Below are 288,358 nucleotides of genomic sequence, written 5' to 3'. Positions count from 1 at the left end.
GGATCAAATCATTCCATCACCATTATTTTGTACAGACCATCTAAAAATTGGTTGGGATATAGAACCCATGAGAATTTCAAGAGCCATAGAGAAGAATATCAAAATAAATTAAGTTCACTTTTATATCACTTGATTCACTAGCTCAGTAATATCATGACTTCTGTCCATTAAAATTATTTTTTTCAGTTTACCCCATAACTTTATAATGCTAGCAAAACTGTAAAGTGTCCTCACAATGATATGTGATCTCTCTAAGAGCAGGTAACAACCATCACATTTATACACTTATTTATATGATTAAAATCTAATCCTAACAGAATGATTAAGCTTTTCTCTCTTGAAGTTCAGCAAATATTAACAGAAGGACTAGGAATGGAAACAGGTATGGAATATAACAAATGAAATATAAATCCCATATGGAAAAGTCAAGTATATTCAGCTCTATATTTGGGGGCATCTTTATAATGAATACAGCAGGACTAGTCCCTACAACTCTGAAGTGTATTGTTCATCTATAACATAGTCTGCAGCACACAGATAGAACCTAAAATTTTTAGCCTCATAAAATTTAACCAAGGTCAACGAAAAGCGGTTGTGAGCTATTATTACCTCCAAGTCAGAAATAGAGGTAAAAATCAAACCAAGATTTATCCAACCATGGTCTAGGTAAAATACATGTTAACAACAGACCAAAAAAAAACCTGTAATTCTATATGTAAGAATCTATCCAAGGAAAGATCTCCCCATTCTAGAAAGCTTGAGTGTAACTGATTGAAAAAAAAAAGCATAATTTCATTATTTCCCTTGTTTAGCTTTTGTTTGTTTTTCTTCTGTCATGGAGGCAGCAAAAACAAATTATTTGGGGGAGCCAGTTTGGCTTCCATAGCAGCTGCACCAGTCAGACACATCACAGCACAAGATGAGATTGCCAAATGTTCATTGTTTAAATATGGCCCAATTTACTAGGGTCCAAGTTATAATTAGGTTTCTTCTTTGAATTTTAAAAGGAAAAAAGTGAAGACACAAACTCCTAATACATATAATTAAGACTAGCAGCCTTAACCTAACAGGTTTTTAGAGACACTCTTACTGTCACTCTAAATACAGGTTTCCTGCTGAGAGCATAATTACAGTTTTTGTTGCACTTCATACTGTCTACCTCCTAGAGAGCTAACACTGTTTGTTATTAAAAGAAGACCTTGTCATATCGTGTTCACCTCTGCATATAATGTCTCTCATTGTTGCTGCTTACCTTTTATCTACTCTTCTGGTGTGAAGAGGGGTGGGGGGAATGGCTAATGAACTACAGAGACTTGGTAAATTTTAACAAGTTGGAGTTAATGGGGTATTTCCCCCCTCTTCTTCCACCAAAAGGCAGCCTGTCTCCTCAATTTGACACACTTGCATTCTGAATCCATAGCTGCCTTTTCTTTATTATGCCTATAAACCAGGCTAGAATGAAAAGCAAACCCACAGAATCCTAACTACCTAAATTAGGAGGGTGGGAAATTCCATTTCAAATTAAATAGCACAGTTTTAATCCATTAAACTTTTCGACTACATTTATATTTAACACCAAGGTGGTAGCCAAATCTTTTCTACTGATTGAAAGCAAGGGCAATGAGCAAGTTTTAGGTAGCCAAGTACATTGAGTTTCCAAAGAGAATCTATAAAAACATGGTGCTTTTTTTTTTTAAGAACATGACCTACAGGGGACATTTGTTGGTGCTTTGATAACTACATATTTCCAGACATTCAAATAGAATGGCAGCAAATGGATTTCTTCTTCCACATATTTACCATTCTTTGTATTAAAGTCACTGTGCAGTTTTGGCAGTTTTTTAAATCTGCTTTGCATGTCTCACCAGGCTGTGACATCTCATTATGTGTTGTAACCTGCTCTGACAAGTCGGCATCAAAAAAGACTGCTTTGTAAGGTGGGATATTTTTTCACTATCATTTTCTAATCTGCTAAAGCTATAACCTATCAGAGAATGGAACACACAGTTGTTCACAAAACTGTAAGACTTAAAAAGGAAAAATATCACAAGTATTTTGGATCAGAAAGAATTTGTTAATATCATTTTCTCTAAGGCGCATTCAGCTACAATTATTTACTTGAAAAAAATAACAACTTCTAATGATGATCATCTATAGTTATATTTGAGGGTTTTTTAATATGCTGAAGCTGGAACTTGACCACGCTTTACAGCTAGCTATGCTTTCTACTTGTCAGAAAACTATGTTTCAATATTTTAATGTATAAAATAATTTTGTGGAATGGTAGTATAAAACAGGAAAGATCCATAGAATGGAAAGTTCAAAGAGTAGCTAAAAGTATACACTTACGTATACTAATAAAAAGAAAGAATTCCAAGATACAGTGATAAGCCCCCAAAAAGCAAATTGCAGAATATGTATATGCAGTACAATTTTTAAAATACTCAAGCCATACTATTTAAACATGCACAGGTATGTATATTGATGCCTATGTAAAGGCAAGTCTGGAAGGATATAAAGCATGTTGATAACACTAGTTACCTCTGCTAGAGGGAGTGAGACTCAGGTTCTCTTAGTGTCCTATTGCCACTGTAATAAATTACGACAAAATAATGGCTACTTAAAAAAAAGATGAATTTATTACCTTACAATTCTAGAGGTCAGAAGTCCCAAACCAATCCCATTGAACTCAAAGTCAAGGTGTTAGGAGGGTTGGTTCCTTCCGGAGCCTCTGAAGGAAGAATCTATTTCCTTGCCTTGTCTAGCTTCTAGAGGCTACCTGCATTCCTTGGCTTGTAGGCTCTTCCTTGAATCAGTTCATCCTCTTACTTCCTCCATCACATCTACTACTGACTTTGATCCTCTTGCCTCCCTCTTATAAGGAAGGACCCTTGTCATTACCTTGGGCCTACCTAAATAATCCAAGATTCTTGCTCCATCTCAAGATCTTCAACCAAGTCACTTTTACTGTGAAAGGTGACTATCCACAAGACCCAGGAATCAGGACATGGACATCTCTGGGGAGGCCATTAATAAGCCCATTGCAGGAGGATCAAAGTTTCCTGGGTGATAGAGGAAACTGTCAGGGAAGTGAATCCTAGATTCCTAATCAAGAAGGAGGCAAAGACCTATTCTGTCCTTAGATTTCCTCCTAGTTATCAGATGGCTCTAATCGTGGAGAAAAAAAATAAGAATTCTGACAATGTCTTTTTCTGTTATCTCCATCTCACTCTTTCTCCTTCCCCATCTTCTTTATTGAGCAACGAATATTTTGGCCAAACTTTAATTGGGTTTAATCTTCTCCAGACTTTGAGAGAAACTGTACCATGTGTATTCCTGTCTTGGTTCTTAGTATGCTAAAATTTTACAGAACTCCTAAGGCTGGCTTTAAGCCTCTTACTTTCTGAAACACCAAAGGACCAGCTCCCTTCCTGCCCTGTCTGTAATATTAAATTTCCTGTATCCTTCTGAGACAGAAGGCTATGAGGCAACATGATTTGCTGAAAGAGGGATTGATTCATGCAACCCTCATTCCAACTGCCTTCTAACAACATTAGGTGTTGAAAGACTAAAGTCTATACTCTCAGTCTTTCTTTGTAGCTGGGGTTCTGGGTGAGATCTAGGCTCTGCCCATCTAATGCACTGATACACAAGGTCAAGGAACACTAGGTCAAGGAACCATTGTGAGAGAGGTCAAGGAACAACGACAAAGAAAGCATGTTCTGGAGATGGTAGTCACGGAAGTAGTGCTCTTATTTGGTAACTTCTTGGTGGCAAATTATCAGAAGTGGTAACATTCTGTGGTATGCAGCTGGGCTGGTGACAGCTTCTGAATCAAGCAGGAACAACTCAACTCAGCTCCCTGAGAAGCCAGAAGCTTTCCTGGCTCCTGATTCCTGGGAGCTGATTCACCCTTCCCAAGAATTCGTTAAGCTATATACACACTTCAATCACTTGTGCTTAAACTAGGCAGACTAGACTCCATTTTCTGCAACTAAGAATCCTGACCAGTACCTATGTATGAATGAAGAAGGTGGGGTCAAATGCTTCAATTTCATGTTGGAGAATATGTCCTCCCATCATGTCTCTTTGAGAGACTAAAGTGAACCCAATGGGTACTGGGTAAAGCTGCTCCACTTCTGGGTAAGGTTAAGAGTAAGAGACCATTCTTGAAGCACAGCATGAAGTCTTTTCTCTCACTTTTTCTTGTTCCTGCCTCTATTCAAGTTTTATAGACTTTGTACTTACAGTCTCCATGCATAGCCTCCTCCTCTTATCACCCTTAGCCTGTGGTTTTTGGTTTGTTTGTTTGTTTTTGCTTTTATTTTCATTTGTTTCTGGTCAGGGCGGGAAGAGAAGGGAAAAAGTTAAGTCTAAGGGAATGGTTCTTGAGATCTTTATTAGGAAAGAGAGGTAGAAAGCCCTTCAGTGTGCTCCAATCTACCCATTATCACAGAGTTCTGAATAAAACTGGTATTTTATTTCCATTTGGCTCCTTGTGACTCTACTCAATGACTTAGAACTTTATGGGCTGGAGGGCTGAAGTGATTGGTATCCACAAACTTCTACCATGCAAATCTGGAACTCATTTTAGAGATCATTTATTTCAACTCTCTATTTTGTTAACGTCCAAGGTTATAGAACCAATAAGTGGAGAAGCTCACACGGAAGCTCAAATTTGCAGACTCTGAGCCCACTGTTATTCACCACATCAACTAAAGTTTGGGTAACTGAATTTAAGAGACTAGGTCTAGTCAGTGGATTGAACTCTAGTTTTCTATCCAACCCGCTTTACTCTCTTATATATCCTGCCTAACCCCTAGAAGCACTCAGGTTTCTGAGTCTTAATTTCAAAGATTCCTATGTAAAATATTTCAGTGGAAAAAAAAAACCTACTTTGTTTTTTTTTTAATAAATTAATTTTTTATTGGTGTTCAATTTACCAACATACAGAATAACACCCAGTGCTCATCCCGTCAAGTGTCCCCCTCAGTGCCCATCACCCATTCACCCCCACCCCCCGCCCTCCTCCCCTTCCACCACCCCTAGTTCGTTTCCCAGAGTTAGGAGTCTTTATGTTCTGTCTCCCTTTCTGATATTTCCCACACATTTCTTCTCCCTTCCCTTATATTCCCTTTCACTATTATTTATATTCCCCAAATGAATGAGAACATACACTGTTTGTCCTTCTCTGATTGACTTACTTCACTCAGCATAATACCCTCCAGTTCCATCCACGTTGAAGCAAATGGTGGGTATTTGTCGTTTCTAATGGCTGAGTAATATTCCATTGTATACATAAACCACATCTTCTTTATCCATTCATCTTTCGATGGACACCGAGGCTCCTTCCACAGTTTGGCTATTGTGGACATTGCTGCTAGAAACATCGGGGTGCAGGTGTCCCGGCGTTTCATTGCATCTGAATCTTTGGGGTAAATCTACAACAGTGCAATTGCTGGGTCATAGGGGCAGGTCTATTTTTAACTCTTTGAGGAACCTCCACAAAAACTTACTTTGGTAAAGAAAATCAATCATTCTCTATATCTAAACTCTGTAGTTTGATATTCCTAAAAGCAGAACCCACCTAGGAAAAGGGCTTGGAACAATAGGAAGGGTCTAGAAATATTTTTTGATATATTTTGTATCTTTAGCTATCCCTCCTTATAGTTAAAAATGTACTCTTTGTTCTTAAGGATAGAACATACCAAGAACTCTCCAGAGCTGGGAAGTATTTCCTATGGAACTAGGCGGGTAACATCTCCACCTGGCAAAACTTGCCTTGTCTTCCATCTGGAATAGCAACACCAGTTCAGTCATCCCCAAAGGCACCATTCTGATACAACCCATTAATTTTTACAGGGTCTTGACCCATAAGAATAAATGGTCCATGCTTTAATGTCTAAGTATTCACATAAAGAGAACAGAGTTTAACTTAAGTGCTATATGTATAATCTTGGACCCAAGAAAAAATATTTATGTTGAAAAGATACAAATTGCTTCAGGTAGTTATTTATTAAGCTTCTAAACAAATATGTTGTAGCATAAGACAATCCAAATCTATTTGGAAGAAAAGTATAAAAGACTACCAAGCATTATCACTAGTTTCTTATGAACAGTGTCATTATTCCAGCCCCTTTCATGCTAATGTATTCCCAGTTTAGTTTAACTATACTCATCTACGGATGGGACGCTCAAAAAAGAAAGTGGTTAAGTAATTCAAAATCCTCTCCCCACTGAGAACATTAAATCCTAAAAAATTCCAAAAGTCAGAATACAATAAAATTGGTTCTTTGGCCATAATTAAATAACTGTTCATGAGGGGAAAGTATAGCCAAACCACAATGTGACTCATATTAGAAACAGACACCAAAATCAAGTAAGAAAATGCAGATATATTCATAAATCAGACCTTAGCTCCAAAGTATTAACAATGTTTTCCAAATAATCTCTTTTATTTTTTTTTAAGATTTTATTTATTTATTCAAGAAAGACACAAGAGACAGAGAGAGGCAGAGACACAGGCAGATACATACAGGGAGCCTGACATGGGACTTGATCCCAGGTCTCTAGGATCAGGTCCTGGGCTGAAGATGGCGCTAAACCGCTGAGCCACCTAGGCTGCCCCCAAATAATCTCTTTTAAAGAACTGTAATAATTAAGCAAATCAATTACCAACCCAGTACCTTACACCCTTCCAGGATTTCACTTTTGGAAATGAGTCAAGAAAAAAATGAAGTAATAAAAGCTAACATTTATTGAGTTTTTGCTAAATGCTAAGTGTTCTACCTGAGTTATCTAATTTTTTACTCATAAGAGCTATTATCATACACATTTTGCTGATGAGAACAAAAAGGTTTGAGATATTTAAGTGAGTTATCCATGTCCCTTTGAACATTAAGCTGTGGATCCCATCTATCTTCTCTGGAGCCCACACTCAGAATCACTATCCTTTACTATCATCCTTGCAATCAACTTCTTTCTATAGTATACTTCCAGAACAACAGCTATGTTAGGAAACATTCTGGTTTGGGGATTATAAGATTTATCAAAAGAGACCAAATGAAGCCTGAGTGTTTTATTCTGATAAACTCCCATTGGGCATGCAAAATTTTTACTGTTTGTCTTCACTGAAAAAAGGCATCTAATAGAAGACATACAGGAGTGGAAAGTGTTGGAAAAAGAGCTTACAGGAAGCCTGGTCCACTCCTCATACACCCAACATATGATTTACAACCATTCAGAAAAAGAGAAGCAGAAAAACCCTTTTTCTTTCTCCTCAAATTTTACTTAAGTTATCAATTTTTTACATTTTGCTTGAAAATAATGAGCTAATACACATCAGGAAACATTAGCTAGATACTTCCTCATATGAAAAGGCTGCCCAGTGCAGGGAACTGATCTGACTGGAAAATAACTGAAAGATTGACTATAATTAGATCAGAATCCTTTAATACAGAGATTCCCACCATAAAACATATTAAACAATGTCAAAATAAAGTCTCCATTCAATTCTGTGTCAAACAATAACTGGCTCACGTGATTAGCCTGTCAGAGTATTCAGTGTCCATGGTAATGAGGAGCATAGTGATATGTCAGGAAGAAGAGAAGGTGGACTGTGGAGTTAAATCTGAGTTCAAATCCCAATACCTCTCCTGGGTAAATTTATGTCAGTAAATACATTTACTGGGTCTTGATTTGTGTATCTGCAAAATGGTAAGAACACAGGTTTGGGAAAGGTTAAGTGAGAAAATGTATATAAAAGACTAGATTCTAGTCCTAAAGATTCATCTGTAAATAGAAGTTCCTATTATTCACTGCTATTGGGTGTGCAGCACTATGCTAGCAGTATTGGGGGTTAATAAATAACACATGGTTCCTGCCCTAGAGCTTACGGTCTAGATCAGGAAACAAAGCTAGCAGATATGAAAACAGAATTATTGATACACACAGTAGTATTTGGAAGAAGAAATTGTTGTGGACTAGAACAGTTGAAGAAGTTCATAGTGGACACATATGTTGACTGGGCCTCGAAGGCTAAGGAATATCAAGGATGCGATGACTCAATTATCCACTCCCATTTCTTTTAGAGATTTTATTTATTTATTTGAGCCAGAGAGAGCATGAGCAGGGGGGAGGGGGAGAGGGAGAGGGAGAAGCAGACTCCCCACTGAGCAGGGAGCCTGATGCGGGGCTTGATCCCAGCACCCTGTTATATTGACCTGAGCCGAAGGTAGATGTTTAACCAACTAAGCCACCCAGGGGCCTCCAACCACTCCCATTTTTTAAAGAGAGAATGGTGAGTTTATGACGCAATGGTGATTCTGTTTTCAAAACAAAAGACTCAATAAATAAAGGACCAATGCTTGACACAATGGAATTCTACACATAATGTGCTTTGAACTTCTGCTACTGACCAACTGCAGTTTGTTGGATATGCAGATTCTTGGATCTCACCTACTAACCTGTGGGGGATTAGACCTACTAATCTGTACAGATTAGACCTAATAATCTTTCAAGATTCTGGGGTATTTCAAGATTCTGGGGTGGTTTGTGTGTACATTAACGTTTAAGCAACACAGTTGTAAACCACAAGAAAAGCTTCAATACAATGAGGCTTATATGTTTTATATTTAAAAAAACACACACAGGGTTTTAAGACACTTTAGAGATGATAAGTCCTATCCTGGAATATTGTCATTTATAAAATGGGAATGATGATACCTGCCCCTCAAGACTTTAATGAGGGAGAGGCACCTGGGTGGCTCAGCAGGTTAAGCATCTGACTCTTGGTTTCAGCTCAGATCATGATCCTAGGGTCTGAGATTGAGCCCTGTATCTGGCTCCACACTGGATGTGGAAACTACTTATAATTCTCTCTCTCCCACCTCATACACACACAGTTCTCTCTTTCTTAAAAAAAAAAAAAAAAAAAAAAGACTGTTAATGAGGGTTAAATATGATAAACATACATAAAATCTACATTTTCTTTTTTTTTTTAAGATTTTATTTATTTATTCATGAGAGACACAGAGAGAGAGAGAGAGAGAGAGAGAGACACAGGCAGAGGGAGAAGCAGGCTCCATGCAGGGAACCTGACAGGCGACTCGATCCCAGGACTCTGGGATCACGCCCTGGCTGGAAGGCAGACACTCAACCACTGAGCCACCCAGACACCCCCAAAATCTGTATTTTCTAATCCCACAAGGGAAAATCATGTTTTTAAAATCTTTATATCTTCACCCTTAGCATACTGCTCCATACATAGCCCATATTCAAAAAAATATGTATTAAATAAATGAATTAATAAATGAGTCAAAGGTTTTAGGAAATGATCAAGGTCACTTCAAATTGGATGAACATAAGATCATGAGTTAGGCCTTTAGACAAAGGATGCTGAAATGGGGGAGCACTTTTCAGATTAAAATGTGCACACTCATTTACTTACAAGATCTTTTTATTGTTAAAGAAATAAAAATGTCACATAATAGCGAAACTTAAGCTATAAAATGTATTTGTCATAGAAAATTAGATTTATCACTTATAATGTACTCACTAACCTTGTGTTAATTTAATTCAGTACTAAATGTACTGTGGAGGTTCTGTTATTAATTACAACACTAGTTTTCTCCTGACAGACTCAAAGTATATAATGAGTTCATCTACAGAATGAAATCCAAACATGGTTCAAAGCCTCATTCTTTGATACCCTCAAGAAGCAGATAGTCTAGTGGGGTTAGTGACAAATGTCATTAGCAATTAGAATGAAGAAAATGTCTTAATGGAAGGATGTTCTAAAGAACGGTGCTGTCAGTAATAAAAAAGCTGCCCCAGGCTGCCTCCAAAAGGTAGGGCAGGCTTCAGAGAGAAGCTGAGCTGAGACATGAAAAATGAGTGATGCAGCAGGTGGACTAGTAGGGGGAGGTACCACATGAGCAAAACATGGAAGAGAAGAGAAACAGCTTGCACAGGAAGCTACCAGCTAGCTCAGTGTTTCTGAGGTGTAAAGCTCAGTATTTCTCAGTAGCAGGAATAAAACAGGAGATATAGACAGAGATGACATAAAGATGGCTTTGCATACTATTTTACTTTTTGAAAAATTTTACTTTTGAGGCTGGGGGGGAGGTCACCAAAATAATTTGAATAGAGAATTAATATGATCACATTTTCATATGGGATAGGTCAAATTTGGCAGCACTGAATCGGATTGATTGGGGGGGAGGGGAGAGTGGAAGGAATAAATGGAATGAGACCAGAGACTGGCGAAGAATTAATGATTAGTTGACATGGTGCCTGTGTCAGTGATGGTCAGAATGGACAACAGAGAGTAAGATAGATATTAACTAATTCATTCATGCTTTTTAAATTTCTAACCTTGATGCCCTAGCACAATGATCTTCAGAGCTATCTACCACCTGGAGAGCTTTCTCAAAATAAAGATCCTGTCCCCATACCTAAAACTTCTAATTTAGAGTGGGGAAATGCCAGCCTAGTATGACATCACCTGGGCAGACTCTCAAGCCTGGCTGCACATTAGAAACTTCTTTTAAAAAATATCATGCAGGGGCAGCCTGGGTGCCTCAGCAGTTTAGCACCACCTTCGGCCCAGGGCTGATCCTGGAGCTGGGGATGGAGGCCCACATTGGAGCTCCCTGCATGGGGCCTGCTTCGCCCTCTGCCTGTGTCTCTGCCTCTCCCATGAATAAATAAACAAAATCTTTAAAAAAAAAAAAAACATGCATAGCTCCAACTTCTCAGAGATTCTGATTAATTCATCTGAGGTAAGGTTTTGGAATCAGGTGTTTTTAAAAACTCTCAACTGATTCTAACATGAAGGTATGGTTCAAAACTATTACCAATCCTCCAAAGCAGAGAGGTTCTATACTTTCTCCACTTTTTTCAAAACTACTTCCCCTAAACTCACTCTTAACAATAATCATATCTTTTAGCTGACTGAGACCATAGGAGTCGGATATAAGCAACACGATCTTTTCTCTTTTTTCTCTCCTATCACTTTGATTTTTGATCAAGAATGTCTCTATCATCTTGATCTCACCACCATCCTCATCTGGATTACTGAAGATAAAGATAATAAACCAAACTCCTTTCTTGAGTGAATCTTTTCTTCTGATTACAATCATGTAATTACAATCATGTAATCAAGTCTCTCCCACATTAAAAATAAAAACAAAACACAAATAAAACAACCTTCCAAAAACTTTGCTAACTCCTGAGGCACCTTTCCATTGCTTTCCTTCACTTCAAAGCAAAATTTCTTTGATTATAAGTTCTCCTTATGACTGCAATTGGTGTAGTGATTCCTGATAATTTCTAATAACTTTGAAAAGTGGGAAAATCTGAAGAGGAATATTCTGTCCCAGAAACTCTAGTCAGGCCCTAGACAATAGGTCCTCTACTTTACCATGCAAAGTCAGAGAGGGAAATCCAACATTCTTATACAAAAGGAGGGACTTTCATGTATTACATAAGGACAAAGAATTGATCTGAAAAGAAGATAAGTTCTTATATGAAAGGTGAGAGAGCAAATTTCATGTATTTTTATATCATTAATATTGCATTATGTTGTCAAACTTGTTGCAATAATTCTGGTGCAAAATATATAGTCTAAGCTTGTAAATTTGGTTCAATCTAGGTACCAGTGAGACAGAAAATAAGATAAGGGCTGAATTATTGGCCATTGTTTAATATGACTTTAGAATAAATGTACTAAAAAAAAGAATAAATGTACTGGTCATTAAAATAATTATGTGACACATTTCAGCAGTTTTGGGGGGCAAAAAAAACCCAACACACTTAAAAATAGCCACATGGGAAAAATGCCCATCCTACTGGCTCAAAGTAAATAGAAACTATGCCAAGGACTGGAGAAAGGATCTCACAAAAAAGTCCACTCATCTCTCTTGAAAGAGGCAGCAATATCTCTGGTTCACTAGACTTCAAAGTTAAATCAACTGACTTAAGAGAAGAAAGATACAAGATAAAGAACATTTTAGTGATATACTGTGACCTATCTCATTCTGGCATCCAGGAAGAATTTAAAGTATTACCCCCCTTCCACCATCACTGTCAACATCAAACTGAACACACACATTGACAATTTTATGTCTAACAAGTAGATCTCTGACACGGGTACAAGAATGTTGAAGACCAAGTAAATCTTTGGCTGGAAAATTAAAAAAAGTAAAAGTAATTCTTCCTCAATTATCTTTTCTCTCATCCTTAGAAAGCTGAATTAGAAAACTGAAAGGAACCCATAAGAAGGATAAGGAATAAGTAAAGAAGAATAAAACTCTACTTCTATCTGAGAGAAGGATTCCTTACGGGTCCCTGCAAGGGCAAATTCTGTTTACATGATTAAGAAATGGACAGACTTGGCTTAGCAGAAAGATTGAAACATTTGCCGGGAGCAGATCTGAATATATTAACCCTGAAATCAAATTATTCCAATGGTTATTTTCAAGATTTAGATATGTGAGACCTTATATAACTAAGTTCTCAAGTAACTATTAACCATTATCTCTTGAAGGCCAACATAATTCCTAATTTATTAATTTCTCAATAATCATTTGTTGAAATAAAATTTTTTGGTCTTAGTTTGGTTGGTATGCCATAATCAGTAAAATCTGTTTTAAAAATTTGTGGAAGAATAAATGAAAATGCCCTTTAAAAAAAACTGAATACTTGCATGAATACAATATATTCCTACCATTAGGTGAAACAGGATACTTTAACAGTACATCCCACCAGGCAATCTGCCTGTCGAATCACCAAGCTTTATTAAGAAACCAACAGATGGGCAATATAAAAAAATTGACATTTAGAAGATTTTGGTCTTTACCCTTTGGCTCCCTGCCCTCAGGCCCAGAGTGTGGCCCTTAAATCTGTCTCCCCAAGAGACTGTAGGAAATGTCTGTGTGGTCAAACTGGTTCCACCATTGGTCCCATTCCAACCAAAGCTCATTAGTTTTACTTTTCCCTTTAGATTTGTGGGTTAGAGTTTTATTTGTTGCATAATAGAAGGCACTAGCAGCTTGTATTTTTCTTTACCCCTTGGCATTGAATCAGCAATGTATCCATTGCATTTTCTTTATTAAGTGGTTGTTCACTCTTTGTCCTTAGACCTGGTTGTCATTCTAAATACTTATTAATTACTCTAATTATAATAACATACCAGTCATTTTATGTCTCTCAACTAGATAAAATAAAAATGAACTAGTGCTTTAGCTTCAACTTTAAAAATCTAGACCTGTATTGTCTAATATGGTAGCCTCTAGATACATTCGAATATCGAGCACTTGAAATATGACTAGTCCAAATTTAAAATGTGCTGTAAGCAAAAACACACACCAGATTTCAAAGATTTACTACAAAAGAAAAAAAAAGAATTTGGAATATCTAAAATTTTAAATTATTTCTTTGAAATGATAATACTTTGATGATACTGGGTAAAATAAAATATATTCTTAAAATTAATGCCAACTGCTTTTTAATTTTTTAATGTGGTGACTACAAATTTTAAATTATACATGTGGTTTACATTCTATTTCTAGTGGATAGCATTGATCTAGATGCTCAGAGTCATTCTAAAGATTTTAATTCTTAATGACTGAATAGTTTTACTAATTAATTTGAATTCACTCTTGCAGACTGGTTTAAAATTTGTTTATTATCTTCTAAAGTTGACAAGAATATAAAAGATAAATTAAATAAAACTAATTAATGACCATTAATAATGTTTAAATGGCACTGACCTTGATCTTCCAAGAGCCTGGGAAGTCCTTTAAATACCTACATTAATGGCTTTGTGTCATGCCAAGTGATACTGAGTGCTGAACCAGAAATATTCTAATGCTGTTCTTGCCTTAGGTGACTGCCTCCACCTGGTGCTCCACTAAGCATAATAAACAGTGAGTGACACATAATAGCCCAAGCCCCAATACATGTGTTGGAAAAATGTCATAGCACTTTTACCCAAAACAATGTCGTGAAATAGAATATAAGAAATTAGAAAAGTAAATCTGTTTCTAGTACTTGTGGTGTATTCTCAAACTCAGCTTTCAATATATATGTAGAATAATGTATGCATGAATGTATGATCATCTATTCATCAGAGGCATTTTTTTAAAAAATGAGTGACCACTGTATTTCTGACCTATAAAAGGAAAATAAATTTTTTCTTACGGAAACTAAAAGAAATAATGAGATGAAAAACCCTAATATTAAAAAAAAAAAAAAGCCACCAACCATCCCTCCATGTCACTGCTTTTATCCATTGAATTGAAAAGCAAGAGTCATAAGAAAACAGCTCAACCATGAGAAAATAGTAATATCCTTCTAATCTGGAATATACAGGCCTATCACTGAATCCAAAGGAAATACAGGCCTACGATGAGCCATTTGTGCAAAGGAAATAGAAGCCTGCAAAATCACATAGAGCATGCAAACTGATAAAGACTCAAAAAAAGAATAGCTGCATTAGGAAAATTGTTCTGTATAATTTTCCTATCCTTCACTAAGGAAGTGAACTCCATAGCTGTAACAGGATATTCAAACAGGGAGAAAATTATTTTTCTCCAACACAAGCTTCTATTAACAAGAAACTTAATAACAAGAAATCATTCAAAGGATTTAATAATGCAAAGATAGTATACTTCGAATAACATAATCTAAAAGATACTCCTATTTATAAAAACTCACAAAGGCAATGAAGAGATAACTAAAGACTGCCCAACATTTGTGTACAGAAGCTCTCAGTACGATCCTATTTTTGTTCATCTTCAAGCTTCCAATTTTTCAGATAGATAGACCAAAGCATTGAATTTAGTAAACTTGCTAAAAATAGAAGCAGCCTGTAGAGGAACCAGAACCAGAAGTAAATTAATTTACAATTTTTTAAATTAAGTTTTCAAGCAGTTCTTTCTCTCCACATTCTCACTGTAAAACCACTATTCTTGGGGCAATATGAATGATTAGCTTTTACCAGACCTAATATGAAGGAAATAAACTTTTTTCCCTTTCCTTTTAATTGAATAATGAACATATAGTGTTATATTAGTTTCAGGTGCAGATATAGTAATTTAACAATTCTATACATTACTCAGTGCTCACCGAGATGAGCAACACACCTCCCTCTGGCAATGACCAGTTTCTTCTCTGTATTTAAGTAGGTTTTTTGTTTGCCTCTTTTTATAATTTGTTCATTTGTTTTGCCTCTTAGATTCTACATATAAGTAAAATCATATGATATTTGTCTTTGTGTGACTTAGCCACATTTAGCATTCAATCTTCTCGGTACACCAATGTTGTTGCAAATGGCAAGATTTTATAACATGAAAGAAATAATCTTAACAGAGAATTCACTATAGAAATGGTCCTTGAATCAAGTGCACCTTTTAAGTTGTTCCACAAATCACGTGAAACTCTTTCCTAAACTATGGCTTCTATGAGTTAATGATACACTCCTTAAAACATTGTATAAAATGTATATGATCATATACTTTTTAAAAAATCAAAATAGGAGGAGGCAATACATAAAGTTTTCTTTTTTTTAGTATATCATTTCCTTTTTAGTACTTTATTTTTTTTTAATCTACATAATTTGCCACTCTATAAATGTCCCCAAGTTTCTCAACTCCCACTGTATAATGTCTATTTAGTATTTAGGTTATATATAATTTTTTACTCTTACAAACAATATTACAGTACTATTCTTTGGTTTTTACACTGCAACCAATTTAAGAATCTCAGAAGAATAAATTCCTGGAGGTGGAACTTCTGAGTCAAAGATTATCATGTTTTTAGGCTTTTGGCAGATAAAAAGCAAAAATTACTCGCCAAATTACTCAGGCCAATCAATCAATGTTCCCACCAGAAATAAAGAGTAGGGCCTGTCTTCCCATACCCTCTCCAATACTGAATGTTAAGAACTATTTTAATCATACCTCATAGGAAAAGAAGAATGTATCTCAATTTTTACTCAGATTTTTTTTGACAAATCAAAATTGAGAAATTTTTCTTTCTTTTAAAATTTACCTTTTATTCTCTACTCTCTCCTTCAGTTGGTCTTTCCTGATTCTATGAAAAAGAACAATAACAATAAGAGTTCTCTGTCTTGAGACGGAGTATACAGGGTATATGTGAAAATATTTACCTGCTTCCAGGGACTGGTAAATATAATTCAGTGCTGGATATACTATGCATTCCAGAATTTCTCTAACATCTTTGGTTTAGCTTTTCAACAAACAAAGCAGAAACCAGTCTTATTCTATATAATGCTCCCTTGGAATAGAGAACATTTCAAGTTTGGCCTATATCCAGCAAAAACTCAAAACTTTTAATATTATCTAATTTTTCATTTCAACTCACTATTTATAGGGTTTTCTCTTCAAACAATTTCTGTCTTTCATGAACACAGATTCAAACCCTAAGAGAGATCCTTTCTGTAAATTTATACTTCAAAAGGAAACAAACAAAAAAACAAGAGAAGTGCTTCAAGATTGCCATGGAAATTGACATTCCTACTGTGCATCTTAGGACAACATGTGAGAGCTTTAGTGAAGCCTTTGAAGATTTAAAATGCATCAAATTAAAAACCATGTCCACTTAAATAAAGAGCTCTTCTGGCATCAATTCTGTCCACATATCTGGTAGGGAAGCAAATGGCTTTTTTTAAGATATGAACACAGTTGGGGATAAAGATATTTTCTTTATAGGGACTATCTAGATATCTCACTGTTGGATATTAATGTTAAGATAAAAGTAAAGCAGATTTATGAAATGGACATGACAGGGAAATAAGCTACAAAGAGAAAACAATCTTCAGATTGCAAGAAATTGGAGTGCTACAGAATATCACCCAGTCTTAAGGATTTGAAGACAACTTTAAAAGAAATCTAGTTCAACCACTTATCTATCTAATGCTTAAATCTTCTCCATGGGAGATTGGTCAAATGTTAATTCACTTAATGTTTAAATACATGCAATGATAGAGAGCATCTATTGTTATCTATTGGGGCAGCCCATTTAAACTCTAAACTTTAAACTGGAGCAGTCCATTTAGCCGTGGCAATTAGTAAGTCCTTCTTGGTATGTCCTGCTGAAATGCACTTTCTTATACTTCATATTTATGGATTCTGACCTCTACAGCAGAGTTGCAAGAGAACTCTTGGTTGGCTAATTTTACATCCATTCCCAACTGCTTCCTCCTTTCACCTTCCATCAGAAGGTAAAAAGTAAATGCTTTTTCTCCAGTCTCCACTGAAGCTAAGGGATGCCAGTGGAACCCAGTTATTATTAATAAGATAGAAGAAAAGTTTTAAATGGGGGTTCTGGAAAAGCTTTTTATCCATCCACTCCCCTTTCTTTCTGCCTTGGCATAAACTTGATAAGGGTATAATTGCTTTTGCAACTAAGAATCTCAGACACTGGCCCTTACGTTCCTGAACCACTGAACACTGGCAACCACCTACCTTTAGACTTCCTGTTACTTAAGAAAAGTAAACTCCATCAATACTGAGGGATTTTAACTGAGTGTTTCTAATGCTTGCGCCTGAAGACATGCCTATTTAACACATATCCCATAACGATCGTGCTGGAAGGTCAAATATTTGTTCTATTTGATAACACCTCATATCTTAACAGAGAAAAACATATTTCAATAAACTGCTACAGGTAGCCAGATTAAATATAGCCTCATCTTCAAATGTCAACAATCTAGAATATATTATATTGCAACAATTTCAAACCACTAGGTAGACTACACCCAAAAGTAAGGGAACTTAGTAAATGGAAGTTAGAGACCTCTGAATTCTGAGGGAAGGCCACTGAAGCAATTTATTCATTGTCCCTGGTCAATTCTTTCTCTTTTCTGTCCTCTCTTTCCATTCCTATCTTACCTCACCTCCAAATTCACATTAAATTAAGATTTCTAAACCTTGGGAAGCCTGATAGAATGATCCAATTCGTTTTCTCTTCCTTTTTTTTTTTTTTTCAAGTCTATCAGGATGTCAGTTTTCTGCAAATTACTTGGCACCACAGCTTAATCTCAAAAAGGAGTACTGAATTTCAGCTTTCCCAGGATCAACAAATGTGAGCCTCAAGTTGCAATGTGATTTACAGATACTGATCTGCTATAATCTTTTTAAACTAATAGCAAAATGCTCCCCAGAAATATGTCCAAAAGTTGAACCTATTTTTCTAGCTTTGTTTAATGCATATTACCAATAATGCTATAAAAGAATTAATATAAGTAGTCTCTAACAGGAATTAAAAAAATAAAAATACATTAAGGTAAATCTAAATTTCTCCCCATAATTCATTCCCAACTCAATTCTTTTCAAGAAAAACTATAATTGTATTGTTACAGAATTTGTGTTTATCAATTGCATTTCTTTTGTTTCTTTCTTATTTTTTTTTTTTTATTAGAGAGAGAGCAGGTGGAGAGGGGCAGACAGAGAGGGAAAGAGAGACTCTTAATCTGGCTCCTCACTCAGCACAGAGCCCCACGCGGGGCTCAATCTCACAACCCTAAGGTCACTTTAGTCAAAATCATGAGTTGGACATTTAACTAACTGAGCCACCAGTGTGCCCCCACAAACTGCATTTCTGAATCAGTCAGCAGGGCTGATCATATATCTTCCATCTACTTTAAAGAAACCTTCTAAGGAAGATAGTAAAATAGTTAACAGAACAGAATGAACTTCAGCAAGAGTAAGTTCTGGAAAAAAAAAAAAAGAGTAAGATTCTGAGTTTGAATCTGGATTGCCCCATATGAACTGATATCGGACAAATTACTTAAGTCCATGTGTCCTCATCATCAGTAAAGAAAGAATAATTATATCTACCTCATAGGTTTATTTTTTAAAATTATGTATTTATTTATTCATCAGAGACACAGAGAGAGGCAGAGACACAGGCAGAGGGAGAAGCAGGCTCCCTGCGGGGAGCCCAATGTGGAACTCCATCCTAGGACCCCGGGGTCACGACCTGAGCTGAAGGCAGACGCTCAACCACTGAGCCATCCAGGTGTCCCTTCTTCATAGGTTGATTATGAGGATGATTTAAGATGTGTGTGTGTGTGTGTGTGTGTGTGTGTATAAGCCACACACACACATACACGTATATGGCTTAGCATCATCACTAGCACATAAGTTTTCAGTAAATGGTTAGCTATGGTCATTCCTGGAAAAGTGCTGGTCCCTTTGGTACATCTGAGACCTCAACCATACTACTCTCTTTTATACTACCCTGGTTTTCTCAAATTATTTCTTTTGATTTGGCTAAATGATTCAAAATCATGGACTATCTAGCATAAGTATAAATTATTTTCATATTTATATAACTTCATACGTTTTAACCTGAACCATTGTCCATCCTTTTATAGGAATAGAATCTATGTGGTTTAGCAAGAATTTTTGAAAAGACAGAAATAGTAAGGAGGTAGAGATTGAGCCCCCTGATATGAGAGGTATGCCTAAACTTGTATTATCCCAGGAGGATACCGTGAGACAAGGACTCAAGAGCAAATTGCTTTTTTTGGGAAATGCTGGGAACATTAGGGAAGTAAGAAAGAGCTACAAAGAAGGGTTCCTTATCAATCCTACTACCTACTCTAGGTAACTTGATTTAATCTCACTAAAGAAACTCTAGGAACCAGTGCAAAACATATACCATCAAATTGGAGCACCTAAAGGGCAAGAGAGCCCAATTCCTGAGATCATCAGTTGACAGGTACTCCGAGGGATTGTTAAATTCCCGGCTAGTTCTCACCTACTGATCATGTATCATAGGCATATATGTTTTCTGTGGTGCTGGTGAAAAAGAAATCAGCCACTGAGATGCAAATACTGGGGCATGGAAGCCAGGAGGAACCCACTGAATGATCAGGGTAGGAGGAAGGAGGACCTGATGGGTGTGTGCATCAGGACACCAAGCACCAAATCAAACTAGAAGAACAAGAGCTAAATCCAAGTAACGTCCTGTGACAGAATAAAACCCTGGAGTAAAAATATCACAGGAAAGGAATCTGAGGGGAGGAAGTAAAAGGCTGAGATTTTTGTGGAATGGAAATGCTGGCAACTCAAAAGAAAGCTGGAATTTGGGTTTGGGGAGCGTGGTACACATCTCATACGCCATTTCAGTTGTGTGTATCCTAGCATGAAATTCATGATGCTACAAGGCCTTCCCGCAGCAATATGGGCGCACCTAGGACTTCGGGCACACATTTTTCATCTGGCTGACTCTTCTTTAGAGTATATGGTACTTCCTAAAACATGTCAAGTCATACATTTCAGAGCCCCTGAAAGAGGAGTCCATTTTGGAACCATCCGCTCTGAAGAAAATTCAAACATCTTTTGACTCCAGATGTGCTTTGGTGACTGACACTTATTCGCTGGATGACATTTTCTGCATTTTCCTGGCCTGCTGCACCGAACTTGTTAGATGCTGTCTTCCACAGTGGATGTCCAGAGAGAAGCCCAGAACTGTGGGCTGAGGCCCAGAATCTAGATCGGAGCAGAACCTAAAATTGTGAGCAAACCCAAGACATCTGCAATTGATGACCTCTGGTTCCCTCACTTCTTCAGCTAATATTTATTAAGCATCTACTTCTCTCTCACTTATATATGTGGCAGAGTTATAGTGGGAAGCAAGCCTGGGGCTGAAATCCCCTCTTACAGGATCTGCCAGTTAGTCCCTTTGTGCTGAGGAGGTCAAAGTTATAGATTAGATTGCTATGATCAGATGCTCACTTATTTCCAGTGTCTGAATGCCACACTCCATCTCCGCCTCATCCCTGCCCCATCCCTGACAAGCTTATCACAGAGGGGACCTCAGTCAAATCCATCTCTAGGACAAGAGACAATATGCCCTACAGTGAGGTCCTTCTCACACGCAAGGGATGTCAACTATCATTAAAAAGGCTTGTGAAACATTTACAGCAAGCTATTCAATGATTTTTATTGGGCTTCTCTGAAGTATGATTACATTTAGGAAGTTTTAAGAACTTAGTAGGACATCTTCATGTAAGAACTACAGGATTTCCTTTATATAGAGAAACTTTCCGTGGGAGTCATGATTGTTTACTATATTGATTTTTCATTTTTTATAAACTCCTGTGGACTTGATACATTGGGGTAAAGATATCTCTGAAATGGGTAATTCTCACTTCAAAAAAAAAAAAAAAGGCTGCTTATGTGGAGTTGTCCTTTCAGATTAATGTAAAAAGTTAGGCATGTTTACAAGGCACCCGGGTGGCTAGGTCAGTTAAGCATCTGCCTTCAGCTCAGGTCATGATCCCAGGGTCCTGGGATGAGCCCTGCATGGGGCTCCTGCTCAGCGGAGAGTCTGCTTCTCCCTCTCCCTCGTGCACTCACTCTCTCTGTGTCTCTCTCTCATCTCTCATGCATCCACACTCTCAAGCAAATGAGAGTGCCCTCCCTCATGGGGCTCCCGGCAAGGACCCTGGTTCTCCCTCTCTCTCTGCGTTTCTCTCTGTGTCTCTCATGAATAAATAAATAAAATCTTTAAAAAAGAGAGAGAGATGTTTAAATGGCTATTTAAAATTAATTTGGGGGACGCCTGGGTGGCTCAGGGGTTGAGCGTCTGCCTTTAGCTGAGGGCGTGATCCTGGTCCAAGGATCGAATCCTGCAAAGGGCTCCCTATGAGGAGCCTGCTTCTCCCTCTGCCTCTCTCTCTGTGTCTCATTAGTAAATAAACAAAATCTTTTTAAAAAATTAAAAAATAAAATTAATTTGGGGCAATTCTAAAAGTTAAATAAATTAATTAATAAATTATGTGTTTCTAGATCCTTCTCTAAAACATATTAATCTTCCATTTTGTATACTGGGATTTTTTTTTTTTTTTCAGAAAACTAGATATATAAATGAACACCTTTGGAAATATAATTGAATCTTTATCTCTTTGGGGGCAACATTACCCTTAAAGTATGATGATAAGGCTGAGAATGGTTTCATTTCAAAAACTCAACTGTTCAAATGAACAAAGAAAAATACTGACTGAATAATTTTTAAGCATACAAACAAAAAATAATTTACAGCTATCTCCAGGTGAGAACATGGAAACAAGGTAAGAAGGAAAAGGGAAACAAATTAGGATGCCCAGCGTTGCCTTCATTAGTCAAGTCAACCGTGCTGTTTTAAAAAGGCAAATGACAGTCCCTTCTCAGGGTCCTATTTGATTGTAACTGCTTTCTAAGTTAACTCCTGTCAGTCCCTTATGGAAAATTCAAAGTGGGTACAATATAGCAAGCTTTTATTTTTTTTTTAAATACTACTTTTAGGCAGACCTTTACTTTCCACCTTACCACAGACTCCATCATCTCCTATTACTCAAAACCTCATCCTGATTTAGACTTTTATTTATTAAGCCTCGTCTCTGCAGACATGTGATCTGGGACTCCTGTGCAAAATTTCCCCCACCCAACCAAAATGCTCTATTAACTATCCTAGAACACTGTTCAGTCCATAATTCCACTCTCAAGTAGCCCCCTCATTCCCCCATTCCCTCTTTGCCATTCCATTTCTCCATAAAATCCACTCACGTAATAATTATTATTTATGAGCAGTAGTGTACCACTATGTGTTTAGTAACTGGCTCTCTGTGGAAAAGAGGGGAATCACTGATCTGCAGTGTTTGCCAATTTCTGTGGTATAACGTGTCCTACCATGGCATTGCCAATTTCAAAACCTACAGTGAGAAAGGTGCATACAATCTGCTCTTGAGAGGTGATGAGAGCCAGCTCCAGCATACAACTGTTTTATCGGAATAAGTGGCTCAAGACTTTGTAATGCCATATCAAAGTATTGTATTTTTAAGAGAAGTGAGATATTATAGTAGAAGCAAGCATTGTGGAGCAGAAGTAAAAAGGATTGGGTTCTAGCTCTGCCATTACCTAACTAGCTGACTCTAAAGCCACTTAAACACTCTGGGTTTCAGTTCTCTCACCTATAAAATAACAAAAGCACACTAACTAACCTTCTAACACTAACAGGTCTATGAATGTATGTAACTCCGGCTATGACCGTGTCTCTTATCACCCATCTTAACTGAAATCTTTAGAGTAGGCTGTGCCATAACATGTTATGTCCTCAACACACCGAGCACAGTGCCTTGCACTGAGCAGGTGCTCCACAAATAGTTTTTGAGTAAATTATTTACCTGGGCGACCCTGGAGGTAGACTGAGTACACAAGGGATTAATGGAAGACAAAGGGGTGTGGGATTGTATCAGCACAAGGAGATGAGATCAACGGATTAATTTGAAGAAACATTTTTCTCTGTAAATATAGATATTTTATGGGTTGGTTACAGATGGATAGGAAGTACCATTTTTAGTTGCACACCATATCTGTTCTTTCCCTCCTTTTTAGGAGCATCTCTGAACAGGAACCAAATTGTCCTCATTTGACAATGTCTCTTAGTAGAAATTTCCCTTCTCCACCATCATTTTTCTGTTCTTAAGATCACACTAAATTGTGTCATTAGCATTTTTTATCATTTATATTTCTCTCATCATATATCTCTGCCAGATTTATCTCAAAAAATATCTTTTCTACCGATCTCTTTCTTTCCATTTTTCTCACAATGCTACTTGTGATTATAAAGAACTTGAATTGGGACACTATTGTTTATACTCATAGTCCAAAGTACAAGAAGACCATATGCAATGAAGTAAAATTGGACATTCGACAGAAAGATAAATGCGATTCTTTCTATCTCAGTTTTAGCCAAGGCCCCAAAGGTCTATGTATTATATAACAGTGAGGTAGGAAGGGCCCCACGCAGAATTGCTAAGACTGCAAAACCACCTCTGCCAAGTGGTTTATTCCAAGCAGTAATGACTCTTGAGTTGGAAGAACTGGAGAAGAATCCTTTGGAGAAAGTTATTGCAGATATTGTTGCCCCAAGGGAGAAAGACTACTTCCTTACTTTAAGTCAGGTGAGAGCAAACTCAAAGGGAGACTTGGGAGAGTTTGACAAGTAAATGCTGGGGGTAAGACGCTATGGCCAGACTGGAGCAATGCACAAAGACAAGACGTGGGCCACACAGGAGGAAACAAACCTAGAGCCATCTTGAAAGAACTGTCTAAAAGACAAAGTGACTCAAGAGGCGGACAGCTACCAGAAGTCTAGGAACTGAGGACAATGTCAAAAGTAACCAACTGCTTGAAGTATCACCTATTTCACAGGCATGGGAATTATAGATGAGGGTCTCATAAGGGGAATCACCCCAAAAACAATGGATAAAAAGAATCTGCTTTGAACATCTGTGAAGTCAAAGCCAAATCACATCAGTAAGATCTCTACTGCCCCCTTTATGTATCTTCCTTCATCTCACTCCAGTGCTGGAGGGGCCAGAAACCACCGTGAGAGAATGGAAGAGGAGATGCCACTTCCCATATGCACGCACACCACGTGTGCATGCACACACATACCCCCACACACACTCCAGGCTTCCAATCCTTGCTCAGCCCTGGCTGAGGATGTAAGAAATTTTAAAGCGGACAATACGTTTGGATTATTAGACTGAACTATATTCTTTGAAGCTGCAGAACTATTAATTAGAGAGTAACTTAAAAAGTTATGTTCTTTAATTCTGTTATCCCTCTATTTTGCCTAATTACCAACATTAAGATTGTGTTTTTTTCTATTGCCTTCCATTGGAAATAAATAATGTATTTCTACTCCCTTTAGATTTTTCAGTGAACTAGTCCTAGGACCTCAGACACCTATTCTTTAAAAAGGAAAATGTGTGCATCATTCCAAAAATCAACGGTTGGGACTCAATCCATTTAGAGACTGAGTCTTCCTGCAATGTGCTTACTCTTGTGGGGATTGTCCAGGTAAGGCTAAAACAAAACTCTTTATTCAAAATGATAACCTCTGTATATATAAGACTTGTATGTGATCTCAAATCTCTCAAAGGATTCTTGTAAATGTTTTCCCCAGCAGGTCTGGCATGGGAATAAGAGAAACCCATTATTCCATTCGTATTAATTTGTCATGGTGTGTACGGTCATGTACCCAGGACAGAAATGACACAAGCAAAGACTTCCAGGCTGACTGTCTCCGGGGGGCTCAAGTCACCATATTGACAGAGTAAATAAAGATATATTCTAAGACTTATGAACCTGCCCATTATTCCTCTGGAACAGCAGCCAAAACCAATAGGAAAAAAATGACCCAATGCTGCCAGGATGGCAGGCATTCTTTACTACATTTCATGCCAATTATTTCCTTTCACATGACAAGCAGGCATTAATTTTCAACTCCTGACCTATATTTCACATATCTGGGTTTCAGACCAAAAGAAACACTAGCCATCATAAAAATGCTGTAACAGCCTGCCACACGATGAGGAATCCCTTTAGGCTCCCAGCCAATAAGTTTGGTTTGAGTCTGCAAAACTTTTATAAGGTGGAAAGGTGGGGCAGGAGAAAATGAGGGTAATTGTCCTACCTTCCTTCAGAGGTCTTATTTATCGCAATATCTACCACATTCAGAGTGGTAGAAAGAAGTGATGGAAATAATAATCCAGTGTTTACTTGTCTCCATGGTGTCTCAGGGCCAGCTGACCATGTCCTTGGCTGTTTCCCCTCTTTCAAGCACATTCTAATCATTCAAATAAAACTTCCCCTCCTCCCCCAAAAAAGTATCTTGCCTGAAATATTCCAAAGACATGGGACTGGAATAGAGAATTCTCCAGACAAAAACCTTACGATAGAGGGTGGCTTTTGCAGGATGTCATTGCCAAAGGCATTTATAGTGGCTGAGAGGGAATTTAAGTGTGATGGTGCACATCCACTAAATGGTTCCCTAGGGGCCCTGAAAAAGAAAAAGTAATATCCAAAAGTGCCCACCATCTTCCCAGGGGTAACTTTTTCAGAGTAACAATCTAACTCTGTGAAGACTCACAATGTGTTCAGCTGAAAAAAATGTAGTGAAGATACATACATTCCTAGCTCCATAAAGCAGACCCCAAATGCAAACAAGAACCAGATCACAAAACATTCTCAGAGTATAGCCAAGTTCTAGATGGATATCAAGACCCAGAGAGACTTAATTTAATTTTCTAGTGTAACAGAGTAAGTCAAGAAATAGGGGTTTTAAATGAAATTCTTTTTGCCTTACAACCATACAAGTGCTTAAATAAGTCACTGTCAAACTCTATTGTTTCAAATTATATTATTGTTTCCAAGCATAATAAGAGAAACATGGGGAAAAGGGGCGGGAGGCATATTGCATTATTACACAAAGTAGCCTCCGGCATCTTTCTGGACTTCATTCATTCACTTCAATTATTCATTCATTCATAAGTATGTATTAACTACTACATTCCAGGTACTGGGCAAGTTGCTAGGGTTGAGATTGTGAACAAGATAGATAAGACTCCTATCTTCATGGAGAGGCAGAAGAGAGGCCAACTGTACTCTGGGCAACAGACAAACTGTAGCTGAGCTGAAGCCCTGGAACTACCCTCTGACATACTTTAGTCAAGGCAGCCAGCCTTTGCTTTACCACTGTGTGATCTCAAACAATTCATGAATACCTTCTGGCCCCCAATTTGCCATCACTGCCATGAGATGGTGACACCTGTTTTACACCCACTGTATTTCGAGCTAAATTCTAAAACAATAAAGCTTTATAAAACACTGTATAAATATCTAAATCACAAATATTAGAAAACACCTGCAGTAAAAATACTTGTTGAGAGATGGTATTCTACTTGTTACCTAACTCAAGTCTAACAAAAAATACACCATCAGAGATGAGAGCCAAAAGAGGGAACCAAGTGGTGGTTATAAATAAACATTTACACAATGCCTCCTGAAGAATACAATACTGAGTTTTGTATAAGGTCACAAGCTAGGACATGGCAATGTTTTTCAGAGTTTTATTTAAATTACTCGCAAACTATGTAAGAAAAAGAATATGCATATTTCCCATGTAATACCTTCCAGAATTAAATAAAATAAAGGAAATAAGACATGACTTTATAGATGAATATGGTTTTCTTTAAAATACAAATAGATTAATATTTCAATTAATATTTAATGATTCTAGAGAAAAAAAGGTAGAGGAATAGTCCATGAACTTTGTTTTTTGGCTTTGGCGCTCTCTCCCCTTCTCTTCCCACCTCTCTACGAAAGGAAAAAAGCCAAGAATTATGAGTTGGGGGTACTTTTTCATTCTTCCATAATTCAAACATATGTTTTCCAACTGAAAAGGGGGCAAGTGCTTCTTTAGCTATGACCCAGAATGATCACTTTCAGTTTCAAAGAAGATGATTAAAAGCAAGTAAACCAACAGAGGATGTACAGTGGTAGTCACAAAGAGGGTTTTTTCCTACATCTAAAACATAACTGAATAAAAATATTTTGCATGGCTTTACCTCTAGGTAAAAAAAAAAAAAATGTATTTTTTAAAAAGTAGTGTGCAAAAAAAAAAAAAATCCTCATAGATGGGTGTACTGGATTCCTTATAGCAACGAGTGCCAAGGTGTTCTCATTTTTAGACAATGAGGACAATGAGTTCAAATCCAAAGCCACTGACGAATCCAAACCTGCCACTGTAGGAGCAAAGAGATTGTCATTGGATGTTTTAATTCAAGAGGCATGGGGAATACACCGCAGTTCATCAAGACTGGTTTCCTTGTCTCCTAGTCCTGGCACACATATATGGGAAAACTCTGACCCTTTTGTAAACAGACAGCTTGACTCCCCCACATTTAGTGTGGTGGGGCCCACCTAGCCCAGTAGCATACTTCTCAACAAGCAGAATATTAACTTGGCATGAGATGATTTATCACCTAGTTATTGCAGGCATGGCGGGGTAGCTGCAAGGAGTAAATATTCTAATGCACTCTCACTCCAGGAAGGCATAGAAAAGGTAGAAAGGGTAAGTCCATTATAAGCTTAAATACTTAATAAGATTTAATACCACCCCTTTGCTGACAGAAGTAAGAGAAGGGCAGAAAGAACTCCAAAGAAGCAATGGGAAAACCACACGTCAAAAAAAGAAGAAAAAAATCAGAGTTCTACACAGTTTACAGAAAGGATGCAATGGAGTAAGTTTCTAGTAAAGGTCATCAAAAGTCCCACTACAAAGGTACTATAAAAACACAAGAAAGAGGAAGACACTAAGCAGCTGGGTAATTGCCAACTCACAGAAAATGTCTTCTAGAAACATCAGCATGAAGAGAAATTATGTCTTAACCAAAACCATCTGATGGCTGAACTCTAGATGCCTTGTAAACAGGATCTTTGCCTTTATTTTCCTCCCAGCAGCTGACTGTAATTTTGGTGGTTTATATAAAAGCTGGATTTTCTTTTCTACAGATGAAATATATATATTTGCTGTTTGCATTTCTGAAATCTTTCTTTAGCCCTATAAGGCTCTGGTAACCACGGATACAAGTACTACTACTGCTACTACTACTACTGCACACACACACCAACAAAACACTGATATACACTCATATATCCAGATCTCCGGAGGAGGAAAATACTCTCTGATAAAAGAAAATATAATCTTTTTTATGGAGAATTTTTTTGGGGGGGTTATAAATATGACACAGTATTGTCAGATGTCTTATATTTTTCAAATGATATCTCAGTCAACAACAAGGGATTTTAGCATGATTTACCTGCACTAGATTTTAAATCTGCTGAACTCATGGAAGTTTACCATAGCCCAGCAGGGTGCATGAGACATAGGCATTGAGTACACTTTTGTTAAGTATATTAATTAATATAGTGAGACCAACCAGCAAACCTATTGTTTAATTGAAGTTTTACTTTAATCATTTCTATAAATTAATATTTCCATTTTAATATTGCTAGTTGTGAGCAAATAAAAAAATCTCTGCTCCGATTTCATAAATATGCTAGGATTTCACACTACTCTCTTCCCCAGTGGCAGCCAAGCCTGAATCAATAATTGTATAGTGACATTTCAAATCCCCATGTCTCAAGCTAACAAAACCAGTAGGGTAAGAAGCAAGTGTATTAAATATTATTTGAAGAATGCTTAAAAGAGTGACTGAAAGGATTTTTCCTTCACCAATTTACCACTGATTTGATCTGAAAATGCCACTACAAATCTACTTAGTAGACTCAAAACATACAAAGGCTCTGTTAATATGCAAATGTTATAGGTATAACCTGAATTTTCTTACACCTTAACACGGGTGTGCTAAAATATTATTAATTAAAATAATGATTTAAAAAAATAAAAATAAAATAGGATAAAATAAAATAATGATTTAAATGTTCCTGGCTTATACATCCACTTATGCTAGATCCTCAGGCCTTCAGCATCCCCAATCACTGCTCCATTCCTCACCCCCTGCAAACTCCTTTCCAGTGTTTCTTGGGTTTTCAGAGGGCATCTCAGACCTGCCCCTAAATGACCATATTCCAGCTAGCTCCTGAAGTGATCTTAGAGGGGTAATAGAGTCCTCAAGAAATCAAATCTATGTAAGGAACAATGTCATAGCAAAGAATACCTCACTTCCGTTTTGGTCCCAGAACTTACAGAGTGTTCTCTTTCTCTCTCTCTCTCCCTTCTCCCTAACTCGCCTTTAAATTTAACAAGAGTCCCTCTGCTCTCCACAGAGCTCAGCTGTTTCCAGTAGGGCTGAGAGATAGCTCCAGGTGACTGCAACCATGGTGCGCACTGACCCAGCCCAACCCCCAGCAGGCAAAGCTCTCTTTTGAGAATTCATCCAGCCTGGCTCCTTCTTCTCCCAAGACATTCTTCAGTGTTTGTGCAAATGTGCTTCTGGCAAATACAGGAGAAAAATTTGCCAAATATGCCTGGATTTCGGTCTCACTTGAGACCATATTCACATACGAAAAGATGAAGAGATAAATATTAACACAATATCATCCACAAACGCCTTCATGAGAATTAGATTTTTCCAGCTTTACTGAAATACAATTAACAAATAAAAATTGGGGATCCCTGGGTGGCGCAGCGGTTTGGTGCCTGCCTTTGGCCCAGGGTGCGATCCTGGAGACCCGGGATCAAGTCCCACGTCGGGCTCCCGGTGCATGGAGCCTGCTTCTCCCTCTGCCTATGTCTCTGCCTCTCTCTCTCTCTCTGTGACTATCATAAATAAAAAATTAAAAAAAAAAAGAATCTGCATTTAAAAAAAAAACAAATAAAAATTGTCCGTGTTTAAGGTGTACAAGGTGATCTAAGATATGTGGACATTGTGAAATGAGTACCACAGGCAAGCTAATTAACACATTCATCACCTCACATACTTATTTGTGTGTCTGTGTGTGTGGTGAGAACAACTTAAGAGCTACTTTTAACAACTTTCAATTATACAATATGGGATTATTTACTGTAGTCCCCAGGCTGTACATTAGATCCCCAGAACTTACCCATCTTAGAACTGAAAGTTTGTACCCTTGCCCTTGGACCAACATCTCTCCATTTCCTTAATCTCCTAGCCCCTGGCAGCCACCAATTTATCCTCTGCTTTTATTCTAATAATTCTCCAATTTTCTTATCCTATTCTGTGTTCTGAATTTGACTTTTTTAGATTACAAATATAAGTGCGACTATACAGTATTTGTCTTTCTGTGTCAGGCTCACTTCATTTAGCAGAATGTTCTGCAGATTCTTAGACCAGTTGACCTTTCAGCAGACTCAGATCTCTGAATGATACAAGAGATGAGATTTGATGAGCCAAGTTAAAGGGGAGAGGGATATAAAGGCTAGAAAAATAAAGAAGCTGGAGGTCCTTCCCTGGAAGAAAAGTCCCAGGAGCCAGTGCCTTAGCTGGTGCCACTGCCACCTGAATGGCTTCAGGCAGCCTGAAGATAATTGGGCGCACGGCAGGGGACACCTGGATGCAAGGAGCTAAAATGGGAATGGAGGGACACCAGAGGTAAACTAGATCAGGTCTCGATGTTTATGAGAGTCAGTCTTAGAAGCAAATATCAGGGCACCTGGCTATCTCAGTCGGTGGAGCATGTGACTCTTGATATCGGGGTCACAAGTTCAAGCCCCATGTTCAGGGTAGACATCACATAAAAAATAAATACATAAAACTTTAAAAAGAAAGAAATAATTATCTTTTCCAATGAAATTCCACACGAAGTTTTATATTTGTTTTTGGTCTTCACTGTAACTGGCTCTGTTCCATCTTTCGCCAGTCATAACAACAGTCTACGTGACACCAAACATCCAGCCAATTCAGCCATAATCAAAACTCTTGTTAACCAGCCAGCTGTTTTCTGTATGTAACACCAAGCAATCCACTCGCTGGACTAAGGATACGCCTGGAATGATGGAAAAGACCAGATGTTTTGGCATCATATAAATGTTAAGTGCTAGCTGAAAACAGGAGTGTTAGCTGTCACTTTACATATGATCTTAAAAATGATCCACTCTTGCACTCTTCTCATGCCTAGGACATAAGCTCAACAAAGACCTAAGATACACATGCACAAACACATGCACAAACATGCGCTAAAAATCCTGGCTAGTGAGCATGTGTGTTATGGAACATGTCAGAGGGATAGGGGAAATAGGATACCTCAGCGTGCCCCTGTCCTGCCCTGCCCTGCTCTTTTAGCCGCTCTTCCAGGCTCTTCTGCCCTCTAGCTTTGGCATATGGGAGACAACACCAGAAGATGGAGGAGGGCAGGAGGAAGGGAGTAAGTAGGTAATTTTTTTTCTTCTGTCTCCACTGATGTCTCTACGAGCTACAGGTCTTGCCAGTAGACCTTCCTTCTAGTTCTAGTTCGCACCTGAAGGCCCCAACCTCGGTCCCTCAAGCTCCCATGTCATCTGTGTAATCTGTTTCCTGGATGAAATTTCATCTACTCAGAGACCTAGAGTGACTTTCATTTCTTTGGCTAGACTCTGATACATAATCTGAAAAAGTATCTTCTGACCCTGGGATTTCAAGAACAATCTGAGGCCTATGATGTAGCAACCCAGGTACTAAGCTCTCCTCCTTTTCCTCTCCTCTCCTTGTCAAGCATTCCAATTAGGAGGAAAAAGTCAATAAAAGAGACTTATCAAAGCACAGTCCCACTCAAAAGTTCCCTTGGTGGTTCTTATGAGACAGAGCCCTGAAATCAAATGTTTGCAATGCTTAACCAAAATCAGCAAACAATCCTTTGTGTGTGCCTCCACTCTCTTTGTATCTGCAAATGGACTTTTTAATTATTATTAATAATGGCAAGAACACTTTTAACATTTTAGGATTCATCTTCTTAAAGTTTTAACTGTACAAAATGTTAACTATAGGCACAATTTTGTATGGCAGCTTTCCAGAACTTACGCATCTTACATAACTGAAAATTTATACCTGCTGATTAATAATTTCCCCCTCCATGCAGGCCCTGGCAACCAATATTTCATTCTCTGACCCTATGATTTTGACTATCAGATGCCTCTCAGAAGCAAAATCATGTAGTATGTGTCCTTCCGTGACTAGCTTATTTCACTTAGCATGGTGTTCAAAGTTTATCCTTATTGTCACATATTATAGAATTTCCTTTCTCTCTCTCTCCCTACATTTTTAACCTAATATTCTACTGTATGTATGTACCACATTTTCTTGATCCATTCATCCATCAGTGGATATTTAGGTAGCTCATCTCAGCTACTGTGAATAGTGCTTCAATGAACACGAGTGTGCTAACATCTCCTCAAGATCATAATTTCAATTCTTTTGGATACGCAGAAATAGAATTGCTGGATCATATAATATTTCTAATTTCAATTTTTTTAAGGAACTTCTATATTGTTTTCCTTAGCAAATGCACCATTCTGCATTCCCATCAATAATGCAAAGTGTTCTAATTTCTCTATAGCCTCACTAATTCTTGAGTTTTAACAGCCATCCTAACGTGTGTGAGGTGATGCCTCGTGATTTTGATCTGCATTTTCCTGATGATTAGTAGTATTGAGCATCTTTTCATTTGTATTTCTTCTTTGGAGAAATGTCTATTCAAGTCTTTAGGACATTTTTAAATCAGGTTACTCGGGGATTTTTTGCTATTCAGTTGTAGGTGTGCCTTACATATTTTAGAAATTAACTCCTTATCTGATATATGGTTTGCAAATATTTTCTCCTATTCTTTAAGTCGCCTTTTCACTCTGTTGTTTCCTTTGCTGTGTCTTTTAGCTTTTTGTGTTCAACTTGTCTATTCTGCCTTTGATGCCTGTGTTTTTGGTATCATATCCAAAAAATCATTGCCAAGACCAATGTCCTGAACCTTTACCCTATATATTCTTCTAGGAGTTTTACAGTTTCAGGTCCTACTTTTAAGTCTCTAATTCATTTTGAGTTTACATTGTGTATGGTGTAAGAATTCAATTTCATTCTTTCACACTTGAATATTCTGTTTTTCTCAACATCATTTGTTGAAGAGACCATCCTTTTATCACTGTGTATTCTTGACATTCTTGTTGAAAATTAGTTGATGATACATACATGGATTTACTTCTAGACTCTCTATTCTGCTTCATTGGTCTACATGTCTTTATGTTAGTACTATACTGTTGTTTTATTTTTAAGGTTTATTTATTTGTTAGAGAAAAAAAAGGGCAAGTAGGAGGAGGGGCAGAGGGAGAGGGAAACAGAGAATCTCAAGCAGACTCCACACCGAGCAAGGAGCCTGACTCAAGGCTCCATCTCATGACCCTGAGATCACAACCTGAGCTGAAACCAGGAGTCCAAGAGGCAGATGCTTAACCAGCTGAGCCACCCAGGTGCCCTTATACTGTCTTAATTAGTATAACTTTTGTAATATTACAGGGGCAAGAAGTATAATGTCTGCAGCTTTGTCATTCTTTCTCAAGTTTGATTTGGTTATTCAGAGTGCTACATGATTCCATAAGAAGTTTTAATATTTTTTATATATCTGTAAAAAAAATACTATATAATTTTATAGGGATTGCAATAAATCTGCAGATCACTTTGTATAGTATGGATATTTTAATAATATTAAATCGTCTAATCCATGAATATAGAGTGCTTTCCATGTTTTTTACTATTTCAATTTCATTTATCATTTTTTTTTAGTTCTCAGTGTATAAGTCTTCACACTCCCTGATTAAATTTATTCTTATGTATTTTCTATTTTTTTTCTTATTGTAAAGGCATTGTTTTCCTAATTTCCTTTTCAAATATTTTGTTGTTAGTGAATGAAAATATAACTGATTCTTGTATGTTGATCTTGTATCCCAAAATTTTATTGAATTCCTTTATAAGTTAACAATTTTTTCTAATGGAGTCTTTGGAGTTTTCTCTGTATAACTGTGCCACTTGCAAACAAGGTGTTTTGTTTTGTTTTGTTTTGTTTTGTTTTGTTTTTAAACAAGGTTAACCTAACTTGGATGACTTTTATTTTTGTCTAATTTCTCTGGCTAGGACTTCCAGTACTACGTTGATTTCAAGTGGTAAGAGTGGGCAACCTTGCCTTGTTCCTGGACTTAAAGGGAAAACTTGGTTTTTCACTATTATGATGTTAGCTGAGAACTTTTTATATATGGCCTTTATTAGGTTTAGGTAATTTCCTTTTATTCCTAGTTTGTTGAGAGTTTTTATCATGAACGTGTGTTGAATTTGGTCAAACACATTTTCTGCATCTATTGAGATGATTATGTAATTTTTATTCTTTATTCTGTTAACATGGTATATCACATTAATCAATTTTTGTATGTTGAAACATCCTTGCTACCTAGGAATAAATTCCACTTGATCATAGTGTGTAACCATTGTAATTTGTTGTTGATTCATTTTGGTAGTATTTTGATGATTTTTGCATAATAATATACTTCTCTGTGATCTTTATTAATGCAGTCCATTACTTCAAACTAATAGCAAATATTATTGCAGAATATGGCAAAAAAAATAATATCTTTATAGTATTTGTCAGCTTTCAAAATTTTATTTTCTTAGCCTAAATAATTATTCATTGCCATACCCATAGAAAAACTTAATAAAGGTTGGAAGAAAAACTGAGGACATATTTCAAAAACAGGACAAAAAGTTAAATAATGGAAATATAAAAGAAAAATAATGAAATGAGAAGAACACAAGAAATCAAACATCTGAATGTTAGGTATTCATTGAGAACAAAGGGAGGTGGAGGGAAGAAAGTTATCAAAGAAAGAATTCAAGAAAATTTTTCAAAGTTAACGGACATGAGTTTCCAGATTGAAAGAGCCCAGTGAATACAAAGGAAATTAAGCCACACAACAAATGTCATCACAGTGAAATTTTAGAGCACAGTTGGGGGAAGAAAAAAACAACAATCCAATAAGGGTCCAGAAAGGAAGGAGAAAAGAATTTCACATAAAGTTTCAAGAATCACGGGGCGGGAATCCCTGGGTGGCTCAGAAGTGAAACACCTGCCTTTGGCCCAGGGCGAGATCTGAGAGTCCCGGGATTGAGTCCCACATCAGGCTCCCTGTATGGAGCCTGCTTCTCCCTCTGCCTGTGTCTCTGCCTCTCTCTCTCTCTCTCTCTGATGAATAAATACAATCTTAAAAAAAAAAAAGAAAGAAAGAATCACAGGGTGCCTACGTGACTCAGTTGGTTAAGTGTCTGCCTTTACCTTTTGTCACTTTTACTGCATATAGAATTCTAGATTGCAGATAATTTCCTCTCAAAATTTTGAAGACATTTACTTCCATTGTTCTCTTATTTCAGTGTTGGGATTGAAAATATCTCAATCATTGTGATTATTTTGCTTTTTAAGATTTTATTTATTTATTTGATAGAGAGAGACTGAGCAAGAGAGCACAAGCAGGGGAAGCAGCAGAGGGAGAGGGAGAAGCAGGCTCTCCACTGAGCAGGGAACTTGATACGGGCTCCATCCCAGGACCCTAGGATACTGGTGGTAGGTGGGACCAGAAGTGGACTGAGCATAGTCAAGGCAGGTGGTTGGAAAAGCATTATCAACATCCTCCAGAGTAGGCCTACACATAGTGCTAAAAATATTTTCCATTTGAATGTCTCTTTTCATTGATCTTGTAAATGGGATCTAGCCCATTTATAGGGAGACATACATGCTAACAGTCTGTATTCCTATACTTACACCACAATGTTGAACATAAAAGAGATGCTAAAGAAAACAGTTTATAGTAAATCAGTTATTTAAGTGCTTATTTACAGAGGGATTATATATTGTCAGGCAACCTGAAAATGTTTGACCTTAATTTTATGTAAAACTTTCCTCATAGTTCTAGAGTGAAGGATCTTAAAAGTATATGTTAAGACTTTGAACTACTTTTTGCAATTCAGCTTATGACATTGTCCTCACAGGAAAATTATTCTCAATATAACATACAAGAAAACATAATCTTTAACACAATTAAAACTTTATATCATCTATCCATGTTTTCTGGTGGATGGTCAAGTAAAATAAAGACAAACAGGTCGGTATGAAAGCTACTGAAAATCTCACTATTTCTGTTCATAAGTATTTGCTTTTGTTAAACACACTAGCATCTTCATTCTTACCTATATCAAATCTAGAATCTAACACCTAATCATCAGGACCAGCTCATGGTACGACTGTAGGAGCATAGCCCACACACTGAAATTCTTAGTGCAATGGCTATCTGAGTCATTCCTGTTTCTTTATCACCAAATCCTTCAGAAATCTTTAGCTGTTATCTCTCACTGCCCCCAGAGCTTTCTATTTTTCCCCTAGCAAGTGAAAAGACTCCAGACATGTGAAGGAAAAAGGCGGCATAAGCCTAATCAAAGGAAGGCTTGCTTTCTTGACATTCTGTAAAAAGAGCAATAGCTTCTTAAGGGGCTAAAAAGCTTTCCTTATTCATTCATTTTTAAAATAAGCCTGTAATTGGACTATTTGTTTTTAATGGTTCCTTAGAAAAGCAGGTTCATTATAAATAGAATTTATAAATTCATATCAAAGAGAAATTTATTAAGAATTATGGTTAAAATTTGCAATGGGCCAATATAAGAAAATTTTTCTGATAATTCTAAGGTGATTTTGCAGAACATTTAAAAAGTTATTTAACACTAAGATATTATAACTGGGGATTTAAACTATTTTTTAAAGATAGTTAAAACTGCCACAAAACAGAAAAATCCTCCCAATGTATTATTCCACATAACATTAGAAAGCCATAGCAAAACTCTGAAGAAGCATTTACATATTATTACCTAGAAAAATATCTCTAAGTGCACAATAATAGAGAGTAATTTTATCTGAAAATTCAAGGCACTTTAAAAGACTAATAAAAAAATGTTAAAATTATAATCCTTTAAAGAGTCTGCAGCTATATACATATATTCATGTGTGTACATTTATATCATTTCTGAATGGTATTACTATGTTCATAAAAATGCTGTGCTCTTTTTAAGGGAGATTTAGATACTAAATTTTGCACTGAATCTTTAGGGATTTATGCCAAAGTTAAAGCAATATACCAAAGCAAAATTCAAAGAAAAGCGGTTTTTAAACAAAGTGAATTGAAAGGTAATAAGGTGTTTATCCAGTGGGAAGTTACACATATAATCTTCTAATTTGAAGTCAGAAGATTAAAGCTGATTTTCACTTACCTATACCAATACACAAACTATTAAGGTAGTTGGCATGTTAGTTCTACTTTGGCTTTTCCTGCCAATTGTCTGCCAGAGAGAAAGGTAATGACCTCTTTGGACTTCAATTACTCCAGACAAAATAAGGAAAGCAATATTCTCAAATTCTAAGACCTTGTGGAGATTGTGGGGGAAAAGGACTCTACATTTCATGATATTTTTCCACTACAGTCGATGTACAGTTCAAAGAACTTTATAAGTCAGAGAGCTCTGTGATTCTTTTATTTATCATTGCTTAGATGAACTACTAGACTACATATACCTAAGTGGGTCTTATCATTAATATACTGGCTATTCTCCTCTATCATATACTCTGCGGTGTTCATCTGGTCTCCAGCAGCAATACATCAAGAACTAAAAATGACCTTCAAACTACATCAGTATATCCAGACATTTCTGCCAAAATGGAGTAAAAAGGGCAGATTTAGTACCACCACTACCACCCTCTGTGTTATAAACCACTGGGATATTATTTTTAAAATACAGGGAACAATGACTTAACAACATTAGAGTAGAAGCATTATAAGATTATGTTCTTTGTGAGAAGAAAAAAATGACAATGCGATCTCAACATTCACCAGCTTACTTCCTGGAGACAGTTTCAAGGCAAGAGACAAGCAGTCACCGAGCTGAAGGAGCAGATATCAGAATTCAGATAAACTCAGCACCATACCCTCCAGTTCTACCCACGTTGAAGCAAATGGTGGGTATTCATCATGTCTAATGGCTGAGTAATATTCCATAGTATATATAGACCACATCTTCTCTATCCATCATCTGTCAATGGACACCGAGGCTCCTTCCACAGTTTGGCTATTGTGGACATTGCTTCTGTGAACATTGAGGTGCAGGTGTCTCAGTCTTTCACTGCATCTGTGCCTTTGGGGTAAATATCCAGTAGTGCAATCGCTGGGTCATAGGGTAGCTCTATTTTTAACTCTTTGAGGGCCCTCCACAGTTTTCCAGAGTGGCTGCACCAGTCCACATTCCCACCAACAGTGCAGGAGGGTATTATGCTGAGTGAAGTAAGTCAATCAGAGAAGGACAAACATTATATGGTCTCATTCATTTGGGGAATATAAAAAATAGTGAAAGGGATTAAAGGGGAAAGGAGAGAAAATGAGTAGGAAATATCAGAGAGGGAGACAGAACATGAGAGACTCCTAACTCTGGGAAACGAACAAGGGGTAGTGGAAGGGGAGGAGGGTGGGGGGATGGGGTGACTGGGTGACAGGCACTGAGAGGGGGCACTTGACAGGATGAGCACCGGGTGTTATACTATATGTTGGCAAATTGAACTGCAATAAAAAAATATACAAAAAAAATTCAGATAAGCTAAGAAAGGTAGAACTCATGGAATATAGTACCACAGAGGGAAAAGCTGCATAAAGAAAGAACTCCAGAGATCTATGGTAGGTCCGCTTGACACTTTGGATACTTATCTGTGCATGCGTACAAGTAATGTCCCAAGGCCGGGGGGAGGGACCACAAAAAGTAGTCAGAAAAACCCTGTGGCTCTCATGAGGCTAGGAATAATTTGTTTTCCCATAATCCAGGATGGGGAAAAAAATATAGGAAACATCAAGTAGAATTCTCAGAAGGATACTGCATGTCAAGGTACAACATAATCAAATTGCTGAAAACTAAGAATGAAAAGAAAAATCCGAAAATCATTCAGAAAAATAAAGTACATTGTGACATATTATATAGAGAGCAATAAAGAGAAGAATGACCACAGACTCTTCATCAGAACCTATGCAAGCAAATGTACTGAAAGAAAAAAAATGAGAATGTCTACCTACTGTTCTTTACAAAGGGAAAATATCTTTCAAGAATGGTGAATAAATATGCATTTCCAGACGAATAAAATTAAGAGAATTCATTATCAATAGAACTACACTCCAACAATGTTAAAGAAAGTTTCTTATGCAGAACAAAAATAACACCACAGTGAAAGCTAAACTTTCACAGAGGATGGAAGAAAGACAGAAACAATACCTATGTGGAGGAATACAAAAGACAATTTTCTCATTTTTTAAACTATCTTCAAAATATAATTGATTGTTTAAAGCAAAAATGGTAATAATGTGGTTTGCAGTTTATAGTGCATGCAGAAGTGAAATATATGACAATAACACCACAAAGGGTAAAGAGATGGAAGTACACTGTTGTAAAGTTCTAATACCGTATATGATAAGGTACAGTATTGGGGCACCTTGGTGGCTCAGGTTTTGGCTCAGATCATAATCTCAGGGTCCTGAGACCAAGCCTCATGTCCGGTTCTATGCCCAACAGAGAGACTGCTTGAGATTATCTCCCTCTCCCTTTGTCCCTCCCTTCCACTTGTACACACACCTGGCTCTCCCAAATAAATAGACAAATATTTTTTTAAAAAGTGACAATATTATTTGAATAGACTATGATAAATTAAAGTTACATATTATCAACCCAAGAGAAAATAATAAAAAGCAAAACAAGAAGGTGAAATGCAACAACAGAAATAAAATGGAATTATAAAAAAAATATTCAATCAATCTCCATAAAAGAAAGAAGAACAGAAAAAAAAACACAAACACATGAGGCAAATAGAAAACAAAATGAGGGATCCCTGGGTGGCGCAGCAGTTTGGTGCCTGCCTTTGGCCCAGGGCGCGATCCTGGAGACCCAGGATCGAATCCCACGTCGGGCTCCCGGTGCATGGAGCCTGCTTTTCCCTCTGCCTGTGTCTCTGCCTCTCTCTCTCTCTTTGTGTGTGACTATCATAAATAAATAAAAAATTTAAAAATATATTTAAAAAAAAGAAAACAAAATGAGATGGGTAGATTTAAATCCAATCATCTGTATAATGACATTAAATATACATAGTCTAAACATTTCAATTAAAGGTCAAAGGTTGTTGTATTGAACCCCCCCAAAAAAAGACAAAAAATACTCTTTAAATATAAAGGCACAGGTATTTTAAAAGGACAGAAAAATACATGCCCTACTGACACTAATCAAAAGAAAATTTGAGTGACAATATTAATTTTTTAAAAAGTATACTTCAGGACAAGAAATATCATGAAATCATATTGTATGACTAAAGAAGAATGTTTCATACTAAGAAAAGTGTTAATTCATCAACAAGACAAAATAATCCTACATGTGTATGTAGCTACTAACAGAACTTTCAAATGTAAAACTGACAGAACTGAAAAAGACACAGACAAATCTTAGTTATATTTGAAGATTGACACCTCTCTTTCAGTAATTAATAGAATATGTAGTCAGAAAGTCTAAAGGACATAGAAAATTTGAACAAGGTTATCAATTGCCCTCACCTAAAAAAACATTTAAAAATACTATACACAACAGCAGAATACACAAATTCTCCAAGCACGTATTGAATATTTACCAAATGAGACCATATTCAAGTCCATAAAATTTCTCAATAAATTTAGGAGAAATGAAATCTTATAAAGTATATTTCATGTCTGCAAAAGGGTTAAAATAAAAATCAACAAGGGATATTTGGGAAACTCCCAAATATTTGAAAATTAAACAACACATTTCTAAATAATTCATCAATAAAAAAGAAATAACAAGGAAAATATAAAATATTTTGAACTGAATAAAAATAAAAACACAAATTGTCAAAATTTATGGAACATAAGCTAAAGCAGAGATTAGAGGGAAAATCACAGCAAATGCTTCTATTAGAAAAAAAGAAAGGTCTCAACTCAATTACTAAGCTTCTACCTTAAGAAATTAGAAAAAGAATGGAAAATTAAACCAAAAGCAAGCAGGAAGAAAATAATAAAGAGCAAAAATCAATGGCATGAAAAACACAAAACCTATTACTAAGAGAAAAATCAACGAAATCGATAAATCTCTAGTCAGATTGATCAGAAAAAAAAAGAAGACACAAATGACCAACACTTGGAATGAAGAAGAAACATTATAAATCCTAAAATATCAAAAGACGATTCCTGCCCCTGAAGAGTTTATAATCTAGTTGATAGGGCAGGCTCTACGCACAGAGAAAAATGAACAATCTTATACTCGAATCAACAACTTTAATGAGAATCCATCATCTATTATATGCCAGAAAAGGTTCTAAGTACTTTTTATATATTAAATATTTTAATAATCACAACCATAATAGGTAGATACCATTATTTACTCCAGTCTACAGAAATGTACCTTAGGCATTCGCCCAATGTAGATACGGGAATGGTAGATATAATTTAGTAACTCAGACTCAGGAGGAGAAATCAGGACAAGGAGGAGAAAAGAGGATTGCACTGGCCTTGGGAATTTGTCATGGAAGACATAAGGCCTAAGCTATCTCTTGGAAGATCTATCCTGATGTCTACCAAGTTTTACACTAGGCGTCGCAATCTGATATTAGATCTACTAGAGACCTAGTACTTCAACAGAGTAGCTTACACCCATGTTTCAGCTGCTTCAACAAGCATTTATCGAATACTTACTGTGTTTTCGGCTCTGGGATCATAGACCCAGGCAGATCTACTGAATACGTATATAATATGTATATACAACATGCACCCTACTGGTAGATGTCACGGAGCTATATACAGTCCTCGCTCTCAAAAAGCTCAGAGGCTAGTTAGTTGTGTGTGTGTGTGTGTGTGTGTGTGCAAACAAATTAGAAAGCAATGAGACTAGGTGGTAATTATGAGCGAACCTGAATAATATTATATACGAGTCCAGGAAAACGGAAGATTAGTGTGTTATCCAGAGCTTCATGAAGGAGAGGCATTGGATTTGAACACTGAAAAACTAATCATACATATAAAAAGAGAGAGAGAGAGAAGAGGGGCAATACCAGCTGTTGATGAGGAAAATTCAGGTGGGATAAACAGTCTGTTAGCTAAATGTAGGTAATGCCAGAAGATGGCTAAAGATAAAGCGGAACATGCAAAGCAGGCAGGAGCGATAAAAGTTGGGGCATAAAAATTAGGTTGAATCCCAGATTTTTGTTGAAAATGTAGGCTTGATAAATTTCTCCCCTAAATTCTAACTAAATTATTCTGTTTTATTCAAGCAAGAGAAAGGGCATAAACACAAGAGGGAGTGGAGAGATCTCCCAAAGCAATAGAGAAAAATGTTTCAGTGATCATTTGCTATGCATGTCATTTCCTGGGAACTCAGAAATATCAATAAAAATTAAAATAGAGAAGAAATATACCTAATCCAAGATTTTATTGATTTTTAAAAGACAAAAGCTTCTTTAAGCAATTAATTAACATGCATCACTGATGCCACCAAACATCATCAAACCATGTAAGAGGAAGCTTAGAGTAATACAATCACTGATACTCCTGTGGGCTGGTAAAGTGGCTGCTGTGCTCAAATGACAGGGCACTGGGTCTTCAGGGTGTCCAAGGGATATTCCCACTGCAATCTGTCAGCAGACTGGCAAGTGTTCTTAGTGACAGGAACACACAGCCCAGGAATACAGTCCTACCCTCGCTTGTGGCTCACAGCACCTCAGCGCAGTGCTGCTCTCCTGGCTCCCTCTAATGGCCCCAAATACCAATTAAGCAGCCTCATCATCTCTGTATCTATATTCCAACATAGGTATCAAGTTTGAATGCCTGATGAGACTAATTAAGTACTTTGCAGGAGTGTGAGGTAATCAGTCCTGGGAGGGAAGGGGGAAAAAGGCAATGCCCAGAAGTGGATCTGACATGGTTCCTGTCCCTGTTGAGGTTTCATAAGATCACAGCTGAAAGAACATTCTACCATAAATTGAAAGGCTCTGCATTAACAGCAGGAAACAAAAACCCATTTCACAACTCATCCCCTACTAATGCACACCCACCGCAAATCCTCAGGTCGTCGCGTTGTCCTATATCGCCACCTAACGTCCACAGGCAAGTGCATGCTAACACTAGCTGAGCCCGAAAGGTGACATTTTTTTCTGCAAAGCCCTTCCAAGGGCTTCCAGGTAGACCTAGCTGTTCACGTCAGGATTCCTAGTGTGATTCCTCATTCTACTCCAGGGCATACTGGTGAAAATGTAATAATGAATTTATTTTATGAGAGTTAAAATCCCATTCTGTGGATTGCCCTCGAGTACTTTGAGACTGCAAACTCTGCAAACTGCTCCCCAGGATGACTTTTTCCTTTTTTCTCTCTCTCTTTTTTAGAGGAGGGGGGCAGGCAGAGGGAGAGGAAAAATCCCAAGCAGTCTCCCTGTCCAGTGAGAAGCCCCACGCCGGGCTTGACCTGAGATCATGACCTGAGCCAAAAATCCAGAATCAGGTGCTCAACCAACTGAGCCACTCAGGCACCCCAGGATGACTCTTGACCCTCAGCATACATCTGACTCCACACTTTTCCTTCTCACTATCTTCTATTATTGGAGTATGGATCCCGTCTACAGAGTGCATGCACTTTGAAAGCATTCTTTGCCGCATGAGATATAACTGGGAAGAGAGGGCTGTATCAGAAATGTACCCAAATTGTTCATAACACCAGCATTTGATTGGCTTTACAATTGGTTCATTTTGTAGGTTCACCCTTTCCCTCCTTCTGCTCCTGCAACCACACAGTGGGAAAGAGAAAGATGTTTTTTTTTTTAAGATTTTATTTATTTATTTATGAGAGACGCAGAGAGGCAGAGACACAGAGAGAGAGAGGCAGAGACACAGGCAGAGGGAGAAGCAGGCTCCACGTAGGGAGCCCAACGTGGGCCTTGATCCCGGGTCTCCAGGGTCACACCCCGGACCAAAGGCAGGTGCTAAACCGCTGACCCACCCAGGGATCCCCGAGAAAGAGATGTTAATGAATAATCAAAACTCAACAGAATAACAGAATATGACAAAAATAATTCCAAGGATTAATTACTTCAGAGACCCCATCTCCTTCCAAGCAATCTTTAGAGTATAAGCCCAAGCAAACCATTTCTAGACAGGAAGTGTAACAAACTTCCGAAGATACAAGCTATTAGATGGCAATAAATTCCCTCAAAGCATTACTGTCTGAGTCAGGCCTTTTCTGTACCAGGCAAAATAGAAGATGTGAGCAATTAGATGAGTGTAGACATATGAAAATGGGACAGCTTTCTCAGTTTGCTTTGGAGTTAGATGTGCCAGATTGCCATGTAAAATTTAGGGCATACTTACACTAAAAAAATTACTCATTGTTTATCTGAAACTCAAATTCACCTGAGTGTCCTGTATTTTATCAGGCAACTCTACTTGGAATGGAATAAAAGACCTCGTTGGAGAAAATGACTAGGCTCCTAGCAGAAACGGAGTCACTTTTATGAAAATGGTGTCTTGGTGGGGTCCAGAGACCAGTATCAAAACAAGGGCCCGACATTGTAAGCATTCAAATAATACTCTGCATTTATTTAATACTTCAAGAAATATTTCATATTTGTTATCTGGATTCTCCTAATGACAACCATTATGTGGATATTTTTATGGCTGTCTCAAGGCTCACAGATGTTAAGGATTTGTCATGGTGATACACATGAAACTGTAGGAAAAAGAACTTGAATACAAATCTCCCAGTATGGTACAACGTCCACAAATAAAATGTTCGTGTGGAACCCACACAGGACTTTTAATTGACATAAGGCCAGGAAAATGACGATATTCTGAGTCACTGAGCTGTCTTACATACTTTCAGACAATAGAGTCCAGTTTGATTTTTTTTTTAAGCACAGAACATTCCCTATATTTCCCCAAGTACAGTGAGACATCATTCTTCTAAGGTAGGTTTATTCACACGCACCCAACTACTACCCTTTGTAAGCCATTTCGATGTCCTCGAGACTTCTGATAAAATCCAAATTTGTTTAACTCAGAGTTCACTCTCCCTAGATCTTTATATTTGAAATTTAGAAAATGTTCTTGTAATAATCCCTTTGGCTGTTGTGGCTCAGGTTTGTTTTTAAATTGTGGAGTAGTGACACCTGGTGTTCAAAGTATGTATTACATGTTTCCCTGACAGTTTCTCTTTCATTTACTGATTTTTAAGGCTTCTTTTTTTTTTCTTTTTTTGATTTTATTTATTTATTATTGAGAGAGAAAGAGAGAGAGAGAGAGAGAGGCAGAGACACAGGCAGAGGGAGAAGCAGGCTCCATGCAGGAAGCTTGACATGGGACTCGATCCGGGGATCCCAGGATCAGGCCCTGGGCTGAAGGCAGGCGCTAAACTGCTGAGCCACCTGGGCTGCCCTATCTTTTATTTATAAAAAAATAAATATTTATTTTTTTGTGGTGGTGTGCTGCATTAGTAGGGGATGAGTTGTGAAATGGGTTTTTGTCTCCAGCTGCTAATGCAGAGCCTTTCAATTTACGGTAGATAAAGTTATTTTCAATTTAGGTTCCTCAAATTCTAGTTCTTATAAAAATTCCCTGAAGAATTTCTGAAAATGCAGCTTCCTAAACCCTTCATAGATTCTGATTATCTACAACTGGGGTAACGTACATGATGCAAGCCCCACTGCTACCATTCCTTTCTTCCTCCTGGTCAATCTCACATAAGAAAACATTATTGTATGGCCCCAACAAGCACTGTGCAAATATATGGAAACCAGAGCTACAAGTATAAAGTTCAGAGCAGTTCAATGATGACAATAATGCTGATGATAATAAAGATGATCTCAGATGACATTTATTGCACACTAAGTACTGTGTACCACGCTAAATCCTTTACATGGATTATCTCATATAATCTATAAAGTAGATAATATCTGGGGCACCTGGGAGGCTCCGTCAATTAAGTGTCTGACTCTTGATCTCAGCTCAGGATCCTGAGATCAAGCCCCACATCGGGTTCCACACTCAGCACAGCCTGCTTGTCCCTCTCCCTCTGCTCCTCCCCCAGCTTGTATGCACTCCCTAGCTCGCTCTCTCCCTCTCTAAAAAGTAAATAAAATCTTTGTTAAAAAAGTAGATAAAATCATGGTCTCCATTGTAATGAGGAGGCAGAGAGATGAGCAAATAGGTAATTGTTATTTCTAATATCACAAGTAAAGTCCACTGATTGTATGAATCACGTTCAAACTGAAAATAAGGGCAGCCCCGGTGGTGCCGTGGTTTAGCGCTGCCTGCAGCCCAGGGTGTGATCCTGGAGACCTGGGATCGAGTCCCACGTCAGGCTCCCTGCATGGAGCCTGCTTCTCCCTCTGTGTCTCTGCCCCTCTCTCTCTCTCTCTCATGAATAAATAAATAAAATCTTAAAAAAGAAAAACCTGAAAATCAAAATATTAAGCAGAAGGCTTCTCTACCATTACACCCTAGAGACCCCAACATTCACCCTCTACAATATTCATATGTTGCCACATGGCAATAGATGGCTAGAACACATAAGGTGTTTCCAGGAAAAGTTTGAGTTTTCTAGAAATGGCTAAATATATATATATATATATATATATGTCTATCTTAATGTATCGAATACTAAAAAGATATTGCATCACTGGCATAAGGAACTTAAAAGTTGTGATAATAGTCAAGTTCTGTGACTGAGTCAAATAATAAAAACCAAGTGTTCACAGATTTTTACTTTCATCCACACCTTTTTTACATTTCTATTATCATTTTGCATGTTGTTTTCTTGCAACCAGGTAATAGTTCCATGCAGAGTTTATTAAAATAACACAAAATATTGTCTTCAAACTTCTACTGTGCTTTAGATATGCTTGGTTGAGCAGAAATTAGTCCATCTTGTCTTTTGGTTTTATAATCCTACTACCTTTACAGAAAGAATTAGCTACGATGCAACAGTCTTTCCAAACTGAGCACTTAGCCATGACTATACGTTCCTTCCGTTGCCTAAGTATGCGTCTTTTTGTTACTCAGAATCAGTGTGTTCTAGAATCAAAAGGAAGGCATACATTTACCAAAAAACATCAATGCACGCAGCTGAATGCGTGAGATGAGAAAGAAAACCCCCAAGGATGTGATATACTGGCTGGCCTCTGAATAGTCTCGTAATCTGGTGAACGGATCCATTTCTACAGTTTTGCCGAGGTCCTCGCTTATCTGAAGCAGCAGCACAATCTGAGAGAGAGAGAAAAGGAGAAGCAGGCAGGAGAGAACCGAAGTAAGCGGAGAGATAGCTACTCACCCCTTCATCTTCCGCGCTGTATTGTTGTCGAAGGCATAGGGGTTTCGGAGCCAGACAAATCCCGGGTTTGATCCCATAGTCACCACTGCAGGTATTTGTATGGCAGCAAGCAGTTTGGGCCCGAGTGTCAGTGTCTCCCCTCACGCAGTACAGACCCTACTCCTCTCCCAGCCCAGGTGTTGGGTAGCTAGATGCCAGGAGCAACGGAGCCTGGAAAGCAGCAGCGGCTACCAGCAGCTGGTTATTAACCATCCACACTTCGTCATCTACTCAGCAAACATGTATGGTCCCCCCACCCACCGCCCCCCCCCCCCCCCCCCCGTGGCAGGAATATAGTAAAGTGCCGGGGATGCAGTGAACAAGCAGATGAAGCCTCTGTCCTCAGGAAGTTTGTTTCACCTTCTGAGTATCTACTTATCAAAATTCCACCCCCCATACCCTGCTCCACTGAAACTCCTCCGACAAAGTCACTGTTGCTGGATTTATCAAATAAAATGAACCTCGCTAAGGTCTTTCTGTAGCACCTAATAATACGAGCAACGGCAATCATTCTTGACATCTAACACTCCTGATTTCCTTCTCCTTTCTGAAACTTGCCAGTCTTGTTACTAGGTTTTTTTCTGTTACCCCTCTAATTAGTGTTTCCTGGTATCCTGACTTTGCCCTTTTACTTTTACACTCTACACTAGTATGTCTTGGACTAACGGAGCCACGAACTCCTTTAAGAATCTGAAGCTATGTACCCTCTCCCTACGGGGGAAAAATAATGAATCTACTTACAAATATACAAAAATCTGCATACATTTTCAAGAGTTTCACTGACCTTTCTCCCGTCCCATAAAGCCCATTATTGAACTCTAGGTTAAGGGGTTCCCATGGTGTTCATTACTACCCATATGCCAATGACTCTCAAATCTCGGTCTCCTGTACAAACCACTTTCTTGAGCAATAGGCCTACTTTCAAATGACTTATTGGCAAGTCCACCTGAACTCCACGTAGGCGTCTTCAAACTCAAGATAGCCCAAGCCAGAGATGGCCATCTTTCTCCAAACACCTGTTCTGCTTCTGGAGAACGTGAAGTGTGGAAAAGAGAACACTATTTTTGAAACTAACGGAGATTTTTATTTTTTTAAGATTTTATTTATTTATTCGTTTTTGTTTTTGTTTTAATTTTTATTTATTTATGATAGTCACAGAGAGAGAGAGAGAGAGAGAGGCAGAGACACAGGCAGAGAGAGAAGCAGGCTCCATGCAGGGAGACTGACGTGAGACTCGATCCTGGGTCTCCAGGATCAGGCCCTGGGCTGAAGGCAGGCGCTCAACCACTGAGTCACCCAGGGATCCCCCCCTGATTTTATTTATTTATTCATGACAGACAGACAGAGACACACAGACACAGGCAGCGGGAGAAGCAGGCTCCCTGTGGGGGGCCTGCTGCGGGACTCGATCCCGGATCCCGAGCCGCCCAGGTGCCCCAGACCTAGAGTTAAGTCCAGACCTGGAAGCTTCGGAAGCATACTTACCCTCTTTCTCCTTCCATTTCTTCATATGTGACACGAGGATGAGGATACCTCTACTTCCTATACTGCTACGAGCCTTAAAGCAAATAATGCAAAAATCCCCACCCAAGTGCCACCACATAGTGCACGCCCCACAAATACTGATATTACCGGGTTTCAAATAAAGCAAAAGCAACTCTCCCGAATACCCTGGTTCATGAACCCGGATCCTCCTCACGGGCCCTTCCAGCCGCCCTCGGGCGGCAGCAGCGGGTGCCCGAGGCGCCAGCGCCGTCAGGACGGGGCCCCGCTCCACCCTTCGCAGCTGCTCCCCGCCGCCTCCAGGACCACCGGCGACCCGTGCCCTCGACGACCTGTGGGCCGAGGCGGCACGAGCTGCGGACCCCACGGCCGCTCACCGCCCTCGCCCCGACACATCTTTTCTCCGCTTTCGGACCAAGCCGGGTTCATCCTTCCAGTCACGGGCGGCGGGGGCGGCGGGGAGGCGTCTGCCTGTGGCCCAGGCCGTGACCCGGTCCCAGATCGAGTCCCACGTCGGGCTCCCCGCATGGAGCCTGCTTCTCCCTCTGCCTGCGTCTCTGTGTCTCTCAAAAATAAATTTTAAAAAATCTTAAAAAAAAAAAAAAAAAGTTCAAGGGTGCCGGGGGCTCAGCAGGGGAGCGTCTGCCTGCGGCCCAGGGCGTGACCCGGGTCCCGGGATCGAGGCCCGCGTGGGGTTCCCCGACGAGCCTGCTTCTCTCTCTGCTGTGTCTTTGTGTCTCTCATAAATAAATAAAAGCTTTTTTTTTTAATTAAAAAAAAAAAAAAAAACAGTTCAAGGGCGGTCCAGGTGGCTCAGCGGTGAGCGCTGCCTGCGGCCCAGGGCGTGACCCGGGTCACGGGATCCAGTCCCGCATGGCGCTCCCTGAGGAGCCTGCTTCTCCCTCTGCCTGCGTCTCTGTGTCTCTCAAGAATAAATAAAATCTTTTTAAAAAATCAAAAAAAAAAAAAAAAGTTCAAGGGTGCCGGAGGCTCAGCGGTGAGCGCCGCCTGCGGCCCAGGGCGTGACCCAGGTCACGGGATCGAGGCCCGCGTCGGGCTCCCCGCGGGGCGCCGGCGTCTCGCCTCCCTCCGTGCCTCTCAGGAATAAGTGAATAAAATCTTAAAGTTAAATAAAATAATAAAATAAGTATGGACTTCAGTCAGAACCTGAGCAGCGGGAACAAGCTGCCCGTACGGCCGTGAGCGCCGGCCACGGAGCCGCCCAGGGCCCGGGACGCGCAGGAAGCTCGTCCGGGCTCGAGCCCAGCGGCTCGCGGGCTGACAACCGCGCCCCGACCGGCGGGAGCCCGCGTCCTCCGGCGGCAGCACGGAGGCCTCGCGGACACGAGCCTGTCACCCGGACCCGGGGGACGGACGGGGAGCACCGGGAGCCTCGCGCCGGCCGGGGGAGGGGGGCGCGTCCTCCCACGTCCGCCCACGGAGGCGGCCCCGGTGTGCGCGTGCGCGTGCGCATCATCCCTCCGACGCTCCTTCGCATCGATGTGTGCGGAAGCCGCTGCTCCAGCCTGGTCGCCGCCGGCGTAGGCGCTCGCCGCGCTGCCGTCGCGGCCGCCATTTTGACGGCGGAGCCAGTGCGGGGCCGGGACGGCTGGCGGCGGCGGCGGCGCCTGGTACGGACGGCTTCCACCGTGTCGGACCCTCCGAATGCGCCCGTCTGGGGGCCACCGCGCTCGGTATGGCCCCTGCCCCGACAGGCTCCCTGTGGCTAGGCCGTCACCGTCATCCCCGGCCCGGCGCTCGTCCGGAGCTGCTGTGGAACCGCCGGCCCTCAGGACAGTGTCCCGGGCGGGCACGGACTCCTGCTTCCCCGCCGTCACCGGGTCCCAGCTGCTCGCAGTAGCGGGGGGGTAGGGGGGGGCTTAGGGGCGGGGCCCAGCGGGGGTCCTTGGGGGTGGGGCGCACTTCCGGGGAACGCTCGGGCGTCGGGGGCGGGGCCCTCCGGGGGGGGGGGGGCGCGCACTTCCGGGGAGCTCTCTGGGGGTGGAGCCCTGCTTGGGGGCCGGACGGACTTCCGGGAGCGCTCGGACGTCGGGGGCGGGCCCTGCGGGCGCGGGGGAGCGGACTTCCGGGAGCGCTCGGGCGTCGGGGGCGGGGCCTGCGGGGGGCGCACTTCCGGGGAGCGCTCGGGCGTCGGGGGCGGGGCCCTGCGGGGGTGGGCTTGGGAGCGGGGCGCACTTCCGGGGAGGGCGTGGGGGCGGGGCGACGGCGCGCCCTGGAGCTGGCGCCCGGTGGGTCACCAGGCTGCTGTGTTTTGTCGGTCCCCCAGAGGTAGAGCTTCACGGAAGGGACGATCGCTGGCGTCCGCCCTCCCCGCCGGAAATGGCCACCGTGAGTACACGCAGCCGTTGTTGGCAAGTGGGTTTCGGGACGGCGGCCTGTTTCTCGCGCTCAGACGTGCTGTGTGAGAAGTGTCGCGGGCAGCGGGGGGAGGGGCGGGTGTGGACAGCGCGGCGCGCCCCTAAGGTGGTTTGAACACGGACGTTTTCGTCGGTCCCCGTGTGCCCGCGGCTGCGAGTCCGTGTTTGGACATGAAGCCAGTGCCCGGATCCTTGCAACGTTTTTAGAAGACAGTATTCAGTGGTTACTCAGAATCTGCTTTTATATTTTTTTTTGGGTTTTTTTTTTGGTTTTTTTTTTTAATTACCCCTGTTAGCTACACGGGAAGGTTTTTGTAGCCTCCCGGGATAGCGCGTAACCTCCCACACCCTGCAGAACGGGCGCCAGGGAGGGGGGCCCGTAGCCCGGAAGTACTGGTGGGCGGCGACCGCCCGGGTGGGATGCAGCTCACCGCGGAGCTCTGGGCCGACGCGATCGCAGAAGCACTTCATCGGAGTTCCGAGAAGATGCTGGGATCCAGATAATTGGAGATTTTAATTTAACTTTATTTATTCATGAGAGACACAGAGACACAGGCAGAGGGAGAAGCGGGCTCCCTGCAGGGAGCCCCACGTGGGACTCGATCCCGGGACCTCAGGGTCACGCCCCGGCCCGAAGGCAGATGCTCAACCGCTGAGCCGCCCGGGCCGCCCGATAATTGGCGATTTTAATGGAACAACAGGAGATTGGTCTTCAGAGACCCCTCTCCCCTCCGTTTCCAAAACTCAAGAAGACCCTTCCGCCTTGCGCAACGCGGAAGAGCGGGAAGTGAGGTTGGGTCGCGGAGGTGTAATCGGGGACCAGGGAACCTTGCATGTCACACTCAGGGTTCAGATTCAATTCTTTGGTGGTAAAGCTGTGGTCCTTTGATCAGAGCTGTGTGAGGAGGATACAGATGGCAGCCTTGAGCCAGGGTAATATTCCCCTAAGGGAACGTGGTAGGTTGAGAGTCTAGTGATGTGACTGCAGGGTCAGGTCATAAACGTGGACCACTGTCTTGGACCCACTCTAAGGTGACTTTTTACTTAAAACCACAGGAAGGGAATGTTGTAAAAGAAGCCTGAGGTGCTCTCAAAACAGACATTAATTAGAATAGAATGCGAATGTTTAACTTGGCTTTGTTTTCATTTAAATGGATTAGCTCAGCAAGGTGACTATTTTCTAAGATGCTTTCATAGATCCTTTTATTGTTAGAAGTTTGTATAAAGTTTTAGTATTCAAATATACTTTTGAAAATTTGTGTTTGCGTTGTAAACACTGAATGCAAGTATGTGTGTCTTCGACATTGTAGTTAACATACGTAGCAAGAGTCATAAATGTCTCAGCTTTGAAAGCTGGACGAGTAAATCAAGATGCCTTGGTGGGAACTTTGACAAACTGCACTTTTCATTTGTGATTCGGCAACTGGAGCAGCCTTTCCTTAGCTACAATGATTTGTTATTTAAGCCATTTGGGAATATGAATCCAATGCTGTGAGCTCTTCTGAGTTTTCCAGAATAGCTGAAAATTTGGACTTTTGGTGAAATCTGTGATTTTTCAATATTTATATCCAACACAAATTTCTTAGGATTTCTTATAACATCCCACTCAAATTTCTTTTGTGTGTACCACACAAAAATGTCTGAAGATAGGTATGGATGAATTTCCTAGAATGTGGATGAATTTCTTAATAACAAGCTTTCAGTCTTTGTTATAGAGCCTGTTTTCTGCTCATATAACCCAAAACGGGACTTAGTCCTAAAACAGTGTCAAACAGACATTTCTCCTTATACTACTAAGGACTTTAAAGTTATATTTTAATAACCTGTCCTCTTCCCAAGTCTAGAATCTTAGGTTTTGAAGTAGTCATACACAAAATCATGCTTATCCTCATACTAAGATAAACAGGCTATTCTAATTTTTGAGTCATTTATTGGTTGTCACTTTTAGTTATATTTACCAGCCGACCCAATGTCATAAAATCTGCCAGGTAAGAATTTGAGTGTCCTATAGGTTAAAAGGAAAACTTGAAACACATCAACACTGTTGTCAGCTATTCTTTTCAGTGGATAAGTTAGATACTGGCTTATTTAGCTGTTAAAATGAAATTTGGTAAATAAAATTAACATGAAACTTGGTGATTAGATTGTCTTAGATTGGCAACAAAACTCACATTTTATTATGACTTTTGTTAAATGCTTTACCATCAAGGAAAAATTCCAGAGTAGGAGTTAGTGGCCTTGGCACTCCCAGGCTAAAATAATCATAATCCTTAATAATACTAGGCAGTTGCTAAAATAATTTGGATTATCTTTCTTTTCCTTTTTTGCTTATGAAGCAGTTAATCACAAATAATAGCTTGATAATCGTACTTTAATGTTAATAGTATATGGAAGTGTGGGAATAAGTAAAAGAGTGCATGTAAAGCACTTAGCATAGCATCTATCCCATAGTAATTAACATCAATTGATTATTTACTATTTAATATTGCCCCCTTCAGATAATGTCTTATTGAGGGTTATTTTTAAGGCTTTGCCCAAAATATTTTCGGAGTTTAAAATTTTATATTGCCTTTAAGATCCTGAGCCATTATTCTCTTAAATGTAAATGTCTTATTTGTAGAGGTAAACTTTAATTGTAGAAACACCCAAAGTCTGAGTTTGTCTAGTAAGTTAAAATCTAATAATTATTATATTTATCTCTGGGGAGGTTGGGTCCTGACCCAGGGAAGGATGCTGAAATTTTCAGATGGCCAGAATGCTCAGGAGACCCGCCTTCTTTGGAGATACATTAAGGAAGTTCTGTTTATCCAGTTATTGAAGACAGAGTTGAAATTTGCTAGACCTAGAAGGAGAGGGAAAGGGGCATTCTAGCAGAAGAAGTCATAAGGCAGTATAAAAGAAGGCAGAGAAATATGAGAAGTGGTGTGGGTTTTTTTTTATGTGAGACTAAAGAATTGAAAAAGAAAGGAAGGTAAAGTTAATAAATTATGCTAGAGAGGTAAAACAAGTTAGGATGTTCTCTTGTACTTAGGATGAAAAAAAAAACACCTGGGTTGGAATTCAGAGTACTCTGTGAAAGGGGAAAAGACTGATTCTGAAGTTATCAAAAGGCTAGTCTTTCCACACCCTGGTAACTAATTTTCATATCACTCCAATCTATTCTTAAATCCTATTCCAGTCCATCCTGCACTAAGTGATACATTCCTAAAAACATTCCTTATTTTTGTCAGTTTATTCTATTCCCTGCCTCCAGATCAGGATTCTGATTTATTGAATTGCTGTTAACAAGCCCTTTACTGTGTCAAATATAAAGCCTTTTATGATTACCCACAACTTAACTTCCAAGTCTGTTTTTTACCGCAATCCCTTAAATATCTAACCTTACTAAATTTCTCTCTTTTGAATATACCTTTTATGACTATACATCTGTTTCTGAAAGTTACTCATTGAAATGCCCTTTTCCTCCACAAATTTCTATTTCTATTCAAAACCTTGTGTCCTCTGTGAAACTTCTTTTCCTATTCTCTCAAGGAGCTCTTAATTGTTCAAATCTTTTAATAGTATTTCACAGATAATATGGTATTCTTACATATTTTCTACTACACTCAGTTGGCATTTTTGTTTTTTAATGTAAAGGGTCGGATAAGTAAATATTTTAGGCTTTCTGTGCCATATAGTCTCTATACAACTACTTAATTCTGGCATTATGGCATGAGAGCAGCCACAAACAGTACATAAGTACGTGTGACAATATTAGACCAAAACTTTACTTACCAAAATAGGATATATTCAGCTATAGTTTGCCAACCCCTGTATTAAATTATTACACTGACATAGGGCACCTGAGTGCCTCAGTCAGCTAAGCTTTAGACTCTTGATTTTCTTCAGGTCATGATCTCTTTAATCCCCTCTTGAGATTGAGCTCAGCGGGGCGCATCTGCTGGAGATTTTTCTCTCAAATGGATAAATCGGTATAAAATATAATAAAAAAATTATTTTGACCCAAGTATTTTGCTAGAAATTTGTTTATGAAAGATGTTTACACATTCATCTATAGTCAGTGACCTCAGAGTCCAGGAAGTGAACATAGCAAAATATTTACCACAAATCTATGTACTAAAAGTGTTGAAGATTCCTTAACAATAAAAAAGTCTTACTTGTACTACCTTTTTAGTGTTGTTCCTGAATAGGGCAACTTCTAGAGGTTCCTATTCTCTCTAGTGTGGCACTCTTGATTCTAGCCTTTATCAGAAAGGCCATACACTTTTCCACAAAGTAATTTATTACTTGTTTGTTTAATAGATATGTTTTTAAAATTATATACATAATCCTTGTCATATGGTAGTTGTTCCATAATAGGATAAAACTTGGTTTTAAAAGATACGTTGCAGTTGTGAGGGTTTGCCAGAGATTGTCTATGTTAAAAATAACGTATATGCAGAACAAATAATTTTAATTTTTGTCTTATTTTTAGGTGCTCTGTAATAGAGCCAGACTGGTTTCCTATCTCCCAGGATTTTGCTCTTTAGTTAAAAGGGTTGTCAGTCCCAAAGCCTTTTCAACTGCAGGATCTTCAGGTTCTGATGAGTCTCATGTGGCCACTGCACCGCCAGATATATGTAAGTAAAAGTTACCATAGTTTACTTATATTTGTTGCAAAACACCCATCTCCCTTTTGGCAACCACCAGTTTATTCTCTGTAGTAAAGACTGTTTTTGTCCCTTTTTTTTTTTCCTTAAATTCTGTATGAGTATAGTCATTTGATATTTGTCTTTCTCTGACTTATGTCGCTTTTATATCCTCTGCATCCATCCATGTTGCTACAAATGGCAAGATTTCATTATTTTTTATGGTTGAGTAATATTCCATTGTGTACATATACCAAATCTTTATCCCTTCATTTCTGTATGAATATTTGGATTACTTCCATATCTTGGCTATTATAAATAATGCTTTGTTAAATATAAGGGTGTATATATCTTTTGTTGTGTGTTTTCCTTTTTCTTTGGGTAAATATCCAGTATTCAATTATTGAATCATTTGATAACTTTGTTTTTAATTTTCTAAGAAATCTCCATAGTGTTGTGCAAAGTGTCTGCACCAGTTTGCATTTCCACCAACAGTGCAGGAGAGAATCGTTTTCTCCACATTCTTGCCGGCACTTGTATTTCTTATATTTGTTCTAGCTATTCCAACAGTTATAAGGTGATCTCTCGTTGTGGTTTTGATTTCTTTTCCCTGATGATTAGTGATATTGAGCATTGTTTCATGTGTGTACCAACTATATATTTTCCTTAGAAATAAGTCTCTAAGCTCTCCATCCATTTTTAATATATTTTTTTTAATTTTTAAAAAAGATTTTATTTATTCATGAGCGAAACAGAGAGGCAGAGACACAGGAGGAGGGAGAAGCAGGCTCCATGCAGGGAGCCCAATGCGGGACTCTATCCCAGGACTCCAGGATCAGGCCCTGAGCTGAAGGCAGACGCTCAACCATTGAGGCACCCAAGTGTCCCTTTCCATCCATTTTTAATAGGTTTTTTTTGGTTGGTTTGGTTCCGTGTTAAGTTATTTATATACTTTGGATATTAATATTTAGAACTATAAATGATGTATCAGATACATCATTTCAAAATATCTTTTTCCATTTAGTAGGTTGCCCTTTTTTTGTTTTTGTAATTATTTCCTTCACTGTGCAAAAATGTTTTTTTTTGGTATAGTCCTAATAGTTTAATTTTGCTTTTCTTTCCATTGGTGAGCAGAAATATCTAGAAAACTGTTTCTATAGCCTTTGTCAAGGAAATACTACCTGTGTTACTGAAGAATAGTTGAGAGTGTGAATAGTTTCAAGTATACATTATGATAATTCAACAGTCATATATATTACATAGTTCACAACAGGATAAGTGATAAAAGGGTGCATCTGTCACTATGCAGCCTTACTACAGGATTATTGACTATATTCCTTATGCTGTATTTTTAATACCTGTTGCGTACTTATACCTGGAAGTTTGTATGTTTTAAACCACTTCCCGACTTTGCCTATCTCCCCCCTCCCTTTCCAGATGACAATTATCAGTTTGTTCTCTGTATCTATGACTCTCTTTTGTCTTTTTTGCTTGTTTGCTTGGTCATTTATGTTCCATGTTTATTTTTTTTATTTATTTTTTAAGATTTTACTTATTCATGAGAGAGACAGAGGGGGGCAAAGGACAGCCAAAGAGAGAAGCAGGCTTTCTGCAGGGAGCCCAATGCTCCATCCTAGGACCCTGGGATCACAACCTGAGCCAAAGGCGGACGGACAATCACTGAGCCACCCAGATGTCCCTCTGTTCCCCATTTATAAGTGAAATCATTTGGTATTTGTCCTTTTCTGACATATTTAACTGAACATAATATCCTCCAGGTCCATCTATTTATTGCAAAGGGCAAGATTTCCTTCTTTATGACCAACAATCCACTGTGTATGAGCGCATACTACACATGTTCTTTATTCCTCCAACTATCGATAGACACTTAGGTTGCTTTCCTATCTTGGCTATCGTAAATGATGCAGTAAACACAGGGTACGTATGTTTTTAAATTACCACTTTATTTTCGTTGCAGAACTACCTAACAGTCAAATTTCTGGATCGTCTGGCATTTCTCTCTTAATTTTTTGAGGAACCCCCATACTGTTTACCATATTCTGCACCAATTGACATTCCCAATCAACAGACCACAAGGGGGGATCCCTGGGTGGCGCAGCGGTTTGGCGCCTGCCTTTGGCCCAGGGCGCGATCCTGGAGACCCGGGATCGAATCCCACATCGGGCTCTCGGTGCATGGAGCCTGCTTCTCCCTCTGCCTGTGTCTCTGCCTCTCTCTCTCTCTCTGTGACTATCATAAATAAAAATTAAAAAAAAATTTTTTTTTAAAAAACAGACCACAAGGGTTCTCTATCTCCACATCCTTTCCAACTCTTCTTTATCTTTTTCATTCTAGCCATTCTGATGGCTATGAAAATGAATTCATAAATATGATAGTTATGAAAGACTTGTTTGACCTTTTTTTTATCATTTTTAATTTTTCTCCAGCAAAACTAAGCTATTTCACAATGAGAAAATTCAGGAAGCGTCTGGTTTTGACAAAATTACACATAACATTGGACACTGACAGTTGTGGAATAGGAGAACAGTCTACAGACTCAGGTTTGAAGAGAGAGATCTGCTGGCACAGGGCAGAAGTGCAGGAGAGAAGTCTCAGCACCCTGCTACTGTACTCAGGCAAAGGCAAGAGAGACCTGGATTAGGACAGTCGCTGTTAAACAGGAGCTAAGTATTCCAAAAGCCAATTTTAAAGACATTGGTGGCTTTTATTCACTTGCTCTGCTTCCGTATCCTCCCAATCTGTAGCAGTTTTCAGCCTGGATGAATAATAGCATCGTAGTAGTAATGGTAATGGCGCTTACTATGTGCCCAGCCCTTGTCTAAGTGCTTTACGTGTAATCATTTAGTCTTCAAATCACCTCACGAAACCAGTAGCATTTCCACTGCACAGATAGGAAACCTAAAGTTAAGAGAGGTCAGAGGATGTGGTCAGTGATAGGACAGGGAGTGACAGCCAGGAGTTGAACACCAGAGTCCTGGCCAGAGTCTAATGCCTCTCCTTATCCTCTCATTACCAAAAGTACCTGTTGGTGGGTTACAGCCCTTTAGACTCTCAAAATGCTGAAGTGGAAGTGGTGGCCAATATTCAAATGGGAATATCCAGCTGGGAGGGGAGGTGGGAATCCAGAACCCAGAGAATAGTCAGGATTGAGGAGACACCACGGAAGGGGGGGTGGAGTTCACTCGACCAACCTGAATCCCTCAAACTCCATTACTGAGTGTAGGATCAGAATTTAACCCACTGATTTTCCCGACTCCTTAACAGAACTTCTTTAGGAATCACCACTCTAAATGATGACATCCTATCACCAGCATGGTGCATAAGGCCCCCTACATCTGTCTCCTGCCGACCTTTTGGGGAATCATCTAATCGCCTTCAGGCTACCCTCTGTGGTTGCATTCCCAACTTAATTGTTCATACCTCAGAGCTTTTCTTTGGCATTTCTGCTCTTCTTTACTTGGAATGCTTCTCTACCTTGTCTGTCAGGTATATTTATCTTCACAAATCATCATTACCTCCAGATCCTTTCTCCTGACCTTAACAGTCTCGTCCCTTTGAGTACAACAGTCAACACAAAGGAGGGCTCCAGAGTGCTTGATGTCATGAGCTGAGGAGGCATGGGCTGAACTATCTCAGAAAATCCTCCCTAAAACATGTAATATATCTATTTTCACTCTTCATTCCTCAATCTTAGTAAATAATAAACAACAAAAAAATAGTATATGACTTTTTTGGTTTTTTTTTTTATTTTTTGCCAAGGTATATACACATTTTATTTAAAAAAGTTTACAGTTTTCATTATACACAACTATTAAGAGGTTATAGTCGGAGGAGGCATTGTCCTGTTGACAGAAGTGCCCGCTAGATCATCACAATGCAAGGAAAATGGTGGAAGAGAGGAGATAGGGCAAGGAAAAAATAAGCGATAAAAAGCTTAGATTTCAATTAAGGGCTGGTAAGTCCCTTTTCTCTCTTCAAGTATCACACAATATGTACCAAATACAATCAGTAAATAATGGCCATTTCTTCCCAAGCCCCCACTATTCTCACTATTCAGGTCTGACCTGCCCCTCATGGGCCAGCTCAAATTTTGTCTCCTCCAAAGACTAGACATGTAGTAAGCTCTATGAATTGGAGCAGACATACAGAGCATCAGAATAAGAACTCAGACTTTACTCAGTCAGAGTGCACATATATTGGGGCTGATGACTTAAAAAAGGTATGGGGTTTGAGAAATACGAGTACCAAATTTTAAAACTATTCCATTACTTTTGTGTTTATATGGTAATAACAAGCAGTGATTGTAACTAGCAAAGAACGTGCTGGTACCTGTTTTAATAAATGTATGTCAGGAATGCTTGCAGTTACTGTTCAAGATCAAATGAGTAGCCCTCGAGATCTCCATTGTCCCTTTTGGTATAATGTGACTGTGGCAATGTTGCATGCTCTGAAAGAAATATCACTGGAAAAACCAGAAGTTTCATACCTTTTTTTTTTTTTTTTTTAAGCCATTCATCTATGGATGAACACTCGGGCTGCTTCCACATCTGGCTATTATAAATAATGTTCAATAAACATAAGTGTGTAAATATCTTTTTGAATTAGGGTTTGGTAGGGGAGAGGTAACTACCCGGCAGTAGAATTACTGGATCATTTGGTAATTCTATGTTTTATTTTTTGAGGAACATCTATAGTGTTTGCCACAGTGGCTACTCCAGTTTGCATTCCCACCAACACTGCATGAAGGTTCCCTTTCTCCACATCTTTGTCAACACCTGTTATTTCTTGTGTTGCTGACTTTAGCCATTCTGACAGGTATAACGTGGTTCTCCCTGTGGTTTGCATTGGACTTTCCCTGATGATGAGTGATGTTGAGCCTCTTCTCATGCGTCTGTTGCCCGTCTGCGTGGGTCTGTGGGAAAATGTCTGCAGGTCCTCTTAAAAATTAACAATTTTTAATTGTTTTACTTGAAATTTCTTGGTGTTGAGTTGTTGAAGTTCTTTATATGTTTTGGATATTAAGCTTTTATTGGATATGTTATGTGCAAATGTCTTCTCCATTCACTAGGCTGTCTTTTGCTTTGTTACTGGGTTGTTTCTCTGTGCAGAGCCTTTTGTTTTGGTATAGTGACAGTAGTTCAGTTTGCCTTTGGTTTTCCTTAGAACACGTATCTAGAAAAATGCTTCTACAACTGATGTCAGGGACGTTCGTGTCTGTTTTCTTGCAGGAGTTTTATGGTTTCAGGTCTCTGTTTAGGTCTTCAATCCATTTAGAGTTTGTTTCTGTGTGTGGTGTAGGAAAGTGGTCTGGTTTCATTCTTTTGCCTGTAGCTGTCCACTTTTCCAGCACCATTTGCTGAAGATCCTGTCTTTTCCCCATTGTATAATCTCGCCTGCTTTGTCATAGGTTATTTGACCGTGTAAGTGTGGGTTAATTTTGGCTCTCTACTGTTGCACTGATCTGTGTGTCTATTTTTTGTTGTTGTTGCCAGTGCCATACTGTCTTGATTACTGCAGCTTTGTAGTATATCTTGACTTACAAGATTGTGCTGTCTTGAGCTTTGCACTTTTTTGTGAACATTGATTTTTCTATATGGATTCTTTTTGGTTCCATACAGATTTTAGGGTGTTTTTTTGTGTGTGTGGTTTTTTTTGTTTGTTTGTTTTTGTTTTTTTAGTAGTCTGAAAATTTGTTGGTAGTTTAATGAAGATTGCATTAAATCTGTGGATTGCTTTGGGTAATAGGGAAATTTTTACAATAGCAATTGTGCCAGTTCATGCACATATCTTTTCATTTATTTTTTGCATCCTCATTTTTCATCAGTGTTTTACAGTTTTCAGAGTACAATTCTCTCACCTCCTTGGTTAAGTTTAATCCTAGGTGTTTTATCTTTTTGGTGCAATTGTAAATGGGATTGTTTCTTAATTTCTATTTCTGCTACTTCATTAGTATACAGAAATACAATAGATTTACCAATAATCTCTATTCTGCAACGTTACTGAATTCAGTTATCAGTTCTAGTACTTTTTGGTAGAGAGTTTTTAGAGTTTTCTGTATAGGGTTTATGTCAGCTACACATACTGGAAATCTTACATCTTCTTTACTAGCTTGGTTGCCTTGTATTTCTTTTGAGGGGGTGGGTGCTGATTTCCCTGACTGGGTCTTGCAGTACAGTGTTGAAGGAAACTGGTAAGAGTGGACATCTTTATCTTATTCTTGATCTTAGAGGGAAAGCTCTGCTTTTCACCATGGAGAATGAAGTTAGCTGTGGATTTTTGACATTTAACCTTTATCATACTTTGTTGAGAGTTTTTTCATGGTGAATGATGATGTACTCTTTCAAATGCTATTTTGTGTCTGTTCAAATGATCATATGGTTTTTGTCCTTAAAGTGACAGTATCACTTAACACTTTTTTGCATGTACTGAACCACCCTTGTATACCTAGAATAAATCACACTTGATAATTTTCGAGTGATTTTTTTTTTTTTTTTAGATTTATTTATTTGAGAGCAAGAGTGTGTAAGCAGGGAGAGGGAGAGAAAGAATTTTTTTTTTTTTAAGATTTTATTAAGAGCACATAAACGGATTGGGGGTTGAGGGGAAGAGACAGGGAGAGGCAGAAGTAGACTCCCCACTGAGCAGGAGGGAGTCAGCCAGGGGGCAAAATCCGAGGACCCCAAGATCATGACTTAAGCCAAAGGTAGACCTTAACTGACTGAGCTACCCAGGTGCTCCAAGGAAGAATCTTAAGCAGTCTCCTCATTCAACGAGGAGCCCAATTCAGGGCCTAATCTCATAACCCTAAGATCCTGATCTGAGCCAGAATTGAGAGTAAGGTGCTTTTAACCAGCTCAGCCACCCAGGTGCCCTGTGAATGATTTTCTTACTATATATTTGTATTTTTGATAGTACTTTGTTCAGGATCTTCCCATCTATTTTCATCTGAGATTTTGGTGCATACCTTTTTAATTTTAGTATCTCCAGCTGGTTTTGGTAACAGGGTAATCTTGGCCTGCTGGAATGAATTTGCAAGCTGCTTTCATGGTCTGTATTTTGTAATTTTCAAGAACAATATATAGTAACTCTTCTTCATATGTTTGGTAGAATTCACGGGTGAAGATACCTGATCCTATACTTTGTGTTAGGAATTTTTTGACTACTTATTCAGTGTCATTGCTAGCAATTAGTCTGTTTAAACTTTTTTTTTTTTTTTTTAAACTTACCATCTAAACCATTTTTTTTTTTAATTTTTATTTATTTATGATAGTCACACACAGAGAGAGAGAGGCAGAGACACAGGCAGAGGGAGAAGCAGGCTCCATGCACCGGGAGCCCGATGTGGGATTCGATCCCGGGTCTCCAGGATCGCGCCCTGGGCCAAAGGCCGGCACCAAACCGCTGCGCCACCCAGGGATCCCTGTTTAAACTTTCTATTCATGATTCAGTTTCCAAAACTTTGGAAAGTTTTAGCTTTCTAGGAATTTGTTCATTTCTGCTATGTTCTTTGTTGGCATATAATTTTACATAATATTTTCTAACTATCTTTGGTATATTTGTGATGTCAGTTATTTCTCTTTTATTTATGGTTTTTAGTTTTCTCTCCTTTGGTGAATCAGTCTAAAGGTAATTCAATTTTGTTGAGCTTTTCAAGGAACTCTGGGTCATGGTTTCATTGACCAGTTGTGGGTTGTCTTTTGGGGGGATTCTCCATTTTAATTATTTCTGCACTAATCTGCATTATTTCCTTTTCTCTTGTTTTTGCATGTTTTTTTTTTTTGTTTTTTTTTTTTTTTTTTTTAGCTCCTTTAGATAATAAGGTTAGGTTGTTTACTAGAGATCTTTCTTGCTGCTTTAGTTATGTCTATATTGCTATATAATATTTAAGAGCTATTACCACATTGCAGAGATTCTGGACCATTATGTTTTCATTTTTATTTGTCCCCTTATATATTTTATTTCCTCTTTGATACCTTGGTAGGTGCATTCAAGGTTTAATAACATGTTATTTAGCCTGATTGTATTTGTGTGGTTTTTGTTTTTTCAAAGATTTAATTTATTTGAGAGAGTGCACAAGCTGGAAAAGAGGGAAAAGGAAAAGCACAGGCCTCGCTGAGAGGGAACCTGACTCGGGGCTTAATCCCAGAACCCTGAATCATGATCTGAGCAGAAGGCAGATGGTTAACTAAGTGAGCCATCCAGGTGCCCCCTGTATCTGTGTTCTTTCCACATTTTTTCTGTGATTCATTTCCAGTTTTAAACCTTTGTAGTCAGAAAAGATGCATGATATGACTTCAGTCAATTTGAATTTATTGAGACTTGTTTTGTGGCCTAATATATCTGTCCTGGAGAATGTTTCATGTGCACCTGAAAAGAATGTGTATTCTGTTTTTAATGGAATGTTCAGAATATAGGTTAGGTCCGTCTGTTGCAATGTGTCATTCAAAACAGTGTTTCTTTGTTGATTTTTGTCTGGTTCATCTATCTATTGACATAAGTAGGTGTTAACATCCTCTACTTTTGTACTATTGCCAAGGTCTTCCTTGTCTCGTTAATGGTTTTATGTATATAGGTGCTCCCATGTTGGGTGCAAAAGTATTTAGTTTGTTATATTCTCTTGTCAGACTGTTCCCCTTATTGTAGGTAGTGTCCTTCTTTGTCTTTACAGTCTGTTTTGTTTGATGTATATTATTACCCTAGCTTTCTTTCACTTCCATTTGCATGGTCATGGTTTTCCATCCCTTCACTTTAAATCTGCATGTGTCTTTAGGTCCAAAGCAAGTCTCTAAAGGCAGAATAAAGGTGGGTCTTGCCTTTTAATCCATTCAGTCACTTCCTACTGATTTGATTGGAAAATTAGTTCACTTACATTCAAAGTAATTAATGATTAGCAGGTACTTAGTACCATTTGTTACTTGTTTTATTATTGTTTTTGTAGTTCTCTATTCCTTCTCTTGCTCTCTGGTGGTTTATGTGAAAAAATAAAAAGAAAGAAATCCAAGCATATCTATTATAGGTAGTTGATTTGTGGTTCCCATTAGGTTCATATATAGCATCTTAAGCAGTAGCAATCCGTATGAAGTTGATGGCCACTTATGTTTGAGTCCATTCTAAAAGCACTAAGTTTTTACCCACCTCCACATTTTATGTAAATGATATCATCCTTGACGTCCTTTTATTTTCTGATTCTCTATGATTTTTATAGATATAATTGATATTACTGCCTTTATGTTTTTACCTCCATACTGGTTTTATATTAATCTACTACTTTTATTTTGTATTTACCTGTAAGATTTTTTCCTAATTTTCTTTCTTTGTTATGGCAATTTTTTTCCACTCAGAGAATTCTCTTTAATGTTACTTGTAAGGGTAGTTTAATGGTGATGAACTCTTTTGACTTGTTTGGCTGGGAAATCTTTATTACTCCTTCTGTTCTGAATGACAGCCATGCTGGATAGAGTATTCTTAGTTGCAGTTTTTTTTTCTTTTCAGCGTTTGGATATCAGCCTATAGCCTTATGGAATTTCCCTTGTATGTGACTGCTCTCTTTTACTGCTGTAAAAATTCTCTATCTCATATCTGGATATGTATTTCCTGCCTCAGGTTTAGAAAGTTTTCAGCTATTATTTCTTCAAATAAATTTTCTGCCCCCTCTTCTGGGATCTCTATAATATGTCTGTTTTTACGCTTGTGGTATGGCTGAGTTCCCTTTTTCATTTCCTGTTCAGCTTGGTCACTTTCTATTACCCTGTCTTCCTAGTCCCTGATCTGTTCTTCGGCCTCTTCAAATGTTCCATTCATTGCTTGTAATTTATTTTTTATTTCAGTCATTGAGTTCATCTCTGGTTCTTTTTATATTTTCTGTCTCTTTGTTGAAGTTCTCACTAAGATCCTCCACTCTTTTGTCAAGTCCAGTAAGTACAGTTATGAGCATTACTTTGAAATCTTTATCAGGCATATTGCTTGTCTCCATTTCATTTAGCTCTTTTGCATGGTATTGTCCTGCTCTTTCATTTAGGACATATTCCTTTGTCTCATTTTGTTTCTGTGTTTTTTTGTATTTATCTGGAAAGTAAGATATATCTTTTGATCTTGAAAGGAGTGGCCTTACAAAGAAGAGGTCCTGTGGTGCCCTGTAGCACACTTTCTACTCTTCTTCAGAACCAGGCACCTTAGGGGTGACTTTGATAGGAGTTTTGCCCACTGTACTATTGTGGCTCAGTCACATTTGCCTTCAATCTAGTCAGCTACAAATGTTCACTTTGCTTGTTGTGGGCAGGGTTTGGTCCTTGTACTGTTAAGGGCCCATGGGGCAAGGAAGGGCTTACAGTTGGGCAATATCAGTAATCAGTCTAGATGCCTGCTTTTCAGCCCATTAGCTGGGGCTGCAGTTGCATAAAAGTGTATCATGTGAGAGTCTTTGTTGATTAGTGGGGCCAACAGATCAGAAATCAGATGTCTGCAAGTCAATCTGCTGGTACTGCAGTCAGACTTGCATGTATGGTTATCTTCCCACTCCGCAGGGCAAGTTATCTTGGAGTGATGGTATTCACTGTCAGGGCTGCTTTGCAGGGACTCCTGCCCAGTGGGGCTGCTTGAATGGATTGAATCAACAGGACAATGTAAGGTTGGGCACACGGTGTTAGCAAACTACATGGAGAGTATTCACAAATGCGTGGGTATCTAGGCTGAGATGGGATGATGAAAATACTCTTGGAGAAGTTTCTTACAGATCCTTGCTTCTCCAGCACAGGTTCTTTTCAGCACACATTGAGATTAATTGAGATTAATTAAAAAATAAATAAATCACCTTCATGTATATATCCCAGGCACTTTTCAGACTTTTGCTTCTGTGCTGTATCTAGGTGAGATTGTTAGTTACACACTCTCTGAGGATGGGAACTCTGTTTCCTATCACTCTCCAGCTCTCCCAGAGCTAAACGCACTAACTGTAAAAACTTTTGAAGTTAAGCCACACTGATTTTCAAAGCCAGATGTTATGGGGACTTACTTTCTCCGGGGAGTTCCCTATGTCAGGGGTACCTCCTGTGGGGTCTTTTCCTCTTCCTTCTCTGTGTTTGTCCTTCCTGTTTGTGGTTAGTCTCACTGGGTACTTTGGTTTCCAACTGCGTCTCTGCCCCTTCTATCTTGATTGGCTTCTTCTCTGTGATTAACCCAAAGACTTCCTGGGTTAGTTGCACTGATATGTCTGTTAATCTAGGTATCTATATTAAAGAAGAGAGCTTAGGATCCTTCTACTCTGCTGTCTTCCTAGGTTCTTTCCAAAATTTACTATATTCTTTTTAATGACTACCAGGTATTACATAGTATGGATTACTGTACTTTATTATATCCTTTTTCTTATAATGGTCTTGTCTATAAACTGAAAACTGGCTACGTTGATCTATTGGTTTTATAAAAATACCTAATTAGAAAAAATATATTCTTTTAGTCCACCCATGCATTTGACTGTTGGAGAAAATAGATTCATTTTGTTGTTCGTTTTCAGGCTCTCGAACAGTATGGCCTGATGAAACTATGGGACCATTTGGACCTCAGGATCAGAGATTCCAGCTTCCTGGGAACATAGGTTTTGATTGTCATCTCAATGGGACTACATCACAAAAGAAAAGCCAGCTTCATAAAACTTTACCTGATGTTCTAGCAGAACCTTTATCAAGTGAAAGGCACGAGTTTGTGATGGCACAGTATGTGAATGAATTTCAGGTAAATTGTTAATATCATTTATTGTTTTCTGATTATTGCTAAAATAATTTCTGATAACTGTGAGCGTATTACTTGAAAACATTTTTTAAAATCTTAATTCAAAATATATTAACATATATGGCTTTTAAAAACTTAGCATTGTTCTATATATGTTTGCTATATAATTTTCTTTTTAAGATTTTATTTGAGAGAACACACAAGCCAAGGGAGAGGGAAAAGCAGACTCCTTGCTGAGCAGGGAGCCAAAAGTGGGGCTCGATCCCTGGGATCATGACCTGAGCTTAAGGCAGACACTGAACTGACTAAGCCACACAGGCACCCCTTCTTTTTTACTTTAGATTACAATCTCTTTTAGGTAAATAGTTCTTCAAAAATATATTGTCTAATAGCTGTTTATTTCAGATATAGTTTAATTTCTATATTACTAAAAATTTAGATTCTTTTTCACTTTTATAAACAATAATCCTAATTTTTATGTGGAACAGATAACTAGTTTTATGCTCCACTGGGCCCTTAAAACAAGAAAATACTGAGATCTCTGAACTTCTCCAGATAGAGTAATCTAAAAAAGAAAGACTTACAAATAACTTTTGTTTTTGTGGGGTTTTTTTAAGTGAGTTTTTAAACTGGTATGGCAGGAGTACCTGGCTGGCTCAGTTGGTAAAACATGCTCCTGTTGATTAGGGGTCTGTGAGCTCAGGCCCTGTGTTGGGCATAGAGCTTACTTTAGAAGTGGGGAGTGGTAAATAAATAAACTGATATGCTCACCTAACTGGTTTCTATCAAACCCCTAATCCTTACCATTTTCTGAATTTCTAAATAGTTTCAGGCTGAGTTTTGTGTTTTTTTTTTTTTTAATCAAAGCCATAATATTTGTAGCAGCAGCCCTCACAATTATTATGATTTATATCAGATAGCCTAACATTTGGAGACAGTTGACCTTCCCTAACGTTTTATCTCCCACAATTCTTTCTCAGTCTTCTTGGCTCCTCTCTCTACCAATTATATGTTATTTCCCATGTGTTTCTATCCATCTTCTTTGAGTAACTCCTTGGTCACTTAATTCCCTGGCTTTCTCCATAAATTATAATTCCTAACTCTATCTGCCTGCCAAATGTCATTATCTGAACGTCTTAAAATTCCCTAGATTTTTTTGTGTCTCATCTTTAGGTTCCCCCTTCCTGCCCCCACCTCAAAACGTGTCCTTAATCCCATGTTATCAGCAGCCTACGTGACTTAGTCATTATCCCACTGACCCAAGATAAAGATCATACTGCTAAACTTGGCTCCTCTCTCCATCATATCCCTATACAGTGACAAAATTGCATTGCTTCCACCTCTGAAGTAGCTTTTAAATTATTTGTTGTCCCTTCAGTTCCCACTAATAAAGCTAGAGTTCAAGGTCTCTATCTCTCCTCCATTCTTAGAGGCATATAGTGAGATGGACTATGGAACTAGGTAATGAATCTAATTTCAAAGGTTAGTTCTGTCTTTTACCTGATTTTGTGGCCTTAAGAAAGCTACTTAATATTTCTGAGCCCGTTTCTTTATAAGTAAAATGGGGATAATAATACCTAGTGACCATAAAGTCGCTATGAGAAAATGTGAAAATGTACCTAAAACACTTAAATATACTGTGATCAGTAAATATTGGCTATTAATTGTCCTATTGCTTGCACAGTAATACTAGCATTAGCATTTTATATCTGATCTTGCTATTCTTCATTGTTTATAGACTAAAGTCAAAATTTCTTAGAGTGGCATAAATGACTTTCCATAGTTTTGATCTCTTAATCACAGCATACCCTATTTTTGTTTTTAAATGTACCATTCTCCTTGTACATACCATTGCATGTGCTTGTATTGTTTCTGTCTCTTCCTGGACTCTTTCCTCCTGAGTTTCTAATCCTTTCTACCTATTCTTTGCAAACCAAACACATTAACTCACATGTAGCTCAAATAGGATTTCAACCTTTTTCTGATTTCCCTCAGCAAAGCAAGTTTCTTCCCCATCTATACTGTGAAAAGACTTTCTATCTAATTCTATAGAACTTTTCACATTGGATTACATTTATTTGTTCATGCTATTTTTCTTCTATTAGCTCTTTTAAACCTAAGAGTGAAGACTGGATTTTTTTACTATTGTGGGGCTGCTCTTGCTATATAGTGTCTGATGTATATAGTAGGTGCCCGGTAAATTTCAGTTGAATAAAAGCCTCTAAACACATCCTGTAAGAGAGACTATATATTTAAGCATGTTATTTTGTAAGTTAGTGCTATGATCCCCATTTCACAGATTACAGAACCAAGGGAAGGATAAGTAGATACCAGAATATCAAAGGTAACATTGTAGGACATAGTCATGGCATTTTAGTTTCTTAGCCAACTTCTATTCATATTACAATATTAATATATTTATGTGTTTTTAAATCTTCACCTCTTTATTCATCATAGAGAACAGTTTGAGTATATAACACTATTACTCTATTGCCAGTTAACTAGGATTATTTCTAAAAACTTCTCAAGGAAGACAAGTTTATAATAGACCAAATATTTTATTTGAACTCCAGCTTTTATTTATACTTCTTATTCCTCTTAGGGTAATAATGCACCTGTTGAACAAGAAATCAGCAGTGCAGAAACTTACTTTGAAAATGCCAAAGTAGAGTGTGCGATCCAAACGTGTCCAGAATTGCTGCGAAGAGGTATAGTGTACTTCAAACATTTTTACACTACGTGTATTAGATAATGCCACCAGTTTTCTAATATGTTAAGTGATGTACTCCATAGGAATTATAATACTTTGTAATTAAATATTTTAATATGTCTGGCTGGAAATGATTACATGGCCAAGGTAAGGTCTTTCGAATGTCCCCTGACATCTGACCTCATGCTGCCATTAGACAGGAATAGTAGACTTTTTAATAATTTTTTCCCTGAAGTCATTCTTCTCCTTAGATAATAATTATAGCTATAATTTAATGAATACATAATTTTAATAAACATTTTTTGAAAATTACAAAATCAGTAACAAGTAACCTTACTGCTCTTCAGAATGGTAATATTTCAGTTCAGCAAGAGCAGAAGTTAACCAAAGGTTCACTTCAAATTCCTTTTTAAAAACAGCATGCATTTATTGGTACCACGATAATTTAATCATTTTTCTAAGGAAGTACTTTTATATACTGCTTTTTTTAATTTAAAAAAAAAAAGGACTTACTTTCTCCCTGGAATTATTATTTATAGATTTTGAGTCCCTGTTTCCAGAAGGAGCCACCAACAAACTAATGATTCTCACTATAACACAGAAAACTAAGAATGATATGACTGTTTGGAGCGAAGAGGTAGAAAATGAAAGAGAAATGCTTTTAGAAAAGGTAATTCTCTCAAGTGCTGACAAGTTTTATGATACATTGTAAGATGATGGGGTTCTTCAGGCTTTAGTAGTTCCCGGCTCACGTGCTGTATTTCAGTAGTAAGGGACTTTGACATCTGAGAATTTTGTTTTTTTGACTTAGATTCTGTCTAATACTGCAATTTTTTGGATATATGTGTTTTGGTAAAATTTGAAAATACAGTAAAAATGGCAAAAAAAAAAAAGTAAAATTAACTCTTCATACTCCTCACTCTTTTTAAAGCAAGTCAAGTAAAAAGTGCAAATTACCCAAGGAGTAATACTCTGTGTACAGCAATAACATACTGTATACCCATTTTTTCCTGTCCTTTGCTTTTTGCCAGATGTTGTGACACCTTTCCATAGCTACACATAGATTTCCGACTATGAATTTTTTATCTTTTCCTGTTGTAAGCAGTGAATATGTTTGTGCATATACTTTTATGCACACACTTAATCTACAGATTCCTAAATAGGAAATTGCTGAATCCAGAAGATATACTCCTACATTTTGATAGATGCTGCCAGTTTGCCCACCAAAAACACTGCCCTAGTATATATGCTGTCACCATAGCTCACCCTGGATATTATTAGCATTTCTTTTCATTTTTACCAGCCTGAGAATTGGTAAGTGGTAACTTTAAAGTCTTATTTAAAAATATATATAACATATAAATATATTATAAATATATAATTGTCTCAAGAGTTTGATGTTGGGTTATAGGAGTTTCTACAAGATAGGATAATACTCTTTTGCCTTGTGACAGATCAAGATTAGCTCACTTGGGCACCTTAGCTAACTATAATTGAAAAAATTCCTTTTACTAATTTCCGTCTAAGATAATACTAGCAATTTTTTCTGTTTTCTTTAGGATTGATGTATGGTTCTCTTCATTTGTAAATTTTAGGATAATGACTTCATACTAAAATGTCCCACATATAGCTTTGCTAATAAATTTCATGTAGTCATGATCATACGCTAATTAATAAGGAAGTTACAGAGAGGCATACGATATTGTCTAATTTTAAAGAGATATGAATTTAGAGAGTTAACATTTAGGCAGTAACTCATTTTCTATTTACATATAAGGCAGTATTTACTAATACATATACTTACCATTGCTATCAATTAGTCATTCATGTACATTGCATTATTGGTCCTAACTTCTAATGAGTTAAGGATTCCAAGTCTCATTTAATACTGACTCTAGTAAAATTATCAGTTTTTTGTAACCAATTTCAGGGTTTGAAATGTCATTTTTAATTTTATAATAACTAAAAGCTTTTTTTTCTATGGAAAAAAAGGTGTTAGTGACTATTTTAGAACCAAATGTAATTTACTGTCAGTAGATATTTTATGTTCGGTAGTTTATTGCAGTTTTTTCCACCAGATGTCAGTGTTTTCTGTCAAGGAGCATAAATCTTAAATACTTAAACTGGTTCTCTTTGTGATAATTTGGGATTCTTTTAGTTAACTTTTACCACATTTGCATTGTTTTGTTCTCCTGGGAATTTTGTGTACAGCAGATCTGCTCATTAAATGGATATATTTTCTAATGATTTTTCTAGCCCATATTCAGTTTTCCGATTTAAGAATTATGAAGATAACCCAAAAATACAGCATTATCTTAATGTTGCTCACTCAGTATTTTCCAAGAAAGTTAGCTTAGTTTACAGAAAAAAGTTTGCTGATTGCTGCTAAAGAGCCACCTCATAAGTTTTTAGGCTTTATAGGTTTTAGGGTCTCAACTATTCAACTCTCCCTGTGTATTGTGAAAGGAACTAAAGACCATATAAATGAACAAACATGGATGTTTTCCAGGGAAACTGTATATATACAAGCACCCAGCTGGATGGTTGGGCATTTAAGCTGCAAGTTGCTAACCTCTTCTTTTAGGATATGGCCCATCTTCCTCAGGCTTAAACATTTGGGGGATCTCAGCTGGATGTGCTCAGTGAGGTCTTAGTACTCTGTGTGGGCCAGAAATCATATTACCTAGCACTGCACCGACCCATGGTAACACCATTGAGCTCTCAGGTGCCAGTTGGCACAGTCTGTGAGGCAGATTCCTCAAGGAATTGTGCCTTGTGAGTCGAACCCACAAATTCCAGATGCTTCAACATTCCAGAACTCTTGCTTTCTACCTCCTTAGCTTGGAAGACAGTGTTCCAAACAGACATGAGGATCACGTAATTTGTTGCCCTTCTTTCTGTCCAAGATTACAGTTTTGTCTGTTCACGATTTAAAACCGTTGCCTCATAGGTTTTAGTATTACAGCCCCTATTCTATTATGGCCAGAAGTGGAACTGTGCCCTTGGTTTTAAACATTTATGGTTTGTCCCCCACCCCCCCCCTTTTTTTAACACTCTAATCTGGTCCTAATATTTGTTCCTGTCTTTTTCACGGCTTACACTTAAAGCTAATAAAGCTTTAAAAAGCTAATAAAGCTAATAAAGACATCATAGGAATTAGAGTAGGATGGCAAAACCAAGATTTTGAATAGGTGATAGAGCTACATGGTCTATAATAATACACAAAAAATACAAAGAATATGGTGAAAACTATGTATGACTGAGTATGAATAAATGTGTCTTTGTAACATGTAAGTTTTTAAACATTAAAATGAATGAATGGTTTTATCTTTTCATTAGGGTAAGAAAGGAAAAACAAAATATTCATATTTTTATAATATAAAAATGGCAGCTATATTTTCTAATTCATGACAAATTCAGGAATCAGTAGCACAGAACTGATTAGAAATTGTTCCTAAAAATTTAGAAGAAAAAATACAGAGACTTTTTGAAGGAAATGAAAGTGTTAAATGAACCATTAATTTTTTGGACTGGTAAAAATATGGCTTTATATCTAACTTATTTTCTTATTGAACTGTCTGAAGCAAAAGATATTTAAAATTTTGTTGAAAAATAATTTGTAAGGATGCTATCCAGGATATTTGTGTCTTTTTCTATGCAGTTCATTAATGGCGCTAAGGAAATTTGCTATGCTCTTCGAGCTGAAGGCTATTGGGCTGACTTTATTGACCCATCATCTGGTTTGGCGGTGAGTAATTACATTTTGAAAGCCAGATTAATTTGAAGTGGGAGTGTTTGTTTTTTTTTTTTTTTTAAATTATAAAATGGTTTACAACTTTGGTAGAAATAGATCATTTAAGACATTTTTTTTAATCTTAATTGACAATCTTTGAGGTACCATCATCACTTATAGTTAAGTTTTTCTGTCTTTGTTATTTTTCATCCTCACTAGTAAATACTATTACATTAATGAAATAGGTAGTTTACAAATCAGCAATCATAATTGAAGGGAGAAAACTTCAGGAAGAACCACTGTTGTCATATTTTAAATTCCGGGTATAGCTTTCAGTAATAAATAATTATGAAATGTTTTATATCTTAAGCTAGGAATATATATTATTTCTTTTCAAAATCAAGTAACACATGTAGTATAGACGAGAAATGAAAAACTTAAAGATTGTGTTTTAGATAACATGTAATTTGCTAAGATTATTGGATGAAGAGGAAGTGTTTGGTCACACTTTTAATATTTGGAGTATTAAAATAGGTATGTGCTCATCATTGTCTTTCTTGCTAATGAATAGAACTTTTATTTCCTCCAGTTTTTTGGACCATATACAAACAACACTCTTTTTGAAACAGATGAACGCTATCGACATTTAGGATTCTCTGTGGATGATCTTGGCTGCTGTAAAGTGATTCGTCATAGGCTCTGGGGTACCCATGTGGTTGTAGGAAGTATCTTCACTAATGCAACACCAGACAGCCATATTATGAAGAAATTAGGTGGAAACCAACAGTAATGTCAATTTATTGGCTGTACTATTGATATGTACCATTCGGGTTGATCTATAAACACTGTCAAAAGCTTCAATTTTTAAAATTTACTTATTTCTGGGTATTTATTTCAACATTTATGAAATTACAGCATTGGCAGATGGTATAATTTTTAAATCTCAAATGTTTATTCATGCTATCATTGAATACATGTTGATCACATCCACATCGTATAGAATGTGATAATTAACATGTAACCAGGACATGATCTCATATTGTTATTTCTCCCCTTTATTGGAAAAACTTGAGTTTTATTTTTCTCTAAAAATAAATCAATCACACATTTGGTTATGATCTGTTTTTTCATTGCTATATTTTTAAAAAAATTAATTTTGTAGTTTTGCATTTTTAAAATAAATGCAATCAAGAATTCTAGAAAAACTAAGAGTTTTACTTTAAAGTAACCTTGTGTCAGAAAATAAGGATAATACTATATCTTTGTATATGAAAGTGTATGACTCTCACTCTTTAAAGAATCCTTAACACCTGGATAAATGTGGTTTATTTTGACAAAACAGTACCTCAGCTGCTAAATTCTATTTCTCCATTTTAGCAAGAGATAGAAATTATGATACTTCACAGAAATGCCTGATACTTCACAGAAATGCCTCTTTGTGACACTTTTTTACAGCATTTTAAACTTTAAAAGAACCGTAGGAATCTCAGAAGAACAAGTAACTTCTACCAAATGAATTAAGAAAATGATTTTTTGTGTATTTTTCAATTGACTTTTTAAAGGAACACATGAAGATAATAAACTTAATATAAAACCCTGCTTAGTTAACTAACATGTAGTTAAGTGTTGCTTAATGATTCAAGGAGTAATGGCTGCAGAGTTTTCATTCATTATGAAAAATATAAAGCAATATAGGGTATACATGTGGAAAAGTGCAGCTATCATAAGTATAAGCAGCACCCAGATGAAGACAGAATATTACTGGCACTTCCTTCACTTGCCCCTCCCAAGGGTAACCACTACCCTGATTGCCTGCTGCATGAGTTGTTTTGTCTGTTTTGATACTTGATGCTATGTGAAACCACATATAGTATGTTCATTTACTGTGCATAATTATAAATCTGTTTGCGTAGCTTTTGCCTTTTCAGTGGCCCCACAGGAAAACTTGGGGCAGAGTGAAGGGGGTTCTAGTAGGTAGAGGCCAGGGATACTGTTAAACCTCCTGCAATGCAGAGGACAGCTCACACATAAGGAATTATTTGGTCTGTGGCCTTGCAGCTCTCTCATTGTTTCTGCTGTGCATATTGATTATTCAGGCATTCTCTTCTTTGTACCATTGTTTGAGCCATATTCCCTTGAAATTTCAACATTGGTTTTAACATCGGAAGTGCCATCTACCGGTTGAAAAGGGCACTTAGTCCCCAAAATGGCTATGGCTGTGTATTATCATATAAGGGCCTAGGGTACATGGTAGCAGGGCTCCTTTTAGCTTGCTAACAGAATTTCCAGAAACAACATGAGAAACAGTAACTGCCAGTTGTAATATTGTTTATGAAATGTGATGGCAAGATTCAGGTTCGGGAAACATAATCCAAGGGATCTTACTAATAGATGTAAGAAAGTAGTTGACTGTTATGTATGACAGTAAGAAAACACAGGTATCAGTTTAATCATGTCTGTTTATTCAGGACACCATAAGGAAATCCTATGTAAAATTGTCCATCTTAAACATAAATCTGCTTCCTTTTAAAATAAGGTTGAGCCATTGAAATTAATTTCGACCTGTCACTGAGAAATAGGTTTTGTTGTCAAATTTGTATTTTGGCAAGAACTTAGAAATCTGTGGGAAGGGATTGTTCAGATCATTTGACCTACATCCCTCATAGGCAAAATGAGAAATACGTAAGAGCACGCATTAGGTTATACAACTAGTGTTAAGACCAGCACTGGAATTTGGTTTGATTCCAGCGTGTATGTATGTAGGTGTTTTTTTGTTTTTTTTTTTTTATTGGCTCTGATCAGTGTCAAAGTTTATTAAGTGATAAACTAAAAATATAAAAAGTCAGAATTTAAACTGCAAGGACTTTCAGGTTAACTAATACTGCTACCACATTTCATAGATAAACTTCGAATTTCATTCTCTTGAACTCTGCATGCTTCAAATTTCTTTGAAAATGTACTGAAACTTATCCAAAAAAATTCAATTATAGATACTACACTTCAAAAAGCAGCTCTCTGACTTCAACTGTAAAGCTTCCACTTTTTTTGGACTTCTGTCATTTGGAACATCAATATAATCCTTAAATTTCAACAGAATTCTGCTTTTGGTTCCAATTCTATTTCCTTCTCTTATAACTGGTTCTCATGTTGCTCCAAAGCAAGATTTCTGTATGCCTCCCGTACAGACATTTTGAACCAGGTAATTGTTGAAGGAGCTGTCCTGTGCAATTTGTGATGTTTTGTAGCATCCTTGGCCTCTACTCTCTAGATGCCAATAGCAACCCCTCCTCATGGCAAAAATACCTGAAGATACTGCTAAATTGGCAGGGCAGGGACTAGGGGAGACTACATGTTTATATGAAATTTAACAAAATGTCCTAAATTTATTGCAACAAGCCTGTCCCCAGTTGAGAACCACTTAACGCACATTCTGCTTCAGTAGTCCTCAACTACATTTGAATTACCTCGAAGATATTACGCATGCTGATGATTTGGCATCCACACCCACAGACTGTTTTTATTAGTCGGATGAGGCCTGGGTGTCAGTATTTTTTGGTACTTCAGATGTGCAGTTAGTGTTAAAACCATTAGTATTTGAAACTAATAAAGAGACATCTAGGGAAATAAGAGCAGGATATGATAGTAGATTTAAGGTATTAAGGAGGTATAGGAAACAAAAATGAAAGCTATGTTAAGAGTTACCTAATCACTAAGCAGAGATAGCAGAGTAGGACTCTAGGCTCACCCTCTCCCACGTTTACAACCAGGCACACCACTCACATCTCAGTAAACAGAAAAGCAATCTAAAGACTGGAAGAACATATTCCACAACTAAATGTAGAGAAGAAACCACATCTGAGAGGTTAGGAAAGGCGGAAACAGAGGTTGGGGGCTGCCTGCAGGAGACAGGGAGCTGCATATACAGGCAGGAGAAGGACCAGGATGCCCACGTGGGGAAAAAGAATCCCCGTGACTGGCTTTGAAAACCAAAGGGGATGGATTCTAGGAGTTTGTATAACCAGCAGGACATGGAGCTTTAAGTCAGCTGACTCAGCACTGGGCCAGGGAAGGCAAATGGTAGCTGGGTGCCCACACTTAGCAGCTTGCAGAGAGGCACCATAGAAATGACAGTTTGTGCAATGCCTAGGACAAAACGAAGAAAACCTGTTTATACAGATTTTGGAGTATGTTGAGGAACTTCTCCAGGAACAAAGAAGTTGGCAAGTGCCATTTTCCTCCCCTGCCCCCCAGGCATAAGTACAAAGCTTCTTGCAGAGGTGGTGCTACACAGACACTTGCTATCTAACCTGTTGGCCATGTGCCCTGCCCACGAGTTCTCGTGAGGACTTCCCCACCACCACAAACACGTCAGGCCTGCTGAGACTGCCAGGCTCAGCACGGATTTTGTTAGCACCACACACAACCCTGCCCAGCCACTGCAGACACGGATAACTGTGCCCACAGCTGCTACACAGCCGTCATACACCATGCCCTTGATGGCCACCCCCACACTTTGTAGGATTCTTCCTGAGACTAGCAGTTCTACACAAATTTAGATAACACTGCCACCCTGCTTTCAAGCCTTCCCGTGGCCATTCTCCCTCAGAGCCAGCCTGCCTGGGTTTCGCACCACATAGAGCAAGCACAGCTCACAACTGGCAGAGTCAGGACTGAAAGAAAAAATGACCCAGACACGATACCCGGATGCGAGCAACATATAAGAGACTTCTCTGAATTGCCAGCTTATGGTGAGCAGGGGACATTGCACTGTGGGGCCCTCTTCATAAACCCAGTACTTTCAAGAGCATAAAATGTAGCTGACTTTGCTAACACAGAAACAGAATGGTAGAATGAGACCGAGAAATATGTCCCACATAAAAGAATAGGACAAAATCACAGCAGGAGATCTAACCAAAACTGAAGTAATATGCCTGATAGAGAATTTAATGTTCATAGAGTATTTAATGTTCATAAAGATAGTCACTGGACTTCAGCAAAGTGTAAAGGAAATCTGTGAGACCCTTGACAAAGAGAAAAATAACATACCAGAGATAATACATGAAATTAAAAATACAATAGCTGGGACAAGTAGTAAGCTATAGGAAGCAGAGGAATGTATATATGACCTGGAGGATCCAGTAATGGAAAGCAATCAAGCTAAATGAGAGACAAATACCACATAATGAGAATAGACTTAAGAGAATTCAGTGATACCATCAAGCCTAATAACACTTGCATTATAGAGATCCCAGAAAAAGAGAAAGTGGGGCAGAAAATGTATTTGAAGAAACAAAAGCTGAAAACTTTCCAAATCGGGAGGGAAAGAGATCTAGATTCAGGAGGCAGAGAGATTCCCCCTAACAAATTCAACCCAAGGAAATCCACACCAAGACACGTAATTAAAATGGCAGAGACAGTGATAAAGAATTTGAAAAGTTGCAAGAGAAAAGATGTTTACAAACAAAGGAAATCCCATAAGGCTATGAGCTGATTTTAGCAGAAATTTTGTAGGCCAGATGAAAGTGACAAGTGCTAAAAGAGAAGAACCTGCAACCTAGAATACTCTAACCAGCAAGGCCATCATTCAGAATAGGAAGAGTTTCTCAAAAAAAAAAAAGTTAAATGAACTCATGACCACTAAACCAGCCCTATAAGAAATCTTAGGGGGAATCCATGAGTAGAAAACAAAAACCATACGTAAGCATTAAGAAAAATAGGAAGCACAAATGCAAAAACAAATATGTCTAAAAATCAAGAGAAGCACAAACTAAAAGGATATAAAATATGGAGCACCAGGGTGACTCAGGCAGTTAAGCATCTGCCTTCAGCTCAGGTCATGATCTCAGGATCCTGAGATCAAGCCCCAGGTCAGGCTCTCTGCTTAGCAGGGAGTCTGCTTTTCACTCCCCTCTCCCCCACGAGTGTGCACTCCCTCTCTCTAATAAATAAAAATCTTTTTTAAAAGGATTATAAAATACAATTCCAAATATCTGAAATGTGGAGGGAAGAGGAGTAAACAATGACTTCAAAACTAAGCATTAGCTTAATACAGACTGCTATATGCAAAAGTTGTTATAGATAAACTAAATGGTAACCACAAATCAAAAAATAGGTATTTAAAAAAAAAAGGAGTATTTCACTAAAGCAAATTACTCATGAAAGAAAAGAGCAAGAAAGGAACTACAAAAGTAATCATAAAACAAAGTGACAGTAAATACACACATGGCGATAATTACTTTGAATGTAAATGGACTAAATACTCCAAAAGACATAGGGTGATGGAATCAATACAAAAAGCAAGACCCATCCATATGCTGCCTACAAGAGTCTCACTTCAGACCTAATGGAACATGCAGATTGAAAGTGAAGATAATTTCCATTTTTCATTGGAAATGAAAAGCCGGAGTAGCAATGCTTATATCAGACAAAAGAGACTTTAAAAGAAAGATTGTAAAAAGGAACAAAGGAAACTAATCAAACGTACAATCCAATAAGATACAACAATTGTAAACATTTAAAAAACCAAATATGCACACAACATGGGAGCACCCAAATACATAAGATAGCTAATAACAAAAATGAAGTTAAAAAAATGAAGTTATCAATGGTTATACAATAATAGTAGGGGACTTTAACACCCCACTGGCATCAACAGATCATCCAAACAAAATCAAAAAGGAAACAGTGGCTTTGAAAGACACATTGGAACAAATGGACCTAACAAATATATTAAGAACTATCTATCCTAAAAGAGCAGGATACACATTCTTTTCAAGTGCACATGGGACATTCTCTAGAACAGATCGTATATTAGGTCACAAAACAAGTCTCAAATTCAAAAAGACTGAGGTCAAAGACCTTTAAAAAAAAAAAAAAAAAAAAAACTCTGACCACAATGTTATGAAACTACAAATTCACCACAAAGGAAAATTCATAATGAACACAAATACTTGGAGGTTAAATAACATGCTACTAAACAATGAATGAGTCAACCAAGAAATCAAGGAGGAAATAAATACACGGAGTCAAATGAAAGTGAAAATACAATGTTCCAAAGTCTTTGAGATTCAGCAAAACCTGTTCTAAAAGGGAAATTTATAGCAATATAAGCCTGCCTGAAGAAGCTAGAAGAATCCCAAATAAATTAACCTTACTTGTAAAGGAACTAGAAAAAAGAGCAAAACCCAAAAGCAATAGAAGGAAATTATAAAGATTAGAGCAGAAGTAAACAAAATAGAAACTAATAAAAATAGAAGAGATCAATGAAACAAAAGTCCAAGGCCAAATGGCTTTATGGGGGAATTCTATCAAGCATTCAAAGAAAAGTTGATATCTATTCTCAAGTTCTTCCAAAAAGAGAAGAGGAAGGAAAACTCTAATTCATACTATTAAGGCAGCATTACCCAGATACCAAAACCAGGCAAAGACACTATAAAAATTTTTTTTTAATTAGAAAAAAAATCAGGTTGATATCTCTGATGAACATAGATGCAAAAACTCCTTAACAAGAATAGCAATCCAAAGAGTACCTGAGTGGTTCAGTGATCAAGCATCTGCCTTTGGCTCGGGTCTTGATCCCAGGGTCTGGGGATCAAGTCCCACATCAGGCTCCTACAGGAGCCTATGTCTTTTTTTTTTTTCCTAAAGATTTTATTTATTCATAAGAGAGACACAGAGAGAGAAAGGCACAGACACAGGCAGAGGGAGAAGCAGGCTTCATGCAGGGAGCCCGACATGGGACTCTATCCCAGGTCTCCAGCATCAGGCCCTGGGCCAAAGGCTGCGCTAAACCGCTGAGCCACTGGGGCTGCCCAGGAGCCTATGTGTTTTCCTCTCTCTCTGTGTCTCATGAATAAATAAATCTTAAAAAAAAAAAAAAAGAAAGAAAGAAAACTACCAATCTGAATCAAATGATACATTTAAAAAAAAAAAATCATTCACCACAATCAGGTGGGATTCATCCCTGGGATGGAAGGGTGGTTCAATATTTGCAAATCAATATGATACATCACACTAATAAAAGAAAGGATAGAAGTCATATGATCATTTTAATCGATGCAGAAAAAGCATTTGACAAAGTACATCTATTCATGATAAAAAAAAAAAAAACTCCACAACAAAGTAAGATTAGAGAGAATATACCTCAACATAAAAAGGCCATATATGAAAACCCTAACATCATACTGGTGAAAAACAGTGTTTCCCCAAGGGTCAGGAACAAGACAGGGATGTCCACTTTTTTTTAACATAGTATTGAAAAACCTAGTAGACACAGCAGTCAGACAAGAGGATGGAATAAAAGGCATCCATGTATTGATAAGGAAGAAGAAAAACCTTCACAATTTATAGATGACATAATTCTATATGTAGGAAACCCTGAAGACTCCACCAAAAATCTAGAACTGATAAATTCAGTATGGTTGCAGGATACAAAATTAATGTATAGGAATCTGTGGCTTTTGTATAGACTAGTAACGAAGCAACAAAATGAGAAATTAAGATAGCAATCTCGTATATAATTGTACCAAAGAGCAACTTAGGAATAAAGCTCACCAGGGAGATGAAAGACTTAGAATCTGAAAAGTATAAAACATTGATGAAAGATATTGAAGATGACACAAGTAGAAAGATATATCCCATCCTCATGGATTAGAAGAACAAATATTGTTAAAATGTCTATACTATCCACCTGAGTGGCTCAGTTAAGCGTCCAATCCTTGATTTTGTCTCAGGTCATGATCTCAGAGTCATGAGATCAAACTCTGCATCAGGCTTCACTCTGGGCATGGAGCCTACTTAAGATTCTCTCTCTCCCTCATCCTTTCCGTCTGCCCCTCCCCACCACTTGCATGCTCACTCTCTCTCTTGCTCTCACTCTCAAAAAAGAAAATCTAGACTGTCCAAAGCAATCCACAGATTTAATGCAATCCCTACCAAAATACCAACAACACTTTTCACAGAACTGGAACAAAAAATCCTAAAATTGGCACAGAACCCCAGAAGATTCCAAATAGCCAAAACAAACTTGAAAAAGCTAGAGGTATCACAATTCTAGATTTCAAGTTCTACTATAAAGCCATAATAATCAAAACAGCATAGTAGTGGCATGAACACAGCCACACAGATCAAGGAAATAGAATGAGAAGCCCAGAAAACCCACAATTATACAGTCAATCACTTTGGACAAAGGAGGAAAGAATACACAATAGGGGGAAAAGCCTCTTCAAATGGTGTTGGGGGAACTGGATGGTGACATGCAAAGAATGAAACTGGACTAATGGCTTACACTATACACAAAGATAAATTCAAAATAGATTAAGGGCCTAAATGTAAGACCCGAAACTATAAAAATCCTAAAAGAGAGCACAGGCAGTTATTTCTCCAACATCAAACATCGCACCTTTTTTCTAGATAGGTCTCCTGAGGCCAGGGAAACAAAAGCAAAAATAAACTAGTGGGACTACATCAAAATAGAAAGCATCTACACGGAAGGACAAAAATCAACAAAACTAGAAGGGAACCTACAGAATGGAAGAAAATATTTGCAAATGACATATCCAATAAAGAGTTAGTAATCCATAATATATAAAGAACTTATACAACTTAACACTCCCAAACCAAATAATCTGATTTAAAAATGGGCAGAAGATGGGATCCCTGGGTGGCTCAGCGGTTTAGCACCTGCCTTTGGCCCAGGGCGTGATCCTGGAGTCCCGGGATTGAGTCCCGCGTTGGGCTCCCGGCATGGAGCCTGCTTCTCCCTCTGCCTGTGTCTCTGCCTTCTCTATGTCTAAGATAGATTAGACAGACAGACAGACAGACAGACAGATAGATAGATAGATAGATGATAGATAGATATAAATCTTTAAAAAAAAGGGGGGGGGGCAGAAGACATGAATAGACATTTCTCCAAAAAAGATAGACAACAGAAAAAAAGATACTCAACATTACCCATTAGGGAAATTCAAACAAAGCTACAATGAGATATCACCTCACACCTTTCAGAATGGCTAGAATAAAAAACACAAAAAACAAATGCTGGAGAAGATGGAGAAGATGTGGAGAAGAAGGAACCCGAGAGTGCACTGTTGGTGTGAGTGGAAACTGCTATAGCCACTGTGGAAAACAGTATGGAGGGTCCTCAAAAAAAATAAAAAATGGAAATATGTGATCCAGTAATTATGCTACTGGATATTTACTTTAAAAAATAATAATAAAAACATTAATTGAAAGGGATACAGGTTTATTGTAGCATTATTTACCATAGCCAAATTGTGGAGGCAGCCCCAAGTATCCACTGACAGATGAATAAAGAAGACATGCATATATCTATCTCTCTCTCTCTCTCTCTCTCTCTCTCTCTCTCACGGATATCATTCAGCCATAAAAAATGAAATCTTGCCATTTGCAACAACACGGATGGAGCTAGAGACTATAATGCTAAGTGAAATAAACCATCAGAGAAAAACAAACACCGTATGATCTCACTCACTCATATGTTTTAAGAAATAACTGAGCAAAGGGTGGGGGGGCGAGAAAGAGACAAACCAAGAAAAAGCCTCTTGACTAGAGGACAAACTGATGGTTACCAGAGCAGAGGTGGATGGAGAGATAGGTGAGATAGATGATAAGGATTAAAGAGTACACCTAGCATCATGAATAATGTATAGAATAGCTGAGTCACTATATTATACACTTGAAACTAATATAACATTGTATGTTAACTATACTGGAATTAAAGTAAAAAAATTTTAGAGAGTCCAAATCAATTCAGGAATTTATTTAATCCCCACATCCTCTATGAAGCCTTTCCTAACTACTCCATCCCTCACTGATCATTTCTTTTCCTTCATCTGTATATCAGTTGGTACACCACACCATTTTGCACTTGATTGTACACAGTTTTTTTTTGTATTTTTGTCTTTTTTTTTTTTTTTTGTATTTTTGTCTTAAACTGTTCTTCTCATACCTTAGTCCTTAGTAAATTTGGACACAGCACTAAACATGCAGTAATAGTCTTCATTCTCATCTTACTAACCTGGATATTTTAATTTTTTTATAAGTTTTCTTTGCCCAACCCCTTCATTTTGTGTCAATACAATGTATATAAGCTCTAACTTAATTATCCTGAAGATTAAAATTCAGCCTTTGAACATAGGACTTCATATTATTGGAAGTTACAATCACTTAAAACTATGTTGCTACTAGAAACCTGTAGTAATTAAGATAAAATAGTATTGCCATAAAGTTAGACAAACTGTCTAATGAACAGAAAAAGTCTAAGAAACAGACCTCTACATAAGTAGCCACTCAATTTATGACCAACATGACACTGCAATGCAGTCAGAAAAGGATGATCTTTTCAATATATATGGCTGGATCAGTGGATCTTCATAGGAAAGGAATATACTTTTACTTTATGCCATACTGAAAAATCCCTTCCAAATGGGTTGTAAATCTAAACATACAGCATAGGGAATATAGCCAATGGTATGGTAACAACATTGCATGGGGATATATGGTAGTTGCACTCACGGTGAGCATAGCAGAACACGTGGGGTTGTTGAATCACTATGCTGTATACCTAAAACTAATGAAACATGTGTCAGCTATACTCAAATTTTAAAAATTAAAAATTAAATATAAGGAAACATTCATAAATGTGGGAAATTAAAGCTTTTTAAAAGGAGAGAAAAAAAAATGGTCTTTGTGACCTTACAGTAGGCAAGGATTTTTTAATAACAGGGAAACAAAACTATACAGTGTGGAAATTGATTAATTTTGTCATACCAAAATCAAGAATTTTTAATTCATCAAAAGACAATGTGAAGGAGAAGACAACCAATAGAGTTGAAGACATGCATATGCAACAATCCAGCTACACACACACACACAACCAATAAGACTCATCTCCAAAATATATAGAGAACTTCTAAAGTCAGTGGGGAAAAAAACCAGAAACATAACACTTAAATATTTACAAAGAAAGATATCCAAATGGCCAGTAAGCACGAGAAGGTGCTCTACTATATTAACCATCAGAAATGCAAATTAAACCCCCAATACCACACCACTTCATGTCCCCAGAATGGCTAAAATGAAGATACAAAGTGTTGACAGATGCATAGCAACTACAGAGTTGTTGAAAAATGATACACTTCAGAAAATATTTTGACAGTTCTAAACCTTAATACTTCTAAGACCTAGCAATTCCACTCTGAGATACAGACCAACAGAAATGCACACATCTGTTCAAGAAAAGACAAATACTCCTGTAAAAGTCTATACTACCACAGTACAGAAAACCCAAAAGAAATACATTGCTCAAAAGCCATCAACACTAGAATGGATATGTCAACTGGGGAATAGTCCCATAACAGGTCACTATATAATAATGAAAACAAATGATTTATGACTATTTGCCCCAGAATGATGACATTATTAAACAATGTTGTGTGAAAGAAGCCAGACACAGAAGAGGACGTGCCATATAATCATATACATATAAAGTCCAAAACTAAAACTGCTACTTGAAGTCAAGATGATGCTCACCCTAGGGAGGGGAGGGGTAGTGACTGCAAAGAAGGACCAGAGCTTCTGGGGTGTTGGTAATGCTCTTTTTTCTGAATTTGGTTACTGACTGCATAGGTATTTCAGCTGGGCAAACTTTAGTGCATTTATGTGCACTTTTTTATATACGTGTTATTACTTCAATAAAAAGTTTTTAAAAATACAACCAAATGCAGTCTTACAATAGTGGGAGAGCTTACTCAAAGATAAGTGGTGTGATACAAAAAAGATCCTTAAACAGTATACTTTTTTTAAAAAGGGATTACAATTTATAATTAACTCTGAAAAATTATGAAACAAAATTGTTCTTAAATATTTAGGTATAAGTTCAACTATCCATTAATTCTTAGATTACATAAAGCAACAGATTTGCAAGCCAATTCATTTTTCTTAAGCATTGTATTAGATCTTAAGCATTATATCAGATCTATATAATAAATTAGATATTATTTTACATTTTTTATGACATGATCATTTTGGCCAAGAGTTTAAAGAGTTTTCCAAGAACCTCTTTGGATACTTAAATCATTCTTTTAGAGTTTCTTTTTTTTTTTAACTTTTTTTTAAAATTTTATTTATTTATTTATTCATGAGAGACACACAGAGAGGAGGCAGAGACACAGGCAGAGTAAGAAGCAGGCTCCATGCAGGGAGCCCGACATGGGACTCGATCCTGGGTCTCCAAGATCACGCCCTGGGCCAAAGGCAGGTGCCAAACCACTGCACCACCCAGGGATCCCCCTTTTAGAGTTTCTAATATTTAGTCATCCTCATAGGTTTTTCTCTCTTTAATTATTAATCAACCTAATAGTTGTTTCATCATATTCAATTATTTCATAAAATGTTTCATTTTTATTACATTTGCAATTTTACTTCATTTTATTTACCTGTCATGCCATGGTTATTAAATTTGCTTCCTTAAAAGGAAAACAGGCAAAACAGATAAGGTTGCAATGCTATATAGTTTGCTCTGATCTTATCCTATAAAAAAATGGAGGTTCTTGATGCTTTAATTTTGTTGTGCGTAAGATTATATTTAAATTATCACTTCTTACATAGTCTAGGATAAAGAGCAATATTCCTGCATTAAAAATGAGTGGTAATTTAATGATACAAAAATAGGCCTTAAATTTTTTAAATAATGGTTTGTACTCATAGCCTAGGCTCTTTTCCTAGAAGTTGAATTTTTAGTAGTTTTGGAGAGTAAAAGCCATTCTTGTCACAAACTCCATGAACAGGTGCCTGCTAAAGGTCCAGTTCTTTTGCTGGAAGAATGCTTCAGCACAGTGCCTATCATGCCTATCACATAGATGCTCACTAACAGGTGTCCTAAAATAGATGCTGACTAATTTAATGATGGTTCAGAAAAGTAATCCAGATTTGACAGGGTCAAACTGAAATTTTGTCTTCATGTCCATTTTAATCCCAAAACCTTGTGTAGAAAGAGCCCCAATTAGTTTCAGATTAGTTCAACATGTTTTATAATTGCAACACAATTGGAACACTTAATGAAATACACTGCCTATCTCCCAAATATTGCCTGGTACATAATTACACTAAAAAAAAGTCACTTTTTACCTGAAATTCAAATTTATCTGAGTGCATGCTTTTTTTTTGCAAAACCAGGTGACCCTAAGTGAATGACAACAATGCTGTCAAGTAGTGATTTTTCTTCTCTCCAGTTTTACTAAACCTAGTTGACAATATATAAGTTTAAGGTATATACATACCATAATGATTTAATATATGGATAATTGCAAAATGATTGTCACAATAACTTTAGTTAACACCTATCACCTCACAGTTACATTTTTTTTCTTGTGGCAAGAACTTTTAAGGTCTACTCTCTGAGAAACTTTCAAATATACAATATTGTTAACTATGATCACCATGCTGTTTAATATATTCTCATATCTTATAACTAGAAATTCATACATTTTCATTACCTTCACCTATTTCTCTCAACCCATCTATGGGGACTGACAACCACCAGTCTGTTCTCTGTTTCTGTTAATTAACATTGTTTGATTCTGCATATAAGTGAGGTCATGCAGAACAGGCCTTTCTCTGACATTTCACTTAGAATCACACCCTCAAGATTCATTCATGTCACAAATGGTAAGATTTCTTTCTCCTTTTCTGGCTGAATAATATTCCATATATACGCACCCCATTTTCTTTATCCCTGTATCTGCCCGTGAACACTTAGGGTTTCATGTCTTGGCTATTGTGTGTATGGACATGTTGAATCACCCTGCCGTACGCTTGAAACTAATATTACACTGTATGCTAACTGGAATATAAATAAAAACTTGTTTTAAAAGATGACAAAAAAAAAATCAATGGAATAGAAAAGACAACCTGTGAAAAGGGAGAAAGCATTTGCAAGCCACATATCTGATAAGAGATTATCCAAAATACATAAGAAATTCATGCAACTGGGATGCCTGCGTGGCTCAGCAGTTGAGTATCTGCCTTTGGCTCAGGTTATGATCCCTGAGTCCCGGGATCGAGTCCCACATCAGGCTCCCTGCAGGGAGCCTGCTTCTTTCTCCCTCTGCCTATGTCTCTGCCTCTCTCTCTGTCTCTCATGAACAAATAAATAAATTCTTAAAAAAAAATTATGCAACTCAGTAGCAGAAACACACACACACACACACACAAAAAAAAAAACATGAAAAACTCAGACAATTTAATTTAGAAATAGGCATAGGGACTGAATAGTCCTCTTTCCAAATAAGGTATTCAAATGGCCATCAGGTGTGAAAAGGAAAAGGTGCTCATCATCAGTAATGATCAGGGAAATGCAAATCAAAACCGCAATAAGATAACATCTCACACCTTTTAGAAGAGCTACTATCAGACAAAAAAAATAGGAAATGCTAGGAAGGATCTGAAGAAAAGGGGACCTTTGTACACTGTTCTTGGAAATGTACATTTGTGCAGCCATGATGGAAAACAGTATAAAGAGTCTTGGAAAACTGAAATCGAGCTATCGTATGATCTGGAAATTCTACTTCTGGGTATATATCCAAAGGAAACTTAATCACCATCTCCAAGAGACATTTGCACTTGCATTCTCATTGCAGCATCATTTACAATAGCCAAACAATAATGACTTGCAATGGTGAGATTACAGAGAAACTTTAATAGAGCAGCAGACTGAAATTTTTTTTAAATGTACCAATATCTACTAAGAATAGAAGTACCCTCCTGAAAAGGGTACAAGATTTGATGATCCTTGAATAATCAGCACTTTCAGAAGTGACTAATGCATCCATGACTCATTTTTTTCCCCTCAGGTTTTTGCCTTGAAAGATCATGGTTACTGTAGCTCACTGATTGCTTCCCACCCCCCCCTATTTTTCTTTAAAAACTATGACTCAGTTACAGCCTTAATATTGGACTCAACAATATTTTGAAAAAGAATTTTGTTCAGATTTCTATTTGATTGCAAAAGGACATCTGCAATCTACTTGTCATTTGCTTATACAGCACGTGACTGCATTTGCCATCATTTAAAGTTATTTTAGCACTTCTGGGAAGGTGGTGAGTAGGGGGATCCTAAACCCACCTCGTCCCATGGACACACCTAGATAGTAGCGACAGCAGTGCAACTAACCCAAAGACAGCCTCAACGCTGGAAGAACAGACTACCCACTGTTAATCTGTAGGGGCCACACTGAAAGAGTAGGAGAGGCAGAGACACAGTCCAGGACTAAACCCCAAGTGAGACTAAACCAAAACAGGAGGAACAAACACCACATACGGAGAAGGGAAACCAGCAGAAACCACACCAGGCATCCCAGACACAGGGCACCCACCTCGGGAAGACAAGTCCTTACACCATGTGGCTTTGAAAACTAGGGGGCCTTAATATCAGGAGGTTTTACAATCAGTGGGGCTGAACACTGGGTACTTTGAAAATCGGCAGGCAACCCTCTGGGAGAGCCTGAGGGCAACAGACCACGGAGTCTCTGCCACTGAAGAGCATAACAAATAACATCTCAAAGATACAGCACAGATGCAAGTTTGAAAAGCTCATGAGGCATACACGAAGAAGATCTATTTACTAATCTCAGAACGTAGATTGGAGGGGCAAGAATCATCAGGAGACCTCTCCAAGGACAAAAAAGCTGGCAGGCACCATTTCTCTCCACACCCCTAACTTCCCACACTAGATAGCCTCACAGCTGCAGGAACCAGTGGAGGCCTCTCTACCTACACTGCTGACCATACACCCTGCCCTTACATTATGCTGAGGTTCCTCCTATTTCAACCCACCCTACTCAATGCAGGAGTCCCTTCAAAGAAGCTCTTGTCATATCCAGCAGGCAGCTCTTTCAGGAACCAGTGTCACACCAAAGTGACTCCTGCCCTGGGGAGGGGAGAAGGTAATAACCATACACACAGTACACAACCCATCTGACTATCCATCCCCAACACCAAAAAACCTCTAGGATGGCAACTCAAACGCTTTGAGTGGAAAGAAAGGGTCATAATCAAGAATAAGGAAATTATGAAAAGAATCTCACAAATAGAAATCAAAGTGACACATTAACAGAGAAAGGGGAAAAATCATATCATCACCTTAATAGATGCAGAAAAAACATCTGACTAAAGACAACACCCATTCATAATAAAAACCCCAACAAAGTAGGTTTAAAGGGAAAATAAAGGCCACATAAGAAGAATTCACAACTAGCGTCATATTCAGTGGTGAGAAACAGAGCTTTCCCTCTGAGATCAAAACCACAGAAGATTGTCCCTCACCAGTTTTATTCAATAAAGTACTTAAAGTCCCAGCACCAGCAATCAGACAACTAAAGAAATAAAAGGATAAGAGGAAAACATTCACTATTTGCGGATGACATGATACAATATAGAAAACCCTAAAGATTCTACCAAAAAACTACTGCAACTAATAATTCAGTAAAGTTGCAAGATGCAAAAGTAATATAAAGAAATCTGTTCCATCTCTATGTTAATAATGAAGCCACAGAAAGAGAAACTAAGAAAAAAAATCCCATTTACAACTGCACCAAAAAGAATGACACTTAACCAAGGAATTGAAAAACCTGTACACTGAAAACTATGAAACACTGATGAAAGCAACAGAAGATACCACAGACAACTGAAATAAATTCCATGCTCAAGTATTAGAAGAACCTAGATTATTAAAATATCTATAATATTCCATGCAATTTATAGATTTATTTTTAAAAATATTTATTCATATGAGAGAGAGAGAAAGAAAGAAAGAGAGAGGGGGGCAGAGGGAGAAGCAGGCTCCGTGCAGGGAGTCTGACGTGGGACTTGATCCCGTCTCCAGGATCATACCTCGGGCTGAAGGTGGTGCTAAAACACTGAGCCACCCAGCCTGCCCCAATTTATAGATTTAATGCAAACCCTCTCAAGATTCCAACAACATTTTTTTACAGAACTAGAGTAATCCAAGATTTGAAATCCCAGATTTCAGGGTATACTACAAAGCTGCAGTAATCAAGACAGTATGGCACTGGCAACAACAACAAAAAATAGACACACAGATCAGTGCAACAGTAGAGAGCCAAAATTAACCCACACTTACATGGTCAAATAACCTATGACAAAGCAGGCGAGATTATACAATGGGGAAAAGACAGGATCTTCAGCAAATGGTGCTGGAAAAGTGGACAGCTACAGGCAAAAGAATGAAACCAGACCACTTTCCTACACCACACACAGAAACAAACTCTAAATGGATTGAAGACCTAAACAGAGACCTGAAACCATAAAACTCCTGGAAGAAAACAGACTCGAACGTCCCTGACATCAGTTGTAGAAGCATTTTTCTAGATACGTGTTCTAAGGGAAACCAAAGGCAAACTGAACTACTGTCACTATACCAAAACAAAAGGCTCTGCACAGAGAAACAACCCAGTAACAAAGCAAAAGACAGCCTACTGAATGGGAGAAGACATTTGCACATAACATATCCAATAAAAGCTTAATATCCAAAACATATAAAGAACTTCAACAACTCAACACCAAGAAATTTCAAGTAAAACAATTAAAAATTGTTAATTTTTAAGAGGACCTGCAGACATTTTCCCACAGACCCACGCAGATGGGCAACAGACGCATGAGAAGAGGCTCAACATCACTCATCATCAGGGAAAGTCCAATGCAAACCACAGGGAGAACCACGTTATACCTGTCAGAATGGCTAAAGTCAGCAACACAAGAAATAACAGGTGTTGACAAAGATGTGGAGAAAGGGAACCTTCATGCAGTGTTGGTGGGAATGCAAACTGGAGTAGCCACTGTGGCAAACACTATAGATGTTCCTCAAAAAATAAAACAGAATTACCAAATGATCCAGTAATTCTACTGCCGGGTAGTTACCTCTCCCCTACCAAACCCTAATTCAAAAAGATATTTACACCCTTATGTTTATTGCAACATTATTGAAAATAGCCACATATGGAAGCAGCCCAAGTGTCCATCCATAGATGAATGGTTAAAAGAAGGTATGGGGTATATATAACACGGACTATTACTCAGCCCTTAAAAAAGAATGAGATCTTACCATCTGCTACAACATGGGTTGACCTAGAGGGTGTGATCCTAAATGAAATAAGCCAGTCAGGCAAAAACAAATACCTAGGACTTCACTTGGGTGTGGAATTTAAGAAACAATACAAAACAACAACAAAAACCCAGACTCTTCAGGACAAAAGAACAAACTGGTGGTTGCCAGAGGGGAGGCTGTTGGGCCATTGGGTGAAATAAAGGGTTTAAGGGCACACTTAACCTTGAGGAGTGTTGAGAAATACAGAGAACTGAGGAATCATCACAGTGCACATCTGAAACTAACAGAACACTGTGTGTTAATTATACTTGAGTAAAAAAAAAAAAAAAAAAAAAAAGAACAAAGTTATTTAAAATACTATGAATTCCGTATCTGATGTTATAGAATCTTAATGAAAACAGCCCAAGACTAAAGCTGTTCAAACAGAGTTAAATCACTGGTTTGGTCAAAGGAAGACTGTTTCGGCACGGAGTGAACAGCTGGGGAGAGAGATGGGGAAACTGTGGGGTTTTTTGCAGTAACTAAGTTATAGTAATGAGATTTGTCCTATATTAAGGCCGCGTGGGTTAAAATACCTTTGCAGAGTCAAGTGGTCACTCATGGGAAATAAATGAACTCTCCTGGGACCCTGGGGCATGAATCAGTGACCTGGAAGAGGCAATTAATCCCAAATGGACGAGCACCAGGCTTTTAGGTTGCTCCCAAGTGCCCTCAGGACCAACCAGAGGCTGGCCTGCTGCCTGCTGTTGGACGCCCCGGCCCGAAGCTCTGCCCGGACTCAGACCGCAGTGTCTGCGCTGGCAACAACGGCTTCAGCCGATGGGAGGACACCTGAACTGGAGACACCACAAATATTGAGACTATAAAAGCTTTATAGACTTTGTTACGGAAATTTTGTTTCTGACAGTTAACACAGGTCCTCCAGCAAATCGGAGGGGAGGCGGTCGAGTGAAAAAGACGGGATGTCCCAGGTAGGTCTCAGCAAACTCCTGGCCTGCTTCTAAAACGAATCCTGTTCTCCATTTAAAAATTCAGTGTAAAAAATAAAATAAAAAATAATAAATAAATAAAAGAATAGAATAAAAATAAAAATTCAGTGTATTTTCACTGGCAAGTGAAAGACTCTGGAAGTGCAGGATTGCCTTTAGCTGCCGGCCTCTCCACTACGTCCCTCCATCCCCCAGTGCAGACTAATCCACAGCGAATCACGTCCTTTCACAGGAACACAGACAAATACACATTTCGGGGGGTGGGGTGCAGAGAAACAAGCTTGTGAATACCTTGGGAACAAAGCAACTTCACAAAGAAGAACAAAATAGCTATATATATGATGCATGTTTATCTAATGTAAAATATTATGTTCAGGGACGCCCGGAGGGCTCAGTGGTAGAGCTCCTGTCTTCGGCCCAGGTCGTGACCCCGGGGTCCCAGGATCGAGTCCCACGTCGGGTTCGCCGCAGGGAGCCTATTTCTCCCTCTGCCTGTGTCTCTGCCTCTCTCTGTCTCTTGTGAATAAATAAAATCTTTTAAGAAAATATTACATTCAAAGGTATCCATGTGAATATCTCAAATGGAAAAGGAAAAGAACCCTGATTTTACCGACCTGATTCAACATTCTCCCAGATGTTTAAAACCATAGGACGCAGTGATACCTTTGACCAATAGATGTCACCATCTAATTGTGTACAAAGTCCTCAAATTTGGAGCTTCAGTTTTGCAAAGAATTTGGCGTTTCTGATTTTGTAAAGAATATCCTACTTTATCAATCCTGCCACTGTCAAATTTATTCTGTTCAGAGAGAGGTTACCCCACATCGATAACGACCTTGTTAGTCGGTTGGCCCCTAACGCTATTACCCAGATGCCACTATTCAGTTATGAAACTAGTTAGATTCTCCCGTAATAGAAAGTGGATCTCTCCAGTGTAGTAGGCCAAACTGTTGAGTACTTACACGTGTCTTTTTTCCCCTATTTTTTAAATTGTGAGTTTCTGTGACGATATCAGTGTGTCTCATGCAGGCTAATGGCTTAAATGATGTTATGAAGGAGGACTTTTAGCTCTTAATACTTAAAGAAAGGGGCAGCAGTGAGACCTGGCATAGGGGGTCAAATTCATCCTCACCAGCAAGACAACTAAAGAATCCTGGAGTAATCAAGGAGTGCTGGGTTTAGCCAAAAGATCTGCTCTTTATATGGTCTCAAGTTTCCAATTAATTTCCAGTTGTTAAGCACTTGCTGCCTCCTGCCTCCATTAGAAGAGACTATGTCTGAAATATTATGAAAGCAGAAGGTTAATAAGAGGAACTACTGCGTTTAGGAAATGTAGTAATGTATTATGGCTCTAGAGTCATTAAAAATATGTAGTACTCTGAAATACAGAAAAAGTGTGTTAAAAAATGAACTGACTGGATTTTTTTTTTTATATTGCTCCACAGTAGGTGGGACAGGGCATTGATGATCCAAAGTATCTGTGAATCATAAAAGAAAAATTAAAACTTGCAATATTTTAATATTAAGAATTTATACTCTAATTCTTTGAAAAGTAAGGTATGTAGGAATAGACACATTCATTGAAGTTTCAGATCATCGTAAGTAATAAAGCCTTACATTAGAAAATAATCTCTAGCCTTGTAGGTAAATGAGAAAAAAAGCACAGAGATACTGATGCATCTTGGGTCTTTGAAATCATCTAGTTCTACCTTTTATTATTTAGAAGAGAAAATTCAAACCTTTAGAGTCTTAAGTGATTTGACCAACATTGCACTAGAATTCAGATTTGCCTGTTTTTTTTCTGTTGAACTATTTCTCTAATTGGCAATTTCTGATAACTCAGGTGGTTTTGAAATTAACATTTTTTTTCCTTATAAAAAAGAATTTTCAAGTACGACATAAGCTTTTTATAAAACTGATTTTCCTTACATGATCGTCTATTTTTAAAGCAATTTTAATTAGGAACCCTGTCCCTTCTCAGATCAGTATAAGTGGCTCACAGCACCCCTACTTCATCTAGGCAGGTCTCCATTTATCAGAGCAGTGATGACAGAAATGTAAGAAGTTCTGACTAATGGTGGTGCTACAAGTAACTGAGAAAGGCCAATACTTTTGATGTTAACAAAACACTGGATTTGCTCAATGTTTAAGCTTTATAATTATACCAGTAGGGCTATAAGTTAGCACCTTTACTGCTGAAATTCCTTACTCAAAAATAATGTCATGATCTGAAACTTCTGGTTTTTCCATTGATATTTCTTTCAGAGCATGCAACATTGCCACAGTCACATTATACCAAAAGGGACAACGGAGATCTCGAGGGCTACTCATTTGATCTTGAACAGTAACTGCAAGCATTCTTGACATACATTTATTAAAACAGGTACCAGCACGTCCTTTGCTAGTTACAATCACTGCTTGTTATTACCATATAAACACAAGAGTAATGGAATAGTTTTAAAATTTGGTACTCGTATTTCTCAAACCCCATACCTTTGTTTTTTAAGTCATCAGCCCCAATATATGTGCACTCTGACTGAATTAATAAAGTCTGAGTTCTTATTCTGATGCTCTGTATGTCTGCTCCAATTCATAGAGCTTACCACATGTCTAGTCTTTGGAGGAGACAAAACTTGAGCTGGCCCACGAGGGGCAGGTCAGACCTGAATAGTGAGAAGAGAATATTCCAGGCCCTAGGAATAGTCTGTGAACAGCATGTGGCAGGGAGTGCACTGCTTTGCCTAGAGCAGCCTCGACATGCAAGGGAGGGAGATGAGGCCAGCAAAATAGGCTGGGGCTGGACTGAAAGCATCTTCTGTCCCAGAACCACAGGTTTGTACTACATGCTCTAACATTAGACACTGACAGTTGTGGAGTAGGAGAACAGTCTACAGACTCAGGTTTGAAGAGAGAGATCTGCTGGCACAGGGCAGAAGTGCAGGAGAGAAGTCCCAGCGCCCTGCTACTGTACTCAGGGGCAAAGGCAAGAGAGACCTGGATTAGGACAGTCGCTGTTAAACAGGAGCTAAGTATTCCAAAAGTCAATTTTAAAGACGTTGGTGGCTTTTATTCCCTTGTTCTGCTTCCGTATCCTCCCAATCTGTAGCAGTTTTCAGCCTGGATGAATAATAGCATCGTAGTAGTAATGGTAATGGTGCTTACTATGTGCCCAGCCCTTGTCTAAGTGCTTTATGTATAATAATTCATTTAGCCTTCAAATCACCCCATGAAACCAGCAGCATTTCCACTGCACAGATAGGAAACCTAAAGCTAAGAGAGGTCAGAGGATGTGGTCAGTGATAGGACAGGGAGTGACAGCCGGAAGTGGAACACCAGAGTCCTGGCCAGAGTCTAATGCCTCTCCTGATCCTCTCATTACCAAGTGCCTGTTGGTGGGTTACAGCCCTTTAGACTCTCAAAATGCTGAAGTGGAAGTGGTGGCCAATATTCAAATGGGAATATCCAGCTGGGAGGGGAGGTGGGAATCCAGAACCCAGAGAATAGTCAGGATTGAGGAGACACCACGGAAGGGGGGTGAGACACCACGGAAGGGGGGGTGGAGCTCACTCGACCAACCTGAATCCCTCAAACTCCATTACTGAGTTTGGGATCAGAATTAAACCAGATTTTCCCGACTCCAGGGAAGGGAACCTCATGGGGTTCCTAGTGAGCGATGGAAACGGTGCCCACGGACTTCCTCACCAGAACTCGCAAGACTGAGGTTCCGCTCATCTTTTGCTCTCTCACACTGTACTTCTAATAATCTGCTATTTGATCAAGTACTATATTCATTTCCACTTGGCTCCAGGACATCCGGGGGCTTCCGATATTCTCAAGCTCATTTTAAAAGTTCCCACCTGTCTTAGGTTTCTGAGAATCTCAACTATCCTGCCATCAAGTGTGAGCTCAGGGATCTAGACACTCATCCGGAAATCAAAGAGCTGTGTAGCATCATGGCTTAAAAGGAAAAAAACAAAACACAAGAGCTTTGCAAAAACACCCGGGTTTGGACCTTAATTCCGCCATTGGTAAGTTTCCCATCCTTGGCCAAGTTGCTTTCCTGTCTCTAATAACGTGCATCTAAGGCAAAGACTGTCAGGCTTAGAGGAAAGGACACAGACAAGGCGTTTCTTCAATTTCCTATGGAAAAGGTCAGTAAATTTTAGCTGCTATCATCTGATCTGTAAAAGTGTACAATTTCATGGAATATAAGCAGTAAAAACTATCCTCAAACTGTATTTCCTTAGAGATACCATGCAAGCATTTCAAGACACACGTAACAAAACATGTTAGTACTTAATCTTATCAGTGACCGATGCTGTTTGCATAGTCAAGTCTTAAAAAGTCCTACCTGAGGCAAAACAGTTCCCATGTAGGTCACGGTAAAGGTCAGACCATTTGTTCACATCTACTGTGATGACTCTATTTATAAGTCAGTATGGACAGAATTAGCAGTTTTTTGCACAGACATTTTCTGTTGAAATTTACATAAAGTATCTCATTTACTATTCACAAAAACAGTATGGGGTAAGTGATCCCATCTCCAATTCATGAGAAGGAAATCAAACTCAGAAAAAAAATAAAAATTAAGGCCTTTACAAAGTTTTTAAGTAATGGTCTAGGAATCCAAACCCAATGTTTTGTTTTTTGCATATGAAGCTTCCCATCTTTCATACTGCATTGCCATTTGAAAAATCACTGGTCAAGCTTCTCACGTAGGTTTTGCATATTTTATTGGAAGGAAGGGCTGCTGCTGATGGGGAAGGGATTTAAATGTCATTCAAAGTGATTTGAGAGGTGATTATTTTTAGGTATTTGTAGGTGATAAATGGAAAGACATGATGATACAAGATTATATGGCAGGTGGTTCAGAGTATGTTCTGCTGCCTTTGGAAAGCAAAAGTTCAAGAAGCCATTGAATTTTGGTTTTAGAAAAAAGATCACGGTTTTCAGACTCACTAATAAAATGCAGATTAAAGTACAATTCCTAATACTGCTACCTCCGGCATGATCCATGAGTAATGGAATATCTTTATCATATAAATTCATATATTGTTCAACATAGACAAATACTTACATGTATCAAATACTATAAATACCTTAACCAGAATTTTACTATTTGTAAATTGATCATATGAATGAATTAGAAAGAAACATTGATGGTAGTCTTGATAGGCCTGACTGGCTAAGGTTCCCCTAAAAAAAAAAAAAAAAAAAAAAACAGATTGCGGACATTTCTGTGCATGTGTCCAAACACATGCAAATATGCACAACTTTTATTTCTCTTGATATTATCCTATTATTTAATAATAGTTTGTTGGTTAGAGTTACTATGAGATTTCTTAAATCTGTCTTAACCTATGTGTCTTTATCATGTCTCAGCTAGTATTCAAACAAGACCTTTAAAGTTAGGAAGTAGCAACTGTTGTTATAAAGTTAGATATTCATAGCTTTATTAAAGAAATATGTTTCAAGGTGTTTGTTTTTTTATGCCATGGGCTTTTTCTCAGAATGTTTTAAATGCATGAAGTACATATGTTTTAAAAAGTCTATTATCTTTAAATACATTTATCAAAATATTTTTGAAATTTGTGATTGGACATATGTGCTTCTGAAGCCTTAGTATTATAAGATGTCTAATTCTGAAGTATTGACAGTGTAAATGGTATTGATATATTGGCAACTACACAGACTGTCCCCAACCTACGGTGGTTCACCTTAGGATTTTTCAACTTTACCATGGCGCAAGAGCAATACATATTCAGTAGAGACCACACTTTGAATTTTGAGTTTGAATCTTTTTCTGAGCTAGGGATCTGCAGCACAATCCTCTCTCATGATGCTGGGCAGTGGCAGGGAGCCAGAGCTCCTGGCCCACCACGTGATCATGAGGACAAGCCACCGCCATCCTTCCCACCACTCTGTCCCCATACAACCGTGCTGGTTCACTATCAGCAGAGCATTCGATCGATCACGAGATATGCAACACTTCACCATACAACAGGCTTTGTGAGAAGATGACTCTGCCCAACTGTAGGATAGTTTAAGTGTTCAGAGCATGAGGAGGCAGGTGAGGCTAAGCTCTGAAGTTCGGCAGGTGAGGTATATTAAGTGCATCTTCAATTTATGCTAAGTTCAACTGACAACAGGTGTATCTGCACAAAATGCCATCATACGTCAGGAAACAGCTTTAATGCGATAGGAAAAGATCTGTGTTTTCTGGTGGTGACAAGTCACAGGACCTGCTAACCATACTGGATGTGTTGCCCATATTCATAAAGAAAACAAATGCTAAATTTTAGTGGAATGTTAGTGAAAAGAAAAATGTAATTTTTTCTATCCAAGTTTATTCTATGCATGGACCGCACACTCGGAAGGCCTGTAAGCAACATGTTTTCTGCAAGTTTGTAGCAGCAATGATTTCTTGCTGATATTGCATGCTCTGGGGCTTCTACTACAGTATCCTCATAGTGTTTAAAGTAGACTGAACCTTTTGAACAAATGAGCTGATACACATTTTGGTGTCTAACATGATGGAAGGCTTATTTCTTAGTTCTAGAACACTAAGGCAGGTGGCCCTCTTCCGGAATGTAATTCAAGGGCCCAGACTGCTTCCATCTGTGTCTGCATCAGCATCTAGGGCCTTGCTGTTGTCTAAATTCTGCTGATGGAAGGGGAAGAGGGTGTGAAAGGAGCACTGCAGCTTCTTACAGAGCTTTGGCACACACCACCACCACTCACGTTTCCTGTGGCAAGATTTAGTCACATGGCCCCATGTGGGTATCTTCCTGGTAACCCTAATACAATGGGGTGGAAAGCACAAATTTGGGTGGACAGCTGTATCTATGCCACAATCAACTTTTCTCTCATACCTTTTATATGGTAGACCTGGGGAAAGCTTTCCTTACACCCAACCACCCTTCCCATGCGTGAGATGAACCCTACTTGGTTTTGGTGGATGCTTGTTTTTCTCCGTTGTTGAGCTGGATGAGAGGAAAAATTAACAAACCAACGCGACTGGCAGCTCTCTCTCTGTGAATGGAAGCACTTAAGCTGCCAACCTAGGAGTCATCTTTGAAGTGTCCTCTTTCCTCCTCAAAGGTCATCTATCAGCTACCGCATCCCAAGTATTTCACCTCCTAAGTACTATTTAAATCCGACTGCCCCAGCCCCAGCCTCACTTCAGATCCTCATAAATTCTTTCCTGGATGGCTTCTGTTAGAGCCTCCCAACCCAACATTCGGTCTGCAGCTTTGTCCCTTTTCCAAGGCCATTTCTCCACCAATATTCTCAAATTTTGAAAACTTCACACCTCTGTAGGTGAACAAACTGAACACACATCTCAACACAAGCACTTTGACGTCTTTACGAGTCATGTATACTTACTCTTTCCCTGTTTTGTCATAAAATGGTATGATTTTAAAATGGAGAGGTTAAAACAGAAGCATAAATAACACGCTCTCCCCCATCCAGTGGATTGCTCAATACACACCTGGCTCGGTCTGGGTTCTGTCCGGGGAAGGGACGCAGCAGCAGCGGACCAAGGGGTTGACATGAGCATTAGGGCCTACCTGAATGTTGGTCTGCAAAGGGTTAGTCAGAAGGTCAGAGAAACAGTCCCTGCCTCAACTTGAAGCGGAAAAGCTGACGTTTCCAGGAGTCTGCCAAGCCACAGGTGTGACCAGAGGACCGCGAAAGAGACCTTCCCCCCGGGTCTCCGGAAACAGCTCCTTGGACCATCCCCGGCTCCCACGACCTTCTGAGTATGATGGAATGTGCTCCACCTGTGCCTGCCCCAGCTCCGCGTGCTCCTCTCACCGGAGAGCTGATGACTAACACCAGGAAGGCTGTTAAAGGGAAATGTACTTCCCAGCCTTAGGAGAGGGGAGCCAGGCGGTGCCAGGTGACGACAACCATTCCAACACCACACACTGGGAATACTATGCAGCCCCCTCGGATGCAGACGAATAATCTGGACTGAGACTGAGTTTTCTCAAACTCAAATTGAGTTTTCTCAAACACCAGATTTTGTCTTATTCAGAATCCTTCCTTAGCTTTCTTTTGTCTCCAGTAGTTGGTTTTGTTTTTTTTTGTTTTTTTCTTCTGGTAATTTTTAATCATTTTAGCCTCGCAAACTTTTATTTGTATACTTACAGGAGAGTGTAAAGAAATAAAATCAAATTCTCATGGTAAGCCTTGGTTGAACAGTGGGAGTGTTGGGAGCCTCTTCTAGATCCTCAGGCCTGCCCAGTTTTCCCTCAGTAGGGCAATACCCAGAGCCCCACAGAACTTCTTCAGGAATCACCACCCTAAATCATGACATCCAAGTCACCAGCATGATGCATAAGGCCCCCTACATCTGCCTCCTGCTGACCTTTTGGGGAATCATCTAATCGCCACCCTCCGTGGTTGCATTCCCAACTTAATTGTTCATACCTCAAAGCTTTTCCTTGGCATTTCTGCTCTCCTTTACTTGGAATGCTTCTCTACCTTGTCTGTCAGGTATATTTGTGTTCACAAATCATCATTACCTCCAGATCGTTTCTCCTGACCTTAACAATCTCGTCCCTGTGAGTACAACAGTCAACACAAAGGAGGGCTCCAGAGTGCTTGATGTCACGAGCTGAGGAGGCACGGGCTGAACTATCTCAGAAAATCCTCCCTAAAACATGTAATACATCTCCTATTTCCACTCTTCATTCCTCAATCTGTGAGTGCTTAGAAAACAAATAAATATATATGGTATACAACTTGTTTTTGGTAAAAAATAAAGAAAATAAATAAATAAATAAGTATGGTATACAATTTTTTTTCGTGTTGTTTTAACACCAAACAACAAATCTAGAGATTCTAGAGGTGGTGTGGTCCCCACCTCTAGAATCTCTCTGCATTTGTATGTATGTGAGATTTTGTCAAAACCAAGATGCTTCCTGAAATTTCAAGATGCTTCCTGAAATTTGAGGTATGTTGCTTTTGCTGGAGAAAAATTGAAAATCATTACAAAAATAATAAAGAATTCTGTAACTCTGATATTCATGAATTCATACTACAGCATTCACACACCATCAGAATGGCTAGAACAAAAAAGAGAAGAAACAAGTGTTGGAAAGGATGTGGAGAAAAAGGAACCCTTGTGCTCTGTTGGTTGGGAATGTCAATTGGTGGAACCACCATGGAAGCCACCAGTATGGAGATTCCTCAAAAAATTAAAAAGAGGAATTCCAGACGATCCAGAAATTCCACTGTTGGGTGTTTACCCAACAAAAGTGAAAGTGGAAATTTAAAAAGATATGCACAACCCCTGTATTGCAACATTTACAATAGCTAAGATATGGTAGCAATTTAAGTGTCTATTGATAGATGAATGAATAAAGAACATGTGTATGCATTGCATACACACACAATGGAATGTTACTTAGCCACAAAGAAAGAATGAAATCTTGCCCTCTGCAATAAATAGATGGACCTGGGGGATATAATGCTCAGTTAAATATGTCAGAGAAGAACAAATACCAAATGATTTCATTTATAAAAGTGGAACATAACAAATGACCAAGAAAGGAAGCAAAAAGCCAAAAAAAAGACTCATAGAAACAGAGATTAAACTGGTAGTTATCAGTTGGAAGGGGAGTGCGGAGATGGGCAAAATAGGGAAGTGGCTTAGAAGGTATAAACTTCTGGTTGTAAAATAAGTAAGCAATAAGTATTAAAGGTTCAGCATAGGTACAGATAGTGTAATAAGGTCATATGGTGACAGATGTAACTACACCTATCACAGTGAGCATTGTGTAATGTATAAAATCGTTGAATCATTATGGTGTATACCTGAAACTAAAATAACATGGTTTTTCAACTATACTTCAATAACAAACATTAAAAAAGTAAAACTTGCATTTTCCTAATATAGAATAATGACCAACATGCACATGAAAAGATGCTTAATGTTACTAATCCTTAGGGAAATTGCAAATCAGAACCACAATGAGAAATTACCTGTTAGAATGACTATCATCAAAGAAGAAGGCAAGAGACAACAGGTCCTGGCAAGAATGTGGTGGAAAGGGAACCCCTATACATTGTTGGTGGGAATCTAGATGACCCAACCTCTGTGGAACACAATATAGAGGCACCACAAAAAAATTAAAAATAGGTTTACCATATAATCCAGTAATTCCATTTATGGCTATTTTCACAAAGGAAATTAAAACAGGATTTCGACAAGATACTTGCACTCTCATGTTATTTCAACGTTATTCATAATCACCAAAATATGGAAACAACCCAAATGCCCATCAATGGGTGAATGGACAAAAGAATATGGTACATAGGCACAATGCAGTATTAATCACCATGAGAAAGTAAGACATCCTCCCATTTGGTGGACCTTAGCATATTACGCTAAACAAGATGAGTCAGGCAGAGAAAGTCAAGTACTGTATAATGTCGTTTATATGTGGAATCTAAAAAAGTTAAGTGTGTATAAAACAGAGTACAAGGGTGGTTATGAGGGAATGGTGGAGGGTGGTTGTGCGGAGGTGTGATAAGACCAGTGGTGTTTAAGGGTACAAACTTGTAACAAGTAGGAAATAAGCCACTGAGATCTAATGCACATTATAATTAATATATATAATAATGTAATATAACTATGTAATGTGGCAAATATCGTTACACTGACAATTATAATATATAAATTTATCAAAGCAACATGCCATATCTTAAATTTACAGTGTTATGCATTACATTTACTTAACAAAAACATTTTTTTAATGATTCCTACTAATAACCCATAGAAACAAGTGACTTAGGAACTCTGAAGACGATTAAAGGGATCACTCACAATCAGTTTACTCCTTTCATTCTAGAAATAAGTGATTGAGTCCCATAAGTAAAGAGACTTATTCTGAGTTACGCTGTTTTTAGCAGGATGAGAAATGTAAAATACAATTCCCACATGGTCCTCCAGGCCAGTGTTACTGGCGGATGGTGAGCAAGGGGGAAACATGTAAGGACATGAGAACCTCAAGAGGATGGGGTCCAGCTACTCATAGGAGTTTATATTTTATCTAAGTGCATAATAGAAAGCCACAAATCTGATGTATATTTTTAAATATTGTATTTAAAATAAATTTCATAATATGAATATACAAAAGTGAAAGAAAAGAGACCAGTTGAAGGTTATTGTAATAGTTAAGAGATGGTGGCAGCTTGGATGAAGATGGTAGCCAAGGTGATAAAGAAAAATGGAAGAGTTCAGGATCTACTCTGGAGCTACAAACAATAGAACTTGCTGATAGGTTGGATATGTGGAAAAGGAATGGAGAGGAATTAAGGGGTATTCTCAGAATTTGGTTTAATGGTGTCAAATACTGAAATGGGAAAGCTCAAGGTGGAAAAAAGTAGAAATTCTACTGTATCCTCTTAAGTTCAACCAATCAGTAAACTATTTCCTGATTCCATCCTTAAGTATCTACTTATGTATAAAGCATTGTTCTAGAAATAACACATATTCCCTCCGCTTACATAGCCTATAACTGAGGGAAGTGCTAAACGGGGAGGTGTTGCATAAGAGGAGGTCAAACATGTCTGTGAGGGAAGGCAGGATAGGATTTCCCATGAGAGTCACTAATAAAGTGCTACATAAGTGTTGTGAGATTATTTTTTATTGGACTAAGGGAAGAAAAGCTACAATAGTGGAAGTGTTATTTGACTTCTTGGGAGAGACAGAGAAGGCATTTCAGACAGAAGGAAAGGTGTTCTCAAAGACAAGTAGTAGAGGAGTGAGTTCAAAACATGTTCAAAAACTAGGGAATACTACAGGGTCGGACTGATAGATTGATTCAGTTGTTTCACAAGTATTTATTAAAAACTTAGCATATCCCAACTACTATGACCAGCTGGGGACTTAAGGATGGCTGAGACATAGCCTTTTCCCTCAGAAAGTTTATTGCCCAATAAGTGGGGTTGAATGAATTTGATGAATACATGGGAAAGAGGTATGAAAACAAATACTTTACATTCATACTTCTTTTATTCATCCAGTATATATTTATTGAGTACCTACCATGTGCATTGTCCTTGGACTTGTTCTAGGACTTATATCCTAGTACAAACAGATATATTTATGGACATTCTAGAAAAGTTTTAACTTCTAGTGAAGTTTTAACTTGGAGTATGCTTGAGATTGTTCAGAAAAGACTTTACAAATAAGTCATCTTTTACACTACACATAGTAGCTGGAATTGAGACAAAACTATTGGGCAAGGACCATAGTACAGAGGGCCCCTAAAGTCCATCCAAGGAGTTTGGCTTAATTCAGTTGTCACTGAGCAGTCATTGAGGGATTGTTGATAAGCTGAGTGACAGAAATAGAGTTTTAATTTGGCTCTTTTTAAAAAAATGGCTCTTATTAATTTGATACAGGGACAGCTAGATTTAGGAGTAACAGGGAAAGAGGAGAAGTTTTGAAAGATTCAGCAATTCCAATCCTAGAAATATACTCAAGAGAATAAAAAAAAAAATGCATCCATGTCAAAACCTATACAGGAGTATTTACAGCATCATCATTCATAACAGCCCAAAGTGGAAGCAACTCAAGTATCCATCAGTTGATGAATGGATAAAGAAATGTGGTATATCCCTGTAACGGATGCAAATCACCTGTAAGAAGGAATGAAGTACTAATTCATGCTACAACATGGATGAGCCTTGAAAACATTATGCTAAATGAAAGAAGCCAGACACAAAAAGCTACAAATCATATGACACTATTTATTTGACATGTCTAGAATAGGCAAATCCATGGAGACAGAAAGTAGACTAATAGTTTCTAGGGGCTAGAGGGAGCACAAGGTAGGGGGAGTGACTGTTCAATCGGTTTGGGATTTCTTTTGGGGGCAATGAAATTGTTCTAAAAATAGGTAGCAGTGATGATTGCGTAGCTGTGAATATACCAAAATCCCTGAATTGCACACTTTATAAGGGTGAATTTTATGGTATGTGAATTATATCTCAATAAAGATATGTTAAAAAGTTAAGGGGCTTTAAGACCAATGATGTTATTCCTGGGTATAGAGGACATAAGGGGGAAGAGTTGTGGAGGAAAGCTGAATTTGGGACATATTGAAGCTAAGACATTTATAAAACATGTGGGTATAAATACCCATTATTGTAAATGCCCACTTGCAGCCTTAAAAGATGTATATTTGTGTATTGTCTGCCCAGAAGTGATTACTGGAGCCCTTCAGGAGTGGATAAATACTGAGTGAGAAAGTGAAAAGAGAAGAGATGAAATCCAAGACAAAAATCTTAAGAAATATTGCAGGAAGGCAGCAGGGGAGAGAACTGAATTCCAGCAAGAAAAACTATTTGGAAAAAGGCCTGAGAAAAAGAGCCTGGAACAGGTGAAGAACTGAGGAGGCCATTGTGGCTGAGCTTAGGGGTAAATGTGGGAAAGGATGCGACTGGCTAAGTCCTAAGAGGTGAGTTGGAATAAATCTTGTAGGTGCAGTTGGGATGCTTGGTCCTTAACCTGAGAACAATATGGAGCTATTGAATGAGGAAGGTCATGATCAGATTCGCATTTCTAAAAGATCACTCTAGCTATAGTGTGGAAGATGATTTGGAGATTGTTCAATCAAAATAATTCTGGTGGAAGAGAAAAACTTGGCCTAGAATGGGAATAGTGTAATTGGAGACAGTTGAGAGAGATTTTGGTGATAAAGTGATAACTTGGTGACGATTGAATATGGGTGGTGAGGGAGAGGCAGGTGTCAAGTGATAGGCTCCATTTTCTGGTCACTTTTATTGAATTGTGGGATAGAATGGGATAGAAGAGAAAATTATTGCGTGTGTGGGGGGTGGGGGGAAGAGTGTTTGTCAAAATCCAAGCAAAGCAATTGAGGAGAAAGTTGTACGTATACACAAGACTGTGTACTCCAGTGAATAGCTCTGAGTTGGAGATAACTTAGGGGTCATTATCAATAGACAATCATTGAAGTCATGCTGTGAACAAGACTGATTAGAGAGAAAGAATAAAGAAGCAAACAGAACCAACCTATGCCTATGGGGTCGTGTAGAACACCAATGTTTAACAATCAAATTGAGGAGAATCAGCCACTAAAAGAGAAGGGGAGTGAGAGGGTTGGTCAGAGAAACAAAAGGAACATCAGTATAATCCGATGTCATGGAAACCAGAGAAAAGACAGTGTTTCCAAGACAAAGGGGTGATCAGCAGGAACAAGTGGTTTGGATGATGCTAAGAGGTCAATGAGGATTAAAAACTAAAAACTATTGGTTGTGAGAATTCAATATAGTTCCATGGTGGAAATGTACCAAAAGTGCAATCAATTTCAAAAACCCAAATCTAGACACAACTAGATTTTGAATGAGGAGGTGTGACCAATGCTGATCTTTGTTGAATATTGTTCAAAAATGTTAAAAGGAGTTCCTGATGATGATTAGGGAGCTGAGACTTGGTGGCCTTCCAAATGGTTTCAGTAATGAGGTAAATCAGGTTCAACCACCTGGAGGGTGTTACAGACGTGGAGTTTCCAAACCCACAGTCCCCTGGGTCTTCCCTCTCTAGAACCTCCACTCAAAGAAAGCCACGAATATGGAAACAAGATGGGAATTCCACATAATTCCTGGTCGTCACTAAAATCAGAGAGGGAAACTACTTACATCTGACTCACCAAATCTTTTGGTAATACAAAGACGTGTATTTCTTTCTTTTTTTTAAAGATTTTATTTTTTTTAAATTTATTCATGAGAGACACACAGAGAGAGGGAAAGACACAGGCAGAGGGAGAAGCAGGCCCCAGGCAGGGAGCCCAACATGGGACTCGATCCCGAGACCCCCTGGTCATGACCTGGGCTGCAGGTGGCGCTAAATCGCTGAGCCACCCAGGCTGCCTAGACATGTATTTCTTAAATGGTAAGTTAATTTTTCCCTCTCCTTTTCACCCTTCTCCCATGTCCAGCAGCCTAGAAGCACACGCTCTAATTTCTATTTGTTGAAGATACAACTGGTCTGTCTGGGGGGCTTCATCCAAAGAGATGGGTAACAATGCTGGCGATGTCAGCTATAGCATTTGTCCAACCTTTCTTGCAAAATTTTCATAATCCAGTGATGACTTCAGTGTTGATGGTTATCAAGTAAGGTAGGATGGTGATTTTCTGTTATTTAAGGCAACTCAATCCAACCAGAATGTAAACATTATAAAAATTTATAATTCCAGCTAGATCTATTTTACTTGTATCTGAAAGCTGGCTGTATTTAATCTCTTTTTATTACATAAGCTTAGCGATGTGGATAATGTTGTTGACTTTTTATTCATCTCTTAATGGGTAGTTTCAGAGTTAAACCACCTAAGTACCCTCCCGCAGTACTGCTAAAGGATATGGTCAAAATCATATAGGAAGATGACAAATCATTCATCGAGAACCACAACCCTAAGTCACAGGCAAGATAAAATGGAGCTGAAAGGTATTTATAGGATCTGTTGCAATTACTCAAGAAATATGAAAGTATTTTCCTATTCGATAGCATGCAGCTTTAAAAAAAAATACACTGTGTGGGTAAAAGCTAGGCTGCCTTACTCAACTTCTTTTTCCAAGTGTCATTAATAAAGCTTGGCTTTCAGGCTGCGTGTGCTTTCAAAATAACGTGTAGTCAGCTCTTCCTTTCTCAGAGGCCGTAACTTGGTTATCAAGTTTTTGGATTATACGGGTCCTCTGCTTCTCTCTCTCTCTTCTTATCCTCTTTTTTTTTTTTTTTTTTCTGTTGCCTAGTTTCTAGATATGTCATCACTTGTTAGTAATTCCATCTGGCAAAAGAGTAAAGAAGGGAGCCGAAACTTAATTCCGCTCGTTTCACCTCTTGCTAGCAACAATGGTAGAAGATTTATTACAGGAAGAGGTTGAAAGTATTGGCCGGAATGAAGTTCAGGGAGTGTGGGATATTTCAATTACTTGTGCCCTCACTCTGTCTTTGGCCAAATAATCCAATCCTGGGCTTGCAGTCAGCTAGTCAAGTCTAATCATCTCAAGCCTGGGGTGTGCACATGCCCTGCTCCCCCTTCTCTTTGCTGTTGCATCCACCCAACTTTGGCATCAGTCTGATGCGTTACCAATTCTACCCGAATAAAAACAGCCCAAGTGAAGTCTGGCTGCCCACTGCATTCACAGCCCTCCAGGAAGACTGAAGAACTACAGCCCCCGGAACACAGTCCTTCGAGGTGGCTTTGAATCCCCTGGGGGTCTTGGTAAAATGCAGATTTCCACTCAGGGGGTCTGGGATGGGGCCTGAAATTTTGCATTTCTAATAAGCTCCGATGCCAAGCTACTGTTGCTGGTCTATAGACCCACACATTTTGAGCAGAAAAAGCTTAGAAAAATGGGTAGACCTTGATAAACAATAAATAAAAACATAAAAACCTACCCCGCTTTTCTATAAGGTTCAGGGTATTGGTAATAAAGTAAAGGTCCTCTACAGCGTTTTTTTTTATTTAAATAAAGAAACGTGTATATTTTGCTATAAATCAGTGGGTTTCAAACATGCTTCCTTAAAAAAAAAATTCATCCCATTGTGATAGGAACACTTAACATGAGTGCTGCCCTCTTAACAAAGTGTTAAGGGTACAATACAGCATTGTCACCATAGGAACGCTGCAGTCCAGCCACTCTCTAGAACTTTCTCATCTCACTTGACTAAAATTCTATGCCCCTTGAGTAGTAGCTCCTCATTTCTACCTCTTCTAAACCTCTGGCAACCACCTTTTCACTCTTGATTCTGTGACTCTGGCCATATTAGATCACCTCGTATGGGTGAAACCATGCAACGTTAGCTCTTCTGTGCCCGGCTTATTCCACTTTGCACAATGTCCCCAAGTCCCATCCATTTTGTCACATACCGCAGAACTTCCCTCTTTCTAAAGACTGAGTGGCGCCCCACTCTCTGCACTATCACTCCCACTTCACCTCCGGGAAGGAAGGCGTCCATACGTGTGTCTAGCACCTCGATCTTGGGGCCCTCCGGGGGGCTGGCCCGCAGGGCTGACGGGTCTGGCTGCTTGGGGGAAGACAGTGCTTTGGGCTGGGAGAGGCCTTGGGCCCTCCCCATACCTGGCACAGAGGAAGTGCACAAACACTCTCAGCTCTCAGCTTTCTATGGGGCGGGGGGGGGGGGGGGGGGGGGGGGGGGGGGGGGAGTTGAGTGAAGCATCTTTTCTTAAAAGCAACAGAACTTCTTTCTCAAAAGAAATATTTTATGAAACTTCAATATATAAACCAGAGAAAAGTGGTGGAGTCAAGGGAGGATCCCCTAAACCACGCCCACTTAGCCTCTTTCAGCCTCTCTCAGCCACAGAGATCTTGGTGGAACTTCTATTTTTCCAAAGGACACAGACAAAAAATCCACCGCTTTAGGCTGAGTTTGAATCGCTTAGCCAGCGCCACGAAGCAGTATTTATTCATTTAGCACGCATGTGTTTTTGTGCCTACTGTGTGCTGGGCACATGGCGGGTGGGACTTACATCCTAGTGTAATATAATCACCATAATACAAATACGATAATTTTGCACATTTATTTTAAATAAATTAGTACTGTAACGTGAACACAGTAATACAACAGCAAATAATAAACAGAATGAATAAATGAACCACACAGCACAGTAGAGGGAGATAAGGGCTACTGAAGAAGCCAGAAAGCAGGGTAAGAGGAATGGCTGGGGCAGGGACAGCTATAAATAGGGGGACAGAGGGGCCTTGTGGCAAAGGTGATATTAAAGCAAAGACGTGAAGGTGACCCAGGGCTACAACGATGGTCATGAGCTCACGGAAGAAGGGTGCAGCCGAGCCCAGGCTCGGTGACGTTGGCCTGGAGGCCATCCAAAGGCAATCCGTGACAGGGAACTGACTCTGCAGACCCCTTGGCCTGGCCTGTATGGTCAGAAGGAGACACGCAGCCATGCGCTGGATTGGGCACCCTAGCATCTCAGACATCAATCAAGATCTGGGGCTCACTATCAATCATTCATTCGTGCATTTATTCATCAGACATGTATTAATTGTTCACCATGTTGGGGACCTTGTGCCGGGTGCCCGGGACGCAGAGCCCAAATCATCCAAAGTCCCAGTAGGAGTGCCTCGGGCTGCTCGCAACGTGGTCAGACCGGGTGCGCCTGCGTGAAAGGGCGATCCCCAAACAACGCGCTAAATGCAAGATTCAGTCATGCATCCGGGTGATGCGAATTCAGGGGGCAGCAACAGGCCATGGTCACAGGAGGCCCCCCAAAGGGTGAGCAGGCCTTCAGGGATGGCAGCCTGCCTCCCACCTAACAAGCCCACCTGCCAAGTAACTGCCCCCTCCACAGCTGACACCCCGACTAAATATCAGGTTTTGACTCATGAGGTGCTTTTCCCCCCAAATCATTGTTAATTGAAGTAAGTTGTACCTGCAGATATTCCCGGACTCTGCATTAGAGAAATGTCTTTCTTCATGTATAATGTATTTTGCCATACGTTCATTGTTCATGACGCTTCATCGCGCTGAAAAGCATTTCCTTGATTGTGGAGTCACCCAGGGGTAGTAAACGTGTTGCCACACTCTGTGGACTGAAAAATGTCCCGCGTGAGCAAGCAATGGCGAGAGGGCCAGACGACGGGGAGGGAGGGCAAGGGAGACACAGGCGCACAGAGAGAAGGGCGGACAACAGAGGAAGCCCAGAGCCCAGAGAGGGAGCCCATTTGTCCCCGTGACACGGCATCCAAGCAATGCTCCTGTTCAGGTGACACAACATCACTCACACCAGGAAGGCCCGGGCCAGTGGGCTGGCTGGCGGTCACTGCTGCCACCTTTGCCCTGAGACGAGGGGCCCAGCAGAGGAGCTGGATAAGAGGCACCAGATCCCGGCGGAGGGGATTTGTGCTTTGTGGGGACCAGATTTTCCAACTGAGAGATCAGAGAGCAGATCTCAGGATGGAAACCCGATTTCAAAGGATGTCAGCAGAGCCGTGCAGATAGAAGGGCTTGATTTCCCTCTTCCCACATTGGCGCCCCAGCTCCCCCAGGAGGCCACACAGGCCTTGTCCCATTGTGTGTGCTCCAGGGGAAGGTGCTGGCAGGGTGGGGGCTCACGTGCATTTTTCTGCTTGTAGGAAACGGCAATGGCAACGCCCGTGTAAGGGAGGTGTCTGGCACGAGCCTGGGTGCGTGGGGCGGGGCGGGTGTGCGGGGCTCCAGGTGCCTTTGCTCCTTTCTGTCCACCTCCTCCCACTCGGCCCACTACTCCCGAAAGACACAGCAGCCTAGAGCATCCAGGGCGCCCACCCTCCAAGTTCTGAATGCTAGTTCACCTCTGCCCTAAGCCCCCAGCCTGCAAAAGCTCTGAGTATCCCTGGGACAGACTTGAGACACAGGGGGCCACGTGGACAATTCTTGCGAGTGGCCCCATCCCTCCGTGTCACAGATGTCGCTTTGGACTGGCGGTCGTCAGTTGCGGAGCGTTGCTCCTCAGTGGGCTCGGGCTCGGCCCGGGAACCGACTGCCCGTCTTCCCGGCAGGCTTGCTCTTGTAAAGGAGCCAGCCTAGAAGGCACGTGGGCCACTTCCCCATCATCCCCGGGCAGTGGCGCCGAGGGGCAATCTGTAGAAAGTCACAGTTTGGGAACCTCTCCCCAGGTTACACTGCCTGTTAGCAGCAGCCCCACAAGACCACCCTCAAGCGTCCCTCGCTTCCCGTAAGGCGCTCGCTGGTGCGTCATCCTGAGTTTGCTGGCAGTTCTCAGCCCCACTTTGTCATGGTCTACGTCTTAGGGTCTCCGGGTCTACCAGTGTCTAGAGTATGTTTTCCTTTGTTGCAAATGTCCTAGACCTATCTCTTCACAAGACTTCTGATATTCGCTAAATAAATCCATGTCCTATATCCCATAGGAGTTGGTTAATTTAGGTATTTATTTAATAAGCATTTATTGAGCACTTTCTTCTGATCACTAAAGACTTGCACTGCCTTTTGTTGCTGTTTAGGTTCACAGAGCTCTGTTTTTCTTCCCTTCTCACCTACTTGTCCTCCGCGGTACCAGCCCGGGCAGCGTTGTGTCTTTCTTGGTGGGTTTGTAGCCAGCCCTCCCCATGGGTCCCTAACTGTGGACTTCCACATGTTGCTTGGGCTTCCATATTTCGTTCCCCCTCCCCCTGGTCATGATGGCCTACATTTGGTTGTCCTTTGGCTACAATGATCCCTGCTCACTGTGTATTGTCGCTAATTGTTACTAAAACGGTTCCAAATAAGTCTGAGTATTTTGGTGTATATCGCTCCCCTGGAGGACTTTACCCCAGAGCCATCACCTTCCCCTTGCTCATACTGAGGTGCATTTGACATTTTAAAAAACCATGTGCAAAGCCTAGAAAGTTCTCACTGATGAGCACCCTACTGTCGTCTTCCCGACATGTTCAGGTCAACACCTAATGGTTATTTGCATATTAAATACCGTATCAAATAACAATTTAGCCTCACCGATGATTTCTCAGTTGCGTCTGGATGTAAAATTCTGTAAATATCTGTGGAATCCATCTGGTCCAGTGTATCATTTAAAGCTCTTGCTTCTTTGGAGATGTTGTGCTTAGAAGATCTGTCACTTGCAGAGAGTGCCATGTTGAAGTCTCCCGGTATTAGTGTATTATTATCTAAGTATGTCTTTCCTTTGGTTATTGATTGATATACTTGGCAGCTCCCACATTAGGGGCATAAATATTCATGATTGTTAGGTCTTCTTGTTGGATAGACCCTTTAAGTATGATCTAGTGTCCCTCTTCATCTCTCACTACAGTCTTTGGGATAAACTTTATCTGATACGAGGATGGCTACCCCTGCTTTCTTTTGAGGACCATTTGAATGGTAAATGGTTCTCTAACCTTTTACTTTCAGGCTGGAGGTGTCCTTACGTCTAAAATGAGTCTCTGGTAGACAGCAAATAGATGGGTCCTGCTTTTTTATCCAGTCTGAAACCCTGCGTCTGTTGATGGGATCATTAAGCCCATTCATATCCAGAGTTACTATTGAAAGATATGAATTTAGTGTCATCATGACACCTACTCAGTCCCTGTTTTTGTGGATTAATTTTTGGGCTTCCTCTTTCTTTTACAGGGTCCCCCTTAATATTTCTTGCAGAGCTGGTTTGGTGGTCACATATTCCTTCAGTTTCTGCCTATCTTGGAAGCTCCTGATCTCTCTTTCTATCGATAATTTCTTAAGGGATAAGGGCCCCTTATCTATAATCGCAGAGAACAAGGAGACCTATGTCATCATAAATAATTCATCAGCCTTTTTCAAGCCCCAGAGTATAAGATCCTTCACTATTGACCGTGCTCTGATGGTTTTCCAACTTCTTAGCCCCAGACCTTTATCCTCCTATCAAAAGCATTGATAAAAAACAGAGACGTGAATAAGCTGCCACATTTAAACCAAATCCTCTATAAGCAAAGCAGCTGAAGGGATCACTTTCCAGTTTGGATGGTGTCAGAGTATAGAAGAGACTGCTAGCTGCCTACCAGAACCCAGTTTCCCTTTTTCCTGGCACACTTAATGAATCAAGGGCTCTTGACTGCGGCGGAGCACCAGCTAACTTCTACTGTGCTGAGCCGTCGAGTGTTCGGTCTATTTCTTACCTCAACTTAGTCTAACCTGACAAATAATAAAAGGAATCACTTTGCTTAGAGTCAGGTGTCTCTCAGCCAAAGGGTGATTTTCATGACCTAATAAGTAGATGTCCAGGTCCCCAAGTCATGAGGGAAAATGAGAGAAAAGGGACTTACTTTTGTCAGCCTTGAGGATTTGCCTTAAGAGACAGGAAGGGGACACCTGGGTGGCTCAGCAGCTAAGCATCTGCCTTCGGCTCAAGGCCTGATCCTGGGGTCCCGGGATCAAGTCACACATCGGGGTCCCTGCAAGGAGCCTGCTTCTCCCTCTGCCTGTGTCTCTGCCTCTCTCTGTGTGTGTCTCTCATGAATAAACAAAATCTTTAAAAAAAAAAGAGAGACAGGAAGGAATGCCATGTGGATGCTCACGGCCAAGTCTCCTGGCAGGTATCTCCCTGTGTCTAATTCATTGATCCTCCCCCCATTTGTTGTTTCTCTCCTGGTTTCTATAACATTTACAACTTCAGCTGCAGGAGAAATCCAGAGTCAAGCCATAATTCTGAGAGTTTTTGCTAAATGAATAGAGTTGTATGACCACCATGACAATCATAGGACATTTCCATCTCCTGCCCCAAAGTACCCCATGGAAATGTCCCCCTGTGGCCAGCTGCTCACTGCACCCTCTGTCTTCTCTATCTAGAAGGTCACATAAAGGAACTACAGTACGCATGCAGCCTTCTGGATGCGGTTCCTTTCGTGAACACAGGGCACGTCCACCTCCCCGTACGGTGGCCTGGGCAGTCAGGCGCTCGCTTCTCACTGCTGGGCTGCATTCCATTACGTGGGCCTGTCCCCATCCACTCATCTGTTCCCCCGCTGACGGACATTTGGATTGCTTTCAGTGTGGGGCTATTATGAATGAAAGCACACTAAACATTTATTCATGCACCGGGTTTTATGTGAGCAGAGTTATCATTTCACTCGGGTAAACAGCAAGGAGCATGATTGTGGAGTTGTGCGGGAGGGGTGTGCTTAACTCTGTAAGCAACCGTCAAACTATTTTCCAAAGTGCCCATGCATATTGCACTCCCACCAGGGTCCAGAAATCTTAAAAATACATCATCTCACGGATGAGCTTTGCCTATTCGAGAACACTACATCAGTGCAATCGTTGTCCGGCTCCTTTCGCTTGTATAACGTCTACGAAATCCATCCCCGCTATTACACGTGCCACTGCTCATTCTTTCCCACCCCTGCACGTCGTGCCTCCTGTTAGGGCGTCAGCCCGCTGGCAGTCACTAGGGTTGTCTCCAGCCGCGAGCTCGTGCGGACAAAGCTCCTGTGCATATTCCTGTGCTGCTCTTTCTAGGGACACATGGTGACGAGCTCCTGGGCGTCCCCAGAGGAGCGGAACTGCTGGCTTACAGCGAAGGTGCGCGGCGCTCTGGAGAAACTCCTGCCCCAGTCTTGAATTCTTTTTCTTAAAGAGGATCCTTGAAAATGTGTGAGCTGCAGGCCCCGTGAAGCTGCAGCTGCCCTGCGAACGAGCTTTCAAGCAAGAGGCCAAAGCCACAGGCCCATCCCCTTCCCGTGGGTTCGGCCAGGGTGCTCACGGCGGCCGCAGGGTCGTGGAGGGCAGCACCCAGTGCCCCAGCGGCAGCTCTGGCCGCCCCGAGCAGGCACTTGGGCTACACCTGGCGGCTCAGCGCACCTGCCCGCACCTGCACAGCTGTCCGCGGAGAGCACTGGGTGCACAGGTAACGCGGGCTCGAGCCCTCCCAGCCAACTCTCAGGGACCCGGTACCGTCGTTCTCGGGGCACTGACACAGCTGCATCGCGGCCCTGGCTCTGCAGCGGCTGGGTGTCGCCGGAGGCCTTGAGAGTCCTGACATGGTTAGGGCCGGGGTGCTCGCGGCTGCCGGGAAGGCGGTGGCTCCTTGGAGCCCGGTCGCCTCACCCTGCACCTGGCCGTGGCCCAGGGCCCCCCCGTCCCCCCCAAACCTGGCCGTAGCCCAGGGCCCCCCACCCCCCGCACCTGGCCGTGGCCCAGGGTCCCCCGTGCCCCCATACCTGGCCGTGACCCACGCTCCCCCGTCCCCCTGCCCCCCCATACCTGGCCGTGGCCCAGGGCCCCCAGGCCCCCACACACACCTGGCTGTGGCCCAGGGTCCCCCGTCCCCCATACCTGGCCGTGGCCCAGGGCCCCTAGGCCCCGCCCCACACTTGGCTATGGCCCAGGGTTCCCTGTCCCCCTGCACCTGGCCGTGGCCCAGGGTCCCCCATCCTCCCCCACACCTGGCTGTGGCCCATGGCCCTCCCCCATCCCCTGCAGCTGGCCGTACCCCAGGGCCCCCATCCCCCTCCTGTACCTGGCCATGGCCCACACCACCCCCCATCCCCTGCACCTGGCCATGGCCCACGCCCCCCTGTCCCCCCACTCCCCGTACACCTGGCTGTGGCCCAGGGTCCCCCATCCCCCTGCACCTGGCCATGGCTCTCCGCGTGGGGCTCCCCGTGAGGCTCCCCACGTGTGCAGCTCCCCGTGAGGCCGGGCAGCCACCTTCAGGCCGGCAGTCACTGGGCGGTGAGCTCCAGCTCAGGCCCCTGACTCGGAGCTGGGGGCCGGGGTCCTTTCTCTCCTCTGCACACTCGCAGGAGCCCAGTTTTCTTTTTTTCTTTTTATTTCTGAAGATTTTATGTATTGATTCATGAGAAAGAGAGAGAGAGAGAGAGAGACCAAGACCCAGGCAGAGGGAGGAACAGGCTCCACGCAGGGAGCCTGACGCGGAACTCGATCCCAGGACCCGGGGTCACGCCCTGGGCCGCAGGCAGCGCTCCACCACGGAGTCCCCGGGCCGCCCAGGAGTTCAGGTTTCATACAAATCTAATAATGGAAAGGGTTTCACGTGGATCAAGGTGCCCCTCTGGCAGGACCCGCTCTGGGGCAGGCGCCTCAGCCTAAAGCCGCGGGACTCAAGGCGCACCCTGCACCACGAGCCTGCCCAGCCTCCCCTCTGGCCTCCCCGTGTCTCCCCACCACGGCCTCCGGCCTCCTCAAACTTTTCTCCATGAAAACCTGCCTTTCCTCTATCCTCTAACAGCGGGGGAATCTCCCGGGCAGCACTGCCTTCTCCTTCCTTCCATCCTGGACCCACTGCCAGGCCTCAGGATCCCTCACAGCCACCACCACGTTACCATCCCATTGCTTCGGCTCCTCAATAGGCTCCCCTGGCGCTCCTGCTGGCTTATTATGAGATTGTCTGGTCAGCCGCCCCTCCGTGTCCCCCAGTTTGTACCATGTTCAGCGATGTCAGTCTAGGAATTAAAAATGCCAAACTCAAACCACCTGTCAGGTACTTGAACCCGTAGGCCAAAGCGCCAGTGAATATTCAGCCCGTGCTTGAACACCCTGGCAATAAGACAGCAGGAGCCACGCTTTCCATTTTTAAACAACTCTAGCTACGTGAAAATTCTTTAATAAGCTGAAATCTGTATTCCTATAATCAATGTTATGGATTCTAGCTCTGCCTTTTGAAGCTCTATAGACAAGTTAAACTGCTTTTCCCACATGACAGCCCTTGGACCATTTGGAAACTTTTATCACATTCCGGCTACCTCTCTACTCCAGGTTTACCAACTCTAGGGTCTTAACATTTTCTGAATGTAACACAATTTTTTCCTCCCATATAGTTGCTCTCCCCCTGCACATGCTCCAGGTTGTGCATATGGATACACAACTGTACACATTGCTTTAGCTGTGATGTGACCAGTGAACTATCCCCTCTCTTCCAGAGAAATTCTTTCCATGAACACAGCTCATTAAGTTGTTGTTGTAATGGTGTTGGTGATGATGGTGGTGCTGTGTAGGGATGGTGGTGATGGTGGTAGTAGTAATGGTGAGAGTAGTAGTGCTAGTGCTGGTGGTAGTGATGGTGGTGGTGGCAGTGGCAGTGCTGGTGGTGGTTGTAGCACTGCTGATGGTGGTGGTGTGGTGGTGGTGGTGGTAGCGATGGTGGTGGTGGTGGTAGTGATGGTGGTGATAGTGTGGTGGTCATGATGATGGTAGTTGTGGTGGTACTGGTGATGATGGTAGTGGTGGTGCTGGCAGTGATGGCAGTGGTGGTGATGGTGGCAATGATGGTGCTGGTGATGGTGATGGTGGTGATGCTGGTGCTGGTGTTGGTAATGATGGTAGTGTTGGCAGTGACAATTTGGTTGATCACGTCATACTGCTGATTCATCACAGTCAACTAGCTAAAGTTAAAAGCTTGTTTTGCTGCTACTAAGTCATATCTCTACCACCTTTTTCATGTGCTGTTAGATCTGTGGACTAGGATCAAGATCGCGGAGCTTGATCTTGGCAGATCTGAGCCATCATTTCAATCTAATGGGGATTGTTTCAGACCTTGATTTTGTCAGTTTGTTTGCCATTCTTCTCAGCTCTGGTTCATCTACAGATTAATGAACACATCCCCCATATCTTTATTTCAAATTTCTGATTAAATATGAATCAAGCAGTGTTAAAGTTAGAGGCCTATGAAAAAGACACTAAAGAGTGTCCTTCAGGGTAACATCTATCTATTAATCAGCATCCTTTGGACACAATTGTTCAATTCATCAATTTTAATGCACCTCATTTTTCTTCTGTTTTGTCCCCAAGGCTATCCTTGAAATTTGGCTGTTCCATATACATATCTCTTTTTTTCATTTGTACCAGTTTCATAACCATGATCTCCCACCCTGAAAACCAGATTAGCTTGATAAGACTTCTTCAATGATATTTGGTAATCACCAGGTTGCTTTTATAGATCAGCTCTCCCCCACCATCCTGTTAATAAGTAATCCTAGAATTTACTTAAAAAATTTATGAAATTCCCACTGGTCTGCAGTGAGAAAAATCCCACATCTTTATCATTTTTGCGAATCAGAATCACACTTGTCCATCCCATCTTTCAAGATGTCTCTTCTACTCCACAACTGTCTTGCTGGGGGGAAAAATCTATTTCTCCCTGGGACCTCGGGACTCGTTGAAGCCTCATGAAGCAGATCTTACCCTGCCTTCTATTGGGGTTATTTATATAGACATCCTATTCCTTCCACCTCCAGTCGTACTGGACTGTGAACTCCTTGGCAACAGCGGACGATGCTTATTTTCTTGCTATCCCCTGCAGTGCTCCGCACTGTGTATTTGAAGGTTTGAATTGAACTGAATTGCACAAAGGAAGAAAATTAGTTTGATCTATGCAGTCTCAAAATCATTTTTGGTCAAATTGGATTCTTTTCATCTGTCTTAATATCTAATTTGTGCATAGTTGAATCAGTCTTGCAGTTAATCTGATGTGGCCATTAAGACTACTGAAGACAGTAAATTCATTTTCCTGATCTGGTGATTTTTAATCATATAGTCACAGCCATTCACACAGAAAAATAAAACAGCAGATTAAATAGCAAGCTAATAGCAGAATGATGAATGTAATTGCCCCTCGGCACAAAGGCTATTACAGATAATCTATAGTTTCAGCCAAATCGTTCATTCGGTTTTGATCCAACACCCTTTTGTTAAGAGATAATAGTAGCCGCCAATTACTTAGTGCTTCCTAAAGGTGAAGCACTTCACTAGGAGAATAGCAAGGGGGCTGGTAATGTGGAGCCTGGCTTGGCTTGTGTCCTGGCTACACCAGTGACAACCTGTGGGACCCTAAGCCAATGATCTCAGCTATAAAACAAGAACGGGAGGTATCAGTTATAACATTAGTTCTGCAATGTGTTCTCTCATATAATCCTCACGACTCTGTGAGCCACTATTATTTTTTTCCAACTTTACATTTTGCAAGGTACTAGGAGCTAGATGCCACAGGAGTCATAGAATGGCCACGCCAGATCCAGATATAATCTTGCCCTGGAGGACTTCGCAGTCAAGTAGAGTACTGAATTTTAAATAATTATAATCAACAGCAGAATAAAATATCTGCTGTATCAATACAAATGCAAAATCTATGGCAGCACAGAGGGTTACGTGGATGGCTTTACGTAAAAGTCTGTAGAATTTTCTTTGAAACTGGAGGGATAAAAATGATCTCCAAAATCACAGCAGAGATTAAGGGTAATCCAGAGTGAGGGAGCTACATAGCAAAGATTGGCAGCGTGAAAGGACATTAGGGGTAGAGCACTAGCCAGAGAGGGCTTCTCACTCTGCTGCTGTAAGAATCACTGTAGCGTGGCCCAATCAGAATTATATATTTTTAAAGATTTTATTTAGTTTAGAGAGAGAACGAGAGCATGCAAGCAGGGGGAGCAGCGGAGGGAGAGAGAGGGAGAGGGAGATAATCTCCAGCCGACTCCACGCCGAGTGCAGAGCCCAGCACGAGGCTCCATCCCATGACCCTGAGATCGTGACCTAGGGTGAAACCTAGGGTCTGACAATTAACCCACCGAACTACCTGGGTGCCCCTCAGCCAGAATTATTTTTAAATATGCAAGACATCAGCTGGAAAATACTACAGTACATTCACATAAAAATAGGATGCATATTATGAGCCAATACTCATAGTATTGGATCACAATATAAAATATATTTCTTATTAGGAGTTGTGGTCTAAGAAGTTTGAAAGGCATCCATCTAAAGAGGTGGGACGCTAAGCTGTAGAGTGCTATGGCATGGGTTCGAGGACAGTAACAAGCAGCTGTGGAATGATGTGCTGCTGGCCCTTGAGCAACACAGGCTTGGACTACACAGGTCCACTGAGAAGCAGATTTTTTTTTTTCAATAAATACAGTACTATAAATGTATTTTCTCTTCCTTATGATATTTCCTAATAACATTTTCTCCAGCTTACTTTATTGTAGGAACATCATATATAATATGTCCAACATACAAAACCGATGTTAATTGACCATATATGTTAGCAATAAGGCTTCTGGCTAACAGTAGGCTACTGTAGTTAAGTTTTAGGAGAGTCAAAAGTTACACATGGATTTTCAACTGCATGGGGGGGTTGGCACAGTTCAAGGGTCAACTGTATTTATATTTTTTGGTGAGAGAAGAGAGAAGGCAGGCAAGTTGGAGAAGCCCCCACGGTCTGTGCCAGCACATCCCACCTTGACGCTAACTAGCCTATTCTAGGCATCACTAATAGGTGTGAGATGGAAAGAAGTCTTCTCCTGAGCAAGTGTGGTCATTTAGTGCACATGTAGAGGTAGATTTACCGTAAAACTGGAGCTTCAGAAACCGTTGTTTCCATGAGTCCCTTCCAAGCCTCTGTTCTGGATTTTGTATTTGTAATTTTGTGCTCTTTTTCTTACAAGGCTCTTCAAACTGTATAAGCTCAGGATGCACCAAACCTTGATCTGGCCCAGCTTGTATATGAATTTGAACAAGTGTCTTTGTTCTAAAACAAGGCTTCTTAGAGACTTGAAGATAGTAATGTGCATTTGGAATCTCCTGAGACAATTTTGGGCCTTCTCCTCCTTTCTGAAACCCCCAAATCTCTTTCTTAAGTCCTCCTCTCAACCAGCACTCACTTCACATTTCATAGGCCCAGGGGAAGGCATGTGATGCAGCCTCCCTCATCTTTACACCAACAAACCTATTAAATCGCCGTCCAGAAAGGCCAAGCAGCCCACATCTGGAGAAGTGGCAAATTTAATTTTCTCTCGTTGACTTCATCTTTGTCTGGTGTTCCTATTTCCAAGGGGAAAATGAAAACAAATTTATTAAAAGTAACTGGGTTTCTTTCAATTTAAAAGAGGCTCTGGTTAAGTGTAGTCTTTGGTGTAAATACTCCACCTTTCAAAGTGTTCTCCATCTCCTGCTGTCTTTCCCCTCTCCCTGGGAGCAACTGGATGTAGCGAAAGCTCACATGCATTTACAGCAATAAAAGAGAAGCTTCTGGTGCATTCACTGTCCTTCGAGGCTTCGCCACCTCCTGCTGGGGGCTGGCCCCTTCTAGTCAGCTCCCGGCTGTCCTGCGGTGTCCCTGGATGATGCCTGGGTCTCCCACCACATCACAGGCTCCTCACCCCAAGCTTAGGCTTATTATGCACCCCTGTTCCTCTGAGCACCTCCGTGCTCCAAGGGGCCAGAGCAGCTGCTTCCTCACAGCCCAGGAGGCGGTGTTGGCGGGAGGCCTCGGTGTGGACCTGATGCCAGGTCACCTGCAGGGCTTGCAGGGGAGGATTTCAGCCACTCGAGGTAGCCCCAGGACGGTAAATAGCAGCTGTCCGAAACCCTTTCCTGCAAATCTCTCTGGAACTTTCCAGCATAACACACTCTCGGGGTGACCTCAAGAGCACTCCTTGTCTCATGTCTCTCCTCTCTAGTCTTTCCTGCCTTCCTACCTGCTTGTCTGTCAGGCAGGAGCTCCCCTCACATAATTTCCTTCTCCTATTCTTTATACTTTTTTTCAAAGCAGTATCCTCTACTTCTTCCCTGGGGCAGTAGGACTTGTGAAGTCACATAAGGCTAAGTAGCCTTATAGTAAAAGGGTAGCGAGGGAAGAGAAACTCGGATGACAGAGAAGGAAAAAACAGATCAGGATATGTTTGTTTGTTTGTTTTTTAATGTCGATTTACTCGACTACAAATAGCTCTGCTAATCCACCATCTCTCTCTTTTCCCCTTACCACCAAGACCAGTCATATCAGAGGCCAGTCCTCCACTTGTCCTATGACAAGAACCCTCATCAGCCTCAGGATTTCTGTTTAGGTTTCCCTCTTGCTCTGCCTTATGAGTCACTTCCTCGGGCTTTATCCCCCGTCAGCTCACTGAACGCAACATTGTTGAAATCACCAATGACTTCTTCACAGTCAAAGCCAATAGACACTTGGGTTCTCAAGTTTGTCTTCTCAACATATTTGATATCATCCATTATTTCTGCCTTCTTCAAGCATGCTCCTTTCTTAGTTCTATAGTAGCACTTCTGTTTTCCGATTTTTCTTTTATCCACTAGCCTCTCCTTTTCAAACTCTATTGCTAGATCTATTTCTTCTTCCTGGCAGATGATTGTTGGACTTTCTGAGGCTCAGGCCTGGATGCTCTCCCTCTCTCAATTCTTTCTCTATGTTCATGTCTCCCAAATTTATATGGCCAGCCTACATTTCTGCTTTGAGTTCATTCCTGTATCCATGGACCTACTTAACATCGCCTCTTAAATGTCTCACATATGTCTCTAGCTCGACATGTTTGGAAAATAATGATTGATTCTTCTTCACCTACTATACCCTCAACCACAATTCCTTCTTATCTTAGTAGAGGGCACCATGTTTTAATCAACTGCCTAAGACTTCTAGGTTTCTACTTTTCCTGCACCTCCGACTGTCATCCAAGAGAAAGGGATTTCAACTTCCCAAATGATTTTTTTTCACTGCACTGCCAGCCTCTTAAGTCATCTACTATCATCTTTCAGATGACACTGTCTAGTAGCCATTCAACTGGCCTCTGCTTCAGTTCCTGCCTTCTCCCATTCACGCTCCATGAAACAATAAGAGATACTGGCTTAAAATATACCGTGGTTCTTCTTTTTCTATTTTGCTTTCCTACCCTTCCTCAACAATTCAGCCCTTTGGATATAATTCAGCCATAAAAAGGGAAATCCTGCCATTTGTGACAATGTGGATGGATCTTGAAGGCATTACACTAAATGAAATGTTAGAGAAAGACAAACACGGAATGATCTCACTTATATGTGAATCTAAAACAAAACAAAACAACAACTCATAGAAAAAAGAAAAAGAAAAAAAAAAAAAACAGACTTGTGTTTACCAGAGACAAAGGCTGGAGGATTCCAATGAAGGCAGTCAAAAGGTCACACACTTCCAGTTAAAAGATAAATAAATATTGGGGGTGAATGCATAACATGACAACTATAGTTAACACTGTTATGTGGTATATTTGATTGTTTTTAAGAGAGTAGATCCTAAGAGTTCTTGCTTCAAGGAAAACATTTTTCATTCTTTTTTTTTTCTGTATCCACATGAAATAACGGGTGTTAACTGAATTTATTGTGGTAACCATTTCACAAGTTATTATACTATATGCCATAAACTTATACAGTGCCTTCTGTCAATTGTATCTCAATAAAACTGGAAGAAAAAAAATACTAACAGCCTAAAAGCCATTCACTGGTGCTGAACAAGAAAGGCATCCATGTAGCCAGGTATTAACCACAATGGCCCAGAACTAGGGATCAAAACCTAAGCAGAGCTGAGGAGGACATCCACATGGGGTGATGGCATGGCACATATTGCCTAAGCCTGAATGGGTGAGAAGAATATGCACACAGGAGAGGTGGAGATGGTAATAGCCCAGCGTGGCTGTTGGAGCCTGAGCGGGGTCAGGAGATCATCCATACCAGGAGTAGAGGAGTAGGGACTGGTGGCAGAAATTGGAAGTTGGTTGCATGCATGGACACTGATCAAACAAGTAAATATATTAAAGATATTGGAAGTCAGGTTTCTTATTGTGGGAAAAAGAGGTTATAAATGTAGAAAGATAGAAAAATAGAATTTGCCTTGTAGTGTTGCATTGGAATTGGAGATAGCAGTGTGAATTCATAGTTCTCTATATACATGAATAGACATAAAAAGAAATGAATATAAATGTGTGTCTGCACATATGCCTACAGGTATACATGTATATCGCCTAGCTCTGTCCTTGAGAAAGCCTGGGAGCTGTAACACCCCAGTGGCAATATGCACATGTCTTGGTTTCTAAATACCTTCTCCACTAAAAGGAACCAGGCAGGACTCCTTAGTAAAATGGATGATCCCAAGGCTGGGGTAGGAGAAGTACAAGATGAACCTGGGACATATTTTGTGTCAGAAACTAAGGAAGTGCTCAAAAATGATGGGGGCACCTTGAAAAAAAAAACATAGAAAACCATAGCTAGCTTGGAAGTGCTCCCATGGGTCAAAGCTGAAACTATTTGGCATCAAAATTAATAGTGATAGTAATAAATAATTATCCATTGAATAAGATGGATGAAATCTATACTGATTAGTCTATACAGTCTATACTGAAATAAATCAATAAATGAATAGATTAGGAATGGGAAAGCTGGAAAGTACCTCTTCACAAAATATTTATTGATTACAAGGGAGGGAGAAAGGTATCTTTAGAGTCAAGAAGCTTAGCTGAAATCACCTTAATTAGGGGATCAAAGTTAAAATCACCAGCAATGAATGAGTTGATCAAAACCATGTGCCACCTAATAGTATGCAATGCATCACTTCTCTCCTGCCAAAGATGCATAACCTGAATCCAACCACAAAGTAACATCAGAAAACCCAAACTAAGAAGCTGTCTACAAAGTAACTAGCCTGCAATCTTAAAAAATGTCAAGACTATGACTGCCAAGACAAGATTGAGGAAGCAAACAGACCGAAGGAAACTAAAGTGATATGACAACTGAAAGCAAAGCATGATTCTGGACTAGATCCTTTTGCCATAAAGGCATTACTACAATAACTGGTGAAACTTGAAAAGAGTCTGAGGTTAGGGTTGATTTGGTTTCCTAATTTTGGTGATTGCATTGTGGTTAGTAGAACGTCCTTGTTGTAAGGTGCCTGGTGTGATGGGTCATGTGGTAGGTAGCCTCTAAGATGGTCCCCATGGTACCCACCTCTTGATATTCATGCCCTTGTATAATCTCCCATTGAGTGTATTTACACCCAGTGGTTCACTTCTAATTATTAGAAAATGACATAAGTGATAGCATAGCACTCAGAGATTAGGTTATAACAAGACTGTCTCTTGGCTGCTCTTTCTCCTTCTCTTGCTCACTCACTCTAAGACAGGTCAGCTGCTATGTTGAGGACTATGTGGCAATGAGCTGAGGGAGACCTGTGAGGAAGGCTGTGAAGAACTGAACCCTTAACAAAGCCTTGGGTCAGTAACCTATGAGAAACCAAATCCTGCCAACAACCACAAGCTTGGAAGTGTTGTTGCTACAATCGAGTGTTCAGGTAAGACTACAGCTCCAGTCAACACTTTGTTTGCAGCCCATGAGAGACTATGAGACAGAGGGGTCAGCTAAGCCCAGGTTCCGATTTGCAGAAAATCTGAGATTATAAAGGCTGTTTTGAGCCACTAAATTGTGGGATAATTTGTTACACAGCAATAAATAACAAACACAAGGTATCATACTGCAACTTATTCTCAAATGGTTCTGGAGGAAAAGCCGTACTCTAAGTTTGAGATTGTTTTAAAAACGTGTATGTGAAAAAAACAAAACAAAACGTGTATGTGTGTGTGTGTCGGATTATGTCTCTTCCCTGCTAAAAGCTCCTTATGGGTTTCCCATAATATGTAACAAAATCCAAATTCCTTACTATACCCTACTGTTCTGCCCTTGATCATTTCTCCAGCCCTCTTTATCCTTCTCACCCCTTTTTAACTTCTGCCACACTGGTTTTCTCACAGTTCTTTGAACAAATCATGAGAGGGCCTTTGAATTTACTTTTTCCCTTACCTGAGATGCTCATCCCCCATGCCACATGACTATCCCATTCATATACTTTAAATCTCACCATTTTTGTCCACTTAAGAAATCCATTACTCTTCATTTATATTCTCTTTCTCAGTCCCTCTCTGGTCTCATTCATATGCTTGTCAGATTTTGCAATTATTTTATTTGGGTACTTGTTTTTAATCAGGCTCTGCCTTTGATAAAGATAAGCATTGGGGGAGTCATCCTTCTCCTTTACATCACTGCATCCCTAGTACCTAACACAGAATAAGCATTATTTAATAATTGTTGAATAAATGTATTAACATATGCTGATGACTTGGGTAGAATTTTCAAAAGCAAAATTTCATTTCTCTTCCCTCCCAAAAAGAAAATTTAAAGCTACACAGAGAGAGTTCAATTTTATTTACATAAGCGATCAAATCTGATCATAATATTTTTGTTCCAACATCAAAATTGATTGTGTATATTGAACTGAAAAACCAGGTCATCATATGGCTTTTCTATACTACTTTCCTGTTATCTTGTCTAAAAGTTGGTTTTATTTATTCTATTCTTTTAGTCCCTATTTTGAAGATATCTCATCTTACAGTTTTATTCAATGTATAGTACAATTCCATATGTAGATAACAGTGCCATCTTCCAAGAATCCCAGGAATGGCTTCCATATGGATTTATTGGGCCACCCAGATCTGGCTTTAATGGTGGGTCTGGGAACCCTCTCTGCCAGCTATAAGCCCCCCTCCTGCTTCAACAATTCAGTACCATCATGGAAGAGAAAAAAAAAGCAAAGAGAATGTGCCTTAAACCTCCCATCTTGTATCTGCCAGAACATATCAGTTCCAGGTCATGTTTCTGCAGCACCCATGTCATGGAGTGAGCACAAGCTGTCAATATGAAGAAGAGAGAAGCTCCTTTGACAGCTCCCATGTCTACATTCCAGACCCATTACAGCAGGAGAGCTTGTTCCTCTTGAATGAGCTGCTGCTCCCTCAGCTGGGTCCCCCAGCTGTAGAAATACATCTACTGCTGGAGAAATTCTCAGGGTCACGGCCTAGAAGAGGCCATGTCTCTGCCTGTCATATATATTTACAGGACAGACTTGCTGTATTCATAATTGGGGGTGGGGTGAAGAGGGACAAGCAGGCAGAAACACAGCATGTCTCCCCAGAAGGTGCTATGTGTCATTTCACATTCTCACCATGTAAGTGCATTCAGTTCAAACCTAAAATCATAAAATAAGAGAGCTTCAGAATTAACTTCCTTTTGTAAAAAAAAAAACCTTGAATTTCTGAAACTAGCTTTCAAGAAATGGGTAAACAAACATTTCTATGAAAATAATAAACTCTGCCTAATTGCCCATTACCTTCAAATTATAGATTCCAGATATGAGGAGGTTGGGGAGAAAGGCAAAATGGAGATAAGTAATATGCCAGATAGAGAATTTAAAGTAATGGTCATACTCAATAGACTTGAGGAAGGAGTGGAGGACCTCAATGAGACCTTCAACAAAGAGGTTAAAAAAATAAATAAATAAAATTTAAAAAACCACATAAAAAAGAACTAATCAGAGATGAAGAACTTAATAACTGAAATTAAAAATACACTAGATGGAAAATAGTACACTAGAGGCAACAGAACAGATCAGCAACCAGGAGGACAGAGTAATGGAAAGCAATCAAGCTGAACAGGAGAGAGAAAAAAAAAATGAAAATAGACTACGATAACTTGGCAACATCATCAAATATAATAACATTCACATTATAGTTATCCCAGGAAAGGAGAGAAAGGGGTGCAGAAAATTTATTTGAAAAATAGCTGAAAACTTCCCTATTGAAGTTTGAAGGAAACAGAAATCCAGATCCAAAGCCCCCAACAAAATCAACCCAAGGAGGTCCACACTAAGGTATATAGTAATTAAAATGGAAAAAAAAATAATGGTGATAAAGAAAGAATGTGAAGGGTTGCAAGAGAAAAGAAGACAGTTACATACAAAGCAAATCTCATGAGGCTATGAGCTGATTTTTCAGCAGAAATTTTGTAGGCCAGAAGAGAGTGGCATGACATATCCAAAGTGTTAAAAGGGTAAAACTTGCAGCCAAGAATACTCTAATCAGCAAGGCCATCATTCAGAAGAGAAGGAGAGAGCGAGTTTCCCAAACAAAATAGTTAAATGAATTCACAACCACTAAACCAGTCCTACAAAAAAAAAAAAAAATGTTATGGGGAATCTATGAGTGGAAAACAAAAAACATAAGTAAGAGTAAGAAAAATAGAAAGCACAAACACCAAATCAAATATATATGTAGAAATCTGTCAAAATTAAAGGATGTGAAATATGATACCAAATAACTGAAATATGGAGGGGAGAGAAGTAAAAAATTTCAAAATTAAGCAATCATCAACTTACTGTAGACTGCTATATGTATAAGATGTTATATACAAACCTAATAAGCACAAAGCACAAATCAAAAACAAGCAATAGATGTGCAAAAAATAAACAGAAAGCCAGCAAACCATGAGAGAAGACAGCAAGAGAAGGAACAGAGAGGAACTATAAAAACAATCATAATATAGCTAACAAAATGGCAGTAAGTATATACTTATCACTAATTACTTTGAATGTAATGGACTAAATGCTCCAATGAAAAGACACAAGGTAGTAGAATGGATGTAAAAGCAAGACTCCCCTAATCCTGCCTACAAGAGACTCATTTCAGACCTAAAGACACATACAGTTTGAAAGTAAAGGGATGGAAAAGTATTTATTATGAAAAGAGAGTTAGACTGCAATACTTGTGTAAGACAAGTCTTTAAAACAAAGACTGTAATGAGGCAAAGAAGGACATAATCATAAAGGAAACAATCTAACAAGAAGATATAACAATTGTAAATATTTATGCACCCAACATGGGAGCGTCCAAATACATGAAGCAGCTAACAACAAACATAAAAGATGCAATCATTGGTAATACAATAATGGTAGGAGACGTTAAACCCCACTGACATCAATAGATAGATCATCCAAACAGAAAATCAGTAAGGAAATAGTGGGTTTGATAGATACGTTGGACCAGATGGATCTAACAAACATACTCAGAATGTTCTATCCTAAAACAGCAGAATACACATTCTTTTTAAGTATATATGGATCTATTCTCTAGAATAGATCATATTTAGGCCACAAAACAAATAAATCTAAACAAATTCAGGGCAGCCCAGTGGCCCAGCGGTTTAGTGCTGCCTTTGGCCGGGGGTGTGATCCTAGAGACCCGGGATCGAGTTCCGTGTCGGGCTCCCTGTGTGGAGCCTGCTTCTCCCTCTCCCTCTGCCTGTTTTTCTGCTCCCCTCTCTCTCTGTGTCTGTCATAAATAAATTTAAAAATCTTTAAAAAAAATAAAAATAAAACAAAAAAATAAACAAATTCAAAAAGACTGAAGTCACACTATGCATCTTTTTCAATCACGATGTTATGAAACTAGAAATCGACCACGAGGAAAAGTCTGGAAAGAACACAAATATATGGAGGGTTGCAAGAGAAAAGAAGACAGAATATATGGAGGTTAAATAACATGCTACTAAACAATGAATGGTTCAACCAAGAAATCAAAGAGGAAATTTTAAAAAATACATGAAGATAAATGAAAATGAAATCACAACAGTCCAAAACCATTGGGATTCAGCAAAAGCAGTTCTAAGAGGAACATTTAGAGCAACACAGGCCTACCTCAAGAAGCAAGAAAAAGAGCAACTAAGCAACCTAACCTTACACCAAAAGTAGCTAGAAAAAGAACAAACAAAACCCAAAACTAGCAGAAGGAAGGAAATAATAAAGTTTAGAGCAGAAATAAATGAAGCAGAAACTTAAAAACAATAGAACAAATCAATAAAACCAGGAGCTAGTTCCTTGAAAAGGTCAACAAAATTGAGAAACCTTTAGCAGATTCATCAGAGAGAGAGAGAGAGAGAAAGAGAGAGAGAGAGAGAGAGAGAGAGAGAGAGAGAGAGAATACTCAAATATACAAAACCAGAAATGAAAGAGGAGAAATAACACTGACACCACAGAAATACAAAGGATTATAAGGGAATAGTATGAAAAATTATGTGCCAACAAATTGGATAACCTAGAATAAATGGAAAAATTACTGAACACATATAACTTCCCAAAACTAAATCAGGAGGAAATAGAGAATTTGAACAGACCAGAAATGAAATTGAATCAGCAATCAAAGAACTCCCAACAAACAAAAGTTCAGGACCAGATGACTGCACAGGGGAATTCCACCAAATATTTCAAAAAGAGTTTATACCTATTCTTCTCAAACTATGCCAAAAAGTAGAAGAGGAAGGAAAGCTTAGAAATTCATTCCATGAGGCCAGCATTACTCTGATACCAGAACCAGACAAAGACACTACAAAAAAAGAGAGAACTATAAGCCAAAGTCTCTGATATACATAGATGCAAAAATCCTCAACAAAATATGCGAACTGAATCCAACAATGCATTTTTTAAAAATCATTTGCATAATCAAGTGGAATTTATTTCTGGCATGCAAGGCTGGCTCAATATTAGCAAATCAATCAATGTGATACATCACACCAAAAGGATAAAGGATAAAAACCATATGAGCATTTCAATAGAGGCAGAGAAAGCATTTGACAAAGTACAACATTCATTCATGATAAAAACAGAACAAAATAAAAAACCTCAACAAAGTAGGTTGAGAGGGAATATACCTCAACATCATAAAGGCCATGTATGAAAAACTCACAGCTAGCACACACTCAATGGTGAAAACCTGAAAGCTTTTCCCCTAAGTTCAGGACCAAGACAAGGACGTCCATTCTCACCACTTTTGTTCAACAGAGTCCTGGAAGTCTTACCAAGGATAATAAAATACTTAGGAATAAACCTCACCAAGGAAGTTAAAGACTCATATTCTGAAAGTATAAAACACTGATGAAAGATATTGATGACATAAACTAGTGGAGAGATACTCCATTCTCATCGATTGGAAGAACAAATATTGTTAAAATGTCCATACTATCCAAAGCAATCTATAAATTTCACACAATCCCTATCAAAATACCAAAAGCCTTTTTCACAGAACTGGGACAAAAATATCCTAAAATTTGTTTGGAAGCACAAAAACCCTGAATCACAAAAGCAATCTTGAAAAAGAACAAAATTGGAGGTATCACAGTCCCAGATTTCAAAATATACTACAAAGCTATAGTAATCAAAAAAGTACAGTACTGGCACAAAATAGATATAATGATCAATGGACCAGAACAGAGAGCCCAGAAATAAACCCATACTTATGTGGTAATTAATCTTTAACAAAGGAAATAAGACTATCCAATGGGAAAAAGACAGCGTCTTCAACAAATGGTGTTGGGAAAAATTGGACAGCTACCTGCAAAAGAATAAAACTGGACCACTTTCCTACACCAACCACAAAAATAAACTCAAAATGGATTAAAACCTAAATGTGGGCAGCCTGGGTGGCTCAGCAGTTTAGTGCCACCTCCGGCCTGGGGTGTGATCCTGGAGAACTGGGATCAAGTCCCGCATCAGGCTCCCTGCATGGAGCCTGAATCTCCCTCTGCCTGTGTCTCTGCCTCTTTCTCTCTATCTATGTGGGTCTCTCATAAATAAATGAATAAATAAATAAATAAATAAATAAATAAATAAATAAATATCTTAACACACACACACACACACACACAGCCTAAATGTGAGGCCTGAAACCATAAAAAATCCTAGGAGTGAGCACAGGCAATAATTTCTCAGACATCAGCCGGAGCAAGATTTTTCTAGTATGTCTTGTGAGACAAGAGAAACAAAATAAATTACAAAATAAACATCAAAATAAAAAGCTTCTGCAGAACAAAGAATCAATCAACAAAACTAAAAGACAATTTACTGACTGCAATGACATTTGCATATCTGATAAAAGGTTAGTATCCAAAATATATGGAGAGCTTATGTAACTCAACACCAAAAAACAAATAACTCAATAAAAAAAATGGGCAGAAGACCCGAGTAGACACTTCTCCAAAGAAGATATACAGATGGCCAACAAGCACATGAAAGGTGCTCTACGTCACCAATTGTCAGGGAAATGCAAATCGAAACCATAGGAAGATCCACCTCACACTTGTCAGAATGGCTAAACTCAAAGACACAAGAAACAGCAAACATTGATAAAGTTATAGAGAAAAAGGAACTGTCACGCACGTTGATGGGACTGCAAACTGGTGCAGCCACCGGGGAAAACAAGATGTTGGTTCCTCAAAAAATTAAAAATAGAATCACCATATGATCATTGCTGGGTATTTACCCAAAGAAAATGGAAACACTAAATCGAACAGATATTAATGTCTAGGAAAATTTAAACTGTGTGTTCTCAAAAAAAATAAAAGTGTGTTCTCAAAATGGCCAGGCAACTGCGTTTGCAGGTAATACTCAAGTGAGATATGTAAAAATAAATAAATAGATAAATGTACTTCCTACAAAGGCTTTTACTGTAGTCTTCTTAGTAAAAGGAAAAAACTGAAGCTCACCTATAAAGCCAACTTAATTTCGATATATTTATATTATGGACTTCAGTTATATAGAAATAATCTTGAAAACACAACATTAAAAAACACTCCAGTTACAGATGATTACTTATAGTACAGTAAATCATTTCCATAAAATTTACATACCTATAAACTAGCTATGCTGTTTATCAATATATATTTAGAAAACATAAAAACAAGGGCAGAATCACGGAATTCATGACAGCACTTAACTCTGAAGAGATGGATGAAGAGAAATGTGACCCAGGAAAGATTTATGGGAAATTTCAATTTTATTGGTAATAGTTTATTTATTAAGAGAGTGCTAAAATATATAATAAAATATGATATTAATATTTTGTTACTTCTGGGTGGTACCTGCGTGGTATTTATTTTATTATCTTTCAAAACAACTCTTTGGTGTTCAAATTATTTTTCAAAATAAAAAAAAATTTATGACAGTTTATAAATTAAAGAAATCATAGAAAAAAGGTGAGATGGGCTTTTTAAAGACTCGTCACAGGGTGGCATTCGTCAGGATAAAAGGCTTGGTGAGGCCATGCCTGGGCAGGGACACGGCAGGGACTGGGCCCCAGGCTCCTTGCAACCTCAGTCCTGTTTAGGAGGCTGCGGTCCGAGCACCAGAGGGACTTTGCCCTCCTCCCCGCCCCCCCCCTTTTCTGGGTTTACACATTGTTCTTTGGAGGGAGTCTTTTCAGTTTTGTATGAGTGCGTTGTAATTCCCTTTCGTTGTACTGGAAAAGCCCTCTGCGGGCCTCTTCCCTGCAGTACTCATCACTCTAGGATAATTTGCTGTGCACTTAGCTCCCTGTGCGACCCCTGGCTCCTAGGCTGTGTGACAGCTCGGGTGGCCCCAACACCCGCCGCCCACATTTCTGCTGAATTTCACGGATTCTGGGGCCAGACAGGCAGCCGCAGAGGGCTCTGGGCTGGCCGAGGGCCCAACTGAGGGCACCGCTTCCTGAAGACTCCACTAGGAAATCCTCCAGGCGAACCGGCCCGAGAACCTTCTGCCCGGGGCTGGCCTTGCATTTCAGAGTCACTGATGTTTGAAGCTGATTTTCATGGGGAAAAAAAGGCCCAGTGGTTAAAAACAGCTGATCTTCACTTGCCTTTCCTCCTTGTTTTATCTAAACACACAAATAGGGAAAGTTGGCTCAGAAACCATTCAAAATTGGATTTTCTTTTATAACCTCCACTCAAAATCCCCCATGTTACAGTTTTCCACATGAAAAAGCCAAGTCGCAGCCCTACGGAAAACATCCTATAGATATTTTCCTGTTTTTGCCATTCTGCCCAATTTTTTAAAATGTAGGGACCCTATCAGACATACCCATTGTTCAGTAATGGGGAAAACATGGGTGGTGAAAGCCACACGCCCGTCAAGCTTGACCTTAACCCGTTCCTGGTTTAGAAATCAGAGCTTTACTGCTGATGCCCCTGGGTTTGAGAGCTACGGGTCAGGACAGGTCAAAGGGCGTGAACTCCACCCTGGCCTTGGGGAGCACCGTGCATGCAGGTGCCCTGCACACTGCTGAGTGGAGGACCCTGTGGCAGGCTGCGTAGCCCCGTGTGAGTGTTCCTTGCCCCCTCCCACTCCCGCCTGCCCGGCTGTGTCTTACAGAGTCACCTGGAGAGCACAGCAGCCTCCCCGTGGGCAGCACTTGGCCACATGACTCGTTTCAGCCAGTGAAACGTGGGCAGAAGTGAGAGGGGGTCCACCCAGCAGAAAGTTCTAAGAGGCATGGCCACCTTCTCCCAGCATCCTTGAACTGCTTTTCTTCAACACACAGAACAGCATGTTCCAGAAAGCGGCTGTTCTGCTAGCCTGAATCCCACAATAAAGCAGATCCGTGGAGCTAATGTGCAGCTGATATATAATGTGAGCCCAGGGGAGGAACAAAACAAAACAGAAATACTTCACTTTTGAAGCCGTTAATAGTTTAGGATTGTCGGTTACGATAGCATAACCTAGTGAACGACGACTGATGGAGAATTTAAAAAATTAGAATAAGCTGAAAATACACTCCCCACAGTAGACACCAGGCTGCTAACCGGCCTCCTCTCTGCCACCTACAGCAGGAGCTCATAGAAGGGGTTGGGAACTTTGCCATAGGGTAGCCTCTTTTCCTCTGCAAAGGCAGTTGTAGCAAATATTCTGTTTCTGGCACACAAGCTGGCAAAAAGCCTCCAGGGCCTTTCTGTCTTTCTTTTTTTTCCTCTACAATTCATCTCAAAGACCCAGAATCTTCTGGGTCCAGAACAAGTTCCAGTGTTCCATCTAGCTTCCTAGGGAGATCTTTAATAAATTTCTCATCTGGTTGCAAGTGAGCCTTGCTGACTGAATAGAACAGATTGGTTTTCTATGTTTTCTGAATCAATGGTTGGAAAAACTAGGATTTTCCAAATTAGAGTAATTTTTCCTATTGATTTTATCACTAGTGACTCTCCACTATTTCTCCAGGAAGATAGAAGACCTTTCATTAAATATTCCTTGGACATGGGTGCAGCCAAGAGCCTGCCGGTGGCCATCCACGCTATAGATGCTAAACCAGAGTTTTATAATTGAGAGAGAGAGAGAGAAACGGTTTCATGGAAACATGATGCTTGGCAGGGATAATGTTCTGATCTGGAGGAAACAGAAGTCAACTAAAGAAGGTGCTAAAAATGCTCTCTAAACACTGGAAACATGGACTGAGCTGGGTCTTGTCTCCATTCCATCTAAGTAGAATCCGTCCCTCACCTTCTTGAGCACACATAGGAGCAGTGTGCGTATCAGAGCAGCTCTCTCTCAACACCACACATGCATATGTTGCTGACACTTCAACATGTCGTTCCTATTAGCTATTGTCCTAAGTATAGATTTTAAATAAAAAACAGGACACGTGACTACAATGATTGTTTCTTTTTAAGCGAGCTCTACACCCGATGTAAGGCACAAATTCACAACCCTGGGATCAAGAGTCACCTGCTCTACCAGCTAAGCCAGTCAAGCACCACTACAAGGACTGCCTTTATTATTAATAAAATTAATAAAGTATTAATTAAATATTAAATACATTAATTATTAATAAAATTAATATTAGCAAATACTAGTAACAAACAGCATCGCGGTTTCTTTAGAAACTAAGGTAGGGCGTGCTCTTGTGCAGGAAATCATCTACCTTGGGTATTAACTTTCTTTTTGACTTTCCCCACCCAAGTCTTGTACTTTGTCTCCACTACCCACACCTTCCTTCTGCCCTACCCCCCACCCTCCTCTGGACAGCTGCAATCTCCTTTCCTGTTCTCCATTTCCCACTTCCACCCCCCACCTGATCTTGTGGATCCTCAGAGGGACAGTGGTGCAGCGGGAGGGGCATCGAGCTTAGAGTCCCCATGAGGGTTAAGGTTGAGTCCTAGTGCTGCCACCAACATACTGAGTGACCTGAGATAAGTCACAACAGCTTTCTGTGTACCCACATCCTCACCCATATAATGAACTAAGGATATTTGGTTTAATTATTTCTAAGGTCCACTGCAACTTTACAGTAATATGGGTCTTCCTGCTTGGGTACATGTCACTTGGTTATTTGAATCTGCTCTAGCTTTCATGAGCCATTTTTGCCACTTCTTTTCATTATTACTGACATTCGGGATTTAAAAATAGGTGCTCGGTCTTAACCAACAGTTGCTCTTTTATATTGGAACAAAACATCAATTGTTTCTATGATGATATTCCTGCTTTGTAGGTTATAAAAGAAAGTCCAGAATATAAGGTTGCAGAATATAAATTGTAGGGGACTTTCTTCTGCCAGAAAATGGCAAGTAAGTTAATCCAAGTTTCCAGAAGACCATAAGCTACTCTTAACAGAATCTCAGCATCTGTTCTGCAAAAGGCAAGAGTGTCGATTTCCATTTGTACTCCCAGAGTTCTTTTCTTGACAAGCCAAGTCCTAGACAACAAAAGGTGGTGGTGTTACATTTACCTCTCAACTGCTGGGATTGAGGAGAGGAAGTAACATCAGTCACATCAGAGTCAGTATAGCTCATGTTTGGCAGAGCTGAGAAATGGTATCCAGGCTTGTTTTTTGCCATTTGAGTTACGATCTGACACAAGGTAGATGCTGCAAGCCTTCACAAAACAGCCTGTCCTGCAGAGAGCTAATGGCGAGTCAAATCTCTCTTGTCCCACATGCAGCTCCCCAAATCCCTGCAAATTATTCCAGGGTTGTCAAGGCCCTTACTCCCTCTTATCCACACATGTCCCCCTTTCCTCTATTGAATTAATTTAAACATTCTTGTTAATATTTACTAATGAGAAAAAAGGATCATAAAAATAAAGTATTGATAAAAGTTTAGAGAGGGTATACAGATTTAGACACTTCATAACACTCTTGGTACAAATTGGCACAACTTTCTGGGGGGTAATTTGGTAATAGAGATCAAAAATTTCTACTAGTTGTCCTAGAGTCATCTCAAGAGAATGCGCATGTGTTCATTGCATTATTGTTTATGAGAGCAACAATTTTTAGGATATGCTGAATGTGGATCAACAGGGGATGGGGTAAATAAGTTATGATCCGTCCATACAATGGAATTCATGTAGCTACTTAAAGAATGAAGTAGATCGTCACGCACTGACAACAAAAGCTATCCCAAAGGTACTCATTTTTAAAGCTATGTTGCAATGATCTGCACATCACATGAACTTTAGGCAATTGTCAGATAAGTGATCTTTACAATGACTAAACTGATTAACATAAGGATATGACAGATACATAATCATAAATGTAAAAAAATAAAAGGTACTTTGCAGAACTCATTTCTACGTATATATGTGATACCATTCACGTAACTGTATGAATATATTTACAATTGCTTATACATGCATTAGAAAACATGTAAGAGTATATTCAAGAAATTATTATTTTTTAAAAATATTTCATTTTTATTTATTCATGAGAGACACAGAGAGAGAGAGGCAGAGACACAGGCAGAGGGAGAAGCAGGCTCCATGCAGGGAGCCTGACATGGGCCTCGATCCCACATCCAGGCTGAAGGCAGCACTAACCACTGAGAAACCCAGCTGGCCTATTCAAGAAATTATTAATAGAGGTTATTGTGTAGAATGCAAAGAGGTGGGAGTAGAAAGGAGGATTTTACTTTTCTAATTAAAAACTTGTTTACTTAACTATTTCATATTTCGATGCTCATGCATTACCTTTGCCTTTACACGAAACTTTTTTAAAAGTAAAAAACTAGAAACATATTTTTTAAAAAGTGAGACAAATTATGATATAACCATAAAATGTAAATGTAATAGTAACCAACCCCTACAAATTATCTCCTACAGCTATGTTTGCTGACAGAAAAGCATTTGAGATGCATTGCTAGATTTTAAAAGGAGTTTACGAAGCAAAAAGAGCAAGGCGAGCAAGAGAACCATTGGAGTCTCCCGAGGACATGCTCCAAGTGGAGTTCTTCTAACACCAATGCCAGCACAGTACCCAGCAAACCTGTCTCGAAAGTACCGCTCCTCTGATGCACACTACAGTCCCACACTGTGCTACAAGCTACATCCTTTATGGTTGATCCTCACAACAACCTCGGATTGAAGATGAGGGAGGGTGTTAAACAAATGAGGCTTGGATTCAAACCCAGATTCTTCTTCCCAAACCAAAAAGTTTGGAGAATAAATTGACCAAATCAAAGAATGACAGAATGAATCATGGAAAGATTATAGGACTATACCAGACTGAGTAAGTACAACACTGAATATGGAACGCGTAACTCAGGGAGACACCCTTACTCTCTCACAGCAGCTGAGCAAGAGAGGGGAAGTGGGCTCAGGTGTTGAGTCCTGATTTCTTGACTGCAGGTATACAATAGGAGATAGGCACTGGAAAGATTATTAGTGATCACACAGTTCACTGTTTTTCAAATGGTAAGTTGTAACCCATTAGTGGATCCTGACACCAACGTAGTGAGTCACAACTCAGATTTTTCTTTAAAAATAGTGAACTGGAATAGAATGGAATATGGAAAAAAAACCAGACATGATGCATGTTGTGGCGGTTCCTATGTTTTTGTGAAACGCAATTTCAGTTGTATTTTATATACACAGAAACGTCTGCATTGAGTTGCACTGCAATAATATAAATGGCAGCCAGAAAAGTTTTAAAACCATTGATTCAGTTTCAGCTCCTTCATCAGGTGACAGCCTAAGGTCTAGAGGGATTAGATCTTTTAAGACCATAGTGTCTTCATCTGCAGAATCTGACTCCATCTTGCATTTCCCCACTTATATTCTTTGTCCCATCTTTCAAAATTACTGTTATTGAGCTTACCTTTCTGACAAGGCTACTAGGAAAGATAACGTAGGTATAAATATGGAAGCTACCATGTTATTATTACTATGTTAGGACTTACCATGCTATCAATACGGGATGAGCTAGTGGATTCTGGTAGGACCCAAAGTCACTGCCTCGACATCAGGTGAACAAAACAGGCTTCCTGTCATGGGAAATGGGAATTCCAAGGCTGATGTCTTGACAAGAATGTTTCCAAGTCTCGATCCCAGGACCCAGGGATCACGACCTGAGCGAAAGGCAGATGCTCAACCGCTGAGCCACCCAGGTGCCCCATAGTACATTGGTTCTGTCGATTGTACAATATCTTAAAATTATGTATTCCCCAATAAAAGGAAACTTCTCCTGATAGCAAAATTAAAAAAAAAATGTTTCCAAGTCATAAGTGACCCGTAGGTAGGAAGAGAAGCATTTGCATAGCATTAGGCATATGATATGACAATGAGTAGTTGTAGAGCACCTAGCATCACTGTCCTCCAAGCACCTAAAAGCAATTCTTTCAACTCTAATTCTTGACCCAACTACATATTTCATCTCAACAAGTACACTAAAGTCATAAGAAATGAAAATTGTGATCCATTTTAATGCTTTTCCCAATGCATTACCCTACTCAGTTTTGTGCTAAGTGAAAACTGTTGCTCTTCTTTAGTCTACCAATGCACTATTTCATTACAGGATCATAAAATTTTTTCTACCTTCAGGAACATAAAAAGTGTCCTCCTCTTCTCCAGCCTGAGGTGCAACGGTTTCACCCCTCTCTACTTCTTGGCTGTAATTACTGTACTATGAGTCCTTCGGATTTCAGCTCATGGACCCAGTGAGGGCCCAGTTAGTAATACTCCTTTCTAAAGGTCTGAACCAGCTACAGTCAAAACACTGTGTCAGGGTATTGGATATCCCCAAAATAGTATCCCTGTACCCTAAACCAGATTAAGACTGAAAAGCTAATTGGATATTGCCAGATTATTGGGTTTCCAGCTTTTGCTTTTTTTACCACTATCAGCCTAGACATGTGTGGTCTGGGCAAGCTAAGACATCCTTAGAGGAACATGGGAAAATAATAATGCTAAAAATGCAATACTTTTTGTAGTTTACAACCTTCTCCCCTTAAATTACTCATTTGTTCATTTTAACTGGTTTGGTTTAGATGTGATTCTCCTTATCCTAACTTATTCTGGTGTCATTAGGACTGGCCTGACCTAGAATGTCTATTTTTAATTCCATTTTTAACCTTCGCTTACATACTTACTCAAAAAACAACCTGAAAGCCTTGATCCATTGATTTTTGCGGATGGCTCTGCCATGGTCTGCAGGGTTGGTGTGCACGGATTATACAGTAGCTGTGGATCTCTTGAGACTCTGCATTTGTATCTGATTTTCCTCTGTCATTAATGATCTTTCCATTAAATCCAAGCTTTCTGCTCTCAGTCCCCGTGACAGGAATTTTAGCCCTCTGTTCAGTATCTGCTCTGAAAATAGATTTCCCACTGAGCAGAAGCTGTGGCAACATGACACCTCTTGTGTAACACTAAACATACCACAGCCCTGTCTCCAATGCAGACTATCAGGGTTGACAATAGATCACTTTGTTTGCAATAAGATACATGTTAGGAATATTTAACACCAGAAGAGACAGGTCAGATCCTCTTTTATTTGAATTCATTTCCCAGCTATTTGAAAAAAAGTCAAATAAATAGTTTATTAACTTAAGACCTAAATCAGTTACTACTATCGGTTTATAAGAAGTTACTATGTGCCAAACACACGCTAGATGCAGAAGGGTCAAAGGACGCATGTTCCCATCCTCAAGAACCCAGCTAAGAGAGATCAACACATATGCAAATCTAACACCTTGTGTTGTAAGCTCACTGTGTCCTAGGTTTGTCACCAAGAGCTTTCTAGGATCTCCTTTGGTTCTCAAAACAACATGAGGAACTTTGCCTGAGGTCTTTTAGCTTTTTGGTAGTTGAGCTGTGACTTGAGTCCAAGCCTATTGATCCAAAGCCGATGCTCCTCCCATTTCAGGATTCTCCTTTTCACTGCAACCTATATTGTCGTTTCTGGATTTGTAGCAATGACTGTAATGAACCCTAGTTTAGTAACATTCTAGACCAATTGGAAGTAGCATACATTCACCCCCTCAATTATATTCTATTTGCACAGTTTAGAGTCCAAGCCTTCTTTCTGCTCAACGAGTCTTCTGAATCACTTTTACCCAGTGGTTTGTAAATATTTTTTTAAATATTTTATTTTTAAGTAATCTGTATAATCAACGTGAGGCTCAAACTTATAACCCAAGATCAAGAGTCATATGCTGTATGACTGAGCAAGCCAGGCGCCTCTGTAAACTTCCGAGAGGAGGAGGAGGATGGAGGAGGGAGAGACCCCGAATGCTTTAGAAGTCAAAGGGGGCATTAAGGCCTCCCTTCTTTCTTGACGCAATGCTCTCATGTGTTCCACCAATCAAGACTGGTGAGTGGGAAGTAGAGAGGCAAGGAATAGATTTTTAAGCATTTTCCTTCTCAGGGCAATAGGCAGCTCACAGCTGCAGGAGGCGAGCCGACCCAGTGAGGCTAAGCTCCCCGGTGCAGTGTGCCCTTGTCGCAGTGCCTGGAGGCCGGGGGGCAGGGGGTCCCCTGGGCCCTCAGACCCGGGGCGGCAGTGACAAGTCAAGAATCCCACCTGGCCCTGGAGGCTGCGGGCACGGGACTGATGCACCCCGAGGCTCCTGGGGCAGAGGGGTCCCCAGGGCCGGAGAGGGGCAGGCTTTGGGCCTGTCGGGGCGCAGCCGGCGGGATTCTCCCTAAGCAGAGCCTGCCAGGTGCACCCCCCCCCCCAGGCACGTACAAGCCTTGACACTTGCTTCCTACCAGCTCTTTATGGAACACAGGGTGTCCTGAAAAGGGGACGTGAGGGGGCCTCAGATGGCCCACGGAGGCCAACGGGCGCCGCGGTGAGGCCCGGCTCCCCACTCGGCCCAGCAGGCTGCAGGTGGGTGCAGTGTCATCGGCCAGGGCCGGGCTGCAGGGAGGCTGACTCGCTTAGAGGGTAGGGACGGGCTCGGGGCAGTGAAGGGACAGTGGGAATAGCCACCACCACTGGGAGAAGGGGCCACGCTGGCTCCCCTGCCTGAGCTTTGGAGCTCCTGTTGCCCGCACTGCAATTGGAAGGCGGCCACTTCCTCTGCGACTCTCCTCTCTGTGGCTTGTTTAGAATTAGAGCATGTGGTGCAAGTGCCGGTGCCCATCAGTGTCTCGACTTTGGTGACTGCACTGTGGCTACTCAAGACACCTTTGTTCTCCGAGAAGGTGGCAAATTCCAGGTGGAAAGGTACGACGTCCGGACGCAGCCTTCCTTAGAGTGGCTTGATGGTAAAACATGATCCTCATATTATTAGAGAGAAAGAATGATAAACCAAATGTGGCAAAATTTAAAAATTAATGAATCTTCTTGAAACTTCTCTGTAAGTTTGGAATTAATTTGAAGTAAACAGCTCTACCAAAAGTAAGAAAGGAATCACGCTTTCTAGATCTTCTCATCGAAGATCAGTACAATCCAAATCTCAGGGGGCAGGATGCTGGCCAGCATCGACGGATCTTAAAGAACCCCAGGGACTGCAGTGGGCAGCCGGGACGGAGAATCAGATTCTAGGACTCTGAGATCTGCCCCGAGTCAACAACAATACTGAAAAGTAACCCCCAAATCAATAATAACCATTACTTTAACCATATATCGTCCTAACTGTTCAGTATAGTTATGGCTCTCGTTATAAAGTAATATAACCACATTATGTAAAAATTGGAAAATATTTTTAAAACAAAAAGTTATTCCTGTAACATGTACAATGAGGACATTTCAGTCAATTTCCTCCAAGTACTTTTTAATGTATATATTCACTTCCTAGATAGTATGACACACTGAACAGAGGACTTTAGTGCTGCTATTTTCATTTGACATTGAAAATGGCTTCAGAGAGATCATTTTTGATGATACTAGACCAAGTGGATGTGCTGTTACTGATTTAACTGTTCTCCTACGTTTGCACCTTTAAGTTATCTTGAATTTTTATTTATTTTAATTTTTCGACTTACAGATAATGCTGTGGGGAACAAATGTGCTCATAGTAGTGTTTCGATATTTCAGGCCATTTACAAGAGTGGGGTTATGGGTCAAGATATGTCCATTCTCATGGCCCTCAAACTGCTTTGCTAAAGAGCTTTAACCATATATGCTGCAATCAGCAAGACATGCTAGTTCTGCAGCATTTGACATTATGGATTTTTTGTTGCAAATTTAATATGTGAAAAACATATCAGAAGTAGGCCAGGGCTGGAAGAAAGGAAACTTGATTTTAACTCTTCTTCTGTCACCAACTAGCAGTGACTTTTGAGATTTTTCCCTTAATCTTTCTTCATCATTTCTTGCATTTATTCAACAAATTCTTAATTGAGCGCCTGCTGGGTTCCAGGCTCAGTGTTGGGAATACGGTAGTGCTGTAAGTTGGGAGGCCCGAGAAGCAGACTCTGAAATGGAGATTGGTGTGCAGGGGAGTTATTACAGAGCACTTTGGGGATCAACACACATGGAGATGCAGGATTGGGCAGAGGGAGAAGGAGGGCTGCAACGAAGTCTCGGTGAATCCACAGCCATGGGCAGCTGTGAGGGTGAGATATGCCTTCTGAGGTACCCCAAATTGGGGTGGGGGTTGGGCCTTTGTGTCCCCACTTCATTTAGAGGCTGGATGCTGGCTGCACTGGGAAGCATCATGACCTTGGTGAGGCAACTCCCTTCAGCCCTATCAATTCCTGAGGAGGACTGCAAGCTGAGGGCTGGGAGGGGCAGTGCTCCTAGCGGCTGGAGACATAAGTCTTTGTTTCCTGAAAGGAAATCTGGGTGGTGCCTCACAACACTACTACAAGTGGTGACAAAAGCAGACAACTGTCCTTACCCCATGAGGGGGAGATAGACACTGATATTACACACACACACACACACACACACACACACACACAATGACAATCTGAAAAGCGCTATGATGTAAAAGTTCAGGATTCCATGAGTGTGGAGAGCAAGGGGACTTGATCTCATCTGGAGGTTTCAAGGAGGATACCCTTGAGTCAGTCATACATAGCTGAGATTGGGGGATAAAAAGAAAGAGAAGAGTATACGTGTTAGAGAAAAGAACACTGTGCAATGAGCTGAACCTGGAGGGGGCCGATGTTTCAATGAAAAGAAAATCAGAGCACCTGAGGTGCAGAGAGTCAAAGGGAACAAGACCAGAACGAGGGCAGGGGGAAGGTGAGGACCAGCTCAGGGCCACTTTCCAGGCCATGAAGAGGACATTGTTTTTCCACACCTTAACCAATATGAAATCTTTGCAGAGTATTAAGAACATGGGTGACATAATCAGATTTGTACTTTTAAAACATTTCTGGTTGTAATAAGTGGATTGAAACGCAGGGAGAAAGGATGGGAGAGACTCATTAGGATCGTAGCTTAGGCCGGAGTAGTGCAAGTGGACAGGGAGAGAAGCAGACAGACTGGAAAGAGATAAAATTGACAGGACTTGGTGGTGGATTTGATTTGGGAGGTAAAGTAGAGGGAGTGTCAAGAATGACCCTAGGTTGTTGGTGCTGTTCCCTGAGAAGAGGACACTTTGGTCTCTCTTGATTTTGAGATAACACACAAATGTTATCTTGAGAAAGTAATCCATAGAGAGCTTTCTAGAATTTATAGGAGTCTGAGGGGGAGATAGACAGTTGGCAGCTACTGGGGAATAGCTGGGAATCTAAATAATGGGCATGAAGACATCACCTAAGAGAGATTACAGAGTGAGAAGGAGGTTAGTGCCAAATCATGAGGAACTTATGATTTGGTAAAGGGGGGTGATCCACCAAAGGTGATCGAGAAAGCGAAGGTAAACAAGCAAGCTCCTGGGAGAGGGGGGTTCATGGAAGCCAAGGGAAGTCATTCAGCGTGGGGGGATTAGTCAAAGTACAGACTAACAATGACAAGTTAGGTGAGAGGAGGACTGAGAGTGACACTGGGCTGAGCAGCCCGTCTGTCATTAATGAATTCAGGACATTATCCGTGGGCCTAGCAGAGCAGAGTGGGTGGGGAGTGCGGAGATGACAGTGAGCATAGACCTCTTTCAAGAGGTTTGGTTGCAGAGTGTAGGAAAGAGGGGGAAGCTGTGGGGGGAATTAGGAGTCAAGTTCATTTTACTTTGTTTTGCTTTTATGATATTTGAATGTGGATGAGAGAGAGAGAGAATAGAGTGGAAGAAGCCGAGTATGTGGAAGTGGAAAGCATCGGGGTGGAGGGAAAGGGATCCTGTGTACAGGAGAGGGTAACCTCATCCATGTCACAAGAGAGACAGAGAGCACTGGGGTTTTTTTTGTTTTTAAAGATTGTATTTATTTGTTCATGAGAGACCTAGAGAGAGGCAGAGACCCAGGCAGAGGGAGAAGCAGGCTCCTTGCAGGGAGCCCGATGCGGGACTCGATCCCAGGACCCCGGGGTCACGCCCTGGGCTGAAGGCAGCACTAAAGGCTGCCCCCCAGCCTACTTTTTAGATCTGTTGCTCTCCAGCCTCGCTTAAATGAGTTACTTCTTTCTGGGCAAGATATTATGACTGGACAGGATCAGCTAGTGGAAGATCGCCCTCCAACTCTGATGTGTCATCTGGCCAAGGTCAGTATTTCTGGGTGGATGACATCCAACAAAGAACATTACATGGGCCAGGTCCTGTTCTATCAGTGTGGTCTTGTAAGTCAATAAATGCCTGTTCTGTGTCTTCTGTGTCCCAGATACTTAGAGCAGAGTCGAGACTAAAGAGGAGCTGTTACCCATCTTCATGGGCCTCACAGTATAGTGGGGAGTCATAATAATGCAATACTTGTGAGTGACGTATCATGAGGAAGAAGTTTAGAATTGTGTTGCCACTAATAAGAGGGCTCCACTTTATTTTCCAGGTGAGAGAAGACTCCCCTGGGAACATGAATGCAATCTAAACCATGACAACTGGGCAAGTGTTTGGTTACGAAAAGAACTAGCTCATAAGGGTAGTGAAGGGCTGTGATTGTTGAGTGTTAGGAAAGCTCTGAAGTCAGTTGAAGTCTGAAGTTGGCTATACATGACTGTAGCTGAAAATCTGAGCGCCAGCGGGCTAGCCCATGATTTATTTTTCTAGATCTATCTTCAATAAGGTTTCTTCTGTGATTATTATTGATCATCCCTGATCCATGTTTAGCCTTCCATATTTGCTACTGAAGGGCTGCCTACCAGAGGCACGTGGAACAGGAGGAGCGTTACCAACCGTCAGGCGTTGTAAAGCACCCAGACAAACTAGATTAGAATTGCTGGACATGGAGCCAAGTCATTTTAGTTTTAGAAAGCTCCCATGTGATCCTAATACAGTGGTTGGCACAGAGACCACTGCCATGGGGCTCTGGGAGCCTGAGGGCACTGGGGTTTGGTCTCAGGATATCAGATCTCAGGTCTCAGAGTGAGGGCACAGAATGAGAACAGGATCATTTGTTTCCTTCAACCCTACCCTCTTCCCTCAAGTACTACCAGGCCCTCCTTCTCCCACAAGATCTGAGAGATTTAATTCTTGCCCATGTTTGAGTTTGAAAAGGCTCTTGCTCTTTCTCTTTGTGAAATGTACACTAATCTCAGTAATTTTGGCCTTGTATCCTTGCCTACTTCATTTATAGGAATTCCAACCATTCAACCACCACTGCCTGCCCTGCAGAGACCTTTGTCGCTGTCTCTCCTTTGCCACCCAGTGGGGTGGGTGGTACATCCTCAGTTGCTCTCTTGCTGATGCTTTCTCCACTGCTTCCTAAGTTGAAAGTGTTTTGTTATCTTTAGTGATCTACAGCCTTTCACACAACCTATTCTCTTAGGCCTTCCAAACTTTGCTCTGTTCCTTCAACTTTATCATCCCCTTTGTGCAAACACCACTAATAAGGTGTCCTAGCTATCAGGCTGAAAATATTAAAGTCAAAGTATCCATGGTCATGCTCAAAAGAAACATTTCCCAGGCTAAGTCAAATGTTCACCTCTGCATATCAAGGGGTGAGTTCCCCGTCTTCTGAGAATTTGAGGTAATCTGTCCTATTGTCCCCCTGACCTGGGGGCCCTAGTTCAAATCAGATTCTTAGTAGGTTTCTTGGGTTGCATGGAGCTCCTGCTGTGGGTATACAGAGAGGCCCTCACTGCCCTCTTCCTATAAAATGACAGTGGCCATGGACTAGCTAATCTGACTAGATACTCAGGTTCGCTATTCTCAACATGTTCTACGTAGGCTGGCCTAAACATACCAGCTATGCTTTTCTCCTAGACTTTCAATATTCTAGACTTTTCAGTTTTTTGGATTATTTGACTTTGAAGAGATAGTTCCTGGGAGGTCTGATCACATTTTCACTTTGGTCTTGGGCTGTCTCACATGAAGGAGGGTGTGTCTCTGCAGCACACTTGGTATTTAGGTCAGTGGCAAAACACACACAGGGTAATTAATTAATTAAATATGATATTAAAGGTAGGGTTGGCTTCAACTCTTTGAGTATTCAGAAAGACTTTAAAGGCAGGGATAAGCCCAGTTCTGACATGTATCAGGACCAAGCCAGACTGAATGAGTCATGAGTGAGCCCAAATATGTTCTCTGCGACCATTGAGGGCTATATAGCACCATTTTACCCTAAACGCCACAAGCATGATCCCTGTCCTCAAATGATTCATTTTCACATGTCAGTGGTGATGTGGGCCATAGCTGCTCATTCTGTCCTGTTTTATTGCTGGGAGTGGCTGGGATGAAGATGAAGCCAAGCTGCTGTGCACAGTGAACCCCTTACCCGGGGGAAAGGCAGGTGGAATAAGGAGTGGCCAGACCTCCCATGAATAAACAGTCATGCTTCACAGTAGAGAGAAAAGGAACCAGACAGTGAGTCAGTTTCAACTCTCAAAGGTAAATGGATTTATTGAGTATGACTAACTTTTAGCCCTTTTTTGTATCATGGCTATATTCTGGTGATATTTCGTCCATTTTGACTAAACTCAAAAGAGTTGCTTTTCATACATACCTTCCAGACTTTGACAAAATGATCCCTGCTACCTCCAGAGGAGAACCGCAGTAGAAGCCTGAATTCCAGGTCTGAACCTAGCTTTTAAGGTTGGCTTCTGAGAACGCATATGCCATAAACTGTGAGAAAACCATTTCTGAATAACTGATGGTCTCTAATTTAGACAAATTATTCTGCTCTTTTTAGACTATGATTCTGAAAATTATTATTTCAACTGAATGTTTTTCCTCTCAAATTAGAATGAACAATTATGTTCCCAGAAGGCTAGCTTCCTTCCTTGGCTTGCTCTCTCCACATTTATTCTGTGCCCTTTCCTCTACTGATAGTCCTTGTGATACTACTAATCACACAGTGAGTGTGAAGGAAGAGGAAACTTCTAAACCATTGTCTATTTCTGATGTTGTAGAACATCTAAGAAGGGACATTTTGATGGTTTTATCTTAACTTAAGCAATGCAATTTTCTCAGAGATGAATGATCTGGGTTCTCTGGGGTTCCTTTTCCTCATGTATAAAATAAATGAGATGGACTAGAAGTTTTCTAAGTTCCCATTCACCTCTAACTCTGTGAAAAAGCCTGAGAAATGGCTTTTTAGAAAAAGTGTCAGAGAAAGGTGGAGTCAAGATGCATGTCACTTTGGTGGGGGTGGAACAGAGCCCTGAATCAGGAATCAAAGTTCTTATAATATAAGTTACCAGTGGGACTTCCCTCAACCACTTCACAGCTTTAGCTATGAAAGCTGTAAATGGGATCATGCTGATCAACTGAAGCAATGGTTGTCAAGGTGCTTTGAAAATAAAATCAAATACAAGAATCTGGGGTTGCTATTAGGAAAGCTGCAAAGAGGCTCCCTCAGAAATCACTTCTTTGCCTCTGGATTTTAGGTCTCCAGTCAACTTAAAATAAAGCTACATAGACATGCCACCATCCATCCAAGTTCAGCAACTGCAGTGGGGGGGGTTAAAATTTGCCAAAGGAATAGCAAGACAATAGTAACTTGCTAATGGGAAAATCCATGCTTTTAAGGTTAGCTAAAAAGAGTAACTGCTGAAAATAAAGGCTTTATTTGAAAGACATTTTGGAAATCTGCATTGGTTTTGTAACACATTAGGTTAGAAATTTTTATATTTAAAAAAAGAGACTTGTTTTCTACTAGATTCTAGTGGAGAATACTCTAGGCTAAAGCCATGATGCTTCATATTTATGTCTTAGTACTACTTCTAAGTTGCTATGCAAGTTTAGAAAAATGGCTGAAGGTCTAAGGTCAAGCTCTCCAAATTACAATGTAGATTAATAGTACCCGCTCAGAGTTTTCATATATTTCATTCCTAGTAGGTAAGTTAAAGGTAATTTTTTAAAAAATTATAAAAATTCTTTAGTATTTTAGATAAAAGTTACCATAATGTAGCCAAGGTATAAGGCTTTTCATACCTGGTATGCCCTAAAGTTGTTTGTAAATAATATCTTGTAAATGTGTAAATGTGTAAATGTGTTAGGAAAGGTGCTCGCTTCGGCAGCACATATAAAAAAAAATGTGTTAGGAAAGAAATATAAAATGCTTTATAAAGTGAAGAATCTTTTTTAAACCCCAAGTTGGATTACCATGTAAGTCTATGTTTTCAAAATCAGATTTTCTAAAAGCATAGTCTACCTATAGTGCTGTTTACATTAAACACACAGAGCTATTTACGAAGGTAGTGAAAAGAGTTATTTTCATGGAAGTAACACTTTAAGAAGCATCAGACATGTCACTGATCCAGAATCTAATAGAAAACTTCTAACTTTAAGGAAAATATTTCCCTGAAAATGTCAAAATATGGTGTATTAACAAAGAGCGAAGATTTATGTCTGGTGCTCCACTTTTTGACGGTTGCAGCCCAGGGAATGCTGCTTGACCCCCTTGCTCTGGTGGCCAGGGCAGCTTGTATTCCTGGGTCCCATAGGACTGCAACAGTCAGAGAAACAGTTCTTGGCAGGCTAACACCCCCAGAGCAATGCATGGACAATAAACTGAGCCACATCCATCAGGTTTCTGTGGAGACCTCTTTTCTTGTCCTGGACTTTGGCCTAAGGAGCAGGTGTCAGCCTTACACACATCTAGAGGCTACAGAGGTGCTTGCAAAGAACGTAGATCAGAGGCTGCCATCTCTGTGTGCTCCCTCTACCTTATTCCTACTTAGCGGGATCTCCCAGAAACAAACTTATGCATGTCTCTGGTTCCCTGATCTTTATAACCATCACCTAGGGGACACCTCCAGATTACTTGGCTCTGGTGGACAGTAGGCCTCATGCTGATAGTCCCACAGAAATGAATATATTATCATACTAAAAAAGCCTCTCCCTGAGGGTCTGATGTCCAATTAGCCTGAAGCTAAGTGCTGGCTGAGTTCCTCCCCTTTGGGACACTGACAGGTATTCACACACCATCAACAAATGAGAGCTATTAAAAATACAATAGGCTGTTTGGACAATCGGAAGCTTGAGAGACAACCAAGAATTAGAGCAGTGTTGAACAAGGTCCATCTACAAGAGCCTCTACTTCAAGATTGGGAGAGGTGGTTGTTTCATTTAATGCATAGAAACCAACAGAGTTAAGCAAAATGAAGAAACAGAGGAATATGTTCCAGACAAAAGAACAAGATAAAGCCTCCGGGGGAAAAGGCTTAATGAAACAGAGAAAAGTCATTTACCTGTCAAAGAGTTCAAAGTAATGGTCATAAAGATGTGCACTGAAGTAGGGGAAGGAATGGATGAACACAGTGAGAACTTCAATAGAGATAGAAAATATAAGAAAGTATTAAAAAAAAAAGTAAAAAGTACCAAACATTAGTCACAGAGCCAAAAAATACAATAATTGAACTGGGAAATATACTAGAAAGGTTGAACAACAGACTGGATGAATCAGAAGAAAGGATCAATGAACTAGAAGACAAAGCAGTAGAACTCACCTAATCAGAGCAGAGGGTCAAGAAGAAAGGAAAAAAAGTGAAGATAGCTTAAAGAATTTATGACACATCAAGCTGACTAACATTTGCATTACAATGTTCCCAGATGAGAAGAGAGAACAAAGAGGGTAGAAAATTATTCAAAGAAATAATGTCTGTAACTTGAGGAAGTAAAGAGACATCCAGACCCAGGAAAACCAGAGTTTTTAAATGAGATAAACCCAAAGAGATCCACAAGAAGAAACATTACAGTTAGAATGTCAAAAATTAAAAACAAGGAAAGAATTTTAAAAGAGGCAAGAGAAAAACAACTTGTTACATACAAGGAACATCCATAAGACTATCAGTATATTTTTTAGTCGAAACTTTGCAGGCCAGGAGGGAGTGACAAGATATATTCAAAATCCTGACAAAAATACAAACAAAATTCCAACCCAAAATACTATGCATAACAAATATATCAATTCATACTGAAGAAGAGATAAAGAGTTTCCAGACAAGAAAATACTAAAGGGGTTCACTATTACTAACCTGAATTTACAAGAAATGTTAAAAGGACTTCTTTAAACTAAAACAAAAGAACACAAATGAGTAACAAGAAAACATATGAAAAAATAACTCACTGGAAAGATAAATATATAGTACAGGTAGTGGATTAATCACTTATAAAGTGAGTATGAAAGTTAAAAGATCAAAGTAGCAAACAAAACTATAACTATAATAATTAGTTAAGGTATAAACAAGAATAAAATGTAAAATGTGACATCAAACACAACATAAAAATGTGTTGTGGAGGGGAGTCAAATGTAGAACTTCAGAACATGATCAAACTTAAGTTGTTACCAATTTAAAATACAGTCATAGATATAAGTTTTTATATATATGCCTCATGGTAACCACAAAGCAAATCCTATAGTAGATACACAAAAGAGAAAGAGAAAGGAATCTAAGCTACCACTAAACAAATCAGCAAACCACAGTGGAAAAGAGCAAGAGAAGAAACTACAGAGAGGAATTATAAAACAGCCAGAAAACAATTAAGAAAATGGCAGTAAGCACATGCCTATCAATAATTACTTTAAATGTAAATGAACTAATTCTGAAATCAAAAGACAGAATGGTTGAATGAATACCAACCAAACAAAAAAACAAGACCCATCTATATGCTGCCTGCAAGAGACTCACTTCACATGTAAGAAAACACACAGACTGAAAAGCAAGGGATGAAAAAGATATTCCATCCAAGTGGAAATCAGAAGAAAGGCAGGCTAGCAATATCTGTATAGGCAAGGAAATATCATAATGATGAAGGGATCAGTCCAACAGAAGGATATAGCATTTGTAAATATTTATACACTCAACATGGGAGCACCTAACTATATAAAGCAAATATTAATAGACCGAAAGGGAGAAATATACAGCAATACAGTAATAATAAGGGACTTTAAAATATACCCAACTTATATCAATGGATAGATCATTCAGACAGAAAACCAATAAGGAAACATTGACCTTAAACAAACAACATGTTAAACCAGATGGACTTAACAGATATATCCAGGAAATTCCATCCAAAAACAGCAGAATACACATTCTTCTCAAGTGCACATGGAGCATTCTCCAGGATAGATCATATGTTAGGCCACAAAGAAAGTCTTAGTAAATTTAAGAAGATGGAAATCATATCAAGTATCTTTTCCAACTACAGTGGTATGAACCTAGAAATCAATTACAAAAAGAAAACTTGAAAAGGCCCCAAAGATGTAGATTAAACAACATGCTACTGGGCAAGCAACGTGTCAAAGAAGGAATCAAAGGAGAAATAAAAAAATACCTTAAGGCAAATCAAAATAGAAAGACAACATATCAAAATTTACGGAATGCAGCAAAGCAGTTTTAAGAGAGGTACTCATGGAAATAAATGCCTACCTCAATAATAAGCAAAAACAAAAAACAAAACAAAAATCTAACGGTACCTCAAGGAACTAGAAAAAAAAGGCCAAAGTTAGGAAAAGGAAGGAAATAACAAAGATCAATGAGAAGTAAATAAAATGGAGATCAATATGACAATAGAACTGATTGATGAAACTCAAGAGCTGTTCTTTGAAAAGATAAACAAAATTGACAAAACTTTAGCTAGACTCACCAAGAAAAAAGGATTCAAATAAATAAAATCAGAAATGAAGAAAAATTACAATTGATATCACAGAAATACAAAGGATCATGAGACTACTATGAATAATTACACACCAAAATCTGACAATCTAGAAGAAATAAATTACTAGAAACATACAACATACCAAGAAGATATCATAAAGAAAGAGAAAATCTGAACAGATTGATCAATAGTAAGAAGATTAAATCAGTAATCAGAAACCTACCAATAAACAAAAAGTCTAGGACCGGATGGTTTCACTGGTAAAATTCTACCAAATATTCAAAGAAGAATTGATACCAATTCTTCTCAGAATCTTCCAAAAAAATAGAAGGAAGAATGCTTCCAAGTTTATTTTATGAGGTCAGCATTACCCTATTATCATATCGAGACAAGTATACCACAAGAAGAGAAAATTATAGGCCAGTTTCTCTGATAAAAAAGAGATGCAAAGATCCTCAACAAAATTTTAGCAAAACAAATTCAACAATACATCATTTAAAAGGATTATACACCACAATCAAGTGAGGTTTATTCCAAAGATGCAAGGATGATTCAATATCCACAAATCAATCAATGTGATACACCACGACAACAAAATAAACACTAAAAATCATATGGTCATCTCAATAGATGCAGGAAAAGCTTTTGACAAAACTTGACATCCATTTATGATAAAAAGTCTCAAACTAAGTGTGCAGAGAGGGAACGTAATTCAACATAATAGAGACCACATATGACAAGTTCATAGCTAAAATTATGCTCACTGATGGAAAACTTTTCCTCTTAAGATCAGGAACAAGAAAAGAATGTGCGCTTTCCCCATTTTTATTCAACATAGTACTCAAAGTCTTAGCTAGAGCAATTAAGCAAGATAAAGAAATAAAAAGCACCCAAACTGGTAAGGAAGAAGTAAAATTGTCACTATTTGCAGATGACATGATACTATATAGAAAACCCTAAAGACTCCACAAAAAAATTATGAGAACTAATAAAACAATTCAATAAAGTTGCAGGATACAAAATCAATATACAAAAATCTGTTATATTTCTATACACTAATAATGAGCCACCAGAAAGAGAAATTAAGAAAACAATCCCACTTATAATTGCATCTAAAAGAATAAAATAGGGGTTGGGGTGACTGGGTGATGGGCACTGAGGGGGGCACTTGGCGGGATGAGCACTGGGTGTTATGTTATATGTTGGCAAACTGAACTCCAATAAAAAATAAATAATAATAATAAAATAAAGTCAATCCTCTAGGTAAATGAAAAAAAAAAGAAAAAAATTTAGAAAAAATAAGAGGTTATTAAATTGTAACCAATTTTTTGATTTCCATAAAATAATAAAATAATAAAATAAATAAAATAAAATAAAATAAAATAAAATAAAATACCTAGGAATAAACCTAACCAAGGAAGTGAAAGGCCCATACATGGAAAACTATAAGACATTAATAAAAGAAATTGAAGACACACACAAAACATAAATATATACTGTGCTCATGGGCTGGAAAAATCAATATTGTTAAAATGTCCATACTACCCAAAGCAATCTAGAGATTCAATGCAATCTATACCAAAATTTAATGGCATTTTTCATAGAAATAGAACAAGCAATCCTAAAATTTGTATGGAACCACAGAAGACTGTGAATAGCAAAAGCAATCTTGAGAAAGAAAAACAAAGCTCAAGGCATCATGCCCCCTCATTTCAAAACTATAGTAATCAAAATAACATAGTACTGGCACAAAACACACCCACACAAATCAATGGAACTGAACAGACGGTCCACAAATAACGCATGCTTGTACAGTCAATTAATCTACAACAAAGGAGGTGAGAATATACGATGGGGACGGCAGTCTCTTCAATAAATGGTACCGGGAAAACGGGGAAGCTACATGCAAAAGAATAGCACTAGACCACTGTCTCATACCATACACAAAAATAAAATTGATTAAAGACCTAAATGTAAGACCCCAAACCATAAAACTCCTAAACGAAAACATAGGCAATAAACTTTTGGACATCAGTCTGAGCAATATATTTTTTGATCTGTCTCTTCAGGCAAGGGCAACAAAAGCAAAAATAAACAGTGGAGACTACATCAAACCAAGGAGCTTCTGTACAGTGAGGAAAATCATCAAAATATAAAAGGACAGACTATAGAATGAGAGACAATATTTGCAAATGGTATTTCCGATCAGGGAAAATCCTGATTGGGATTAATATCCAAAATATATGAAGAATTTATACAACTTGACACCAAAAAACCAATCTGATTAAAAATTGGGCACGGAAAAAAAATTGGGCATGGGGCCTGAATAGACACTTTTAACATAAAAAGTATACAGATGGGACGCTTGGGTGGCTCAGTGGTTGGGCATCTGCCTTTGGCTCAAGGCATAATCCCAGGACTCTGGGATCCAGTCCCACATCGGGCTTCCTGCATGAAGCTTGCTTCTCTCCCTCTGCCTATGTCTCTGTCTCTCTCTCTCTGTCTCTCATAAATAAATAAATAAAATCTTTTAAAAAAAGTATACAGATGACCAACAGACTCATGAAAAGATGCTCAACATCACTAATTATCAGGGAAATGCAAATCAAAACCACAATGAGATATCAACTTGCAACTGTCAGAATGTTTATCATCAAAAAGAAAAGAAATAGCACATGTTGCCAAGGATGCAGAGAAAAGGGAACCCTCGTGCACTGTTGGTGGGAACATAATCAGTGTGGCCACTCTGGAAAACAGTATGGAGATTCCTCAGAAAATTAAAAATAGAAATGCCATATGACCCAGTAATTCCACTTCTGGGTATTTATCCAAAGAAAATAAAAACATTAACTCCAAAAGATTTATGCCCTCCCATGATCATTGAGGCCTTATGTATAATAGCCAAAATATGGAAACAATATCAGTGCCCATTAATGCATAATTGGATAAAGAAGATTTATGTATTTATAATGGAGTATTATTCATCCATAAAAAATAATGAAATCTTGCCTTTTTTCGACAACATGAAAGGAATTTGAGGGCATTATGCTAAGTGAACTAGGTCAGAGAAAGACAAATATCATATGACTTCACTTATATGTGGAACCTGAAAAACAGAAATAAAAAAAAAATCAAGCTCATAAATACAGATTAGATTGGTGGTTGCCAAAGGTGGAGGGGGATGGGAGAAATGAGTGAAGGGGTCAAAAGGTCAAACTTCTAGTTATAAAATAAGTAAGTCATGGGGTTGTACGGCATAGTGCCTACAAATAATACTGTACTGCATATTTGAAAGATACTGAGAGTAAATCTTAAAGGTTCTTATTAGAAGAAAAAACCTAACTACGTAAGGTGACGGATGTTAGCTAGAATCCTGGTGGTTGCTGCACAATGTATACAAATGTCTAATCATTATGTTGCAGACATGAGTCTAATGTTTTATGTCAATATGCCTCAATAGAAAGAAAGAAAGAAAGAAAGAAAGAAAGAAAGAAAGAAAGAAAGAAAGAAGAAGAAAGAAAGAAAGAAAGAAAGAAAGAAAGAAGAAAGAAAGAAAGAAAGAAGAAAGAAAGAAAGAAGAAAGAAAGAAGAAAGAAAGAAAAGTCAAGAAACACAAACAAGCTGAAGTTTTTCAAGGTCACTTTCAATACCTACAATTTTACTAAGAAAAATAAAATAAATTTAATTGTATAGATAAACATTTATATTATTCAAATGTTTGTTTCCTGCTGCAGAAGAAACCAACAAGGGAAAATGCTTTCCATATTTATCATCACTAACAGATTGAGGTTTAAAAATTAAGTTAATGGGGTAGTATTTAGAAATACACACATACAAACACACACACACACACACACACACACACACACTTTCATTTTTCCTGTTTTAACAAAGAAAATGCTCTAGGGAAACTGCAGACCTGATTGTAAAGTCTGGTAATCTCTCCCTCTTTGATTTTCTGCAGCACTTACTGTCTACATGAATCATTTGGCGTGAGTGAATGGTCTTGTATCTTTTCATGCATGTATTTCTTGTCTGTACAACAAGAAAATGAGCTCTTGGAAGGAAGTTCCCTGTGACCCTAAACCCTATGCCTTATACCTCAATAATTGACTGACATGTACATTTGCAGGGAGGAGCCTGGTGAGATACACTTAAAACCTTTATTCATTGATTTACAAAATGTACAGTATTTACAAAATTTAGGCATTAATCCCATCTTGACATGAATGCAACGGGGAATCTGAAAATAAATAAATGGCACATAGGTTAATGTACACATCATGGCTGTTTGCACTTCGAGCCGTCACCAATGGTGGGATTTAACGGGAAGTTTAATGTGGTAGAAAAGTCAGATGGATGACGAGTCCTGGGCCTTCCACATGAGTGGCCCTTCCTTGGCTCCTTGAGGCTGGGGATGGCGAGCAAACCACTTCCTTTCAAGAGAACAGAACGCCAGCCGTTCTGATAGGCACGCGAGGTTCATGCAGAGTTTGTCGTGATACCCTGGGGTGGCAGATGAGTTCACAGCACTGTGGACCTGGTCCCCCCGACACCAGACAGGGAGGCTTTGGAGAGGTTGCCTTCTCATTAAGAACCAACATTTTGACTTTGTCTCTTACTCAAATTGCATGCAGTATGTGGCGGTTATCAGTGGAGGGGCCATGCACAAAAATGGTACGTGGAGATATGTACAACATCAATTTTTCACTGACTTAGAGCATTTATAGCAGTTAACCTGTCTCCTCTTTTAGCAAGAGGAATGGACTAGGAAGCTATGCCTCCACCCCTTAAAGAAAAAACACACCATACAAGTGGCATCCTGCAGAGACAGGACTAGTCAAACACCACATGATCAGATGGACAGATTCTCACAGTCAGGTTTGGAAGTTTTCCTAGTTTTCCTAATTCCATCCTCTCTGCTCTCTTCAATCCCACCTCAACCTACAGAACCTAAATTGGAAGGAAAAGGCTTCATGTTATTGAGCTTCGTAGAGTCTCAGTACCTTCATCAGTAAAGTGAAAATCCTAGTAATATTCCCTATAGGGTGCTTGCAGGTTTCATATGACTTAATATATATATATGTATATGTATATAAAGTGCTTAGCATAGTGCCTGCACATAAGAGGTGCTTAGTAAATGTCTTATCTCCCTCTACTTCCCCAATTATAAGCAACACATTGATAAGCCTACCGAACTCTCATTTAAGGCCATTTGATGCAATTTAGATTATTTCGTATCACAGCTACCACTGTCAGTCAGTTCATATTTGGTAATCCCTGAGGGGGGTCTCCTTTTATGAGCCTCAGAAATCTTCCTGTGCAGGCAGATGGACCCTGACAATACTCTCCTCTTTATCAGCAATGGCTCCACCAAATTTCATGCAAATATGCCCCTTAACCCTGCAGAGAAACTCACACTAGTGATGGTCACCACCCAATCACTTCTGGGACAACACCACTGAGGAAACCATGAGCAAAAGCCCTTGAGGCCAACACATTACTCTTGCTCAAACATAAGTTAATTTTTTTCAACACTGATGCAAGTATTATAGGTCACTTTCAACGAACATATATTACAAGCTCTATCACTGTTGAAAAAATAAGTATTCTAATTTGGTCACTTTGTTCAGAATAAAGAATATCTTACAATATATTTAAGTTTCTCATTATGCCATACAAAAATAAATATTGTATAAATGATTTACAAGGAAGAAGAAAAAGTTGTAACTCAGGCCAAAAATACAGGAAGGATGGCAAAAATGTTACCATCTACTTCAAAAGCAATCACCTAAAAGAAAGAAAAATTCCCATTTGGTCTCCTTACTAGTCTCACCATCACCCAAGTGGCCCACCTACTTCTCATCCTAGGATATTAGGTCTCCTTTCCCTATCAGTTTTGAGATAATGTGATGCAGAACCTTCTCCCTAAAGTCACTGGAGAACTGAAAGAGGAAGAACCCAGGAGGGCCCCCTGGCAGTATGATGTATGATGGAAGGGCCCTCTGTGAACACAGGTCAACCTCCACACATCTTCTTATTCTGAAATCCTCTGTCTAGCTAAGCTATGCCTGAAGAGAACTCCATGAGTGGAGAAAAACCCTACTTTGGGATTCCTTGGATACCCTTGGCCCAAGGAGAATTCAGGATCTCACGGAGCACAACGAGGTGCCAAATCATGGCCAATCTCACCAATTATGATGAAAGGATATGCAGCTACTTTATGGGTGCTAGTTCCATTAAGTTAGGAAAAATCCTTCTCCTGCTACCCCTCCCCCTATACAACAAACTTATGATTGCCTCTTATTTCCTGCACTGTGCAGAGGGAATAGGATTCCAACCACTGGGAGAAGAATGTTGGGAAAATTAAATTGGACAACTACTTACTACTTTTCCAGGGACCTGGTCAGAATCTCCAAGGAAACAGTCTGTTCATTTTGGAATCAAAGTTGTAAAATTCTAAAGCTATAAATAAATTCATGATTATATTTAAACCAGTGGTCCCTCACTTTTCTCCTGAAGAACACACATCTGTGCATGTCCATATAACACGTTGTCTAACACTCAGGGGGTCCCAGGACCTCCCATGGCTCATGCCTGTCCTCCAAACTAAGAGCCTCAGATCTCAATAAATGCAACCATTTTCCTGGGGTAAAAAGAAACGTTTGTGGCATACAACTCAGGGTCTGTTGTGGGGGCAGGCTGGCTTTAATAAGGTCTCGGACTCGAAATGACTACACGGAAGCAATGCTTGTTCCTCATGGTAAGTGGAAATGCTTGGCTGTGCAACATCTGTTGAGTGTCATGGTTTCACACATGTAACTATTGTCAAGCCCATGACTCATGCATGACCAGGGACCATGGAGATCCCCAGGGATTGCTACTATACACGGCGCCTTTGAGCTGCTATAGTGTGAGTCCCAACCACACCCACAAGCAGGACACTATCACTGACACACAGTGTGGGTGCCCATTTGTCTGATTTATGGGTGACGTTGTGGCAAATGTGGCATCGGTTTCATTTCGGGGGAGTGGCAAGTTACAGATATTTCCTTCACAACAGGAAGTGCAGACCTGAAAGAAAGGAAGAGAAACAGAAGGCTGATGAGAAGCTGGCAGACCATGGAAAGACGCAAGGACTCTGGAGGGAGCTGTCTCCCTCACAGTAAGACTGAAATGAAAACTACCTGTTCCACAAGAGAGGCACAACCCTGCACTTAAGGAAGTGGGATGAAATTTCATCTGGAGCCAATGTGATCAAAAGGAAAATCTCCTGGGCTAAGGTTCAAGGAACGTGAGCTCCACTTTTGACATCCGACCGGGTGGTTATCACATGGTTCTACGACCTTCTTAGGTCTCAGCTTTTCCATCTGCGAAATGGGGATTATAATACCCTACGGGATACCCTATACCCTATAGGGTACCCTATAATACCCTACCTACGGTCTCAAAGAAATCCCTTCTGAGTACTTGAGGGTAACTTTCACTTGCCAAAGTTCCACAGTGTAAGTGAAGTGGAAACAACCCAACTTACACTTAACTATTACTTTCACTGGAACAGTCTACGTAACTACCGCCATCCTTGCGGGTGAGGTCAAAGTTTGGAGGGTTTTCATTAATGCAGTTGTTCCTGCCTTATACTATGCTATTCACGGACCATAAGAAAGAAATAAACCTAAAGGGTTATTGGCTGAAATTATTTGGGGCCATGGCTACACAGACTATAAATCAGTAGCTTCAGCATCCCCTGGGAGTCTATTAGAAATGAAGAATCTCAAACCTCACCCCCAATTTAGCAACTCAGAATCTTCATTTTAACAAGATTCCCAACTGATCCATGTGCACAGTAATATTTGAAAAACTGTCTGATGGTCATTAAAAACTGTCTATTTAGTCATTATCCTGCAAGGATTTGAGTCTGGTCATACTTGACACGGGCTAGTAAGACATCACGATGTTGAGGAGAGAAACTGAAGGTCAGAAGTGAGTCTGAGTTCTCTCTGTGGACAGAACTGAGCACATGATGTCACTTCCCTGATCTTTACCTTTATCCACGGTAAAGGAGCCACAATAATGCCTGAGCGCCTAGTTTGCTGGGAGCGGGCCAGGTGGGGAGGTAAAACCCTTGAGTTTACCTTCTATATTCAGACCAGCATCAACTTGGCAGATTATATTTTGAAATGGAATTCTTAGTGTATTGCACAAGTGGCTTGAAACCTGGGTATCTTCTGGAAGGCCCTAGTAAATGTGCTGTTCTGGGGTTTTGAGAGCAGAAGTTGCTTCCAACCACCAGGAAGGCAGCCTGATGGGGAGAAGTGGGCCAACCTCAAATAAAGGCCAAGGCCTGATGTACAAGACGTACAAGAGCACACATGGAGCTAGCTCGGAGCAGCCAGCAGGAGAGCCAGGGGCATTCCCTACTCCGACGCCTTCCTCTGGTTCTTTATATTCTCCTTCAAGGCTCCATCTGAAGTTCACTTTACCACATGGAGTTTAAGGGGAGCAAACCCACCAGGAGATGGTTCTCTGACCACCAATTCAAATGATCCAGGAGCCAATGGGCACCTTCCCCAAATCAGCATTCCAATCAGGACAGGAACCTCCCTTCACGGACAATGACCAGAGCCCAGCTGCCGCGGCCATCCTCAGCTGAATGAACTGCTGCTACATCTGCAACGCTTCAGCATGAGGCCCTAACTGATCTCTCATTCCTCCTCCTTCTGGTGGTTTTGTTACTTTCCTCTGAGTAAAGAAAGGGCTTACGATAACTTTTGGTACCCCCTGGTGGTGTGCTTACATAATCTATACTGGTTTTCCTATGCTCTGGTATAAATTTATTCTTTTAAAGCAAACGGGAAAGGAGAATCTTCTCGTAATGGTACAAAGACAGTCAAAAGCCAGGCTATATGGAGGAGGGAGAATCTGCTCATGAGCACCGGCACGCGCGTCTGCAGTGGGGGATGCTGACTGGGCTGTCCCGGTCACTTGCTTTGTTGCCCAGACCTTGTGGCCTTCATGTTCAGAATCTCTGCAGCCAGTGGACAAGCACTCTTCCAGTGGAACGCAGCGTTTGGTAACAGAGATGCTGTTTCCTGTGACTTCCATCGTATGCTGAGTGTAGCAGTATCTGGTCTCTGTCAACAGAGAATATATGTTTCAATTGAGATGGGAAATGTTAGCCCAGCCTGCCTGGAAGGGAAACAACAGGAGTGTCAACACTACAAGTCCTGAAGAGATTTAACAGCACGTGAACTGTACACCGTGTTGGGTTTATGTCCGATCCCAAAGACGTCCTTGGCGAGATGCACTTCACCGCGGGAGGAGGAGGAGAGCCTTGTGAAGAACACTGGGCTTTCTGCCTGTCATATCCCCATAAACCAAGGTATAATGGTATCACTCTTTGCCTTTCAACAAGTTGTGCCACTGTACTGATTTTTATTTTTAGGGGAGGGGAGGTCTGGAGGGACGATTAGGATGTGAGAGTCAGCAATTTCAGGAAGATAAAGGGATGAAAAAATTCAAAGAATGCAGGTTAAAAAAAGAAGTTAGGCACGTAACAATGGTCTTCAAGGAGTTAAAAGACTATAGCAGAGGCTGGTGTGTGTATGTGTATGTGTGTGTAAATGTGTGTGTGTGTGTGTGTGTGTGTGTGTGTGTGTCTATTTGGAAACAGCTATTCCCATGTACGGGCCGAACAATTAAAAACAGATTCATTTTATCTTGAGAAAATGACTTTACCCGAAAGACCTTCTGGACAACAAGCATAGCCGGATCCTAGAATTTAACCCAACAATGTCCATTTAACAATGCAAATCTGAGGGGCATCACTTCTCCCAAGTACGATTTCAGCGTCTCCTAGGATGGCACATGTAGACGGACCATGATGCAAGTTTCTAGACATCCCTCAAAATCTTAGGAATCCAAAAACTTAAGATTTCTTCCAAACTACCATGGAAAATTTCTCTACTTCTAATTTAAAGACTAAAGAGAAATGGCTCTGTCAAAGTAATTCTTTAAGGCCTCAAGGCGGTGTTCAGCTTTCTAAGCCTGGGATTTAGGAGAATGTTCCTGCTCCATTTTCAGATTGAAAAAGAAAATGAATAATTCTTAAGAAATGTCACCGAGCTGTTTTTCATCCATATCTTGGATTCAACTTTGCATGCTTTATACATTCTGGATATTTAGTGGCTAATATGGAATTATGACCTTCTAGAACATTATTTATTAGGCAATAAAAATCCCCCCCACCAGACTCTGTCACAGTTTTGGCAGATTTTAACCAAAGTATGAAAGTCCAAAGAAGAAAGCTTAAAGGTTCTAGGCCCTGAGGATGAGCTCATACAGACACAGCCTGGGAGTCATGAAAATTCAGGGGTTTTAACAATCACCCAAAACACCCCCACCTGCCAGGAACCTGCATGACCTCTGACTGAGTTGTGCTAAGGACAGATTTTCCTAACGGTTACACGAAAGTGTGGTGTCCCTGGGCAGAGTCAGCGTCCCTCAAGCGCTGTCCCCGCAGTGCACCCTGACTAGAATTTGTCAGTGGGAATCAGGTCAAGGCAGCCCTAGCTCGTCAGGGCTCTGGAGCGCTCTTTGGGAGTGGAATAAGTAAGGCTGCCCTATGAGCCCACAGAAAAATTGAAAGTTTTGCACCTGGCAATGAATTCTCCCAAAGTGCTAAAATATTTTAAAACTGGAGTGATTAATTTTCTGATGCGGAGGAGGTGGCGGGTCTCCTCTGATTCTTTTTTTTTTTTTTTATCTTCTTTTTTTATTTATTTATTTTTTAAGGCAGTGACAGGTTTTAATAAATGAAGACCAGTAGCCTGAGAGATTTACCATATTTCCCAAAGAGGACTGGTTTACCTCGCTGGTGCCAGACTTGGGCATTTATGGTCATCATAGGAACACCTTTCCCACCCCATCCCACCTTCGGATGTTCAAGAGAGCAATAAAGACAGGAATGCTCTTATCTCCTTTCTCCCCTTCACGCAGACAACCAGGAGTAGCTGCCAGAGGTTTTATTGCTCCGAAGGTAAATCTGAGCAGATAAGATCATACGTTTATAGAATAAGTAAACCATTACATGGTTTCGGTTTTGGAAACTGGGTTTGTCCCCCAAGTATTAAATGCTCTGATCTTAAGTAAGCCTTGAACAACAATTGGTGAACTTGACATAACTACTTTTTGTTCTTACTTTTGTGTCCATAATAAACCCTCTTTTAATTTATTAATTGGAAATTTATTCCACTGCAAAGATAATAAACAATGCATTTTTCCCCCAGGAAAATATGCAAAAGTCCAGTACCTAATAAGTTAATTCTTGCTATCCCGGGGAGAGAAAAATGACCAGTGATGAGTCTAGATAAAAAATTTTCTTACACTCATAAAATATAACCCAGGAAACAAAGATATTTTGAGAACACCCCATTACTTTCAGCAGCAGCTACCCTTAGATCTGAACTGTTAATCCATTCCACTTCTTATCTTACAAAACCCCTAGGTGAGTTATGAAATGTTAATACAAAAAAAAGTTCTACAGTTAAGTAAGTTTTGGAAATATTCAAATAAAGTTGAACAGGTTTTTTCAGAACACAACTTAGGAGAGCCTTGAGTGTGTATTTTGATCTCCAAGGCAGGCGGGGGGCAAGCAGGCAGCATTTCCCAAGCAGAACTAGGTGGACCACATGTGGCTTATCACTGGGCTGTAGAATTGATAAAAAAAAAAAAAAAGAGTTTCAGCCACAAAGCATTGCTCTCCATGCATTCTGAATAATCCTTGGGTTAGTAATGAGGTTATATGAGAATCAAGCCTGCTGATAACTTCACACTAAAAGGATTTCAAAGGCTTTTATCTAAAAGATAAAAGATGGATTTGAATTTCTACTAGGTTAGTTTTGGCCTCTAAAATCTTATATTCTGCAACTGCCTGGTATTCCCAGAGGTTGTGAAACACAAGTCTTTTACTCTAAGACTCACAGGCATGCAACTGAAAGCAGAACTGGGTATAAGAGAGCTTAATCAACTCCCAAAAAACATAATATATAATTTTCATGAAATACACACACACACACACACACAGAAATTCCATGAACTAGTTTTAAAATAAAAAAAAATCAAAAAAAGTTTCAAAGCTAAAATGTAAATTTCCATTTACCCACCAATATTCATTTTCCAATACGGAAGCAGTATTTAAACAAAATATACGTTAAATGATTTGAATTAAAAATGACCAACTCGTCAGTAAAAGGGTTTCCTCACCACTCAGTTATTCCTTGTGGGTCCACTGGTTTGGTGTGTATGTGTGTGTGTGTGTGTGTGTGTGTGTGTGTTTTAACAAACATATCTAATGATTAAAGTGATGCTAGAGAACAAGTCTCCATGTGCAAGAAAATTAATGGGAGGAGTACAGCTTTAATCATAGTATTACAAACTATATTGAAAAAAAAAAAAAAGTCTAGTGACATCTGCCGACACACGCCCAGCCTGAATCCTTCCTGTGTCCTCAGCCCTTCACATCGGGCTGTGCTCCTCCCAGGTTCTCCTCTGCAATGACTGTTTGCCTAAGTGTCCCCTTGGATGTCCTTCTCCCATGTCTGACCCCAAAGGATTTCTTTGCACCTCTGTATCATGTCCTCTGTGTGATTCCCCTGGGCTTCAGAGTTTTGCCTTCTAGAGTTTCTCCTCCATCTCTGGTCTCTTTTCTTGCTACACTTTCCTTAATATCCTCCCATGTTCTGTTCTTTTTTTTTTTTTTCTTTAAAGATTTTATTTATTTATTCATGTGAGAGACAGAGAGAGAGGCAGAGACACAGGCAGAGGGAGAAGCAGGCTCCCTGCAGGGAGCCCGACATGGGACTTGATCCCGGGTCTCCAGGATCCCATCCTGGGTTGAAGGCGGCGCTAAACCGCTGAGCCGCTGGGGACTGCCCCCATGTTCTGTCCTTGAACCTCTTCTCACTTCTCACTCAAGGGACCTCATCCAACCTCTGATGATGTTATCTTCATTCTGACACTCTCCCAAACCACAGAACCAAATCTCCAGCTCTCTCCTGGACAGTCAGCAGTATCTCAAATCTCATGTATCTTAAACAAATCAAATCCCCATTCCCATCCCCATCTGTTTATCTTCCTGTGCTTCTATCCTCAGAGGTGACACCACCATCTTGGACTATGAAATTCAGAAGCAGCTCAGATTTCTCTTCTCTTCAGCTCAGGCATCTACAAGTCCCTGAAATGTCTCCATTATCCACCTAATTCCTCTGTTTCATTTTCTATTTTCCCTTTGCATCATTTCTTGTCTCATCTCTGACTTCTCTACTTTCTAATGCAGATGCCAGACAACCACCAGAAATGTTAGTGAAACCAAGGTCAGATCATGCCCCCCCACCCTCCCCACCCCCCGGTCTGTGAGGGCCCAAGTGCACCTGCCTGTTACAGAGCCCTGGCTGCGTACCGCTAGGTTTAGTTAGCTTACTGGAGTGGCCACGGGTGGTTCACTGCTTTCTCCCTGCTCCTAAAGCTGTGTGTCAAGGGGAAAAGAGGAGCTTTGCTTCCCAGCTACAAGCATCGATTACGTTTATAACTCACATCTTGAAACTCAGCATTTATTATTATTCAATGTTGCCCTTGATCTAGGTCTGAAACTATCTCATCATTGCTTACTGGATACCTTGAGACACCACATTACATCTTTTGCCCACCCTTCACAACCAAAATGTTTCCCCCTAGCTTCTCCTGGAAACCTGTACTTTAAAGTTCAATCTAAATGTGATGAATTCTGTGAAACCTTTCTTGATTTTCCTCCTACCAGATTCATAGACCTTCCTAGTTTCCTCATTTGGTATGTCTGGCTTTCCTTCTAAATCACAGTTTCTCAGCATTAGCACAATTGATGTTTTTTATCACAGTTTCTCAACATTAGCACAATCGATGTTTTTTTTCTGATTTTTTTAAAGTTTTTATTATTTTGAGATAATTACAGATTCCCATGATTTGTAAGAAATAATACAGAGGGATCTCACATATCCTTCACCCACTTTTCCCCAAATGGCAACATACTGCAAAAGGATGGTATAGTATCACAATCAGGATATGGTCGTTGATGCAGTCAAGATAGAGAACATTTCTGTCTCCACAAGGATCACTCGTGTCAACATTTTATTCTCACATCTTCATCCTTCCTTTCCCTACCCCCTCCTTAATCCTTGGCAACTACTAATCTGTGCTCCATTTCCATAATTTTATCACTTTAAGGATGTTACATAAGTGGATTTATATAGTATGTGAACTTTGGGGATTAGGCATTTTCACTCAGCCTTAATCACTTGAAAGTCATCCAGATTGTCATATCAACAGTTTGCTAATTTTTAATCCTGAGTAGTATTCCATGCTATGGATGCACAAAGACTGGTTTAGCCATCCACCGACCTAAAGGGCATCTAGGTTAGGGATATTATGAATAAAGCTGCAATCAAAACTTGTGTAAAGGCTTTTGTGTGGACACAGGTTTTCATTTCTCTGGGATAAATGCTCAGAAGTGGAATTACTAGGTTATATGGTGGATGTCTGTTTAGCTGTTTATGGAACTGTTAATACTGTTTTCAAGAGTAGCTGTACCATTTTATACTCCCCCAGCAATATATGCATAATCTAGTTTCTCCAAAATCTAACTGGCATTTGATAGTATTATTTTTGTTTTTTAGCCATTCTGGTAGATATACTGTGATACCTCATGTTTTTAATTTGCATTTTCCTAATTGCCAATGATGTTGACTATGTGCTTATTTGCCATCTATTTATCTTCCTTGGTGAAATATCTGTTCACGTTTTTTTGTCATTTTCTTAATTGTTTCATTTTTTACTATTGTGTTTTGAGAATTCTTTAAATATTTTAGATATTAGTCCTTTGTCAGATATTTGATTAGCAAATATTTTGTGTCAGTTTGTTGTTTGTCTTTTCATCCTCTTTCTAGGGTCTTATGTAGAACAAAGATTTTTAAACTTTGATAAAGTCTGATTTACCCATTTTTCCTTTTACAGATCATGCTTTTTATATCAAGTCTAAGAACTATCCATACCTATAGATTTCAAAGATTTTCTCCTGCGTTTTTTTCCTAAATGTCATGCAGTTTTATACTTGCCATTTAAGTCTATGACTAATTTTGAGTTAACTTTTATAAAGAGTGTAATGCTTAGGTTGAGGTTCATTTTTTTGCCCATGGATGTCCAAATGTTCTAACACATTTGTTGAAAAGGCTCTTTTCTCTAATGAATCAGATTTTGTGACCTTGTCAAAAATAAGCTGGACATATTTTTGAGAGTCTCTTTCTGAGATCTCTATTACGTTCCACTGATTATGCTTCTATTCCTCTGACAATACCACAGTCTTGATAACTGTAACCATTGGAGAAATATTGAAAGGGGTAGATTGGTTCCTCCCACTTTATTCCTTTTCCAAAACTGTTTCAACAATTCTAGTTTCTTACCTTCCCATATTAATTGTATAATAATTTTAACTACATACTAATATATAAAAACTACTATTTGTATAACTACAAATAATTCTGCTAGAATTTTGATGGGAATTGTGTAAAAGCTGCATATAAATTTGAGGAGAATTGACATCTTTACTATATTGAGTTTTCAACTCATGAACACGGTCTCTATTTAAACTTTTTCTGAAAAAAAAAAAAATAAAAAAATAAACTTTTTCTGAATTCTTTTATTAGCACTTATAGTTTTAGCATAAAAATCTTATAAATGTTTTGTTAGATTTCCCCAATCACATTCAGAAGTACTGGGGGTTAGGACTTCACATGGGAATTTCAGGGGGGACACAACTGAGCCTATGACAGATCCTTGTTGGTAGAGATAGTAACCAAAAACAGTCATGTAAGAAGCCTCTGGGCTGACAAAAATAATCAATTTCTTAATCAGGGTACTGCTTCCATGGCTCATTTTTTTAAGCTTTGCTAGTGGGTTTTTTTTTTTTAATTTTTATTTATTTATTCATGGGAGACACAGAGAGAGAGAGAGAGGTAGAGACACAGGCAGAGGGAGAAGCAGGCTCCATGCAGGGAGCCCGATGTGGGACTCGATCCCGGGTCTCCAGGATCAGGCCCTGGGCTGAAGGCGGCGCTAAACCGCTGAGCCACCCGAGCTGCCCCAGTGTGTTCAATTTGTGAAAATTCATCGTGCTGTTCACTATTCTGCGTATGTTACATCTCAATTATAAGTTCAGTAAAATGAAAAATGAAAGAAAAAAGAGTCCAAGTTAAAGGAAAATTTATGAAGGGAACGAATTACAAACTGAGTTGTAGATAAGGTCAATTACGTGGAGTGTACCCCAATTAGGACTTATCACATGGTCTCCAGGATCTAGGCATCTGATTAATCTCTTGGCTTTCCTGATCCTATCAGTTACTCTCCACAGACCCCTGAAAGAGACTCTTTTCTTTTCTTGCCCCAAGTAAAAAATTCTCCAAGTAAAAAAATTAAAGGCAGAAATTAAAAATAAATGAATACTCATCAACCTGATTGAGTCGTAACTCTTCCTTTACCCTATCGTCAGCACCTCTTGAAGAAACTGCCAAACAGGTACTTTCTTGGTTTTATTTTTGTCTTGTCTTAAAAAAGAAAAGATAAATCACCCATACTTCCTAAGGACAGGCGACATAGGAAGTTAAGGAAACCCTCTTTTAAAGCAAATCCCTGACATTCAGAAAGCTATGTGCTTATTACCAGGCAAAGGCCACAACGGTGGTTGGGAAGATAGGTGAAAGTGGCGAGGATAAACGGGACCTCACCGTGAACCGTGGTTCAAATAAAAGCAAGAAGACAAAAGCATCAAGGGGATGCTTCCTATCTGAGGCAATTGTGCTCATGGAAAAAACTCGGGCAAAAACACCGTGGATTGGAGCTGGCTGGATGATTTCAGGTGTCCAAAGAACACCCACGTTGTCTAGGCTGATGAAATTTGGGTTAAAAAATCACTGACCAGTTCTGATTGGAGAAGCAATCTGGGACTTTCAATGCCAGCTGAAATGAACTAGCTCCTGCCTTCTTACCAAGAGATAACAGAATAAAATTAAAATAGCCAGATCAAACTGAAACAACAGAAATCCGCGTGGAAGCATAGGCGGGCCCCCGGGGCAGAGGGGATGCGAAGCGTGGCTGGACGTGTCTCCCCGCGCTCCCCTCGGGGCATCTGCTGCCAGGGAGGCCCTGCTGGGGCGGGGAGCTGGGCAGGGCCTTTGCCACTACCCGGGGCGCCGAGGGGCACCAGCAGGGACCCGAGCCCGTGGGGGAGAGGGCGGCGTGGGGACACAGGCTGGTGGCCTGGCCACCCGCTCGCAGGCCGCTGCTTACGAAGCTCAGCCCGTCACCTTGCAGCTCCTCTCGCCTCTGCCAACGCGGAGCGCTGGGAGGCTGCGCAGTAACAGGCACTGCCAGGCGCTGCCGGGCGGCAAGAAGTGGCACGATTGTTCTGGAAGGCTGCTAGGCCGTCGCCGGGAAGGCCAAAGCACACGTGCCACACGCCCGGCAACCCCACGGGGCTGCACTTAGCAGAAATGCACACACACATGTACCAAAACACGTGCACAAGAACGCTCACCGCACCCAAAGTCCGCAGGCAGCCCCAGTGCCCATCGAGAGTGGACGCAGTGGAGCACACCCCAGAGGACGGCCCCACGGCTCGTGAACACGCGGGTGACTCTCACATAAGAAACGTGGGGAAGAAAAGGAATACGGCCTGCGATTTCATCGGTGTGTGGCTGTGCTGGTCATCACAACTGTGCCACCTCCGGGAGGCCGCCTGCAGCTTAGTGGCCTGGCGAGGCCTAGCATAGGGGACGCACACGCCGCCGGTTCACTTTGTGAAATTCCAACGAGCTCAGCGCTACGATCCATCTATCCGCTTCCTGGCGTGGCTGTTACCCTTCAATTTTAAGGTTTTGACTTTTAAAAAAGGAGGAGGTCTAAGACTTCCAATTAGCGATAGGACAAGCAGGGTCACCTACACAGCCCGTGGTCACCCCCAGCAGCCAGCAGGGTTGGTGCTGTGTAGCCAATAGCTTCTGTGGACACACGAGTGAACTCTCCTGGGGAGCCCGGGGGGCCCATCGGGTGCGCGGCTGCCTCCAGCTCAGGACGTGACCCTGGGGTCCCAGGATGGAGTCCCGCCTTGGGCTCCCTGCGAGGAGCCTGCCTCTCCCTCCGCTGGGGTCTCTGCCTCTCTCTCCGGGTCTCCAATGAATGAATAAATAAAATCTTAAAAATAAAACAAAATTAAATAAACAAGTGAACTCTCCTGAACATAAGGGAAATTCTAAGGGCCAACGCTAGGCTCTGAGTTCTCCACCCAGGATGGAGATGGAGTGGGGAGGTGTTCAGAGATAAACTAGAAGATGTGAAGCCTGGGGGCTTAGAGCTAGGATAGAGACCCTTAGAGAACGAGGACACCACGGAGGGCTGCAGTCTAACATCTAACATCGCCTAAAAGAGAAAACAAATCTGCCCTTAGGCAAAGTAAAACAGAAAGGCTGCCCGAGAGGGACGGGACAGTAAGGCAGGCTTTCCTGCGAATTATAGCCCCGGGCTTGTCTTCGGCTGTGCTGGGGCCACACTGATAGTTCCTGCTTCAACCGGGTAACAGATGTGAAAAGGGTCACCCAGGACTTTGCCCCGAAGTACTTTCAGGGGAAGATTTTGTCTTACAGGGAGGCATCTGCACTTCAGGATCAAGAAGAAACCTAAAAGCCCTGGCTGCTCAGGCATCCTCCATGGAATGAGCCTTTTTGAAATTGTGATGTTTTGGACTTGACATTTAATTCCACAGACTCCTAATAAACACCGAGCCAGCCCCTGTCCTGAGGCGCTGCTAGGCCTGCACGCGGGCTAAACCTGGGCTCTGAGGGTGTGCGGTTAACCCCGAGTTTTCTTTCATCAGCTCCTTAAACTGGCCCCTCGGATGATAGGATTTCAAGATCCCTCCGACTCCGGCGGCTGTGCGGGGCGTGCTCAGAAACCAGAGGCTAAGCAGCAGCCGGCCAGGTGGGGCAGCGAGGGGCGGCCAGGTGGGGCAGCGAGGGGCGGCCAGGTGGGGTGGCGAGGGATGGCCTGGTGGGGTGGCAAGGGGCGGCCAGGGGGGGCAAGGAGAGGCGGCCAGGGGGGCAGCGAGGGACGGCCAGGTGGGGCAATGAAGGGTGGCCAGGTGGGGCAGCGAGGGGCGGCCAGGTGGGACGATGAGGGGCAGCCAGGTGGGGCAGTGAGAGGCGGCCAGGTGGGGCGGCGAGGGATGGCCAGGTAGGGTGGCGAGGGGCGGCCGGGGGGGGGGGGCAAGGAGAGGCAGCCAGGTGGAGCGGGTGAGGAGTGGCCAAGTAGGGCGGCAAGGGGCAGCCAGGTGGAGCAGGGAAAGGCGGCCAGGTGGGGCAAGGAGAGGCGGCCAGGGGGGCAGTGAGGGGCAGCCAGGTGGGGCAGTGAGAGGCGGCCAGGTGGGGCAGCGAGGGATGGCCAGGTTGGGTGGCGAGGGGCGGCCGGGGGGTGGGCAAGGAGAGGTGGCCAGGGGGGCAGCGAGGGGCGGCCAGGTGGGGCAATGAAGGGTGGCCAGGTGGGGCAGTCTGGCGGCCAGGTGGGGCGGCAAGGGGTGGCCGCGGGCCTCCTCCTCTCCTGCCGAGGAGACTGCTGGCAGGGATCCGTAGCTCAGAGGCCGGGGCAGCGTGACAGCGAGCGCACATTACCAAAGTCAGTCCGGGAGCCCGAGTCGTCGGTGGCTGGTGCCGCCCTGGCCCCGAGGACTCGGGACAAGGCCTGCTGGCCGCTCGCCTGCCGCCCGACGCCCAGCCACACGTCTGGGACCCTGCAGGCCAGCTGGCCCTGGCGGCTCACGTACAGCAGGCACCGTGGCATGTCGGTGTGACGGAGCTTGGTTTTCAAACATCCTCGAAATCCAGATGATCCCCGAGCAGTTTGAAATGTGGGCTTATTCCACAGAGAGAAGACTAAATACTGGCACGAAAGGGGTTTTTCGCTTTCAAGCAGTTATTTTCACATCGTGTGATAATGAAAACGCAGCTGGACGAGTCACAGAACAAATAAGAGGCCAAGCACCTCACGGAAAGCTGGGGTGCTCGTCCACAGCAGCCCCTGAGCCTCCCTTACCAAGCCCCTTGGTGGCTCTAGGGCCGCTGCCAACTACTAACAAGTGGGGAGAAATAAATCTCGGGTTGTTCAGTGGTTAGAATTCAGATTTTAATCTAATAATCAATGATGCTGTTTTCATCATTAGAAAAATCTGGAGATCGCCCAGAGGAAAAGATGGAAACGTCCAGAGGCTCCTGGAAAGTGGGGTTGGCCAAGAAGGAAGCTGAGTGTGGTTCCATCCCTTCTCAGGTCACAGCCTTAGTCCCTACTCCTCCAATGATGTTCAAGGCTCCACAAAATACCCAAGCTCCACCTCTTTGCCCCCCTGTTCTCCAACATGGACTAGTGGCCATGCCCAGCTCAGGTCTCTGCTGGCCCCGAGCCCCCTGGGCAGCCCATCGCCACACCTGCGCTCTGAGGGACCCCCCGGAAGGCCCTCCTTGACACTCTGCTTCCGTGGCCCAGTTGCAGGGCTGCTGCCTCCCCCTGGCCCACGACGCCCTCAGTGCCACCTCAGCCCCCATAGGGCCGCGGTTCCCGTCGGCTCCCCCACACCACATGCCACACTTCACCTGCCACTTGCTCTTGTCCCGACATCCTCGACACTTGACACATTCAGATCTTATCCCTCCAGCTAACTGGGTGCTCCCTGAAAGCAGAAACCCGGTTCCTACCTTCCACTGCATAATCCCCCCCAAAAGCCTGGCATGGTCGCTCTGCATCATGAACCTCAGAGCATCACTTTCCACTAGCCTTCCAAGTTTAAGGACAAAAAAGATAAAAGCGGGAGGGAAGGGGATCCCTGGGTGGCGCAGTGGTTTCGCGCCTGCCTTTGGCCCAGGGCGCGATCCTGGAGACCCGGGATCGAATCCCACGTCGGGCTCCCGGTGCATGGAGCCTGCTTCTCCCTCTGCCTGTGTCTCTGCCTCTCTCTCTCTCTCTGACTATCATAAACAAATAAAAAAAAAAATTAAAAAAAAAAGCGGGAGGGAAGAAGGGAAAAAGAGAAATTGTGTGAACAATTTCTTGCTGTGATTCTTTCCGATATCTATACTTTGGAAGAACTGGTTTTGACCTCTGGACAGAGGACCACAAAGGATCGTCCCCTTTTCCTGAGAGGGATCAAAGCAGAGAGCTACCGGTCACCTGTTTTTCCTTTGTGGCAGGGATATACCTGCCCACCGTCAGACTTGGACAGGGCAACGCCTGAGAGCACTGACTCACAAGCCCTCCTTGTCCCCTGCATCCCGCCTGCGAGGGCAACTGCGAGGAAAGTGCTGCCACATTTCCTCTGCAGTACCTCCGGCTAGCGGCAACTGTTTCAGAAGCGAGTTCCCTGCTGGAACCATCCCAAAGGTTACTGGTGACACAAGCAAACCATCCTGTTTTTGTCCAGAATCACTGTTTACAGTGGGTCCCAAAATTTCCTGCATATTAGGACTACCCGGGGGGATTTCAAAAATCCTAATGCTCAGCCACCACCCCACACCCTGAGAATGGCCTCAGGCATCAGTGTTTTATGATTTTTTCCCCTGTGATTTCAATGCGCCACCAAGTTTGAGAAGCAACTTGGGTTAAACCAAGTCCATCAGCAACCTGCCCAAATGTTCATTCTGTAGGGGTAACGTTAGGAAAACACTGACTTATTCCAAAATAAGCACATGGCTGCAGAGGGCAATGCAGAGAGGACTTATCTTTAATTACCAGGATGGTTTGGTTATCTAGCTCGTGATTAGGCCAATCTTTGGCAGCTCCATGTTTTTCTCCATGTTTTTCTCTTCCCTGTGGTCTTTTGGGACCCCATTAGCATCTCTACCTAAAAGTAAACAAGAGGAAGTTGGAAATGACAACAGTACACTTCACTTCTTATTAGCGGGGAGAGGAGCTCCCAGCAGTTCTTGCCCCTGACTGTTCATTAGAATCACCTGTGATATTTCCATCATCCAGTGCAGGGCCCTCCTCTCCGAGATGCTGGCGTTTCTTACCGCGTGGTCTCCAGACCAGCAGCATCTGTGTCACCTGGGAATTCCTTAGAAATGCAAATTCTCAGAACCCGAAGCAGACTTACTGAACCAGGAAGGGGGCAGAAGTCTGTGTTTTAATAAGCCCTCCAGGAAATGTTGATCATACTGGAGTTTGAGGACCACTGGCCCAGGGAGGACACAGGTTCCAGTGATTTTGAAGAGATCCACAGGAGTTTCTACTGGGCAGCCTCGGTGGAAGTTCATGGGTTAAACAGTAGCGGCTTAGGCAGCTGGACACCTGCCTCTTAATTTCATTTTGCATGTTCTCCCAACGCCCAGGCCTCCATGGGAGGCAGGGTGCCTTTCACTAGGGGGGAGTGTGAGAGTTCCTGCATTATATGACAAAATAATAGATTTGGTGCTGGTGTATTCAGTCATTTTAACAACTGGACTAAATTATCAGTGAAACCTAACTGTCCACTCAAACATTTGTCAATAAAATACTCTGTCCTCATTATCTCCCCCATTCAAATGACTGGACTTTCCTCCAAAATTAAAACAGCCCATTATTAGTGACTCCAGAACCAAATATAACCATTTTTCCTATTCAATGGGATAAAAGAGATATGAATATGGACGTGAAGGGTCTACTTCATTTTGAAATGGGCCTCTGGGTCAAAATTTCATGCTTCAGTTGGGCATCCGTCTCATCCTTCAGAAGAAATGAATAGTTTAAAAAGCTCAGAGGTTTTTTGTGCATGTGCAATAACGGCATTTCGAATTCCAGCTTTCATACATTCTCAGGATAGAAGCCTCTGGCAAGATATGCAATAAATGGGATCTTTCTATGAACACCAATTCATACTTTACATAAAGGAAGTTACTATGCAGTAACAGATGCTTCAGAGAGTGGCCAACAGGCTGGTTGTTCTCTTCTTGTCCTGCATTTGGCTAGGCCTCGGGGTGGGAAGGAGCACTTACCTCTTCAGGCACTCCAAGGACACTTCATGAGAAAAGGGGCCTTCCTGTGACTAGTTGATGTCTCTAAAAGCCTTTGATCATAAGTCGATGAGAAAAGATCTACTAATAGCTAATCTACTAATAGCCTCAGACAGGAGAAGTGGTTGAGATCGCAAGCATGCCTCTCTCTATCTATGTGTCAAGTCAACAAGGCAGTTCGCTCACGGGCAGCTCTGGGGACCCCAATCTGTCTACTGAGAATTTACCTCGAGGACAGTAGATGTCTGGAGCCCATCGGTTGCACTCATAATTGTCTGCTGCCTTTTCACAGGTGAAACACTTAAATCCACCGGGATACGGTGTGGCTAGAAAAAGGATCAAGAAAAAGATTAATTTTTTTTTAGACTGAGCACAGAATCTTGAAGTCAGACATGGTCTTTTTACAAAAGTTTTCTCAAGACAGCCTGGCAGTTTCTTTAAAAACTAAATCTGTAACTACCATCTGACTCAGTAGCAATTGCACTCCTGGACACTCATCTCTGAGAAATGAAAACTGATATTCACACAAAAACCTGTATGTGAATATTCACAGCAACTTCGGCCGTAATAGCCAAAAACTGGAGACAATCCAGATGTCCTTCAATGAAAGAGTGGTTAAACACACTGCGGTACCTCCATGCTATGGAATATCAGCAACAAAAGTGAACTATTAATACATTCAACAACTTTGATGAATTTCCAGGGAATTATGCGAAGTGAAAACAGTCCCCCAAGATTACATACTGTAGGATTCCGTTTATACAACAGTTGAAAAATGACATTTTAGAAATAGAGGAAAGTTTAGTGGTTGCCAGGGTGTAAGGATGGGAGTGGTTGGGGCATGAGGGGAGAGGAAGGTGGAGGGGGAGCTGATAGGAGGGATTCTTGTGCTACTGAAACTGCTTAGGGTCTTCACACGGTGGCAGAGACACAGACTTACACATGTGAGGAAACTGTGTCAAACTAAATACACATACAAATGAACACAAGTAAAATTGGGGACGTCTGGATAAGACGAGTAGATTGATTACATCAACGTTAATAACCTGGTTTTTCAAAATGTTACCACTGGGGGAAACTGAGTGAAGTAAACAAGGGATCCCTCTATGTCACTTCTTATAACTGCTTACTAATGTACAACTATCCCAATAAAAGTTCCAACTAAAGACAGGCATTCTAGACATCCAATGATTTACTCTTATGCGTCAACTCGCATAGACATGTCAACATCTAAATATAAATATTAGATTGAAACATTAAAAATGCCCTTATGTTTGACCATTTTGACCTAAAAAGTGGCAATATCTCTGGTTCAACCTGGTATTTTTATCTGGTTGCCCTGACATGGTTAAGAATCCCCGGAGACGGGGATCCCTGCGTGGCTCAGCGGTTTAGCGCCTGCCTTTGGCCCCAGGTGTGATCCTGGAGTCCCGGGATCGAGTCCCGCATCAGGCTCCCTGCATGGAGCCTGCTTCTGTCTCCTCCTGTGTCTCTGCCTCTCTCTCTCTATCATAAATCAATCAATCAATCAATCTTTAAAAAAAAAAAAAAAAACGGAATCCCCGAGACAGTAAGTAGCAGCTAAGAAAAGAGTCTTCGTGACCAAAATCTATGCTGTGCAGAGGGGACCCTCCGAAGGCCGTAGCAGGCCCGTCTCTGATGTCCATGAGGCAGCACGCTGAGGCCACGTGGTGGATGTGGAGGCCCTACAGGCCTCTAGCTCAAGCCTGAGGGATGCGTAATCCCAGGAAGCCTTCCCTAGCCCATCCTCTCCTCACCCCTGAATTCCTGCCCCTTCCTACCTTCCAAAGAGACTGTCCTAGGTGCTCGTATCTTGCCTTCGTGTACCCTCGGACAGAGAGGCGTCCGGTTAGAGTCCCAGTCTAGAGCGCTTGCCCAGCACACACAGGGCCTGGTGGGCACTTAAGGCCAAGCGTCCGCCAAGAATGTCAGGTGCCAGGAATGAATGTCAGGTCGTCTCTGTCCTTCTCACTCATGTACTTTTCCTCGCTGCTTATCAACTTAGAGTTTTGCTTTCCATAAACAGAACTTTCGCATTTTTTTTTTAATTGGTAAAATTACCTGGCCTCTTTCAAAACTACAAGCGCTCAAAGACTTCATCTGCAGGAGCCAACTGTTCTCCCTCGCAGATGGCCGAGCCTGCGTATCCCACTGGTGGAAATAATCATCTCAGGGTAAATTGCTTTGCCCACATGGAAGCAATTAAGTGTGTTATCAAAAATAAATGAAGGAGGAGGCAGCAGCTTAAGGCCAAAATGATGGGCCAGCTTTAACTCTGGTGCTCACCTTGCACAGAATAGCCGCCGTCCTTGTACGTGCTCGTACCATTTCACAGCTGAGCCTGACCCCATCCAAGAAACGAACATGATCAAAACTCACAACCTGTCTAAAAAAGGCAAGAAACTGGAACTTTTTAGAGGCCAACTATGTTCCTCCACGTAGTCGGGGACTCAAATTCCAGGAGATAATGATAGTGAGGGCACGGACTGTCTGAAAACAAGAGGACGGGAGGCAGCTTAGAGCCTCAGCTTCCAGGGAGGAAATTTCACTACAGGGATTCATGCTCCCCCTTCATACGGTTATAACAAAACAGAAGGAAACAAGATCTTGTAAAACGACACACAAATAACGTTTATGTGTCCACACCTCACCGTCCAGATAGGTGGGTTACATCAGAATGGAGAGATTCTACTTACATAAGAAGATATCTCAAGTGTGAGCCCGAAGAATTTAAAACAAGCAGGTCCTTACATTCCAAAGCCGCTCAATATCCTTATGGACACTGAGCTTATTTTGACAAACACTGTTATGAGAAAATTCATACGAAATATTCTAAGACACCGTCCTACTGGATACATGAAAAAACTAGTTTCACCGTCAATGTAAAAACACATAATACGTAAGTAGGTTTAAAAGAACTTCAAAACGGCTTGTAAAATTTGAGGAATTATCAGAGTCTTGGAAAAAAAAAAAAAAGAAAGGATGTAAATGATTTGCCACCAAAAAGTCGTTCTCAAAAAATTATCATCACAGTCCCCCAGGTTTAGGACTGCAAGCCGGCCGTGCCACTGCAGCGGGCATGATTAATTCACAAGAGCGTCCAATTTTATCTGTCTGTCACTACAGCCAGTAAAACTCTTCACCGGAATGTCGGATTAGTTATTGCTGGAAACTTTCCCATCAAAGAGACAAATTAAGAACTCTGAATGAAGATTGATGATCTAGCCACGCAAGAATGAACTTCTTGAGAACCTGGCACTAAGAAATTGTGGTGTTCCCAAATTTAGATTATTTACTGGACTCTTCAAAATGATCTTTTGCTAGACAGGTGACATATTCCACTAAATACTGTTATTTCTTACACAGGTAGGCCTGGGCTCTGCAAGTAACCCAAAGCACATCAAAATTTAAACAGGAATATGAGCTAGAACACTACGGCGGTGAAACGAAGCTTCGCTTCAAGTCATTTATCTCGGGCATGTCTATCAGCACCGGCTCTGACACTCAACCAAGGGATCTCCTTTTCAGTGAGTTTTACTTTTAAATCTACAACGTCCTACCTGCGTGCGTGTCAACCACAACCGTCTAAATATTTGCTTTCAGCAACTTGTACCTGCATCTTGGCAGGTAGTACCAAGGGTGAATCATCAAACTCTTTTCTGTGACAAATCTCTTCAAACAGACTCCGTTTCAAGTGGCCAATTATAGCACAATATCAAGTAAATGGTTAAATTCTTCGCCCTGGAAATATTTAACCAAAAACTAAGGTCCACAGATGAGCAACTGTCTCCAGTAACTCGCTAACTGATACCGCATCTGATAAAGAAGTTCTTTTTTTTAGGAGGAAGGAAAAAGGTTCCTAAGAGATGTGTTATTTTCTTCTTTGTTACTTCAAAGCACTACAGAGCAAGTAAAGTTTCAAATCGTGGTGGCCTCAGCTGTGAATGAATCTAATTTGGCTCTTGATCACAGAGTTAATAAGCTTAGTGTTCTGCATTTCAGGGCATAAGTCCCTGGTCCCTCAAGAGTAGATGATTGTAAAGAAAAAAGGAAAAGCCAAAGCGCCCAGTTACTTCCTGTAATATAATCGGTCCATTAGAGTCCTACGGTCAGCCGAGGTTCAACCACTGTAATTCACTCGTAAGGCCATGGAAGAGACTCCAGCTTTGTTTCCATCTCTTGGAACTTTTGCCTGGACAAAGGCCTTCAGTCATCAAAACTGTGGTGAGAAGAGAATCTTGTTTTAAAATGCGTGCCGCTGGGTAACGCATCCAAACCTGTTTTATTCTTGCAAAACTAATTTCCATTGTTTCTGGAAACTGCATGCAAACATAAAATTTCTAGAAATCTGATAAATTGATCTCCCTTCTGAGTCCATCTAGCGACAAAATATTGTCAGAATAATTTGAATGCTATGAACATATTTCTGACAGAAATGCATTTTCTGGTACCTTTTTAGAAAGAACGCTCACTTCCTAAGACTTACGTGGTACAGAATTGTGAAGAAACTGCGTTGGCTCACTCTCTGGGCATAAACAAGTCCCCCGCAGGGACACAGCTCTTTGTTCCACATGATTAAGGAAAGACTCAGAATATGCAGCCAGAGGAAAATTGGATTTCTCAGGAGAGGTTTCTATTAGAAGTAAAGAAATGGAGGCCAAGAACAGGTTGCAACCACTTAGGATGCTAAATTCCGCTATCTCGTCTGATGCCTGGAAACCAAAGAAGTCACTCCGTTTCTCTGAATGCTAACTCCTGTTTTGAAGGTTTTATTGGTCTTTGGTATTTTAATCATAGGGTGGGAAGAAATTCATCATTTTTCAAATGAAAAAGGAAAGAAAAACATACAAATTACAGAACAGAACGTTATAGAGGTCAGTGCCTCAAGTTTGAAAGCCATAAAGTTGATTTTTTTTTAAAGGTCAGAAACCTCAAAAACTAGGGCACCAAGGGGTGTCTGGCTGGCTCAGCTGGTAGTGCATGCAATCCTTGATCTCGGGGTTGTGAGTTCTAGCCCCACGCTGGGTATAGAGATTACTTAAAAAAAAAAATCTTTAAAAACAAACAAAAACCACACAAAAATTAGGGAACCAGAGATCAAAGGAGATGAGTCATGGGATGCTGAACTTTTTCAACCAAGGTTCCAATCTCACCTCACTTCACTTATGGTCTCTGAGGACTGCTTGGTGCCCACGGGAAATGAATTTATTTGTGTGGTGTAGAAAACTTGTGTGTCTTCTCAACATCTCTAGCATCACCGATTTCTCCTCTGGTACGTTCTGAGCAGTATCTAACATTTAATGGGATCTGGCTCTCTTGCTGACCCCAGGGAAAGCTACTTGGGCTTCCATCTACAAAGTGAGGTGATTATATTAATAATTCAAAGCCAAGATAATCCCACTCTTCCCTCACCTATTTTTTATGGTCTATATTCTATAGAAACCTGCTGATTTGCAGAGAGATCACTCCCTCTAAACCTGGTCTAGTGGGTGCTGCTCAGGGGCAGAGGACCATGACCTTTAAAAAAATTAAAGTCTAAGAGAAGCAAACAAACATCAAAAAGTCCTGAGATCGTGCAGAGAAATGTGGAGTAGGAACTGTTGACGGTAACTTCAATCCAGCAAGACTTTTTATTCCCCATGACCAGTCATGGAGACACTAAGCAAGAATTCTGCCCAGAGCTTCCGGGGAATCATCTATGTATAATCTAGCTTAGGACCGATATCTTCTGGCCTCCATATCTCCAAATCACATCAGAAGACCCCACCAAGTCTTTCTATATGGTGAATCCTTTTTTTTTTTTTTTTAAGATTTATTTTTTTTAGAGAAAGAGAGTGCGTGAGCATGTTAGTACGGGGAGGGGCAGAGGGAGAGAGAGAATCTCAAACAGATGCCACGCTGAGCACTAAGCCCTACCAGGGGCTCAATCTCACAATCCTGAGACCATGAACTGAGCCAAAACCAAGAGTCAGCCACTCAATCGACTGAGCCACCCAGACACCCCTATATGGTGAATTCTTTTTAATTCTATCCTATTTAATTCTATTTAATTAACATAGGCCACATGAGCAGAACTTCCCTGCCAACCTCTAGAGGGCAAGACTGATTGCTCCTCTGGCCTTGCAGAGCTCATCCTTTAGAGATCCCATTCTGAAAAGGACTTTTCACATAGGGGGCCCACTCATCCCAGGCACTGACCCGCCACAACACTGGCACAGAAGTGGTCGGCGTGTGTGATTTAGTCTTGTTCACTCAAATCTAATCCCCTTGATTTTCCTCCCCACCCTGTGTACAATCACAGCCTAACAGGAGGCTTGTTTTTCAGCCCAGTGACTACTAAGTCTGTCACTGAAGCAGACAAAGAATCCCATAGAAACGGAAGGTTTTCACAATCAAAACTGAGACTGAAATCTAGGTTTTTGTTCACCAAGTCTAATAAAAAAGCATGGCTCTTTGGAGAAGAGACCAAAATGCAATTCCAGAGAACACAGCAAGTATCAAAGCACCTTCTTTCCATGATCATTAAAATAAACAGTCCCATAGAAACAAGCAGCCAGATACTCTTTCCACACAATTAACCAGTAGGCACCAGCCTTTACTGGTGAGAGCGTACAATAACAGCAAGTCTGAAGGAACTACTTGCTGCCTGTCAAGTGTATATTTGGAGTTAAAACATTAGAGAGACCTATTTTCAGCAACTTCAGTGTACCATCTCACTCACTCAGAACAACATCATAAGAAACAAACATCAAAAAGGGAGACAGAACATAAAGACTCCTAACTCTGGGAAACGAACTAGGGGTGGTGGAAGGGGAGGAAGGCGGGGGGGTGGGGGGTGACTGGGTTACGGGCACTGAGGGGGGCACTTGACGGCATGAGCACTGGGTGTTATTCTGTATGTTGGCAAACTGAACACCAATAAAAAATAAATTTATTATATAAAAAAAAAAGAAACAAACATCCCACTGCCTCACGGTAGGTGCCTCGTATCTTATGGATATTATCTCTAGTCCACAAAATAATGCACCAGGGTGTGTATTATTTCATCCACTCTAGAAATGTAGAAATGAGCACCTAACAAGATGCCTCTAATTTCATTGAGCATTTACTTTGGCTCATACTCTGCTAAGTGCTCTGCACACATTCCTTTATTTAACCTTCACAAAGTTAGGGACCTTATTTCAGGCCAGAAGGCTACAAAGCAGTTGAGCGAGCCACGGACCCAAGATCCAAGCCCCTGTGCATTCCTCGGAACCCCTGTCATCTACACCAGAACACGTACACATGAAATATTCTGACTGGGTGGAGACTGCCTCCACTTGGGCTATAAGATCCTCAAAAGCAAGAACCATGTTTTATTTGCCTTTATACCTCCCATGCCTATGACAATGCTTGACACACAGTAGACGCTCGAAAAATATTTGCTGAACGGAACATTTCAGAAGAGTAACATACCTCAGGGCAAATGGTAAAGGTCAAAATACACCCGATATACCCAGCCTTCCCTACCACAGGGGCCACGCAGAAGAGGATTCAGACAGAAATAAGAGAGAGGGAGAAGATAAACAGAGAGATGGAGGCCAAAAGCAGAAGTTAAACTGCTGTGTTTCCCGAAGTGTGATCTTTAGAATAGGAGTAAGAGAAACACCTGAAATTCTTGCTGAAAGCAAAAATTCATTGGTACAGTCCCAGGCGTGTGCAATCAGACACCCAGGGAAGGGATCTGGACACCTACATTACTACGCGCTCCCTAGATGATTCTCAAACACAGGAAACCAAAAGGGATAGGGAATAGGAAGTAGTGGGAGGCCAAAAACGCTGAAACTGAGAATCCGACGCACAGACAGGAAGACCAGCTATTATCTTGCCTGTAAAGAACTGATCTTTTTACAAACACCCTCCTCCCGGGACACGCCAGTTCACTTTGATAACCGATTGGGAGCTGGCACAAGTTAAAGGGAAGGGTGCTCAGCATCGGAGCGACTGTGCTGCGAACAGAGAAAACAAGCCTTAACAATCTGCCTTGGAATAAAAAACAAACACCCTATTTAAAAGGCGAGGGCAAAACATACATCTCTGGGGGCACCTGCATCCTCCCAATCAAATCATCCAAAGTTTCCCCTGCGTGGAAGGCTGCCTTCACCTGTCTTTCAACTCACATCTTTTTTTAAAATAGATTTTATTCATTTATTCATTTATTCAAATATTTTATTTATTTATTCATGAGAAACACAGAGAGAGGCAGAGACACAGGCAGAGGGAGAAGCAGGCTCCACGCAGGGAGCCTGACGCGGGACTCGATCCCGGGACCCCGGGGTCATGACCTGAGCTGAAGGCAGACGCGCAACCACGGAGTCACCCGGGCGTCCCAACTCACATCATATTTAAAGTAAAGTGACATTTCAGCAGCAAAGCGAACAAGAGTCTTACTTGAAGGGTGGAGGTAGACAATGTCTTTCACTGTGAAGTCTCGCGACTGAGCGGCCTTCAGACAATCAGCCAGCAGGCTCAGGAGCAGGAGCCAGGCCAGGGCAGGGCCAGGTTCCATGGCAGACCGAGGCGTCACTCATACAGGGGGCCTGGGAGCCAGAACTTGGGACAACGGGAGGGAACTCGCACCTGAAATATGAAGCAAGACTCATCTTAGTGTCCAACTCGAGGAAACCCTGGGGGGCCCAGCAGAGCCCCTGTGCTGGTCGGATGAGCTGCGGCCACACAGGAAGCCACAGGCATAGGCAGGTGGGTCGACAGGGAGAGAAACCTTCTAAATGGTAATGTGAGAGGACGTCGAACAGTCCAGCCCCAATCTATTCTTCATTAGGTAGCTAAAACTCCCCTGGTGGGGTAGCAGTCCCCTCTAATATCCAGCAGAGGTGGCCCCAGGAAAGACTGGGTTTTAATGAAATCCAGGTATTTCTGCCAGGAGGCCAGGGGATGTCAGCCAGAATGCACCAAGATGGAAGGCAGGCACAATGGTTCAGGAGCATTTCCTTGGGAACGATGAAGGCCAGGTATGAGAGTGCAGCACCCCTGGGTCATGGTGCCCAAGCAAACCCACACAGGCGAGGCTTTCAGATTTGGGATGGGATGGGATGGGATGGGATGGGATGGGATGGGATGGGATGGGATAGGACGGGATGGGAAGGGAAGGGAAGGGAAGGGAAGGGAAGGGAAGGGAAGGGAAGGGAAGGGAAGGGAAGGGAAGGGAAGGCAAAGGAAGGGATGGGATAGGATGGGATGGAAACAGGATGGGATGGGAAGGCAAAGCAAGGCAAGGCAAGGCAAGGCAAAGGAAGGGAAGGGAAGGGAAGGGAAAGGAAGGGAAGGGAAGGGAAGGGAAAGGAAGGGAAGGGAAGGGAAGGGAAGGGAAGGGAAGGGAAGGGAAGGGAAGGGAAGGGAAGGGAAGGGAAGGGAAGTAAATTGGCCTCTCCCAAAACAAAGAGTATCATCTTTATAGCTCCAGATCCCCTTAGCATAACTAACCATATTGGCTGGATGCTGTTCAAGCCCCTTACGTCCATCAAGCAATCCCCCCAACAGCCCTATGAGGCAGGCACTATTATCATCCCATCCTGAGCAAACTGAAGTCCAGCAAATAATTAGAGGAGCTGGTTCCAACAGAGACGGTCTGGGCCCTGAATCCGTTATCTGTTAGCGCTAGGTGATACCCCAGTCTTCCACAGACTGAGTCAAGGTGTATAAAGTCAAACTGATAAATGAGGTTAGAGCATCAGCGTAGCACTAAGCAGTCACCATTGCATCCTTTATTCTGGTTCTGTCCTTTTCAATTAAAATCGAGAGCAGTAAAGTCTTTTACTAGGTTGAGTTGTCCAGCTCACTAAGAATGTGCATGCATGTCGTCATTCATACGTGTCACCCCTTGCCCTCTTACCGCTTTCCTGCCGTCTGTCCCTCGTGTTCTACTCTTTTGCAAATACCATCACTCTATTGCCCCCACAGGGAGCATGTGAAATAGTCACTTTATTTGAAAGTGGCAGAAATAAACACCAGTTGGATATTCTGTTTACGAATTTTTTTTAAGGATTTTATTTATTTATTCATGAGAGACACACAGAGAGAGAAAGAGAGAGAGAGAGAAGGGGGAAGAGACCCAGGCAGAGGGAGAAGCAGGCTCCATGCGGGGAGCCCGACGTGGGACTCGATCCCAGGACCCCGGAGTCACACCCTGGGCTGAAGGTGGCACTAAACCCCTGAGCCACCCAGGGATCCCCTGTTTACAAATTTTAATACAAATATTCAGTGAGATTTTTTTTTAAACTATGACAAAATAATTCTAAAATCATTTTGTCAAAAAAAATAGATCAAGAGTAAATATGTTATGAAACAAAATAAATAGAGAAAATCGGGGTGCCTGGTGGCTGGGCCCCTGCCTGAGTGCACCCCGAGAAAACAGGACATGAATGACAGACACCAACACAACGTCCTCCTAAAGGAGCGTGGTGCCACTTCCAAGGCCACCCGGGTGCGGCTGCACCTGAGGGCACACGGACCCCCAGCCTGCAGCAGCCCCCTGAACTGCAGCAGCCCCCCAACATGCAGCGGCCCCCTGACCTCCAGCAACCTCCCCGACCTGCAGCGACCTCCTTGACCTGCAGCAGCCTCCCGACCTCCAGCGACCTCCCTGGCCTGCAGTGGCCCCCCGACCTGCAGCGGCTACCCTGACCTGCAGCAGCCCTTCCCATCTGCAGCGGCTCCCCGGCCCCGAGTGAGGTCCCCCGACCTGCAGCACCCCCCCGGCCTGCAGCGGCCCCCTGACCTCCAGTGGCCCCCTGGCCGGGGAGGGGAGCCCTGGCTGGAGGCCTTGCCCCGAGACCCTGCTGTGCCGCCGCACCCCCCATGCCCCAGGTTTGCACCTGCCAAATGAGGTCACAATGCCACCTGCCTCGACAGTTTACTGCACGAATGACGTGAAGTGACGGGGTGAAGCCCTAAGGACAGAGTCCGTCATGCAGGAAATCCTGTGTAATATTTCCCTGTATTTTCATTATTATTGTTTTGTTCAAAATACAGCGTTCAAGTCAATGTGGTTTTTGTTTTTTTTTTTTTTTTTTGTTTTTTTTTTTTAAATTTTATTTATTTATGATAGGCGCACAGTGAGAGAGAGAGAAGCAGAGACACAGGCAGAGGGAGAAGCAGGCTCCATGCACCGGGAGCCCGACGTGGGATTCGATCCCGGGTCTCCAGGATCGCGCCCTGGGCCAAAGGCAGGCGCCAAACCGCTGCGCCACCCAGGGATCCCTCAATGTGGTTTTTGAAGTCATGGTGACCATGACAGGACTGTCATGTTCTAAGGGAGAGTAACCAAGGGGCCGTGAATGGGAGTTCAGCACAGCTCGCTTTCCTGAAATCAGAAAAAATACCACAATTTCCAGAGCTACTGGAAATCCACACCTCTTTCACCCCAAAATGTGCCCCGTGGCTGGCCAGGCAGGGACAAAGCAGGCGGGAGACGGGGAGGGTAGCTCCTGTCACCAAGCTTTTACTGTTGTCAAGGCTCATGCGGACGCAGGTGACCTCCCATCCATGAAGCAAACGGGGGCGACGCTCACCCACACTCTCCCCGCGTCTCCCTCCAGCCGCCCCGTGGGGCCTGTGTCCCACCCCAGGCCCTCTACACAGCTGCGTCACATTTACTCGTGTAAGAGGCGTTGAGAGAGCACAGGTCGCGAGGTCCTGTCCTGCCCCTTTGCAGGCGCACGTCTCCGTGCAGGTGCGCTCACGCAGGTGGTGGACCCAAGCAGGCCTTCCGAACCCCTCAAGCAGCTGAGGCCTTATCACTCCGACACAGCTCACTCGAGAAATCATTCTTTATGTATTCCCTGGGCTTAGGTAGGCCTAGAAGAAGGCCTCAAAGGACAGATAGCAAATTGGTTGAGGACTTCTGATCATTTTAATATTCTTCTTCTTGCTTAATTTGTAGGCTGAAAAGGTTCTCATCAGCCAGTATTACTTCAGCGGAGTGTGTTTGTGTATCCACACGATTGCACGACCCGTCACCTGGCCCCGAACACTTGCATCACCCCCCAGAACTCCTGCACTCATCGGCGGCCACTCCCATCCCACCCCTGTCCCCGAACTCCTACGACCACGAATCTACCTTCTAGCTCTATGGGTTGGCCTACTGCAAACATTTTGTGTCAATGAAACCATTGGCCCTTTGTGTCTGGCTCCTTCCAGTTAGTACGAGATTTTTCAAGATTCATCCACGTAGTAGCATGAACGGGTTCATCATGCCTTTATTGCCGCTGAATATTATTTTAGGATATGAATGTAACACATTTGTTTATCCATTCATCAGCTGATAGACATTTGGGTGGCTTCTACTTCTTTAAGATTTTATCTATTTGAGAGAAAGAGAGAGAGAGAAAAGAACGAGCACTGGGGAGGGGCAGAGGGAGAGGGAGAAGCAGACTCGCTCCATCCCAGGGCCCTGGGATCATGACGTGAGCCGAAGGCAGACACTGACCTGATGGAGCCACCCAGGCGCCGCAGGGGGCTTCCAATTTTTGACTATTGGGAATAATGCTGCGAGAACATTCCTGTTCACGCTTTTGTGTGGACACACGTCTTCAGTTTTCTTGGGTATATACCTAAGAGTGGGATTGACAGGTTTTATGGTAACTCTGTGTTTAACTTTTTGAAGAACTGCCCAACAGTTTTCCACTGTGGCTGCACCATTTTACGATCCCATCAACAAAACACCAGTGTTCATTTCTCTACATCCTCACCAATCCTTATTTTCACTAAAAAAAAAAAAACAACTTTTTTTTATTATAGCCTGGTGTGAGGTGGTATCTTCGTGGCTTTGATTTGCATTTCCCAAGTGATATGATGCTGAACATCTTTTCATGTGCTCACCGGCCATTTGTAGATCTTGGGATGATACCAATTCAAATCCTTTGCTCGTTTTTTAATAGGGTTATTGTCTCTCTATTGTTGACTTACCGGAGTTCTTTCTATACTCTGGACTCTGGACACTTTTCAGATATAGGATTTACAGATATTTTCTCCCTCCTTGTTTACTTTTCACTTCCTTGATGGTGTCCTTAGATATAAAACATTTTTGATTCTGATGAATCTCACACATTGTGTTTAATAAATACAGATTTTGTTCCCTTATACAAGTCAAGTCCAACATGGCACTTAAAAAAAAATGTGCATGCAATGCACAGTAAAAGACCTTGTCTACTCTGTAGTAGCCAGGGCTGTATTTTCCACCTCTCTTTCCCATAAGAAAAACAGAATGGGCAGACCTATTTATTCATATCACCACCAACTGCTTACATTCCTACGGTAAATCCTGAAACCCTACTCACTCTACTAGTGTATCCTGGGAACTAAAAAATGAAAGATGAGTTACATGCATTCACAATTAGTCTAACCATCACTGAAATATGGGCTCTGCTGAAGGGGCTGTATTTTTTCTGTCCAGAGTCTCAGTAGGCAATGAAGCTTTAATCCCTAAGCCTCCCAAATATGATACTGGATATGCTCAAATAATATGAAGGGTCTTTTCTAGGACTTTGACGCCTTTCTCTGGAGTCCACTGTGCCTTTGGACTGTCCTAGACATTTAGAAAAGATGTTGCATTTCCATTTTATGTGCTGCTATTTGAATATGTGCTGAGGACCCCATCCCTGACTATAGTTCTCTTTATGAAGAAGTACACTCTCATTTTCACAGCTCTGTGACCTTTCATTTGTTATTTATGAGCTTTTGCAAATCTAATACCACTCTGACAGATTTAATTTGTGCTCTAAATTACCTTTGCATGAGTTACTCAAGTGCTGGTTTTATTCCAATGGATAACTTGCTACGTTCTGAAACAGAAAAAAAATTAGTTCAAGATCTATTTGACTTCCTCCACTTGGGAGAAAGTTGAAAAGAGTCGCATTCTGATTTTCACTCGATGATAATACTTAGTATAAAGGAGGATTCCTAACACTAGTCATGGAGGCAAAGTGATAGACCCATAACCCAGGTCAAGTTTTACAAATCTAGACCCCAACTGCTATTTCATATAGAGTCCATAAAATAAGATACTCCCAACTCCTTAAACTGATCACTAAGACAAGTAATTAAGCACTTCTGGAAGCTACATTGACTAAGGTACCAACTACCAAACGACAACACCTCAATACTAAATCACTACACAAGCAAATGTGAACTAGAGAAGTAATACAAATCTAAGCATTTCCCAATGCTATCCATATTGAAGTTTGAAATGCCTAACATAGGAGCAAAATGAAATTCTGAAGCCTGAAAGATCGTGAGAAATCTTGACTTAATTTTAGATATGTGTAATCTAGGTGTGGTAGTACCTTAATGACTAGAGAAGTTAATCCAGCTCCCAAAAATACAAATTAAGAACATGTCTTCACAAAACTAAGACAACTTAAATGTATCATTCTGACTATATTAACTTCTCACAATTTGAGAATCGCTTGTAACATGGTGGTGGTTTACGAACACATCTGCAAATTCGTTGACATCTCTCCATTGAGAGGTGGGGTTTGCATCCTCTCCTTTTTATTCTGGGCCAAACTTACTGACCAGTTGGCCGGAGTATGGTGGGAATAACTCAACTTACACGTAGTGTTCTGGAACACCCAGCCATGTAAGCACTCTGAGTGCTTTGAGTGCCATGATGAGAGGAAGCCCAAGTAGCCCACCCAGAGCTACTGAGATTTTATGAAGAGATAGTGCTGCCCTGCTAGTCCCCAGCTGCTCCTGCTCCACTCTCTGCTCCATTCCAGCTCCAGCCACGGTCTAATTACAACCTCATGAAGACTCCAAGTGAGAACTGCCTGGCCAAGCCCTTCTCACTTCCTGACCCACATAAGTGAGGAGAGAGAAATAAAATGATGACAACTCTTTTATGCTACTACATTTTGTGGTGATTTGCTATGTCGCAATAGCTACCTGGAATATGAAGAGCTGGTACAGGAGAGCTAAGTAGGAATTACAGTGCCGCTTATGAAGATAATCCCATTTTTCATGTTGGTGGCAAAGTAAAGAAATTCAAATCAAACAGACTGTAACCAAAAGGTGGGTAAGGGAGGAAAGGGATGAATTTCACTGTCTCATCTGACCATCTAGTTTGGACATGGCTGGATTTTTAACCTCTTATCAGGAATTTCTAGCCCTCAACCTTGCTCCCCTCATTTGCCTGTATTCTCATTCAGGTCTTCCCAAACCGTGGCCAAGAACTGGATGTTGGGCCAGCAAAATCACACAGATGTCCCTACAATTAACAATACTAAGTTCTAAGTAACCTCATTAACCTGGAAATGCAAAATGAAACTAATAATGGCTCAAATGAGTATTTCTACAAATGCCAGAAGGTGGGGAAGTTACCTGTTGGGATGATTTTCTTCCCTAAAAATAAAATGCCATGCCATTACAACTTGGCAAATCAAAAGATAAGGTTGAAACGATAGTTCTAGTGGGCATTTGGCATCACTTCTGCCCTATGTCTCCTCCTCCTTATGCAATGGCTCTTCTACTGATACCCATCATTTGGTGTTATGGAGGTACATTGTATTCTTACATGATCCATCCTATAGGCTGCTATTGCTTGGACTAGGGTGGGACATGTGATCCAAGCCAGGCCAATCAGAGTTCTTCCTGGGTATTTTTCAAGCCAAAATCGGAAAAAGACAATCAGCCCTCTCTGGTACTGGAGTCCTCAAGAAATGAAACTTAGGAACATGTGTAGGACATGTTCCTCCCCATATGGAGGAAGAAGACAATGAAGCTTGCTGGCCAAGAGAGTCAGAGATGAGGGATGGAGACAAGAGCTGAGTTGTGTGCAACCCTTGCCTTTTTGGTTAATTGTAACTCTTTCCTTAGAAGCCTCAATCTCGCCCTTTCATGAAGATGGCACCGAAGGCGAAGAAGGAAGCCCCTGCCCCTCCCAAAGCTGAAGCCAAAGCAAAGGCTTTGAAAGCTAAGAAAGTGGTGCCGAAAGGCGTGCACAGTCACAAAGAGAAGATCCGTAGGTCACCTACATTCCAAGGACCCAAGACCCTGTGTCTCCGAAGGCAGCCCAAATATCCTCGAAAGAGGGCCTCCAGGAGAAACAAGTTTGATCACTATGCCATCATCAAGTTCCCCTTAACTACTGAGTCAGCCATGAAGAAAATAGAAGACAACAACACACTTGTGTTCATTGTGGATGTCAAGGCCAATAAGCACCAGATCAAACAGGCTGTGAAGAAGCTCTGTGACATTGAAGTGGCCAAGGTCAACACCTTGATCAGGTCTGATGGAGAGAAGAAAGCATATGTTCGACTGGCTCCTGACTATGATGCTTTGGGTGTTGCCAACAAAATTGGGATAATCTAAATTGAGTCCAGCCGGCTATAAATCTAAATATAAATTTTTTCACCAAAAAAAAAAAAAAAAAGAAGAAGAAGCCTCAATCTCCATCAAGTAACCTTTTTTTGAGAGAGAGAAAGAACAAACACATGCATGGGGGGTGGGGAGCAAAAGGAGAGGGAGAGGACAGACAGACAGATTCTTAAGGACCTCCAGGGGTAGCACAGAGCCCAACACAGGGATAATCTCACAACCCTGAGATCATAACCTCAGCCAAAATCAAGAGTCAGATGCTTAACCTATGGAGCCACCCAAGACACCCCCAAAAAATAACATTTTTGCCCAAGCTAGTTTTAGGTGGCTTTCTGACCCTTGCAACCAGGAGCTTTGACCAATTCAAGAGTCTTCTAAAAGGGACTAGCCACCAGCTTAAATTTTTCTTTGTAACATAAATGCTTTGACATTAATACTTCTTTAAGGCTTATCAACAAAAAGGTTAGAGTTGGTTTTTAAAAATGTCAATAATAGGGTAGACTGGGTGGCTCAGTTGGTTAAGCATCTGACTCTTGATTTCAGCTCAGGTCATGAGTTTAAGCCCTGCACTGGGCTCCACCCTGGGTGTGGAGCCTGCTTAAAAAAAAAAAAAAAAGTTAAAAAAATTTCAGTGATAGAGAACTGGTCAGAGATTACCTCTTCCAGACTTCTTGGACACTAATGTTTCATTTCCATAAGCTATAGGGAGATACATGATCACATATTCTGGTATGAATTGAGGATCTACTTGTATAAAAATCAATGCTTTAAAAAGATGTGTATTTCTTTCTCTGGAACTTCTTGGCGAGGCTAGAGTTATAGGGAAAAGCTGCCTTTGTACCTTTTCCAATCTGATTTAAAGGTCAGTTGCATCAAAAATGCTTCAATTCCTGAAGGATAAATGATTTCTGGCCACGTATGCCCAGCAGTATATTCACATTTCTAAGAGATGTTATATTAACTCTCTTCCGCTTGCTGGCTGTTTGCTTGTTTGCTTCCTCTATCAATCTGAAGTTTCTAGAGAACTGATGAGATGGCATTTGGAAGTACAAACAGCCACAAGGGGATGGAGTCAAAGAACTCTCCAGGAATGGAACACCAGGTACATTTCAGGTCCAGCCTGACATTTTTTATTTGCCTAGAAGGGAGTGGTGGTTTGTAGAAATTTTTGCTTCTGTGTCATTTTTAAAATGCTTCTATATGATTAAGAATATCGTATTTTCATTTTATTTTTTCTACGAATTTTCATCCTAGAGACCTTCCAAAAAATGTGGAAGTTCAAAATGTTTGAACTTATTAATTCCCACCTTCAATCTACTAACAATCACTTAACCTAATCTTGATTCTCCCCCAGGGCCAAAAAGAGCTAATTCACATCAAGTATTATTTCCTATTTTGCATGGAACAGGGTTTTGCCCATTGTTCCAAGAATCCTAACCAAGTTTTTTCCAAACCCCTTGACGGTTGTTTCCAGACGGCCCTTTATAACTCAAGTTCAAGAAAACTGTAGTTGCTAGGGTAGGAGAACCCGCCTGTACTCTCTCTTTTTGTGAGAAAAATAAAATAAATAAAATAAAATGGCCAACATTAAAACAGTGGCTTAAGTGAAAATTCTATGGCTTTTTTCAACTTTTTTTTTATGATAATCACAGAGAGAGAGAGAGGCAGAGACACAGGCAGAGGGAGAAGCAGGCTCCATGCACAGGGAGCCCGATGTGGGACTCGATCTGGGTCTCCAGGATCGCGCCCTGGGCCAAAGGCAGGGGCCAAACCGCTGCACCACCCAGGGATCCCTCTATGGCTTTTTTCAAATCACTGGGTTCCTTAGTAGCTAAGTACTAAGTCTTAACCAATTTTTCTCATTTAATACAGAATATGTTTCCAAAACCAAATCCATCCATGCATTCATCTTCCAAATTTCTGACCCACCAATGCCTTCAGTGACACACAACATGTCTCCTGAGCGCACAAAGATCATCACAGTTTCATTTTGGTGAAAGGGTATTGGGGTCTGTGAAAACTCACATTCTAAACTCTAATTTGTTATTTACCTCACCCTGGGTGTGAAGGCAAAGGAATGTACCAGATGACCTCCTGACTATCACTGAGGTGTGAATTCTTCCTTTGTAATGCACCATCTTCATTTGCAAGCCTCCATAAATAATGGTTATTAAAGAAGTCTATTATTGTAGCAAAACAATATAATAAGATTTTACATAATAGTATGCATCCAGGCAGAAAAAGATGCAGGAGTTATTAATAAAAGAAGACTGTCCTGGATAATAGAAACTTTTTATTTTTGCAACTAAATTAACTCCCTTCCTAGAGAAAAAATACTGAGTAGCTTCTCATGGATGAGGAAATGTAGGTAGGTATCTAGGCATCTAGGTAGACTCCCCTCCCTGACTTCTGATACTGAAAGAGCCGCATGAGACTCCTCTCCCCTCCTCATTGCAGAGTTTTCCTATTCCTGTTCCCCAGTTGTCCTCCTCGTTTTCTATTTTACTTGCTCATTCACTCATCCATCATCCTCTGTGGGGCAGGTACGGCTGGCATTATCTGTTAAACATGCTGTCATTCATAGTTCCAGCTGAACAGATTATTGAACCCTATTACTAAAATCATTGATGTAATTCTTAAAGATCCCCTTCAGGTTGCTAAGTACATGGGAGGAGACGCTGATTTGCTTTGTATGCAAGGGAGAGATGATACATCTTTGAGCCATTTAGTCAAGAGTGACCATGGGTGATGATGACCTCCTGGCTTTACAACCAAGGCCACACATTTGCAAGACGCCAGGTAGAGGAGCCAGGTAACACAGTGACTGCACCGGTCCTCCACAGGCCCTCATGGGGGTCACCAGGTGTTATCAATAAAACCCAACTTGAGGTTCACAATCCTCCCTGACAACCAGGGCTGCTTATCTGGAAGAAGGAAGAAAGGGGGAAGTGGAGACAGGGTTGACCCATTACATTTTATAAAGACCCAGTTAACATCTAGGTTCATATGAATTATCAAATAACTATATTAGTAATAAGGCATTGGAAATAGGAGGGATCAGAGGAAACAAAAGATGTCAAAATTCCAAAATATCATAGCCAGAGGTGGATGTACCATGCAGTGAAGGGGAGCTTCAGGGTCCCTGATCGAAGGGGCTCCTGCCATTGCCCTGTTCCTAATTTTAGGATTGTTCATTCATAAATTCTTTCCCTTAAAGAGAGCTCCTCCCTAAAAACTGGGATCAGCTGCCCCTGGCCACAGTAACGCAAAAACAATTCTTGGTATTAGTAATAATATTCTTGCTTTTTCTCTAAAAAGATGTTAATAAACAGAAATACATGCTGTCATTCTACTCTCGTGGAGAGGGGAAAAAAAAAAGAAGTAGGAAACACAGCACATTGACAAAGGCCAGCCTCAAAACTGAGGAAGTGGAATCATAGCTAGAGAAAACCATCAACCAACCAAATAACTCCATCCCTCGGGGACTCCCTCCAGCACCGCCTGTGAGCAAATCCCCCAGGAGCACTGGACGGAGAAAGAATGTAGGGTGCCCTCAAGGCAAAGGAGAAATTAGGGCCAAGAGAAAAGCCCAAGCTTTAGATAACACTTTTTTTTTTTTTTTTTAACAATTCTAAGAAGGATCAAAGAAACCACTTTATCTTAAAGCTGGACTATGAAGGAGGCCAGCCCAGGCTATGACTCGGACTCTGCTACTGGAACTGTAGAACCTCGGGCAGGTTTCTGAATCCCTGTGCCTCATTTTCTTCACCTGTGAAATAGGGGCAATCATACTGCCTATGCCATAGGGCCCTGAGGAGGACTAAAAGAGATGACACACATAGAGCACTTTGGACCATACCGAGCACATGCCTGCTAGCTAAGATAATTCTTAAAATCAGCCCTGAGTGTCCTAACAAGGCATCGGGTTCCTCCTTTGGGTCAAGATGCTGGGTCAGAACCCTCTGTTCCCCAGTCTTGGAAGGAGGTATGAAAGGTCTTTAAAAAGGTCTTTAAAAAGTTTTCCATGGAATACTGTGTTCTATTAGAAGAAATCAAAAGCCTAGGTTCCTTGCCAGATTTCCTAGCTGATCCCAACTACAATCAGCATCCTCGGGCGAAGCTAAAAACCCAGGGCAAGTGAATTATACGAGGCAGACTGGGAAGGCCTAAGACAGGATTTCTGAAATTTTAAAACTGCCTTCTCTTTTAAAGAGAAAAAAGTCTCACAGTCTCATCTATCCCTACTCTCAATTAACCATAATTATAATAACCATAATGCTTCTTACATCTACACAGATAGAAAACTAGGTCTAAGCCCCTTTGCTTAAAGCCCACGTAATAGCTTTAAAGCTAAACAAAATTACCATATATAAATAAAATTACATTCAAATTAAATACACTAATGAAATAAAATGGAAAATAACAGCACTGACTAGAGGGGTGCCTGGGTGGCTCAGTGGGTTGAGCGTCTGCCTTCAGCTCAGGTTATGATCCCGGGGTCCTGGGGTGGAGCCCCACATCGGGGCCCCTGCTCAGTGGAGAGCCTGCTTCTCCCTCTCCCTCCCGCTCTGCCTGCTTGTGCTCTCTCTTTCTTTCTTTCTCTCTCTTATTTATTTTACAAATAAAATTTTTCATAAGAATAGTAATAACTAGCATTTACTGAGCACTTACTATAGGGCTGAACAGTTAAGATATCACTACTCTTGGATCACTCCTGGTCTACAAAAATGGGAGTCCTGTGTGGTTCAACCCAACATGTGCAAGACACTCTCTAAGAGCTTTCTTCAATCCCCACAGCACTGTGAAGTAGGCACTACTATTACCCCATTTTACAGTTGAGAGAACAGGGGTACCAGGAAATGAAAACACACATTTTTGAATCTTCTACATGAGTGGCAGGTGCCGAGGAGGGAGAAGACAGCATTCGGGGGGAGCCCTGTCCTAGGAGGCATACCTCTGGGGATGGGATGATGGAGGAAGGGCCAGACCCAGAAAGTGTTTGGGGCAGCCTGTGAGCACAAGCAGGACACCAAGATGGGGAGGCTGGAGGGCAGGTGCCAGCCACGGAAGAGCACCTAGACTGGGTGTCCTTTTGTGTTCGTTCTGGGTGGGGCAGAAAGGGGGCTTTGCTGGGACTCCCGAGGGGAGAGATGCTGGCACTCCTCGGGGAGCAAGAGTCAAAGCGAAAGCCTGTAAAGGGGAGGTGCAGGAGAAAGCAGAGGGGAGAGGGGGTGAGAGGAGAGGAGGGGGTGTCAGTAAAGGACCAAGATTCCCCAATTTGCTGCACATTAGAATCAGCTAAGATCCTAACAAACGACTGATGATGGCCTCAAGCACTGTGGTTTCATTGGTAGGGGGTGTGACCCGGGTACTGAGGGTCAAAAAATCTCCCCAGGCGATCGTGACTTGCAGCCACGTTGGGGAAGCCTTCTCCTCCCGTTGCAGGTGCTGGTGCAAGGAAACAGCTCCAGGGTGCCTTCCGTTCATCCAGGGCACCAGCAAACCGCTGCCAGTTCCCCGCAGCACTGGGTTAAGGAGCTAGTCGGCAGTCGGAGGGATCAGCACTGTGAATTCCATCAGGCCTCCCCTCTCTAGCCTCCTGGGCTCCTCAGACCTCCGAGGGAAGGAGCTGAGCAGCTGGGACCCATGAAACGACCGCGGCCTCCCACCTGGTTTCTACAATGCTCTGGCTCCAAACCTCATAGGCTTCCCTTGGCCACTTTGGTGATGGCTTCCCCAAAGTGGTTTTCATCCTCTTGAAGTGATTGTCCCATGTTGCCCTTGAAAGACTCAAGGGTGAAGCACCCTCTAACTTTGCAACTTAGCACACTTCATTCCACAACAACAAAAGAGAAGATGCCTGGAGGCCCCTCCTGGAACAAACAGATACTATAACTATGACTCTCAAGGTAGCCTGGGACATGGATGTGTTTTTGAGAAAGGAAGCAAGTAGGCCAATGTCCGTGCTGGGGAGAGAACGGCTTTTGCAGCCCGCAGACTTGAGCTTGAACTCTTGCTCTCCCACGAAGAGCCGTGTGAACTGGAGCCCTGAAGTCCTTGGGGTTCAGTCTCCTTTGCACGGACACCCGGGATGCCTTGAATGCATTGGGACCCCCACCCCGCCATTTCCACTGTGAGCGACTATGCCTGGGAAGCTAAGTCTTGATCAAGAAGTGACCCCTTCCATCCCTTTAGAAGTGGCAAACTTCCCATCTTCACTGACTTTCTAGTCGCTGGCTCTGATGTTATTCATAGAAGGAAGGCTGGGCTGAGAATAAAGCAAAGAGAAAAGAACGGTCGTTGGGAATAACAGGAAAGGTAGTAACACGTCCAACCTGATTTCACTCTGTAAAGTTAGAATAACATGATCCCAATATCAAAACCATATAATCTATGCAGTTGCACTGAATCCTGCCAAGTCTTTTTCATAGACTATGAAACAAAAACAAAAACAGAAACGTGTATATATCATAGAAAATAATCCTACAAGACACAAAGGAACTGAATCACAGATCTTAAAAGGATCAGGATTTGGCACAGGATGTCTGGTTGCTCCAATTCCTTTTTTCATGCTTACGAGGATCTGAAGTTTCCGGCCAGCCCGTGTGCGCACACTTGGAGAGTCAGTAGTGTCAATACATGCGACGGTGACTCTACATACACAGCAAAAGTCAGGATCTAAATCCACACTGTCGGTTGGATCGTTCTGCAATGATGGAACCTTCTACATTGGCGCTGTCCAATCTGGGGGCCACTATCCACGTGTGGCTATTGGGAAATGGACGTGTGTGACTGAAGAACTGAATTTAATTTTAACTGTAATTTAAACTAAATAGACATTAGAATATCGGCTACAGCGCTGGATAGTGGAGTTCTGTATTAATGATAAGTAAATGGAAAACAAAGTTGTGCCCTGAGGACCACTGAGGGCTAGGGGGAAGTAGCATGGCTGTTACCTAGCTAAATACCAACGCATCAGCGTTAATTAACTCAAGTCAGAAAACATCATGCAACTCTTGGCCTGCTCATCAGTGCTGGGGTGAAAGGGGATAAAAAGGACATGAACTAGACTGAGGCATCATTTTTCCGAAGTTCCACCAAGAACCACTCTATCCCTACCTTTATTTGTTTTTTGTTGATGCCTGAAAATGTTAGCTTCTTATATTGACCAGAAGCATCCTACCTGCTTTACATCTGATCCTGTCAATTATCTTACGGGGTCACTATTGTTCTTTAATCCCTATTTGTATAGGTGAGTGGACGAAGGAAGGGAAGGGATAAGTCGATTGCTCCAAGGTCACCTGGGTAGAGTGTGGGAATGGACATCTGAATGCAGTCCTCAGGCTTCACACACCATGCTCCAAGGAGCCATCGGTGATTTAGAAGTTACAGCGAAGAGAAGAACTGCCTTTGAGAGGAGGCTGGCTTGTCCAGTGTATCCTAGATGCCCTAAGACTGTGACACGTTTGGGGAAAAGTGGTCATTTTTAGCTTTGAGAATGTGAAGGAAGCATGCGACCGCCGGAAGCTGAAGGAAGAGGGTGAAGGAGACAGAGGCAAACAGGGGAGCCAGGTGGTTCGGAAGACTCACTCTGCCAACAGTCCCCCCCACCCCAGGCCTTCTCTGGATCTACAGATTTATTTCCAAGTCATTAAAACCAACGGCAAGACTGCAGATAGAGATGTAAAAAAACAGTGCAAGTCTTGAAAGAATCAGAGGAAAGAAGTGTTTCTGCTATAGGCTGAGAGTCTCTAACTCAGTTTGCTTGAACTATAAAACCTTAAACTTGCAGATCAAAAGGTAGGTGACCGTAATGAGCTAACTCCTGCTTTCAATCCTCCAGTATTACTCACTCCAGAGGATTCCAGATTTCCATATTCTAAGTAATGCTGTCAGTAGCATTCTTGCAACTACAGCACATGGTCTAGTCTCCATTATTTTCTTAGAATAAACTCAGACATGGGGAAAAAGGAAAATGAAAAGAAAATGCAATCTGCCCTGTCTTCCACCAGGCAGCCCAGGATGAATGCTGAGGGGGCGGCGGGGGGGTTCCCTTCCTGGGATTGTGTCATCAAGCTATGATGTGAGTATTTCCCAAGATCCTTTGTCTTCCTCTGCTTGTAATCAAGAACGAATCAAGCCTTCCCTCCTGCAGGACTATTAAGCCAAAAATATCAAGTCCAGGTGGAACGAGGAGACACTTGGGTTTCCCACTATAACACAACCCATCTCTTCTTACCATGAGACGTGTGAACAAGGTATCTTTTCTAATCTTAATTTACATGCAGGTTCAACATCTCCCACTAATACATGCTCTAAATACGGCCCCCAAAAGCATCGTCAACTCCAAATTAATTATCGGTTTATCTGGGAGAATTCATTCATTTATTAAACATTTACTCTGTCTACATTCTGGGGTTCCAGGGTAAACAAAATAGACGAAAACAATATTTGATGTTCCGGCTCAATATATTTCTGGTTTACTCCAGCTCCGTAATTTTGGAGGAAGAAATTGATTCAAGAAAAATTAATATTGAGGTTCGGTGCAAGATCCAGCTGACTAAATGGAGTTCATGGGCACTGTTGGCTCAGCACAGATTCAGTTTCTTTTAGTGGCATAGTGCTTGGGGGCTCCAAAATGAAAGAACAAAAATGTAATACATGAAAAATTTTTGGTTACTCACTAGATCCCAAAACCCCAGAATTCTTCTGGACATTTTTATCTTACTGATATGCAACACCCCCCACCCGCAGGGGTTTTTTGATCCCACTTTCTAAATGCTTTTCAAATCAGCGCCACCTTCTTCATCACGCCTATGGCCAGAACTTCAGGGCCTTAATTTTTGTTTGGACTATTGTCATAGCTTCTAAATTGGTCTGCCCGTCTCCAGTTTCTTTTCATTCTAATACTCCTGTCTTATGGTTTTCAAAACCAGAGATCTGATCCTATAGTTCTACAGTTAGAAATTCGGAATGGTTCTCACTGCTTGCAGATGTAGTGGAAATTTTTTATGTACAAACAAGGAGATCGAGCGTTCTAGTGGGAGAATGAGAAAATAGGCCCCCGGGACTCTGGATTAAGGCCATGCCATCTGCAGCAGGGAAGTATACCTCTTTGGAAAAAACAACCCTGGCATGTTGCTGAGCCCTGCGAGCGACAGATGCTCCTGTCTGTGGTAACAAGCGACCGTACATTCGGGACTGTCCAGCACAAGCTGGGTTCTGTTAGACCTAATCACACCTACCGGAACCTCAGCCAGCATAATTACCTAGCGGCTTACGAAATGCCTGCCGCACAGGCATGGGATCCTGCACAACACAGCGCTGAGTCCAAGACCACGCAGCTGGTCTCCCCAAATGCTGGAATAGCCTTCTGAAGGTACAGCACCAGCTCAGAGGCAATACTTTGAAAGGATGGGGTGCCAGCCGCAGGATGCAGCATGTGCATCAGGTCAGAGTCTCCCATCTGATGCTGTGTCCTCACTAGGAAGGACACCGAGTCCGAAGACCAAGGGGTAGAAGCAGGAGAGGCCTCTCTTACCATCACCCCCAGTGATCCATGCAGCTCTGAGCTCTGTAATACTGGAGATCTTCGTCTACAAAGGGGCATAATCTTACCAAAGGACATGGCGAGGTCCTACTGAAATACATGTTTCAGCTCCCACTGGGACACCTGGGACTCTTTGTGTCCAAAGACCAAAAGAATGCCATGCTGGCAGGGATAACTGGTTCTACATAGGAGGAAGAGGCAAGGCTACCTTTATACAATGTAGGCAGAGAGGAACCCATACGAAGCCTAGGTGATCCTCAGAGGTACCTCCTTTACCCCAGTGTGGCTGCGAAAACACACATGCAGCAGTCCTAGTCTGAAAAGGGGATGACCATTAAGGTTCCAGACCCCCTAGGAATGAAGATTTGAGTCACACCATTAGGTAAACCATCCAGACCTACCGAGGTGATAATCAAGGACGTGAGAAACCCAGAATGGGTATCCTAGGAGGGAGAGGGGGAGTACCCATTGCAGTCCTGGAATATCAACTGCAGCGAGGATGGGATATAATTTGTCCGACCAAGCCTCATCTTCTGAGTTCCCTCTCAGGAAGAGCCGCCCACAGGAACCACGGAGGTGCTCCTCCTTGAACTTGCATAGCGAAGGAGGTCTGCGTGGCACGAAGTGCAGACTATAGGAGCCATGAGACTAAGCCTCATGATTTCTGGCTGTAGGCAGCACAATTAACCTACAGCCCTAGCTGCACTCCAAAATCCATCACCACTCTCACACTGAGGCCACACCTCCAAAAGGCTGCTCCTAGCCAGTGACGATGGCACATAAAACTGGTTCATTTTCTGGGAATACAGGAGACTCCTCTGATAGGTGACTTTGGCACAAGGGTGCCCCATCTTCCTTGCTGAACTTTCTGAGAACTGCACTATAGACTAAGACCATCCCTCCCAAGGGTCGGGGCTGTACAGCTTCTGACACTCTCCCAGCCTCCCCCAGCCCCTCCCCTTTTCCCTCATAGGTGTGCAATAAATCTCTTACACATCTAATCCCATATCAACATCTCCTTCACCGTCTTCATGATCGGCCTCTACCATCTGTCTGGGCTCATCCCCTCCTTGCTCCCAGCAAGCCCCTGCCCACTGTGTACTCCACGGGCATCGGGAATGAGCATGCTACTTTCTGCATTCAGTCCTAGAAAAATCTATACTACTCTCTCCGTCTAGAATGCTCTTCCCCCTCTGCTTTCTCTTTGGCGACTGAGGTTTGGCAGCCAGTATACACAGGACACTTTGGCCTGGCCCCATTTTCTTCACTCTTTCTGTTTTTGCATGACCAGGCCAGGGCGGGATATGCCAGATGACAGGGTGCAGATGCCTCATATCCTATACCAGGTCGTAGGGCTCCATCTAGGTATCCTGTGTGGTACACATCCCGCAAACTGGCTCTCCTGCTACATAGTGATAGAGTCTAGAATGTGTCCATCTGTAAGGACCAGCCACTACTCAGCTCCAGCTAAATGGTGCCATGAGGCCTAGGGAGGCAAGATCTGATGGGTTAAAAAAAAATCTGGACCCTTAGAAGTCCAGATTTTTATTGTGAGATTGCTGCATTTTAAAGGCTATAAACTAATTCAAAATTAAAACCAAACCCAACAGGAGGTCACACAAAGACTATCTACTGACTGCTCTGGTTCCCACCTGCCAGCTTCTGTCCACCACCTAAAACACACTAATGGCTTCGACCACAACCCTTACGGAATATACCTCATAGACAGAACGCTGGAGGCTCAGCGCACGGCGATGTCTCTAAAACCTGCGGTCCTCTCTGAAGAAACTTCATCATTACATTCTAGATTTTGTCTTCTTAGTTCATGAAGTGTTTTATGACCCCGTGCCACTGCAGACTGTATAAACCTCACCAAAGAGGCAACTAATTCATCCTTTTATTCAACAAATATTTGAGGACCTAACATGGGCCAAACCCTGTGCCCTCCAGACATATCTAGAGGTTCCGATTTGAATAATCAAACCCTTATAAACAGGAAAATCATAATTAGGTAGAAGAGACAGAAATGTAGGAGGTACGATGTTATGTTGCTTGAGAAGATTTTATTAATACATTTATTCTCTACTAAAGGCAAACATCTTGATTTCTCAAAGAACATTAACATCTTTTAAGCAAACAAAAAATATATATAAAATACCAAGAAGCATCTTAAACCATAACCTGGTTATTTGAAAGATTTTAATCTATGAGAAATCTTTTCATTATGCAATTGTAGAAACTAAAGGAGGATTTAGAAATATAGTGAGCATAATATTAATATTAATATTAATAAATAGTTGGCAATAAATGCTTTAATAAAATCACTTCAAAACTGTTTCTTATTCTTACACTCTAAAATGCATTGTTCTGAAGAGTGACATAAAACAGATTAATTTGGGGGAAGAAGTCAAAAAGTACAACACAATTCTCTTACCTGAATATCTACACTATCAAGGTTCCATTGCTTATCAAGTCCTATTTCTAATCACGTAAATTTATGAAGAAACATGATTACAACAGCTACTTCTAGGGAGACTTGGTCATAGATTCTGGGATTGCTGAAGACCCATCATACATTGTAAAGATACAATTATAGCTACCGTGGGCCCTGTCCCTAACTTAAGCACACCTGCACTCAGCTAGTCCCAAGTGGGTTCTCATTGCGGGGTAAGGTGTGGTGTGTGGATGGAGCCCAGAATTAGAGTAAACCTGGCAACTGTACCAAATGCTTCTTCCCATCTTCCCCTCAGGTCCCCAATCACACTGCAAATCAATTGCCTGGTACCGTTCCAGTTCCAGAAAGCAGATATGTGAACTTCACTTTCCTAATAACCCTGGCGAACACGTTGAAACACACTGGGAGAATTTTAACAACTGGATTAAAAGGCCAATCAAATGGTAAACTCCCAGGGGAAACGCTTATGCCAGAGAATAGATGAACTGTTAGCTGATTTCAAGAACAAATGGAAAGTGCAAATCTGGGAGAAATGACTGGGCAAGGAGAATAAACTAAATGGGATATGAACAACTGGGCCACAGAATCTGGTTTAGTAAATCTGTAGCACGGTGGAAAGATGAAATTCTCTTTTCTTCCTAATTCCTTTTTTTTTTTTTTAAATAAGAGTTCATTTTCTTTTATATGTGATAAAATTTGGGCAGGTTTGTTCTCTTTGTCTATTCTCCTATATAATGTGATAGAGGAGAGGGTAGGAGAAGTACCCAGTAACTTACAAACTTGACTGCAAGGAAAGGCTGTAGACAAGGATGTTGGCTTCAGGGCTACTGAGCACCAGGAGGTTCTGGAGGACCTTGCTGGACATCCCCCTAAATCATCTCAATTTGCCTTGTGTGAGGATAAGGCCAACTGTTGGATGATTCTTAATGACATGTTAACCTTTGGGTGAAGTCAGGGAGAAAGGAAAACGCAAGCCACATGAGAGAGCTTCTGAGAAGAGTGTGACATCGTCAAAAACAATTGAAATACAAGGGAAATTAAAAAAAAATACCAGAAACCTAGCAAAAAATTATCACTATGTTTGGTCTTCAACTCAGATGGTGGTACGGGGAACACGGGCTCATGATTATGAAAGATGCACATTTCACTGCCATGTAATTCACACATAGGAATTCTCCTGGAAGTATTTATTATCTAGCTTCCGTTTCCATTCCCAGCACATGAGAGTTTGGATCCTAAGATGAAATGGAATTTTATTTACAATTTTTAGCTTAAAAAATGGAAAAAGTTGACAGTATTTTGGCTCCCAATGATCACAATGCCCACAATGCAATCCTGAGTATTTATTTTCTGTTAACTGGATAAAAGGACAGACACATCGCTGGCTTAAGAGATCTCTCTGGGATACTGTACCGTGTTTACGCGGCTCACAGACCCAGTCCCAGTGTGACTGATCATCAACATTATCTGAAAAAGTAGACTATTACAGACACAGACCCAGGAAGCCTAAGGCAGAATCAGAAAATCGGTATTAAGACAACAACAAACACAACTTCCATGCTGATTTAAAGATTTCCAGGTATAGAAACTTTAGGTTTAGATCAAGAAAAATATGGATAAACATCATCCCTAAACAACAGTTCACAAAAATAAAATAAAAATTGACTAATAAATCTTTTAAAAATGTTTAGCCTTATCAGACTTAAAAGAAAAGTGAATCAAAAGAATGATTTAAAACAATATAATTCATTGACCCATAAAACCGGCAAAATACTTTGATTCGATAATGCCCTATGTTAATGCGTGTGTGGGAAAAGGACAATCTCACCCGAGAAGCAAATTAGTTTATCTTTTTTTGGAAGGTAATTAAAAAGCATCTACCAATTTTTTTTAATGTATGTATTCTTTAATCCAAAAATTCTGTTTCCAACAATGTACCCAGAAGATGTATTTCAAAAGTGTGCCAAGATAATACAGGGGAGAATGTTCGTGATAACTTAAATATCTAACAACAACAGGGAGGTTTATAAGTGAAAGTCATACCATACAAAGGAATATTGTGTAACTTTAAAAAAAAAAAGGAAGAAGACTGGGGCGCCTGGATGGCTCTGTTGGCTAAATGTCTGTCTTTGGCTCAGGTCATGATCCTGGGGTCCTGGGATCGAGCCCCACATCGGGCTCCCTGCTCTGCAGAGTCTGCTTCCCCCTCTGCCTCTGCCCCTCCCCCTGCTTGTGCTCCCTCTCTCCTCTCTCTCTCTCTAATAAATAAGTAAAATCTTAAAAAAAAAAAAAAAAGGGAAGAAGATCTACATAATATATTATGGAGGGGAAAAAAGGAGATGCACATGAGAAAGTACACTATGGTCCTTTTTGTGTTTTCAAAAAAGGAAATCCATAATATATATATATATATATATATATAGGCTCTACGCATAACTTTTATTTTCTGAAAAAATACCTAAGAAATTGTTAATAATGATCTTTGGGGAAAGGCCTCATCCTGGAAGAGGGAGGGAGGTTTTTACTTTCATTTTCTATGTTTCTATGCTGTTTGCGTCTTCTCACCACATACAAATATTCAAGGGCATGCGCGGCGTTTTCTGCAAGATCTGTTTAATTCCATGCTAGCTTCCCTCACTCTCTAGTACATTTCTTAGTCAAATACTTCTGCCAATCACCATGTGAGTGAGTCAATTTATTTCAGATTATATCCCACCCACGCTGCCAACCCACTTACTAGAAAAATGGATTTGAGAAGGTCTATAATAAAAGACTCATAGTAAGGCTATTAAATAAAAGCAGCAAATAAAATTCATGGAAAGGAAGAGGAAATAAAAAGCCCCGGAAAATGTACTGACTGTGACTGAGCAGTCCGCATGGCTTCACATTTCCTAAAGAAGGCCAAAGGGGAAACATGATGGTTGATGTCATTCTTATTGCCTGTTTGTCAAAGATTTTTTTTTACTTGGGGCTGAATTCTGAGAGACATGATCCAAGACACTTTGGAAACATCTTGATTTTTATGGCCTTAACCTCTCAAACTTGACCCTGCATCTGAATCACCCAGAGGATTCACTAAAACACATATTGTTGGGTTTCACTGCCAGGGTTCGTGACTGAGTAAGTGCACGGTGGGAGGATCTTCTCATTTCTAACAGGTTTCCTAGGTGATGCTGACGCTGCTCATTCAGGACCACACTTTGGGACACAGGGATCTTTGACCAACCCTTCACTCACGAGCCCCCAGTGGTTGATGACTTCATCAGTAGCCCTGCCCAGGATCTGGACATACTCTTCACAGAGGGTATGATGCTGAGTGAAATAAGTCCATCAGAGAAGGACAAACATTATATGTTCTCATTCATTTGGGGAATATAAATAATAGTGAAAGGGAATAGAAGGGAAGGGAGAAGAAATGGGTAGGAAATATCAGAAAGGGAGACAGAACATAAAGACTCCTAACTCTGGGAAACGAACTAGGGGTGGTGGAAGGGGAAGAGGGCGGGGGGTGGGGGTGAATGGGTGACAGGCACTGAGGGGGGCACTTGACGGGATGAGCACTGGGTGTTATTCTGTATGTTGGCAAATTGAACACCAATAAAAAATAAATTTATTATTTAAAAAATAAATAAATAAATACATAAATTATAAAGACTGAAATGTAACCCAGGTTCATATGATCTAATCAGAAAACAAAGATGGAATTCAAGACAGCCAGAGACGTAAATGTATCGCACATGACTTGGCCCTTCTTGATACAAATTGCTTCTACCCCACCTGCCCCTGATACGGCTTAGACAGGAACTGATAATGCAAATTCATGACTTGCATTAGCAATAGCCTCATCTACCCACACAGGAGACTGGTCTCCTGCCAACATCCAAAATATATTATCATTGAATTCCAAAATCAAGAATCAATGACCTTTAGACAATCTGCTCTCTCTTTTCCCCCCTATTGACATGGGGAATAGAGGATTAACTGTACCAGGAATTAACATAGGACCTTTCTCTTGGAGAGGTAAGAGTTCAAAACACTTTTCAGGTCAACAACGTCATTTGTCTTCCAACATCCCAGGAGCAGGGTCGGGGTGAGCTGCACCTTCATTACAGCACTGGAATTCCATGTCTGAGGCCACTGTTTCTAAACCCTACTTGGTTCATGGTTCTGAAAACACTTGGTGCCATAGGACATAACCGGTGCGTTTAACAGCTGCACTCAGATAAAGACCCCCCCGCCACACACACACACACACACACACACACACTTGCATGTACACTGACAGCAACAACCAATATGTTTTACAAGATTAAAAACATCTAAAACTACATATGCAACAGATGCACTTATAAATGTATATACATTGTACCTCAAAACAGGGAAAAATTTTTAAAAAGGATTTTTAAAAAACTAAAAGTGCTCTGAGATCCCTGAATTTCAGTAAGCTTACCCTGTTTTCAACAGTTCAGGTGCTTTAAGTAAACACCTACTGTGGGCCAAGTACTGTTTTAGCAACTGGGATTATTAGAAGTTGGACACAAACCCTCCTCCGACAGTACTTACAACATCTGTCACAAAACAGATCATTCCAGATGACAGAGGTAGGTTAGGTGTGATGTTAGCTGTGTAGCCAAACGATGCCCAGAGAATGGTCACTGAACCCCTCCTGGGGGTCCCCGGGGGCGTCCTGGGGAAGAAGACACAGACAGAGCCCTGACACATGAGCAAGAGACAGCTGGAGTGAAGACAGAGGGGTGGGGTAAGGGCCTCGTGCCAGGCTGAAGGTTACGTGCCCAGATCCAGTCACTCCTTTGTTACAAATAGAGATTCAATTTTGTTCAGGGTGGCAGGTGGCCTGACTCGAAATACACTCCCCAGAGTTCCCTGCAGGCAGCGTGGTCCAGGCTGATGAGATGCCAATGGAAGCCACAGAAGGGCTCCAGGAGAGCCGACCCCGCCATGTGGCTTCTGCTCTTCCTTCCTTGCCCTTCGCCCTTTCTGCTGCCGGCAATATAGTGAGAAGCCCAGAGGTGCGACTGTCATGGGGGGGGGGGGGGAGAGGAGGAGCAGAAAGAGGGAACAAAACCGGTCTCGCAGAGCCTCACATCTGCCCCAGAGGGAAGTCAGGCCCTGTTAAGTGCGCCCAGGGGTGTGGAAGCATGGGATGCATGCAGTGTGGACACATGGGATGCATGCAGTGTGGACGCACGGGATGCATGCAGTGTGGACGCATCGGATGCATGCAAACAGACACCGCCCTACGCACGTCGGCAAGACTATCGCCGCATTGCTGTTTGTTTCTTTGCATATTCTGGGGAAGGTCCCAAATTAGAGCAAACGCTAACACCCAAAAGCAACCTTCCTGAATCCTTCATTTTTATCAAAACCTGAAAGGAAGGATGTCCTGGCACTTTTAAAAAGTGCTGCTATATAATTGAGCAGCAGCCGCTATTAACAATTGTGTTAGCAGAAAGTTTAAATGGTATTTAATCAAGAGCTAACAAGCCACTATCACAATGGCCAGTAGCATTGGCAGCTTCCTCTGGGGGGAAAAAAATCACATGAATACATAATCCCAGGGTTTAAAAAAAATTTGTGTAGACAAGATTTTCTCCCTGTCATCCTCCAGAAAAAAAGAACTATGAACTTCCTCTCCCTCCGTTCCCTTCCTCTCTCTCTCTCTCTCTCTCTCTCTCTCACACACACACACACACACACACACACACACACGCACACGCACACCCACACGCACACACACCCTGCATTTGTTGCTTTCCTACACGGGCACACAATCAGTAGTCTCAAGCACTGACAATGCTCTCCTGTTGCTACATCAACCCCAGCTGAGACCCATAATCAGCAGACAACCAGGCAGGAGTTCTTTGTTACCCCAGGAAAAATGGTAAGAGCCGGGGAACCCCTGGAGGGCGGGCTGAGCAGCGCTCAGAGAGGACGTGCCCCCCGCCTGCGGATCCCTGCGGAGGGCGACCCATCCCTCCAGGGCCAGAGCACCCGGCGGCAGTCCCGGGACTCCCACCAGCCCCCCCAGCCGGGCCGCGGCCGCTCCAGTCCTGGCTCTTGCAGAGGGAGCTGTTCTCAAGGGACAGTCACACGGGCTGCAGGAAGGGGCTTGGCCCGCGACAGCCATTCTGAGCCTGGGGAGTTCTGTGGACATAAAATTTAACTTGAAAACACAAAGCTGTTCTCCAACGAAGATTTGCCAATGTCGCGTTTTTCTTTAAGAGGCCCTACAAGGAAAGCAACACCAAGAGCCAAAGCAGACATAACCATGTTCCCAACCACACTTATTGGGAAGATTTATCCTTTTACGATGAAGGATTCCATTCTGTCCATCTGGGAAGGGTCAGGCTGTCTGCCAAGTGTCTTAATACCTCCCTAATAATTTTGACCTTTTATTTATATACTTTGCTCTGTATTCCGAAATGTTTTTTTCCACTTGGAACTTCCAGACCGGTTTATCACAACAGTCTATAACTCAAAAGTTCCTGACTCTTTTGGGGACAGAGATCCCTTTATCCGTCTAGTGGAAACCAATGGACCCTTTCCCAAAGCAGTATTTTTATTTTTATTTTGTTTTCCAAAGCAGTATTTTTAAATGCATAAAGTGAAATACACAGGATGACAAAGCAAACCAATTATATTTAAATATCAATAGAAAAATACACAAACTTGTGATATAGCAATAATATATGCTTCTTTATTATGACATTAAGTATCAAGCTCTAGTGGTGATGCTAATAATGATCATAATTTCAAGCAGTGATGAGCATAAATGATATTTTAAGATGTCTGTAACAATTCTAATGTTATCTGAGAATATTTTAGATTTCTACTGATGACAAAGTCACAGGCACCACTAATCCTCTTGTGGTTTCATTAGTAGATAATAAAAATAAAGATGCATTTTTCCTTCCAAATTAAATGCCATATTCTCCTGTAATTTGGAAACAGAAAATTTCCAGCCTACCCTAACACCACTACTAGGTTTTTTTCTAACAGCCCACTCCATTCCACATTCAATTGCATAATTACATCCATATATGATGTGTCAAAGTGATGTAGGGTTAAATATCAAAGATAAGGAAGTAATCTTCTCACCCTGGTCCTCCAGCCATCCCACTGCCCCCTCTCCAGAGGCAATCACTGCTAACAATTTCTTGATATCTACAGAATGTTTCATTTACAAAGTATTTTGTTTAAATTCTAGAAAACTTTATTTTGCAATGGAATCACTTTGTGTCCTTTTTAAAAAAATTATCATCTTTCTCCTCCATCCATCCTATTTGACCAACACCACTTATCTTCTGCTTATTATTCTCTTATTATTTCCACGGCTTACTCATTGCTGCATTCACCTCAACGTTCAGGTCAAGGCATAGAACACTGAACAGCTACAACTTCATGAGCCTAAGGCTTGGCCAGTGGGCCGCTCCACCTGTCTGTGCTCCACTGACGTCCCCAGAAGAACCTCCTGCACACTCCTCTCCCAGTCTCCCAGGTAGCAAGAACATGTTCTAAAGAGAAGAAAGCAGCCTCTCTCTGAAATCTCTCACTGCCAGCACTTCTAGGACAGCCATGAGACAAAATAACGCCCCCAACACACACAGAGCCACTTTCTGCCATCTTCATCCTATCCTAAAATAGAGGACAGTCTTCCAAAAGAGGAACATCAGAACCTTATAAAAGAGCAAATCTCCCTCCCTCCACAAAAAGGCAGTTGGCATATCACAGTCATACAAATCACAAGAACATGCAGAGAAAAAGGAGTAGATGGAGGAAAGGCAAACACTCAAGAAACCATAGAAGAAAATGTCCCAATCTTGCAAAAGGACTACAGTTGGCAGGGTAAAAGAGCTTATCCAGTCTGAAGTTAAGAATGATTACTAAAGGGATGCCTGGGTGACTCAACAGTTGAGCATCTGCCTTAGGCTCAGGGCATGATCCCAGGGTCCTGGGATCGAGTTCCGCATCAGATTCCCCACAGGGAGCCTGCTTCTCCCTCTGCCTGTGTCTTTGCCTCTCATGAATAAATAAGTAAAATCTAAAAAAGAAAAGAAAAGAAAAGCTATGGTTTTTATGTGTTTATCTCATAATCACTTATCTTCCTATATTCCCTCTTTAATTCTAGTTAGTGTTTCTTAATAGAGCCTCCTGGGTTTTCTAAAAATAATCATCAGCTCAAAGAGGAAATTTTACTTTTCCTTTTTAATATTTCCTCCTGTCATTTCTTGTCTCATATTTTCTAAAAACTCCAGAATTCTGTTAAAAAGCGGTAATAGCTGTCTTATTTCTGATCTTAATGAAAAATATTGAAAGCTTCTAGACAAAAAATAACAAGCTGCCTATAAAGGAAAGAGAATTAGACTTACATCAGACTTCATCTGCATGCTATTGAGAGGAAAGAATCACACTCCCTGAATTCTATGCCCATCCGAGATATCTTTCACTTCCCACAGTAACAGGAAATATTGAAGTTAATTTAATAACCACACAAAAGAATTTAATAACCACAACAATAGTACCACTGAGTTAATATTCATGGAGCACTTATTCACTGCCAGGTTCAATTCTACACATTTCACTTATTGTGATAGTTCGTCTACAAGGTGGCTCCATTAATTCCTTCCCTCCCCCTTCACTCACGCCTGTTCAGGATGGGGTCTAGTCTCCTATTTCATAGAATCTAGTAAAAGTGTCACTGTACCAACTCTAAGCCAAGACTTTATGAGGACTGGCACTTTTCTGCCTCCTGGGGTTTCTAAGTAGGAAAGTCCAGCTTCTTGGATAAAGAGAGAGGCTGTATGAGAAAAACAGGCACATGAGTGAAAAAAGCCATGCTGGACATCAAGACTGGCTGAACCTTCAGACCATTCCAGCCTCTGCTGCTATTTGATTCTGGCCACACAAGAGCCCCCAAACAAGATTGGCTCAGCCAAGTCCAAGCCACAGAACCACGAGAGGTAATAAGTTGTTTGCACTGCTGTTTTGGGGTAGTTCATTATATAACAGTAGGTGACCGGAACACTGACACTAACGCATTTAGTGTTTACAATATTCCTACCCGGTAGCTGTTATTGGTACTGCCATTCTACAGATAAGGAAACTAAGGGCCCAGTAAGCTAAACTGTCCAAGGCTTACCCAGCTAGAAAGAAAATTCTTGGAGAATTGCAACAATTCAAAAATAAATAAATTCCTTGCTTCATCTGTAAAAAATATGGGGAAGGACTCGAATGCAACAAAAATGCATCAGAGCAGAGACCTCAAGAGAGAGGCAAAGGGAAAGGAGAAAGAACAGTGATAAGAAGTATATCTTGCAAATATATTGTGAAATCTAAGATAGTATAGATACCATAACTGAGAGCATGTTAACTGGATGTGAAAGGCTTCTGAAATAACAGACAGGCTGCAGACATAACAGTCATAGTCAAGAAGGAAAGGAAATGCAGGAGTGGAGAAGGAGCAAGGCTGGAGGCAAGAAGAAGAAAAAGAAGGAGAGGCCCTTGGGTGGCTCAGTCGGTTAAGCATCTGACACTTGATTTCAGTTCAAGTTATGACCTCAGGGTTGTGAGACTGAGCTCGGCATCAAGCTCACACTGGGTGTGGAGCCTACTTAAGATGATCTCTCTCCCTCCTCTTGTCTCTCTTCCTCTCCTTCTCCCCTGCCCCTCCCCCCCCCCAGAAAAAAAGAAAAAAAAAGAGAAAGGTAAAAAGAAAGAAAGAAAAAGAAGCAAATGCATTCTGAGGTTCTTGGTCTGAATTTCTACAAGATATAAATCAATAAAACTGACTCATGTAGAAAACTGAATCGGTCAATTATCGTAGGAGGGATTGGAAAAGTGGTTAAACTCCTACCACTAAGAAGAGAACGGAAACAGGATTTTACAGTGAGTTCCATATAACTTACAAAGAATAAAAATGTTATTTAAATTATTCAAGACTATAGAAACCTAGAGAAAGCCCCTAAATCCATTTTATAAAACTGGTTTAGCCTTTAAAGCAAAATTGATAAAAACAGTACAAGAAAACCACAGAGCAATCCCACTTATAAATATTGGCTTGTTATCCCACTTATAAAAATTCTAAGTAAAATATTAGCAAGCACATCCCAAAGTAAATGAAATGGATACTGCCAGTGATCAAGTGGCGTATACTCCAAAAAGGCCATTTCCACACCAGCAAATCCATTAACATCATTCATGATAGCAACAGATGCATGGAAGAAAAGTGGTTGGCTACATCAATAGGTTCTAAAAAACATTTGGTAAAATTCAACAGCTATTATTAATAAGACTCAAAGTAAAATATAAATAGAGAGAAACTCCTTGAATATGAAAATACCTACTTATTGAAAATCAACTGCAAACACCATTCTAAACAATGCCAGGAATAAAATGGGATACCTGCTATTATCATTACAATTCAACAGCGCACAGAAGAAAATAAAATAGTATAAATAGAGTAGGGGGGGAGATAAAATTTTCCTTTTTTGTCAATGATGTTTATATACCCAGAAATTCCAACCAATGAATTTCTGGTTCAAAAATGAAAACTACTAGAATCAAGGAAGGAGTTTGATCAGACAGCTAGACGTTTAAAGCTTTTCTCCACATTTGCAAGGAAAATATAATAGCATTATAATAGCATCAAAAAGGCAAAAAAAGGGCAGCCCGGGTGGCTTAGCGGTTTAGCGCTGCCTTCAGCCCAGGGCATGATCCTGGAGTCCCGGGATCAAGACCACTTTGGGCTTCCTGTATGGAGCCTGCTTCTCCCTCTGCCTGTGCCTCTGCGTTTCTTTCTCTCTCTGTGTCTCTCATGAATAAATTTTTTTAAAAAGGCAAAAAAAAAGATTAGAAATATGTATATAAATTAAAAATTCATATATTCATTTAATGCAATGTCAATTAGAATCCCAAATTTTTAAAGTGGTTATCATATCTGTTTAGGTAACATTAAACGTTCAGAAATTGGCAATAAATTTTTGAGAAAGAATAATGAGGAAGGGCCATACCAGACTTCAATCCATTAAAATCAAAACATGGTATGGAGGGGACATCTGGGTGGCCTTCAGGTCAGGTCATGATCTCAGGTCCTGCAATCCAGCCCCGAGTAGGGCTCCCTGCTTCTCCCTCTGACCCTCCCTCTCCCTCTCTTTTTTTCCTCTCTCTCACTTTTGAATAAATAAATAAAATTTAACCAAAAAAGCAAAGACATGGCATGGAAATGAATAACAGAACAGACTCAAAAGCCCAGAAATGAATCCCAGTATCATTTCTGGAGTAGCCCCCTGCCCTCGATCATTGGTACTATTCTTAGAATAGAAGCTTCTATATGACAGAGTGAGTATTGTGACCCACTGTGGAGAGAACATCTCACAATAGGATATCATGCAAACAGAAAATAAGAATTAGGTGGAGCCCCTGCCCCCATCTTACTATGAAGTCACTCAAGAGAATGAGTGAGATATATGCCATCTCAACAATGGAAGTCCAGGAAGTACTTACTGGTCAGTAAGGGAAGTAAGATTCAGAGTATATTACAGTAACCCCTCTATTTTTGGAATGTCTTGTTCACTATTTAGGATTGTGAATATGCTGGATCCTGATCACATGACTAATGCTGCTTTGGAGGATGTCTCTTTGTACAAAACAAAACATAAATGTATATATTTGTAAATGTCTATATAACACATGGAGAGAAATGCGGAGATATACAGATGCAGAAACTAGGTTGTTCAACATGATCGGTGGTAGAGTGGGGGCGTGGATGCGAAGAGAGGCAGAAAAAACAATGTAATTTTTCAGTGCACGAATGTTTAAGAAGATCTAATTTATGAAGAATTATTTGCACACAGACACATACACCAGTGTGCTTGTGTAGAGGAAGAGATACACAGAAAGAGAGAGAGAGAGAGATGAAAGGAGGGGCACCCAAATGTTATTTGTGGCTATCACAGAAGCATGGATTTCAGGTGATTTTTCCTTTATATAATCAGTAAAAAATAAGTTTCATCTTTAAAAAAAGTTCAGATTGTGAAGGACACGTTCATGGTATAAATTTAGTTTTAAAATGTATTTCAAGTGGATGTCAAGTCAGAGGGTCTTCGTATTTTTGTGTGTGAAGTTTTAATAAGGCGGAGGATGAAAGCCCATAGCACATGCCTATCACACCCAATCATGATCACTGCTATCATTATTTCCAGAAGTGCAGAGGTCGCCCTCTGACAACTCTTGTCTTGCTGTAGCAAAAGCATAGCCCAAATGAAGGGAAGCTCACAGAATCGCTGATGACTCTAAAATCACCTTCATGCAGCGGAAAAAGCGTTATCAGCTGTTGTCCTCCACACAGCTGTACGGCGGGAGATGACATCATCATGAATTAAGAGTTGAAGCAACAGCATTTCCAACCTGAGGCTCGTAAGTACTCTTGTCGTCCTGCTAGAAACGGGACAGCGTAGCTGATCACTGCACTTCTTATTCGAGGCTGTCAAGCCACCTGATTTGCAGGCAGGCTCTGGGTGATCTCCCTACCTCCGTCATCAGATCTGCAGGAGCCTTTCCAGTCTTGCTTGGCGCCTTAGTATCCAAACCCCACCGCAAAGGCCGGCAAATCACCCTGTTCCTGTCATATCTCCAACAGTCAGGGCTTCAGAGCCCTGGGAGCTAATGGATGGTAACAGATTCCAGGAGAACTTAGAAATCCCTGAGGTTAAAATACTTCTTAAAATGTATCCAGTCTTTCTAGCTGGGGAAAGCCAATCTCATCCTCCCTCGCCGTACAGTGCAACCTGGATCCTTTAATCTTGCTCAGATTTGCACATAATACCCTCTGATGTTTAAGTAATGCTGTGCCCAAAAAGCTCCCTGCTGCACCCTTGGCTCTGCAGCCTGCCAGTTGCCCACATGAGGCAAAGGGGACCACACTTGGCTCTACCCCTTTCCTGGTGAGGCCTCCCTGCTCCCCCCACCCCCCATTAGAGGCTGGAAAACCCCTATGCCTGCTAACTCAATGAATTCTTGATAAACTGGCTATTTAGTACCATCTAATATCCTAAAAAGAGCAAGTATGAGGCTCGTTATTTTGAAAATGGATGCTTCTATGGTTGGGAGGAGGAAATAACACTATCTTCACACAGAGAAGAGCTTTGAAGTCATCCGCTCACCATGGTCATTTATGACCAGATCAGCTCCGTTACCTTGCTGCTGAAAGTGCTAGAAACACAAGAACGGGTTTTCACTGGAAACTCGTAGAGCTAAATCAGACCTCAAAATACTTCGGATGGCACCCACTTAAGTACAAAACTGAAAAGCTATATAGATGCATAAATGTGCTCAGAACTCTGATTATAATTACCATGGAAAAGGGCTTTATAGTCATCAGTGAATCATCCTAACTTGGGAAGGAAGGAAAGACTTACGCAAAACTATACCTGATTGCGGTAGGAATAGGGAAAGAACACAAGGTCATACGCTTTTCATCATGCACTTGAGCCAGTGTGCAAGGATCCTATTTTCTAGTGGGGTCCTCCATACAGTGATATCCTTTCATTGACAGAGAACTTTCACAGGGGGTCAAATTTGGATCTAAAGGACTTCAAAATAATAGATACTCAAGACTTTTGTATGGCTGAAAGAGAGAAAAGAGAGAGAGAGAGAGAGAGATAATTTCTCTGTATGGCAGCCTCTGCTTGTATCAGTGCAAATAACACTCACTGCTGTGCCATCATTATTCCCTCTTCCTCCGGGCACCGAGAAGCACTACGTGAATTGCCAAGACGTTGAAGGAAAGGCTGAAGTTTGCAGAAATCTTACCTTCCACTTACTTCATTCAGTGCAAACGACCACGACCACGTTAATTGTGCCCCTTGAGCCCACATCACACACTCACACACTGTGCCCTGACTTGGAGAAATACATTTCTTTTCTGTCATTTAAGCCACTCCGTCCCCAGTATTCCGTGACAGCAGCCAGAGCGGACCCCCTGCTCCCGGGGCTTTGCTGTGCTCAATGACTTGACCATCGTCAAACTGCTGGCTCACTCCAGTTGCTGTCCTGCTAAATGCACATTCCTTGTTCTCTACTTCCCCCCAAACGAGGCAGGATATTTCCAATCGCATGTCCCTCCAGTTGACAGACCTTCTCTCCTTCCTGCAAGCTTTCTCCCAGCAAACCTCTTCCTCCCATCGAATAGTGGTATGTTGCAGGCAGAGAACCCAGGGGGACACTGGGCTGATCACACACTGAGAGCGGTGTCTGAGAATCACTTCTGTGAAACACGGATCAAAAATCTGCCCTTATAAGGATCAATCAAATCAACATACCTGGAAAGTATTTTAGAGGTTGCGAGGGAGCATGTAAATATAAAACAAATGCTGTCTTAGCTCCTTTTATGGAATCTGACTTCAACGCAGAAAGCCGCTAACAGCTCCAGTAACAAGATTAATTTTTTAAACCCCATACAGACCTAAAAATTTCCATCTTAGTCTATGCCATCCCCTAAATTAAGTTACTTCAGGGCAAGAACTTTTTTTTTTTCATAATCAAGGGGATAAAATGGTTTGAAACAAGAGAAAGCTCAAAGACAGTTTCTATATACCAGACGCTAAATCAGTGGCATTGAGCAAGAGGTTCCCCCACTAAACTATCGGATCCTCAGGGACAAGGTTCAGCTTAACTCACCTTTAAAACTCTGGAGTCCATTCTAGTGCCTGGCACATAGCAAGCAAAAAAAAAAAAAAAAGAATCAATCAATCAATGAACAAATATGGTGTCACACTCAAGAGAAGGCTCTTGAGATGGATTACTAAGGATCACTCCAGGATTCTTTCTTTGTCAACACGTAGCAGTACAGCATAACGGAAAGCTTTGGCTTTGAAATCCGATGCACCTGCATAAGGACACTGATTCTTCCACTCACCTTGGGTAACTGTCTCAATTCTTTCATCTGTAAAATGGGAATATTAATGCTTGTCATACAGGCTTGTTGTGAATGTTCGAGAGAATGCACCTACAGCAGTTAAGGCACTAAGACGGTGTATGTGCTCAGCAACTAAAGGTCGTCATCGTTGATGACTATCTCCAAACAAGCGTGGACGTATGAATACAATGGTACTCATCGCATCACACACCACCTGCCCCTCGTCTATAAACTACTCTACCAATCCTTCCATTCAACTACTGCCCACTGACTTGAGGGACCGTAATACTTGGTGCTGGATACCAATGACCCATGGTAGCCAGGAGACAGAACTGGGCTCTCATAAAACTTCAGATCCTGAGGTTTTTAAATATAAACTAGGACATGTAGCCACATGTTCTGGGTCAAGCGGTAGCCACAGGGCCTGCATGGTGGGGGAGGCGGGCGTGGCTGCAACAATTCTAAGTAGGGACATCCCCCAAAATTCTCTAGAAAGCCAGAAGAGTAGGCTGCCTCTGACTAGGCAGAGAGCCAGCAAGCAAGGGAAGGATGAGCCAACGTGAAAACCTGCAACGGAACGGAGCCAGAGGACGTGCTAGATGAGTGGAAGACAGGAACAGAGGAGAAGCTGGGCACCGCTGAATATCCCACAGTGATATGGGAACGTGGCTTCACAGCTACAACTGTGCAGGGCTCTCCTGAGGGACGAGGGTTTTCTTCCCCTTTCCAAAGAACTGGACAAGAGGTTATTCCTTTTTTTTTATATATAAATTTTTATTTTATTTTATTTTATTTATGATAGGCACACAGTGAGAGAGAGAGAGAGAGAGGCAGAGACATAGGCAGAGGGAGAAGCAGGCTCCATGCACCAGGAGCCCGACGTGGGATTCGATCCCGGGTCTCCAGGATCACACCCTGGGCCAAAGGCAGGTGCTAAACCGCTGCGCCACCCAGGGATCCCCAAGAGGTTATTCCAAGTAGAGATGCAGGAAGAAGGTGCTGGGAGAAAGAGGCCAGAAGGCCAGACTCGACGGCAGGGCTACGGGGGTGAGCACTTTCAAAACTGGCCATAGTTTCTTTCCAATCTCCGGTAGGGAGCATTTTGAAAACTGCACAAGGTCCAACATTTGAGGAAACTACCTGGATAGAATATCTCCTGACAACGGATTCAAGGCAAAATAATCATAATCAACTGCATGTAATTAAGAAGCAGGACAGAATGCTTCCAGGGCATTTACGTATATACTATGCTCTTTGGGGAAATGCTAGGAGGTTAAGTAGTAAACCGTCAAAACCCAGGGATAGACAAGGGGTCCATTAGCTGGACCCCAAGAGAGCATGCCCTTAGGCTACCCACCCAGCACTGGAGGGCATCCTGCATCGCAGCCTCAGAGGGAGGAGGGAGGGCTTCGGCTCCAGTCCCGACAGGACAGCGGCAGTCAGAGCAGGAGGAGGGACTCCCTGGAAACACGGAGCTGATCCACCGCCACTCAAGGCCTTCTCAGGGGGAGATCAACCTTGCATTGAACAAAAGACTTTACAGACCAAAAATAAAGACGCCAACCCAAACCCCACTGCATTGACAAGTCAAAACCCTTAATCCTGGTGACCTTCACTCCTATTCAAATGCAACCACTGTGATGAAAATATGCCTGGATTCAGTTTGTAAGCCAAGAAGCAGACAAGCACAGATGTTTCCTCCTCGGGACATTCATGAATGCATGGGGCCATTTGGGCTTCTCTGTTTCTAATTTTCATATTTTGCTAACTTGGTTCTCATCCTCCAAATGTCTGACTCAGTCTCTCTCTCTCTCTCTCTCTGAAGCTGGTTCCATGCCTAGCTGTGATTATAATATTTTTATATCCTAAAATCATAACTTCTGCAGATACCTGGACTTCAGGAAGCCCAAGAAAACATTAACAAATCAACTCAAAGAGACAGGGACACCTTCCATTGTCCCCCACCCTGTAGGACTGGCCCTGTGTCTCTCAGGCATACACGGGACAGTGTTTCTGCCATGAAAGGAGCTTCTTAGGAAAAGGCTAGGGAGATCGTTATCAGAATGGAAATTAAGAAAAGTGATCGATCAAATGTCACAAAGGAACTACAATTTCATAAGTCTTTAAAAGCTAAGGCTTTGGTTTTTTTTTTTTTTTTAACCTCTCAGCCACTCTCCCTTCCTCCTAAAATCATGGCATAATTGACATGTAAGTCCTGTGCTGTAACTTGATCTGTCAATGTCCACTGTAAAGCTTAACAAAGTGTGCAGGACAGCAGTAACCCATTCTGTTGGGCGAGGAACTTTCTGGAACTTTCCCCAGTCCTTGCAGGAGAGAAGAAAGATAATGTGCCTAGCCTAGCATTTGGAAGGCTTAAGGTCACCAGGTTGTTGAGAATTTTTAATCTCCCTTTTAATATAAGTCATGGTACCATTAACTTGAATGCTACTGAAAATAGAGTTGAGCAGCTCATAAAATAACAACACAGACAAGGAGAAAAAGTATCTGACTTCGGTAAAGCTAAGACTGTGTGAACAACAGATTTCAAGTGCAGCCAGTCATCTTATAAAAAGAAAGCCAAGCATTCAGGCAAGAATTACAGGACTCACCCCCCACCCTCCGCCTTCCCCCTCCCATCACACCCCTGACTCCTCCACCTCCCACCCCCTAAACCCTGCTGTTGAGGTGTCAAAATTCCATGGGCATTACCCAATTCCCAGATATAGTCTCCCGACACGTCATTTACATGAGGACTTCATCGTGTGTGGCTTTCCTGAATCCAGGAAGGTGGAGCCCAGCACTTCTCAACCTTCCCTTCTTAACTAACCCAACTGTAGAGGAAGCAAATGCCTACCCAAGGGGGACTGAGATCCAACACAAAGTAGGAAGTCTACATTACGTTGATACCTCATGTTTCCTTTTCTTTTACACTGTCCATTACATTCTACTCTATAATAGATTCATCTGTTTTCATATCAAGCCAATGTGTTGTCTGAATTCATGCGAAATGAATGCTGCAGGAAGCTGCACCAGGTTAATCCTATTTGTGTGTGTGGTACACTGTGTCAATTTACACACTCTATTTCCACTGAAGTTCACTCAAATTTTTAATCCCCTTTTCTTTGTTTAGCAGCTTAAAAAAAAGCAGGGGTGGTTGGTGAGAGAAAGGTAGTTTGGCATATTTAATTATTTAAATAAAATCGAAGTCATTTAGAAACATCTAGAAGAAAGAGTATTTCAATTTTATTCTTTTCCCTGTTTTCTTTTTCCATTCTTCCTCTATATTCTAGCAGAATGCAGTTAGTAGAATTTTTGCTACTTTCCTACTGCCTTTTTTTTTTTTCTGTAGCTCAGATTCCTATGCCAAATGGGAAGCCCATTCCAAGTAGTTTAGGAAATTACAGGTTAATTCCCCCAATGCCTGTAAAGGGAATGGCATCTGACCCAGACCCAGATGGATTATATATATATATACTTAGCTACAAAGATTGGTTTAGGAATGGGCTTGTGGTCAACCAAGCCAGAGAAGTCCCCAGGACGTCTGCCTGGGGTTCATTCCCTGTATTGCTACTATATGTATATATATAAAATATCTGAAGATACCCGCATCCATCTTTATTAACATGTGAAGAAGGCTCCTAAGAATCAAGTCAATTTGTGTAAAAGAGGCGCTCAAAGATAATCAAGAGGAGAAATGACAGAGACTTGTGGAGAGAAAGGCACAGAGAGACAGGGCCCTGATAACAACACTTTCACCCCTGGATTTCACTGTACCTAAAGCCAGAAAACCTCCCTACCCCAGATCTCCCACTTATGAGAGAGGGGAAAAATTCTCTTTGAGCATAAGGCAGTTTAAGTTAAGTTCACTCATTTATAACTTAACACAATCCAAAATGAAAATATGGACATGTGCTTTTACTCCACATGCTCCAACACCCCCTATCAAATCCTTAGAAGGAACCCAAACTCCTTAGTGTCACACCAAGGCCAACTGGCATCTAGAACTCACCTTCCTTGGGTCAAAGGTAACTGAAGGATGCGTCTTGGTCTTGTACACTACACGCAAAGATGATTGGGAAGGTACTTCAAAGATGCTTGAAAAAGGCTGTCTTCCCAGATTCTCAGTTTATCTCATTGTCTGTACTTTCAGCTCCCTCTCCATTCTCTAGTCTGTCTACTTCTGTCTCCCTGGCTGGGAGTGTCTCATCTCATTATCTGCCTGGTGAATATTTATCCTGGTAGCTCAGCCCAAGCAGGTTCCCACATGAGAACTCTCCCCCACTCTTTTCCCACTGAGAGGCTCCCTCCTCCGAGCTCCCTGAGGACCACTCTCAGGGGTGCAGTGCTAGAGCTACCGTAGGCAGGCCTGCCTCCACACCCAACCAAGAGCTCCTCTGGCCTGCAAGCTGTCTATCTCTGCATCACCAGCATCTAATACAGTGCCTCGCATGTAGTAAATCTTAAGTGAAAATTTATTGCGGAGCTCAAAGAATGAATCTAGACACCAGTCAGAGCTATTCGAATAAAGGGCAAGGTGAGAAAAGACCTGGAATTGGACACCGGCTGGCTTCCTTCCATCTGCAACCCAACAAAGGACCTTTATTACTCAAAATGATTTGGCCTAAAAAAGAAGCATGAAGAAGACTAAATTCATAGTTAGAAGTATTAAAATATTTTCTTCCCTCTCCCACTATCCACACTCAATCCAAATGTTGGTCCTTGATTTTATTCCTTTCAAGAAACATTTTGTTCAGGTGCTCCTACGGGAACTGAAAGTTAATATAAAAAAATAGAGAACCTCTGTTCAACATTGCTAATCATCAGGGAAATGCAAATCCAAACCACAATGAGATATCACCTCACACTTGCCAGAATTGCTAAAATCAGAAACATAAGCTACAACAAGTGCTGGCGAGGATGTAAAGAAAAAAGAGCCCTTATGCACTATTGCTACGAATGCAACTTGGTGCAGCCACTGTGGAAAACAGTATGAAGGTTCCTCTAAAAATTAAAAATAGTATTACCATATGACCCAGTAATCCTACAACTGAATATTTACCCAAAGGATACAAAAACATTAAATCAAAGGGATACATGCACCCCTATGTTTATTGCAGCATTATTTACAATAGACAAATTATGGAAGTAATCCAAGTGTCATTGATAGATGAATGGGTAAAGAAGGAGAGGTATATACCCAATGTAGTATTACTCAGCCATAAAAAAAAGAATGAAATCTTGCCACTTGCAATGACATGGATAGAGCTAGAGAGCATAATGCTACGTGAAATAAGTCAGAGGAAGGCAAATACTACATGATTTTACTCATATGTGGAATTCAAAAAACAAAACTATCCATGAAGAAAAAAAAGGGACAAACCAAAAAACAGACTCTTTTTTTTTAAAATTTTTTATTTATTTATTTATTTATGATAGTCACAGAGAGAGAGAGAGAGAGGCAGAGACACAGGCAGAGGGAGAAGCAGGCTCCATGCACCGGGAGCCTGATGTGGGATTCGATCCCGGGTCTCCAGGATCGCGCCCTGGGCCAAAGGCAGGCGCCAAACCGCTGCACCACCCAGGGATCCCAAAACAGACTCTTAACTATAGAGAACAAACTGATGGTTCCCAGAGGGGAGGTATGTGGGGGGATGGGTGAAATAGGTGATAGGTGATGGGGATTAAGAGTACGTTTATCATGATGAGCACTGAGTAGTATCTAGAACTGAATTACTATATTGTATACCTGGAACAAATATATATTCTAGTATATAACTATACCAGAATCATTTTTTTTAAAAGAGAATCTCTGAAGAAGTAGTTGGCTTTCTGGAAGAGCACCTCAATGTTGCTAAAGGGACAATGTCACCGTCATGCCGGGTGTACCGAGACTTTTTCCAGGTGGTCTCATCAGTCACCTACTATAGTCCCAGCCTTTCCAGGACACACAAGGTCCTGAGAAGCAAGAAAAGCCTCAATTTTGTGCATTACCTGCAAAGGTGATTAGGAGAGAGTAAGTCTTGAGAAAACACATCTGCCCACATTTTCAATGTAGTTCATCGCTTCTACTCAACAGGTAGCCAAAGCGCAGTAGCACTGCATGCAGCCATCTGCGGCTTGGTTGCAAGCTGCCACACAGAAAGGGGCCTTAGTGCTGCTCCACCAGAACCCCCCATTCAAGGCTGACCATGGTGAACCTTACACCCATTCTTTCCCCTTTCAGAAATTCCATTCGGCTTCAGACATGTTCTAAAATATGTATTTTCTGAGTGTTGTTCCCTGCCCAATGAGAAAGCAGAGTTCTGCACTATCTGCCTCTTTGTTTGCCCCAGAGTAGGCCCACAAGCAAGGCCCACAGTCTCCACCTGGAAAGCAGGTACTCAGATCCGACACGGAGTCTCATAGTAAAGGACCTGCTTCCACCCTCTGAAGGCCATATACCGCAAGAGACGGGGGTTTCTAGCCGCGGAAAAAGAGAGGATGACATGAGTGAAAAGCAGAAAATCAGGCCCTTCCATGTCAATAAGCATCATTACAATTTAAAGCACATGGTAGATGAGAAATCTGAAAATCACTTTATAAAGAGGGGGTAACTCTAGGCAGCTGCAGTGGAAACAAAAATCCTCCAAAACTAAGTGCAATAGGAAGCAAAACCTATGACCCTCCCTTTACTGTTCTGAAGACTCCCCGTTCCTTATAACTAAATTCAGGTTAGTCTTCATTCTTGAGGAAGCGGTGACTTTACTCACATACTATTTTTTTTTTCTACAGAAGATTAAAAAGGCTAAAATATATGGATTGGGTTTTAAGAACATTTTCATTTTGGAAAACACAGGCAATTATGCCGGTTAATTACAGGTTGGGGAGAAATTCTTGATCCTTTGCCAAGATGAATGCGTTCAGCAGCACCTGGGGAACAGCGGTGATGTTCTAGACTCAAGCACTGCCTCGACTGTCCAACCTCGGGGAAGGGAGCCCAACCTCACCCCTCACCCCACTCTCCAAAGCATGTAGCTCTCTCATTCTCCCTCTGTCGCTCCCCTGCCTCCTCTGTACATATAAAAACAAATGTGGCCTTTTTTTTTTTTTTTTTTTTTTAGTGCCAGAAAAAACTCAGCCCTTTTCCCTCCTCCTTTCTCATAGCTGTTCTGTTCTGTTCTGGAAACAGCGCAAACAAATAAGCTGTGATTTCTCTGTTTGATAATCATGAGAAAGGAAAAATTTCCATTTCTGTACAGAGCAAGTCTAATTGCTTTCACTGAATTCACTGGGCATTTCAGTCTAAGAAAATAAATCTCCTCAATTGCCTGGCTGAGAAGACCTGTTAAGTCCCCGACTTGTTAACAAGGAGGTCACCATGGTAGCCCTCCGCAGACATGACTGATATTAGGACTCTGTTGCTAGTTATCCCAAATTGCCAATTTCTTTTGCACACGCGGGCTTCTCTCTGACAAATACTGTTAAACTCAGATAAATCCAACGTGTCCTTGCTGGGTTTGTCCTCCTGGGGGCTTAGTGAAAGAAATGCGCCTCTCAGATGCTTCTGCTCTGAATGTTGCATGCAGGGAGGGCCAGTGAGAGCAGTCGGTTGAGTTTCTGCAGAGGGAATAGAATGAGGCACTTATTCACACTTGGCCACGTAGAACGCCATGAGCTCTCCTTCAGGGCAGAAGAGGAATCCAAAGCGAAGCAAAAGGGAAGGGAAATGAAAGGATGGGTCCCAGGAAGCCACTTGAAGGTAGAGGGTCGCTAAGTTTGCACCTGGAGTGAGGGGAGTATCTTTACCTCCTCCCAGAAATCCAGAGGGACACCTGGAGAGAGGCTATTCTCTGTGTGCTCTTTCCTCTGTGGTGCCAGCTGCAATGCCAACCCCAGCACCCAACTGTGGCAAGCGCCATGTCAAGTGCAATGTTTCTCCAACCAACGCCCATGACTGGTCCCATGACTGGGACCAGTGTGGGGCCTTTACACAGGACAAAGCTGATGTCACACTCTGGCACCAAGGACTTGAAGGAGACATGCCCCCTAGTGCCTTCTCAATTCCCATGACAAACAAACGTAGTCAATTGGGAATTTCTATACGGATGCCATCATGAGTTTCCTACAGCCATGGACAAATGTCCAAGAGTTTGTGACCAAAACACTCTGTCTTCAGTTTCTGTCACAGACGGAAATGTCTGCTCCCTCGACATGTAAAATCAGACCCTATATATATATATTGCATATTTCTTTAGTAGATGAAATGCGAACATCTTACCATTGAGGCCCATCAAAAAATGAAAATTCTAGTATGGATGCTTGGATTGATTTGTTCATGTATTTAGTCAGTTAACAAATATTCAACCGGTTTCCGCTGCGTGCTAGGAACTGCGGTGGGAACACAAGTAGAAATAAGACACAGCCCCTTTCCCTGAGAAGCTAACAGTATAGGGAAAATGAGAATTTAATATCATGTTTGCTACAATATGGATTTTTTTGGGGGGGGGGGCAGAGTATATTGGACCATAAAGGAAGATTCAATGACTTGTCTATAGGAGCTGGGAAGTCTTCACAAAAGAGAAGGCAGTTTATTTAAATCCTGAAAGATGAATACATGTTTTATAGGTGGAGAAAGAAGTGCAGGTCATAGTACGCACAACATAAGCAGGGAGACTCAGTTGTGTTACCTATTGGTAGACACCATCAGGTGCTAGGAAATCATGACCACTGTTATCAAAAAGCAAAGCCATCAAGGATTTAAGTTGAAAATTTCTAAATTTGCTCAAAGTATACCCAGTTCCTTGTAATCTGCCAAGCTGATTCCTTTCTACAGTATTTACACAGCTCACGGAAGACTCGGACCCATAATGCTTTGTAAGATTAGTTCTCTTTCATTCTAGCTTCCACGTATGGCTTCCTTTAGTCCTCACTTATTTGGGGTCTCTTTAAACCAAACTGACTTTAATCCGTGGACTGTACATGCGGCAATATACGTGATCGTCAAGTCTCTTTGATGTTAAACTAACAGATGTCGGCTTTAATTTTGCGGTGCTTTGATAAAAGGATTAAGGGAAGGCTTGTGAAAGCAATCACCTTACCTGAATTTTAACAAATGACCAACGAGGCCAAACATGTGGTTAAGCTCAGCCTAGTAAAAAATGAACATATCACAACAAAATGAACACTCATATTGGATAATTTCTAACCCAAAACTCATTTACTGACCTATTAAAACTCGAGGTGAGTCGGCTGGTACAGAAAACTTTTTAATACTTTTATATAATTTAGAGAGCACTTACTGGGCTTTGGAAAATAAAGTTTAGGATTCAAATAGTAGCGCTGGTTGCACAACAGCGTGAATGTAATTAACGTTACTAAACTGCACACTTTAAAATGGTTAAAATGATCAATTTTATGTTACGTATATTTTACTACAATAAAAAAGTATCCCCAAAGCACTCATTGGAGTATTTTCTTTATGACCAGATATTAACATTCAAAGTTTTTTATTCTTACCATTTTCCGTGGAGAATATTCTAAAAGATCATCACAGACTCTCTAGTCAAAGCCCATTGCCTTGTAACCATTTTATATACGTATCCATATATACAATATTAGCAGTAAAGTAAAACATAGTGTATCTTCAAGAATTCTAGAGGAGGTCAGTCCCCAATATTTTCATAGCTTTCTCTCCAATTAATGAAGTAGCAGCATTACACCAGGCTACCAACTTGAGTATCGACTCCACGTGTATAGACGTTCTGAAATCACCCTGATTCCTACAGTTTTTATGTGTGACCAAAATTTGTGTATGGTTAAGTTGTTCTGACACTAACTAAATTTTATATAAGATTTGAATCAAGCTGTTGAAAGACTTAGAAACTCCAGTGATCTCTGCTACAGTTGGGACCACCGGACCGAGACGCTGACTGCTGTGGGTGAGGTTCCCAAACATGATTTAGGGCCACGGAGTCGGGTCTCAGGGAGGGTGATAAGCAGTGAGCGAAGTTCAAAAGGCAGAGAGAGCACGGGGAGGAGCTCCCCGAGGGAGGCGGCACGGTAAGGGGGAGATGCAGCAGTGGAGAACGATCAAGCCATTTCTTTTTTAAGATTTTTTTATTTATTAGAAACAGAGAGAGAGAGGCAGAGACACAGGCAGAGGGAGAAGCAGGCTCCATGCAGGGAGCCCCACGTGGGACTCGATCCCAGGCCTCCAGGATCACGCCCTGAGCTGAAGGCGGCGCTAAACCACTGAGCCATCGGGCCGCCCCGATCAAGCCATTTCTAATGCAATAGGAAAATAATCAATTCTACACCTCAGCAATTCTGATCATACCTAAGGGGAAACGGGCGCTATTTTGCCCTGATGTTACCATCCCTACGGCACAATGACGATTATTGGGGAGGTGACTGCAGAGTAAGAAGAACCATTTCACACCTAGTTCCTATTTATAATAATACTTTGCACTTAAGGAAATTAGAAGTTCCCTTGTTAACAAAAGTATTTCTAAAAATATATTTATGACCTGGAAAGCAACCAGATGCCCATTAGCAGGGCCATGTTTTTCCTATTAAGTTAAGTAGATCTCATTTTTAAGCTCCGCCAGGACCTTCTCACCGCGAGCCTCGCTTTCCCCTGGACTCTGGCCCAAATGACAGAACTGAAGGCTTGGCGGACGAGGAGCAAGGAGTCTGGGTCTCCGTAGACGGTTCGGGACAGTGGAGCCGGACAGGCCAACAGACACTGCCGCCCGTAACGCCCAGCGGCGGCTCGGGGCCCACCTTCTCTGGCCACAGCCATGGCCACGTGGGTCCTCTCCTCTGCAAAAGTCCCCGCTCGGCCCTGGCATCATGTTCCGGTGCTGATCCGCCCTCCCTTTGCTGGGGACTCCCAAGACATCAGAAGAGGCCCGGCCTCCCAGCGCCACGGCCCCCCCCGCTGCCCGACCGGCCGCCTCCCTCGGGACCTGACCCTCTGCGAGTCTTCAAGGTGCATCCAGGCTCCGACCCTTCTCAAGACTCATCGCCCCCTCCCCTCCTGCCTGGAGTACGGCATGTAAGTCCCCTCCTCGTCCCCCTGCTGCCACCCGGGGCCCCTCGAGTTTCTTCTCAACCCGGCAGGCAGTGATCCTTAGAGAAGAGCCATCAGCTAAGGCCATCTCCTCCACTGAGAACCTTCTGGGGCTCTCGCTCTCCCTCAGCAGGAAGCCAGAGGTGTTGCGAAGGCCTCCAAGCCACCGGAGTGCAGCTCCATTCCCTTCCTGACCTCCTGACCTCACCCCATGCCTGCTCTCAAGGTGGCCAGGAACTCCAGCATCAGGCGTCTGCGCATGCTCCCCCCCTGGGCTGAGTGCTCCCCCTGGGCTGAGTGCTGCCCCCTGGGCCGAGTGCTCCCCCCGCTGGGCTGAGTGCTCCCTCCCCTGGGCCGAGTGCTCCCCCGGCCCACAGCCGCCCCCCCACCTCCACCGAGATTCTGTGCAGTGGCCTTGCCAGTGGCACGGTCCCTGATCTTACCTAAGACGGCAAACCTCGCCCGCCCCCTGCCCTGCTCTATTTCTATGGAGAGCTCACGCTCCCATGACTGACTTGTCCCTTTCCAACACACACTATCACTTACTGATTTATTTCGCTCACCGTCTGTCTCCCGTGGCCCCGCAGACAACGGAAGCTTCCCTGCTCCGTAGCCGGCACCTGGAACCCTACCTGGTGCTCCGCGGCATGCGCTGGGTAAGTATTTACTGGCTTGAGGAATTAAATCACTGAATCACAGATATCAGCCATAACTTTCAGGTTCCCAGCTAATGCTCCCACTCGGAGGTAGGCAAGAAGACAGCAGTCCCGTCCTCTCAGAGATGTGAGGGGTCCCCACACTGCAAGGAGCACAGCTGACGGGAGCCCTGCACGGAGTCGAGGCCCGATCAGCAGCAGGAGAGCTCAGGATGGGGCTCCCTTCACCCCGGGCCGGGGGTGCACAGAGGAGGCACTGAGCGCTCACGAGCACAAACCTTCCTGCTGCTCATAGGGGTTCAACCCCATTCAAGGCAGAATCAGAATTTTTTTTTTCAAATATCAACTTTTTAAAGACTTGTATTTATCTATTTGAGAGCGAGCGGGAGGGAGCGCACAGGCAGGGGGAGCTGCCCAGGGACAGGGCGCAGCAGACTCCCCGTAGAGCTCGAGCTGGGACCAGGATCAGGACCTGAGCTGAAGGCAGACACGCAACCATCTGACCCCCCACACGCCCCGTGAATATCAATTTTCAAAAGGACGTTGGTCCTGCCCTCCCGGGCACTGGGTTCCCTTCGGCAGTCTCTGTTCCCACGTCCTTGCTGCTGACGGGATGGGCGGCTCATCCCCGGCCTCCTTGGCCACTGCCCCCTCCCGCTGGCCCACTGCCCCCCAGCCGGCTGCAGCCCCAATGTGTCCCCTGATGACCCCGCTCGGCCTCCTGCGGCTCTGGCCAAGTGCCCACGGCCCCGGACACGGCAGGTTCGGGTCAGTCCAGGATCAAATGCCTTCCTCGCACAGCCCACGCGGATGGTGAACTCCACCGGCTCACACCCGCACCCTCACCCAGAATCACCCGCTTACAAGACCCAGCGAGCCTGCCGTCGGTGCCTGCCGCGTACCCATAGTCCCTGAAAGCCCCCCGCCAGCTCCTGTGGCCAAAACCAAGTGCAGACTCGAGGCCCTCGGAGGCGGGGGATGTACCGCACAGCCGACCAACAGCAGAGGTGGGGGCCAGGGGCCAGAGCCGGGGACAGCCAGCCCGGGGCACGGAGGCCGATGGGGCTGGTCCCGGGGCCCACGTGCGGCCTAGGAGCTGCGGAAGCCGGAGGGGCAGCCGCGGACTCAGTCCCACTGCAGAGCCTACATCTTCCCTCCTCCCTCCCGCAGGAAGACCTGCGCAAATAAATATAGCCACTTGCCCCCTCCCCCCAGCTCCAGGTGGGGGCGCTCAGCGGGTGGGCATCTGCCTTGGGCTCAGGGTGTGACACCAGGGTCCTGGGATCAAGTCCCGCAGGAGGCCTGCATCTCCCTCTGCCTGTGTCTCTGCCCACCCCCCCTGTCACTCATGAATAAATAAAATCCTTAAAAAAACAAAAAAGGAAAGAATCACTGATCAATAACAGGATCTGTATTGTATATTGCAGGTAACAGGCATTCAAAAAATATTTGTTAATAAGTCAGTGACTAGTAGAATAGAATATTCCCGGGTGGGATAAGTGAAAACTGATGCTCAGTTGACAACTCACAAACAAGATAATGAAAGAGAAGCGACGGGACAAGTACTATTATTAAAAGTCTGATCATATAAGCGGCCCCGGGGTGAAAGGAGCCCTGTCCTGAGCTCCCCTGCTGCCGCTTTTTTTTTCCTGCCTACAAATTAGGCACAGCTAGGAGAGCCATTCCCGAGAAGGGATGAAACTCAGGCATCACCAGCTTTAGGAGGTGCGCAGAAAACACGGACACGCGCTGTGTCCCACTGGATCCCCAGGGTTCCGCCCGGCACCTGTGCACGAGACACTCGGTGCTCGTGCGATGGACGGAGGCAGAGCCGAGAGGGGCTCTGGGGCAGGAATATCACAGGCAGCAAGCAAAGATGAGGGTGTGAAGACCAGGAGGACAGGGGCCTACAGCACACCGTTACTCGGCCCACCAGGCCACTGTGACCTGGGAGCAGTGCTCCGGCTCCTGCAGGCTCCTTCAAGTCGGATAAAGCAGCCGCAGTGCCCGGTGCCCGCTGCACCCCAGGACTTGGTCAGCAATCGCAGCTTCCTCAAGTCATTAAGCAAAGCAGGCCGACTCCTGCACCTTCTCCTTGCACTGAAACGTCACAACGGACCCAAAAGACCACATCTTTTTGGCACATTTCCCAAAAAAGGTAGGAAGAAAGAAAAAAAACAGCAACAACAACACAGTAAGTCATCTATTCTTGCCAAAGAAAAATCACCTGCGTAATTTGGAGCAGAGCACTCTTCACCTTTCCTGGAGCCAGAGCCTAAACCAGGGGCCACCACCCACCCTAGCAGCAGTGGCCAAAAAACCTGGTTAAAACGATGGACAGCTCGCAAACGCATAACCACGTCCCGGAGAGGTTGGATCTGATGCCCCCTCCAGGCACCAGAGCGACAAAGGAGAGGGAAGGCACGGTGCCTGGGGACCGCACCGTGGACACTTTATAGGAAACCAGGAGAGAGGAGCGCAGCAGCCTTGGGCGGCTCTGTATTTAATTAAATGGATGTGCCCCGTTCTGCCCCAATCGAATAGGGACAGCAGCCATGGGGACAGCGGCACTGGTTGGCAGAAGCTCTGCGGTGGCTTCTGCGGATTCCAGATCGGCGTCCTGCTCCTGCGAGCTGCGGGGCTTGGGTGAGGTTGCCCGCTGCCCCCGGGACATGCATGTGCAGCCCTCAGGACGGAGCTCGGCCGCGTGAGCACGGTGCTGTGTCCATCAGACCCTTACAGAGGGAGCATCTGAGGACAACGCATCCTTACGCTGCGCTTAAATAACACAGGTAGTTGCATTCACTTCTTCCGGCAACGCTGCCTGGGTAGTTAGGGCTACTAGCCTTTTACAGATGGGGGTGCAGGTTCCATCGCTGCAAACCTTTGTTCTCTCACCATCCCTGTCATGGTTTTTCCAGATTAGAAGGGCCCCACCTACTAAGGAGAAGGTCAGAGGCGATGGAGAAAGCCAAGCTGGGGCCGGCGTGGGGCTGGCGTGGGGTCTGCGTGGGTTGGCGAGGACTCTCCACCTCTATTTATTCCACTAGTATTCAGATGCAAGGTGATTGCATAATGTGAGCTGACGCCCAGAAAGCTCTTGGGCATCGCCAAGCGAGGGAGAGCTGTTTCCCCTGTCCGGGTTGTGGACTGTGAATTTGGAGTCTGTCTCCAAAACAGACCCAGGGCAAGCCGCACGCCCGGGCAGACGCTGCTCGGCCTCAGCCTCTGTTGTTTCAGCCCGGAGGTGATTTCCACACCAGCAAGCGGCCCCTGTGTGTTTTCACAGCGCTCTCCGGGGTCACAGTTGTTGAGGTGTGTTCAGGATCTCCAGTTCAGCGGCCTCCTCTCAGGCTAAAATAACACTCGGCTCACGTGCTAAGAAAATGCAGCAGTTGTAATTTTGCAGTGGTGGCGTTTTTGGAAGGAGACACCCAATCCCATATGCTTTGCATACTTAGGACATTGCTCTCATTAGTAGCATCCTAGACAATGCTCTCGTGTCTCAGACCAAGGGCTCCCGGGCAGCTCAGCCACACTCTCGTTGGGGTCCCCCCTCCCACCTGTCAAAGCCAGTTCCTCGCCTCTCAGCAATAATATCAATAGTAATAATAACAGCAATGATAATAGTAACCCAATGGGCCCTTCGGGGCACTTGGGAGGAAATTTCAATGTGTTGGGGCCAGTTGTAACCATGAGCCTACAGGGGCACACGTGAAGAGGCAGGAAAACGGAAGAGCCTAAGGGAATCAACAGGAGAACGACACTTTTCTGATCCTGTTCAGAAAAGACACATTCTAAGTCTTGCTTGAGGTTGTTGGGACTCCAAGGTCAAAGAGCGCATATGGGTTTTCTGGGCTCTATTTTCCTCGACCCAAGACAGAAAGCAGGCCCCCATTTCAGTAGGTGACCAAAACCCAGTAGGCCTCATTCTCATCATCCACTAACCTTCAGAGGTAAAGAAGCCTCTCACCTAAGTTTCTCCCCACTCGCAGCCTCATCTATCTCCAACAGCTCCATGACTCGGCCTCATAAGTCCCAGAAAAATATAACTTGAGACCACCTATGTGTAAAAAATAAACAAAAATACGCATGCCAAGTGCACAGGAACTTACAGATACGGTTCTTTTACGCCGATGAAAACTTCTCAACCAAACAAGGCAAGTGCTGGTGTGGCCACCTCCAAAATAAATCCACACGTACCCCAACCCCCATCTAAAGAAAGATGTGCAAAGGCCCTTTGATTCTAATCTAATGTAAACCCTAAAGTAAGTCCGGGAAACAGCTCTTCTGATGGGTCACAAACACTCCCCCAAGTCTCTCTAGACCCTTGAAGACTCCAGTTTACCCGAACTAAGCTGAACATCCCTCCTGCCCTGAGACTTTGGCACAGCGCCCGAAATAACGAAGCTCCTGGCTGCTCTCGCCTTGGTCATCCAGCACATGCAGAAAAGAAAAAACAAACAAACGCATATACCATATATTTAAATTAGAACGATGTCATGAAATCAAATTTGATCCTAAAATATTAACCACCTGTAACAGAAGCCTAACGTGTGCCACCTGTCCAGGACACACAGTGTCAGCTGTCTGCCCCTGGACACCACTGTATAAAGAACCTCATTACAGATCTGACCTCGCAACTGTCTGCAGAATCTCCTAAGTGGAATAAGAAATTTAATACAGATCATGTCTCTTACGGGCCCGAGATTGTGAAAGAAAGCAAGAGAAAGGACATCGTCAGGGATGGGTAACATCCCTTGGGCATCCACTGTTTGCTGGGCTCTGGGTAGTGCTCAGATCGTGCCTTCGTTCTCAGTTAGCGTGGGGCACTCGGGATCCAGGTGGCCACTGCTCTCCAGGATGGAGGAGTCACACTTGCACCGCATACTTCCCATGCTGCTGACCAGAGCAACACGATGCATCGTAATCTCAAAACGCGTCTTACACCAAAGACCTGAGCATAATTTTGAGACTTTTTCCCTTCTCCCCTACCTTTCTCTCAACCTATATATTTAAGTCAACAAAACAGTGTATTTGACTTCTGAAATAATGTGACTAAATAAGCACTGCCTGCCCTGGTTTCTTTCCATCACTGGGATTCCTGTAATAGGTTTAAGAAAAGATGCTGGTCTTTTAGCCTAGAGGGATACTTAGCCTCAATATTAGCTAGAGAAATTCTAAATGTCCCAAGAAAGTTCATTCAGTACTTCGCCCTTTTAAAACAACATGAATCCAAGTATCACGCAGTTCATTTCTGCGTGGGGCCTGGAGTGGGACCGTGAAAATGATCTCCTTAAAAATCCTACAGAGTAAATATATGGACTTGAAAATAATTTCCCCAAGCATTTCCTAAATTCAATTTCTTTGACCAGACGACTAGGAAACTGGGACCCCAATTAATCCCTTTTACACTGTGCTGTAGAATTAAATGCCAATTTAAATGTTGTTACATCAAAAAATAAAAATAAATAAAAATAAAATAAATGTTGTTACACAATTAAAAGTTACATAAAGGATTGATGTTCAGAGTATACAGCTAAAGCAATAAATACCCTGAAGGAAAAAAAATATGTTTTTACCTCACTCCGGTGTGGCTTCCACCAGCAGACCTTCGCATCAAGCGTGTCTGACGGCGTCCGTGCTACTCAGTGCACCTCAAGAGTTCAGTCCTCAACTTACTTGACCGTCTGCAACACTGGCCATGGTTGAGCGCTCTGCTTCTAGAACCATTCTTCCTTGGATCCTACGCATCGCAGCATGGCATCCTTGCTGTCCTTCTACTCTCCTCCCTCCTCCGTAGCCGCCTGTTCTGACTGCTGCCAGCTAGACGTGGCAATTTCCCGGGGCAGTCTTGGAAGGCCTTGTCTTCCAACCCTATGCTCTTGCCCAAAGTGACCTCATGCACTCCCACTGCTTTAAACACCACACCAGCAACTCCCAAATTTATAACTTCAGCCCAGACCTATTTTCTTGACTCCAGACTCATTAATTTAATTACCTCCTGTCATCACTGAGGCTGGCTCACAGGCATTGGAAACTCACCTTGTCCCCAGCTGGCTTCTTGATCCCCAGGCAATGGCCCCTCCATCCACACTACTGGACTCTGGGGAGTCATCCTCAGCACCTCCTTCTCCTACAGCCCATAGATCCCCAGGTCCTCTCTCCCCCACCACCATCTAACCCAAGGACCCACCATCTGTCCCTAGAGCCCTTGTCATTGTCTCATTCCTGTCCCTGCCCATCCTTTCTCCAGCAACCACCAGAGAGAGCTCTTCAAAGTACAAATCTGATCATGTGACTCCCTATTCAGTCTTAAAACCTTCTAAAGGTTTACACTGAGAATTTATAACAAAGTTTACCATCTTGGAAAATGATGGTATAAAAACTCCCAGATGAGAATTCTTTTCTTTCTTCGCTGTGTATAGCTCTGTGAACGTTGACATGTGTCTGCCCCTGCGTAACTCCCACCTGTACAAGCTATGGAACCTCTCCAGCTTCCAGGAGGTTTACGCCTCTGTCCTGTCCCCACCCTCTCCTGAGGTAACCACTCTTGTGGCTTTTATTACAATGAATTGGTTTTGTCTGATCCTGAACATCATATAAATTGGCTTATAAAAATGAATACTTTTTTTTTTAACTAAACCAAATTCTTCAAACGCTCCTGCAAATTTATGATTAAGCCATAAGCCAGCGTTAAGACAATAACATCCCGCAGTCACCTGAAATCAGGTGTTCAGGTCCAGAGTCTCAAGTCCCTGAAAGAGTCTGTTAATTAACAGGTGAGAAACAAAATCCCCATAATACTCCAGATTAACTTGTTCCCATGAAGTGTTCCTAAGTATTTCAGATGACACAGGGACTACTACTTCTACTCATGGGCTCTGAGCCAATCTGGAGAACTAATCTCCCAGTCAAATTCAAAGAAAGTATTCTTTTGATTCAAACAAAGACATCAAAGTGACAAAAATGTAACAGCATGAGTGAAGTATATAGTTACGGCAGGTCCTTAATAGAGGAATGAGACTTTATGAGCTTAAGGTCCTACCAGGAGAGTTGTGTTGCAAGTATTAGGAATTAACGATGGGCTGTGGGGAGGCCAGCCTAAAGCTGGATAAAGCCTCACCTGCACCCATTCACCATTATAACTTCACCCTGGAGGAAGGCCATCGAGTCTCTATTTTCAAAGTACAGCCCCTGATTATGTCCCTCCATCCAGAATAAGGGCGAATTCCAATAAAGGGCCCAGGGAAGCCCAGCCCCTGGAATGCATCAGCGACACCTGAGAGCTTATTTTGCCACCTGAAATCCAGACTGACATCCCCCCAAGGTATGGAATTTTTGAAGCCTATGTTGGGGGGGGGGGTGGCAGGTGGCAGAAGCAGAGGCCCAGGGGTTTGGTTTTGCTCCCTTGATGGTCCAATAGCCCATTCCTAGCGTCAAGCTGGGAAATCCTAAACCTAAAATTAGAATCAACTAGGACTTTTACCAAAGTCTGGGAGAATTCACAAAATGGGTCTCACCAAGCATCCCTATGCCTAGCAAGTCTTGCTCTCTGCACCCTTTGGCAACGGAGTTAGACATCTGCTAAGCGTACCAGCTGGTGACACTTGCCGATGCTGGCTGGGCACGTGACAGGCATGGGTTTTGATGGTATGATTCCGGACACATGCAAGGTACTTAAAAAAATCTCAGTGCCTGTTAGGGTAAAGGAATTCCTACAAACTATAGTTTTGCTTCCTAAACATAAAAGAGAAAAGCAACTGCTCACTTTTTAGTCAAAGTGTTAGGAGGATAGAGGGAAGCAGAAGGTAAGAAACAATTTGGGGGGGATCCCTGGGTGGCGCAGCGGTTTGGCGCCTGCCTTTGGCCCAGGGCGCGATCCTGGAGACCCGGGATCGAGTCCCACGTCGGGCTCCCGGTGCATGGAGCCTGCTTCTCCCTCTGCCTGTGTCTCTGCCTCTCTCTCTTATCTCTCTGTGACTATCATAAATTAATTTAAAAAATTAAAAAAAAAAAAAAAAATTTAAAAAAAAAAAAAAAAAAAAAAAAAAAAGAAACAATTTGGGTAAAATCCCCATCAGCCCCTCCACTTTTTGATGACCAGAAGGCTTCCCAGAGGATGAAAAATATATTTCTTTAAAATGTATAGTGACATTTATATATTTGAGCCTGGGTGGCTCTGTGGTTGAGGGCCTGCCTTCGGCCCAGGGCATGATCCTGGGGTCCCAGGATCGAGTCCCACGTTGGGCTCCCTGCATGGAGCCTGCTTCTCCCTCTGCCTGTGTCTCTGCCTCTCTGTGTGTCTCCCATGAATAAATAAATAAAATCTTTAAAAAAAGATATATATATATATATGTATATATATATATATATGCCTACTTTCTCTTCCTTTATCTGCCTAAATTTTCCTTGCACCCTACGCTAGCAAATTTCATCTAGCCTGGTTGAAGCTGCATGGAAAAAATCTTCCAGATCCTTTGCTAAATAAAGTGATGACTGGGAGGGGGAGTCCCAGGCAGGACCAGACATCCTTAGCTGTGTTCTTAAGCAGCGATCATTGTGGAACCTGGGAGGAAGGCCATCTGACAGGATCTCGACCCCGAACTGTCCTCACACAACCAAGAATCGGCCCAGTGAGGAGGAAAACCATGGTGTGGAGATAGGAGAAATGCAAACTTTAAGGTTTTTAACTCGTACAGTTGCATGACCATAGTTTCATTAGTTGACTCCATTTTTATGTTTGCTCCTCACAGGATGTTCTTGGGTTTACAGAGGAATGCAGAAGCATTTGCATTGGACAGGCACATTGGGCCCAACTGGAGACTCCTATAAGAAGCCCCGGTCCAGGCTGCAGCTCTCTGTGTCAGTTCCCTGGTGCATGGAATACTAGAATTTTTGTTAGCAAAGACATTCAATATATCTAAGGCATGAGAGAGGAACCTGTTTTTGTAAAGGGTGAGTAATTCCTGGTATGAGGACCTGGATTTAATTCCTTGGCAGCTCATTCTCTTCCCCCTTCCATCCAAATTCTCTACATTGGACACCTCTTTCCCTCCTACGTTGCTGAGAGCTACAGCCGCCTCCCTGCCTGAGTTCAAGGCTCCATCCGTGTCCCCTCCCACCTCCTCAAGGACCTCAACCCTCTTTCAGCTGTATCTTCTCAACCCAAATTTGGTGGCTTTTTCCTCTTCTTCCATGGATAAGTACATTTATGCCTTCCCCATCTAAATAAAAACCAACCAACAGAAGATTTCCCTCTTAGTTTCACAAATTGAGCTTCTCAATGTCACCAAGTCACTGTCCTCACTCTTCCTCAGTTCCACCTCTCTGTGGGATCAATGGCATCACACACCGTGGACCACTGCTTCTCCCTGAGACACTCTCCTGTGTGGCCCTCCTGCCCCCACCCTCTCCTAGCTGTCTTCCTGTCTTTGAAGCACCTCATGGTACACACCAATACACACCCCCCGATTTCTCTAGAGGCTGACTTCAGCAGGAGTGGGGGCCTTTGTTAGCCTTGTTTGTACTCTTTTGCATCACGTGGATCTTCCCCCAGAAAGAAAGAGAAACTTTCTCTTTCTCTAGGCACTGCAGTTGAGAGGCAATCGGACTGGTGATCTCCTCCTTAGGGGAGGGTTAACTGTGGGAGCTCTGGTTTGTCAAGTGCACAGAAGAACAGGGGAAGGTGGTGTTTAGATAGAAAAAAAGAAACAGCCTGGCTGAAATATCAGAGCTCGGGGTGATAGAGTCCTGCTGGCCTTGCAATTTTGTGGTCCCTAGTTCCACATCTCTGAGTGCCTCAGATAACTTATTAAGCTTTCTAATGAATTCTAAAAAAAAAAAATTTTTCTTGCTTGAGCTACGTGGTGCTGGTTTCTGTGGCCAGCAACCTTAGGAACCGCAATTACCATACAACTTACTGCTCCTCCTCTCTTACAGTTTCCCTTTCCTCCTAGTGGCAGGTGTCAAAGGACTGCACTCTTAGCTCTCTTCTGAGTCTGCACACTATCTCCTGGTGATCTCCTCCACACAGTTGGCTTAAACTGCCACCTCCAGGCAGATAACTCTGGTATCTGTCACCCAGCCAGACCTCTTTTCTGAGTTCCTGACTTATATACCCTGGAACATTGCTCATCTCCGGGGGGCCAGAGGGCTATCTCACAGGGCCCCTTACAATGAACAATTACAAAAATGACCTCAAACCTATTGCTTTTCTCAACTTTTCTAGACTGATGGATCACCTCTACCATCCACTCAGTCACCTAAGTCAGCAAGGGGACGCAAACTTCACTTCTCCCTCTGTTTCACCCTCTACAATGGATTCAACCCCAATGTCTTAATAATTCTGCACCTTAGTATTTCTCCAGTATATCCTCTCTCTCCATTCTGACTTCCCTGTATTTTAGACTCCCATCACTTTATTCTATTTGGCCTTCTCGTCTCCTAATACCCCTTTTACCTTCCTCTATTTCTAAAACACCAACTCAGATTATTTCCTGATCCTTTCAAGGTAAAGTCCAAATTCCTTGGACCAACCTCCAAGAACCCTGATGATGATGTGACTCCTGCCTACCTCGTCAGTCCCACCCTTAGCACCTTCCAGTGGGCCCCTAAGTGGTGCTTAGGTGCACCTTCCAGTGGTGCTCGAAAAAGTTACGTATCTTGAAGTCCTAAACTTCCCCCAACCACTGAGCCTTCCTACCCAACACTCCCAGCCCTTGCAAAGCCTGTCCACATTTCCTCAAAGTCTAATCAACTAACTCAGTTTAGCACCACCTCTTCCTTGAATATTGCCTAATACCCACCCACCTGCACCACGGGATTAGGGTTTACAGCCTCTATGCTCCCATAGTCCCTTCTGCATAACTTTTCTTTTTTAAAAAAAAAAAATTTATTTATTTATTTATGAGAGACATACAGAGATTGAGGCAGAGACACAGGCAGAGGGAGAAGCAGGCTCCACGCAAGGAGCCTGATGCAGGACTCAATCCCAGGACTCCGGGATCACGCCCTGAGCTGAAGGCAGACACTCAACCACTGAGCCACCAGGGTGTCCCTTCTGCATAACTTTTCCATCGGTCTTTGATCCCATGCGGTAATTATCCCTTTCCATCTGTGACTTGTCCACAACACTGAAAGTTCCTTAAGGGAAGAGCAAATGTCTTTCGTATATTTGTATTCACAGTTCCTGCCATTCAAGACACGCTTTCTGGATACCTGGTTCTAGAGCACCCAGCAGGGAATGAATGAGGGACAAGCACTGAGACGCTACAGAACCAGAATACATTGTCTTCTTCTATTACAGCTTTGAAAATAAGAAGGAAGAGATGAGGGTGTGTTTTCTGCCTTTGTTTTTGATAGCACTCTGGGGCTTTTTCTTTCTCTTGCTTGAGATATCTCAAGGGTGTGGTTCTTTATGTACTTTTATGTGAAGAGTGGTCCTGTCATACGTGCACAGAGCTGACCCAGGGTTGCAAAACCTGGTTCAGCAGAAAGTGCTAACTACTACCTAGTAAGGGCTCTGTAAGTATTTTAACTCAGAAAAGACAAGGTCTCTTCCCTCAAGAAAGGGAACCGAAGATCTTAAAGGCTTGTTGCAATGGAGCCATATATCTCTTTGTCATAGTATCCTAAAGTGGCCCCATCTGTTATTAATGTCCTGGGTAATCTCTTTCCCTTTAGTGTGGGCAGGCCTAGGGATGTGTTTCCAACCAACCAAATATGACAAAGGGGCTGGGATGTCTTTTTAATAGAATGTATCTCTTGATGGTTTGGATGAAACAAATTGCAAAGTTGGGAGACCCATGTAATAAGGAACTGAAGGTGGCCTCCAAAGCAGGTAGGAACTGAGGTTCTCAGTCCAAAAGTTCTCAAAAAACTGAATTATGTGAACTCAGAAGTGGATCTCTCCCCAGTTGAGCCTTCTGATCAGATTCTAGCGCTGGTTAACAACTGATTGCAGCCTGGTAAGAGACCCTGAAACCCACCCAAGCCATAACCCACAGAAAATATTTGAAGCCACCCACTAGTGGCAGTTGGTTAGGCAGTGAAGGATAACGAATGTAATTTTCTTTATCCCCATTGAAATATAGCTACTTCGGAAAAAAAATCCATTTTTCAGCAGGTTGCATAGAAAGCCATCATCAAATAAATGTTTCACTAAAATTGAAATACCCTCTAGGGATCCCTGGGTGGCACAGCGGTTTGGCGCCTGCCTTTGGCCCAGGGCGCGATCCTGGAGACGCGGGATCGAGTCCCGCGTCGGGCTCCCGGTGCATGGAGCCTGCTTCTCCCTCTGCCTGTGTCTCTGTCTCTCTCTCTCTCTCTCTGTGACTATCATAAATAAATAAATAATTTTTTTAAAAAAATGAAATACCCTCTAAAAACAAGCTTTAGCATTCTAAAAGATGAGGCTAAAAGGATCCACACAAAATATTGTATAAAATGAAGGTGGCAGGGGCAGGGGGGTGGGCGGAGAAAACAAGGTTAAAACTTGTAAAGGGACTCTGGAGAAAACTGTAGGCTCCATTGGCTTATTTAACTTTAAATCTTATTAAATTTGCTAGATGCATGTTAGCATTCATGGTTCATTTACTTTTATTCTGACTTCTATAAATAGGCACGCTATGAGCCCTGATAAATGACTTAAAATCTTGTTTGACTTCAATAAAGAAATTAGCATGTTAATCTTAAAAATTCTACCCATAGAAATGAATGAAAGCCTCCTAGTCTCCCTTGCTCTACTCCCTGCAAGTTTACCTCCCCAATTCCAGGGCCCCTCCCTGCCATCCTTCTTCTTTTCTTTGGCTCTAAATCCATAAAATCTGGCATCCTCTCAAATCACTTAGCTCTGGCTCTCCTGCAAAAACAAACAAAAGCTACCTGGGGCCCCTGATTCCTGCTCATTTACATTCTTTCTGTGCCAAGGGTCAGAGGATGTCAAAGTTGGTGGCAGCCAGTCAAGCCCAGCATGGGACAGCCCTTATCTTCCCATGCAGTGTTTCTCTATCTCTCAACATCCCAGTACTTATTTCTCTAAAATTATAAACGGAAACATGGAACTGCCACAAAACTGATACTAGTTCAGTCTAAAAAGTTCAGCCCAGAGGAGTTGTGACAAGTAGACAAGAGCCCAGAGAAAGCTCATTTAAAAAAAAAAAAAAAAAGCCGGCAGTGGGTGGAGGGGAAGACATAATCTATATGACCTATACAGTATAAGGAAAACAAAAGCAAGCTGGAAATTCCCAGTAGTTTGATCATGTGGAATGTATATTTAAATTATGAGCAATTCACATTAAAACACTGAGTCTTTGCAAGTAGCTATGGGTTTAAGGCTTTCTAAATAGCCTTCAGCTAAAGAGTAATGTCAGTGTCATACATGTACCACTGAACTACACATATATGCCAGTTCCATCTGTGAGTTAGTTCTACAACCCATCTCTCTGCCCTGGTAAGGTCATCTCAACTCTTTTGCCCATTAACAGTACTTTTGTGCCCCAAAATGAAAATTGCTTAAGACACATAAAAAAATTCTATACATACCACTAATTTGTGACTCTCCAAAGCTCATCCTACTTGACAAGATCTTATTCCTCGGTATTTAATTTCTCTCATTAGGAAGAATTTAAATTAAACTATAGGAAGAATTTAAATTAAATTATTATTTTTTTCCTTGGGGAAGAAGAGATAATGAAAAAAGAAGTTCAGAAACACTACTCTAGGTGCTTAGAATTCTGGATGAGCACATAGGGAAGAAAATGAACATAAGAAAGGCAGAGTAAAACCTGCAGACACTAAATGAAATAGCCCTAATAACAATCTAAGAACAGGATGCATTTGTGTATTATAATAGGCGCAGAACTAGAGAAATCCCAAAGGCAGGTTATGACAAAGAATTAGAAACTTTGACCTTGAAAGTCAGAAAAGCTGATCAGAGTCAGTTCCTAACACATGATTATTAGTTGTGAGACCTTGGAGAAAAGTTATTTATTCATTATTTTATTTTTCATTTTCTGTAAAAAGAATGAAAATGTCAGATTTTCAAGGTTATTACAATAGTTAAATGAGATAATATTAGTGAAGAACTCCGCAAACAAGAACACACTGTTCAATTAAAAGGTAACACCACGAACAGAATTACTTGACCTTGAAAATCACTGGATGGACACAGGATTACATTAATCAACCTAACGTTGATGCTACCGTGAATTGCTGTGTCAAGATGTCATTAGACTCAGTGCGATGGGACTGCTCATTGGAATAACACATCCTATGTAAAAACAAAAGCAAAACAGGAGTGACCCAGTGTGACTAATCTATTCTGTCTTAAAGGGGATAGTAAGAGATACTCAGATCACAGAGAAGTGGTGTAAGAGAAAACCTCCTTTCTTATCCTTCCCCCATCAACTAATTAAATCAGCCGTTCTTACTCTGAATCACCTGGGGTGCTTTTAGAAACTTTTGAAAAATGTCTGAACCTGGAAGATGGTGAGAACTCCATAAATATTTATTGAATAAATGAGCACAGACAAGGTTGCAGGGAGGTTAGTATTCTCATACACGACTGTGGGACTGGAAATTAGTACAGTCTGTTAAATATGTATCAACATTTTTGTTTGGTTTGGTTTTTAATTTTGTTTTTAAGTTCCTATCTTTGGTCAGCTAATTCTGTGTCCACGAACCCATCCCAAGGAAATAATCAAAAAGAGAAACCATAATGTATCCACAAGGATTCCTATCACAGTATCATTTTATGTTTGGATGATATACCGTTCTGGGATAGCTTGACTTGCACTGAACACGCATAAAACATTTGTGCTCTGTAGACTCTCTGTTATGGGTGGGGATATATGACAGATAAACAGAAGAAACAATAAATCGAAACAAGGTACTACAAGCAATCAGGTTATCATCTTAACCAAAGCCAGCCACCCTGCAGCTTATTAATATTTCAAAAAGTTGAGAACCTGCCAATCACTTCAGGTCTGGTCATGTCAGATCTTAGCCTCCCATCATCCTGGTGATCTCCACTAATCTCAAAATCAAAACAGCAGACAATTAGCAGTTAAAGCATCTTGAAGGAAGAAGTAACTTGCAGGCTAAGGCAGGACAGGAAGAAAGAGAATACAATTCACCTTACTGGCTTTCTTTTCAAACTCCCAATCTCCGTGAGTCAGGACTCCCCAGGATTTTCAACTCATCACCAGCCTAAGATTTTCCACGACAAACAATAAGCATTCGCAAGGACTAATTGTTCCATTATCCCCCAAAACCCTTCTGAAAAGGTGCTGAAATCACTGCAAGTCTGCTCTAAGTCCTACCTTCATGTGAGCTAGAAGATACAAATATTTTCTCAAGAGTGCAATGAAAAGGATTCGTTTAAAAAAGGGAGAAAATAAAGTTCTATGCAGAAGACTAAACTGTAGCTCTGATTTTTGGTGTCAGTGATCCAAAATTTAAGAATGATAACCAAGTACTATTTGTCAAGTACTATTGAGCACCTACTTACCAAATGAGTCAGACATCGTAGCTCATCAGCCAGGTAACCCTGGTACAGAGGAATCTGTGGATATGCAAGCAGCTGAATACCTACTGATAAACAGCATGTCTGTAGTGTCTGATACTTCCCAAAGCACTTTCACATGTGATTTATCATTTGATCTTTGTATTAACTCTGCGAGGTAAGCAGAAAAGGAAAGATTTGAAAAAGGCAGGGCACGTAGATTTAGGCTAGCTGACTTGTCCACATCTGCAGAGCCAACCGAGTAGTGAAGGCACCAACACTCATATTTAGCTCTTCCGGTTCTCTTCACACGTATATACACAGATGCTATATACGTGATATAAGTACATGATCAGACAAGAGAGAGAGAGAGAGGTGTAGCCAAGACCCAGGAGCAAGGCTGCTCACTCCAAGGCCCAAAGCCATCATCTGTGGGAGCATGATTTGGGGCAAATTATTACTAACACTCCATGCATCAGTTTCCTTACCTGCCAGGCAGGGACAATCAGAGCACTCAGCTGTTGGGTGATCATGAGAGTCATGTAAAAACTGCTAGCACAGTCACCGGCACATAGCAAAGGTCCAATAAATGTTAGCTACCATGATAATGAAGGACATGGACTGAGGATCGGTCCACTTAAAGATGCAGACATACTGAGTCCTTCTCATGTCAGGTGTGTGTCAGGTGCCGTGTTAGATTCCTCTTGCTGCAGTAACAAATCACAAACTCAGTAGCTTAAATGGCATAACTTTATTACTCTATAGTTTTGGAGGTCAGGAGTCTAAACTGGGTCTTACTGGGTGGGCTAAAGCAAGTATCAGCAGAGCTGTGTGCCTTCTGGATGCTTTGAGGGAAAATCCACTTCCTTCCCTTTCCCAGCATCTAGGGGCCACCTTCATTGGCCTTGGCTGATGACCCCTTCCTCCCTCTTTAAGCACATGATTCCAATCTCAGCTTCTATGGATGATCCCTTCTCACCCCCTGCTTCCCTCATACATCATGTTCTCTGCCCTTGACCCTTCCGCCTCCCTTTTTAAGGACCCTGGTGATTGCATTGGGCCCATGAGGATAATCAGAATAATCGCCATCTGAGGATCCCTACTTAATTATGCCTACAGAATCCCTTTTGCCATTTAAGGTAATATTTGCAGGTTGCAGGGACATGGGCATCTTTGGGGAGTCCATTATTCAATCTACCACAGGTGCCAAAAATACAGGAATAAATTTGATGAAACCTCTGAGTTCAAGAAGTTTATGGACTATTGAATAAAATAGACATTAAAAAAGAGAGAGAGAGAACTAATTCTAGTGCACATCAGACTACACCACTCAGGGCTATTAGAGAAGTATAAACAAGGTACTCTGGGGCAACAGAGGAAGGATGGGTTTATCTCAACCAAAAAGGAAGAGAAGTCTCACGAAGAATACGATGCATGCACAGAACGGGTCACTGGTGTGTGCTTAAACTTGTGGCGATGACGGGTATCCCAGGAAAGCACATGGAAAAGTTGGGAGTATCGAATGGGCGTCTGTGATTACAACCAGGGAGCTGAAGGGAGGAGCCAACGGCAGAAGAGAATGCTGAAGAGGGACATTAAGACCAGGTCATGAAGGACTCTACACAATGAAAAGCCACTGAAGGCTGTTGAACCCGTCATTCAGATTTACACTTTACAAAGAAAACTCCAGAGGCAGTGAGGAAGGTGAATGGCAGAGGGGATTTAAGAGCTACCTCAATAGTGCAAAGGAAAAAAAAGGAAGAAAGACTAAATTAAGAAAGAAATGCAGGAAATGAAAGTAAAGGTGGATACGAGACACACGTCCAGAGTGAAATCAATGCGACCCAGTGACTAACTGGATACAAGAGGGAGACCAAAATGATGCTGGGGTGGTTTAGGGAGGGATGTGTTTGGATATGCTGATTAGAACCTGGAAGAGGACTCACTGTGATTGTTCAGCAAATAGGAAGAGCATGCAAAAATGACAGCTGTGTGTCTGAGAATCTAAACAGAATTAATAGAATCAGAGGACCCGGGCTCCGGTCCTTTTCTGACATTTGTTATGTTGGACTAGTTGCTCAACCCCCTGGGGACTTGGTTTCCCCAACTGTGAAGCGAGAAGGGGGGTGGTATCAGATAATCATTAAATTCCTTTCCTTAAAAAAAATTCCTTTCCTTTCTATAGAAGATATTTGCAAATGACGTATCAGATAAAGGGCTAGTTTCCAAGATCTATAAAGAACTTATTAAACTCAACAGCAAAGAAACAAACAATCCAATCATGAAATGGGCAAAAGACATGAAGAGAAATCTCACAGAGGAAGACATAGACATGGCCAACATGGAGCACACGAGAAAATGCTCCTCATCACTGGCCATCAGGGAAACACAAACCAAAACCACAATGAGACACCACCTCACACCAGTGAGAATGGGGAAAATTAACAAGACGGGAAACAACAAATGTTGGAGAGGATGTGGAGAAAGGGGGACCCTCCTGCACTGTTGCTGGGAATGTGAACTGGTGCAGCCACTCTGGAAAACTGTGTGGAGGTTCCTCAAAGAGTTAAAAATAGATCTGCCGTAGGACCCAGCAATTGCACTGCTGGGGATTTACTCCAAAGATACAGATGCAGTGAAACACCGGGACACCTGCACCCCGATGTTTATAGCAGCAATGTCCACAATAGCCAAACTGTGGAAGGAGCCTTGGTGTCCATCAAAAGATGACGGATAAAGAAGATGTGGTTTATGTATACAATGGAATATTCCTCAGCCATTAGAAATGACAAATACCCACCATTTGCTTCAACGTGGATGGAACTGGAGGGTATGATGCTGAGTGAAGTCAATCAGAGGAGGACACACATGGTTTCGCTCATATGGGGAATATAAGAAATAGTGAAGGAGATTATCAGGGAAAGGAGGGGAACTGAGTGGGAAAAATTAGAGAAGGAGACAAACCATGAGAGACTCCTGACTCTGGGAAACGAACAAGGGGTGGTGGAAGGGGAGGAGGGCAGGGGGACGGGGTGACTAGGTGACGGGCACTGAGGGGGGTGCTGGACGGGATGAGCCCTGGGTGTTATCCTATATGCTGGCAGATTGAATTTACATAAAATATTTTTAAAGATTTCCTTTCTCATTCTAATATCTCATGGGCCTAATATCTGAGTCATTACTTCCTTCTCAGAAGTTTCAATCACTTCTTCTAGGCACTACCGGGAAGTCTGATGGGTCTTGACTTTCAAACAAATGGGCCAGAGCTAGAAAAGGGAAAGGGGGGGGGTCCTACAAGCACGGCCTGCCTGCTACACCCAGGAACCATGCCTGCCACCCTCTCCTCCAGGAGCTTCTCCCACTTGGCCTGGACAGCCCCCCATGGGGTCCTAGAAAAGACAAGTTTTGTTCCTTTGTTGTCAGTCATTAAAGAGCATAACAAAAGAGTATCAGAGCTGTTCTTGAACTATGTGAACCCGGGGGCAGAGGATGAACCGTGCACGCGATATGTTTAGCAAAAACTGCTTGATGCATTTGGTTTAAATTCTATTCATGCTGCCATTGTGTCAAAAAAAGAGCACGACAGAAATTGAACTATCACCACCTTCAATTTCATGGGGGAATGGGATTATAATTTGTAATGCTAGAGCCGTGGGACAGTTATTTTTGTTCCGTCTGGGCTAAAGCAGCTCTGGGGCAATACGGCCACCACTAGCGGCAGAAATAAAGCAAGCACGTTAGCACGGGCCAGGTGACAGCCTCATCAATGTGCTCACCTATGCAACCACCCAGGAGGACACTACACTGAACCCTAAAAAAGACTGTGGGGCGGCTCTGTCCACATCCTCCCTGGATCCTAGGAGACAAGGCCTCCTCCAGCCGAAAGCGCTTAGTCGGGGTCCATGAAACCGCAACCCTCAGGCCTTGATACGGGCACTCGACCCTAAAGCTCATAAAGCCTCTTTAGCGGGAGAAAAATCCAGTTCAATGGTCAAGTGCCAATCAGGGTGGGATAACGAGGCAGCCGCTGAAAATACAAGACTTCCAAGCTCCGCCGCGACCCCTTTGGGAATACAGGCCTCCCGAAGGCTTCGGAGCAGAGCATAGCGCGGCAGCACCGTTACCTTGGGGGGTGGGGGGGCTCCTATTTCAGTGGACACAGAAGCCCCATAAATTTTTATTTATGTTTTTGCTGAACAGTAATTGACCTACAATATTGCACCGCCTGCATGACGTGACCTCCGCGTGTCCTGCGAGCTGATCACCACAGGGCCTAGTTGCCTACTGGCTCCGCACAAACTTAATGCGGTTTTACTGCCTCGGTGCCCACGCTGTCCTTCGGGTTCCCACGACTTCTTTATTTTATAGCTGAGAGTATGGGACTCTTAATCCCCTTCACCTGTTTCGCCCTCCAACTTTCACCCACTCCGGCAACTAATACTCGGTTCTCCGTTTTGTCTTTCTGGTGACAGTCCTTCCGACGGTGTAGGGGACTATCTCATTGTGGTCTTGGCTTGCATTTCCCTGAGGATTAGCGGGATCAGGCATCCTTTCATGGGACTGCTGGTCATCTGTAGGTTTTCTTTGGAAACATGTCTATTCAGGTCTGCTCATGTGTTAGGTTGTTACTGAATTACATGAATTCTTTATATATCTTGAATATTAACTCCTTATAGATGTATGATCTGCAAGATCTTCCCCATTCAGCAGGTTACCGTTTCATTTTGTTGATGGTTTCCTTCACTGTACACAGGAGCTTTTTAGTTGGATATAGTCACTTTTGTCTATTTTTGCTTTTGTTGCCCTTGCCTTTGCAGTCAGATTAAAAAAAAAAAAGGACTAAAACCAGTGTCAAAGAGCTTACTACCTGTTTTCTTCTAGGAGTTTCATGGTTTCGGGTCTTACATTCAAGTCTTTTAATCCTGCTTCAGTTAATTTTTGTATTTGGTCTAACACACAGGTCCAATTTAATTCTTTTGCAAATAGCTGTCCATTCTTCCCAACATCACTTATTGAAGAGACTGTCCTTTTCTCATTGTATATTTTTGCCTCCTTTGTTGTAAATTAATTGACCGTGCTTATGTGGGTTCATTACTGGGCTCTCTTCTGTTCCCTTGATCTATGTGGGTTTTTTCTTTTTATGTTAAAACCATCATGTTTTTAATATGATAGCTTTGTAATATAGTCTGAAATCAGGGAGTGTGAGATCTCCAGCTTTGTTCTTCTTTCTTAAGATTGCTTTTGCTAGTCAGGATTTCTGTGGTTCCATTTAATTTTTAGGATTATTTGTTCTATTTCTGTGAAAAATGACATTAGAATTTTGATAGGGACTGCACTGACTGTCTAGATTCCTTTCGGTAGTATGGACATTTTAACAATATTAATTCTTTTAATCTAGGAGCATGAAATATCTTTCCATTGATTGGTGTCTTCTTCAATTTCTTTCATTAATGTCTTCTAGTTTCCTTTTATGAGTCTTTCACCTCCTTGGTTAAATTTATGTGTAGGTTTTGATGCAACTGTAAGTGAGATGATTTTCTTAATTTCTCTTTCTGATAGTTCATTATTAGCATATAGAAACACAACAAGTTTTGTATATTGATTCTGTATCCTACAATTCTACTGTATTTTTATTATTTCTAACAGGCTTTTTTTATGGAGTCTTTAAGATTTTCTATATATAATATGTCATCTACATAGACTGTTAGTTTTACTCTCCCAATGTGGATTCTTTTATTATTATTTTTTTCCTAATTGCTATGGCTATGACTTCCAGTACAAAGTTAAATGAAAGTGAGAGCAAAACAAAACATCTTTGTTTTGTTTCTGATCTTAGAGGAAAAATGTTCAGCTTTTCACCACTGAGTATGATGTTAGCTATAGACTTCCCATTTATGGCCTTTATTATGTCAAGGTACATACCCTCTACACACTTATTTGGAATCTTATCATAAATGGACATTAAATTTTGTCAAAATCCTTTTCTGCATCTACTGAGATGATCATATACTTTCTATTGCTTATTTTCTTAATGTCGTATATATCACATCAATTGATTTTGTGGATCTCAAGCCATCTTTGCATACCTAGAATAAGGGTGTGTAATCTTTTTAATGTATTGCTGAATTCAGTTTGCTAATGGTTTTTTTGAGGATTTTTGCATCTATGTTCATCAGAGGAATTGGTCTATAATTTTTTTGTGTGTGTGGTCTCCCTGTCTGCTTTTGGTATCAGAGTAATACTGGCTTCATAAAACTATTTTGAAAGCATTCTCTCATATTCTATTTTTGGACAGAGTTTGAAAAAGGTTAGTATCAATTCTTCTTTGAATGTTTGGTAGAATTTACAAGCGAAATCATCTGGCCCCGGACTTTTCTGATTACTAACTCAATCTCTTTACTAGTGATGGGTCTGTTCAGGTTTTTTTCTTTCTTCCTGATTCAATATTGGGAGGCTGTATGTTTCTAGCAAATTATCCATTTCCTCTAGGTTGTCAAATTTATTGGCAGGTAACTGTTCATCGTAGTCTCTTACGATCTTTTGTATTTCTATATCAACTGTAACTTCCCTTCATTTCTGATTTTATTTAGTTGAGTCCTCTTTTTTCTTGGTGAGTCTAGCTAAAGTTTTGTCAATTTTGCTTATCTTTTCAAAGAACCAGCTCTTCATTTTTATTGATCTTTTCTATTGTCTTTTTGGTCTGTATTTCTTTCCACTCTGATCTTTGTTATTCTCTTCTTTCTACTAACTTTGGGCTTTTTTGTTCTTTTTTCTAGTTCCTTGAGGTGTAGATTTAGGCTGTTTAAGTTTTTGTTTCTTGATGTAGGCTTTTATTTCTATGAACTTCCTTCTTAGAACTATTTTAGCTGCACCCCACAAATTTTAGTATATGTCCATCTTTATTTGTCTCAAGGTATTTTTTATGTCTTCTTTATCTACTTTGACCCACTGGTTGTTCAGTAGCATGTTGTTTAATCTCCACATTTTGCAGTTTTTCCCATTTTCTTCTTGTAATTCAGGTCTAGTTTCATATCATTGTGGTTAGAAAAGATTCTTGATATGATTTCAGTCTTCTTGAACTTAGTGAAACATTTTTTTTGTGGCCCAACATGTGATGATCTATCAATGTTCTATGTGCACTTGAGAAAAACATGTATTTTCACGCTTTGGGATGGAATGTTTTGTATATATCAAGTCTATCTGGTATAATGTGGCATTTAGGCTGATGTTTCCTTATTGATTTTCTGTCTGCAGGATATATCCATTGATGTAAACAGGGTGTTAAAAGTCCCCTATTTTTGCATTGCTGTCAATTTCTTCCTTTAGGTCTGTTAATAGTTGCTTGATATATTTTGGTGCTTGTATGTTAGGTACACAGATATTTATAAATGTCATATACTGCTGGATTAAGCCCCTTTATCATTAGGCAATGCCCTTGTCTTTTATTACAGTTCTGTTTTAAAGTCTATTTTGCCTGATACAAGTACAGCTTCACCACCTTTCTTTTTGTTTCAATTTGCATGCAATCTTTCTCTATTCCTTCATTTTCAGTCTGTATGTGTCCTTCTGAAGTATCTTTTAGGCAACATATACATGACTCTTGTTTTTTATCCAAAAGACAGCCACTCTGTCTTTTGACTGGAGGATTTAATCTATTTATGTTTTAAGTAATATTGATAGGTATGTACTTTTGCCATTTTACTGTTTTCTGATGGTTTTTATAGTTCCACTCTGTTCCTTTCTCCTCTTTCTACCCTGTGATTTGGTAATCTCTTTAGTGTTATGTTTAGGTTTCTTTATCATTTTCTTTGTGTATTTATTAAGTAAATATTTATTTATTATTAAATAAATAAATATCATTTTCTTTTGTGTATTTTTGCTTTGTGGTTACCATGGGAATTGCATATAATATCCTTTGTATATAACAGTCTATTTTAAGTTGATAGCAACTTAAAATTAAATACATTACAAAACTCTATCCACCCCATGTTTTGTTTTTGGTGTCACATTTTACATATTTTTATTTTATGGAACCCTTAACTAATTATAGTTTTAGTTTATTTTAGTACTTTTGTTTCTTGACCTCCACACTAGATATATGGATGATTAATCCACTACCATAACTAAATATTTACCTTTTCCAATGAGATTTTTACTTGTGTATGTTTTCTTGTCTTTAATCAGTGCCATTTTTCTTTTCAGCTTAAAGAAGTCCCTTTAACATTTCTTGTAAGGCTAGTTTAGTTGTAATTAACTTCTCTAGCTTTTGCTTATCTGGAAAAGTCTTTATCTCTCGTATTCTGAATGATAATCTTGCCCGAGTAGAGCAGTCTTGACTGGAAGCTTTTTCCTTTCAGTGTATTAAATAATGTCATGCCACTCCCTTCAGGTCTCTAAGGTTTCTGCTGAAATATCTGCTGATAGCCTTATAGGAGTTTTTCTCTTCCAGGTAAATTTGTTTTCCTCTTGTTGCTTTTAAGATTCAGCTTTTTCTCTTTTTTTAATTAATTAATTAATTAATTAATTAATTATTTATTTATTTAGAGTACAGGGGTAGGGTGGGGAGGGGTAGAGTGAGAGGGAGAGAGAGAACCTCAAGCAGACTCTGCACTGAGCACAGAGCCTGATGCAGAGCTCAATCTCAAGATCTTGAGATCATGACCTGAGCTGAAATAAAGAGTCAGATGCTTTAAGTGACTGAGCCACCCAGGTGCCCCTAAGATTCTCTCTTTATCTTTAACTTTAACATTTTAATTATAATGTGCCTTTGGTATGCATCTCTTTGTGTTTATCTTACTTGGAACCCTCTAGGATTCCTGGACCTGTATATCTATTTTCTTCCCTAGATTAGAGAACTTCTCAGGCATTATTTCCTCAAATCAATTTTTTGCCCCTTTTACTCTCTCTTCTCCTTCTAGGATCCAAATAATGCAAATTATTCTGTTTGATGTTTTTCCATAGGTCCCTTAAGGTATTTTCAGTTTTCAAAATTCCATTTTCTTTTTGCTGCTCTTTCTGGGTGAGTTCTATTGCTTTGCCTCCCAGCTCACTGATCTGTTCTTCTGTTTTAGCCCATCTACTGTTGTACCCCTCTAGTGTATTTTTCAGTTCAGTTATTGTATTCTTCGATTCTATCTCTTTGTTGAAGTTCTTACTGTTTTCATCCATTCTCCTCCCTAGTTTGGTAGCATCTTTATGACTATTATTTTGAACTCTTTATCAGGTAGATTGCTTATCTTTGTTTCAGTAAGGTCTTTTTCTGTGGTTTTGTTTGAAACATATTCTTCTGTCTCTTCATTTTGCCTGATTCTCTGTGTTTGTTTCTATGTATTACATAAAACAGCTACCTCTCCCAGACTTGAAGGAGCATCCTTGCATAGGAGAAAAACTGTGGATTCCAGAAAGCAATCCCCTTGGTCTCAAGGGCCAGGTGCTCCAGGGGTGTCTCCTTTGTGGGTTGTGGCTTCCCAACAACAGGGACAGGGCTGAAGATACAGCACAGGGGAGATGGTACATTTTCCCAGACAGCTACGACACAGTTCCACACGAGAGCAAAGTGGGCAGTATGTCCACCTGGCTTGTTGTGGCACAGCTACAGTGCAGGAGAGTGAGGATTGCCCACTTGTACCAGCAAATTAAAGGGAGACTGTCAAAATGGCACCCACCAGTGCCAGCATTAGCAGAGTAAGACCACAAAAAGGGCACCTGCCAGCACTTCCATCCCTTGAGAGAGTCTCAACAGTTTCCGGTTTCCAGCAGTAGTGAGTCTCTTTCATAGTCTAGGTGCTTTTCAAACTTCTGCTTTTGTACTGGGTCCCAGCATGAGTGACTCTGTGTGTCATCCCATGTGGGGTAGGTTCTCCACTACCCACAGTTCTATAGTTCTCCTGGGCACAATCCCCATTGGTTTTATGTTTGGGGGGCTGGTCTCTCAGGTGTAGGACCCAAGGGCTGCGGTTCCTGATATGGGGCACAAATCACTCACTCCTCAGGAAAAGTTTCATCTTGTTGAGATTCTCCTGGTTGTGTGCTGCTGCACCTGGGGAGGGATTTCTGGCAAGAGCACATTACCAGAATTGGCAATTGAGCACATTGCCTCTTCTACCCATCTTGATATGGCCCTTTCATCCTTTGTCATGGAGGCACCGGTCATCTAGTTTTTAGGACTTTGGGGGGGAAGTATTCCTATATGTAGCTGTAGACCTACTGTGTCCATAGCAGGAGGGGAGTTTAGGCTCTTCCTACATCGCCATCTTGAACCACCTACAGAATCCCAGTTAAGTTCTGAGGAGTTACATGTTAAACAAGTTTGGGAACCTTTCTTAGCCTAAAAAGCATGTGCCAGTGAGCTTGCATAATGAAAACAAATTAGAAAATAAGAAAAACCAAAAGTGCATTTTCTCCAATTATTATACATGTTGTACCTACATAAAGAATCAAATATCTCCTAAGGCAGTCATGAAATTTTGGACTCATGACTAATCCATTCATCCCAAGAAAACATTTAGCCTTTAGAAAAGGGCATTATCTCCTGGACTAAAAGCAGATTGCAAGCTTCATTATTTGACCTTTTCATTTGCCTTCTCTTGAGCCGCCACTTCTCCCTCAATCATAAAAGGGAAAATGAGTATCACTGGGGCTCAGGGGAAAAGACCAGAAGAGACCTACTCTGTATCACTGATCCAGGAACTAGGGGCAGAACCCTATGTCTTGCACCAAGTTATTTACCAAATCATCAAGAGCAATAGCATGCAAAGTAGAAATGAGAGGGGGAAAGACGGTATCTAGCAGAGGCCAGGATATAATGGTTGGGAAGAGAGACATGATGTGTCCATTATGAGGAAGGAAAACATTTCACCAGTACCAAGCTTCTCCAGCCCACACTGATTCTCCTTTTGCTAATACACAGGAAAAGGGCCACCATGACAAGTACATGTTGTTCCAACCCTCGCCACAGCTGACTGGTCCAAGTTGATATCCATCCCAGACTGAGTCAGTCAGCTCTCTTCCCCAGGACTGTTGGTCTGGGACCAGAGAGCATGAGTCAGTCCTTTGCAGTGGCATAAACTGTAAAATGCATACATCACAGGAGGATCTGAAGTCATCTTTCCCATTTTATCTGCACCTGGTCTGCAGTAAGAAACACCAAAACTGACAAGCTGAGAGAAACCAAGAGAGAGGGAGACAGTATCAGATGCATTCAAGTCCCTGCTAGTAAAGCCCACCTATGGCCCTGGTCTTCTAGCAATTTCACTGTCTGACTCTTCCTTCAGTTACTCTACACTTAGCCACGTATGAGAGGGGTGGTATGGCCCAGCACCATAAGAATTTCTCTTAGTTACGTACACAGACCCAGAGTGCAACAGCCAATCCTTACAGGATACAAAAAAATAATAAATTAGGGGCAAGAAGATCAATTCTGCTCCACACATGAGATAATTTGAGTTGGGGTTTTGTTGCTTATGAACAAGAAAATCTAAATACCTAATGAAAAAAACAAAGATGTTATGCCTAAGTCCCTACGAATATAATAGGGGACTCAGCAGATGATTTGTTTGAGAAGCAAAGACCTTCATGACATTTGGCCATCTGAGTTGCACACGTCTTTGCCTTGCTGATCCTGGAGCTCTTTGGAAGCTGATTGCTCATATATATGGATATACGTTTTTGCACGTATACATGGGCTTATGACTATTGGGCCTCTTCTTATCACCAGAGATTAAAATCAGTATGTCCTCTCCCTGATTCAATGCAGTCCCAAGATAATGTGAGATGACTGTGAGGGAGGAATTTTGCAGCCCTCAGAGAAGTTCTGACAGTTTACAATTTTCTAACACTATACGAAAGACTTTGAGAAAGCATATAAAATGCTAATGTGATATGTATTAAATGTGAAAGCATATAAAAGGTTTATATGATAAGATTGATTAGAAGACCAGGTCTCATGCGAGCAATTATAGCTGACACCTGAAGGCAGATTTCATTTCTAGCATGTCAGTGTCCACAATGCACCTGAGTAAAAGGTGATGTTCCCCCAAACTGCATGATAGAATTAATAACTTTTGATATTTAGATTGAACACTGCGACTCATGCTAGTTTTCTTGTCCATATCCAGGTAGACTATTTTACCAGCCTTAAGTATTTAAAACATCCAAATTAACATTCAATATCACTTGGAAAGATTAAGCCCTTTACCAGGAACAAGCTTTGTCCCACGGGGAAAAAGATATTATTAATTTTGCATAAATTTTTAATTTTTATATAAAAGACTTTAATATAAATTTTAAGATAAAGTATATAACTTTATATAAGATCGTAGAATAACATATGAATTGATTCAGGTAACTTTTATTGAAATAAATTCCAGTTCTCTTCGTATCAACATCTCAAAGGCCACTTTAAAAGTGGGTGCTGAGGGACGCCTGGGTGGCTCAGCAGTTGAGCTCAGGGCCTGAATCCAAGGGTCCTGGGATCGAGTCCCACATCACGCTCTCCATGGGGAGCCTGCTTCTCCCTCTTCCTGTGTCTCTGCCTCTCTCTGTGTGTCTCTCATGAATAAATAAATAAAATCTTTTTAAATAAATAAATAAAATAAAAGTGGGTGCAGACAAGTCCATGTTTTCTCAAACCTCCCAAATGCCCAATTCTTAGGGCTCAAGAGCTCCCAAGGCACACAGATCTGCTCACTGTGAGTCAGCAAGGGCAAGAGGCACAGTTTTCAGCTGGCCCCGCCATCGTATAAGCCGATGCTGTCAAAGTTAGCTCCTTCTCTGGATTTTGCAGATCACTAACTCCTGAACTTCTAGCAGATTGGCCTCTTCATATAGTGAAAAGTGCATTTCTTTCCCAGCCTCCTATACACCACACAACGGAGAAAGGAGGTGAGCACAAATGGTTGAGGGTATCGCTTGGTGATTTCCCAGCAACGCAGGTGCAGTTCCTACTACCAACTGGACAGGGCCTCAGAGAGCGCCAGCTGCAGCCCCATCTCGTCCCCTCGTCCTCCAGTGACGTTCTGTGCCTCTGGTCTGAATGGCTTTGCCTTTCTCTCTTAAAATGCCACAGGGAAGAAGTGAGCTGAGTCAGCTGAGCTAGCTACCAAGAGCAACCTCCCCCCGCGGCCACCGTCACCGCCGCTCCCCCACTTAGTGGCCTTAAGCACCTGCGCCACCTGTCCCTAGAAGGGCTGCACCAAGCCGTGTGTCCGCACGCACCTTGATTTATAAGCTGCAGGGCGAGAGAAAACGGCCTTCAAATGGTTTCAGGGTGGAGATTTCTTTTTTAATGAGCGTATTTAGGTTGTTAGGAGTCAAGTTCAAAATTCGAGTCACATATGAACAATGTTTATAGGAGGAGGCGTAACCTGATGTTCAAATTCATCTGCCTCCCGTTTTGAAGTCGTTCATCTTTAAAATTCCTGTGCCGCTTCTGCAGAGGTGCCCGGAGAACGGCCCCACCCATCTATAAGTAAGAACCGAAGCTCTCTGCATCGGTCACAGGTTCCGGCACCCCGGCACCCTGGCACCCTGGCACCCTGGTACCCTGGCACCGGGCAGTGAGCGCGTCTGGAGAGGAGGCAGCGCAAGGGGCCGAGCGCGGTCAACGGCAGCTCCCATGGGCTCTCGCCCCCTTCCAGGCTAACCCTTTAGGGCCGGTCAGAGTCCCAGCCACCAGCCCAAGGCACGGCCGTCACCCTGGACCCACCGCCTCGGGTCCCACGGTCGAGCCGAAGCCGCCAATAGGCTCGAAGTGGCATCGAGGGGAGACCTTAGGCTTAAGATAAGAGGATGCGTCTAACTGGACTATGAGGCTGAGCTTCGAGGGCGGCTCCCAACCAGCCAAGTCGTTGGCAGACTGCCGGCAGGGCCGGGCCCCCAGGGGATGCGGGCTCGATGCCCCAGGGCCGGGACCCCAGGGGACGGGGACTCCATGCCCCCAGGTCAGGCCCCCAAGGGACGCAAGCTCAATGCCCCCTGACCAGGCCCCCAAGGACAGGGACTCAATGCCCCCGGGCCCCCAGGGGACGTGGGCTCGGTGCTGCCAGGCCAGATCCCCAGGCGACACGGGCTCAACGCCCTGACGCCCTCCCTGGAGCTCCACCCGGACGCCCCGCTCCCGCAGGTGCCCCCTCTTCCAGCAAGGCCTGCTCCTTCCCAGTCCTTCACGCCGACAGCAGCGGAAAGGATGTCTGGTGTCACTGGATCCAGTCCCTGCAGGGCCCGGCTAGCTTCTCCCCTAAAGGCTCGGGCGGGAACAGCTTGGGCCTCGGGGCCGCAGGACGTGGTCGCAGCCCGTCACCCCCCGGGGCAGGGTGGCAGCTGCCCACATGACCCCCGCACCCGGGGCCTGGCCCGGCTCAGATAAGGCCACTCTCCAGGGGAAGCCGAGGCGGGGTCACCCACAGTCGGTGGCCCCGTGAGCTCCGCTCTACCAGCCTGAGTCCCTTCGGCCCCTCTCGGCCCCCCACCCGGGGCAGAAGGCCAAGGCCCTCATGGCAGCCTGGTCCCCCAGTAAAGCCCCCCCAGGGCAAGGAACCCCCTGCACCTCGCCCGTCTACAGCCGGGGTGTGGCCTGCCACCCCCTCCCCCCCATCACCGTCACGCCTGCAAGCCCTCGGGGGCCGGGCACAGCCCCAGTGCTGCCTTCCGGAGCTAGGAGGGAGCTGGCAGCTCGTGCACCTGCCGGCCGCCCCGTGCTGCTCTCCCGGGGCCAGGGCCACCCGGGCACGTGTAGGCCACAGCCCGGCCCCGCAGCGGGGTCACCAGCAGGCCGCCCTCGGCCCACGGCCACGGCCACACTTAGGAGTCAGCGGGCAGCCTAAGAACCCCCTCATAAACAGGCCCCGCCTCAGGGTAACAGCCTGGGTCCCCCACCGAGCCCCTCGAGGCCGGAGCAGAACCGAGCCTGTCGCCAGGTCCCCTCTAAGCCCTGCTCCCCAGGATGATGCCCCTTCAGCACCGGGGGCAAAGCATTTCAAATAGTCTATTTTCTAATATTGTAGTCGGAGGAGAGGCTGAAGCCCGGCAGGCACGCCTCGTGCCCTTTAACATCACCCTACCTGTCTCTATCCCTGTCCCCATGGCCGCGAAGGCCACGACGAGCTGTCGTCCGGGTCCGGGCCCACTGCGCCCACGGGCGAGGCCTGCTCGGGACACCCCAGGGAGCCCAGGCAGAGCGTCCGGTCCACCTGCTGCACAGAGGACGGCTGCCACCGCGGCCACTAAAACCGGAGTTAATCAAAACGAAATCAGATTCAAGATCTAGTTTCTCAATGGTGCTGGCCGCATTTGGAGTACTCAGAGCCCACGGGTTGCTGCCTGCCACGCTGGCCAGGGCAGACACACAATATTTCCGTCACCAGAGAAGCATCTAGAAGGCCCTACCGGTGCCTGAGCCTGTTGACTGAGGAGCGGCCCAGGCCTCCAGGGGCCGGACCGGGCACCTCGGGGATATGGAAACAGCACACCTGGCTGTGCCAAACAACACCATGCTGTTCTGAAGTCCATTCTTTAAGTAAAATGAAAAAAAAAAAAGAAAGAAATACACGATCCACTCTTACCTCGGGGAGTCCTGCCAAAGTACTCAGCCTCTGCAGCAACCTGTGAAACTTTTATGCAGAATAAAAAAGGAGCTTGATTTTCATCTGGATTCCAGTAAAAAGTAGGGGGCAGGGAAAATTTCTCTATTTGAACTGAACGCCGCATCCTTTGCAATATTTCACGAAGTTCATCTTTGCTTTAATTATCACTTTGCATAAAAAAAAAAAAAGAATGGGACTTTTTTCCTTTATAAAGCAGGACTCCAAGGTTCTAGAGAAAGCATTCAAATTCTTACGCGCCTTAGATCGACCACCGCGTAAGCACAGTTGCTCCATGATCTGCCTCTGGAGAGCACAGCAGAGGATTTTTTTTTTTTTTCAGGTTTACTGAAACCGCCACGTCTCTAAAATCTAAGAACAAGAGAAAGTTGCTAATAAATTTTAAACTTCCCAAATAGTTACTTCAGAGAATGTAAGATTACGAGAACAGCCAAATTCAAATTCCACGCTGCTTTCTGAAAGATGAGATGACCTCCTGATAGGCTATAAAGTCTGTGGAGCATCTGTTTTGGGAACATATGTACTTAAAATTCCCCACATGTCAGCTTCAAGTTACTACAAAATATAAGGCGGCACCAGCTGCAAGGAGAAAAGGAGGGAAAGCTGTTAGCAAAGTGGCAGGAAATGTTCGAGATTTTAATGGGACCAAGTCTCTTTACCATTTGCATATCACGATCCTAGGAAACAGACCGAACAGAGGCTAGAAACCCTACCCCTTCCCCCTGGAAGGTAATTCTCCCGTGCTCCCGATGCGTTTTCCCTTCCGACCTCCCTATTCAGGAGCTGTGGTAGGTTTGATTCCTTTTTAATTGAAGCATAATTGACACACGATGTTACCTTAGTCTCAGGTGTGCAGCATACGGGTTGGACGAGTTTGCAGGTTCTGCTGTGCTCACCGCAAGCACAGCTCCCATCTGTCACCACACAACGCCACTGATTACACTTCTGGCGCTGCACCTTTCATCCCTGCGACTTCTTCAGTCCCCTGAAGTCCGTCCCTTCCTCTCTCCTTCGTCCGTTTTTGCCCAACCCCCCTAGCCCGTTCCCCTTGGCAAGCGCCAGTTTGTTCTCTGTATTTATGGCTCTGTTTCCGCTTTGTTTTTTAGGTTCCACATATAAGTGAAACCACGGTATCTGAAAGACACGTTTTTTTGTCTTTCTCCATCTGACTTACTTAGCACAATACTCTCTAGGTCCACCCATGTCCTTGCAAATGGCAAGGACATTTTTTATGTCCATTGTTTATTTTTTCATTTTTTTATCGCTGAGGAATATTCCATTATACAGACACATACACAGATACCTAGATAAATAGACACAGACAGACACAGATAGATAGCTCAGTATCTACAGCAAAGAAGAGATTGATACAGGGCTGTCTATCGATAGCGATTTCTTCTCTACCCATTCATCCACTGGTGGGCACTCGGGCTGCTGCCATAGCTTGGCTGCTGTAAACAATGCTGCGGGAAACAGAGGGCCACCTATATCTTTTCAAGTGACCCTTTTCATTTTCTTTAGGTAAATACCCAGTTGTGGAATTACTGAGTCACATGGTATTTCTATTTTTTATTTTCAGGGGAACCTCCACACTGTTTCCTATGGTGGTTGTACCCGTTTATATGTGGTAACTGGTGTCCCATTCCCACCAACAGTGCAAAAGGGTTCCCTTTTCTCCACATCCTCACCGACACCTGTTGTCCTTTTGATAGGAGCCATCGTGACTGATGTGAGGTGGTACCTCACTGTGGTTTCAATTTGCTACTTCTTTTTAACCAAAATGCCTTCCCCTCATTCTTTCTATATCCAAACATTACCCATCTGCACAGACCAGTCCAGTTCTCACACTTTCCATGAGAGTGGCTTCATTTCATCTAGCCCACAAATTCCTAATTCTCTCTGTACCTCCAGCAAATACCAAAGGATCATACATCTGCAACGCAACTGCCCTCCTTCTGCTCTGACAACCTGATCTAATCTCCTCACGTTTGTGGATCTGCTCCCATTTCATGACTTTCATACAGACAGTGAAGTGCCCAAAGCTACCTCTCCCCAGAACTCATCCATATTCCCAACACCTATTCCATATCTCCCCTTGGAAGCCTAACAGGTATCTCAAATGTAAGAGGTCCAAAGCAGAACCGATCCTTTTCCACATCTGCTCCTCCTCAGTCTTCCTATTTCAGTAGGTGACAGCCCCACATTTCTAGGATACCAGCCATCTGACTCTGCTCTCTCACTCATGCCCTGCTGCCTACCCTCAGTAAATCCTACCTCCTGCACTCTTTCCAAATTGACCACGAATACCGCCTGCACCACATCCACTGCAACCATGGTGATCTAAGCCAACATCATGTGAATTGCGATGGCCTCCTTCCAATTTTGCCCTCTCTTCTATTATTTATTCCAATAGTAGCCATTGATTTTTTTTAAATCATACAATTAATCAGTCATTTTTTGGTGCAAATTCTTACAATGGCTCAACTCAGTCCTTCAGAAAAGAAAGAGAAGAAAGAAGAAGAAGAAGAAGAAGAAGAAGAAGAAGAAGAAGAAGAAAGAGGAGGAGGAGGAGGAGGAGAAGGAGGAGGAGAAGGAGGAGGAGAGGAAAGGGAGGGAAGGAGGGAGGGAGAGAGATAAAGAAGGAGGGAGGGAGGAAAGGAGAGAACATCTATGCAATAACCTCTAAGGCCCTGCATTATGGATGGCCCGCCCCCTTATGCTTCTGACCTCTTCCTACTCTCCCTCTGGCTTACTTGACTCTCACCACTGGTCTTCTTGATGTTTTGAGGGTGAAGCACAATGTTACTGCAGCACCTTTGCATTTCTGCCTGGAAGGCCCCTCCTGCAGAGGTCCCCAAGGCTCCCTCCCTTACCTGGTCCAGGTACTCATGGGAAACCTTCACCGTGGGGTTTCCTAGGACCACCATATGTAAAGTTACCAACTGCCTTCCATCCACCTCAGACATTCCCTCTTCCCCACTTTAGTTCCGCCATAGCTCTTAGGACCATCTAACATGCTGCATGGTTTCTTATATCTTTCCTTATTTTCTGCCTCCGCCCTTGTAGAATGTAAGCTCCAAGGGGCCAGGGATTTATGCGAGCCTTAGTCACTGCTTGCTTCATCCCCAGAGATCTTTTCCTGTTTCATTGTGTTTCCACCTCTAACTGTGACTGACACAAGTTGATCCTCAAATATTTAAAGAGAAAGACAGAGAGAAGCCAACTACAAGTCCCACAAGGACAGTTGCCATGTCTCTCCATTTCTTTCTACATCCCTGGATAAGGCCCAGAAAAAAAGTACTTGTTGCCTGACTATTGCTATGTTTACCTTGGCAAATGTAAAATATTAGGTCATTCAAATTGTTGGACGTGCTCAAGGGAGACAGTGGTGATGCAGTATTAAAAGACGTAACAATTTTTAAAAGATTTCAAAGCTATTTAAACTTAAGCCCATAATCTCGATTCAAGTATGAACAATTCTCAAAATCACCAATAGGAGACAGCTTCTTAAATGCTGCCAAAAAAAAAAAAGATAGAACTACCTGTCCAAAAAAGATGGTAAGAGAGAAACCTCAATGCTGTCATTTATTGGGTAAATTACAGCAACTAAAATTTCATTGCCAAGCCCAAAATAAGTCATTTGGGTTGGGAGTTTGTTTTTTTTTTTTTCCATTAGGTTGGTTATTAAAATGGACAGGTGCTTTTAATAAGTCAACAACACTTTGCCAAGCGATGAGAATGGTGATGACCTAGACAAACTGTTAGGGGAATTACAAAACTGGGTCAATGCAACAGAGAAAGGAAGAGCTTTTCCCCTCCCCTGTCTACAAGGAAAAGGTTGTGCACCCTGTCATCTCCCAAACAACCAGTATTTAACAAGGAGACTTACTAGTCAGTAAGTCTCAGAAATGGTTCAATCTTTCTACACATCCAGAGTGTTGCCTATAACACATCAACAACTACAGACCAACGACACACTACATTTTTTTTTCACATAAGATAATCTGAATATTTTTGCAGAAAGCTTTATGGAAATCCTCCATCTATAAAATGATTGAGTGCCCCAAAAGGGGAATGCATAACAGGCCCAAACCAACCCTACCTAGTTTTTTTTTTACTGCACTTAGTTCAGGCCCATAGAGAAAAGACCCACATCTCTTCCAAAGTTCACTGAGCTAGTGCAGGACAGAGCCAACTGCACGGATACATCTCTTCTGCTTTGTACAAAAACTTCAAGTAGAATTCTTTTATCTGTGTATTTAAAAAAAAAAATACCAAACACTAATCAGCATCCTATTTGTGGGCTACAAAAATTGACTTTTAATTGTCAAGAAAAATAGTGTTGTGTGTCAGGTAAGGATGACAAGACTGGCATGACAGTGGAGACAATAACAAGGGAGCATTGTTCGTGAACTCATCTGTTCATTTTTTCGGCAAACACTGAGTAGGGAGGCTCTGCTCATCAAATATCTAGTGACTATCTATCTACGTTGTGCCAAAGCTTTCAATGAGTGATGAACTAAGGCACCGTGCGTAATGTTTAAGGGAACAAGAAAGGTGGCCTCTAAAAAATGAGAGCCGAATTCAAAACCAGGAGCACAGCGTGATTTGGAATCTTTGCCAAGACAGCTCAAGGTAAGGAACCATGAGGCCCTGAATTAAATTATTATTACAATGTCTTTTATCACTTGGAAAAAGAAATACGCATCAATTGTCCACGAAATTTCAAAATTCAATTCAGAGTTTAAAAATGGAATTAAATGTATACAGCTAAGGCCAGGTTTTTTTAATAAGACAAGAATAACTAAATGGGAATATTGATGATTCATTAGAGATAAGCTTGAGTTCAAATAACAAAACATTTGACAAAGAGTCTTAAAAATTTAGAATGGCAGAGAACAGATAACTAAAACTTATTAACAGCAGAACATGTAAATTTAATTTAATTGTAAAGTGAAATTGGTATCAGATTTTGGCTTTTATTATCCTAACATTGCCTAATAATTCTTTTTTAGCTTATGAAGAAAACCTAACTCCTAGGCCACTATAAATTGTCTGCTGTAAATTATGTGGAGGCTGACCTACAGAGATGCAGATTAGTCTACCTTTAGAGAATTCACAAAGTCTAATGATTACAATATGAAAAACAGCCAGTGTGAATCCTTAGTCTTCCTTCTAACCCAAAAGATTACAGATGGCTACCCTGTATTCCTCTACTCCCTACAACCTCCGCAAGGTGAAATCCTACCTATGCTATCCCTTGGACATCTGTAAGGGCCTCCGCTCCCCACTTAGAGCACTGCAGATTTTACCAGGTCCTCACCAAGGAAAGGGTGAATCTGACAGGAGCCAAATTAAAAAAAAAAAAATCTAAGGCTGGTATCGGTGGGGCAAGGGGAGATAAACATCTTCTGTAATCCTGAAGATGAAGGGAAGAGCAATGCACATTTTGTATATATTCAGGATTTTGTCTTTTCATCTTGATGTTACAGCTCTATGATTAATTGCACTGCTTTGCTCAGAAATGCCTCTGTCAGAATAAAATCTGAGTCTTCTGCAAATTCTTCTTTTCTGAAATATTATTCCCGCTATTAGCATAAATGTTTCGATATTTTTGTTAGGGGTGTGTGGGTGTGGATATGGGTGTGTTTGGGAAAGTCATTATTTGTGTTTTGACTGCCTGTGACTCTCTGTAGTCTAAAATATAAAACTAAAGGGGAAAAATGCATACCTTGCAGGTCTGTACTATCTCAACATGCTCTTCTCTTAAAGTAGATGCAGGGATTTTCTAACAGTACATTTTTGATCAAAAGGTTTATACACAACACACAAACTCTTCTAGATAAAGAGGCCAGGGGCTTGCTAGAAAAGAAACAAAGACAAACTATCTAACTGTAAATTCACATAATTTAAAACCCAGAAGAAACTCAAGACACCAGCTAAGCCAATATTTCGTGTTGTACCAAATACACTGGTCCTTAAGATGCGCCTCCCAAAGGGGGGCTATTGTTGAACAGGTTTGGGGTTCACTGAGTACTCTACTTCCTTTCAGACTTTGGGATGATACCCAGTTACTAAAGGTTCTGAAGCCTTGCAACTTAAAAAAAAAAAAAAGACATTATTATGCAACCCATTGTTTCCCAAACATATTGGACCATCACACACTTCTTTCTGCCTTCAACATTCCACAGAACTGGTGTCTCTTCTTGCCAATCCTGTTCTAGAAGTGCTGATCTTGTATAATCATCTAACAGATGAGGAAACTGACATTCAGAGTTAACTCGTTTGGCCAAGATCCGGGAATTAACTCGTGGTTGATAGTTCAGAATAACATGACTAGAGTTTAGATAAAGGTAGGAAAGAACCAGAAAGCCCAGCATCTTTCCTTTCCACCCACACCTCACTGCAAAAGGGTTGCCTCTCCTGGTCTCTGTCTCACTCCCCTCAGACTCCTGGAGTCCCTCAACTCTACCTGGCTATCTGACCAGACAGTGCTCAGAGGCATTCATTAGTGAGTACGTCCTTCCCACCCCCACCCCCTACCCCTCACCTCCAGGGAACCTCTTAACAATGACTTACCAGGGAGTGGCTTTCATGGAGGCTATGGCAGGACCAGGCAGATAATTTTTTTTTTTTAAGATTTTGTTCATGTATTTGAGAGGCAGAGATAACGAGAGAGAGAGAGGAGCACAAGCAGGGAGGAGAGGGAGAAGCAGGCTCCCCGCTGAACAGGGAGCCCAACTTGTAGGGCCCCGACCCCAGGACCCTGGGATTGGGACCTGAGCCAAAGGCAGATGGAATGTTTCCTCAGACTGATCATAAACTAGGTGATTCCGGTCCTCTAGCTTTCTCTCCTTCACTCTTTTCCTTTCCATCTTCCGTGGTCAACCTTATTGAGTACAACACTTCTCCCCCCGGAGAGATTAGAAACCCTCATGCAGTGTCAGAAGCACCCAGAAGCTGCAGGGGAGGAGTCCACCCCCAGCCTACGACGTCTCTGGGCGCTCTAGAGCACTCTGCACTTCCTCAATTCGCCCCACCTGGCTGGCAATTACCCCTTCCGGCAGAGGTCTTGCCCAGAGAGCTCCAAGCTGAGAAGAAAGTCCCGTTACAAAACGTGGCTTTTTAAAAAATGCTAGCCCATGACATGCTATCCATGCATTGTCCTTCATTTAGGAAGCTGAGCCTCTAAATAGCTTTGGTGGGAAAAATGTCTTTGGCATCCTGTTGATCTTCACTTGCCTGGCGCGGCTCTACCAAAGTACAACGCTGGCAACGGTGGAAGATGAACCCAGAACTGTTTCTCAGAACTGGGTGGAGTAAATGTTGATCCTGCCACATCTCACCTGGTGCTCCTTAAAACAACATTTTAAATCAGCTGGCTGTGATTCCAGTCTATGACAATGGGACAGGAAGAAGAGCATTGGCTATTAGAGATTAGATCTTGCCTCGTCTAGGTTTCTGTTTTAAAAGTGCCAGCCCTGGGCCACCGGGGTGGCTCAGCAGTTGAGCGTCTGCCTTGTGCCCAGGGTGTGACCCCGGGGGTCTTGGGATCGGTCCGTATTGGGCTCCCCGCAGGGAGCCTGCTTCTCCCTCTGCCTGTGTCTCTGCCTCTCTCTAGGTCTCTCATGAATAAATAAATAAAAATCCTAAAAATAAAGAAGCGCCAGCCCTAACTATGCATGTTACTTTCTTCTATAAGAAGGGGGTCATATGGGAGATGATTCATGAAAGAGTTTTTCAATAGCATAGAAAGATTTTATATATCTTTATCTATAAATAGCAAGTTTGATATACTGTCCTCTATTTTATTCTACTAGAATAAGGACCAAACACACTGAACATACGCTACCTACATGGTTAGGTAGCCACCATGTCACCTAGAGACGAAGAATACTATTGAGGTAGTAACAAATTACATATGAATAATAAATCTGGGTGATGGGAAGGAATCTGATTATTTTCCTTCTCCAACATTTCTGTTGTTTTTGTTTAACAGAAATGTTCTATGTACTTTAAGAAGCATTGTACAGCTTAGTATGAAAGTATGATGCAGACAGTGTTTTATTTCCACCTGTGAAGATGGCATACTTATCTTTCTCAAGTCCTAGGTCATGGGGACTAATGGCTTAGAGTCTGTTCTACATAAACCTCAATACCTAGAAGGTATTTCTAGGAAACAAAAGCAGAGAAAGTGTCTTTGAAGAGAACAGTCACAACTTGTGGTATCTGTTCTTCATGGACATCCAGAGACTACACTTTGCATCGGCAGAGAAGCAGAGCCGAGTAAAGGTTAGCGAACCAACCCATCCCTTCTATCTAAACCGATCTCTTGCGATGCCCCTAGCCTGGCCTTCAGAGCTTTTTCTCGATGAAAGTACGAATTCTAGTCAACATATTTGTTGAGGGATTACTCTGTGTAAGACAGCATGCTTATGCTAGCACCCAAGAGAAAGACATTATGAAAATAATAAGCTGAATGTGAGAAACATGTCAGTATGAAATACAAGCATAAGTAAAAGAGTATAATCTTTACTGATGAGAGGACAATCGGGGGACAAAGCTTCCTTGGGGAGGTTGCATTTGAACCAGGCCTTGAAGGATGAAAAGGATTGTCAACTGGGAAATAATGGATGTGAGTACATCCCTGACCAAGGATATGTCTGACCAGGAGTCGGAACTGCTGCAAAACTCACTCAGCTGGGTGACTGGTAATATGAATTAAAAGAATTTCATAAAAGAAAACTCTTCTATGAAGTTATAGACATAAAAGAAGAACCACGTACTTCTAATACCAGCCCTTTGATCTTCTCTGGAAATATACAACAGAGGTGCAGAATATTACTTGTACTAAAGTCAGTATTTTTAAGTGGTAATATTTTTAGGACACTTGAAAGTGGGCTTTTCTCCTCTTCCAGATAAGGAATTCAATGTGTTCCACATGAATAATCAAGTCAAAGAACAGTGAAGATCTACAGAGCAAGGAAAGAACAAATTCCAGGGAGATGTGCTAGATTATTTACTATAGATCTCAGGCTCTTAGAAGCCAAGAACTCTGTCTGACTTAGCTTGGTCTAAATACCACCATCATACCACACTTTCAGTTGCTCAAAACTATCTCATTAAGTCAGCATTAATGGAGTTTTTAATGGCAAAAAAAAAAAAAAAGTACGTTGGTTCCTACTCATCTAGGAATCTAAAGTCTAGCTGGCACGGCCCCTTGATTTTATAGGTGAAGCAAATGGGAGTCCACACAGCGGGTGACTAACTTGCTAAAGGTCACCCAGCTAGTTAATGGCAACCAGTTGAACTGGAGGAAACTAAATATCTTGCCCAAGCTCATGCAACTAGTGGGACAGAATTACAACCCAGGAGAGCCCAGGCCTCTAACCTCTACTGGGCTCCACTTCTCTGCCAATGGAAAATAAACATCATCCCGCACAAGGACGCAGAGCGCTGTCGATGAAAAGCTGCGCAAATAAAAAATTAGAGGGTAATAAATGCTAATATTCTAAGTGCAAGGAAGTGTATACATTATCTAAATTGCTTTAATGGCATCAAGGAACTAGTATTTCTAGGTGTCTTGATGGAATTTGAATAATGTGTACATTGGCTAACTGACACGATTCTGTACTGAAAAGGAGAAAAATGACAGGAGGATAGTGCAAACTTCATTTCTCCTGCTTTCCACGCATAAAACATTAAGAAATATATTTTTGAAAATGGCCACCCAAAATCCTGCTGGTCAAACACAATACCTAAATTGTTACACATTTGGAATGCTTAAAGATACTTGTTTTGATAATTCATATAACAATCTCTTTCTTTTTTTAAGATTTTATTTATTTATTCATGAGAGACACTGAGAGAGAGGTAGAGACACAGGCAGAGGGAGAAGCAGGCTCCATGCGGGGAGCCCGATGTGGGACTCGATCCAGGACCCGGGGTCATGCCCTGAGCCAAAGGAAGATGCTCAACCAGTGGACCACCCAGGTGCCCCTCAGGTTAACAATCTTGATTTTCTTTTCCATGGCACAGACTGAAGGACGATCCTGGGTTTAAGAACTCTTACATCTGTGGCTTCTGAAAGGTCTACCAAAGAAATGAAGACTCTGCGCCTAGTACTTCTATCTCCCCTAAGAGCCTATTATGTGGTAATAACTCACGGACACACCTACATGTTTCTTGGACCTATTTTTAATTTTAGTCTGCATGCCATCTTGGCAAGAGGGAGAATGAGGCTGACCAGGTGGGAGGGCAGGGCGTGGACAAGGTTTTTACACAGCCTTTGGGCTTATTACTTTCTGTCCAGTGCCAACAGATGTTTTCTAGTCCTAGTTTTCCACTTTCGTGAAAAATAATCTTGGCAAACTCACTCTATGTGTTCAACAGTGCATGAGAATCTGACTTGCAGTGTCCATCTAGCTCTTCTTTCACAGCAACACGATAAGGATAGAAAAGTTCACAAGGTTACGAGTTATGGTAACTATGACCCCTGGTTGGTTGACTGAGTGAAATCACCTGATCATAGGGACATCATACTTGGGGTGTCTCTCACTGCCATGATTCTGGAAACTGGGCACATCCCTTATGGAATCCCGAAAGCTTTGTCTAGGCAGCTGTTATAAGACATCGGCTCCCAGGAGCACCGGCCTCTAGGCCAAGATGGTTCCCACATCTGTCCAATGGGGGGTCTTATCTCCTCACACCTGAGCTGTGCTCCATGAACGGATGCAAGGATTCCCACAAAGGAATGCCTGATGGCAAGCTGTGGTTCCCGTCCTCCGGTCTTCTGGTTACATGCTGCCGTGGGTGACCAGCAGTAGCCCTGCAGTCAGATTAGTGGAACCAAAGGAGCTCTAGTAGGTATGACAGGAATCTTTATTATGTATGACAAGGGTCCCATCCCTTGAGCCTTTTATCCTTCTGGGAAGAGTTCTTTTCTTTATATCTGTAATCAGATACTAGCCACCTTCCCCGAGTGCTCATTCACCATCCTGTACATTGGCCTGATCATTTGAGTGTTCTAATCCTGTCCCTTCATGTCTATCCTTCTGGAGGAATGACAGTAAGAGTTGCATGCAGTTGCATGCAGTGGGGCACCTGGGTGGCTCAGTCGGGTAAGTGTTCCACACTTGGTTTCAGCTCAGGTCACGGTCAGGGCCCTGAGATGGAGACTGTGTTTGAGTTTCTCTCCCTGCCCATCCCCAGCCCCGAAACATTGTCAATCAATCAATCAATCAATTTTTTAAAATATTTTTTAAAAAAGGGTTGCATGCAGTAACATATATATCAGATTTGATATATAATAACAAGATAAACTTCCTTGTTCTTCCACTAAGATTCTGACAAACCAGATATATTATTATTTTGACCCCAGTAACTTACTGCTGTGAAAGATGTTGGTGAAGAACATACATTGACTCCCGGGTTTCTTCTGGGGATCTAGTGTTGTACTCAATTGTGAATATTTAATAGTTCATGGTATACATTTCTCTCTTGCAAAGATTCTAGCTTAACGGGAAGGGGCAGAGGTCACTGGGATCATACCTATGGGGTGGGGGGGGGGGAGTCCAAATCCAGGAAGGAAGGTGGTGATCCCAAGTTCAGGCCTCAGAGAAAGGTAATATCCAAGCCAATGAAAGAAACAAAACCCCCAAAACATAGGGAAAAAATGAAATAAGAGATGGAATCAAGTGATAGGATCCAGATCAAAAGTCGAGAATAAGCCAGAGGATCCTAGATAATCAACTCAGGCCATTTTTGTGGCCCAGGAATTAGTTGTATAGTACAAGGAATGTCAGGATGACTTACAGATCACAATTAAATTAAGGCTTGAATGAATCATATGACCTCAAAGGATAAAATGGGCCTTGGGATCTCTCCTTATTTAAAATTTCTGTGGGGGAAATTTTCTGTGCTTCTCCCTCTGCCTGTGTCTCTCTCTCTCTCTCTCTCTCTCTCTCTCTCTCTCTCGGGGTCTCTCATAAATAAATAAATAAAATCTTTAAAAAAATAATAAATAAAATAAAATTTCTGCGAGTTTATTGGGGCTTTCATCTATTTTATTCAATTAAAAACATTCACCAGTATTTACTGGGAGACTGCCATGAACCCGACATCAAGGCAAGCACTGTGAAGCCCAAAGGGAAAGAAACAGACTTGGTCTGTTTCTCTGCCCTCAGAGGGTGTACAGTCCACAAAATAGTCAGCAATGCTTCCAATCACTTGGCCCTGTATATCCGGATAGCTATGGTAAAAATGGAATGAATCTCAAGTTCCCAGTTCTTACTACAGAAAGGAGAGCACAAGTGTTCATCTTCAGCCACACTTTTTCCTAAAAGCAAATCTAAGGAGAGCATTTACACATGCAACCTTTTATATACAGAGAGTGCAGGGCAAAATGTGCAACTACAGATTTCTAGAAGACCTAGATACGATCATCAAAGCACCCTTTCTTAGTACAACAGCATGAAATCTGAGGTTATAACGCTACATCCTATATTCATAACACTTTTTCTTATAAGAGCAATACATGTTCATTGTAGGGAATTTAGAAAACAATGAAGTAAAAGAGTAAAAGAAGACAGTTTTTTAGCAATCTTGGGACACCTGGGGGGCTCAGCGGTTGAGTGTCTGCCTTTGGCTCAGGGCGTGATCCCAGGATCTGAGATCTAGTCCCTCACTGGGCTCCCTGTGGGGGGCCTGCTTCTCCCTCTGCCTGTCTCTCGACCTCTATCTCTCACGAATAAACAAATAAATCTTTTAAAAAAAAAAAAACATTAGTAATCCCATACCACCCAGAGATAGTCACTGTTAACATGGTGATGCATTGCTTTCTACCGAGATAGATGAACAGGTGAGTAGAGAGGATTTATATGAACTTACTCAACAACACATTTTCAAAACATGGTATCACAGTATATCCTACTCTCCTCTTAATATTGACTTTAACTTGGCGGACACACTTTTCTTTAGAGGGTTAAGAGCATGTTATCCTGCTCTGTTGACTGCTGATGGGAATAGAATTTAAAACCATCTCCTAGAAATGTGCTTGGGATTGCTTTTCCCAAGTACACTTATCCTCAATCTTCCATTTTGCCTTTAATCTTCTATTATTTTTCTTCCCGTTTAGGTTGTCTTTTAAGTTATTCCTATGGTTCAACTTTACCAGCTTGATTTTTACTTACTCATAAGAACTGCATGCCATCTGTGTACATTTATAAAAGTTTAAATAAAATCATCCCCAAACTACTTCCTGGAAGAGCCTATTTGTCCACTCAGAGAAGTGTCTATTTACCTTCACTGTTTGTTTCTTGCTTCTTGGCCAAACAAAAAGGTCATGAATAGGGAGGGAACTGAGATTTGAAATCTGGCTAGGCTTTTTGAAAGTTTAAAAAAATCACATTTTCTGCAACGCTGTAGCCACAAACATATTTCCTCCTTTAACTCCAATCCATTCTTGCCTCATTCTACAAAATATGTTGCACTTGCTGTCATCTGTGTTGACTTTGAACACCCATCTCCCAGTTGTCCATGGAGACACGGATCTGGTCTGATGGCTCCAGGGTCCTCCCTTAAACCTTCCTCCTGAGAGGAACCCTAAGGACACCAACCAATGCTCCAGAGAGCTGTCACTTACACACTAAGTTTCTTCAACACACTTGGGCAATGGCCACCTGGTCTTACTGCATCTGCACTTAGTGCATCTGCACCTGGTCTTTATCTGCATCTAATCTGTGGATTAGGTCTGGAATATCCTGGGCACTTACCATTTATTTGCTCTATTTCCTCCAATGTGATTATTGCTCCAGAAAGCCTGGGTTTAAGAATATTACTCAGCAAAAGGTGGAGCCAAGAATTCATTCACACCCTATTCTTTTTTTTTTTTCTCTGAGTATATGCTTGGTATAATGTAAGCCAGGAGCTTCTACAATTCTCATTTCACAGTATTTAGGAGTGTTTCACTATTGTTTTAGGAATTCATGGCAAGGATCTTTTCAAATTCATTTTTGGCTCTCTCATTTTTGTGTCCTGAGATGTCACCCTTTGAGAGCTCGATTCAGTTATCTGACCCGTCAAAAATTTCTTTTGCATTACATATATCTAAGTAAGAATTATTTATTTTTTCCTATGTAATCGGTGTTTCAAATAGCTTGAATACAAGACCTTTTTTTTTTATCATAAGTTCCTATAAGGAAATTCATACACTCCCCACTTTCTTATGGATAATTTAATTTTTAAGTATTTATTTCCTTTCTTTTCCTCTTACATGTCTGCACTGAATTGTCTTTTAGAGAACTGATGATGTACTTGATGTCTTTCTTTGGAGTCCTCTCTCCCATTATAACATCAAATTGAATTGAAGTGAAATATATATATTCACCATTACGTGCTCCAATCTGCAGTGCATCTGTGAGGCACTCAGTGAACGTTTCCAGAATGAACGGATGATACCAAGGGCTAACAATCATGGGGCATTTACTGGGTGTCACGTTCCATGCTAAGCACTGGATATGCATCATCGTGTCATTAATTCTCAGGCACTAGACTGCAAACACCCCTGGCAAAGAGTTTGCGCACATATCCCTAGCACCTCTAGCAGTGCTGGCACTCGGTAGGTGCTCATTGAGTACTGCCATACGGAGAAACTGAAAAACTGCATGAGGTAGGTGTCATTACTATTCATGTTTTACACATAAGAAAACCTACATATCTTCTCATGTGCCTCTGTGAAGCACAGACAGGTTCAATTAATTTCTGGAGTCCCACAATTCGTATGTGAAGCCAAGACTTGCTTCCAAAGCCCACGTACTTAACTAGGACTTACTACTCGTAAACTCACTGCCTACCTACATTAAGACAGACAAAAATCAATTCTATTCATCTTAACAAATATTATGCAATGCCCAGATAAATATTGTGAGCAATAATTTTCCAAAAAAAGATTTGTAAATGACAGGCTTTAATAAATAATTGGATAGGCGGATAGATATGTGTGTGCTCCCTATTGCTAACCATACAAGTAAAACAAGATTCCTCCCTAATCAATATCTTCTGTTGCATCTGTACACTAGTTAATGAGGATTTCAGGACTTTTTGATAAATGATGTTTTTCTTTCCTGAGTGGTTTCCGGGTTTATTTAAGTAATCTGTTTTGTCAACTCTTTTTAACATAAGAATGGCACTAATGAAATAATCATTTATTAGGTCTTCCTTGTAATTGTCTACAGAGGTTATGAGGAGCTTCTGCTTAGAAAGCCAGACTTATGTATTTCTGTCCCTGTTACAAACATTTCTGTCACTAGTGGCTCCTTGATTTTCCTGGAACACTACCACTGGGACATCATTCTTCAGGGCTTTACTTGTATATTTAACAACTCATTGATAAAAATAATTTACCCCTTTCAAAAAGGCTAGTTCCTTAAAAACACTATGGGCTTTCTCCCTAAATCCTTATCAGCCCACATCTTCGGGGGAGTTAAATGATACTTAGCAGAGACCAAATCTTTTTGGGAATGGTACGTAATGGTCCTGAAGCCACGGGCTGAATAGTAAAAAAAGAGGTGCAGAAATTAGGAGTAGGAAAACACTGAAAATGTAGCCCACACGAAGGAAGGAAGGGCAGGAGGGAGGAAGGGAGCAAAGGAAGTAAGAAAATAGAAAAAAACTTGACTTGAACTCTACTATTCACCTTGGAAAAATCATAATCTCTAAGATCCTCGGCTATCCTACCTGTAAAATGGGGGTGACAAAAATGTGACTTCCTCACAGGCACTTTAATGGCAGATCTTGATGTGCCATGTATGGCATGACACAACACATGGCATGGTTTTCTACTTGGCATTAGTTGCCTGTGTTCGGCCCCAATTACGCTTTCTGTAATATAAACATTCATCTTAAAAAGACTGCCCACAGCTTCAAAATATGGACCCACGAATCCTATCTACCTTTTTTGGTCTGGAAGCATTTCCCATTTTCTTAACCCAAAGAACCAACTCGCAGTTTTTAGCCACCTTTGTGTACCTACAGGCTCAGAAAGCTTACTGTGCGCTCTGAGGACCTGAGTTCTATAAAACCTGTTTAAACAAGGAAGCCTCTTTTAAGTCCTGTTTCAGTCCGGTGCCTTTGGTCAAGGTGGAAACTAAAATTGAAAACGGATAGATGTTTTACATTTAAATGGGTTTAACATAAATGTGCATTAAGCCATTTCATGGACGGGCGCACAAATATCTTTTGCAAACTTGGTACACGTGAGCACATATACAGGAACCGTTCATGTCTCCCAGAGAAATAAGGTGCAGACCCAAAATTTTAAGCAGCTATCCTGAGTCCTCTCACTCGAAAGAAAATGTAATGGCTTTAAGGGAATTGCTCTAATGATATCACGGCATCTGCACCGGCTGGCCAGAGCGCAGTGTATGTCACCGTAGTTCAATTTAACAAGAAATAAGCTGCTCCCTGGAGAATCGAAACTCCCTGGTCTCGCACAAAGAAAATTGAATTTTGGAGGTCACACTTTGGGGTAGATTACCAGAGGGAGAGGCCGAGCATTCCTGCTGTCATATGCTCCGGGAGGTCCGTGCTTGCCCCCAGCAAATCGCCACCTGAGGTCTGGGCCGCCTCCACGCCCTCAGCCAGGAAGGGAGCCGTCGCAGGCCCCCCGGGGAAGGGCTCAGGGACAGGTCCCCTGGGGAAGGGCCAGGGACAGGTCCCCCGGGGAAGGGCTCAGGGACAGGTCCCCCGGGGAAGGGCCAGGGACAGGTCCCCCGGGGGAGGGCCAGGGACAGGTCCCCTGGGGGAGGGCCAGGGACAGGTCCCCCGGGGAGGGGCCAGGGACAGGTCCCACGGGGGAGGGCCAGGGACAGGACCCCGGGGGAGGGCTCAGGGGCAGGTCTCCCGGGGAAGGGCCAGGGACAGGACCCCGGGGGGAGGGCTCAGGGGCAGGTCTCCCGGGGAAGGGCTCAGGGACAGGTCCCCCGGGGAGGGCCAGGGACAGGTCCCCCGGGGGAGGGCTCAGGGGCAGGTCCCCGGGGGAGGGCTCAGGGGCAGGTCCCCCGGGGAGGGGCCAGGGACAGGTCCCCCGGGGGAGGGCCAGGGACAGGACCCCGGGGGAGGGCTCAGGGGCAGGTCCCCGGGGGAGGGCTCAGGGGCAGGTCCCCGGGGAAGGGCTCAGGGACAGGTCTCCGGGGGAAGGGCCAGGGACAGGTCCCCCGGGGAAGGGCTCAGGGGCAGGTCCCCCGGGGAGGGGCCAGGGACAGGTCCCCGGGGAGGGGCCAGGAACCCCGGGGAGGGTTCAGGGACCGGGACAGGAGGGTGGCGGGGTCCTCGCAGGTCTCCCGGGGAGGGGCCGGAACCGGGACAGGGAGGCCCCCCGGGAGGGGCCAGGGAGCGGGACAGGAGGGCGGGGGGCCGGGCCGGCCCCAGACACAGCAAGTTGTGCGCTGCCCGGTGCGGAGCGGGCGGGGGCGGGGGCGGGGGCGGGGGCGGCGGGTCCGAGGGGTCGGAGGGGTCGGAGGCCCGGGCAGCCCGGCCTGAGCGCCCCACGGCCCTGGCCCCGCAGCAACACGTGGGGGCGCCGCCACGCCGCCCCTCCGCCCCTCCGCCCCTCCGCCCCTCCGCCCGGAGTTCCTGCGGGGCGTCCGCTCGGCCCGGGGAGCGGCGGGCGACTCTCGGGGCGCCTCCTGCAGCCCTGAGCTGGGCAGCCCCGCGCCCCCGCCCCCCGCCCCGCGCCCGCGCACACGCCCCCCAGACCCGCCCCGGCCGCGCGGGACCCGAGCCGCGGGCGGGATGCCGGCCCCGGGAGGGCGGCGCGGGCTCCGGGCACCGGGCGGCTCCGCGGCGGGCGCCCCCCGCCGGCCCACGACCCGCACCGCTGGGCGCCGCCGGCTCCGAGCCCGCCTCTACTCACCCGGGCTGCGCGCGGAGTCCGGCCGCCAGCGCCAACCCGCCGCCCCATCCCACGAACACTGCGGCGCCCCCAGAGTGTGCAATGCGGAGCCCCGCCAGCGCGCAGCCCCAGCCGGGGAGCGCGGGGAGGGAGCGGAGGGGGCGGGGCCGGGACGGGGGCGGGGCCAGGAGGGGCGGGGAGGGCGGCGGGGGCGGGGCCAGGAGGGCGGGGCCAGGACGGGGGGCGCCCGCCACTCCCCCCCGCCGGGTCCCCGCCGCGCCCCCTCCCCCCGCCTGCCCGCCTGCCTGGCGGGCCGCGCTCCAATCAGCGCGGGGGGGCCGAGCCCTCCGCGGGAGGCGCTCGCCCCAGGTGGGGGAGCCCGGCCCGAGCCCCAGCCCGCGAACTCCTGCCGGCTCGGCGCGCCGACCTGGACTCGCACACCTGCCGCGAGGCCCGCCCCGGGAGCGGTGTTTGCTCACGTGGCACCGCGCCCTCCGGGGTCCCCCCGGGTCCCCGCAGCCCCCCCCCGGTCCTGCTCCCGCAGACTCCAGGGTCCCCGCAGACCCCCCCGTCCCGCTCCCGCAGCCCCCCTCCCCCGGCTCCCGCTCCCCCCATGGGTCCCCGCAGGCCCCCCCGGGTCCCCCAGGCCCCCCCCGGGTCCCCGCAGACCCCCCCGGTCCCGCTTCCCCCCCCGGGTCCCACAGTCCCCCCCCCGGCTCCCGCTCCCCCCCCCCCGGCTCCCCCCCTCCCCCGGGGCCGCGCGGAAGCCGCAGCACCTGCGAGCTGCAAGCCAGAGGCGCTGCGAGCCGGGCCGACCCCGACAGGAGAGCGGGCGCCCCGCGGCGGGAGGAAGCGGGGAGGCTGCGGGCACCCGGGCTCCGGGCAGGCGGGACCTCCGTGGCGCCCCCGCCCCCGCCCCCAGGCTCCCGGGAGACACGGAGTTTTCCCTCCCCCGATATGAACCCGGGTACCCTGGAATAGACGCTTGGACCTAAAGCCTCGGAGGGGGAAGGGCGCAGGGCCCTCCGCTCGGGGCCGCGGGGTCGGGCGCAGGGCGCGGCGTGGACCGGGAGGCTCCTCCTGGGACTTTGTTTTTCAAGGGTCTTTCCAGGTAGGCCTGCTCCGACCCCTCCTGCTCCCGGAATCTACTTCCTCTCAACGGAAAAAGATCTTTCTTAAATTTTTTATTTAAATTCAATCTAATTAGCATATGGCCTATTATTAGTTTCAGAAGTAGAATATAGCGATTCCTCAGTTGCAGACAACACCCAGTGCTCAATACAACTGCCCTCCTTAATGCCCATCACACAATGACCCCCCACAACTGCCCTCCTTAATGCCCATCACACAATTACTCCCCACCTCTCCTCCAAGCAACCCTCAATTTGTTCCCCATAGTTAAGAGTCTCTTTATCTCTCTCTTTCCGGCTTATTTTCTTTCCCTTCCCCTATGGTCATCTGGTTTGCTTCTCAAATACCTTTTTTTTTTTAAGCTCCCCTCCCATTCCCTCTGACTTGGATGAGATAGTTTTGATTAACAGCTCCTGGGCTTCAGAAAAATTCTCTCTTCTTTAGTTCATGTGCAGCGGTGTGCGCAGACTCGGTTCCCAGGCAGAAGTACTCAGCTCTCCTTTAGACGCTGCACTCGCCCGGAGGTGCCTCCCTGCAGGGCTCAGCCTGGGGAGTGAGCTGGACTGGAATGAGTTCGGGAAGCCTAGGAGTGGCCCTGGGCTACTAGGCAGAGGACCTGGCAACTTATAGTGGGGCACTTCTGACAGCATGTGCTGCGTGTCATCGCTGTCACTCTTTGAGTTTCCAGGGAATTCCTTTTGCAGAGTTCCCGTCCGTGCACCCAGTTCACTTGATTTTTTTTACAAAACTGGCTCAGCTCATAGTTTAGTCAAAACTTAATATTTGGGTTCAAAATGAAATTCAGCATATTCCATGCACTTCATGAGACTCTGAGTTGAGTCCCCGGCGGAGATAGAATCCTTAGGCTCTCTTTTCAAATTTGTGTTTTTAAAGAATGATAGCTATGTCCTTGAAATGTCAGCAGTGGTTATCTCCGTGTGCTAGGAAAATAAATAATTCTTTTTTTTTTTTTTTGGTCTTCTTCCTTATACTTTATTTTCCAAAGAACATGTGATACTTACTAATCAGGAAAAAATTTAAATATGTTAATTCCCAATGCACAATATTCTTCAGGCATCATAAAAGCTAATATATTCAATCTTTCTTCTACTTTACCCTTCGCATTTTATCAATCACTAAATCCATAACTTCTGTCTCCTGGAATAGTTTTCAGAACTGTCCTCCTCTGTGACTCAAATGCCACTGCAACACCCCTGTCATTTCTTACCGGCTTAAGCCCTAACTCCTCTGCCCCCCAGGCAGTCCCCATACTGCCTCCTCTCTTTAAGGTAATCATGCCACTGAAAACCTTAAAATCTGGGAAGCCTGGGTGGCTCAGTAGGTTGGACTCCTGGTTTCAGCTCCGGTGATGATCTCAGGTCATGGGGTCAAGCCCTGCATTGAGCTCCACGCTCAGCCTGGAGTCTGCTTGGGATTCTCTGCCTCTGCCTCTCCCTCACCCTCTCCCTCAGCCCCTCTTCCCCCTCCTGAATGAATGAATGAATGAATGAATGTCAAAAGAAAAAAAAAAGAAGCTAATGGGCACCTAGATGGCTCAGTCAGTTAAGCATCTGCCTTCTGTTCACATCATGATCTCAGCATCCTGGGATCAAGTCCCATATTGGGCTCCCTGCTCAGTGGGGAGTCTGCTTCTCTCCCTCTCCCTCTGCCCCTCCCCCTGCTCTCTCTCTCTCTCTCTCTTGCTCTCTCAAATAAATGTTTTTTTTTTTTAAGTTTAAAATCCATGAGTCCCCCAACTCTATTGTTATGAAGTTCACACCCAGCTTAGTTGGCAAGGCCCTTCCTTCGCAGCCTGACCCAGCCTTCCATGCTGGCCTTATCTCCTCCCGCCCACCCCACTTCTCCACGCGGGATGGTCCTGCCTCCCTGCAACCTTCTGTCCTTCGCACGTGTGTTTTGTGACTTGACATGTGCAGCTAAGGCTGTACAGCGTTGGAATGCTGCTCCTCTCTTCCTCCCGTACCCTTTCCCCAGCCCCCAAGCAGGTCCTACCTCTGCTTCAAGACTCATTTCAAATATCACCTTTTTAAAGAAGTCTTCAAAACTGACAGAGGCAGAGTTAGCAGCTCCTCCTCTCTGTACTTCAATAGCAAGTACTTTATTTATCCAACAACTGTTTATGCAACTCCTATTATGTGCCAGCCACAACGAAGCAAACATGCATCGTATTTACCCTGCTGAAACACACCATGAGAGAGACGAGCATTGAATTAAGTCACACAAATAAATGATTGCAAACTGAGATAAGTGTGATGAAACCACTTCGTGTGCAAAAAAAAAAAAAAAAAGCATGGTTTACTTTGAACATTCGCCAACCATAATTCTTACCACCTTGTGTTATAATCTGTTGATTGTTTGTCCAAAGTTCTATCTGTGTATTCGTATATTCATCTGTGTAACCCCATCTAGAACACAGTGCCTGGCCCATAGTACATGCTTAGTAAAACTTTTTAAATAAATGGATGAATAAGTAAGTGGGTATTTAAATCCTCATGGAACATCTTATATCATGTATTTATATGGTATTATTGTATAAGATCTAAAAGACTTTAGTTCTAAGTTTTTAAAATTCATATCATTAGGTCCTTGTCTCATCTTTATAATTTGGTTCTCCCAAAATAAATTACCTAATTTCTTCTCATTTGATGTCACATTTAGAAGCTATAGCTAATGTACTATTTATAGATTAGCTATTCTTGCCAGAAGAAATTTATTCTTTTGTTATAAAGAAAGAATTTATTTGTTATAAAGTTGGCTTTTAACATATAAAAATCCAGTTTCAAGATACAAAGCTAAAAGACCAAGCACAATCCATAAAAGAATAAATAAATTGGACTTTGTCAAAATTAAAATGAGGAAAAGAAAGACTGGGAGAAAATATTCACAAATCATATAGCTGACACGGGACTTGTAGCCAATGTATATGAAGAATTCTCAAAATTCAACAACGACAAAAGCAACCAACCAAATTTTCTAAACAGCCAAAGGATTTAAACAGACATTTTACTAAGGAAGACTTACAGATGACAAGTAACAACCAAAAAGATGTTCAATATCCTTCGTCATTAGTAAAATGCTAATTAAAACCTCAAAGACCTACTGCCATACACTCCATAGAGTGGCTGAAAACACATACACATGCAACCGATAATGCCAAATGCTGATGAGGGACACAGAGCAACGGGAACGTCCTGCACACTGCTGGTGTGAACGCCACTCTAAAAACAGTTTCAAAGTTTTTGTAAAGTTCAATATATCCTCAGCCATATGGCCAATATTCCCGCTCCTAGATATTTACCCAAGTGAAATGAAAGGCCTACGTTCATACAAAAACCTGTTACCAAATTTTTATAGTAATTTTATGATTAAAATCTTTAACAACCCCAAAGTCCCTCAACTGGAGAATAAATAAAACTGTAGTACATCGTGAGAATAGGATATGACTCAGTAATAAAAGGCACAGACTCTGGGTACAAACATCATCTAACTCAACACATCGTGTTAAGTGAAGGAAAACAGGCTCAAAAAGCACACTGGGTGGAGATGGCACAGCAGTGAAATAAAAGCACTACAGGTTTTTCATGATGACGGAGCCACACAGTTTAAGGTCTAGATGATCTACTTTTGTATGAGGCAGTCATTTACACCATCGTTATTTCACATTACTTGTCACACAGAGCTAAGCCTCATTTTCCCTAAAATAATGAGTGCAGAAGGTAATCAATTAATGAAGATTTCACTAAGTGCAGTCTTCAAACAAGAAGAAGCTGTGACTTCCTCATTCACTGAAATATCGCTGGTGCCTCACACAATGCCAGTGCACAGAGTGCGGACTCGATAAATATTAGTTAAATAAATAAACATAAGAATAAAGATAAAGTTGCAATTTTATAGGAATATAACCAAAAAAAAGGGAGTATAACAAAATTTTCCATTCAGATGAATGTTTTCCACATTCAAAGTAGCTGCTTTGGTGCATTACATTTTTCACTCCAGTGACACTGCTCCTATTTCAAATGTATTCCTTTTCTCTTTTCTGCTTATTAAAATATTGCCCTTTCTTTAAGTAAAATTGTTTTCCTTAAATAAATTATTCACTCTCTTTCTCTCAATGAACAAACAATAAATTTAACATGTTTTAACATTTTACTCATTTTTCAACATCCCAGTGTCTAATTTATCTTCTTTTCCTCTATCACAAATATCAGAAATTCATATAACAGGCACACAGTAAA

The 288,358-nt window shown here is 41.9% G+C and overlaps 3 protein-coding genes across 6 annotated transcripts; 2 read left to right on the top strand and 1 right to left on the bottom strand.

Moving 5' to 3' along the window:
- The first annotated feature begins 50,837 nt into the window (after positions 1-50,837).
- On the top strand, positions 50,838-75,583 carry MMADHC (metabolism of cobalamin associated D). Its single transcript, XM_041739769.1, has 8 exons — positions 50,838-50,973; positions 51,567-51,628; positions 56,132-56,276; positions 67,816-68,033; positions 70,633-70,738; positions 71,280-71,410; positions 74,402-74,488; positions 75,063-75,583. The coding sequence occupies exons 2-8, from the start codon at positions 51,620-51,622 to the stop codon at positions 75,261-75,263; spliced, it is 897 nt and encodes a 298-aa protein (XP_041595703.1). The 5' UTR covers positions 50,838-50,973; positions 51,567-51,619; the 3' UTR covers positions 75,264-75,583.
- An 84,391-nt stretch (positions 75,584-159,974) lies between these two features.
- LYPD6 (LY6/PLAUR domain containing 6) lies at positions 159,975-283,852 on the bottom strand. Of its 4 annotated transcripts, none has more exons than XM_041740010.1 (5): positions 283,748-283,852; positions 187,388-187,576; positions 179,164-179,262; positions 164,829-164,959; positions 159,975-162,899 (listed from the first exon to the last, which is right to left on the bottom strand). In XM_041740010.1, exons 2-5 carry the CDS (start codon positions 187,503-187,505, stop codon positions 162,732-162,734), a joined length of 516 nt encoding a protein of 171 aa, XP_041595944.1. In that variant the 5' UTR covers positions 187,506-187,576; positions 283,748-283,852; the 3' UTR covers positions 159,975-162,731. The 4 variants fall into 4 exon arrangements, with proteins under 4 accessions (XP_041595944.1, XP_041595942.1, XP_041595941.1 ...); XM_041740008.1 differs by lacking the exon at positions 283,748-283,852 and adding an exon at positions 282,993-283,112; XM_041740007.1 differs by lacking the exon at positions 283,748-283,852 and adding an exon at positions 281,616-281,773.
- On the top strand, positions 194,852-195,325 carry LOC121482164 (60S ribosomal protein L23a-like). The gene has a single exon (XM_041740012.1). The coding sequence runs from the start codon at positions 194,852-194,854 to the stop codon at positions 195,323-195,325; it is 474 nt and encodes a 157-aa protein (XP_041595946.1).
- Positions 283,853-288,358: the final 4,506 nt, after the last annotated feature.

The sequence above is a fragment of the Vulpes lagopus genome, chromosome 24 (genome assembly GCF_018345385.1).
Source record: "Vulpes lagopus strain Blue_001 chromosome 24, ASM1834538v1, whole genome shotgun sequence".
Classification (NCBI taxonomy): domain Eukaryota; kingdom Metazoa; phylum Chordata; class Mammalia; order Carnivora; family Canidae; genus Vulpes; species Vulpes lagopus.
This window is presented reverse-complemented; position numbering and strand designations above follow the sequence as displayed.

Excerpts from the sequence above, each read along its gene's own strand:
- LOC121482164 (XM_041740012.1), top strand. The coding sequence starts at position 194,852 with ATGAAGATGGCACCGAAGGCGAAGAAGGAAGCCCCTGCCCCTCCCAAA.
- MMADHC (XM_041739769.1), top strand. Across the intron at positions 68,034-70,632 it reads AGTATGTGAATGAATTTCAG|GGTAATAATGCACCTGTTGA; the intron begins GTAAATTGTTAA and ends TATTCCTCTTAG. Across the intron at positions 74,489-75,062 it reads ACCCATCATCTGGTTTGGCG|TTTTTTGGACCATATACAAA; the intron begins GTGAGTAATTAC and ends TATTTCCTCCAG.
- LYPD6 (XM_041740010.1), bottom strand. The coding sequence starts at position 187,505 with ATGGAACCTGGCCCTGCCCTGGCCTGGCTCCTGCTCCTGAGCCTGCTG. Across the intron at positions 164,960-179,163 it reads AGACATCTACTGTCCTCGAG|AGACCAGATACTGCTACACT; the intron begins GTAAATTCTCAG and ends CTCTGTTGACAG. Across the intron at positions 162,900-164,828 it reads CTGAACATGAAGGCCACAAG|GTCTGCACTTCCTGTTGTGA; the intron begins GTCTGGGCAACA and ends CCTTTCTTTCAG.